A 222,537-nucleotide genomic window follows, 5' to 3' on the forward strand; every position below is an offset into this window, starting at 1 on the left:
CTATAGAACAAAGCCGACTTGTTGATATCTTTGGCATCCAGGACTTTTGAAGTTTAAAGACAATTTTACAACATTACATCTAATGGGGCAACATATTTTTATTATGTATTACATTACTGATGATACACCATCGGTCCATTTTATCAGTTTTCTGTCCTGTCTGATGCTTGTTTCATTTGAACTGGTTAACTGAGGTTAACTGAGGTTGCATGGCAAAGATTTAAAAGGCTGTAGCAGTGGGAAATAAAGTTGTTTGGGAAATAGAAATGAAATAACCCTAACCCTAACCCTAACCCTCTAACCCCCTAACCCCCTAACCCTAACCCCTAACCCCTAACCCTATCCCTAACCCTAACCCCCTAACCCTAACCCTATGACAACAGTGTTCAAGTATTGAATGGATATTGGCATTGGATGAGTGGACCATATACTGTGAATTTTAACTTAAAACCTTTGTTTTTTTCTGTTACAAGTTGGCAACCTTGTTATGAATCAGCAACTTCTTTGAAATATAACATAAAACAAAAGGGGTCAGTGTTTGGGAATAAAAAAATTCCCAACAATTAAATCCAACATGTCAAAATATGCCTTTAAACTAAGAAAACAGCAGTGCCTTTTAATGTAAATGAAGCATGTGAAGGTGAGGTACATACAGTAATGAGGTTTTGCAGTTTTATGCAGAGGCAGCTGAAGAGCTGCAGCTCGTCGGTCTACAGTAGGAAAAAGAGTCTCATCAACATCCATCCATATGTTGGTGAGACTGATGTTCATACTCATGATCAGAGACAGGGAGGCTGCTGGGATCACCTGTGGGAGCTCCTGAGGTTTGATCCCCCTAACATTTATTTGCATGCTAATCTGCAGCAGATGCAGCTAAACAACAAAACACAACTGGTACGGCTATGATACAGATGATATCGTTATTTTAAACCAGTAATTTTAGTGGAAAAGAGGATAAAAGTAACAAATTGTCAACTTATTGACAAGTTAAGATTTAGGGTATTGATGTTCTTCTTTTTATGAAAAAAAGGGCTGAAATATGCAACATGCCCATTCAAGTAATATTTAGTGTCATTTATTTTCACTAGACATTTGTTGCAAAATGTCCCAGTTTGTACTTACTGTTAAATTGTCTTTTTTTTCCTTTTCAAAATATGATTCAAAGTGTAATAAAAGAGAAAAAGTGACTTTTTAAACCGAAAAATTTTAATTTCTTTTGCCAGTACAACTGTCTTAAACTAAGCTACATTTTATATGAAGGTTGTATTTTAGAAATCATTGACTAGACTGAAAGTAAACAGAAAAATTACACGTTATAAGGTGTGTACTTTTACATCAGCCTAAATTACAAACATATGCATTATGTACAGTATATTGAGTTAAAAATATTCTCATAAATGTGTTGGTGTTTTGGATAATAAAGATGTTATCTACAGCACAAGCAAGGCACGACCGGTGAAGACTAACTAGTGGAAGCAAAACATCACAGCGAAGCATCAGCTGAGGGGAAAATGGGAAAATATCAACAACAACCCCAGGAGCTCAACCACTTAGTGAGAAAATAAATACATAGATAAATTAAAGACAACATATTTCTGTCCACTTGTTGCTCTCACGTTTATCTGTCAGTCTGTGGTTGTCCTCTGAATCTAAGGAAGTCCACAGATCCAAACATCTCCCCCCTGCTGGGCTGGAGGATTCAACTGCCATCAGATATGAGGTGAGAGGTCAGGTCATCCTATTGACCCGACATCCTGGCTGCTCTCTGCTGCTCCAACATCGACTTGAGTGCAGGAGACATCATGGCGGGGGACATGGCTGGGGTGAAAGGTCGTAAGGGGTAGTGCGCATTTTTGCCGGGGACATAAATGCACTGGAAGTATCTCTGTCCTGTGGAGACGGTGAGATTATGAGTCGGATAGATGGATCCTTAGTGGTTTGAAGGAGATGTCAGTTAAAGATGAGAATAAGATCCAAACTGGGTTCCATCTTAACATGCTACTAGCATAACACGCCTGAATCTGTACAGTCAAGTAGATTGAGTTGAGTTGCATTGTGGGTAATGTAGGCGAGGTTGATTTTGACACTTTAAGAAAAAAAAACGTCCATTGTGAGCAATGTTTAATCAGTAGAGTGCATCTATTGTTTATTATTGAGAACCAGCTCTGAAACTGAACTGGTAAATATCAAAATGTATAATATTTACAATTACCAATTTTATTAACAGTAACATGTCAGCTTCTCTCACCTGTTTTCTTCTTGTCTGTAGCGTTGTCTTCAGTCTGGCGCTCTTCTGTGAGAAACAGTGATAATACAGATTGAGATATTATGTTGTTGTTGTTATTGTGAGAGGATGATGAAGGATGAAGAGGAGAGTTTACATGCATGTGTGTTGCAGTAAGGAGGACAATGTGTAAAGACAACCTTGAAAGAGAGCACACACTCTTTCTATTCTATCGCCAGTTAACTATTATTTATGAAGGGAATATAATCAAAAATTCAGATATGGTCTTTTTTTCTGCTCCTTTTTATCATGCATAAGACTGACCAGTTTACTACTGGTCTGTAGCATCTGTACAGCAGTGAATATCTGTACAGTCCTGCTTTTAAACAACCTACACAAACCAAATGCAAAATATCTACCTTCAGCTTTTAGTTCAGAACATAAAAATCTAACTTTGTATGACCCGTCCTAGCTACTGTGTCAGACTTTGATATTAAGAAAGTGTTGAACCACTCGGGGCAGTGGGGGAGTGTTGATTCTCCACTGGATGACTCAATAAGAACAGAACACCAATACCCAGATTTAATGGGATTTGGTTCATGGATTTAATCAATCCAGCTAAGTATTATTGTTGCTATATTCATCAAAAGCCGTAATCTCTCCCAATAACTCAAGGCGGCTCAAAAGGCCAGTAATCTTGTCTCAATCAGCTCATCTCATTAAATTATAATCACTTTTATTCCTAATGTCATTAGAGCGAACGTCTCTTCATACTGAGTTAACCAGTGGAAAAGATGGTGAAAATTAACATAATACCTCAGGCTTTACGGGAAGCTCTTTTTCCGTTCTCTATGAACAACAAGCATATAGTATGAAGCATTATTTTCAATTAATAAAACAAAAGATTCTCCTTCATCCAGGTGATAGAATATCCAAAGATAATAAGTTGGATTTATTGTTTTTGTCTTGAAGACGTTTCTCCAGTCAACCAAGAAACTTAATTAGTTCCACCGACAACCTCTTTAGATCATTCATACCTTTACTGCATGTGATGTAAACACTTAGCTTAGCTACTCAAAATAGCCAATGAAATAACATTAAACAATGACATAACGAGTTTGTTTTATGATGTGACAATGCTGTGGTTAAGGTTTGGTTAGATTTAAGCACAAAAGTAACTGAATTATGTTTGGGGGGTGGGAAAGATGATGGTTTGGTTTGGAGAGATGGATCAGAAAGAGTCTTCCATGTTTTGTTGATCCATTCATGACACCCTGACCTCCCTACATGGATTTATATAATAATACTCATGTTTTAGGGTTGGGGTGAGTGTTAGGGTTAGCACCAGAATTCAACTTCATCTTCCTAATGCATTTTCGCTATGTGACAAGACTATCACACTACTTCATGCTCTGAAACTACAATAATGCTTGTCAGTCAACATACAGTGTATCACTGTTGAATTTGCTTTTATTCCTTGTTTTGTCTTAGTCTTTTTCCTTGGAAAGCACTTTGTAACTTTGCTATGAAGTGTTCTATCAAAATGAGGTTTATCATTATTAAATGGTAAATGGACTGTACTTGTATAGCGCCATTCTAGTCTTCCAACCACTCAAAGCACTTTTACACTACGAATGACATTCACCCATTCATATGCTGAATGGGTACAGGGGCTACCATGCAAGGTCCCAACCTGCCCATCAGAGGAAGTCTAATCATTCATACACTTCCACACACTGATGGCACAGCCATCAGGAGCAATTTGGGGTTTAGTATCTTGCCCAAGGACACATCGACATGCGGACTGGAGGAGCCAGGAATCGAACCGCCAATCTTTCGATTAGTGGACGACCCGCTCTACCTCCTGAGCCACAGCCGCTGCAAATTACTGCAAATTACTTGCATATCATCAGTTCATAGGAGGTAAGTTTGAGTAGAAACACCAGAGCAGAAAGCATTGCAGAGAGCAGTGTCTCTAATATTACATTCGAATGATTTGGTGGGATGAGGTCAGGAGCACATCATAATATAATATAATGACAGGATTTTAATAAAGTGACACCACTAACATTTCAAAAAACAGATTTAACTGTCTGAAAGGTATGAAGTCAAACCAGGATAATGACAGAAGAGCTTCATATATATACGTAGTACCAGACTTTTGACACCAAATAAATCATGTGACTCTGACAACTGTGACCTTAAAGTTGACCTTAACATCAACAGTCGAAAGAGGTTTTGATGCCTGAACATCTCGACCCATCAATACAACTGATGAAGCCTCTTAAATGAAACATATTCCACAAGAAAACAAAATAAATCCTTTGACTTCTTGAACTTCTAGATAAATAATAAACTAACAATATCCACATATCAGTTCAATGAAACCTCATCAGTTATTAAGGTTAGTCGATATAATTTACTCAAGATAAATAACTTTCATACTCACTAGCACGTGCTGGATGTTTCTCATCTTTATCTAGAATGTGATAAGGGAAGTAAAGAGAGATGCAGATCAATCTAAAATGTAGGAGACACACATTTAAATTCACTTTCTAAATCTGTTTCCATACCTCGAGCCTCCTTGACTGATTTCTTCTCAGTCTTCTGAGCTTTGCCTGTGAGAGGAGAGACAGCCTTATTACAGCCTGCCGAATAACTCAGACATTGTGGTACATTTAATATTCTAGTGATATTATTCCATCTCAGCGTAATACGGCTTGACACGTCCCTAATTAGAACTTTATCCTGCATAAAACAGCCCGTTTAATCACATAATCTCTAACCGTATGTTTTCAAGAGGTGTGATTTGTCCTGAAAGATGCCAGTAGAGACTGAACATCACCACGACTCACATATAACACTGTTTGTTTTGCTGTTTAAGAGAAAAATCCACCCTCTTCCACTGGCTGATTTATGTTTATGTGTCATAAAATCATGCCTTATTTTTCTTTTTTGCCAATAACTTTGATCTTGTCTTGGCTAAAGATAAAAGATGAACATGAATAATTACAAGTATAAGTGCAACACTCCTGCTGTCCTCCACAAGCTAATGAAAGTTCATCATTTCAAGCTCATTAATTAGAGGATTTACCTGGTTTCAACTCTTTGGCCGGAGAGGTTGCATTCGACCTCTTTTCAGATTCTAGTCTTGTCCTCAGTCTGAGGTGTGGTACAGGTTCTGCATCTGGATCAGAAATGATAGTGTAATGATGAAAAAAAACCCTAAAAACACAACAATACTCAATAATAATTTGATTCAACTTCTGATTTCGCACTTGCACAAACAGAAGAGTGAGAATCTGAACTAAATTAGATGACCAAACCAGAAGGTTAAATCACATAAAAAATGTAATTTTTGTGAACTCATCCTCGATTAGTTTTACCTTTCTTGGCTGTCGAGGCCTTGGCTTTACTCTTGACAGGAGACGCTTCTCAGAAGAGTAAAAACAATTTAATTTCCAATTATTTTGCATGTCACTGAGAAGAATGATGATTGACTTTATGCAAATTAACGAATGTCAGCGTCAGCGTAGTTACCTGTCTTCTCTGAGGCTGATTTTCTTTTCTGTCGTGCAGCTGCAGGCTCTAACGTAATGAAGAGAGAGTTGTGATTAGTGTTCTGGATAATTTGGGGAGTTTTTTTGTATATTAGCTGCTCCTTCAAACAAAAGAGGGAGGTTCTATGTGTTAAATATTTTACTATGACACCCGCTGGGTCAATGATGTTTTACCTTTCTTAGTAGCAGCTGCAGTTTTGGTTTTCTCTTTCACAGTTGGCTCTGCAAAAACACATGAAAGATATGAAAGAAAATAACATCCAGTTTGTTTTTTCCACGATGTATAAACTTAATATTCAACCAAAGTGTTGATTACCTTTCTTAGCCACTGCAGGACTTTTGGTTTTCTCTTTTTTTGCTGCTGGTTCTGTATCAAAACAAATACATAATAAACACAATATACTTTTAAATAAAATGAATATTCATTAATATAACTGTACAGTTTCTCACCCTTCTCTGCAGCAGCTGCTTTGGTTTTGTCTTTGGAAACAGCAGCATCTAGAATTGGCAGATGTGTTAAATTATGTTATTTTGCTGAAATGCTTAAATCTGTCTGTATGTTTACAGCAAAGCACTGCTCCAATTGCTGTCTGGATCATTTGTAACAGTCCTCAAGTGTTCAGCACTGAAAACACCAAATTACTGAGCTGTAAGCATGAATTACCTTTCTTTGTTTTGTCTTTGGCCGCTGCTGGCTCTGAGGGGATAATTGGAGTGAAATGGCCATGCAGAGTTAATTTTCTATAATGAATGCATTTGTGAAGCACATTGTGCCATTTTACATCACTGTTATATGCTGCAGCTGCAGTTTGTTACAGGAAATATTTCAATTAGATGACAAATAAAACACTTATTGGATGTGGAGATGCATAAACTGTAGTACCTTTATCTGCATCAGCAGTCTTGGCTTTCTTCTTTGCAGCTGGAAAAGAACCAGATATTAAATTAACTGTTCACTGCAGTAATTAAAAACAAAATAATTATGCAAGTGAGTTTATATTATTAAGCCGTTTCTACTTTTCTTTGTGGATTCAGCCTTCACGTCTTCTTTAACGGTCTCTGGTTCTTTAAGAAATAAGAGTTTAGGTAAGTTTTGCTTCACAAGCAGATATTACAGTAGAACATCCTAAATCTTAATCATTTATATTCTGAAGCGTAAGCATGATTTCTGAATAATAAAGATGTCCACATTGTTTCAATAGTGAAATATAAACGTCTATATGCATAAAACCTGACCAGGAAACCAAAAGCAGGAGAGAAGAGAGGTTTATTATTGAGATTTGTCTGCACAGAGTTTCTGGATGTCCTTCCTAAACCTCTACAAGGGAATTTATCACTGTCTACCTTCATAATAGGACTTGGAAATATTTTACATTGTAAAATCTCTAATGCGTGGGAACATTATTTCAGGCATAAAATCAACTAGAAGTCTCATTTATCATTATTCTTTGCAGACTTGCCTGTTAAAGTCTGCTAAAAGTTTGCAGTCTGCACCTTAGTTCTTCCTAACTCTTTTTTTTTTGTCAAACAATATTCCAATTACAAAAATTATGGAGCTTTTTTATGTCTAACAACTATAATGTTCCTAAATGAGAATGCAAACTCATCTCTGCTTTGGCAGCTAGTGGATCTTGTGATGAACAACATTGTTTATTGAGAGGAAAATTATCATTTAGCTCTTTAAATGCTGTGTAACTGTTTTTTATACAACATGTGTCTGATGTAGTTGTCATAAAACAATCAGTATTAATGCATTTACATGGCTGCCAGTATGGTGTCTGTTGGCTGTGACCCAAATATGAGATTATAGTTTGGTTGCTGCTTGGTTTTCAAACTGAAATGTTGCTCTTGTGGTGGTTAACTTCTGTGTTATGGACATTTAGTTTAGCATAAGAATAAGATGTTATCAATATCTGTCACTTTAGAAAAGGAAAGTTTTGATCTGATTGGATTTTTACTGTGATTTGGTCAAATAAATCTGAGTCTCATCTCTACCAGACTCTTCCTCACCCGCAACTGGAGTCTGGACCTCAGGATGAACTGGAGGCTCCTGTTCTGTGGCTTTTGGCTTGACTGGTTCAACTGGCTGTGCCGGTTCAACTGGTTGGACTGGAGGGACCGGCTGGACTGGTTCTGGTGGGGGGGGCTGCATCATTGGCTGCATTGGCTGGTGATACGACTGATATTGTGCGTAGAGCGGCTGCATCGGCTGAGGCTGCATTGGTGGGGCGCCAGGATGAACAGGGTGGGCGGTCAGAACAGGAGCAGAAGGAGCTGAAAAAATGAGAAAACACATGATCACACTGTTTGTGAAATATATATCAAACTAATATCCCTTATGCCTGCAGCTGATAGGACAACAGTGTAAATACCTGTCATCGTCGGAGGAGGGTACGGGTTGTCTGTGACTATGTGATGAACTGGAAGATATAAATTTGAATTTGACATTTCAGCAAGTTGACATTTGGAGGTAAATTGAAGAGATCCACACATTTGAAGCAGGACGTCATCTCCAGAGTTATAAAATCAGACATTTAATTCCCTTGTATGATATAACTTTTCTACTTACCGTACCAGCCAGGTGGGGACGGGCAGTAGACTGGTGCAGGTCTGCAAGGACCAACTGAAACAAACAAAACAAAATATATTTACGTTAGTGGGTGTTAGTGTCATCGAAATGGATTTTGTACGAATATGTAAATGTGGAGGTGTCCCTCCAGCTTTCCACACAAAACAAATTATTTCATATTTATTGATGCATTTTACTGTACTTTATGTTGTTGTTTTTTTTGTGAAAAAAATATGTATTATACCTTCTTGTTCAGATTCTGGGACCTCTGCTGGTTTTGGGGTCTCTGTCTCTGTCAATAAAAATGACCAGATGGTTTACAGTGGTCTTGATATATATTTTACTTCTCACAGAATGAGTATGTCTGAATGAATCTCTTACCTGGTTTGGAAGTCTTTGTCTTTTCCTGTTTCTTGACTTTTTATCAGGATTTGAAAGAGAAAACTAAATTAAACTTGTGAAGAAGTTGTGAAAAAGTTTTGTAAATGACAGTCAGGTGTGTCCAGTAAAACGACTGCTCCGGATATTTATCATACAGCCAGTTTGTCGTTATGATTCATATGATTATTTTGTGAATCTTTCTGCAAATTTAAGGCAAGTTTAAACTCAGACCTAACCTCCAAGTCTGTTATACACCTGAAGTAAGTCTGGTTACCTCTGAGAAGAGCAGGAATTCTCCGGATCCTCTTCATTTTTGGCTCCAGACCTGCAACCCTGGGAAGAACTAGTCACAGCACGCACACATATTTTATTTAGGACACCACAGTAAGAGCAAGCATTAATAAATACATTTAGATTTCAAGTCATAGTGTGTATAAAGATGCAACAGTGTTTCGCGGTTACCTGTCCTTTTTGGCTTTTCCTCTGTCTTCACAGCTTCATGCTCTAAAAATCAAACATTAAAGGCAAAAACAAGCACATAAGTTGAAGGAACTTAACTCAGCTGTGCTTCATACTGCTATAACTATCTTTAAATTATAGGTTTAGAAGTTTAGAGACTTTTCTGGCCTGAACTCTGCCTCTAAAGTAAAATTTTTCAGTCTGCTCCATTCAGTGTTTAGGTTTGGCTTAAAGATACAGGTTGATCAAAAACACTAAATCAACAACTTCATAATCAGAGACTAGCCTTTCTTGTAGAAGACTCAATCAAAATTCTCCAACTAACACTTCTAAAATAAATATATCCTGGAAAAAACACACAATACTAAATCTTAAAATAATGAGTTTTCTCTGGTGGCCATTTAGAGAATCAGTGAAAAAAGTAACATCCGCACGTTTAAGTAAAAGTATAGACGTTACTTTTTCCATTGATGCTGCTTTCTAATACTCTTGCACCGACATGATGTGTGTATAATTACTGTCCTTACTGAGAATCAGATCATTTTCATCAGTACCTTTTTTCCTTCTCAGAGCTGAAACCCTTTTTGGAGCATCTGCAGACACAGAAACATGAACATCACTGACAACACAAACGGACGCACTAAACACTGAGCTGCTCCACAGACGGTACGATGCAAATAAAGCACATGAAGTTCATGCTGCTCTACCATTACTTGCACATACAAAACAGAATTTTAAACATAATTTTAGTGCAATAACTAAAACAAAAATCTTGATCTTAGTCTATTGTGTCTTTACCCAGTTAATCTAAATGCAACATGTGACAAACTAACTCAAGTCTTTCATGTTGTTCACTTGGTTGCTTTATTTATGCATCAAGATGGACGTGCAGTGAAAGATAAAACTCCTCTAACAGCTGCAACATTTGATCTTGACACTAATGTGTGATGTGTTTACTATTAGAGGGTCTCATATCAACAGCTAATAATTTTTGGCTCACGTCTGCATACTAACTGCACATAGTTTAACGCTATAAGAGAGAGGAGATACTGAAAATGACAGGATCAATACATTAACTGAAATTGTCAAAAAAAATTCTCAATCAAATACAGGGCAGAAAAAAAATACAGTTTTCATGCAATAAATTAATTGAAAACCTAAAAGTGCTTTTTATATTACATAATATTGTCTGTATGTTGCATATGAAATTCATTTAGTGTGGATGTCACACCTAAATAACAAAAAATAATCATTAAAAACAGATATTTTACCTCATTTTCTTGCAAAAAATCCATCTGCCTGCCCTGATTAAATGACTCTCCAATCTTTACAATATTTCTTACAGTGTCTCATATCTATGAACCACATTTTATATATATTCTTATAAAAAAAAAACTGTTTTTTCATGTCTTTTAAAAGCTGAATAGAGATCTGTTCCAGCCAAAAAATCCAGTGTAAAACAAGCATTACTTTGATTACAGTATTGATCGTAGTGCTGTTGGATCTCTTGCTCTTCTTAAATTATTGTTTTTATTTCCCTTTCCTCTCCTATTCCTTTTTATATATTATTTTTAATTTTTATTAAAAATATACTGTCTCACTCAACACTCAACATAAGTATGTTCAATCTTGAATGTATGTATGATCTATGTTTTATGTGTACATGTGTATTGTGACATCTTATCTTATCAAGCCACCATTACCAGTAAACAGCAACAGTATTTCCTTCTGCAAATCATGCTGGTCTCCACTATTAACACCCTCTCTACTGACAGTGAGCGTGTTAAGATGAAGATGATGTGATGTCTTCTACCTTATATGAATATCACAAACCTTTTTTCTCTGCAGTCTTCACCACAGACTCTCTGATCTTTGCAGGCTGCGAGCAGGGACACACTGAAACCACAAAGCAGAGACGTTACTGAAGGTTACACTGAACGTAAATATGATGAAGTAGTAAAGTAGTAATTATCCTCCCTCTCTGACCTGTGGCTTCAGTCTTATGTGCTTCCTCCTCAGGCTCAGGCACAGGTTTGATCACATCCACCGTCGCCTTGTCCTCGTCATCGTCTTCATCGTACTCCTCCTCTTTTTTATCTTCAGGCTCGTCTATAGATTTCTGGGGTTCAGCCGTCGGCTCCTCAACCTCATCCTCATCCTCATCCTCATCCTCATCCTCACCCTCATCCTCATCCTCATCCTCATCCTCATCCTCATCTTCCTCCACAGGAGCAGCAGTCGGACTGGTAACTGATGGCGGAAGTAACAAGTGGCTTCAGCATAGATTTGTATTAATTTATACGAGGTGATTGATTACATTCACAAAAAGGACCAATAAACTGACAGCAGTCAAGTTTTGTTTTTCTGCTTTAATCTGAGAGAAAAGTTTGAAATTTTAGATGTTTATTTTGTAATAATCACACATGTAGCACTAAGGTGGGTTTCATGTTCACTGTCATTCATCCTTTTTCATCAACAGCTTCAGGCTCAGTTAAAGGTATACTATGCAGGATTTTCCTAAAAAAACAATGCATACAAAAATAATCCCTCTCAATCACTTATGACCCAGTAGAAGTGTGTAGTGGTGTATTTATCTACAGAGATTCTGCCCTCTGCCAGTATTTTCTTATTGTCTTATTATTTTGCTGTTTTCTGGACATTTCTGGGCGTCAACCTTTGGGCAGTGGGTGTGTAGCTCCCAGCCAAAAACAGCATGCAGGGTGTGAGGTCGGGACTCGTAGCGATCAGGTTACATTTCTATCTCCGTCTCTCTCCTCTGCTCTGCTCTGCTCTCTGTCTCTGTGTCATGGATGTGTAAAGAGCAGCTGGTCTGTGTGTCTGTTTGACCAAGGGCAGGGCTGAGCTACACACACGCAGAGCAGAGAAGCCACAGCGGACAGGATTAAGCTCTGCAATCACACTAAATCTGGCAATGCAACACTTTCCCACAGGGTTGTGAGGAGGTGTGGGCATGTTTATTTGTGCTTTAGAACGTAACTGCTGTGAAACAATCAGAAAATAACATTTTATTTATCTGATTCACAGCTTTGTTCTCGCTACCGCCACTCCCTCTCTTCGTTCACTCTCTAGCTCACTCGACCACCCCTGCTCCCTCTCTCTCTCTCGCTCTGGTGTCATTGAGCCGGGAGGAGGGGCAAACTTTGAGTGGTGAGTTTTGAGACAGCAGCCGACAAATCCATAGTATACCTTAAATGCAGGACACATCTAAAATTGTGTGTAAAATTAAAATCTTGTCTTTTGTCATTCATGGAAAATGTCATCAATAATGATATAATAACAATACACCACATTTCTTGTCTGAAACATTAGAATACACTGGCTTTAGCTACAATTATAATAATCAAGTGGGTCAAGTGACATTTGGTTGTTCCACATCCACAAATGGTATTATGAAAACTATTTTATATAGATCTTCTTCTGCCTGGAATTATTAAATTGATTAATAACAGACTTCAAGAAGCTGCTGAAACAAAGACTGATGAGTTCTACATAGGTATGTTTTTTGTCTTGACATTTTTTTGGTTGTAACAAGTTGTTTTTTCTGCCTTATTATTGAGAGCACTTGGTGATGTTACTATTTGAATTTGATGTTTTCTCTTGCATTGAATAATGTTGATAAATGTTGACTTATTGTCATTTGTGCCATTTAGCTAATGGGGGTCCAAACACATTCAGCCAAAACATGATTCCACAGGAATCTATCAAGTTAAATAACAAAATATGTGGAGGAGAAATCCCTGCAGTTTTGTGGTAAAACAGCATTTTTACTGGCTGAACCCTTCAGTGAATTATGTGGCTTCTTCTTGTCTGATAAACTGCATGAAATAAATTATGACAGTGAAAAACTAACCTTGGATTTTTTTTGTTGCATATTGTGAATAAACCTGAGATAGACTGCAGAGCCTCTGAAGGATTTTACACAATATGAGTGTGTTAACGTTTTAACCCCTGACAGTACACATGAATGGTGTTTGACGTGTACAGTATGTTAGTTTCCATTGTCCAGCATAAAACAAATATTATTTAATTGTATAATGACTATATTTTGCTGCTTAATAAACATTAAGCATTAAGAATAAACATAAAACATACTGTACACACTGAATTACAGCTGAAATGATGGCACTGACAACACATCTTAACTGAACATCATTCATATGTGAAATAGTGCAACACTGGAACCAACAGTTTGGAAGTACAACAGCTAAATGACTGTGTGATACTCACCAGTTTCTTCTGTTTCAGCCTCTTCGGTCTGGCTCTCATCATCATCATCAGCCTGTCTGATCTCCTCTTCGTCCTCGTCTGTGTCTGCTACAGTCTTTGTCGCCTCCTTCTGGACAAGTAATGCTGCTACAGAGGGGGCTACAAATACAGAAACACACACAGTGTAGTACAGCACGGTACAGCCACACAGATGTAAATCTTATTTTTTTAATGTGCTGTAATTTTTTGGGAAACAGAAGTGGGACTGATGTTTCAAAAAAGACAACAATGCCCCACATGAAACACACCACCACAACACAATTCTACTGCAAAATAAAGAATTTGGTTTCATTTTATTCAGTATTCAGTATTCAATATTCATTACTTTTTGTTTTTGTTGTTGTTTTTACTGTTCTTGTCCTACTTTTTAATCCCTTTCTCCTTCCCTATCATATTATTGCTTTAATATTGATACAATATTTTATAGAAGGATAGTTAAAATGTCAGATGTCACAACTGGTCAAGGCAGATGGCCGCCCACCTAGAGTCTGGTTCTGCTTGAGGCTTCTTCCCGTTAAAAGGGGAGTTTTTCCTTGCTGCTCATGGGGGGATGTTGGGTCTATGTAAATTAAAGAGTACAGTCTAGACCTGCTCTATGTGAAAAGTTCCCTGAGATAACTTGTGATTTATAAATAAATCATTATTTCACATATAAATAAAATTGAATTGAATTGAATTGAATTATCTTTGTCGTCTCTAAAGATGATTTGAAATGACACATGCCAGCCAATCAGAAATAAGCATCCTGTGTGGCCATGTTATGCTGTAATGTAATCAGAAAAAAACAACTGCTTTATTAAATGATGTTTGCATCTATATTGATTGTTTTCTTTGCACACCTGAATGTGCTAATTACTACACTAGTTTATGTATGTGAAGGACACGTTCAAAATTTTTCAAGTCTTTTTCAAGTAAAACAACAGTCAGGAGCCCAAATGAACAGTGAAACATCCTCCTGTTCATACTGATCATTAGAAGATCCCTTCATAATGCATTTACGATGTAAGTGATGGGGGACAAAATCCACAGTCCTCCTTCTGTGCAAAAATGTATTTAAAAGTTTATCTGCAGCTAATATGAAGCTTCAGCGTCCAAATGAGTCAAATCAAGTAGATATCTTTCAATGTTACAGTCTTGTTAGTGTTTTTATTACTATACTTCCACTGCAGCTCAACAGGGAAACACTGTCCGAGGAAACACAAAGAGGGAATTTGATGCTAAAAAGACTGTAAATGGGTCAGATATCCACTTGATATGACTAGCACATGCTGTACACACATTTATTTTCTGATTTTCTTCTCTCCTCTGCAATGTAATTGAAATTAAAGCAACAAATTATGCTGCACTGTACCTGTTAGCAAGACGCCTTCATCATAATCATCCTCCTTATCTTCATCATCATCTTTTTCATCCTCGTCATCCTCTAGGGAAGCTAAGGACTCTGATGTGATTTCATCTTTATCAACTGTGTCATCTTCTTCATCAAATGTGAACTCAAATGAGCTGGTTTCAAAGTCATCATCTTTATCATCATCATCATCATCAGTTGTGTCATAGGAGATGTCATCATCACTGAAGACAGTCTCTCCCTCAGACTCTTCATCTGTTTTAGAAGCAACGTCATGGTCATCATCACCTAAGACTCCACTGTCTGTGCTCTCAAAGGGAGAAACGTCCACTTCTTCCTCCTTATCATCATCATCTTCATCTTCATCATGGACGTCCTCCCAATCCTCATGCTCAAAATCATCGAAGTCACTCTCAAAGTGGAGCTCGTCGTCTTTGAGGTCGCTGTCTTCCTCATCATCTTCATCGTCCGCAAAGTGGTCAGATGAGGCGACGGATATGTCCTCGTCTGATTGGTCCAGATCATCATCACCTTCATCATCATCATCCTTAGAGTCTTCACTCAGTTTGACGTCATCTTCCAGGTGTTTGTCGTCATCGTCATCGTCATCAACTGCAGGCAGTGGAGGGAGCTCTTCCTCATCTGCGAGTTTGTGAACATCAACATCATCATCATCATCCTCATCATCAATGGCAACAGGAGGAAGATCCAGGTCGTCTTTGGTGTCTTCTGCAATGATGCCATCGCTATCAGATGATACGACACCTTCAGTTAATCTGTCATCCTCGGTGTCTTCTGCAATGATGCCATCGCTATCAGATGATACGACACCCTCGGTTAATCTGTCATCTTCGGTGTCTTCTGCAATGATGCCATCGCTATCAGATGATACGACACCCTCGGTTAATCTGTCATCTTCGTCGTCATCATCCACGCTCTCTTCCTCCTCCTCGCTGGAAAGAAGTGCAGATTCCGTGACATCCGAGGTGTCAGTGAATGCATCGTCACTGGTATCATCATCGTCATCTTCGTCCTGTTCGTCTTCATCATCTTCTTCTTCTTTTTCAGGGAGAGTTATGTCCTCGTCACTGTCTTCGATGTCAACAGGTACGTCAGACTCCGAATCAGGAGACACAGCTAACTCTTCATCCTCAGAGGTGGAACTAGGTTCAGGAGAAACTTCTTCATCATCATCATCATCATCATCATCATCATCATTATCCTCCTCAACAGCAGCAGGTTCCTCAGCAGACTCTTCTACATCATCATCATCATCTTCATCTTCATCTTCATCAACAGCATCTGCCTTCTCTTCCCCCTCCTCTTCATCATCATCTTCATCAGTCACAGGTGCAGGTGCAAGTGCTTCAGGTTCCATTTCCTCTTCCTCGTCTTCGTGCTCTTCATGCTCCACCTCAGCAGCCACATCCGCCTCCTCTTCCTCCTCCTCTGCCTTCACCTCATCCTCCTCTTCATCTGCAGCTGCTTCAACTGGTCCTTTTTCCTCTTCCTCCTCCTCTTCCTCTTCTGTTCCTTCTACCTCCTCCTCCTCTTCCACTCCTTCTGCTTCCTCCTCTTCCTCTTCCTCCTCCTCATCATACTCCTCCTCCTCATATTCTTCCTCTTCATATTCGTCTTCCTCGTCATATTCCTCATCATATTCATCCTCATCATACTCCTCTTCATCCTCTAGTTCTTCCTCCTCTTCTGCATACTCATCCTCCTCCTCCTCCCCAGCAGCCTCCATTTCATCTCCCTCTTGTCCTTCCTCCTCTTCATCCTCCGCAACTTCAACCACTGGTTGTGTCTTGGCTTGCATCCCTATAACTACAAGAAAGACATTAATGTCATTCTAACTGTCACATTAATGATGTGTTTGTCTGTAAAATAAAAATTAAATAAACCACTGAATGGAGAATTTGCAGCTGTGTCACATGTCTCTTGAGGTTTTGGAGACCTGGAAGTTCACAAATGATGTTGAGATAAATGAGTTAAATGAAATAGTCCAATAACTTCACACTAGATTTGTTTTCAATTACTGATGTACTGATGTTAAAGGACTACAATGAAACTTTAACATTTAAACCAGTTTAGCATCTTACGTTTTATCCAGCAACAGTATTGATAGTGTGACCCAGATTTCTTAAAGGACAAGTTCACAATTTTTCAGTCTGTCTTAAAACAACAGTCAACAGGTTTCACTTGCTAGAATCATTCCTGCTGTTCATACTGGCCATTAAAAAATCCCTTCCAAAATAGTTTCTGATGTAAGTTATGGAGAAAAAATTCCACAGTCCTCCCAGTACCATCTGTGCAAAAATGATTTTAAAAGTTCATTTGAGGCAAGTATGAGGCTTCATCAGTCTGAATAAATCAAATCAAGCAGGTATCCTCCAAACTTACAGCCTTATACCAGTATAGTGATTCCTTGTTGAGCTGCAGTGGAAGAACAGTAAAAAAAGGGCATTCTGTACTAAAAAGACTATCACAATCCTCTTGATTTGACTAATTTCGAGGTTTGAATCCATATTAACTTCATATAACCATTTGATTCATTTTTGCACAGAATACCGTAGATTGTGTTCCACATCACTTACACTGGGAAGGGATCTTTTAATGGCCATTCACTAGCAAGGACCACACCATCAACAAAATGCATTTGGATTATTTACTAAGGAAAACAATTGATGTGCATAGTTCTTCTGGTTGCTGACTGCGTTGTGGAAAAGCCTATGGGGAATCCGCCGTAGAACCCGGGCAACAGTGGACCCCCTCGGGGCCCTAGGAAGAAGAGGAAGAATCAGGAAGAAGCAGGGAGAGAGAAATAGGGTGGGGGGGAAGGGCGCAGAGTACGAGAATGAGAAAAGAGGAGAGGGTTAAGTAGTATTTATAGGAATGCCGGAAGTAGTGTAGTTGTGGTGTGGTCCTGCTCCTGAAACTTCGCTGAATAGCTTCAATTCACTAGCAAGGACCACACCATCAACAAAATGCGTTTGGATGTTTTATTAAGGAAAACAATTGATGTGCATAGTTCTTCTGGTTGCTGACTGCGTTGTGGGGAAACCTGTGGGGAATCCGCCATAAAACCAGTTACTTAAGATAAGATTGAGCAGATCTCAAATCTTTAAAATCTGAATGGGTGTAGCGATGATACGTTTGGGAGGAACAATGGCCCATGAATTGTATGAAGGCCAAAGTGGCAGCTCTGATCCTGAAGGAGTGTCCAGCAAAATGAACGGGAGAAATGCCAGACAAGTAGATACGTGGCGGAAATGCTTGTGGAGCCAGAAACGAGTAGCCACTTGTCCAGATTCAAAGATAAAGAGAGGATCTGTCAATGATAAACTGTGGGATTCTGGAAGTGCAAGTATTTTGCATTGGTCTCAGAAGGATTCAGCAGAGACTGAACTTTAACTTTACTGAAAGGAAAATAAGATATGGCTGACCGGATCTGTTTTAGTTTACTTTCAGTAGTCAAGTCAATTTTATTTAAATGGCGCCAAATCACAACTAAGTTATCTCGTGGCACATTTCGTATAGAGCAGTTGAATACCATACTCTTATTTTACGAAAACCCAACATTCCCCCATGAGCAAGCACTTGGCAATGGCCATGAGGAAAAATTCCCCTTTAACGGGAGGAAACCTCGAACAGAACTGGGCTATAGGTGGGCGGCCATCTGCCTTGACCAGTTGGGTTGAGAGAGAGGGAGATGGTGTCATCTTAGAAATAAGATAAGTCTGAAAAGCAGGCATGGCCGCTTGGGTCGGAGTGAGGAGTTGAGGCGGTGAATTCGGAGCATATGAGCAAACCGAAGAATGCAAGTGAGAACATGACTTCTACATTATGAGCAATGTGAGGAATGCAATATCTGGAGCAGATGGTGTGGACGCTGACTGACAGCAAATTGGCAGTAAGAGGAAGGCGGCAAGGATTTTTTTAGCTCACTCTTGTCATAAAAGTTCTCTGAGGAGTGAAATTAAATGAGAATGGTTGGACACCAGGCCCGGCTGTCAGTTAGGAGTTTACAGAAGAAGTAGATGCCACTAAGGTAAACATGGATGGTATGTGTTTGATGGCCATCACAGAAGGGATATATGTAATGAAACTGTCATTGTGACGAGATCGAACGACAGGTACGTTATGCTGTATATGTTGTGAAGCAATGATGCTGCATAGATCTCATGAACAGCTGGAGATGTTTTAAAGAATTTCCTGCAACTGCGTGATCTTGACTCGCCATTTGGAGAAGAACCATCATTTTGGAAACCCCCCAAACCAGCAGAAGGAACAGCATCTATGTAGAGCTGATGTTGTCTGGGGCATGTCTGCTGTGGTTGTTGGGAGTGGGCAGCGGGGGGCGTTGGCATTCTGGAGCCAGATGCCCCAGCTAAAGCTGGCTGCTGCAGTTGCTGGAAGTGGGTGGCAGGGGTGCTGGCATCCCGGCGCCGGATGCCCCAACTAAAGCTAGCTGCTACGGTTGATGGAAGTGGGCGTCAGGGGGCACTGGAATCCTGTAGCCAGGTTCCCTTCATAAGGCTGGATGTTGAGATTGCCACAGCTGGACGGGGGGGGGCGTTGGCATCCTGGTGCCAGGTTCCCCTGATGAGGCGGGCTGTTGAGATTGCTGCAGCTGGATGGCAGGGGGCGCTGGCATCCCAGTGCCCAATGCCTCGACCAAAGCTAGCTGCTGCAGTTGCCGGAAGTGGGTAGCAAGGGCGCTGGCATCCCAGTGCCAGATGTCCTGACTCAAGTTGGCTGCTGCGGTTACTAGGAGTGGGCAGCAGAGGGCGATGGCATCCTGTAGCCAGGTTCCCCGGATAAGGCTGGCTGTTGAGATTGCCACAGCTAGATGGCGGGGGGCACTGGCATCCCGGTGCCAGATGCCCCGACTAAAGCTAGCTGCTGCAGTTACCGGAAGTGGGTGGCAAGGGCATTGGCATCCCGGTGCCAGATGTCCTGACTCGAGTTGGCTGCTGTGGTTACTGGAAGTGATCAGCAGGGGGCACTGGCATCCCGGTGGCATCCCGGTGCCCAATGCCTCGACCAAAGCTAGCTGCTACGATTGATGGATGTGGGTAGCGGGGGCGCTGGCATCCCGGTGCCCCATGCCCCGACTAAAGCTAGCTGCTGCGGCTGCCGGAAGTGGGTGGCAAGGGCGCTGGCATCCCGGTGCCAGATGTCCTGATTCGAGTTGGCTGCTGCGGTTACTAGAAGTGGGCAGCAGGGGGCACTTGCATCTTGTAGACAAGGCTGGCTGTTGAGATTGCCACAGCTGGATGGCGGGGGGCGCTGGCATCCTGGTGCCCGTTACCCCGATTAAAGCCAGCTGCTGTGGTTGATGGAAGTCGATGGCAGAGGGCGCTGGCATCCCGGTGCCAGGTTCCCCTGATAAGGCTGGCTGTTGAGATTGCAGCAGCTGGATGGCGGGAGGCGCTGGCATCCTGGTTCCCAATGCCTCGACTAAAGCTAGCTGCTAGCTAGCTGCCCTTACAGTTGACTACTGTGGTTACTGGAAGTGGGCAGCAGGGGGCACTGGCATCCCGGTGCCCGATGTCTCGACCAAAGCCAGCTGCTGCGGTTGATGGAAGTGGGTGGCGGGGGTGCTGGCATCCCAATGCCCGATGCCCCTACTAAAGCTAGCTGCTGTGGTTGCCGGAAGTGGGTGGCAAGAGTGCTGGCATCCTGGTGCCAGATGCCCTGACTCAAGTTGGCTGCTGCAATTACTAGAAGTGGGCAGCAGGGGGCGCTGGCATCTTGTAGCTATGTTCCCCGGACAAGGCTGGCTGTTGAGATTGCCACAGCTGGATGGCAGGGGGTGCTGGCATCCCATTGCAAGGTTCCCTGATAAGACTGACTGTTGAGATTGCTGCAGCTGGATGGCGGGGGCGCTGGCATCCTGGTGCCAGGTTCCCGTGATAAGGCTAGCTGTTGAGATTGCCGCAAATGGATGGCGGGGGTCGCTGGCATCCTGGTGCCCAGTGCCTAGATCAAAGCTAGCTGCTGCGGTTGATGAAATTGGGTGGCAGGGGTGCTGGCATCCTGGTGCCCGTTGCTCCGATTAAAGCTAGCTGCTGCGGTTGATGGAAGTGGGTGGCAAGAGCGCTGGCATCCTGGTGCCAGATGCCCTGACTCAAGTTGGCTGCTGCAATTACTAGAAGTGGGCAGCAGGGGGCGCTGGCATCTTGTAGCTATGTTCCCCGGACAAGGCTGGCTGTTGAGATTGCCACAGCTGGATGGCAGGGGGTGCTGGCATCCCATTGCAAGGTTCCCTGATAAGACTGACTGTTGAGATTGCTGCAGCTGGATGGCGGGGGCGCTGGCATCCTGGTGCCAGGTTCCCGTGATAAGGCTAGCTGTTGAGATTGCTGCAAATGGATGGCGGGGGCCGCTGGCATCCTGGTGCCCAGTGCCTAGATCAAAGCTAGCTGCTGCGGTTGATGAAATTGGGTGGCAGGGGTGCTGGCATCCTGGTGCCCGTTGCTCCGATTAAAGCTAGCTGCTGCGGTTGATGGAAGTGGGTAGCGGGGGGCGCTGGCATCCCGGTGCCAGATGTCCTGACTCAAGTTGGCTGCTGCAGCTACTAGAAGTGGGCAGCAGGGGGCGCTGGTATCTTGTAGCTATGTTCCCCGGACAAGGCTGGCTGTTGAGATTGCCACAGCTGGATGGCAGGGGGTGCTGGCATCCCATTGCAAGGTTCCCTGATAAGACTGACTGTTGAGATTGCTGCAGCTGGATGGCGGGGGCGCTGGCATCCTGGTGCCAGATTCCCGTGATAAGGCTAGCTGTTGAGATTGCCGCAAATGGATGGCGGGGGCCGCTGGCATCCTGGTGCCCAATACCTAGATCAAAGCTAGCTGCTGCGGTTGATGAAATTGGGTGGCAGGGGTGCTGGCATCCTGGTGCCCGTTGCTCCGATTAAAGCTAGCTGCTGCGGTTGATGGAAGTGGGTAGCGGGGGGCGCTGGCATCCCGGTGCCAGATGTCCTGACTTAAGTTGGCTGCTGCAGCTACTAGAAGTGGGCAACAGGGGGCGCTGGCATCTTGTAGCTAGGTTCCCCGGACAAGGCTGGCTGTTGAGATTGCCACAACTGGATGGCGGGGGGTGCTGGCATCCCATTGCCAGGTTCCCTGATAAGACTGACTGTTGAGATTGCTGCAGATGGATGGTGGAGGCGCTGGCTTCCTGGTGCCAGGTTCCCCTGATAAGGCTGGCTGTTGAGATTACCACAACTGGATGGCGCTGGTATCCTGGTGCCTGTTGCCCTGATTAAACCTAGCTGCTGCAGTTGATGGAAGAGGGTAGCAGGTGGCGCTGGCATCCTGTAGCCAGGTTCCTGGGATAAGGCTGGCTGTTGAGATTGCCACAGCTGGAATGGCGGGGGGCACTGGCATCCCATTACAAGGTTCCCTGATAAGACTGACTGTTGAGATTGCTGCAACTGGATGACGGGGGGAACTGGCATTCTGGTGCCAGGTTGGAAGTGGGTGGCGGGGGTGCTGGCATCCCATGCCAGATGCCCTGACTCGAATTGGCTGCTGTGGTTACTGGAAGTGGGCAGCAGGGGGCGCTGGCATCCTAGTGCCCAATGCCCTGATCAAAGCTACCTGCTGCGGTTGATGGAAGTGGGTGGCAGGGGCACTGGTATCCCAGTGCCCAATGCCCTGATCAAAGCTACCTGCTGTGGTTGATGGAAGTGGGTGGCAGGGGTGCTGGCATCCCATGCCAGATGCCCTGACTCGAATTGGCTGCTGTGGTTACTGGAAGTGGGCAGCAGGGGGCGCTGGCATCCTAGTGCCCAATGCCCCGATCAAAGCTACCTGCTGCGGTTGATGGAAGTGGGTGGCAGGGGCGCTGGTATCCCAGTGCCCAATGCCCTGATCAAAGCTACCTGCTGTGGTTGATGGAAGTGGGTGGCGGGGGCGCTGGCATCCCAGTGCCCGATGCCCCGACTAAAGCTAGCTGCTGCAGTTACCGGAAGTGGGTGGCAAGGGCACTGGCATCCCGGTGCCAGATGTCCTGACTCGAGTTGGCTGCTGTGGTTACTAGAAGTAGGCAGCAGGGGGCACTGGTATCTTGTAGTCAGGTTCCCCGGACAAGGCTGGCTGTTGAGACTGCCAAAGCTGGATGGCAGAGGTTGCTGGCATCCCGGTGCCCAATGCCTCGACCAAAGGTAGCTGCTGCAGTTGCTGGAAGTGGGTAGCGGGGGGCGCTGGCATCCCGGTGCCAGATGTCCTGACTCAAGTTGGCTGCTGCAGTTACTAGAAGTGGGCAACAGGGGGGGCTGGCATCCTGTAGACAGGTTCCCCAGATATGGCTGGCTGTTGAGATTGCCATAGCTGGATGGCAGGGGGGCGCTGGCATGCTGGTGCCAGGTTCCCCTGATAAGGCTGGCTGTTGAGATTGCCGCAGCTGGATGACAGGGGGCGCTGGCATCCAGGTGCCCAATGCCTCGACCAAAGCTAGCTGCTGCGGTTGCCGGAAGTGGGTGGCAAGGGCGCTGACATCCCGGTGCCAGATGTCCATACTCAAGTTGGCTGCTGCGGTTACTAGGAGTGGGCAGCAGAGGGCACTGGCATCCTGTAGCCAGGTTCCCCGGATAAGGCTGGCTGTTTAGATTGCCACAGCTAGATGGTGGAGGGCACTGGCATCCCAGTGCCAGGTTCCCTGATAAGACTGACTGTTGAGATTGCCGCAGCTGGATGGCAGAGGCACTGGCATCCTGGTGCCAGGTTCCCCTGATGAGGCTGGCTATTGAGATTGCCGCAGCTGGATGGTGGGGGGCGCTGGCATCCCAGTGCCAGGTTCCCCTGATAAGGCTGGCTGTTGAGAGTGCTGCAGGTAGGTGGCGGAGGGTGCTGACATCCCAGTGTTGTTCGCCCTGGATGATGTAGGCTGCTGGTGTTGGTGTTGATAAATTTGTAACCTGGTGCTTGTAAGGGCAGACATTACTGAAGTGACTTTAGATCAGTTTTATTAGTAATTGGCAACCAGGTGCACATAACGATAGAAGTTACCAAAGTGAAGTTAGATTAGTTCTAACTTGGAAACCGGTGCATGTCACTGCAGATGTTACTGAAATGACGTTAGATTAGATGTACTAGTAACTTGCAACCCGGTGCATGTCACTGCAGATGTTACTGAAATGATATTAGAGTAGTTGTATTGGTAATGTGCAACCCGGTGCATGTAACGGCAGACGTTACCGAAGTGACGTTAGATTAGTTATATTAGTAAAAGACAAGCCGGTGATGGTAACTATAGATTTACTAAAGTGACATTAGACTGGTTATATAAATAACTTGCAACCCAGTGCAACTGACGTAGGCGTAACTGAAGTGACATTAGTTTAGTTTTATTAGTAACTGGCAACTCGGTGCCAGTAACAATACGTTCATTAAAGAGGCATTAGATTACTGAGGCATTACTGAAGTGACGTTAGTAAGAATATCTAAGTGGGTAACTGGCAACCCGTGTCTTTAGTTGAAATGGCTGGATGTTTCTGAAGTGTTGTGAGAATAGCTGACTTTTCTTCTCTAAAATGAAAATGATGGAGAACAGAACAAGAATTTGGCAACCCGGTGCCGGTAATCACAGATTTACTAAAGAGGTGAAATTAAATTGATGGAGAATAGAATAAGAAATTGGCAATCCAGTGCCAGTACACAGAAACTAGATAAATTGGGGATGGAATGATAAGAGCCTGGTATCCTGCCTTCAGTAATGACTTTCAATTAATTATGTAAGAAAAGGGGTTGTTGACGTGAATGAGGGAAACCTGCAAACCTGGCATCTTGGTGCCAGTGGTTTGTTTACTGGGAAGTTTGTGTAGAGTGAGGAACTTGAGGCTGCTAGAAAAGTTGCTGATGATGCAGGTTGTGGCTGTGGAGGCAGCGGTGGTTCTAGGATGTCATGCTTGTCAACTCTGGTGGTGACTGGCTCTGGCAATGAATCCGCAGGAGGTTTGGTTCTCTTAATATATCCATGGGTTCGGTGACTGTTGTTGATGCTGAGTGTAGATGAAACAGTCCGACTTTATTGTTGCTGTGGTTGAAGGGAATGCCTTCCCTTACGAGAATCGTTGGAGATGGGCGACAGTTCAGTCTCTGATGTCGGGCTCCTTTTGTGGATGTAAAGACAGCCGAGTCAACAGGAGGGCGATGGATAATAATCCAGACTGTAGAGGGTAGCTGATGAGGAGAAGTTGAAGCTGCCTGCTCCCACGGCTATGACTGTCTCATCCACAGTTTTTTGGCTCTCACTGATGGAGGAGAGGAGGACTGAGATCTACCAGGAGAGTCACGTTAGGGAAACATGAGTGGAAGTGCCCATGAAGCCAGTATGTGCACTGCTGAGCACAGCAGCTCCACTGGTGCGCTCTTTGGTGTGACTGCTGTGTCGTGGCTGCAGGAGAGGAGAACTGGTTTCAAACAAATCTTCATCTGAATCAGACGTGTTGATCTGCAGTTCGTGATCCATGGTGAGTTGAGTTTTTGAAATCGGAATTCCAACATTTGTCCAAGTTTTTTATAATGTAATCATGCAATTATGCGTTTGTCAAGAAATTTGAGACAAAATTGCTAATATCTGGTGGTAGCTTGAGCTTGTTTCTGAGAAATTAGACTGAAGCTGCATGCACGTCAAGCGTGGGAGAAGAGGAGAGGGTTAGGTGGTATTTATAGGATTGCCAGAAGTAGCGTAGTTGAGGCGTGGTCTTGCTCCAGAAACTTCGCTGAATAGCTTCAATTAAGAACAAGATGAACGATTACAGCAAGCAAAGCGTGTTTCTGTTTTCATATGTGCACCTGAATATTGTTTAAAGAAAGACTTGGAAAATCAGCCTTTCCTTTAATGTGTTGCTTACATCACAACTTCACCCTTTTGGGGTTCAGACTCCCCTGTTACACAACAAACTGGTCCCCATACAACAATGGCAGGTCAGAACTAAAGTTACCCTGAGGTAGGGCTGTGCGATATAATATATATCATGTGACAAGAGAAAAATGTCTATCGTTTCATATTATGCTCTATCGTTTATATCATTGTGACGCAAATAACATTCTTTACGACAATATTTTTCATCATTTGGATTCTGTACATCCGTTGTGCCGATTACATTGATAAATTACTCTTCTTGGCTTTTTACTCACAAAGCTTTTATTGCACTTACATAAACATAATGAGTTTAGTTGTTGTCAACTCTCCTTTGTCTGTCCGTCTCTACTCTGCTGCCCTGCATACGCACAGAGGGCTCAGTCCCACCCGCACTGAGAAAGAGCAGAGAAGCAGCAACATGGCAACCATAAATGAAAGCAAAATGTGGCAGAGACTGTCTTTAATTGAGTTATTTACCAAATTTATGTGCACTCTTTTAATTCCAGCTAAGTGTGTGAGAGTCTCTGTTGCGTTTTGCTGTAATTATGGTCGCGCTATTCTCCACTGCTCTCCATAGTCCCTTAGGCCCATATTCAGACCATCAGGTGGTGCAGAGTCCAGCCACAGTGTTGAGCGGAGGGGTGTGGGCGTGTTTGTGCTTTAGAACTTAACCGCTGTGAAACAATCAGAAAATAACATTTTATTGATCTGATTCACCAGCTTTCTCACTACCAGCGCTCCCTCTCTTCATTCACTCTCTAGCTCGCTCGACCACAGCTGTTCTCTGTCTCTCTCTCTCTCTCTCTCTCTCTCTCTCTCTCTCTCTCTCTCTCTCTCTCTCTCTCTCTCTCTCTCTTTTTCTCTCGTCTATTTAAAAATGAGTCGGGAAGCCGACAGAAAAGTCTAACTTAACTTTTAATGTTATCAAACGGAGAGAAATGTCCTCCCCTCCGCCTAGTAAAATTAATTAATTAATCAATTAAAATGTGCTATACGGGGATAGGTATCCTTATCGGGGTATGAAATGACCTATATCAGTATATGAGATTTTGGTTATATCGCCCAGCCCTACCCTCAGGCAAGAGGGCATTAATGGGCTACTCCAATATTACAAGTCAATAAACTATCAATAAACTGCAAGAGTCCCAGACGACATTGTGGATTTCCTCCAACTAAAGCGATATTTTATACCACAGTGTAGTAATAAAACTTAGTTACACAGCATAAATAAGATGTTTGGTAGACTAAATAGGATTACAAAACAAAAATAATCTCTGTAGTTTAAGAGGATGCTAACACTTAGCTTGTGAAGTAGCTATTAAAAGAAAATTAGCATCTGATCAGTCAGTAACAGAGATATTTCCCTGTTCATGTTGTGTGTAAACAGACAGGAGGTACATACCTTTACTTCGGGATGGTAGAAATTCTCCTACAACATAAATAAAGGAATAGAAATCAGCAACAAAAGAAAACAAAACAAATATGCAAATTTAACTGGATCGATCCAGCATGCTACAGTATGGACATCCATTCACATACAGTACATTGACAGGTTTTGCAGTTTTAATAGCTTAGTGGCAGCTGTTATGAAGAAAAGTTTGATAGAATCAAACCAGCTTCTATGAGATTTCAGTATATTAGTGCAGCAGAATAATAAGACACAACACCTAAGTTTAGCTTTTGTTGAACACTGGTTGAGTACTGTTGTTGCCTCCATTAGTTGACTGTTACTGGGGATAAGGAACAAGATTGTGATTATCTATTAGATTATCTATCAAGAGTTAATCTGCATGATTATAGAAAAATAGCACTTATAAAGTACCTTTTGCTTTCTTAATCTTCACCTCCACTTCCTCCTCCTGCTCCTCCTCCTCCTCCAACCATCTTGAATCTTTGAGATGGTTCAATAGATTAAGTTATCTTGAAACTACCACCATAATAAATGTCTCTGGCCATGTTGTCACCTGTACGGTATGTCTTTCTACAGTCCCTCATACACACACTTTCTGTGAGCTTTTAACAAAACAAAAAAGTAGCTGTAAAGTAACTGAACTGTGTCTGTGAGGGTAGCAGCTTCCTCCAATGGCATCATTATCCATCACACGAATTTTCACAAAGATTTTTGCCTCGTAAAGTCATGTAAAGAAAACATGTTGTACATGTGCTGTTCAGTGTAGTGAACAACAGTTGTCAAAGCATTGGTGGGTCTTTATGAATGATCTCAATGGGTGTTTAAATGAGCATACACATATCCTACAGATAAACTTGTGGCAAATACATTTTTAGGTTTATATTTTTAATGTTGTCTGTACACTGTATGTAAGGAACAGCACATGTAATGCAGCACAGCATGAACAAGATGTTCAAATAGCAGCAAGCAAGGCTTCATTTCATTTCTGCAGATGAATGAATGATCATTGCACAGGAAATAGAATCACTACAAACCTTTTTTTCTCACTGCGTATAGATTTCCTAAAGAAGAGAAGAAGGAAATGAGTAAATGCACTGCAACGTCGTGATTTTATCAGATAAACTAAATCCCAGATGTTCTTTTTGTAGCTTTATGGAAGCTTTATGTGCACTGTGAATGAGTGTACCATCGTCTTCTTCAGGAGCAACCAGGTTGGCAGCAAATTTTAATATTGCACTGAACATGTTTGTTGTTTCCTCCAAGACGTAGTTCACCGCATGCACGGGGTCTGAGCCGATCTTGGTGAGGCCTCCTGGTTGAACATGAAGACAAACACACAAACACATCAGTTGATTTAGTTACTCGTTTAGTTAAAATTACAATCGTACAGTTGATTCCCTGGTTATTCTTGACCAAACCAAACAAATCCCATTTCAGTCAGAGTTTCTTAACTCTCACTCAATGCTCTGTTATCAGCTTTACCTGCATTGAGGAAATGTCCACAAACATAAACTCTAAAGCAAAGGGTTAAACTGGGGTGGGGCTACAGGAGTTGAACTCATAAAGCTGAATCTGGATTTAAGGAATTGATTAGTGTCATATTAAGAGCAGAGCTTACCCACCTCCCAGTTTAACCACAGCCAAAGGCCTTCAATATAACACATTGCTGTGCAAAAGCGTTTATAATTCACACTGACCCTCATTCATCAAGTTATTAGAGATGTGTTCCAATCTGCTTTTACTGTAAATATAACGCCATATTGTGTTTTTCTCATTACATTTAAGTTCTAAAAGGTGATTTTAACAGGTTTCTCAATGGGAAACACAGTTTGTGAGATGATTTCATTAAACAGACGAGAAGATTTGTAAGACTCTTCCACAGTTTCTGTGACAGTTTGATGAAGGAGGGCCAGTGTTCCCAGTGCAACCATTACTGAAACATTGTTTGTTTTGAATCAGGGCAGAAGATTCAGAAACTGTGTGAAAGCTGAATATTAAATTAGCATTTTCATGTAGCTATTAACTGCATCAGTCAAACATATTTCCACTTCTGATTTTCATCGTTTTCAAACGTGAAGCTTAAACTAAGACACTCACAACACTGAATTCAACCGTATCTATCTTCTACAAAAAGCAAACAGCTGAACTATTCACTGGGAAATATAGTTTATATAAATATATATAAAATATATATTTTATAAAAAATATATTTAAAAAACATAAATATCAGAAAAATATATCAGTAAGATGCATTTAAAATAGGATTATCCTGTCTGTAAAATAAGATAAATCAAAATCTTCTGACATTTCTACCTTAATATTTTAAATCCATCTTACTGATATATTTTTCTGATATTTTTCTGTTTTTCTGATGTTTGTGCTGAATGAAATCAAACTCATCTGAAGTTCAAATATTCAAAACCATCTTTTTCTTTGAAACCTAAATATTTGTGGTCTTTAAATATCTGAACATTTGTTTTCCTCACACGTAAATATGCAACATAAAAAATAAGATAAACATGCTAAAGTAATGATACATAAATGTCTTTTCTACACAATAAACTATTGACATCAGAGCATATTACTATACATCTGAACACTTACTGTCAATATCAACCATGAGTGCAGCCTGCATTCAACAACCATCCACAGGTGGCTGTGAAGCACGTTCTAACATTGATAACTAATATTAGCAGTCAATGTTAGGTAATTAATTAGTAGTTTTTATCTGCAGCTCCAGAAAAAGCTCCTGGTCTGAGGTTAGTAAGGTGCCTTGCCTCTATGCCCTGATTCCTTTAAAGCCTTCCTGACGACAGAAGGCGGGTGACCTGGTTGGATGAGAGACAGTGGCAATAAGCAAAGAAGTCAAGCACCATGGTGAGGCAAAAAGAGGAAGAAGGGGTTAAAAGAAGAAGGAGAAGGAGAGGTGCTGTAAAGCGTTTCTGTGTTCACAATGTGATGGGATGATGACAATTAAGATATAACATACTACTGCTTGTAATTTGGTAAGAAAATGTGGATTTTAATCAAAACTGTGGCTGAGAGGACAAAAGAGAAGTTGATATTTCTCTTAAAATCGATGCACACATGATGTGAATGTCTGCACTGCTATGTTTTGGCTTTGCTGCTGGGTTCTTCCAGCTTCTTTCAGTGAGAATCATTTGTAATAATTGTAATAATTAAGGAAATTAAGTTTTAATGAAGGAAGATGTTCTTGTTAGAGTTAGAGAATTAAGCAGAGCTGACCACAACAAAAATTAATTAAGTTTTAGAAGCATTGTTACTTAAGTTCTTTTTAATTTTACAAGGAGAAATTGAACCAGTGCTTGCAACTTCTTGACATATGAACATATGAACACAGTATATTAATAAATCTAATACCAACGCAGTTCAATGTGCTGAACAGAAACATAAAGATATAAAATCATATAGAAGTAAAAGAAAAAAAGAAAGATGTAAAAAATGCTGTGATATTAAACAGTCATGAGATTACTGCTCTTCATTGTAAAATAACAAACTAATTTGTTGGTTTGTACAAGTGCTGCATTAAAACTACATGTACCAGCATGAACCAGACATGAGTTTCTGCTAAAATGTTTAACTGACTGTTGGTTTTTGTGATTTTCTGTTATTTATATACTGTTAGGATGTCGGATGTCTATGCTAAACAGGGTCATAGTTCCATAACTTTATGTAAACGTGTGAATGCATGAATGTATATAAATGCTCCCTGCAAGTCAAAAGCTTGAACTGTATTCCAGTAGAGCCTCAGAATAAAAATATAGACCTGTAAATGTACAAAATATGTCTGCTTTAAAGAAACCAACAAGAAGCAAGTGTTTCTGCTTGCATGACACTTCTGTAGACAAAGTAGTCCTTAAATGTTCTGCTAGAATCCACTAGCAGCTATGCTAATTATGATGTAATTCATGACATTGCTGACCATATACACATGACATGATGTTACAGAAACACCTTCTCAGTTAACAGCTACCTTCTCACTCCTGTTCTTTAGATCTACACCCTCCATGCTGAAACACTGCAAGCCAAACTGACCCTTCTGGTGGTTCAGTGTTCAAACTAAAGGCAAAATAAAGACTAAATAAACAACCTCTGTGGAAATCAATCTTGTGTGATCACTTCATAATCAAACTTAATAATCTATAAATGCAGTGCAAAATCCTTAGACATTACAATAACATTCTGCACACTTTGTAGTAGAAAACAATAAAATCTTTAAACAGCAATATATATATGATAATTATAATAATAATTATAATTAACACTGATATGTTACAGTATGTAAGTAGTCTGGTTGCTGAACTTGTGATGAGTGACACTTCAGAGTTAGTTTTGAGCTGATATTATGTGCCAACATTACCACAGAGCTGGCTGGAGTGCCACTAACTGGAGCTGAAAGCTGTTAAAAATTAATTCAAATTCTAACCCTCAAAACTGGCAGCCATTTATGAACCAGAGCCAGTCCACATTTGATTCTCTGGTGCCAAAACTCAGCCAAGTGAGCCAACGTTTAGCCACAGTGTGCCTGACTTGTCTGGCTGAGTAAAAGCTGGCTGTGTCAACATGTATTTATAAAACTCAACCTGGCAGTTTATTTCCCAATTTCAGTTGAGAAGAAACTAAAACTTCTTTCACAACACTGTAGCTCTTCTTCTTCAGCGTCTGTTTCCGTTGAACACACGCCTTTACGTGAAAGTCGAGAGGCGACAATGAGCAACAAACATCTCTCCTTACCTGAAAATGTCTTGTAGTCCATCAGATCAAACATGATGACAAAAACACAAGACCACGTAATGACGAGGGCCAGGACCAAGATCCAGGCCAGCGGTGAGCTGAACGTAGAGTAGAGGTCATCTATGAAAGTTTTCTTGGACGTCCGCGTAAGTGGCGACACGGCGTCTCCGTTCTTGGTGTCGATGACCATGGTGGTCGTGGTGGTCGACGACCGAGCTGAGGGGAGAAAAGCATTAAATATTAGTAGCAGTTGAAACTTTTATTGAAATGCTGCTGTTTGTGATGTTCTTGAGTCATACTGAGAGCTGTTTCTAATATTTTGTCCACCTCAGTTATATCAGTGAGGGTGAATTAAATCTTAGAAACATGTCTGATGCAACACAGTTCAACAGCACCACAATCCACAGCTTCAAAATTGACCATAAAATTTAATCAAACTGGCAACCTGGTGAACTTCTTATGTTTTGTTTTCTGTTTTGGGGGGGGGGGTTTCTTGAAATATGAAGTCTGATCATGAGAAAACGTTTGTGATGTTGAGTTGACAAAATACTGTAATTATTCTGTGATTCTGAGAGATTGTTTGGCGCCTTGTAATGTGAGGATCAAGGGAAAATTTGCAATCAGGGTATTCCTCTAATTATCTAATGATCACAAGTAAACAATCCATCTCCTCTCTACAGCTTTCTGTGAGGAAGTGAGAATACATTTACTGTTTCCTTTCCCTGTTTGGAAATGATTACATGGCCTTGTTATACACTCACAGACCTAAATATAAACCTCCCTCCTCACTCTATGTTCTCTGCATACAGCAGCAACTCAGTTTACTACAGATTACCAACAATAGGCTTGATCTCACAGCATGATCGCAAGTATAATAATTAAATAGCAGTGGGTAGAATAATGTTACACACTGCTTGGGATAAAAGCAGAAAAACAGACTCAGAAGTGAAAACTAGAACAGCATGAAACAGCAATTACCAAATGAACACAGCAGGCCAAGAGAGAGAAGGAAGAAAGGTCAAACAGGGGAACTATAAATGACTACCGAAGCAAAATAAAATAATAAAACTGTCAAAGAGTCTGAATACGCCTTGAATGGACCTGAGCAAAAGTCACCTCATAAAAATATTTTCCATACAAGGAGGCTGCTGCATCACTGCTGATGTGTTGAGTTAGAAAAACATTATGATATTTAAGGATCCCTTTAATATCTGCCATTTATGACCATGATGATCTGTTATGATGGAAAGGTAGTTTAGAGAACAGAGACAGGTCTGTTACTGAGTCTACATTTGGTTGAATTCTGCAAAAAACAGTTTATTTTTCTGGCCACTGAGTGTCTCTTTAGTTACAGTAGAGATGAATATCTTGTTAAAGTACTTCCTGTAGTATGTTTCAGTTCTATTAGAGAGAGTCTGATGTGGTGGGAAAGTCTACAGTGACTGTGGGGTGCATTAAAGATAACAAAGAAAGCTGCTGTTGTCCTGGTTTTCAGTCATATTTACACTTTATTTAACATTACAGAAAACATCTTGGCATTAAAACTGCATCTAAAGATTTTAAACCACCAGGAGACAGAAAACCACAGCCACCACATATCACCAGCATAAAGTTGTCATGCTAACATGTTAGCAACAGCTACCTACATCCAAACATCCGACAAACACTATAATTCATTTGCAGCCATGTTTCTGGCCACCTGATAGATGGAAGTTGAAAATTCACTCTGTTTATCTCTGGTTTAATCTCAATTTAGTGTCTGTCATTAAAAAGCTCAACTCTTGGATGTTATTGTTCATTTTTTCTGTATTATGTACAACACACTCACATTACACAGGGTGGTTTTGGGAAGAGCTGCAACGACAGAAAATTAATTTTGCCAATTAATTAATTGACAAAAATGACAAACATTTGTTGGTTCAATGCTCTAAATTTGAGAATTTGCTCTTCTTTGTCATACCTTACTATAAATTTTATATTTGGGGGTTTTTGGCAGTTGGTTGGACAAAATAAGACTGAGGACGTCACCTTAGACTCCAGGATGTTGTGATGGGTGAGTTTGTGATGAGTTTTGGACTGTCGATCAGACAAAACGAGACACTTGAGGACCTTCTCCTTGAACTTTTATTATAACAGGCATTTTGCACTGTTTTTTAAACATTTTATAGATTAATCATGAAAATAATCTGCAGATTAATCAATAATAAAAACAATTAGCTGCAGTCTTGTTTCAGGCAAAGTTAAAATCAGAATTATTATTAACCAAATGCAGATAAAATTTTCTTCAATAGGCCTGTTTGTTAATAGGCTACAGTGCTAGCTCTGTGGTAACAACTAGCTAACTGTTTTCCCTTTTATAGCAACTAATTAGCATTGCCTTTTTATTAAAAATGTAATTAATTTAGCAGTGTTACTAGACTGTATATAATCACCTTTTCCAGTATGTGTACATTTTAAGCACTCATTCATATTTCAAGTTACATTTCATGCCAGTAAGGCCTTTCAAAGTGAATGTCAACGGTCCAGTACCATCCAAGGAACAGAAGGTCATAACATAAATCAACAGTTTAATTACTGACAATATTCCCAACATGCTTTTAATTGAAGGTTACATAGTTTTGCCACTTTCATAATCTGGAACCAGTGCAATCTGCTTTGTGTTTTCAGTTGCCTTAAACCGAGTTTGCTACAATATTCTGTAATAAGGAACAACAAATATTGTCAAATAACTCTTGTTTCCAACATTTGTGCATATGTTGTATTAAGACATGTAAAAATACTCTGCTTGGGACAATAATGTGTGTGTATAATTACTATATTAAAATCCGTAAAATGGCATTTCCTCCTTCTCCCTCATTACAAAATCCAGAGTTTATGAATATGTAAATATATTTCATTTCAAAAGTTTAACTGCTGGACACAAGATGTCTCCTACTTCACTGTAAAGTCCATTCTCAGCACTGGAGGCTTCAAGTTTCCACATCACACTTGTGTTAGTTGAATATTGGACCATGATTGGCTCCAAACTATTTGTGATGTCACAAATCATGCTGGTAGTCCCGTCCATAAAAAATTTGATTTTCAGTGACCTCAGAGAAACTGTCCTCCTTGGATGTGAAAACAAACTCTGCACATACATCATTCTGCACAGTGAAGATTAAACATTCAACTGAAGGAACAAGAAGAAAAACATATTTGAGTGGAGAGAGACTTTAATAATAATAATAATAATAATGCAGGATAGTCAGTTATAGTGTAGTTGCTAATGTCACTCTGTGTGTGTGTGTGCGTGTGTGTGTGTGTGTGTGTGTGTGTGTGTGTGTGTGTGTATTAGAGGAGCTCACACCACCTGTTGACTCTCTTCATCTCGCTGTTGGCAGCTGCTGTCGGTTACTCTGTTACTGCTGACTCAAACAGCTTAGCAGCGCTCTAAACACACACAGACACCTCCGACTGACTTCATCACTTTGATTCCAACAGGTCCGTTCAAAATATAACTCACCTCATATAACATATTGAGGAACGACTGTGATTGTGAGAACTGGATGGCTGCTAGGTTTATGGTTTAAGCAAATGTGACAAAATGTTCTCAAAAATGTTAAAATGAAAGAGCATCAAACACCAAGCACATATGCAGTTTTCCTGCTGAGCTTTAACTAAAGTAAGAGCAACATATTTACTATTTTAAAAAGAAAAACAAACATCCAAATCAAACTGTGGCTGTTTGTCCTCCTAACCAGAACAACATATCTTGACAACTACTGACCACACTGCTATGAAATGTGGTTCAGATACTCCTAGATCCCAAAGGATGATTCTGGGAGCAGATTTTGGGGACACTGACTGTTCATCTAGCACCACAAGGGGAAATTCAACATCTCACATTGACTAACACTGCAGTCATTGAGCTTGAAACTAAAAGAAAGTAATAAAAGAAAATTTGAAATTGAAAAAAAACAAACTAATTCCTGGATTCTTTAATTATTTATGTAGTTTTCATTAACAGCTATAGGCGAGAGAGGACAAGCTCTAACATTCACACAAGCAACTTTCAAATTTAATCAGGACTAAAGTTAATTAGGTGCCTAAAACAGCATATGTTGCTTATGAAATGTGCTTCATAAATAAGAGAAGAGGCCAATTTAATGTAAATGCAAGAACATTCTGAATCGAGACCGTCATACGATATAAAATTAATCTCATGTAATCTAAAAACAGTCACACAATTGAACGAAAGTCATAATACAAGTCATGTCATATTTCTTTTGCTAGAAGCTACTATGCTAGCAGGCCAGTGCTAACAAACAACCAGGCTAACAATAACCATCAACAGTTCACCCCAAATGCTCACATATGGATATTTTTTAAGCTCACACACCTGATAAATTTAAATGTTAATTATCTGTCAGAATTTCACCCACATGCTCAAACAAGTTTGTATGTGAATGAATGAATGTTGAATGAAGTAAATAAGAGAGAGCTAGTGTGCAAGTTTGTGAAGCAACTATTGCTATACACAAACTACACATAGAAACTTCTCAGTTACATTTACACTTTTTTCTATTAGTCGTTTTGTCTATTTTATGAAAAATTCTCGTTATAATTATTTTAAGTCCAAGGTGACGTCTTCAAATGTCGTTTTTTGTCTGATCAACAGTCTAAAATCCAAAAATATTCAGTTTAAAATCCTCACATTTGAGAATATGCAACCAGAATATTTTATGCATTTTTCCTTAAAAAATGATTTTAATTGATCATCAGAATAGTTTCTGATCAATTTTCTATCAATGATTAATCATTGTAGCTGTACTCATTAACAACTAGGCTTCAAATGAAACTTTGAATGAGATTTTTACAGCTAAACAAACACTAATCTACGGCTCAAACTGACTCAGTCAATGTTATTCACTGAGGTCTTTCAGAGGTTGTGATATTTTAGACCTTTTACAGCAACACACAGATCCATTAAATCCATAAAATAGATCCATAAAACTGCACTGGGAGGTGTGGTTTTACTGTGAATAAGGTCATAGTAAAACCACACCTACAAATAGCAGTTTGACTGTCAGCGACTGAGAAGAAGAAGGATTAAAGCTTACTCAGGACATTTTATTATGTCATTTATTCTGTTGCTGAGTAAAGAGAATTTTGCTTCCTCTTCTGGTCTTTTCTGGGTAGATTTGAGCACATAGTCCAGTTTCACTTCTCTAACCTGTGGTAACACTGCTGCTGCTTCTTTATAAACTGGCTTAATTCAAGTTTCTAACATTTAGGGAAAGAACAGCATCAACCAGCAGACAAAAATACATTTTTTACCCTTATATTGATGTCTGCTGACAGTCGGTCTGTACATTCAACTACTGATCAGATTCCCGTAAAATTGTGTAAGATTTCAGGGACTCCGTTCACTTGGCATCTAGGGTCACTGTCAGGTCAAGTTTTAGTTGCATCAATATCTTATTAACAAACTAATTTCTGGATTCTTCAATAATTTATGTAGTTTTCATTAATAGCTATAGACAACAGGAGGAACAAGCTATAACATTCACACTGGCAACTTTCAAATTTAATCAGGACTAAAGTTAATTAGCTACCTAAAACAATATAGGTTGCTCATGATATGTGTTTCCTAAATAAGGGAAGAAGCCAGATTAATGTTAATATAATCATCTTGTTATATATTTTGTTGTGGGTTTTAGGTTCCTGCTTTCGTCATGTTGGGCAGAACTGAGACCATGTTTTTGGTTTTCTGCTGACCCTTTGACCTTTTCCCAAGTGTCACCATCAAGCAAATAATTTCCACTTATACACGCACAATATCAAAATAAAAATAAAAAAAACACTTACTGAGCATATTCATGCCCTCAAAAAGGATGAACCATTTTCACTTTGGTCACTCTGTGAGCTTCTCCTCCAGCAAAACCCTCAGATTTGACGTCACCATGATGACACACATGATATTATAACAGATCATTAAAACATTAATAACTTCACTTTGATGCCTCTGTTGACTCTCTAAACCCAACTCTAAAAGGTTTGATCATCCATCTGTGCATGATTCTTCCTTTAATGGCTGATCTGTCTCCACATTGACATTTCTGTTGTTATTCTCTTTCTGTATCCATGACAGCTAATCTGAGAGCATTAGGAGTCATTAGGAGCTTTAGTGTTTGTCTGTTCAGAATATAAGTAACTGTGCCATAACATTACATTTCCTTAATGAGTGCACCGAGCTGAACTAAGCGCGGCAGAGACCTTTACGATGCAGCTGGTCGAGCATGGCGGAGCTCTTAATCAGGTTGTGATTTATGTTTCCATTTCTCCAGCTAACAGGAGTTCAGTGCATCTACTGTAATGTGAGTCTGTCCATTTTAATTGGTTACCAGTTAGAAGTCTTAGGAAAAGGATTACAGGTCATGCATACATATTCTCTATAATATAATGCATAAACTGTTACTCTCTGTGTCCATGTATTTGTCTTGATTTTAATCAATGATATTGAACTGACAATATTATAGTCATAACTTTGATCCACTCTGCCTCACAGACGTCATTTTATTCCCCACTTTGAACCTTTTCCATGGCGAAAGCTTTGTAAACACTCTGATCTGGCTTTTTACTGAAGTGATTACTTTAAAACACACTTGCTGCCAAGTGATTCCATAGCCTCTATATTATAGTAGCTGTTAACATATTGGCTTTTTCAACTGGAAACACAAGAAGCACTGTAATGTCATTGCATGTTTTTGTTTTTTAGTGAAATGTCTCAACAACTTTTGGATGGATTGCTGTGAAATTTGGTAGATATCCACCATTTCCAGAAGATTAATCCTGATGATTTTGTTTATTCGCTGACTTTTCATCTAGGTCCACCAGCAGGTCAAAGTCTTTATGTATCCTGTGAAATATCATACGTCTACTTGATGAATTGGCACAAAACCTCATACAGATATTCACGTTTACCAGATGATGTATCTTAAATGACTTTGGAGATCCAAAGACTGTTGACTTTAGTGCCACCATAAGGTTGACATTTGTGGTGTTTTGTGAAATGTCTCAACAACTACTGAATGGATTCTCATGAAATGCGGTACAGACATTCACGTTTCCTTCAGCATGACTTGTAATAACTTTTTTGATTCCTTAACTTTTCATATAACCACCATCCCCATCAGGTCAGGATTTCAATTTGTCCAATACTTTGTTTGACATTCCATTACTTTGTGTTTAGTGCTAATTAGCAAATGTTAAACTAAGATGAACATTACACCTGCTTTACATCAGCATGTTAGCAATGCCATTGTGAGCATGTTAGCATGCTGTCGTTTTTTAGAAGAATTGCTCGATTTTGTCTTGTATAGGAGCCAAAGGCAAACAAAAACTGTTTAAGTCTTGTTATCCTGAGACCTCAACTTAATTAACTTTTTAACCTCAGGTCTGTGTAGTGATGACTGTGATTGTTTCTGATGCTTCTTGGGCTTTTTTTGTCTATATGTGTAATATGTCTTTTTGTTGTACCTGACTATGCTTGTTTTCTTTGTCTCTCTCTCTCTCAAGTCTCTCTTTCAGATTACCTCATTAAACAAAGGTTATATCTCATTATCTTGTGATCTGAAATATGTTCTCTTTTCTTAACTGACTGAACTTAATCACATACAGATACCAAATGGAAGCTGACTATTCTGAGTTAACTATTTCATAGCAATACTATCTCTAACAGGATAATGGACTTCCACACTTTCTGTCCAAGTCAGACCTCATGGCCTTGAGACAAGCAGGACACATTAATGAGGAAAAGAGCAAAAATACCAGAAGATGAAGTAAATCCTGAACTTCTGTTTGTTATCTTGAAGTAATGAGATAAAAAGACCTAGTAATGAGATATCATTAGGATATCCTGATGTAACAAGATAATTATATTGCCACTGGGGATAATATTCGTTAAAGAAATTAATGTGAACACCACAAGAAACAGTAGTTTGACCAAATAATCTTAAAACAAAGTGAAGGTTCTAGCCTTTATATGGGGCTTTCAACCAGAGGTCATTGTCTTCATCAGTGGATACAATTTGCTCAGTTGTCGTGAAGTTGTAAGTTTTCATCCATCTGCTGATGAAAACTATGAGATGCAGTTGAAAGCTCTGGAAAAAGCTAAACTAAAATAAAAGTGGACCTTTTGATAAGATTAATTTTACATACACAGTTTTTAATATTGAGAAAATTCAGTAGTTATATTGAGATCACAAGAAAACAGTCTTGATTTAGGATACCAAGATTATAATTATCTCGTTAGCTTAATTAAAGGGCCTGCACAGTCATTCTGGTTGATTAGCTGTCTTGTCATTCTTTCTTATTAAGGAAAATTATAATGTTTTTCCACCAATCACATGTCAAAATGTCTTGTGTGAAAAAAGCCTGTTAGAAAGGTGCAAGTTGTCCCGCCTTAACAAGACAAACTAGAGGGTCATGGAGCTGTCAATCAAGTGCAGTCTGTACACGCCCACACAGCTCTGAGAGGACATTTAATGAGTCATAATAAGTGGAAACACCTGTGTGGGTGTTTCCTACTGTAGGTGTGTAATTAAGTTGTGATCATTGTGTGATTTTAAGAAAACAAGTCAAAAAACGTTGTCTGCCTCTGGACTGTCTTGTTGTCTCATTTCATTATCCACAAACAAAAAACACACACAAAAAAGTTTATAAAAAAAAAAGATTGCATGCAACAGGATGCGCAGTGTTGATGCTGACTGATCCTATGCAGCACTGTCTCTGGTCTCAGCGCTGCATTACAAATAGCCGATACATGATAGCGGCATATTTTTAGATACTTCCAATCATGAAATTCCCCCACACACCAAACAGCACATCACAGAGTTTGTGTGCAAAACAAACCACAACATGCCTTGTGAGTACCTCGTCGCTACTATAAAAACACAACATGGTGAAAAACGAATTAGTAATAATTAATATGATGATAGTTTACCTTCTACTGTTTCCGTCATTGTCTCAAATTATAAATCCCAGCAGTTAATCCTTTGTGCAGATTAAGTTGCCATAAAAATGTGTATTTCCAGTAGATCCTCAACTCCTCTGTGTGATTCAATCCCAGTGTTTAATTCCAATCCAGCATGTGAATCACTTGAGCTGCAGATATGTGGAAAACTCGAACCCTTCAGCCACCACTGGTAACACTACACCTCTTTGTTCATTCTCTAAACTTAAATCTGCACTTTTACTTTCTTGTTCCAGAAGTCAAAAACTCTTTTGAGATTGAGAGATGGTCCAGAAAACTGACTTCTGTCCCAGTGGATGAGGTTGGGGAGACAGACAGAGACCAGATTATGGTGGTCAGTGTCTTTGCCCTTTGCCTGGTTGAGGCTGAAGTCTCAGATAGAGCAGCCTGGCCCCCCCCCTTGACTGGCTCTGACAGAATTAGATCGACTGACGGACGATGGAAAGGAAGCGAGGGAAGAGAGATTGGGAGAGAGGTAACTTTATCCCACCAGCCGCTGTTAAGCTTCTAGTCACATGACTATAGAGCGGACAGTGGTTTCACACTGCTTAAAAATCAATTAGGTCTAAATCAAAATCCGTCAATCAATCTTATTCGTTTTTGATTCTTATAAAGTAATAAAAGTCTGAATCCAATTAGATACAGTTACATTCACGTCATGTTTCTGAGCCTCAGGCCCTGAGTTATTCTTAGAGCAGCTCGCTGCTGCTGGTATTCTGCTTCGCCTTTTTAGGCCAGAGGCGTGACCTTAACACCCCATCCCCCCAATCCCCCCTCCCCATGTTAACTAATCCCCCTCCTCCAGACCTCCACTGTTCAGTGCAGAGCTGTCATCAGGTGAAGACAGAGAGGGAAGATCAGAATGGCTGAAGTGTCCAAGTTAAATCAAATTTGTCACTGCTGTTGTCATGGCACTACAAGCATCCAACACAACTCTGGGTTTGTTCGTTTACAGGCGTCAAGCCAGAAGAAGCAAACACAGAGTGAAGGTCTCAGTATGCTCACAGAGGAAGTGTCTTACCATCACGTCTAGAGGCAAAAGGGTTTATATTACACCATTTAAAGTACCACAGACGGCTGCTAGATGCTCCAACTGACTCCCGTTTAAAAAGCCAAAGTCATTATGGTCTCAATCTTTAAATCCAGGCCCTCTAATAAGTGTGCGAGTGGTAATATTGGAAATTATTGCTCCGTCAAAAAGATTTGAAGACTTATAGTAGCTCTGATGTTTGCTGTGTGGACGTTGATTGACAGCTGTGATTGACAGGTGGCTCACCTGCTGCTCTCCCAGGCTCCAGGACTCACACTGAGTCGGACTATTGTTGCAATATTTCACTACACTTAATGTGACTTGATTAAGATACCTGCTCTGTTAGCACAATCTAGCTAAAGTAGTTAACGTTAGTGTGCAGCGCTCAGTGTTCCCAGTAAGCTAGCATTAGCTTCAGTCTGAGGCCGCAGGGCATGTTTTCAGAGCGTGAAAGAATAAACCACAACTCTGGGCTTCAAACTGGCTTAAATGCAAACCAATGGGTGACGTCACACTTCACTATGTCTATCTTTATATACAGTCTATGGTTTATACCTGTTTCAAATGGCCACACTCCAAGACGGGGCAAAGAAGCTTCATAGCCTCCTCCTGGCTTCATCCCACTGCCTCCAATATTTCCCCAAGAATTCCTCGTCTTAAACTTGTCTTTGTAATCTCGAGAGAATGAATCATATAATGTGACGACAGTAAATACTTTTTCATTCTTTCCTCAGAAACATTTAATGTGTTGCACCACACCTGGACAGTGCTGTGTAAAGTGTTAAGTGTGTGTGTCTGTTTCAAAAAGTCACAAAAGCCACATCAGCTCCCAGTTTCACTATCAACAAGGAAGTTTCAGATGCTGTAAGACAAACCCCAAAGCTCTCACTGTGAAGCAGACTGAGGCCTTTATTCTAGTACCAATGTTCAGGCGTCCCACATTATTGCTTTGCTGATTGTGGTCTAGCTGAGACAGGCGTCCTTATCTATCATTAAAGTGACATTATCAAAAACCTTTGCTGATAAATCTGGCACACATCTGACCAGGCTGATATTATTCTCAAGCATATATTCAGTGTGAAACCAATTCCATGACATTGTTTCCAATTACAGGTTGTTCCGCAACAATTTCAGAAACAAAATGTGCTAAAAGTGACTTTGCTTGTTAGAATATGCCAATTTTTTGTTTGTAATATCCAGCTGGTTTAACCCACAGAAAGCACACGTACAAGGGTTTCACTTTCTTGACTTTTTCCTGTGTTTCAGACCTAATATTGTCGACTTTAAATCAGGTTTATTATTTCAGTAAGATACAAAGAAAATATTCTCTGAAAAATAATGATATTTTAATATTTTTACAGCAGTTAAAGAGGCCCCCAATTCTTTAACGACAGCTTCAGGTAGCTTTATCTGATGCCTGATACCTTCTTTATCTGCCTGGTTTATCAGCTCTGTCAGATTGGATGCACAGATTCTCATTTTGGTTCAAATCTACTGACTAACTGACATTGATATCATTCTTCCAACATTTTCTTTGCTGCATATGTTGATGTTGTCTTGCCCAAAGCTTAATCTTCACCCATGTCACTCAAGTTTTCTTTATTTATTTGACTCCATTCACCATCCCTTAAACTCTGACCAGTTACAGTTACATACAATTATCCTGCCAAGCTTTAAATTTAAAACATTTGTACATACACATTAAAATATAGGTAGCTTAGACCATGACCTAATTTTTGATAATGGTCATTCACATTTGTATTAAACAGTTCTCACATGGAAGCACAGATATGATTTATTCATTTTTATTTATTCTTTGTGAATGAAAAAGTGCGCTCTTTACATTTTCATCAGCATAAAGAAGTAACATTCATTATTTTACAGATTTGTTTTAGCTTCATTTAAAACACCTATTTTAAAGTTGGATGGCACACTGCAATACTACACACAGACTACATAAAGATCCACATTCCACTAAAAAGCACATTTACTATGATGAGAGGTAACCCTGCCTATACATTCTCATTAAGCGGGCTCATGTTTTAAGATTGTAATTCTTCTATAATTTCCTTCTTTGTTGTGCTGCAGATACATATAATATAATATATAATAGTCATCAAAAGCTTCAGCCAAAAAGCGAAAATGCATCAGCCTTCACAACCATAGTACAGTGATATACAATGCAGCAATATAGCATCTTTCTGTTATTAATTTCTGTGCAGATGATTGGACATCTATGACATAGCACAGCTATTTTTTCTCTTCAAGAGACATTTATTACTGTCAGTTGTTACTCGATTCTTGCTAATTTTGTCATGCAGGTTATTAATTGACCTCACAGATGTCCTAAATTTTCTTCCGGTCAAGATAAACGATCAGAGTGATCACCAGTGACACCAATACTACACCAGCAGTTACACCACCAATAATCCATTTGGTACTGACGTCCAAAGCTACAATGAAGAAATAAAAGCAATGAGTCATCTCGTATCATTCAAAGCTCCATCAATACTAAAATTATTTTGTTTCCATTAGAAAAATACAAATGTGATTATATTAATAAAGAGAGGACTTTTTTAACAACCTGGGTATACTTTTGTAGGTTGAACATCTTATTTCAGAAAAAGTGAGGTGAACATAATCAAAAAGGTCTATCATAATCCCCCAATGAACAAGTTTTTCATTTGTTCTATATCCCTTTATCTGTAAATATTTATTGTGTTTGGAAGGATGGCCAGGACTACAAAAATAAGACCCAGGATGTAAAAAACAAACAACTATTACAAAATTAGTGCATTTAAACTTACAATTCCAAATAGGGATTCTGTCCAAGAAGTTCCACCGAGAGACCTGAGAATAAAAGACACAAACAAACAAGGAAAAAATATGTAAATAACAACAGCCGAAAACTACAGTTCACCTCCAAAGGTGTATTCTTATAATGTTGTATTCACGTTACAGTGGAAAAACAAGCAATAATTCTATCCATTTGTAAATCTTATAATCTCTCTTTATCCGTACTGATTACCAGTCGAAAGTGCTTTTGCAAAGACCTCCAGTTTACAATATGAACGCAGTTAACAGCAGTCAGTCACTACACAGACTCAAGCAACTTGTAACTGAATCGGAAGGCAGCAAACATTTTCAGTTTCAGTTCAGTTTCAGTCTCAATATGATTAGTATTTGTTTCTGTACAGTTATATTCAAAAAGACTCCTTATTAATTTGTCCTACATCTTTAATCGCAGGGCAAGAAGTAGCCATCAGCCATCGGATGTGCTCACATAAAGGGCAGTGCAACAAATGATAGAATTATAGAATTAGAAAGCATTAGCATGACTATGTAGTAATCAAACTGCATCAATCATGAGGTGGTACACAGTAATTATCCCCAATCCATTTTTAGTAAAATGACAATATCAAGGCACATCAGGTCAGTTAATGTGATCAGTACCTGGGAATTGGGACCTTTCAGAAACTTATGGATGTCAAACCATGCGATGTCATTGAGGCTACAGTCCCTCAGGAGCTTTCCCTCATGGAACAGAAAGTCCACAGTGAGACAGACGTTCGAGTGGCTCACTTGTCTCCTGCTTTCAGCTACAACGTGTCTGTTATTGAAAGTGTGATGCATCACCACCAGAATTGCTGGTTTATCAGCTGTAAACACAGAGATGACACAACCAAAACAGGATTAAACTTTAAGAGCAGAGATGGTTACTCCATCTATATTTTTGATTCAAATATTTCTTTACAATATATTTTTAATGGGAACGAAATTGCCAGCTGTATCCTTTAAATCATTGCAACACAATGTCTTGAGTTAATCAAACCGAGCGCCACACCTTATAGGTGTAATGTAAAAGGCTTTTATGCCACAAGGGCACCGTAGGTCCTGAAATGTTGTCTATATGCTGTGCATGGCCAGAAAAGTTATGTTCACAATGATCTGCAGTTGTTCGGATCCATTCATATAACAATAGGAGACTAATCAAATACTGGTACATTGTAATTAAACATATCTCCTTGCAATTGTATTTCCCACAATTGTTTTAGTGACTATGATCACTTTAACATCATGTCGGGGACAGTTAAAAGCTCATCTAAAAAAGTCACGGTCACAAAGTGATGAGCTTGTTTGTAGTTCACACACTACTGTTGAAAAATTACATATTATAAAATCAACAACAACATCTTTGTCTCCCTCATTCTGGATAATCCACAGTCCTCGCTGTGAACATTTAACAGGGAATATTTCTTCAATAGAAGTTAGTTTGTAGAACATGGGCACTGAGCCCTGCTTTTACAGGCAGCGTTATCTCTTATTGTTGGGCTCAGCCACAGCAGCATTTTAACAGCGTACCATAATTTAAGATTGAAATAAATTCACTTAAAAGGACTGCCAATTTCAGGCCTTGGGGGGGTCAGAGCCTGTACAAAAAACAAACATTATGTGAAGTTTTTCATGGAGCAAAATAATTTACTTTCACACTGATTGGTCAAGTTTCTGTGTATAGCTGTGATCAATAAGTGGGAAATTGGCCAACCAAAGGCATTCTTACCAGGCATGCTGTCCAGGGCCTCGCCGATGTTCGTTCCAACTCGCGAAACAGCAGGACAGATGACCAGAACATAGTCACATACTGCAGAAGAATCCACCGGAATATGGCCAATGCCTTTAAGCTTGTTAACCAAGCTTAAATGAGCCCCGTTAGTTTTTCCTGCTTCATGGACATAGAACTTTTTCCACAACACTAGAGAGACAGAGGAATGTTTGAGCGATTATTCAACTATTACATAAACTGAAAAAGATCAAGATCAAAAAAGATCTTGAGCATGATTCAGCATAAACTGGAAAAGGTATTTTACACATCACCAAATTTTACTACTTTAATAAATTCAACTTGCAACTTAAAACCTATATGTATAAAATGTTCATATGCTTATAACATCTTTAAAATGACTCTGATGGCATACGTTTGTGTTTGTACTTGTGTGAGTAGAGGTGGTTAATACATGAATGAACAATTCTTCTAATCAAAACTAAAGCTGTCAGTGAATCAACGGCTTTTTGCTTCACAGCATCATTCCCATCAGCACTTTCGTCAGCTCAGCAGACAGTACAGACTTTCTGATTAAAAGCCACAAAATCTATTATGAAACTATCATGAAGAGCAGAAAAGTCATTTGCTGAACCTTTTAACTAATGTTGCTTTGACACCTAACTTGAATCCATCTGCTGATCAACTGTCAAGGAAGTGATCTACATAAAACAGTTTTTATAACTACGCAAGCTTATCTGGTAAGCACTTTGAGTTCAAGGATGTATTTCTGGATACAACAGGAAGAAGTAAGAGACCACACAGTAACTAAAACTGCCTGCTGCTGCAGAAAATGACACTGATGAGACCAAAATAGTGAAGTTACAGGATGTAAAACCAAAATAGTGTGCTGAAAGATGCTAAAAATCTCTGTAAAGCTGATGGGAACTGCAGAGTCAGTTGATAACTCTCTGCAGGTTCGTCACTATCAAGCAGCAAACCCCTTTCACATGCAAGTAGTCAGTTGATCAATTAATAATATAAAAACATTCATTAGAGAAGCTTTAATTTGAAATTATAAATGTAGCCTATTATCTACAATTTCAAAATATTGCAGTCAGAGCCAGAAAGCGTAATATACAGTAACAGTCAAAAGTATGGACGCACTTCCCCATTCACTTGAATGAGAAACTGTGTCCTAACAAATGTATGTCAATTTATAAAAACAGTAAACACTTTTCCTCACCAGCTTCCCCCTCATGTGGCATGTCTCTGAAGAAGAAAACAGAGAGGAACATTTAGACGAAGTCATTTAACAAAATGAAATAAAGCCAAGCAAGGCAAGCAGGTTTATGTGTGTCACAAACAGCTGTGTCATAGCTGCTCTGCTGAAGCTTGTGCCCATAAAACACACAGTTAGAAATACCTTAGAAGTCTATAACCTTCATTCCGAAGCATTGTAGAGAGATTCAGTAGTTCACAGCCACACAGGAATTATTTTAGATGCTTACTTACATAGATTGATAATTTGTCGGTGATGTGCTTCGCATATCGTCCCACACCAGTCAGGGTTGGTTTTTTAGCTTTCACTTTTGATTTCTTTGTCAGACTACGTGCTCTTAAGCCACCACAGAGGAAGTGCAGAGAGGAAACATTAACTTTGTCAGAGACAAAGACATAAGATATAAACACAGCAGCAGCAGTTTGTATTTACTGCAGAGAAAATTTGTCCAGTGCTGCAGGTGCAATAAACCTGCATGGGCAGTTACTAAGTTTTGTTTTTTAGATAACAAAAGTATGTAAAAGTCTGTTGCATTTCAAAAGAAAAAACGTTGTGGGACAAAGCCACAGACAACAATAGCACACTTCCTTTATGCAGTTGCAGCTTGTCCTCATTTCAAGGTTCAAGGGTTATAGCTGATAGATACTAACTACAATATGTTGACAAGGCAATAGAGTATTTATATGTATTGGATTTAAATTACCTACCAGTCCAAATGTACCAAATATATTTTTAGGTATTTATTGTGGATAATTATTGTATTTCTGTGACATTTATAGACAGGAAATGGCTTTGCATGTCTTGTATTATGTGTCCCTGTGTTGCATCTTTAATTAGTACCTGACAATGTAGTAAAATAAACTGTATGATATTTGTACTAACATTTATATTACTATAAACTATTTATATTATTGCTCTGTGTGCTTGTACATAATCTCAATAACTTTGTAATTTGAAATCTTTATTATCTTTATTTGAATGATATTTACTGCAAATGTTATTTTTATACCTTTTTATACACTTTTTAATAGTTCTTCGTATTATTATTTTCTTAATGTATATAATCAACCGCGCGCGCGCGCGCGCACACACACACACACACACACACACACACACACACACACACACACACACACACACGTGTTTAAACTCACTTAGTTCCCTCAAATGGAGAGGGGAGGAGCAACAATGACCAGGCACGAAAACAAGGAAGAAACCCAATAACGGGAAGTGCTCGGTCAGTTACGTCAAATCGCTTCAGACTGTTTTTCGTCTGTTTAGACAACCCGAGCAGAACAAAGGGAGGAAAACTTAAGTCTGTGATATGGTGAGTGTTAATGCATCTGTTGGAGCTGGGAGGAGCACGGCTGGTTATTGGTGATATGAATAATAACGGGGCACCACCCGGAAACCAGGACCAATAACCACACTGTGTCATAAGAGGTCACCTAGAATGCGAATATCTGAGGGACATCAACATTCACAGGTGAACAAAGAAAGTTTGAGTTCAAGCTCTAACTCTCTCAATCAGTCACTTTTTACAATGAAAGAGCACAGTAATGACGTAAGGGTGGCAAGATGGCGGACGTGAGCTCTTCTTTTTTTGTAAAATTGCACCTGCATCAAAAAAGCACGTCATACTCAAGGGATTGCAGTTCACAACTGAGCAAAAAACCCCATAAATAAATATATTTAAAAAAAACACAAGTGGTCAATCAGGAATTAAGGTACATAGATATTCATAAAGGTACAGGGCCTTTTGAATGTACAACATTTTACACATTTTTTATATAGTTTTATCTCGTTTAGATATGCAGCAAATGTAGGAATAGTTTTTTTAAAAAACGACATTTGTGTATGAAATATTTTGCCAAAATAATTAAATTATTATTCCCAAATTCTATTTTCTTGTCCTCCAGTTGGAGACCAAACGTCATATTTTTATATGGTAGAATCAGAATACTTTGATCATTAGAGGTTATCCAATATTGAAAAACATCCCAAAAGGTCCTGTTTAATCTACAAGAGGGAAAAAGATCTTCTATGGTTTCAATATCTGAGTTACAGAAAGTAAAAATATTTAAATCTAAATTAAACCTTTGGTGTAAGAAGTCATTACATGGGTAAATCTCATTCATCATTTTAAAATGAACTTCTTTAACCTCAGGTGGAACTGGAAAGGAGAGGTAACAAGTTCTTAATTATAAAATTACTGGTGTATTCCTGGAATATATGTTCCCTCTTTAAAGATGATGGGAAACAAACTGAAGTGAGACTAGACCTTCATAATGTATTATTGCATTTTTTATCCAAAAAACTACATCCATCTATTACAAATGAGGTATTTTGTGGATTAACCACAGAGTAAGTCAGCATGCCTTTGATTAAAAAGAATAATTTCTTGCGTGATTGCCTTAATTACTGTGTTATATCGCCTGTTAATACAAGCAAGATTGCAAGCAAATACACATAAATAGCCATATGCTATTTATGCAAATAAAGTTATACTTATTCAAAGTATTCTGTCATCTGTAGACGTTCAAATTAGACATATTAATGCGAACGTCAAATTAGAGGTGTAGCCGCTTCTTAAAGCTGCAGTGACGTCATGGCTGTATTGCCATGACTCCAGGTGGTGTTGGTGCATCTCTGCCAATGAGAGACGAGAGTTTGGGTCTTCCTAGATTTCACACCAAGGTGCGAACTGCAAAAGCAGGCTGGGAGATGGAGTCTGTGAGAGCAGCATTTGGCGCTGCTCTTTTGTTTCAGCTGTTAAAGGACAAAAGCGGCCTTGTGATCAGGCTTAAAAGTTTACATGTAGGCCTGCCTTTGTCTGACCACATGGTTGAGGCCCAATACAACATTATTATTATTTTACTGTCAAACTCTCTAAGCCAGTTGTCAATCTGAAGACAAGTCAGAATTAATTTCTGTGGATGCAACGAGAAGGAAAGAAAATATGGTGCTAACTTGTTTGTGTGGGGTATTTGCTTGGTATTTTTTGAATGTGACTCTTGAACAAACTTGTTTCTCTTGAATCTTGCTCTCTGATCTCACAGTCAGTGTCACTGGTTTACCTTTCAGACTGACTGAAGTCCACAAGATGAGTGTTTGTGTGGAGGAGGAGGAGGACAGAGCAGAGTCTCCAGTATCTAGCTGTCTGTCTATGAAGAGTGACCAGTCCAGAGATGTCCCACTATTCTTCAGTAATGAACCTGGATCCTCAAACACAAAGTAAGAGACTTTAGAGTTTAGACTGAACTGAACATGATTATTAGATTTTACTAGCCACATTTCAATGCAATGAGTCCTCTGTCACACACACACACACACGCACGACTTATATTACATTGTAGGAAGAGTGAAAGTAAATGTATATAGCCTATACTGTAATGACTGGTTGAGCATGATGCCTCATCATCTCCCCTTGTTTGAAAATATCAAACTTGACAATTGTGGGTCTCAGTTGAGATTTTACTTTAGATGTAGTGGCTTCAGAGAAGGTTTTCTTTTTTCTAAGTCAGTGGCATGGGTGAAGGATATAGTTTCAAGGTTGTCCTTGGGTAAGTCTATCTCTGTGTAGGAAGTCTATTTTAGCTTCCATTGTGCTGACAGCTTGGCCTCAAACAGCTGATTTCCTCTCTTAACTTTTCCATTATGTCTAATTTATTGACTTTATCCAGGCAGCTCAGCTTCTGTTCAAAGAGTAAATATCAGACTGTATTCTGCATCAGGAAAGTCAGGTCTCTCTAGCAGCATTTGGCTTGAAAGTCTTTTCCTTTTTAGCGGCTGAGCCTGCTTTGGTGTTGAGGTATTTTCCACAGCTGTAGCCCGGACAGGTGTGCTGGTTAGTGATTCCATGTTGGATGGTAATATTAGCAGTTTCAAAAAGCGGGCAACATGAATTTGTGCTCTGCGCATGAGTTGATGTGTCAAGGGATCCAGATTTAACTTTTCAAGTCAGTATTGCCTAACTAGACATTGCTTTTTCGTCATAAAAACTCCTCATTTGGCATGGCGTGTGTCTCTCAGGTTTCTGCCTACATCTCCCACAGTTACTTCCTCCTGTTTGTTGGATAAATCCACAGTAACAGCTGTTTTAGGAGACTATTGAGCCTTTGTAAAAAAAATGAAACCAAACTGCATATTTGTGATTAACACAACAATGAGGTTTATGGATGCCAGCGTATTTCTTCCATCCTTCAATATTGTCTGCAGCGCTTGATGGTGACATCACTGCAGGGCGTCAGTTGAGAGTTCCTAAAATTTTCATCAGATAATTGGTCAGTAATTGACATGATATGAATAAAGACATGTTTGTGTTTGCAGAGGTCAGTACCACAGACAGAGAGCAGAGTCTCCAGTATCCAGCTGTCTGTCTATGAAGAGTGACCGGTCCAGAGATGTCCCACTATTCTTCAGTAATGAACCTGGATCCTCAAACGCTAAGTAAGAAACTATTTTTACTTTAAACTGAACTGGACATGATTATTAGAAATTACTAGACACATTTCAGTGAAACAGTTAGATACATAGGGTCAGATTCATAGAATAAAAAAAGACATTTTCACAACCAAAATTCACAAAGTACACACAAAGAATAAATAATTATAATATAATATAAAATATTCGTAGGCACACTAGGACGTGTCTCTTTTTATTTGAAATTCAAACTTTCGTTTGTATGTGGGTAAAAATTAAATATTCCTATTGTTGATGAGCTGTTGGAATTCAAAATTTACAGTCTATAAATGCAACCCGTTTGAAATAGTTTGCTGAGCATCGTCTAGTCTGCCTAAGCCAAAGACGTAATAGTTTGCCTTGTGATCCAGCAGAGGGCATTCTTAAAATTCACTATCAGATTGACCTGTCACTCGCTCTTTGACCAGTAAATAAACTAAGGTAATAAATAAAAATGGAGAAGGACATTAGTGAGCTAAGCCATGCTGATCAGATGATAATGACGCCAAAACATCTGTGAAGCAGTTTATGGAAGTATTTTGAGGGCAAAATTACCAGCAAAGATCAGAATGTTTGCCAACTCTTTTTTTTTTTATTGGCACAAATAACATACACAACATATCAAATATACAGCACATAAGTACTGAGGGTCATGTTATATGGCCAAACCTTCCCCTGGCTGCCAATCTTGACACACCACGGGATTGACATGTCATGACCAAATGAATCTAATTCCCCAAAATATATACCATAACATATACATATATACAATACATGCACACACCTACCTACGGGGGTGAGCCATATATTTTGCTTTAACATGTTATCTGGTTTATCTGGGGGGTGATACTGGTACTGCAGCCACTTTGCATTAGTGTTTTCCATGAAAATTGACATCAAGGGAAATAAGTCGTTTTTAGGTGGTTGATGTGGGTAAATTTTAACTTTCTCAAATATAGGGTGGAAGCTTTCAGTAATCTTGCTGAGAACCAGTGTTGGTTATGGTATAATTTTGATATGAGAGATGCTTTTAGGGAATAGTTAAATCCTTTTAGGCTCAAATGTTGATGTCACTGCAGGGCGTCAGTTGAGAGTTCCCTAAAATGCCTTTTTCATCAGAGAATTGGTCAGTAATTGACATGATAAGAATGAAGACATGTTTGTGTTTGCAGAGGTCAGTACCACAGACAGAGAGCAGAGTCTCCAGTATCCAGCTGTCTGTCTATGAAGAGTGACCGGTCCAGAGATGTCCCACTATTCTTCAGTAATGAAGCTGGATCCTCAAACACAGAGTAAGGGCCTGTTTTTACTTTAGACTGAACTGAACATGATTCACATAGTACACACAAACACAGAAATATGCGTACACACACGAGGGCTGTCACTTTTTATTTGAAATTCAAACTTTCGTTTGAATGTGGGGGAAAATTAAATATTCATATTGTGATGACCTGCTCAAATTCAAAACTTACAGTCTATAAATGCAACAGACTGTTTGAAATAGTTTTCCTTGTGATTATCCAGTTGTCTGTCTATGAAGAGTGACCGGTCCAGAGATGTCCCACTATTCTTCAGTAATGAACCTGGATCCTCAAACACTAAGTAAGAGACTGCTTTTACTTCAGACTGAACTGAACATGATTATTAGAAGTTATTAAACACATTTCAATCAAACAGAGTATGGCCAAACCTTCCCCTGGCTGCCAATGTTGACACATCATGGGATTGACAAGTCATGACCAAAAGAACCAATCTAATTCCCCAAAACATATACCATAACATATACACATATACAATACATGCACACACCTACCTACGGGGGCAAGCCATATATTTTGTTGTAACATGTTATCTGGTTTATCTGGGGGGTGATACTGGTACTGCAGCCACTTTGCATTAGTGTTTTCCATGAAAATTGACATCAAGGGAAATAAGTCATTTTTAGGTGGTTGATGTAGGTAAATTTTAACTTTCTCAAATATAGGGTGGAAGCTTTCAGTAATCTTGCTGAGAACCAGTGTTGGTTATGGTATAATTTTGATATGAGAGATGCTTTTAGGGAATAGTTAAATCCTTTTAGGCTCAAATGTTGATGTCACTGCAGGGCGTCAGTTGAGAGTTCCTAAAATGCCTTTTTCATCAGAGAATTGGTCAGTAATTGACATGATAAGAATGAAGACATGTTTGTGTTTGCAGAGGTCAGTACCACAGACAGAGAGCAGAGTCTCCAGTATCCAGCTGTCTGTCTATGAAGAGTGACCGGTCCAGAGATGTCCCACTATTCTTCAGTAATGAACCTGGATCCTCAAACACAGAGTAAGGGCCTGTTTTTACTTTAGACTGAACTGAACATGATTCACATAGTACACACAAACACAGAAATATGCATACGCACACAAGGGCTGTCACTTTTTATTTGAAATTCAAACTTTCGTTTGAATGTGGGGGAAAATTAAATATTCATATTGTGATGACCTGCTCAAATTCAAAACTTACAGTCTATAAATGCAACAGACTGTTTGAAATAGTTTTCCTTGTGATTATCCAGTTGTCTGTCTATGAAGAGTGACCGGTCCAGAGATGTCCCACTATTCTTCAGTAATGAACCTGGATCCTCAAACACTAAGTAAGAGACTGCTTTTACTTCAGACTGAACTGAACATGATTATTAGAAGTTATTAAACACATTTCAATCAAACAGAGTATGGCCAAACCTTCCCCTGGCTGCCAATGTTGACACATCATGGGATTGACAAGTCATGACCAAAAGAACCAATCTAATTCCCCAAAACATATACCATAACATATACACATATACAATACATGCACACACCTACCTACGGGGGCAAGCCATATATTTTGTTGTAACATGTTATCTGGTTTATCTGGGGGGTGATACTGGTACTGCAGCCACTTTGCATTAGTGTTTTCCATGAAAATTGACATCAAGGGAAATAAGTCATTTTTAGGTGGTTGATGTGGGTAAATTTTAACTTTCTCAAATATAGGGTGGAAGCTTTCAGTAATCTTGCTGAGAACCAGTGTTGGTTATGGTATAATTTTGATATGAGAGATGCTTTTAGGGAATAGTTAAATCCTTTTAGGCTCAAATGTTGATGTCACTGCAGGGCGTCAGTTGAGAGTTCCTAAAATGCCTTTTTCATCAGAGAATTGGTCAGTAATTGACATGATAAGAATGAAGACATGTTTGTGTTTGCAGAGGTCAGTACCACAGACAGAGAGCAGAGTCTCCAGTATCCAGCTGTCTGTCTATGAAGAGTGACCGGTCCAGAGATGTCCCACTATTCTTCAGTAATGAACCTGGATCCTCAAACACAGAGTAAGGGCCTGTTTTTACTTTAGACTGAACTGAACATGATTCACATAGTACACACAAACACAGAAATATGCATACGCACACAAGGGCTGTCACTTTTTATTTGAAATTCAAACTTTCGTTTGAATGTGGGGGAAAATTAAATATTCATATTGTGATGACCTGCTCAAATTCAAAACTTACAGTCTATAAATGCAACAGACTGTTTGAAATAGTTTTCCTTGTGATTATCCAGTTGTCTGTCTATGAAGAGTGACCGGTCCAGAGATGTCCCACTATTCTTCAGTAATGAACCTGGATCCTCAAACACTAAGTAAGAGACTGCTTTTACTTCAGACTGAACTGAACATGATTATTAGAAGTTATTAAACACATTTCAATCAAACAGAGTATGGCCAAACCTTCCCCTGGCTGCCAATGTTGACACATCATGGGATTGACAAGTCATGACCAAAAGAACCAATCTAATTCCCCAAAACATATACCATAACATATACACATATACAATACATGCACACACCTACCTACGGGGGCAAGCCATATATTTTGTTGTAACATGTTATCTGGTTTATCTGGGGGGTGATACTGGTACTGCAGCCACTTTGCATTAGCGTCTTCCATGAAAATTGACATCAAGGGAAATAAGTCATTTTTAGGTGGTTGATGTAGGTAAATTTTAACTTTCTCAAATATAGGGTGGAAGCTTTCAGTAATCTTGCTGAGAACCAGTGTTGGTTATGGTATAATTTTGATATGAGAGATGCTTTTAGGGAATAGTTAAATCCTTTTAGGCTCAAATGTTGATGTCACTGCAGGGCGTCAGTTGAGAGTTCCCTAAAATGCCTTTTTCATCAGAGAATTGGTCAGTAATTGACATGATAAGAATGAAGACATGTTTGTGTTTGCCGAGGTCAGTACCACAGACAGAGAGCAGAGTCTCCAGTATCCAGCTGTCTGTCTATGAAGAGTGACCGGTCCAGAGATGTCCCACTATTCTTTAGTAATGAACCTGGATCCTCAAACACAGAGTAAGGGCCTGTTTTTACTTTAGACTGAACTGAACATGATTCACATAGTACACACAAACACAGAAATATGCGTACACACACGAGGGCTGTCACTTTTTATTTGAAATTCAAACTTTCGTTTGAATGTGGGGGAAAATTAAATATTCATATTGTGATGACCTGCTCAAATTCAAAACTTACTGCAAAGAGGAATTCAGAGACTTGATTAAAGACTGTGCGCTCAAGTGCTTCTGACAGGAAGGGCAGGAGTGAAACCGGTCTGTAGTTTTCAACCAGAGCTGGGTTGAGTGTAGGTTTTTTGAGCAGAGGGGTGACTCAAGCTTGCTTAAAGGCGGTTGGGAAAACACCAATTGTAAGTGAGGAGTTGATGATGTGTGTGACCGCGGAATTAAGTGCAGGGGAAATATTCTGAAGCAGGTTGGATGGTATTGGGTCCAGTGGACAGGTAGAGGGACGAGAGTTTAGAAGAAGTTTGGAGACTTCCTCCTTGGTCATAGGGGAGAATGAGGACAGTGTGGCCCTGTTAGTTGGCAGCTGTAGACTGGGTTGGTCAGGCTCAGTGAACTGGTTACTGATAGCAGAGACCTTGTCAGGTTTTGCAAGATATCTTTCTCTTGCAGTCAGATCATTTTTAACGCGCTCCCTGTGGCGTGCCGCTTTTTCTTTGCTTGATAGTGGCATCTAAAATCATTGAAAGGGATATTTTAAAAATGTAATAATATATATACTCAGTGTTATATTAATGTGCATTTAATAAATATATTTAATATCTTTAATAAAAAAATATTATATAGTGTGTGTTTATAGTGTATAGTAACTATTAATGTACAATATCTTTAATATCTTTAATGACATACATTTGTATATCTCAGTTTATCATGTTTATTTAATCAAGAAAGGACATTCTTTCTGGTTGCGCCACCTGACTTACTGGTTGCGCCACCTGACATTTTCTATTATTTCCCAGTTATTCAGGCATCTACTTGGACACCTATTTAACCTTTTGACTTTGCTAGCTAGTTCATTCATTCATTTTTACAATACAATAAAGAGTTTTATATTAAAACAACTTTTTCTTAGTTTTATATTGGTTGTACCACCTGACATGTAAAGAGTACAAGTCTAACTATGAAGAGAAAAGCTATTTTTTAGCAATATATGACAGAGATTTACATACCTTTCACTCATTAGTCAAGGTCATTTGGGATCCTTTAGATGATGCAATATCCTGTTCACTCATCTCTCTCTTCAATTCAAAATAAAAGTTGTATGAATGCAGTTGCGCCACCCTGACATTTCAGATATACAGATTTCCGGACAAAGTTGTTTTTAATATTCCAAACAATTTAAGAACAATTAAACTATTAAACTTTGTTTATTTGAAAGGTTTTCAATATAACATTATGCCCCCATATTAATGTTATATTAATTCATATTTTAAATTGCATATTTAATACATTTCATATAGTGTTAACTTGCTCGGACGGTTGTCCTACCTGACATTTTGAGGGTTTGAGATGGAAAAACATAAAATATATATAATTTATATGATAAACTGGAAATATGTTCAAATTAAATAGGTTTCATAGAATAAAATGATGCTTATTATGAATCATTTAAAATTATTTAAAACCAAAATAGTGCCCTTGGACACAAAAATCAGCATGTCACGTCATTGACCCGTATGTGTATGTGTGTATATATATATATATATATATATATATATATATATATATATATATATATATATATATATATCATCAAAACACAAATGACAACTTGTGACCATGACATTTAAATTGTAAAGAATTGCTTTTTTACAGAGAGAAGAAGAGGAGTGGTGGTTCTGTGGAGGAGCAGCAGTCCTGCTGTTCTTTGTGTCAGGAAGTCCTGAAGGATCCAGTCTCTAACAGCTGTGGACACTGGTTTTGCAGACAGTGCATCACATACGGAGACCAGTCTGCTTCATCAGGAGACACCTCCTGTCCCCAGTGTGCAGAAAGGTCCAGAACAAGACCTGGACTGCAGACAGAGAGTCAAACCAGCACTGTGCAAAGTAAGACTGATTGTTTTTGTGTTTGTAATAATGAATAATTGTCAGATTGTCTTTGTTTAGTCTCACATTTTTCTCTTTTTTAGTGATTGTTGCTCTCCGGGAGGTTTCAGATAACCATAAGATCAGTCTGAGGAGGAGATGTGAATGTGTGACTGAAGGAATTGATGAAGCAGGACATGAAACCCTCCTCAACAGGATCTACACTGAGCTCTACATCACAGAGGGACAGAGTGAAGAGGTTAATACCCAACATGAAGTGAGGCAGCTTGAGACAGCTTCCAAGATGGAGACCCTCCATGACACTCCAATCAAGTGTCACGACATCTTTAAAGCCTTACCCGACCAACAGAAAGACATCATCAGAGTCGTTCTGACAAATGGCGTCGCTGGCATTGGAAAAACCTTCTCAGTGCAGAAGTTCACTCTGGACTGGGCAGAGGGTTTGGAAAACCAAGATGTCAGTCTGGTGATTCTGCTTTCGTTCAGGGAGCTGAACTTGATCAAAGATGAGCAGTACAGTCTCCTCATGCTAATCCATGTTTTCCATCCAACATTACAGAAGGTCACAGCAGAGAATCTCACTGTCTGTAAAGTTTTGTTCATCTTTGACGGCCTGGATGAAAGCAGACTTTCACTGGATTTCAAGAATAATGAGGTTGTGTCTGATATCACACAGAAGTCATCAGTCAGCGTGCTGTTGACAAACCTCTTTAAGGGGAATCTGCTTCCCTCGGCTCTCGTCTGGATAACTTCCCGACCTGCAGCAGCCAATCGGATCCCCCCTCCCTGTGTTGACAGGGTAACAGAAGTACGAGGCTTCACTGACGCCCAGAAGGAGGAGTACTTCAGGAGGAGATTCAGTGATGAAGAGCTGTCCAGCAAAATCATCTCACACATAAAGACATCCAAGAGCCTCCACATCATGTGTCACATCCCAGTCTTCTGCTGGATCACTGCTACAGTTCTGGAGCACATGTTGACTAGAGACCAGAGAGGAGAGCTGCCCAAGACCCTGACTGACATGTACTCACACTTCCTGCTGGTTCAGACAAAGAGAAAGAAGTACAAGTATGATGAGGGACATGAGACGAGTCCAAAGGAGCTGACACAGGCTGACAGGGAAGTTCTTCTGAAGCTCGGGAGGCTGGCGTTTGAACATCTGGAGAAAGGAAACATCATGTTCTACCAAGAAGACTTGGAGCAGTGTGGTCTTGATGTCACAGAGACCTCACTGTTATCAGGATTTTGTACAGAGATCTTCAAAAGAGAGAGTGTGCTCTTCCAGAAAACAGTCTACTGCTTTGTTCATCTGAGCATTCAGGAGTTTCTTGCTGCAGTCTACATGTACCACTGTTACACCAACAGCAACACAGAGGCACTGGAGGACTTCCTAGGAAACTATTCCAGTGACTCATCCCTGGATATCTTCCTGATGGGAGCCATGGATAAATCTCTGCACAGTGAAAATGGACACCTGGACCTGTTTGTTCGCTTCCTTCATGGCCTCTCTCTGGAGTCCAACCAGAGTCTCTTTGGAGCCCTGCTGGGTTGGACAAAGAACAATCCAGAAATCATCCAGAGAGCCATTGAGAAATTGAAGGAGATGAACACTGATGAAATCTCTCCTGACAGAAGCATCAACATCTTCCACTGTCTGATGGAGATGAACGATCGCTCAGTACATCAGGAGATCCAAGAGTTCCTGAAGTCAGAGAAAAGATCAAAGAGAAAACTCTCTGAGATCCACTGCTCAGCTCTGGCCTACATGCTACAGATGTCAGAGGAGGTTCTAGATGAGTTGGACCTGGAGAAGTATAACACTTCATGGATGGGACGACTGAGACTGATCCCGGCTGTGAGGAACTGCAGAAAGGCTCGGTAAGTCCAGATGTGATTATCAACATAATAAAGCTGCCTTCTCATCTAAAACTGTCAGTATTACAGTAATGATACACACATGAGTAGTGCTTCACTACAAGGGGGGAGGGGGGGGGAGGGGGGGGCTGTCATATGAAATACTCAAGACACTCATCAGCCAGACATTTCTCCGTTCTCCATTAAAGAACAGCAGAGATTGACTAAAATGAGAATTGTTAGTCCACCTTAAAAGTCAGTCCACCTTAAGTAAGCCTGGTCAGGTTAGGCTAATGTGTTGTTGCTAACTTCGGGGCTTACCCCCTTCGGTAGATGGGTATTTTCTTGGTCTTGAGGAGCTGCAGCATTTGTTAACTGATATACTGTAGCCTGTACTGTACATTTACTGCCAGATTGACAACTTAATGCTAACCTTTTCCTCTGCTCCACTCGTATTCACCGTCATTTTTCTGCCACTCGCTCAACTACACATGCTCATTTACACACTCACTGCACACACACACACAATTGGCCCAAACACAATTCCACAGTGACTTAGGGTGTTATTGTGCTTGCACAGTGTGCGAGTGAAAATCATTAGTAGCCCATTGATATTAATGATCGTGTGAAATTTTTGCAGCAGTGTTCACAATGGGGAAACACTGGAGTTCGTTAAAATACAACACTTGTCTGTGGCTTTACTTTGCGAATAAAATGCAACATAGATTCAAAATGGCTGACTTCCTGTTGGACTTAAGGTTTGGCTCCAAGAGGCTTTTTTTAAGTCTGGAGATTGTATATCTGCCTGCAAAATTTCATACATACACATCAAATTTAAAGGAATGAAAATTGCTGCCTAAAATCCAAAATGGCTGACTTCTCGTTGGTCGAAAAAATTTGAAAAAATATGTACTATGTCAAGAATTATGAGAGCAATGAACTGACCAACTTTCATGAACATCAAAGAAACTTTATTCCAAAATGGCCCTGTGTTTGGGGGCGCTATGGAGCCCACTGGCCTCTCCTGAGCCCAATCACTACAGAACTTTGCAATTTTTGCCATTTCTGATGTTTGTCCCAATTTTTGTGAGTTTTCGAGCAACCTAAGACCCTCAAAAATGCAATATCCTTTCCTTTTGTTTTTATTTAGAAACAATAGTCAGTTTCCAATACACCAAAATTTACCTGTGCCATACCAAAGATCATCAATTGACATATGACCTTATTGTAGTCTCAAACACATTTTGTAAAAAGTCTTTGAAAACAAACAAAATACAAAATCATTCAATGTGTTTCACAGGGCGCCTAGAATTCCACAACCAAGAAAAGGTATGCTGGCATGAAATGTCACTTTCCCTTTTCCACTAATTCATCCAGTAAAAAAGAGATATTTTGTGTCCATTTTTTAAGGGTTTGGCATTTCCTTTTGATGAAGTCCACTATTTTGTCTAGCCACACAATTAAGCACAAATAAGAACAAATTAGATGGTTAAACACTTCACCTCACATTCAATGTGAGGGTTTTGGATCCGTCTCAGGTAATGTCCTTTAGCCAACTCCTCATCATCGATGATGTTGTCTGTAGACACTGGCATTTAATTCTGGGAAAACACATTTCATAAAACTTGTTGTCAGTTAAAGGTGCAATTTTCCAAACCTTTAAGTTGGTAACTTAGAGCTGACTTTCCCACTAACCCATTAATGTTCAGTTTATTCATCAGTTTTCCAGAACAGAATGTATCTTGGATCCAAAAATGCATATGTTTGAATGATCTTATTTCCTTGTGTGCTTCTTACTTGGACAGGGAGTATAGAAAGGATGCTGTCACTATTATCAGCCCTTTTATGAGCACAAGTTAAAATGAGTGTGATGGATCAACATTCCTTGGGCTGTCCTCTTGGTTTGATAACCTTTTCCTTTTCCCTGATGTGTAAAACACTGGGATGTTTGCAAGTCATGCGCCTGTGGCAATCCTTGTTCTTGTGCCCTGTGCAAAGGCAACCAAAGCAGGCTCCTTTCTCCTATAGAAAGTCCAGCTTTTACCGATGTGTTTTCTTTTGCCGCTGTGGGCAATGCCCCAATGTATGCCCATAGTTATAGTACAAACAGGAAGTAGGATTTTCTTTGGTTTGATTTTCTTTTGTAGATGATATATTTTGCTGATGCACCTGTATCTTGGTGTTATCTGGTTCAACCATAGTGACAGTAATGGCAAAACTGTGTCCCCTTGGCTTGTGTTATGACTTGATTGTGTTTCAACCTTTACCAAGCAGAGTGTCCTTTATGTCACCAAAAGACTGGATCTGAAGCATAGCTGACCTGTTGCTCAATGAACTTGACACTGTCAATGAGACAAGTTCTTAATTGTCTCTGTCCAAAATTTCACAGGACTTTACTATCCAATTTTTCTCTGGGTTTTCAAATTTGAGTTTTCAAATTTGCTTGTGTGTTTAGCTCTCCCAAGTATTGTAGTTCCTTCATAGCATTGGAACATTTGCGTATGAAAAGTGCATAAGCTTGGAGTCCTCTAATGTCCTCAGACTTGACCATTGGCCTTCCACTGATCTTTTCCATGTAGGCCGCTGTTACCTTTAATCCATATCCAAAATCCTCCTTGAGCAGATGCGTGGCTACATGATAACCTCTCTCTAGAGTCATGTGAAGGCAGCTGCATACAAGATCCCTTGGCTGTCCCCTCGTAAACTGCTGAAGATAATACAGACAGTCCCCCTTACTTTTAGTTTTTGCTTCCACGCAATGCTCAAACACCTTTATAAATGTTTTAAACTGCATAGCATCTCCATCAAAAACCGGAAGTTCCCAAACAAATACACCCTTCCCTTTGTGCTCCTTCAGAAGCTCCGCCCCCCCAAATTCATAGATGCACATATATTCCAAGGCAAAGACCAGAAGAGAAATATGGCAGTATCCAGAGTGATGCGTCAGCTGCACAATCACTTCTGTTTCTCTCACAAATTATCATGAGTGGAAAAAAATTTGGTCTCATGTGAGCACATCAGTCCATCCACACTCACTGCCTCTCTGCGGCCTCCCACTTCTCACTCAACCTGCGTTCAGTGTCTCTGTCCACAGAAGCAGCTGACTGTCAGATGCAGCTCCCAGGGAGCTGAGAGGACAGCAGTTGGACAAAATGTCTTCACCAGGCTGACTGACAGCAGAAATGTACTGAACCAAAATAGTTTGCATGGTGGCTCCATGGGATGAAATCAACGGTGTTTGTATTTATTGGTTCATTGATATGGTTAATAAACTCAAATCACATATACAGTGGGATATTTGTGTGATGTAAACAGCTGCCTTCTCAGATTACACTTCATTAAATGCAGCAGAAACAGACTCAGAGTGTAAAAAAGCAGGGGGTCTCCATGAGATTGTCTTGGATTCAGTGTGGATTGACACATTTAATAAAATGGAAGCGTATCTGATCCGTGAGAAAACATTTTCCATGTGAATTGGCCACAGCCTCTCTCTCTCCAGTTCCCCAGCCCTCCCCCACCACTCAATGGGTGCTGGAGATGGGAGACTGTCATGTCCTCAAACAGACAGCTTGCTCTGATGACTTCCCCCTGTCATATGCACAAACACCAACGTCCCATGCTGATTGCTCTGGAATAGTGTTGTATGGCTCACTCCAAGCCACTGTATTTACATGCCCATTTACAGAGCCAGTGGTGTGTATGTACACCAGATTTTTTTTCAGCGCACCCACAGCACAGACAGCCAGCAGACCATGAGGAGATATTCACTGAATTTGACAAAAAGTGTATTGGATCAGAATTGCTAACTCAACCGTTAGCCTCTTTTTTTATTTTTTTAAAAATTAAAGTGTACTCTTTTAAAGACACTGCAACACAGCATACCCTGTCCCTTACCCAAATCCTAAACAAACATGTTCAGTTTTTACTCATCAACATGTTTCCACTTTGTTTTCTACTTTTCTACTGTTAAGTGATCAAAATGCATAGTAAAGTGTTTGACTTTTATTTTTGATTTTATTATTATTTTTCACAGACTTACTCACTGTGGACTCTCAGAGATTCACTGTGAAGTTGTGGCATCAGCTCTGAAGTCCAACCCCTCCCATCTCAGAAAACTGGATCTTAATGACATTGACCTGCGGGATTCAGGAGTGAAGGTGCTGTCTGCTGGACTGGAGAGTCCAAACTGTAGACTGGAGTCTCTGAGGTCAGTTCATTGACTGCTTTCCACAACAAAAGTTTTAGATTTAGTTTGATTAATTTGTTTTTCACAAATCACAAACACTGTTCAAAAGGGACTAACATCTGTAAGAAAACAGGTGGAAATATCGGACAATTCTCTGTAAGAGCAAATTCATTTTTATAATTTTTGATATGTTTGTGATACTCAAAACTGTAAACCAAATGAAATAGTTCAAGTTCAAGAAGTTGAATGCATTTTCAGGAATAACACACACACACACACACACACATATATATATATATATATATATATATATATATATATATATATATTCACTGTTTGTATATATATATATATATATTAAAACTCTCATACAGGCCTACATAGACAGTAAATCATATTTCTAAATGCTGTTGGTTCTTGAGTTGTGGACAACAACGAGACGTCACTTCAACATGTGCATGATGCTTCCCGTCAGAAAGTGAAGTTGCACCACCAGTAAACAGGAGCATAAATATGGCACTGCATGAATATTTGTAAAGGATGATTCTAGGTTACATTTTGGATTAGGAGAACATGTTTCTCACTGTGCTCACTGCACATTTGATCCAGTTAAAGAGATGATTCAAGGTGTAGTTAGGAGTAGTGGAGTAAAGGTGAACAACTTCTGGGTAAACAGTTCCTCTGAGATTAAAAAATGAAAGAATGACATGGATAACATACAGAAGACGGAACACAGAGTCAGCCTTGTGCGAATTTGGCACTGATCACAATCAGTCAGCATTGATGATGAGAGAAAATCTGTGGCTAGAAATAAAAGCCTCAGAAGGAGGAAAAACCCAAAAATATTTTTCGGTATTTACTCAAGTTCTGTAGTGTTTTTAATGAAATTACATATGATTCTTACCATTTACAGGAAAAAGATAAATAAAAGTAATGCACAAGCTTTTTAATCCAACATGTTTAATTTGATCAAGGTTAGCAGCATTTTATGGATCAGTGTTGACATGAATAGGTGTTTGAATGTTGTGGTGACATTTGGATGATGTTTGTTGAAGGCTGACATTATGATGATCCATAATAACACAATAACAAAGTTACTCTGCTCATTTTAGGGAAAATCAACATCACAATGTTGAATTATACATTTAAACCCTGAACACATCTGATGGATTGTAATGGATTTTTATCTACATGATTTGTTCTTTATTCAGATTGTGTCGCCGGAGTTTGCCAGAGATCAGCTGTGCTTCTTTGATCTCAGCTCTGAAGTCCAACCCCTCCCACCTGAGAGAGCTGGATAACAACTACATGCTACAGGATTCAGATGTGAAGCTGCTGTGTGATTTTTTGGAGAGTCCACATTGTAAACTGAAGACTCTGAGGTCAGACACCATTTTTTACTTCTGTGTTGAGATTAATATGATGTGAAAGTTGTGTTGACACTAAACTGCAGACATAAAGATGATGTTTATGAGGTAAAATCCCAGATTTAGACATTTAAATGTTGTTTTCAAATATATAAATACTATTTGAATATTTAATTTTGAACCATAGTTAACACTTCAAAAACATACTTTCAAACATTCAAATCCTAGTTTTAATCTTTACAGTTTTGATTGGATTTGACCACATAGATCTTATGCTGATCCACATTAAGCATCTTGTGGAGCTTTATATCTAAAACATATTTAATATAACATTAAATATCCAACACTCGCTAATTGACTCATAACATCTTAAAAAATTGATCTTTAACTTAAATTGAACCTTTATATTAATTCAAATCAAAACAAAGACATTCACATTGTCCTCATTATTAAACAATAAAATACATTATCTGCTTGTTCCAAACCTTTATGATGATATATGATGATTACATTGACTGAAATATCAAAACTAAAGATGACATGGCTTTTATGGCTTCATCATTCCATAAAATAGAAATTGTAGATGTTTGGAGAATAAATATGTTCATATTTCTCCAAAACCCATCCTGACATATCTGGTATCTTTGTAAACTTTTTATATTTGAATAGAATCTGAAATAAATGTCAGTGTTTTTTACTTGTGTTTGGCTGAAAAATATGAGTTGGTATAGATAGTCACTGGTGGAGCTGCAGAGTTTTAGAGGTAAAGTCACAACATCTTTATTTAAGTAGCAGCATGTTGTCATTAATAGTAATGAAAGCTCTTTTTCACTGTTTGTATTTAACAGTTTTTAACCCGCGTCTTGTTGGGTTCAGGTGTTTGGAGTTTCCATTTTCTAAACTTATACATTCTAGCAGCGTTGAACAGATTATGAAAGACACTTGGCCATATTTTCGTGGAGGCACAACGACCAGCGCAAGCAGTGCCCTGACAGTTTGGTATATTCCTGACCTTGAAACTTGCTTTGCTCGTCTGTGTGGCATTTTGCCGCAGAGTGCATGGTGCACAAGTTGGAGGAGAGGTGCAGACAGGTGGGAGATTCATTCAAATGAAGCAGTGCAAAGCCAGTTGTATTTTGGTGGAAATTTGGTCCTAGTTGCGCTGAAAACAGACGTCTCAGAATCATGTCTATTTGTGGCGCAACGTCAATTCGCTGCTGTTTTGGTGATTTTATCAACAGGATCAAACTAAACACTGTTGCATAACATTCATTACTAAACTATGTGCCACTGTACAAGGTGAGATTCATTAGAATTATTGCTGAAATAATGTCGGTCTGATATAATCATATAAATGGCTTCACCAAATTAATTTCTTTATTTTCTAAATAAATTCTATTGTTATTGCACTAACTAACTGAAGAAAAAAACTACTCCATGTCTTTGGCTGCAGATTTGTGGGGATGTGTGTTCATGTTGTGATGCTCTGAACCATCAAGACATTTCCTGAAGAAAAGCTTTCCATTTGTTGAGCTGTTGTTTATGATGTTTAACTGTGATTGGCACAACTGTTTCAGATCTATGAGAGTAGTGATGTTACTGGCTGAGAGAGTATTTAATAATCACCACACCTGCTGATCTACAGTGTAGTCATCTTCACCCAGTCCTTTTGCACATCGCGCTGCTGCACATACATGAACCAAAGTAGCAGGTGCACATGGAGATACCCACACAATCCATGCACCAACAGACCTATCACCTTGCTATTGTCATTGCACTTGCGTTGTTAAAATAGGGCCCTGAAAGATTTCAAGCAGGAACATTGTCTTCTAAAGTGACATAATTTATTATTTATTCAGATTGGGTGGCTGTCGTTTGTCAGAGATCAGCTGTGCTTCTCTGGCCTCAGCTCTGAAGTCAAACCCCTCCCATCTGAGAGAGTTGGATCTGGCTAACAACGAGCTGCTGCAGGATACAGGTGTGAAGCTATTGTGTGATTTCCTGGAGAGTCCACACTGTAGACTGAAGACTCTGAGGTCAGACACCATTTTTTACTTCTGTGCTGAGATTAATATGATGTGAAAGTTGTTTAAATGTTGTTTTTAAATATTTAAATACTGTTTAAATATTTAATTTTAATCCATAGTTAACACTTTAAAAACATGCTTTTAAACATTCAAATTTTAGTTTAATGTTTACAGTTTTGATGGGATTTGACCAAATAGATTTTATGTTGATCCACAGGGAGCATCTTGTTGAGCTTCTCATTTAAAACATATTTAAAAGTCCAAAACTGACTGATTCACTCATAACATCTTAAACACGATCTTCACCTTACATTTCACCTTTATGTTAATTTAAATAAGGACAAAGAGATTCATGTTGTCCACATTATCAAACAATGAAAAATACATTCAGTATCTGCTTGTTCCCAACCTTTATGATATGTGATGTTTACACTGACTGAAATATTAAAACTAAAGATGACATGTTTTTTATGACTTCATCATCATCCATAAAATGGAAACATTGTAGAATTTATATGTTCACATTTGGGGTGGTAGTTTCTGTAATAAAAGACTCACAAACCAGGAGATGTCTTCCTGGATTTAATATTACACTTGCAAGTGGGTACAGTACCAGTAACAGACACAGAGAGCTGTTTGAGGTAAAGTATAAAGTTATGTTCTGAGCAGTCCATTATTATACTCTCAGCAGATAGATATAAAAACTTCTACATACTAAACCTTCTTCAGCCCTGAACAGATTATGAAACACTGAATTATTTCAAGCAGGAACATTGTCTTCTAAAGTGACATTTATTCTTTATTCAGTCTGTATCGCTGTAGTTTGTCGGAGATCAGCTGTGCTTCTCTGGCCTCAGTTCTGAAGTCAAACCCCTCCCATCTGAGAGAGCTACAGCTGAGTGACAACGAGCTGCAGGATTCAGGAGTGAAGCTGCTGTGTGATTTTCTGGAGAGTCCACACTGTAGACTGAAGACTCTGAGGTCAGACACCATTTTTTACTTCTGTGCCGAGATTATGATGTGAAAGTTGTGGTGACTCTAAACTCCCGACGTTAAAATGATGTTTGTGAGGTAAAATCCAAGATTTAGAAATGTAAATGTTATTTTCAAATATTAAAAATACAATTTAAATATGAAATTTTAAACCATGGTTAACACTTTAAAAACATACTTTCAAACATTCAAATCTTTGTTTTGATCTTAACAGTTTTGAAGGAATTTGACGACCTGTTCGATCTGATCCACAGATTTTATGCTGATCTTGTTGAGCTTCATATTTAAAACGTTTAATATAACATTAATAACCAACACCGGCTGATTCACTCTTAACATCTTAAAAATTTGATCTTTAACTTAAATTGAATCTTGATGGTAATTTAAATAAAAACTAAGACATTCACATTGTCCACATTATTAAACAATAATATACATTCAGTATCTGCTTGTTCCAAACCTTTATGATGACATGTGATGTTTACTCTAACTGAAATATTAATGTCATGATTTTTATGGCTTCATAATTTCATAAAATAGAAATATTGTAGATATATATTTTATCAGTCTGCATCAGTCCGATGGGCAGACCGTAGGACCCACTTCCTGGAAGTAAACTATTTTCCTCACTGTCACTGTGTTAAGGTTTTCTTTTAATGATACCTTTAACATCTCTCAACACAAAAACAGGAAAGTGTCCTTGATAACTCAACAATACGATGGGTTAATATTAAAGCCATCAGTTTTAATTATTTCTCCTACAATTCTGAGAAAGAAAGGGTTTTCGTTAGGTTTGGATAGTGGAACACTTAGGAAGTGCATTGTGTTGTGGGCAAATGTGGTGCATTCGACTCCTGTTTTGGGCTGTCTGCTATCGGTGGACTTCATTCCATTTCAAATTGCTGCCGGTCGGCTGCAACCCAAACCTGAGAAGCCTGAAAAAGTTACATTTGATTTGCATATTGTGTAAAACATTTTTTTTTCTTTAACACAAATCGCAGCTTTCATCCTAAGTACAACCTTTCCACAAATCCTACAAAATGACTGACAGAGTCAGTCCAAATGCGCCAAGTCCACCCACAACACAATGCCCCTCCAATGCTGTGTGTGTATGTGTATGTGTATGTGTATGTGTATGTGTGTGTGTGTGTGTGTGTCTGCGTCTGTGTGTGTGTGTGTGTGTGTGTGTGTGTGTGTGTGTGTGTGTGTGTGTGTGTGTGTGTGTGTGTGTGTGTGTGTGTGTCTGTGTGTGTGTGTGTGTGTGTGTGTGTCTGTGTGTGCCAACATTTTATTCTGGCAACTTGGTTGTTTTAGTTTAGGTGTAGCTGTGGTGTTTCTAGTTTAACAGCACCATGCTGGGCAGGTGTGTTTATGGTGTTTGTGTGTTCTGAAAGACATTATGGCATGGATATAAAGTCACACAGCTGACAGCCTATTAGCCTAGCATGCAAATCCCACCTAAATATATGGATGAGACCATATGTTTGCAGACATCCATAGATAGAAACAGATAAAAGAGCAGGCAGAGTTAACAGATAATCAGAATAGGTATAATTAAAATTTTAAAAAATGTGTCTTTTAAATCAAAATCACAAAATTTTGCAGCATGTTGTCGTTAATATTAATTAGAGCTCTTTTTCACAGTTGGTATTTTACAGTTTTTAACCTGCATCCTGTTGGGTTCAGGTGTTTGGAGTCTCCATTGTTTGAATTTCTACATTCTAAACCTTCTTCTCTAAACAGATTATGAAACAATGATTTCAAGCAGGATAATTATCCTCTAAAGTGACACCATTTATTCTTTATTTAGATTGGGTGGCTGTTGTTTGTCAGAGATCAGCTGTGCTTCTCTGGCCTCATCTCTGAAGTCCAACTCCTCCCATCTGAGAGAGCTGCACCTTAACTCCAATGAGCTGAAGGATTCAGGAGTGAAGCTACTGTGTGATTTTCTGGAGAGTCCACACTGTACATTGGATACTCTGGGGTCAGACACCACTTTTTACTTTTGTGCTGAGATTAATATGATGTGAAAGTTGTGGTGAAACTAAATTGCAGACACTAGGATGATGTTTATAAGGTAAAATCCACTTCAGATTTAGACATGCAGATGTTGTTTTCAAATATTTAAATACTATTTAAATATTTAATTTTAAACCATTGTTAACACTTAAAAAACTACCTTCAAACATTCAAATTTTAGTTTTAATTATAACCTTTTTGATGGGATTTGACCACATAGATTTTATGCTGATCCACACTCAGCATCTTGTTGAGCTTCATATTTAAAATATTTTAAATAATTATCTTCTAAAGTGATATCATTTATTATTTATTCAGATTGTGGCACTGCAGTTTGTCAGAGATCAGCTGTGCTTCTCTGGCCTCAGCTTTGAAGTCCAACCCCTCCCATCTGAGAGAGCTGGATATGAGTGACAAGCTGCAGGATTCAGGAGTGAAGCTGCTGTGTGATTTTCTGGAGAGTCCACATTGTAGATTGGAGACTCTGAGGTTAGACACCATTTATTACTTCTTTGCTGAAATTAATATGTGAAAGTTGTGGTGACACTAAACTGCAGACATAAGAATGATGTTTATGAGTTTAAATCCCCTTCAGATTGACATTCAGATGTTGTTTTCAAATATTTAAATACTACTTAAATGTTTAATTTTAAATCATAATTAACACTTCAGAAACATATTTTCAAACATTCAAATTTTAGTTTTAATGTTAACAGATTTGATGGGATTTGACCACATAGATTTTATGCCGATCCACACTGAGCATCTTGTTGAGCTTCATATTTAAAATAATAATTAATATAACATTAAAAATCCAGCACTAGCTGTCTGACTCTTAACATCTTAAACATTTGATCTTCAACTTAAATTTAACATTTATGTTAATATAAATAAAGACAAAGACATACACATTGTCCACATTATTGAACAATAAAATACATTCAGTATCTGCTTGTTCCAAACCTGTATAATGATATATCATGTTTACACTAACTGAAATATTAAAACTAAAGATGTCATGATTTTTATGGCTTCATCATTCCATAAAATAGAAATATTGTAGAAATCTGGAGAATTAATATGTTCACATTTCTCCAAATTCTAGGCTGACATATTTGGTATCTTTGTAAACTTAAGGATGTTGAGTAGAATCTGAAATAAATGTCAGTGATCTTTGGCCACAATTTCACACATTGACCATAACAAGTCCAGCCAATTACTTATGTTTGGCTGCATAACATGAGTTTGTATAGATGGAGTCACTGGTGGAGCTGCAGAGTTTAAGAGGGGAATTCACTACATCTTAATTGAAGTAGCAGCATGTTGTCATTAATGGTAAGATCATTCTAAATGTTCTTATCTCTGAACAGATTGTGAAACACCGAATGATTCTAAGCAGGAACTTTCTTTTCTTTTTTTAAATTGCAAGACAAAAGAAAAAACACTAACAGATAACACAACAGTTAGTTGTTTGTTGTTTTGTGATATAAGTGTGTGTGCATATGTCTATGATCCACAATGTCAGTCTGAAGGGTGAATGAGTGAGAAAAAAACTAAATAAATGTATATTAATGCTAATACTAATACTAATCCTACTTTTGCCACTATTATTATTATTATTATTATTGTTATTATTATTATTGTTGTTGTTGTTGTTATTAATAATAGTAATAATAATCAAGTCAGTGGAGGGGTGGGGGGTGGGGGAGGGCTGGCTATACATCCGTCTCTGCCACTGGCAGTGAAGTGGCATCGGGGCACCGTCAGGGTGCTCTAGAGTTGGTCACCAGGGTCAGGTTGGCAGGGTCCACAGGATTCCACAGGATTTTGTTATTATTGATATGAATTTAAACTTTTTCAACATTACAACCATCTTCGATTTCAAATGTGTGTATATATATATATATCTTAAATTTTGTTTTATTTCAGTTATCAATTTGTTGAAAAGCATAGGTAGACTGGACCAGAAGTGTTTATAGGACTCAGCAGGGAAGCCATTGGGCCCTGGTGCTTTGTTATTTGGCATAAGATTGAGGGCAGTGAGAAGTTCATCCTGTTATTGGTGAATCAAATATGCTGGTTTGTTCTTTATTAATTTGTGGTAGGTCAATGGTGTTGATAAATGAGTTGATGTTCTCTCAACTTGGGTCCTTTTCTGATGAGTATAGATTGGTGTAAAAACTTCTGAAGATTTTATTTATCTCTTCAGGTGAGTTTGTGTCCTTAATAGTGGAGCCTGTTGCTTTTTCTTTATTTTGTTTTATTTGATTTGCAAAGTATTTACCAGATTTTTTTATAGTAGAAGTTTTCTTGTCGAAGTCTCTGTATCAGGAATTGAGTTTTCTTTCATTTAGTTTGAATTTATACTTTCTTAGTTCAGTCTGTTCCACTTCAGCTTCTTGTTCCTTTTCCTTCCTGTGTTTATAAATGAAGAATGAAATTATTTTGTGTGTTTCTTGTAATAAGCTTGTGTGGGCTTGTAGTTTGGCCAAGTGCTTCAATATTTTTATTTTTTTTCCCTGAGAACCAATTCCACAGATACTCCAGGTTACAAATATGAGTGATGAAAGGATTATCATGAGGAACCTGACATTAATGCTGATATAGGTTTGTGTATGTATGTGTGTGTAAGGAACTCTGTCTTCTATATTATACTTTTTCTTTATTCTTTATTCAGATTGTGGGACTGCAAGTTGACAAAGATCAGCTGTGCTTCTCTGGTCTCAGCTCTGAAATCCAACCCCTCCCATCTGAGAGAGCTAGACCTGGATGAAAACAGGCTGCAGGATTCAGGAGTGAAGTTGCTGTGTGATTTTCTGGAGAGTCCACATTGTAGACTGGAGGCTCTGAGGTCAGACACCATTTATTACATCTGTGCTGAGATTAATATAATGTGAAAGTCGTAGTGACACCAAACTGCAGGCATAAGGATGATGTTTATGAGGTAAAATCCCAAATGTAGACATACAGATGGTTTTAAAATATTTAAATACAATTTAAATATTTATTTTAAACCATAGTTAACACTTTAAAAACATACTTTCAAACATTCAAATCTTGAATGTTAACAGTTTTGATGGGATTTGACCACATAGATTTTATGCTGACCCATATTAAGCATCTTGTGGAGCTTTATAGTTAAAACATATTTAATATAACATTAAAAATCCAACACTGGCTGATTCACTCTTAACATCTTAAAAATTTGATCTTCTATTTAAACTGAACCATTATGTAAATTTAAATAAAGACAAAGACATTCATGTTGTTGACATTATTAAAGAATAAAATACATTTGCTTGCAATTACATTTGCATATGTTTGTTCCAAACCTTTATGATGATATATGATGTTTACACTGACTGCAATATTAAAAAAAGATGACATTATTTTTAAGGCTTCATCATTCCATAAAAAAGAAATATTAGTAGATGTTTGGAGAATAAATATACATATTTCTCCAAAACCCATCCTGACATATTTGGTATCTTTGTAAACTCGAAAACTCAAATAGAATCTGAAATAAATGTCAGTGTTTTTTATTTGTGTTAGGCTGCAAAATATGAGTTTGTACAGATGGAGTCACTGGTGGAGCTGCAGAGTTTAAGAGGTGAAGTCACTACATCAGTATTGAAGTGGCAGCATGTTGTCATGAATATTAATGAGAGCTCTTTTTCACTATTTGCATTCAACAGTTTTTAACCTGCATCCTGTTGGGTTCAGATGTTTGGAGTTTCCGTTTCCTGAACTTCTAAATTCTGAACCTTCTTCAGCTATGAACAGATTTTGAAACATTGAATGATTTCTAGCAGGAACTTTATCTACTAAAGTGACATCATTTTTTTTTTTTTTTTTTTTTTTTTTTTTAGATTGGGTCGCTGCAGGTTGACAGAGATCAGCTGTGCTTCTCTGGCCTCAGTTCTGAAGTCCAACCCCTCCCATCTGAGAAAGCTGATTCTGAATAACAACAAGCTTCAGGATTCAGACGTGAAGCAGTTGTGTGAACTTGAAGAGAGCCCACACTGCAAACTGGAGACTCTGAGGTCAGTAGAGAGTTGGAGTCAGTCCATGCTGTATTCAGCACTTTTGTAGTAAACACAGTTAGTATCAAAGCAAAGATCCATTATTTCCTGTTTCCCAGCTGGATTACAGCTGACAGCTTTACAAGGTGTATACAGACAGTGGACCACATCATCAAACTGTCGTACCATCAAATATGATCTTAAAGTGTTTGTTCTCATTTCAACTATAAAGATTTGATCAGTTCATCTTTGTCAGAGCTCTAAAATCAGTCTGACTGCAGGCTGCAAATCACTGACTCTGATTTCATAGAACTATCATTACATTTGGTAACTATGTGGTCTTTATACAGACCAGAACCTCCGCTGAAGTCCAGCAGAGGTATATCTGTCCACTTATTTTGTTTCCTCCAAATGTTTTCAATGACAGCCTCCATGTTTACTTGTCAGAAGATATTTCTAAAGCAGATAAGATGTTCATTAACACAGAGTCTTGCGTTAAAATTAACAGCAGGTCACATGTAACAACAGTAAATGTATCACTGAAGTGTTTATGCAATAATGATGTATTCATGACTCTCAGCAGTTTATTTCCTCTGTGTATTTAAGTGTAATCTGCAGAGTAAACAGACGATTATCGATTATCTATAATAGTTGGTCCCATGTCTGAAGCCCCATTTGTTGCTGAATTATGAGCCTTCAAACATGCACTGAGGTCAAGATTCAAAGGTCAGTATTTCAAGGCCGGAGCCATGTAGAATCTTCATACTGACATGTTAATCTTCAGGGCGATACCTTTCCAACACAAAGTTTTAATTCTCTCATTTCATGGACATAAGTCAATGAAGGCCTAGTTTCAGAGAGTACTTTGAAAGCCCAAGATATAAAATGAAGCTTTTTGTTTGTTTGTTTGTTTGTTTGTTTGTTTTTTCTTTTTTAGTGGAAATGGTGACCAAAATGAGTCACCTTCAGAGATTACCATAATGCTGACAATCTAGTACATTACTACAGGCTTGGAGGAAGGCCTGAAGTACTTGGGTTAGGGTTAGAGCTGAAAAAACAAAGCTCTTCTCATTTCCAGGTCATCAAATTCCAACACATGCATAGGCTACTACACAACCCTGGATATTTTTTCAATCTTTATTCTTCTTGATTTTGGGATTTTATGTCAGCATAACATACAGTAGCCCATTCAAGAATCTGTTTTATTAGCCAGTACAAGCATACAAAGAATGTGTCTGGGTGTTGTTGTTTGTTCCCAAAAAACACAACACAGAAGATAAAAAATAGACGAAAGTAAGGTAAAAGTAATAATAATATTAATAATAATTAATTTAACAAAGTAATATTAAAATTAAATTGAAATTTTAAAATATATTTACAGAATGGAATAGTAATAGTTTTGAAATGAGATATAAAACTTGAAATGAAATATTGACTATCCAAAGGAAATAGCGACTGTGCTATCGACAAAGAAATGAAGTGTATGAAATATGTGAAGGTGACAAGAGCAAAAATTAAACATGACATGCATAAATAATTAAATTATGTCACAGTGGAGGTTGAATGCAATGCACAATCTTAAGTCCAGTTTCATGAAATATATGAAAGTGACAAGTGCAGGGATTAAATGAGGGATCTGAAATGTAAAGTCCAGTTTGGTAACCTCGTCTTCAATGTGGTATTAATGAGCACTGAACAGGACTGAAGTCCAAGCTGGATGTGCTGCATCATTGACTGAAGTAATTCTCACTAAAACACTGATTTATGACCTCTGTTCTTTCTTCTTCTCTCTTCTCTCTCAGATGGTGATGATCTCTGTAAGAGTGCAATCGAACATCCAGGAGTGTGTGCTGAGAGAGGATCAGCTGTATCCTGATGATCCAGAGAGGTTGAAGCAACAGCAGCAGCTTGTGTGTAGAGAGGCTTTGACTAGGCCATGTTACTGTGAGGTTGAGTGGACAGGAGAGCCTCATCCAGAAGTGACTGACAGAGGAATCAGAAGAAGTGGAGATGACTCTCAGTGCTGTAGTCTGAACAGATCTGAGAATAGCTCCACTGTCAGACACAAAGTCAAGTCCACTATCATCCCTGCGTGTTCCTCTGGATCTGACAGAGTATCATCAGTATACCTGGACTGCTCTGCTGCTGCTCTGTCCTTCTACTTTCTCTGCAGACACATCGAGACTCCTGCACTCGACCACCTCCTCCACCCTCCACCTGGACCTGAGTCTGGATTATCTTCAGCATGAGTTTATTTGGAAAGGCTTCTTAAAATCATGTCATTGACACTTAAACCATTCATTTACAGTACTTATAATGGTGTAAACTGTCTGAGCTGGTGTAAAGATTACAGGCACTGCAGTAGCTTTGTGTTGCAGCTCCACCATGTGTAATGATGCAGTGTTGCAGCATAATATTTCTCTGTATATTGGGTGTTGATATCAGCAAGCAGCAATCAGCCTGTAGGTTGTTCAGTTCAAGTTCAAGTGTCATTCATATCAGTGCTAAATGTCTGTACTTTTTTTGTTTTTGATACACAGTATTATATTCCTTAACTGGTTGTATTATAGCACACATTCCACAGTTCCTCATATCTACAGCCTGTCTTACCTGTTTCCGATATTACAGACATTATATATGGTCCAACCACTGTAAAAACAGATATACCTCATGCCTGGTGGTGGTAAATAAAACTCATTTGTTCTCCTATTCGATGTCTTCTCTTATCTATTCAGGTGTTTTGAATATACAAATCACAAGCCTATCTCTTTCTGATGAGTGACTCATTCTGGATAATGAGTAAAATGTTTTCTATATGTGGTGGTCAGGAAATGTAAAAAATGCTGTAAATCAGGGCATGACATTTTTTATGTGATCACGGGTGAAAATGTGGATAAGGAGAGTTTGTTAGAGTTACAGGCATTAACAGATGAGCAAAACCAAAACTTCCAGGATGTTTTAAACGATGATGGTGAAGTTTTAGTGCCTTTACAGTTACAGGATTTTATAGACGAGCTAAACAAAAACCTCTCCAGCCCTGAACTTTTAGACACTTTAACGTTGTGAACAACACTGTTAAACACTTCACTGAATTTTGTCACTCACAAAGTGTGGAATGTACACAGAGTGATTCAGACCTCTTGAGTGCAATAAATATCACGTTAGAACAATTAATGGTATTGCTGACCAGCTCCCTGAGACAGCGTGAAATGCTGTTTTTGTTTCTATTCCAAAATCACTATTACAGCCTTAAAAATCTCAAAGGCTTTTTAGGGTCCCCATATGTGTGCGAGTATTGTTATACAGCTGTACCAACATTTTGAGTCACAGATATTGTAGTTATTGCTCTGTATGCTTTGACCCGCCTGTTCCTGGGGAGTTCGAACCCATCATTCTCGCTGTCTGTAACAGGATGTGTAATCCCCTTTCTGTTTAAGCAGACACAAAGAGCCAACAGAGAGATGGCGAATTGGGAGTTCTATAAAAAATGAAAAATGCTAGAGGCTGTACTACACAGCTATAAGTGGTGATGGTAAACCACACGAGTGTCAATTACAGAAAAAGAAATCTGCAGTGAGAAACTGTCCTGCAAACAAGTGTATGTGAAAGTGTATAGGTAGACATGACTGAAAATTATCTACAAAGATTTTCTACAAAGAGCCTCAAAGCTACTTTGGGATAATCAGGGCTGGTGTTTACCTGCCTCCGGAGCCATGTTTTTTTACCTTACAGAACAGAGGAGGAGGTGACCACTCCGGTAAAGAGATTAAAATCTCTTTTCCAAGAGAGACCTGGCCAAGAGAGCAGCATACACATTGTTACAACAATAAACACAAACAATACAAACAGACAAATACAACTGTCACACAATACAAACGAGTGAACACAATATCCAGATACTATGCAATACGAGGACAAAGACAAAAATCCAGTTATGATGCATAAACAGGTACAATTTTGTATTCATGTGACTGCATCACATGACTGTATTGCAGTCCCCCATTGCGCAGTCTGAAGAGGTGAAATGCATTTTGGGGCAATTGATTATGGCTTGTCACAATAACTACTTTTGTTAGATGACATGTTGCCCCAGAAATAATTGCAATAAACAATATTATTGCCATTGTAAGACCAGTTTATACCACAGTTGCAGTTAACATGGTCACACTGGTATACTTACCTGACCTATTTGGGAGGTGCCAGGACCTTATTCACTTACACCATACCTGCAGCCTACACACACACCCACACACACACCCAGCATATGTTCACTATTGGGAGTGAAGAGTTTGGGGAAAATTTTAGGTTTCTTGAGATGTTATTCAAAATGCCATTTTTATTTGTTGAGGCGAGTGTGATGCTCACAAAAAAGGAATTTTTAGTTAAATAGTTCATATACACATAAGTCCTTTTCTGTTTGTCTTGAAAAATAAAACAAAAAGAAATGTATGTCCACCACATTAGTATTACTCAGGCTGTACATTGTATTTCCTGTTATGCTCTTCTATGTCAGTAGATGGTGGTATTTAGCTGTGATTCCTCTGGGGACCAGAGTCTGAGGGTACAGATGCTGTTCCAATTCATTAAGCGAACTATTGAAGAGAAACAGCACGCAGCATTCACTCACTACTCTTTACAACTTTTTACAGGTTAGTGGGGATGCATATAGTCTCTCAAAATCAACATGAAGCAACTGAGTAATGTTCCCTCGGATTATAATGATATTTTGCTGTCAGCTTGCTTAATGATATTAAAAACAAGCAGTAAATCGATCATTTTTTGTATCATAATGTACAATCTATGTACTGGGTGTTTCCTCAGTAGTGGTTAGCGGTTAAAACTGGATTTATCAAAATGCTGAAACCTTCTGGAAACAACCTGCTTTTGTTAACTAAAATGTTAGAGACATTCTCATGTAAACAAACGCGCACGTAAACACAATGGGCAATATTGAGGTCAGCAGAAATGATCGAGGTCATGTCCATATATTGTACGATAAATCGATAACATAATTATCATGACAGGCCCAGTAAGCTCACACCACATACTCAGAAATTCTTGCTAATCTAATAGACATCCGGATTCCTCGCATACACAAAATCCACATATATGCTGTTGCAACACACTACATACTCAATTTTACGTCATACTTAGTATAAATAGTATGTTAGTACCTATGCGATTCTGAACACAGCCATAGTTTTGATTTGTTGGTGAGCTGACTCACTCTTTATTTAACCCAGCCATCTTTTAAATATGCTGTTAAAAGTTTATTATTGTTGGATTTTTTTTCAAAATGCTGACAGGCACATTTCTTGCAGTACTTGATTGAGTACTTCCAAGTAGGTCTTAGTTAGCCTACTTGGAAGTTGTCTGGACTACCTTCGACTTCTCTGAGAATTAGGAGTTGGTTTAAGTGCTGAAATGCTTTGTCAATTACTCTTAGACCAAAAAAATGCATGTCTTATTTTTAGTAGTTTCTCCTGACTTGGTTGTATACAGAAAACATCCCATGGCTAAACAAAACTCTTAACTAGGCAAGTAAAAAGAAACTTAAAAATAAATGGGCATGTCAGTGCTAATGTAAGAACTCTTGGTTATGTTGTCCAGAAGAAATTCACAAAGTACTATATAACTAAAACCTAATTCTAAGAGAATTTAGGTGTAGTCCAGAGGACTTGAGTCTTTATAAAAAAAACATCGACTACAAGTTCAAAGGGCATTTTGATAGCAGTGGAAACATTACTAAAGAAACAACCAAACAAACAATCCAGTGAGACTGGAGATAAAATTAATCACAACCCAGCCAAGCAGTAAATGTAGTTATGCAGAGCTGTTGAACTTGGAATATCCCAGCCATCTGTCAACAAGATTATCTAACACAACCATAAAATCCATCGTTTAAAGTTATGCAAGATTCTGTTAACCACCACCTTTAGTAAATACAGCTGATTTACAGGCCATCACTGTGATACACAGTATACTTAGAGCTATGGATAGTCAGCATGTTTGTGTTATTGCCCAATTAAAAAATAAAGATGCGCTTGTCAACAGGAAAATAGTATTTATGGCTGCATCTAAAAATTATTTTCATTATCAATTAATAAGCACAGTTATGTTGATTATTAAATTAGTTGTTTTGTCTATGAAATGTCCAAAAATTGTGAAAACAATTTCTGAAAGCCCAAGAAAAACCCTCACCAACTCAACAAAGAGGTAACTGAAAATTATTATTCAGTGGATGGATACAAGAAAACATTCAAGTCACTCAACATGAACTGGAGTACGGTTCAATAAAGCATTAAGAGAAGTAAAGTATGGCACAGCTGTAAATCTGTAATACAGCAGAAATCACAGTATATTTGTTCTCATTTATATATTTTTTCCAGTTTCTATTGTCTGATAATGAGATTAGTAATTTAATCGTGGCCAATAAACACTACATTTAGACTACCAATCATTCTCAAGCTGCTGCGCTGTTAACATCCTTATTTTACTGTATTAATTCGACATTGTCTGACGAAATCAACGTAACTGTGTTAATGACAACAGCTGTGCTGTTTGTTTGGCTATATTGACATTTAAAATGACTGATCACATAAAAAAATAACTGGCAGAAAGTTCTTTTCCATTTTAACTCCACTGCTAAACAGCCCCCATCATCCTTTTAAAAACGCCCTGACAACTTCACAGACACTGAAACACAAAGTTGGAGTTTTAACATTTATGCACTCTGAATTGAAGCCTGTTTTGTAAAAGCTCAATTTCTGGGGGATAATGACACCTTTTTGGTCTGGATGGAGGGCTGAAACAGAGAAAATTGAACTGTCCAGATATACAAAGCTTATATAGACCTATCCACACAGACTCAAGGCTGTAAATGCTGACTTGGACAGGTGGATATGTAAAGATGTATTTTGTATTTTAAAACTATGTAATTAATTGTAATTTTTTAGAGATAAGTTTTCACTTTTAACATTAAAGTGTCTTCCTGTTGATCAGTGTCAAAAAGGACACATTACATCTACTTACATTCAGTGCTATAAAACAATACGAAATGAAAACTTCAAAGGGCTGTGAATGTGTTTCATAGGTATTTTAAAGGTATCTTGATAAAATATAATTAAGAACAATATAGGGACAAATGTAAAAATAAATGAAATACAGAAATATTTCCTTTAACAATTCATGCTTTTAATTCCAGGATAGACAGGTTGCAGAAATTGCAGTAAACTCGGCAATGGAAACATTCACATAGGACCCTGCTGACCTTGAATCATCAACAATCAGACACCGTACATGAAGAGGTGAGAATGGGCTGGAACAAGGAGATGTGGCGGCTTCTCCTGCCTCTGACTTAGAGGCTGCTGAAGAGGAGGCGAGAAGTACCTCAGAAGAGACTGAAGAGGAGGATAGTCCACATTCATTGAAGGACTTTCTTCAGGAGTGGGCCTCAAAACACCAAGTCTCACACATTGCCTTGGATGACCTCCTGAGGGGTTTAAAAATTCATGGCCACTCTGAATTGCCTTCCACTGTTACCCTGTTGCAGGTACAAAAATATATTCCAGTCAGTATAAAGTCATGCAATACATACATTTTGATTTTAAGGAGACATACAACAGCTGCAACATTACCCCAGAGAAATGCTTGAGGAAGTAGGAGAAATAGAAGGTTCTCTGAATGTTGACGGCTTGTCACTCTTCAAGAGCAGCAAGTTAATAATGTGGCCGGTCCTCTGCTGCATTCACTTTCAACCAAACATAGTCTTCCCTGTAGTCCCAACACTTGGTTCCTCAAGACCAACATCTCTTATGTTTTTGAAGGAAATGATTGACAACCTACAAGAGATACTCAGAGATGGTTTACATGTTGGAGCCATCAAAGCCAAAAATTCACTGTGTTGTCTGTGATGCACCTGCTTAAGTGCTTGTGAAAAACGTCAAGCAGTATACGGGTTATCACAGCTGTGACAAGTATGAGCAGAGAGGTTTATGGGAAGGAAGAATAACATACCCGGGGTGTATGATCTAGTCTTAGAACTGATCAAAAATTCTGCAGCGAGAAGGAGTCCCTTCAACAAAATGAAAACATTAAACCAACACCACAAATGAGGCTCCCACTGGACATGGTGTCACGGTTTCCAATGGCCTGCTTAGGAGTAATGAAAAAACTTTTGCATGTGTGGATATAGGGACACCGGAGGGCACACATATCAGCTGGTCAAGTGAGTGAAAGGATGCTGTCATTGGGAAAGTCCATGCCCAGTTGCCTTGCTAGAAACCCCTAGACAGCTGGAAGATCTTGATAGATGGAAGGCCACAGAGCTGCGCCAATTTGCAGTGTATACAGGAAAACCTGTGCTGAAGGGGATTCTGAAGGATGAGTTGTACGAGCGCTTCATGCAGTTCAGCATAGCCCCGAATCTCCTTAGCCCGCACTGACAGGACCACAACAAGTATGCTGAGGAGCTGATGGCGTAGTTGAAACAGGGTTCTCTGTGCAGCTTCCAGCAAAAATGCAGCTGAATCAGGTGCTTCTCAGCTCGAGCTCATGGCCTCCTTTGTGTCTAGAGCCAAGGACATTTACAGTAATCAGTTAATGCTATACAATGTCCACCCACTTGTGCATACTGCATCAAAGGGCAGGAAGTTTGGGAGTCTGGATGCATGTAGTGCATTTGTTTTTGAACATTGCATGCAGAGGCTGAAACACCTTGTTAGATCTGGGAAACAGCTGTTCATGCAGGCTGCAAAGATCATCACCGATTTCCACTCCTCACTCTGTAATTTGAAGATGTCAGTGTATCTTTTTTGACTCGGCGCATCAGCCCAGCATGGCAGGTATTTACATCTCTGTTGTCTTGAGTTGAAAGCAGCGGGTTGTATATACACATCATGGTCAAAGTTGTGGCTGTAAAACGGTGGATAAACACATTTAATTTCCTATAAATTCTTCACAATAAAAGCCCCCTGTTAGTTTGTCAGTGGAAAGCTTTTAATATGAAGCAGCAGGAAATGTGTTTTCATCTGCAGGAACTTAACACGGCACTGAAACAGCTGCAAGCTGTCAGGAAATGTTAAAATAAAGCAGATATCTGAAAGTACAAACAAACACTGGAGAAATTACAAAACCTCAAACTTTAAATCAGAAATTTATATATTAAATTCAGTTAGAAGCTACAAAAGTACTGAGAGTTGAACACAGAGGCTTTTAAAAACGTCTTTCTCTCTGGTGTCCAGCAGACATAAGTAGCTGCGCAACACATGCTTGTTTGAGGGGGGGAAGGGAGGTCGTCGTGATGCGCTTTGGCCAGACTCCGGAGATGGTCCATCTCGGGCACAACTCAGCGCAGTAAAACCAGTAGTAGAAACGCAAATCAGCGCAGTATGGTTTGACTTAGCATGGCCAAAAGTGCCAGTGGAAAAAACCTTCAGCTGACTCAGATCCCCTCCTGATGAAAAAGCATCAGGGAGGAACACTCATAGAAACCACCACATAATCCACATATTTTGTGTTTTGATTCCTTAAAGGTGCAGTGTTTAGTTAATTTAGAGGCATCTAGTGGAACAGACTTGGCAGAAATGGAATTTAATATTCATCAGTATGTTTTAATTAGTGTATAATAAATTCGTTAGCTTAGAATGAGCCCTTTATACCTACACAAGGAGCAGGTCCTCTTCTGCTGGCTGTAGAGAGGGCATTACGCACTTTTCAATTTTGGTGGGTGGCATGAATCCACCGGTTGGAATATAAAGAGCAGCTGAATTCTGCTCACACACACACACACACACTCACCCTGACCTCCTCCAAGTTGAACCGGGACACACACACACGTACACACATGCATACACACTCCCCTCTATGTTTTGTCTCCTACCAACATTCACACCCTCCCCTCTCCCCACATTTCTGCACTTTTAATGACTGTACTACAAATACTCTCTGATATATACTACCTCATATATAATGCAAGTTTGTACATAGGTGGACATTTTTCTTATCATGTTTTTACTATGTTTATTACTATATTAAATTACTGCCTTGCTATGTGTACATACTGTTTCTATTTTCTAGTGTGTTTTTGCTATTTTTTCTACTATATTAAATTAATGTCTCACTATGTATATATACTAAGTCTATTTTTATGCCATGTATTTCCCTATGTGCACTCCTTCTTCCTTGTACCTGCACAATGTGTAATGACAATAAAACTGAATTTAATTTGTGAATATGTCCTTCTCTGCAGAATTGATTGGGCAGATGAATGTTCCCCTCCCTCCCCATGTTATCGTCTTTACTCTCCTATTTTACTCTTCTTTTTTTTTTATTTTACTCTCCTATTTTTGTATGCCTCAGCAGAATGGACAGAGCATTACAGAAAGCACCATCTATAGATCGACTTGAAGTTATTGGAATTGATGAGACACATGCACATGAAGAACCCTCCATGCATGTCTTTGTGATGATAGCATCATAGGTGCCAGAGCTTCAGTAGTATATGAGGACAGCTTGAGACAACTCACTACACTTGTGATCCTGCCTGCGGTTTAATGTACAAACCTTTTGAAGACTGGTGTGGTGTGCGACTGCGTTTCCCCCTTTGAGATCAATATCACTTCAAAGGGCACGGAAACAAGTGTCATATGGATAAGTCTTGACAGTCACAGCATATCATAACTGTATGGTCACATAAAAATGTTAATTTCTAGCGAAAGCCAATGCTGTACATGACTAATGCAGTTTTTTACCTTTATTTGACTTTTAGATCTGTCCCAGTGAACCCAGCGTGTTGAGTTGGAATTCCCAGCCTGTAATGAAGTTTGGGATTCAAGCTTGAGATTTTCTCTTGTAAACCAACATTTTGTTGTCTGGCAACAACTACGCCAAGGTTGCCCTCTCGTTCAAATTTATGAATATTTGAACAAGAACACCTTCTTCTCCATTCAGGACACTTACTTCTGAGAAGAGATGAGGACTGAAGCCCTCAGTCGCCTTCAAGGGAAAGATGTTGTGGTCACAGGTGTGTAGCTCAAACTTAACCATGTTATATCAGTATTGAAGACATTAGGCAATGGCGGTGTCATTGCATATAAGCAGCTAACTCATATTTTTTTATTTTTGGATTTTATTTTTATTGCCTTTTTTCAGCAGATGGCAGAAATGACCCTCCAGGCCATCGTGCACAGTAGTGCAGCTACACCACCATGGAGATAATTCATGTTGCCTCCACAGACAAGTGGCAGACATCCTGCAGCTGTGTCGTCATGGTTTTAGCGACACTGTGGACAAACTCACATCAGAGATAAAGCTAATGGAGATCTGCATACATGCCCATGCCCTCAGAGCCCTTGTGAATAAGTACTCATCTGATATAATATATGAATACATGTGTTGAAAATATTATTAAAATATTGTGGTAATATTAAGTGATTCTCTGCTTCACAGACCCAGAAAAAGTCAGATACAAGGACCTTATTGTCTATATCTTCATCCTCAAGTTACTGTATGTGACATCAGGGGTGTTTATACCAGTACTCTAGTTAATTTAACCTGTTTTATTATTTCATTCTTATACACACATATTGCCCACCGCTGGATTTATAATGAACTGCAATAAACTTTGATAACCTGCTATGAAACATTACACTCTTACATTTTACAATGCCAAGTCATACTTCTGCGGTTATTTTGGTGAAAGTGACACAAAAGTATTGTATTAAGTAACACGTTACTCTACACAGACAGTAATATCGTAAACTAGCTTATTACTTTCAAATGAAAGTAACCAGTAATATGTAATATATTACATTGTGAAAGTAACAACACTGCACAGGATCACAAAAAATATGAGAAATGTCAGCCAACAATATTTTAAAGCTTTAAAGGGAATATTGAAACCATAAAATGATCTGTTCATATATCTGTTCAGAGCAGAACATGAACTCTGAACTGTTTTCATTGGACCGTGGCCTTTAACTTGTTGCTAGCAAGCAAGTAGGCATCACTTTATCAACTTACTGTGACCTAAATAGCACTAACTTACTATGATTCACTAATCAATATTCTTATATTCATATAACATGTCTAGAGGGGAACTTTGTAAATCTAGCGGCACAGAGCGGCAGCAGCAGTACGACAAGAAAATACACATCAGGCCTGTAACTGATGTTTCAGTGAGTTTATTAAAGCAATGCCTGAAAAAAAGCATCATGTGGAGTAAATTCATAAAACAGTATCGTATTTAAATTCTGGTCCCTGAATGCTACATCTCACAAACCAAAAGCACAGTATCGGTGTATTGGTTTACAGAAATGATCAATATGTCTTTTTATTCCAGACAAACGCTCCAGCAGCTCATTTCTCGTCTCTCTCCCCTGTGTATTTGAGTGTTAGTACTGTGAGCTCCTGCTGTGTTCGGTTGGCATTAGCACTGTGCGCTGGTGGGTCATGATGACTCACAACCGAGAAACACTGTCAAAGAAAATTCATACTTTCCATGCTGTAATTACCACATTGTTAGGTCTCATTTGTCAGAGCCAGAGCCTTCTCTGTTTGGTATAGAACTCAATAACTGGAGGAGTTAAAACATAAGGAGCACATCTAGATTACCAAGTCACATCTGAGTAATAAGACTCCCATTAACAGCTGACTTGAGACAATGTTGTTTTTGATACATTCCCAAAACAGAAAGCAGAGTTTTGTGTTCTGGGGACAGTGATTGTCTTTGTCCTTTAAGTAGCAAAGGCTGGATTACCAACTGGGAAAGGCATTAGCGTTAGTTTTGGTAATCATTAAATGTAATTTTGTTTTGGAATATGTGAATATGACCTTTAAAGCACAATATCAGTTGACATTATAAGGGCCTTAAGGTGGTTTTGCTTTATAACCTGATGTTTAGACTCTTTCTTGAAAAGGGTCTTAACTCTAAAGTGATAGTGATTCTGTGCTTACATGGTGTGTATTCCTAAAATAATTTGTGTTTAATCAGGTTATTGCATAGCAAAATATGTGAATATTCCAGCACAGGAACAGACAATACACATAGGTCAGCAGCTCATTGTTCAGGGCACCTCAAACAGCAGGTGAATCAGATGTTTCAAAGTCTGTTTCCCCCGTTGATCTGTGTTTCCCCTGACCTTAACCCCGACCACAGGGAACATTAGATGAAGGGGATGAACGGGCCATCAGCTCTTTAAGGAATATGACATCTCGCCCTCTGGGTAGAGATACCGGTTTCCAAAATTAGATGCAACAGGTTGAAGTTTTCATTTATTCTATATGTGCAATCAACTCTCCCAGGTGTCCCCAGCCAAAAGGGGAGTCATTTATTTTCACTATTATTCCATCTGTAAGTAACACAATGAAATAATGTATGACTGTTTTAGTCATGAGTTTCATAAAGTTTATGAAATAAAACAGTAAAAGCAAAGATCTTATCAGATGGGGGTCCGTGGTCTAATTTGTGTTAGTTCAGGGTCCTTGATGTGAACGCTTTGAGAACCAGAAGCGGTAAAGGAACTAGATGGATAATTGTTTTTATATTATCATTTTATCTTTTAGAATTTGGATTTTATTTAAAGCATTTGAACCTTTTGCTGTAAAACACTGCAACAATGTTTTTGAAAAGTGCTGGTAAATTAATACCCGCTTGTATTTTTTTTTATTATTTTTTAGATTTTATTTATTTCTTAGTTGATCACTGGACTCATTTTATTCATGTTATTAATTCCCCCTTTATGTTATGTCTCGTTGATTCATATTTGAGATACTGATGTTTAGATCAGGACTGGGACTGCATTTTGTGGGTTATGTATAAATATGTGACAGTCCTGCGTTTTGTCTGACAGTATTTTGGGTTTGGGCTTCCTTAAAGAGGGAAAAAATGAGTGCATAAGGGAAACATTTTCCTTTATGGAACTTATTTTTGTATTTAAATTTAAAAAATAAATAAAAGTGCTTTTTAAATATAGTTGTATGTAGTTTTTCCTTTTATTATATTCTGCATTACGTACAGTACCATCCCTTTTGATGTCTTCACTTGTCATATTATTTTACTGTGTTAATGTTTTATTCTCTATGCCACGTTGATGCAAAAGTCATTTCTCCTTGTGGGACAAAAAAGATTTGAACTGAACTAAAAATGTGTTGTTAGTAATGGTTCAACTGATCTATAAAGCACTGGAAATGTATTTATTAACCATTAATGAAGCCATTAGTCACAACTTATGAACCATTTAATAAAAGGAGTCATAAAGTTGTACCCAGATGTTTCCAAAACGTTTACGCAGAAAATATGTTTTTCTTCTTGTTCCTAAGTGGAAAGTTTCTCTGAGCTCATTGAAAATCTGATTTTTGATTATTATTCATCTTACACAAGTGTGATGTGGAAACTTGAAGCCTCCACTGCACAAACACTGAGAATGAACATCTTGTGTCTAGCAGGAAAACTTTAGAAATGAACAATATTTACATATTTGTAGATTATGGGATTTTTAATGAGGGAGAAGAAGTAGATATTTTAAGGATTTTAACACGATAATTGAACTTTTTTTAATACCATACCTGACAAATTATTATTCAAAGTAGAATATTTGATATATACATCTTGTGTGTGGAGGGGGGAGTGTCTCTAAACTCTAAACTCTATAAAAATGTAAAAGAAGCGACGTTTCCGCCTGCACGTGAAGGCAGCAGCAGATGCGGGTCTATTTGTTCTCCCGCAGGAGGGCGTTCCGCTGGACAACACGCAAACGCACCGAGGTGAATTATGCCGGTGTACGCGGGGACTGGCTCCTATTTAGACGCTGTCAAAGCTTAGGTTTGTGTCTCAAGGGGTCGTTTTGGACACCCGGGATCAGGCCTTCCTTTGTTAGCCTTCCTACTGGTATCACTGCCGGGGGAAAGGCGACGGAGGAGGCCGGACTCGAAGACATGATGGAGGCTAACCGAGTGAGCTGTAGGACGGTAACGGTAGGCTCGCTCGCATTTCTTCCTCCGACAATAATAGGCAGACAGGACAGGTTAAAGCGGCTCCGTATGAAAGTAAAAAAAAACGTCTTATTTTAGCTGGCTAACACCGCTTTAGCTTCTTTCCTGGACGTGTTTTCCTGACCGTCGCCATCAAAAGCAGAGATGTTGGTTATATCTTGTTTTTTTATCCACAGACACAATGATGATGGTGGTTTGGAGTCTCAGTCCTGGAATGGCTGGTGTTGCTGGTGACTGAAAGGGAAAAAAAAGAAAAGAAAAGACACCATACAGATAACTTATCATCTAAATTGTGTAGCTGTGTTCATCTTTTCGGGGCCGTTAACCCAGCAGTTAGTGGCCTTCAGGGTGACATGAAACGGTCACATCCACAGACACACACCGTTCACATGTCAGGCAGGATGCTGGGAAATCCAACTGACCGTAAACACAACAGCTCTTCACACATGACCTGAACCCAAAACCTTTTTTTTTTTAACAGTAAAAATTTGCAGTGAAGAAGTACTCAGATCATTTACTGAAAGATCCTCTCCAGACATGTATTAAAATATATAAAAAGACTGTTTGGAACAATATTGTGTGTCTGATATGGTTTTTCCACCAAAAAAATGTAATTACCATATTCAAATCTGTAAATATGCAAATATATTTCACTTCAAAAGTTTAACTACTTCACACAAGATGTCTCCTCCTTCACTGTAAAGTCCATCCTCAGTGTTTGTGCATTGGAGGCTTAAAATTGGATTTTTAATGAGCTCAGAGAAACTTCCCACTTTCAGCAGATGAATGTGAAAACAAACTCTGCACATACATCAGAGAAGAGAACAACATCCAACTGAAGGAACAAGAAGAAAAACATATTTTTGAGTGGAGGAGACTTAAAGTACAAGTACTAATACAACAATGTAAAAATACTCCATTACAAGTAAAAGTCCTGCATGAAAAATCTTACTACAGTAAAAAGTACATAAGTATTATGAGCTTGATGTAGTTAAAGTATTGCAGTAAAAGTACATAAGTATTATGAGCTTGATGTAGTTAAAGTATTGCAGTAAAAGTAGTGGTTTGGTCCCTCTGACTGATATATTATTATATATGACATCATTAGATTATTAATAGTGAAGCATCAGTGTTAGAGCAGCATGTTACTGTTGTAGCTGCTGGAGGTGGAGCTAGTTTACACTACTTTATATACAGTTAGCTAGTTTAGTCCAGTGGTTTCCAACCTAGGGGTCAAGGCCCCTCCAAAGGGTCAGCAGATAAATCTGAGGGGTGGTGAGATGATTAATGGGAGAGGAAAGAAGAAAAAACAAAGTTCTGATACACAAATCTGTTTTCAGTTTTTGGACTTTTTCTCTAATCTTTGATTTTTGCTGAAATATTGGATCATTTGAACATTTATTGAAATGAAAGCATGTGAGAAGTTTAGAGGGAAAAATCACTATTTGGTGGAGCTGTTAACAACTCATAGACATGTGAAATGTGACCCCGACTACACACTGCTTTTTGTAAGACGTCAAAAGCCAAAAAGGTTGGAAACCACTGGTTTCATCTTTAACAATGTGTTGTATTTTAAAAGCTTGTTATATTATCCATTGTGTCAAATCTTCATCTGAAAAGTGACTAAAGCTGTCAAATAAATGTAGTGGAGTAGAAAGTACAATATTTCCCTCTGAAATGTAGAAAGTAGCATCACATGGAAATACTCAAGTAAAGTACAAATACCTCAAAATTGTACTTAAGTACAACACTTGGATAAATGTACTTTTGTTACTTTCCGCCACTGACAATTTTACACAAAATCTAAGCTCTCTTTCACAATAACACACACTCCATGATCAAAAAGGAGCAGGAAGGAGAAAAATCTTAAATTAATTTCCCTTTTCTCTCAACAAATAAAAAAGAAAGAGTCTGGCGGTACGTTCAAGAACTGTTTAAGTCACAAAACATCAAAATACACACATAATACACAAATAATTGGACTAAAAACAACATTACTGCTGTCAAGTTGATTAATCGATTAGTTGCCAACTATTAAATTAATCTGCAACTATTTTGATAATCATTTAATCATTTTGAGACATTTTTTAAAGAAAAAATAGCAAACATTTGGTGGTTACAGCTTCTCAAATGTGAGAATTTGAAACTTTTATGTGTCAAACATGACAGAAGACTGAATATCTTTGGATTTTGGCATTTGAAGACGTCATGTGAGCTCTAAGAAACTATAACAGGCTTTTTTCACAGTTTTTTAGTTTAAAACGATAATGAAAATAATTGTTCGTTGCAGCTCTATTCTTAAATATACTAAAAGTATTTATATTACTTGGTTTCACACAGAAATGAAAATATAGAGTGTAAAAACCCTGAGATGTTTTTCCACCATCACAGATTTTATGATGTTATCTCTTCTGTGTTTTTAGGGTTAATTTTTACAGAGTGTCAGTAATCCTAGAATGGACCCTGCTCACATCGGAGGGGATATGTCACCTTTGTATGTGCCAAGAAAGAGAAAGTCAGTCCAGTCACAACCAAAAAGTGGAGTGCCATGTCCAGGTAGAGGAAAAAAAAACACATTTATTAAAGTAGGCCTAATTATAATGTATGTCAATGGCAAATATGAATATTACCACTGGTGCGTGTTTTTATTATTTTTAATCCAATTCAATTTAAACCTCTCTAACAGTTGTTCAGCGAATGCCAGAACGAGCCTGTGAACTGACCGCAGTAGGATACTCTAAGGTAACGTCCACAACATGCTTTTATTTTGAAAGTTTTGTTTTTTTTTGTAATGGGGGTTATATCTAAGAAAACTATCCAATAACAGATGTTTGAATGTGGTTTGTCCATGTCCCATGTTCTAATACTCAAAATCTGTTAACTTTATGCACACGTCGGATCTCTACTTCACAGTTCTGTACTTGAATGTTTTAGAATGACGAGTCTCAAGCCCAAGATGCTCTAAAGATGAAAAGAACTTATGGTAGAAAAAGGTAAGAGACCCAAACATCTGTCAAGAGTTGAGTTTGTACGGTCTTGAATTTGCATGACAAGCTGCATGATGCATTCCCAGTGTAGTTATAAATGATATCACAACTACACACATCACACACAGACCATTATTTTTTTTTTTAATTATTTTATTACTTTCAAAATAAAGCTTAAAATCGATCTCTTTACCCAAGCATTTAAATAGCTTAGCACTTGCACTTTTAGAATGTTATATTTTCATTTATTTTATACATTCTATGCTTTAACTTGTTCTTATCATATTTTATACTTTGATTATAATGCATTCTATGTCTTCAAGTTTCACTTTATCAATGTTTTTTCTTTTTTTCTACATGCTTTTATGTTCTTTTATGTCCTTTTCATGTAATTTTTGTTGTAAAGCACTTTGAGCTGCATTTTTTGTATGAAAGGTGCTATACAAATAAAGTTATTATTATTATTATATTATTATTGAGAGATAATGGGCCTACAAGTGCATGTTATTACACTTTTCACAATTTCAGGTATACTGGAAACATAAGTGACCAGTTGAGTCAAGTCTTGCAGCTGGTTTTGTGTCTCTGGTGCTTTCATAATGAGCTTCACGTATTACTAAAGTCAGTCAGATTGCACACAAGCTTTATTTTTTGCAATGTGCACATAAATTCTTGGCTGCATGTGATGTTAATACGAGGGATTTCTTTTCCAACAATACACACTGTATGAAAACGACACTTTTGCTGCTCAAAACTAGCTTGTATGCATCCTCTCTGAGTTAAAAGGTCAGTTAAACCTCCTCAGCTGTGACTAAGTGACCGAGACTGATATATATTCTGTTCATTAACCACCTCAAACCACAACTGTGGTAGCTGTTGCTGTGCCAAGTATAAAAAGCAGAGCACTGGCTGGCCTGCTGTTTTACTTTTAGAAGTGGCTAATGTGATAGTGATGGTTGTAGTGTATCTGTCTCTCTCTCTCTCTCTTGTTATTCGTTATCTTTCTTTCTTGTGTGACTGACTTCACTTGTCAAGTGAAAACTGAGCTCTAACCTCAACCTGCTTCACATGGTTGTTATTAAAATGTCTTAATGTAGACAGTAGTTCACTATCAGCCTGCGTTCAGTGCTTTTGATATTCATTTTGTAAATAATTGTAAAATTCTGTATTTATCAGGTTCGAGGACCTTCAGAGTGTTTCCATAGGAACAGTAGATTACCCAACCAGCAGCTGCTCGGTGATGTCATCAGGGAGTCTGGCCAATGGGGCGGACCCAGGCTCCATGGCTCCGCCCTCTGCAAGGCTGCCTCCAAGACTAGTGGCGAAGGATGTGTGGCCCCAGGGCCCCGAGGCCAGCAGGGAGCAGTCGCAGCCTCAGGACCAGAGCTGGAACTCCAGCAGGGACCGGGGCCCCGACGCCTGGGCTCCGGGTAGAGACCGACCGCAGGAGCAGGTCTGGAACTCTGGCAGAGACAGAGCGGGACACTCCAGTCAAGAGCAGACATGGATACCAGGCAGGGACAGGGCACATACCGGACAGGACCAGGCCTGGATGTCGGGTCGGGACCGAGGGCCCGAGCAGGCCTGGGCGGCTGGCAGAGACCGAGGCCAGGATCAGGCCTGGAACGCAGGCAGGGATCCAGGAAGAGACCGGGCCTCTTCAGGACCAGAGCAGGCGTGGAGTACAAGCCGAAGTCAAGACCAAGCCTGGAGCAACACGAGCAGGGAGAGAGGACACGTCTGGAGACCCGGTGATTAATTAGTATTTCATGACAATAGTCAAAATTATACTTAATTATAGCTTCATTATCAATCAATCAATCAATCAAACTTTATTTATATATCACCTTTCAAACAAATCAAATGCAATTCAAAGTTCTTTACAAGCGATTGATAAAATATAGGTAGTTAAAAATGGGTTTAAAGACTAATGCACACCAAAATAATTAAAAAGCAAAAAAGTTAATTGAATAAGACAATAAAAGTCAACTAGTTAAGATAATAAAAGATAAATAATAAAAGCAATAAAAATAATTAGAACATTTGGAAGAGTGTGAGTTTGGATGAGCCTCATCATTTTTCATAATTTTGTTGTCAAATCTACAGACTCAGAGAGGCTGTTTTTCATGATGTTTTGCAAGTTAACTAAATTAGAAAACTGAATGAATTTGAAGACAATATCCTCATAATACTGGACCCTGATTGGCTACTTCAAAAGAGGTCGAAATGCTAGTTGGAGCCTTTTCAGTTTAAATACTAGAAGGCAGCCTGATCGAGTGAATTAATTCTGAGGGTCTAATTATGATGTGTTTATTGATTTATCTACATTTAAAATGTTTTAACATTTCTGCTCTAATATTGTACATATTAAATCCATATTATACTGTATGTATCTGAGTGTTACAGAGTTGTTCTTCGAGCATTGTCGTGTGTATAAGAAAAAGAATTTGCTTGTACAAGATGTAAAGTGAGTTGTGAATATTTTCTTGGTTCTTGTGGTTTTCGGAGATTTTGATTCCTTTCTGTGTCATTTTTGAAGACTTCAACATGAAGAAAGTCCAGAGAGTAGAGATGGAGAGAAGCCCACCTGTAAATAACTTCCCACAGCCTCCAGAGGGCAGAGAGTCCTGTGAGTTACCCTCCAGTCTGATATATAATATATATTATATATATTATAGCTCATAATATGATATTATATAATATAATGAGCTGAGATAGATCACACATTTCAGACTCCTTCTTGCATGATGAGTTCTCTCGATCACATCTTTATAGTTTTCCTCTGTAAACTCAACAAATGGCACAAACTAATGGATATGAACATTTACCTTTGGACTTACTTCACCAATATGTGTTTGAATAGAGATTTGAATGATCTATAAGCACTGTCAGTAGTAGTCAGCATCATTATTTTCTCAACATGACTTATGTTAATATTGAGCAGCAGTGATTAATCATGTTCAGTATTATTGATAGATAAAGTTAACTGCAGACTAATCATTGAGAAAGACAAACATCCTCCTGCTGAGGGATGTAAATTAAAACTATTTGCACAGAAGAAAATAATCAGAGATGAATAATCTGTTAATGCATCATTTATAATAAGCATCATCACTTTGTACAATAAATAAAACATGTTCAGGCATATTGACAACAGGTTATTAATATTTTTTGTTACATAGTGTATTTTTTTTTTATAAAATGCAAGAGTAACACATTCTAGACCAAATAAAATCTAGTAATCTGATGTAAATACTGCAGGTTCAGATGCAGCCAGCGGTGGAGTCCAAAACAACCCAGAAGCCTCGACCTCTCAGCCCAGCGAGGAGCAGAAACCACCGATCGTCTCCACCAAGAAGGAGCCTCCTACTTATCCTCCAGGTGACAGGAGCTGACCAGAGGAGCAGCTGCCAACTACTGCAGTTTATATTCTAACAGAATAACCTGCTTATCCCTCTTATCCCAGATGTTCAGATCTGAATTCATATCTTATAATTTTAGGGTCTGAATTCCACCAAAACCAATTTGAGTCTATTTTTTGTATCCAAATTTAACTTTTAGGAATTTGAATATAGTTTTTGAATACTGGTTACTGAAATTCCGTATCTGAATTTGTAAATCCCAAAAAATTTAGAGAATATACCTGAAATGAAGGTTTTTAAAATGCACTATTTTAAATTAAAGTCATTTTCAAAGAGGGGAATTCAGACCACATAAATTTCAATACTGATTATTTGGTAATGATTACATTTACAAATTAGTTATTCAGTGGCTTATAAGATTTATGGCCATTATTTGCTTCTAATAGTTATCTATCAACTGTCTCAACTAAACCCTCCCAGACATGGAGTAAAGTCAGTTTTATTTAAGTCTGTTTCTGTCAGAAGAGAAATGCAGCAGAGTGAGGTTGGGGAATATCATTTTAACTTGACTGAAGTTGTATTTTCCTGGTTAGAAATTAAATAAAATTTGTTTTGTTTTTCATAAAATTCTGAGATACAGGATAATCATTTTTCAGTCAATCCATAGTAAATTAACTTGAAATAATCACAGTGAATATAAAATATAAAGACTTGAATTTAATTTCTCTCTGTCATATTATGTAAGGAGTTCATGAGTTCTCCTCCTTGAAGACTGTTTTTGAAATAAACAACTGTTTGGACATCCTGCAGGAAGTCAAGAGGAGCGTTGGCAGCTCCAGATTGTAGCTAAAGGCAGAGTCACATGTCCCAAATGTAAAAGTGTAAGCAGGAAGACTGTGGAGGGGCTGAAGAAACACATGGAGAACTGCCGACTGGTGAGCACTCCATCAACACTCCATTAACACTCCATTAACACTCCCTCGACACTCCCTCAACACTCCATTAACACTCCCTCGATACTCCCTCGACACTCTATCAACACTCTCTCGACACTCCCTCGACACTCTATCAACACTCTCTCGACACTCCCTCGACACTCTATCAACACTTTCTCAACACTCTCTCGACACTCCCTCGACACTCTATCAACACTTTCTCAACACTCTCTCGACACTCCCTCGACACTCTATCAACACTCCCTCGACACTCCATCAACACTTTCTCAACACTCTCTCGACACTCCCTCGACACTCTATCAACACTCCCTCGACACTCTATCAACACTTTCTCAACACTCTCTCGACACTCCCTCGACACTCTATCAACACTTTCTCAACACTCTCTCGACACTCCCTCGATACTCCATCAACACTCCCTCGACACTCCATCAACACTTTCTCAACACTCTCTCGACACTCCCTCGACACTCTATCAACACTCTCTCGACACTCCCTCGACACTCTATCAACACTTTCTCAACACTCTCTCGACACTCCCTCGACACTCTATCAACACTTTCTCAACACTCTCTCGACACTCCCTCGTCACTCTATCAACACTCCCTCGACACTCCCTCAACACTCTCTCAACACTCCCTTAACACTCCATTAACACTCCCTCAACACTCCCTCGACACTCTATCAACACTTTCTCAACACTCTCTCGACACTCCCTCGACACTCCCTCGACACTCTATCAACACTTTCTCAACACTCTCTCGACACTCCCTCGACACTCTATCAACACTCTCTCAACACTCTCTCGACACTCCCTCGACACTCCCTCGACACTCTATCAACACTTTCTCAACACTCTCTCGACACTCCCTCGACACTCTATCAACACTCTCTCGACACTCCCTCGACACTCTATCAACACTCCCTCGACACTCCCTCAACACTCCCTCAACACTCCCTTAACACTCCATTAACACTCCCTCAACACTCCCTCGACACTCCCTCAACACTCCCTCGACACTCTATCAACACTCCCTCAACACTCTATCAACACTTTCTCAACACTCTCTCGACACTCCCTCGACACTCTATCAACACTCTCTCGACACTCCCTCGACACTCTATCAACACTCCCTCGACACTCTATCAACACTTTCTCAACACTCTCTCGACACTCCCTCGACACTCTATCAACACTCTCTCGACACTCCCTCGACACTCTATCAACACTCCCTCGACACTCCCTCAACACTCCCTCAACACTCCCTTAACACTCCATTAACACTCCCTCAACACTCCCTCGACACTCCCTCAACACTCCCTCGACACTCTATCAACACTCCCTCAACACTCTATCAACACTTTCTCAACACTCTCTCGACACTCCCTCGACACTCTATCAACACTCTCTCGACACTCCCTCGACACTCCCTCGACACTCTATCAACACTCCCTCGACACTCCCTCAACACTCTCTCAACACTCCATTAACACTCCCTCGATACTCCCTCGACACTCCCTCGACACTCCCTCGACACTCTATCAACACTCTCTCGACACTCTATCAACACTCCCTCGACACTCTCTCAACACTCTCTCAACACTCCATCGACACTCTATCGACACTCCCTCAACACTCCGTCAACACTCCGTCAACACTCCCTCAACACTCCCTCAACACTCCCATCGACACTCCATCATCACTCTATCAACACTCTCTCAACACTCCATCGACACTCCCTCAACACTCCATCAACACTAGATAGTTTGAACTCCACAACCTGGAAATGGCCAAAATTAAGGACACTGAACACAAAATATTGACAGGCAGAATACACTCTTCATATAGTCACTGAATACCAAACATGTTGTTTTATAAAGAAAGCTTCGACCTCTGAGAGGCAGGTAATGTAAGTCTTATGTATCATGTTTCACTATTAAGAGACACATTTATTATCATGAGTTCACCACCACAGAAGCTACTTGTAATGTAGTTTAATTAATATCCTCTGGTCCGGACTCTTCTCATCAGGACTCATGTGTATAAATACTGAAATGTATCTGTATTGTAAAGCTGCTTAGTTTACAGTTCGTACCAAATGGCAGATATAATGTGACTTGAATCTGTTGTGCAGCAACCTTTTACCTGTCAACACTGTGGGAAACAGCTGAAGTCTTCAACAGGGATGAAATATCACATCATGGCTGATCACAGCCATTTGGTAAGACTCTTCATCAACGCTCTCTTCCTCATGTCAGTTTTACATGTTTAATTATGCTCCAAATTATTTACTCAGACACACTGTAGGCATCAGTTTCTCTTAGATTGACAATTGCTATTCTTATTGTTTTTGTATTGTTATTCTTTACTAGTGATTACATACATCATCTCAATGTTATCCATAAATGCACAGAAGAACCCACACTGATACTCACACCATACATTTAGGAGTTTGAGGAATGTTTCATGAAGTTTGAGTTTACTGGCCCCTATTTTTCTGTTTGTAGCCCTCAGCAGACGACGCCAAGGACCTGGATGATCGTGCCATTAAAGACAAACTACGTAAAATCCTGAAGAGGTTGGGCAAATTAAAGTGCTCTAAAGAGGTAAACTGTCATCATTTGTGCTAAATTATACTCATTTAAGATAGAAGGTTTAGTAAGTTGAGCCAAGACAAGATGAAATTTCAATGATCCCATGGTAAAACGCTTTCCTTTTCCTCTTCAGGGCTGTAACGCCGCCTTCACCAGCATCATGGGATACGTGTATCACATGAAGAAGTGCGGGAAGGAGGAGTCGGAGCTGGAGAAGATGCTGCTGAATTGTTCTCACTGTGGGAAAACCTACAAGTCCAAGGCCGGTCTGGAGTACCACCTTAAATCAGAACATGCTCCTGTGAGTCGTATTTTATTTCATCTGCACATTCAGGTGTTGCAGGCTGACAGTTAATTGATTAATTGATTATCTTGTAATTGGTTAATCCATCCATCAGATTTCTGTCACTTATCTGACAAAAATTAGAGAAATATGTCAATAAATTCACATACTTAATACAGTAAATAATTGTGGTTTTGTCTGTCATTCTTTAAACATGTACGACAGTGAAAATGGTTTTATTATTTTAACCTCTAAACTAGAAATGTGTCCGCTCTGTTACATCTCGTACCTGAATTCTTGTGGTGTTTGGAGCATATTGAGCTTCAGCCCCATCATGTTCATCCTCTCTTATTTCCCGTTACGCAGACGCCCCAGAAGACCGAGGAAGACGAGGCACTGAAGGCCCAAGGAGAGGCCAACCCCGAGAGGACGGCCAGCGGCAGGGTGCAGCGAGCCTCGGCGCAGGTGGCCAACTTCCACCTGGCTGAGATTGCCAACAACGAGCTGCCCAAAGACTGGCCCAAGAGGAAGTTTCAGTCAGACCTGGTGCCCGATGACAAAAAGGCAAGAGATGAGTTCATCTTAAATTTTATATCAAGTTGGAGGACGTTTGTTTATTATACAGTGTAAAACTATTATTATTATTAAACATGTTTATACCAAACAAGCAGACATATGAAAAAGTAACCATGTATGTCAGCATATTAATAAAAGTTGTGCTTAAATTGGCTTATTGACGCTGTCCTTCCCAGTTAAAATATGCCCGACCAGGTCTGCCGGCCTTCAGCCAGGAGGTGCTGAGGAAGTGGAAGAATGAGGTGAAGCTGCAGAGGAAAGTTCACTGTCCCAACCAGGTAGAAACACCAACACACTGTGTTCTGCTTCCAGTAAAGCAATAACTAGCACAGTTTTTTATTCTCTTAATTAATTCATCATCTGTTTTGCTCTGACAGTATTGCATGATATCATATATATGATACTGCATAGTATGTATGATATTATATGATAAATAAATTATATATGTTATTTCTCTGTTTGTGTCTTCTATTTATTTAGGATTTTTTTGTTAATTTAGTAACAATAATAGTAATAATAATAATAATACCAATAATTTTCTTATTTTTTTCATTTATTATTTATTGTAAAATAAGTCAGCTTCGGTCCTCCATATATAGCATGTTTTTGGTGATATTTCTATTGCTATTGTCTTTTAACCTCGATGCTCTTTTAAATCAAAGACAATCTGATTGAATCTTTTTATAAACGTGTTTCTCTGCTGTGTAGAACCTTTATTACCTTTTGGGTAACTTCCTTTCTGTCTTCTTCAGGGTTGTGGCTCCACCTACACCAGTGTGTCTGGACTAAAGGCTCATCTGGGACTCTGCACAAGGGTTCGTCACATTAAAAAACAAGTCGTGTGAATGTACATAAATGGTGCTTATTGGGACTGTTATAATAGTAATATATACCACATTACACAACAGTCTAATCATATATCATTCAGAAATGATGAGTAAAAGCATGTTCTCTATTTTCATGACTGCCGTGCAGATGCAGTGCATAGTACTCCTGAGCCTATTAATCATTTTATGTCTCTATAATTCCATCTGATCCCATTTCAGGGCGACTTTGAGGCTGGAAAATACAGATGCCTGATCTGCAATAAAGAGTTTAACTCAGAGAGTGGAGTGAAATACCACATCAACTCTGTCCATTCACAGGTAATGACATAGTTTGTGTTGGTGTTAATGTATGCAGATGACATTACAATCTATTGAAGAAACAGTCACCTCCAAAGCTCTTTAAGTTCCTCTTCTAACTTTCTCTCCTCCTGTTGGTTCTGAAGGACTGGTTTGTGACAAACAAAAAAGCCTCCAAGAAATTTGAGAAGTTCCTCAAAAACCAGCCCAAGGACACGTTTGTCCATAATGTTGACAAGCCGATCATGGATCAGTACAACCATCACCACCTCCAGCATCACCAGCAGCATCACCACCACCACCACCACCACCACCACCATCAGCAGCAACACCAACTCCAGCACCAACCCATGCAGCACCCACTGCAGCCGCTGCATCACCTCCAGCACCAGACCCAGCTCCTCCATCCAGAGCACCAGAACCTCCCTCCGCAGGTGGACACGCAGCTCCAGCAGCCGGTACTCCACTACACCCCTCTAGAGCCTCCACCTGGACCGTTGTGGGTGGATATGGACAGGAGAGACGCCATGCCGGGACCAGAGCAGGCCCCGATAGAGATGGAACTGACTGATGTGCAGAAACCTGGAGAGGACAGCAGCGGGATGGCGGAGGGGAAACGGAGAGAGAAGGTGGAGAGAGGAGGAGGAGGAGGAGGGGAGAGGGGAAAGGGTGACGTGAAGCGGAAGGATTGCTTTGCTTACGGTAGTAGCGGCGGCGGCGGGGGAGGAGGAGGAGGAGGAGGCAGCGGAGGCAGCAGCAGCAGCAGTAGCAGTAGCAGCAGCAATACCGGCAGCTCGTCCAGCGAATCAGAGGTGGAGCAGCATGACAGGCAGAGACAGATCGACCAATGGAATCTGAAACGTCCAGGCGTCATGGAGGCTCACCCTGAGGCTGCAAAGCGACAGAGGAACACTTAAAACGACACTTTACTTAACACACGTCGACCACTTTCAGCCGATTTTTTTTTACAAGAGGTAGAAAAAGCATCGGGCGTCCGTCCGCACTTGATTAGCCGCGACAATGTGACGAAGACGATAACAAAACCTGCGTTCTTCGTTTTCCACAAGAAGTAAGACAAACAGGTGAGAAGGCAGCTCATAGACGGAGATACAACTTCTAAAGTTTTGGAAGTTAAGAAAGCTTTTAGGTGATGCTGAGATAAAACCTCGAGGTGTCAGTGTGGATATATGAGAATATATACATCTCTGGTTTAGAGGCTGGTTGTTATTGTATAGCCCTAAGAAATTTAGTATACTGTTTATCTGTGTGTTTATCTGTAACAGATTCTTCTTACCACCTTTAAATGTGTCTTATCTTTTAAAAGTTTGATAAGCCCTTCTTGTCCTTCATGTCTACCTTAAAGGGAAGAAGTTATTTTAACCTTTAGAGAGGACGCTACACTATAGTATATTATTTTATTAGACTTGTCTAGTTGCTCTCTCTCTCTGAAAAGGTTTGTGCCTCTTAAGTATGACCTATATAACTTCATAATATCCATCACCACCAGACCTCTGGCATTTTTACTCACTGTCAGGCCTTTTTTTGGCCTAATTAACGTTGGAAGAATCTTTTTTTTTTGTTCACAGATAACGATCAGTCCTCCCTGTTTTTGATTCTCCTCACTCCGTCGCTACTTTAACCATATTTTTCACTAGTGGGACCGTTTATTCACAGAGCATCTGTTTCCATCTAGGACACTTTGAACAGGCACATTATTTACCAAGAACAATGAAGACAAAAGGGAATTAAAGGCAAAAAAACACATCTGGCATCAGATATTAAAGAAATAGTTACACATTTTGGAAATAAGGCTACCTACTTTGCTCTCTTTCCAAAAGTGAGGTGACCTGTTTTTCATCTCTGTTTGTGTATGGATTTTTAAAATGAGATAGGATGGATTAAATAGTGAGTTTTAAAGGTATTGGTTTGCATATTTTGAGCTTGGAGGAGGTGTAAGTGTTTCTTCCTGCTTCAAGATTTATCACTAAGTTAAGATAATCGATATCGATACTTAATTCTCAAGGAAGGAGAGAATGGAAGGAAAGCAAAAAAAAAAAGCGTAATTCCCAAAATGTTAACCTGTTCCTTTAAAAGTGCCATCGATGTGTCACATGTCGGCCTACCTCATTCTTAAAATGGTCTCAAGTAAAAGGAAAACAACACAATAAGTACTTAACGTGATTACTTAGAGCTTAAAACTGACGGGGTAAAGCCAATCTATAAATGTCGTTTTTTTCTGTATGTATTCCTTAAGTGTCTTAAAAGTTGTTGGGATGTAGGAATCTTCTATTTTGCATCAATCCGTATTTTATCTTCGTTTCCGAGTAGAAGTATACACACACACAAAAAAAATCTAATCAGCAGGGAAACAAGTAAGCACAGAAATATAATTGTTTCTTAATGTCTGATCACAAAACAAAAGCCAATAAATCCTTGACAACAACATTATTGAGGAAATTAACGGACATACTATTGATGTATAGTGCAGGCACGTGATCAGAGTGGATGTTTATTGTCGGCCAAATGAAAAGAATTTCAGGATAGCATGCATCCTCTCGACCTCGCCAACACGGACATTGACACGTGATAGTTAACATACCGAGCATTTATAACAACATCCTTCAGAGACAGACCTGTTTTTGTCTAACAGCATATTTAACAAATAGCATGTAGCCTAAAGATAATGTACTCTGCATTTTGTATCTGCTATAGTGGTGTACAGTTATGGATGGTTGTCAGTCGTTTGTAATGTTCAAACGCTTAATTTGTTTTTGTTTTTTTCAACTTGTTTTGCATTCATGAATGTATTTCGGTTTCCCCTCTGTTGTGCACTTCAATTAGAGGTGCAATATGTAAGAATTATGTCAGAATTTTAGTTTAAAACAATCACAAATTAACTAAAATCATCAACAGGATGTGAAGAAATAACAGCTTTGATGTTAGGTCAAAGACCTCTGTGTATTGTGTTGCTACTGAAGTTAGCATGCTAACCAGCTAGCCCCAGCCCGTCCTGTCTCGTAATACCACTTTGTACCTCAAGAGGCGATAGTGAGTCACTGTCTGTCCTCAGTCCAACATGGATGTATTAAGAGAACTGGATACAGCGTCAGAGGCGGGGGCCACGTTCATTCCTATAAAAGTCGCTTAGTCACGCACGAACCTAAAAAAGTCACTTCCTGTTGTAAAGAAATTACTCGGATGAAAACATACTGGGCACGCTCTACGGGCCCAATGCAGCCATGGAGCATACTCACTAGAGACTTCCGCTGGCTGAGAAGGCTAACTTCCAGTTTAGCCCTCCGGCTAATTTGAATGAGGATAAAACAATTAAATCGTGCGGCTCTTCTAGACTTTCAAAATGTGATCGGACCGAATGCATCAAATTCTGATAGTGAACGAGTTATTTTGTGGGGGTTGTAATGCTCAAAAAATGTATCCGCTGATTTACAGAAGTCTCTTTCACAATGTAAGTCTACGGGAAAAAGTGTTTTTGGGCCAATGTGCATCACATGATGGACCCGGAAGTTGTAATTCCACGGTTTGGCCGCTATGTCAAATTGGCTTCAAAGCCCGGCGCTGTTCCCGGGGACTCGCTCAGTCTGACATGAGAGGATGAAGGAGTAGCACTTCTTCTTCTAGGTTAGATTTATTCAAAACAAACGTTAGCTCAACATTAGCACTGAATTGATATAGCTATCATACTTACTCAAAGTCCTAGTTACCTAGTTTGCTAGCTAACAAAGCACAGATAATGCACTATTGATTTGGTGCTAATGTAGCGTAGCATAACGTAACGGACACCACAACTATCTGGTGATATGCTGCCACCAGTTGGTTTGGAGTGTGGACTATGAATTCAACAATTCTTACATATTGCACCTTTACGTCTGTTTTTGTTCAGAAAATGATAATTTGTCCTTAATTTTCATTTGAAACATTCAAAGAGGATTACCCTTTAATCTGTGAAAATGTCTATAAAAAAAACTATGTGAAAAAAAATATTCTGCCAAAAATATTTAGTGTATCTGGTTCTGTTTTAAGTGCTATAGGGTCGGGTCAGTAGAACTAGTTGGTTTGACGTGTTTATATTTGTTCTGAATGGCTAAACTTGAAGGCTGTTATAGAGGGGGGGGGGGACATGATATTGTTAAAATATGGGGATAAAGATGCACATTTCCTGGGAGGCTCAATGTTGCACTCTGTTTTTCATGTGAAAGGTGAACGTAACAGTTGTGTGATGAATGAAAAACGTCCCAGTACATGAGATGTGAACATGGATGTCAGGCACTGATTGAGAAATTATCTATTTATGTACAATTTATTCCCACTTATGTTTATTTTAGTGATAAGCCGTAGAAAGCATCTTCATTAGGGTTCCAAGCACCAAGATGGTTAAAATCTTTATATTTGTCTTGGTTTTGGTTTTTATTGGGGGAAGGAAGATTCTAGCTTTTGTTATTGGTATTATTTTTCCTTCTGTACAACTGACTAGCCTAAACTGTCAACATAGCCTAAAATGTCTAAAATTAGCTTTTGTTCCCCTTAATGCTGGAGCTATAATCCACATTTAGTCAGAATAGAAAGCCCTTTGTGTCCTTTTTTTGTGTTTTGTTGCCATCAGAGGAGTTGTCAGCTACTGTAGACGAGATAAGAAAAACAGGTACATTATCTAACTGAAATTAATGCACGTTGAACACCAGTAGAGTCCAGTTTGCACAATAGAGAACAGTCATGATTCAGCAGAAACAAGGAAAGAAGAGGCCAAACAGAAATCTTGAAGAATCTTGAATATCGAGCTCGTCCGTGAACGTGTAAAATCTTACCGAAAGACTTTGAGTTGGTCTTGACCTGCTTTTGTAACGTTTCATCCTTTGGCCGCATTTGATGTGATGGTGGCGATGTAAGTAGTGTTTGTAAAGGTTCAGTGAAGAAGACCTGTGAATCAAATAATGATAATTAATGAAGAATGTTCTCATGTCTTGTTCCACCACCACCATCCATACAGACAATATACTGTATAAATAATATAAGCCAGATTTAAATAAAGGTTCACTTAGTAGCCTTGTACTGTTTGTAAACACATAAAGAAAATGGACTCAAAAGCACTTAATTTCTCCATTTTGTGAGACGTAATTTCTATTAAATGAAATAGTTACTGTCTCAGCCAACCCTGCATTAACAAAAGTCTGTATTTAATATGATACTACTTGTTTTTTTTTTTAGAAGTAATGTGCTGCTATTTCATAGTACCAGCAGTGTTATAACAACAGATAATTAAAAGTTTAATTCATGGTCATTATGGGCTCTGTGTCTTTAGTGATGATGATGATGATGATGATGATGTGGAGACTGTAAGCTGGCACATAGAGCATCAGGTAAGAGAAGCACAGCACCAGTATACCAGTATAATTCCAGTACCTGCCTGGCTGACGTTTTGTGTTTTTCAGGTTCTGTACGTCCACAGGTCCACAGTCAGTCTTCCCGTCTGATCTGCTCCCATCGGTCTTCCTGCAGTCGTGGTCTTCTACCAGTCACGTCGGGTCGACACCAGCTCCCCAGATGAGCTCCTGCAGGCCTTTTAGTGTCTGGACTTCATGACTGGACTCCTCTTCATCGTTCTCATTTTGGTAAAATGGTTCTCTTGTTTTTTAACACTCAGATTTTATTAGATCTTTTTTGAAATCCACAACATCCAACACACATTATATATTACAGATTATGGACAAGAGGTCTTTATACAGCACAACATTTGGTAGAACATACAGCAGAAGGATGAAGGGGAAAAGCCACCGACCACGTTTCTTATTCCATTAAATACGTTTTCTGTCCATCTTGTGATGTAGAAGTCATTTCTCAGTCTCACCAGGAAAGTCTGTCTTTCCGTTTCATGGATCTCTTTGATCATTTCAAGCCAATTATCTTACTGTAGGCGGGTCGGTTTTGCTGCTACAGTCAATATTTTCAGGCGGTATCTGTCATTTCCTGTTATTCCTTCTGGCAGATCGCCTAAATTAAATGACACGCATGTCACAATGGGATCTGCCGGCCAAGAATAAGCTGCATGATTCTCCAAATACTTTCCCAAAATAGTTGTATCTCTGGACAGTTCCAAACAATGTGGTGGTGATTTGACTCATCGTCCCCACAACATGTATGGTCTATCCATATTAGATGTTTCTATTTGACGAGTAATGAAGAAACGAATAAGATTCTTCCAACAGAATTCACACCAATACTTGGTGAGGAGAGAAAATAGTTTCACATGTTCTCCCATTGTTGACTGGTTATTTTTTGTGGTTATTATTATTATTAGTGGTTATTATATTTAGTTTATTTTGAATAATAAGGCAATTTAAAGTGCTTTACTCTAGACATCAAGTAAAACAGTATTACTAAAGACATAAAAGAAACACAAGGCAAGAAGAGACTTTTAAAAGGATTAAATATAATATAAAAAGATAAACTTGAATAAAACAGAAGAATATGAAATTCACAAAAATATATATGAAAACATATTCATGATTTGTTTTGAACCACTCTACACTTTCTATTTCTTAACACTAATCCTCTAAAGGGTCACGGTGGAGCCGATCTCAGCTGACATTAGGCGAGAGGCGGGGTACACTGGGACGGCTCACCAGTCAGTCACATAGAGACAGAAAAACCAGTCACACTCACATTCGCACCACTTAACCTAACCTGCATGTTTTTGGTCAGCGGGAGGAAGTCGGAGAACCCGGAGAGAACCCACGCAGACACGCAGAACATGCAAACTCCACACAGAAAGACCTCAGACCCCAGCTGGCCGGCCGGTGGGTTCAAACCCTGTGAGGTGACAGAACTAACCACTGTACCACATGTCCAGTAGCATGTTATAATATGCTCATGTTTGGCAGTTGTGAAATTGCATTGAGATCCTTCAGTTAAGTAAAAATAGCAATGCTACTATGTAGAATTACTCAAGTGTTTTTAGCAAATTTTTAATAAGTCGCATATAAAAAAGTAAAAGTACTTATGCAGAATGGCCCTTTTCAGAGTGTTTATATTCTGATTACTTATAATTTTAATGTAGCTGATATATAAACAGGCTTTTATGTGAATCACTCCTTATGCACTGGTGTTCAGGAGTTTGAGGCATTTTCCATTAAATTCCATCTGTTTTTAATTGTTTGCTTATCTCCTGTATGATCTATGCAAGACTGACCTTTTATTCCTATTTTTATTAATACTATTATAGTTTTATTATTATCATTTTATATTTTCAGCTCTATTATTTATTTAATGGTGGTAATTTTACATCGAAGTCTCCTTGGGTTTTATTGTATGTAAAACACTTTAACCTTCTTAGTACGACACATAAAGATTAACAAAAACATTTTTTGAGTTGCAGCAGTTAGAAAACATGTAAAAGTGATTCGTGGGTAGAAGTTGGACCAGGATTTTCTTGTAATTGAGAATCTTAGGATATTTCCAACATTTTTTCATCAGACACCGGTGCAGGTCAGGATCAGGATCAGGTCTGTATCAGGTCAGGATCAGGTCTGTATTAGATCAGGATCAGGATCAGGATCAGGGTCAGGGTCAGGATTGAACTCGTGGCCGCTGCAGCAGATGAGGGTGCAGTTCCTCGGTCCGCTGATAGGGGGCGCTGTGGGGAACCACGCTCCTACAGTAACATGGCGGTCTGATGTCAGCGGAATGTGAGTTTCAGCAGCCTGCAGCTCTTGAAACAGCGCCGGTGATGTTTGCTTTATAACACCCACCGTGAAAAAGAATAACGGCTGGATGTGTATGTTGATTAGTATGTGATCTCCTACGGTGTTGTTCCCGGTTAGCGCAGTTTGGGATTCGATCCCGGGTGGGCAGATTCTAGCACACCGGACTCGGTAAGTTACGCGGCTTTTCAGCCTCCGCCACCGGGGAGGAAGCCACGGCTGTACGCAAGGTGAGCTTTTAACCGTGCCGGTAACGTCCCCGGTAACTCACAGCTCGCTTTCTAAAGAGTATTACAGTTGTTTAACGGCAGTGTGAGAAGCCTCTTTAGCCGGTTAGCGTTAGCCGTGTAGCTAGATAGCGTGGAAGGGGGAAACAAACCAGTCAAGATACGATGGTTTATTACTTAAATAACTTGTAAATGTGTATTTTTACTGCTAGAAAGCTGTGCCGAATTAAATGATGACTCCAAACTATAAAGAAACGTAAGGTTTGGTGTGTGTTTTAGCCATGTAGCTTAGCCGGGACGGAAGACAGATTAAAACTGTCAGATTACTCAACGAGGTTTGGTGAGTCTTTCCATATGACAACGTGATATCGCTATTACGTGTCTTCAGACTCTACTTTTCTACAGTAATACTTTTAGAAAATCTACTCAGCGACGTTTCAAGCCATTTAAAATACAATAAAGATGTTTTTTAGTAAGGTTATAACTTAAAGCCAGACAGACCACAGGAGGAAACACCGAGTAATCTGATAGAAATGCAGTTGTGAAAAGTAACGAAGTACATTTACTCACTTACTGTACTTAAGTACAATTTTGAGGTATTTGTACTTTACTTGAGTATTTCCATGTGATGCTACTTTCTACATTTCAGAGGGAAATATTGTACTTTCTACTCCACTACATTTATTTGACAGCTTTAGTTACTTTTCAGATGAAGATTTGACACAATGGATAATATAACAAGCTTTTAAAATACAACACATTGTTAAAGATGAAACCAGTGGTTTCCAACCTTTTTGTCTTTTGACGTCTTACAAAAAGCAGTGTGTAGTCGGGGTCACATTTCACATGTCTATGAGTTGTTAACAGCTCCACCAAATAGTGATTTTTCCCTCTAAACTTCTCACATGCTTTCATTTCAATAAATGTTCAAATGATCCAATATTTCAGCAAAGATCTTTAACAAGGTGTTGTATACTCAAGTAAAGTACAAATACCTCAAAATTGTACTTCAGTACAGTACTTGAGTAAATATACTTAGTTACTTTCCACCACTGGTAATTCACTCTCATATCTTTGTCTTAAATAGTAATGTTTTACAGGTGTGGTTCATAAAAAGGTTAACAAACGTGACGTCTGTCTTCATCTCTGTGTGTCGGCAGTGAGAGGAAACTTTACTCCACACATGAGGAGGCGTCTAACGAGTCAACCAAAGAACAAGAAAGCCGGAGCCTATGGACGCCACTGACTCTGGACAAGGTTTACTGCAGCTACTGTCATCTGTCACCACTTTGTTTGTTTGTTTGTTTGTTTTGACCAACTGGTACACATTAATACACTGAAAAAAATGCTAAGATTAGGGTTAGTTACTGTAGCAATCAGAACTAAAGTTATAAGTTGTTATTGCTACTGAAGTTGTTTAAATAAGGAGCGCTGAGAGCAGCATGCTAGCTGTGTTTTAGCCCTGAAGTGACCAGAGCTGCAACTAGCGATTATTTTCATTACTTATTCATCTGTAGATTATTTTCTCAATTAATCGATTAGTTGTTTGGTCCATAAAATGTCAGAAAATGATGAAGATTGTTGATGACTGTTTACCAAAGCTCAAGGTGACGTCATCAAATGTCTTGTTTTGGCCACAACTCAAAGATATTCAGTTTACTGTCATAGACGACCTAAAGAAAGCAGAAAATATTCACATTTGAGAAGCTGGAATCAGAGAATTTGATCCATTTTCTTAAAAAAAATTACTCAAAATGATTCATTGATTATTAAAATAGTCGGCAATTAATAATGTGAAACTAATCGACTAATCCTAGCAGCTCTAGAAGTGACTATGAATACTGAATTTGTACCATTATATTAATATTGTCAGGTTATTGCAGTCATTGCATTCATCTGCATCTACTTTACACTTTGTGACGCTACATTAGATGTTTCAGCAAAAACCTGCCACTGTGTCTATTAATGCAGTGCAAAATACACAGTGGAAGTTGTCATGTCATGAATCATCTAATCTTGGAAGTCGCTTGGATTTAATGCAGCATTTTGTTGGTTTTCAGCAGAGATACATGAATATACTTTGGATTTTGAGCATCAAATGTTAACAGTATTGTTTAACATTTTGTTCTGTTACTTTGTTTGCTGAAGTAAATAATTCAAGAGCAACAATTAATTTGTTAAACATTAGTTAATTTGCACAAATGACTAATTCAAGAGTATGAATTACTAATATGTGCTCACTTTTTACATTCTCAATAACAGCTGCTGTATTAAATATTATTATGCCTCAGATTATGGATTCTGTTTGTAAGGATGTAACCTGTAAGAGTAACATTTGGTGAAATATATCCACAGGACTTTAGGTGAAGCTATATTCTTTGAATTGTCTTTTTAAATATGTTTCTATTTTAATGTATTTAGTTATTTTCCTTTTTATACTACACACTGTCCACCTGTGGAGTAATAATATGTCTCCTCGCAGGGCAGGAGACGCCATCAAAGCAGTTGTGGGATTTAACACCCAGCTCAAAAGGACGACAACGGAGGAAAAATCCCAAATATTCGGATTATGAAACCGATGACGCGATTAATGTGCAGGAAAGACAACCTAGAAAGAGCTCGGGAGATGGAGCAGCTTCTAAAAAGACTCCGGCGAAGAGCGTAAAAGCAAAGAAGGCCACGCAACAGCCTGCAGATGGAGAGCAAGAACCGACGGAACCTCAAGAATCTGATGGAAAAACATCAGAGAAAACCCCTAAAAAGACATCGAGGGGCAAGAAGACCCCGTCGAAAAAGAGTCCCGCCAAAAAGACTCCTGCCGTAAAAGCTCCCGCCGCAGACGGGCCCCTCCCAGCGGGAGAGGGCGGACATTTAGATACCGTGCTGCAGGAAAACGGGACGCCGAAGCCGAGGAGAAAGTACGTGAGGAAGCAGATCGTACAGAAAGCGGAAGCGGTTACAGATCCGCCGCCGTGTGACGAGGAAGCTCCGACCGAACCCGTGGAGGAGATCGAAGCGGGCGGCCGTCGCAGGAGAGGCGCCGCTAAAGCGTGAGTCACATGACGTCTGACGCTGCATCTACTGTGTTCGGTTTAGTATAGTATACATACCTACACGCTCAGAAATAGAAGAGTCTTATCTTACTGCTAGAAGGTTTTCTCTCTTCACAAAACTGCTGAGAGAAACTTTTACTAAGGAATCAACTCTCTTAAGCTAAGAGGAGACCCGTTACTGCGGAGGACATCATGCTTCACAGTGTCCACAGTGATTGGTTGACAGGTGACCAGTCTGTGGTTGACAGGTGACCAGTCTGTGGTTGACAGGTGACCAGTCTTTTGTCCCTGTTTGGATCTAAGTTATGTTTAAAGTTGAGGTTTTTAGTGGTAAAAATGTTTTTAATGGCTATATAATCACCTCCTCTAAAGCATCTGGACTGCATGTTAGTGTTAGATAACATTAAAGCTAAATTACAGTCTTTATGTCTTGCAGTAGTTGTAATGTTCTTGCTGCTAATTGAATACAGAGGAAACACTGAATATACAAGAGTGCGAAGATCCGTAGATTTAATACGCTGAGTCACAGATTTCACACATAAAGAAGTAAAGCTTTATTTATGTAACACTTTTTAAAACACAATTACAAAGTGCTACACACACACACACACAAAATATAAATAAAGTAAAATAAATGACAATATAAAACACAGCACAATGAGAAACAGAACAAACTAAAACAAACAAGAACATAAGACAGAGATGGAGATTTATTAAAAGGCTTTTTCCCTCTAAAAAGCTTTTAGAAGCTGAGATTCAGTCAATCCGACATGTTGGGGAAGATGATTCCAGAGACGCGATCACCAACAGAGAAACAGTCAAATATTGACGTGTCGAGTAGATTATATCTGGTATCAAACATCACCAACCTTCACCAGCATGAAATCAGCTCCTTATATTATATTTATTTCAGGAAGTGATTATTTAACATACACTTTAAAAATAATCCCAACAAATTGGGCCCTGAAGAGCACATTTCAGGTTTGTTGAATAATTCTGACAAATGTCTGAGATGCTCTGAGTTAATCAGTCCTGCAAACTCTGCATTTCCTGTTCTGTGTCGTGTTGGATTGTTTTGATTTGTTGGTGAGTTAATTGAATCCTTGTTAATTCAACCGCTGTCTAAATATGCTTTAAAAAGGTTGTTATTGTATTTTTCTAAAACTCTGATGCAACGAGCTGCAGCAGCTGACTGACTGTTAGTGACTCAGGACTCCTCTTGACTTCCTCCAACTTCTCTTAGACTTAAAAGATACTTTTAGCTCTAAAATGTTTAGTGAAATACTTTGAGAGCAAAAAATAAAGTTAACTTAAAGTCCTCCTCAAGTTAGGACTGAACACGCTCCTTATGTTTAGGATTTTATTCTAACTCAACCACTTAGGAGCTACTTTTAGCCTCATGTTTTGTGAATACAGCCCTAGTACAAAAAGTATAAAAATGTAAACCTCTTGTTTTGTAATCATTTGGTGTAAAAAAAAATCCTTTCAGGGCATTGAAGTACCTCCACATTTTGGCAAAAGAGGTGCTCGGTCATCCCGCTGAAGAGTCGGGCTCCCAGCGAGGCGCCAACAATGACGCCACAGAAACGGAAAAACACCCAGTTAGAAAGCAGAAAGGTACAGTGGAAATCCTCCTTTTATTCTTACATGATGTCATTTTAATCACATGTATTAGTTTAATGTTGACTCTTTCCCTTAACGCACCAATAACGGCTAATAACAAATTTGGATAATCTTGGTCATGTTGAGGCTTTAATGCTTTGAATACGTTTATAATTCATGTTACAAACTACAACGACATTTTTGAAGGCAGGTTGTTTATGTCAGAGTGACATGTGACGTCTTTATCATGTGAACATTGTTGTTTTCATTACGTTTCCCAAACCTGAAACAAATCTAGTCGACTCAGTATCAGTACGATTACTAACAACACCTTCATCTAAGACATAAGGTTATATTTTCTGTTAAAGGAATAGTTCAACGTTTTTATCCACTTTCTGGTGGAAAGTTAGACGAAAAGATTGATACTGGAGAATTTATACTGGATTGTTTTAGTAACTGCCAAACATTTGCTGGTTACAGCTTCTCAAATGCAAAGATTTGCTGCTTTTCTCTTGTTTTATATAATCGTACACCTATAAAGACGGGCTATAAAAACCTATTAAGACTTTTAACACATCACAGACATGTTTCATAATGATGTGACATTTTATAGACTAACTGATAAAACAAGAAAATAATTGGCAGATTTGGTAACAAAATCCGTCTACCAACACCTTGTAAAACTCACTAACTTACATGCTGCATGTTGTTTGTTTAATACGTACAAAAACAACACTTTACACGCCGTTTTACAGGCAGTTGTTTGCCAGATTGCTTCTTGGCTGGGAGCAGATAACTTCCTGAAGTCTCTGCTGGTTAATTATCATTTTTACACTTAGTTTATTATAATTAAAACATGTATTGCTTGACAGGCAATACCATATACTAATACATATTGTATGAGGATCATCATGTGCTATTCAAGAGAAACTAATGTAGTTTTTTTTACCCCAATTTTTCCTTTTATCCTTTGAAATTAATTTTTCCTGGCTGATAGTTCAGTGTCATTGTGACAAAGTGGGTGAGAACAGGCCATTTCTGTCATATTGTTTACTAATTTAACCATTAATAATAATTGTTTGTTTTAGCCATAGTTCTTAAATTAATTTGTAACTTGCAGACATAAACTATCCCGGGTTTGTTTGTTTAAAGTAAAACACGGACAAATATTAAGTTTAGTGATTGTTTATTGGTTTAGTTCTGCGATCCATAAGTTACTTTCCATGTGTCACCACTTCCTGTATTTAAACACTGGGTGACATCATCAGTGATGTCACTGGGTTAGACCAAGTAGAGGGGGATTTATTTTACTGAGTTAAATGTTTGGTTTAGTATTTATATGGTTTGTGCTTGTTTTGGCTCATGTTGCTGTTTAATACTGTGGATGTTTTTGTGTAAACAGTGTTGACTGATACGAGTAGCTTTGTTATATGTAAGTTGATAGAAGGGAACGGACGCCCCTGCAATAAATATGGTTCTGTCTGGTAGATTTGAGACTCTATTTAAGGGGAGATGTCTTAGTTTTTTTTATCCTGAGTTGAGCCAGTTACATTTGATTAGCTTGTATTAATGTCATTTGTTTTGGACACCTTTTTTTTTGTTACACTGGACTGAATAAATCAGTTTTTAGACATTCAACAAGAGTCTGAGTCTGACTCCTACCACCTTCCTAACCAGTCCGGTCACAGTCGTGTTCATGACAGTGTGGTGATCAATAGGAAACAGTAAGATAAGAGGCTAAAGTGCACATGTATGTGTAGTAACTTTGTGTCAGCGGCGGACTAGACGCACAAATGTTATCAAGGCAAATTTAAGTTGGCTATGAGGCGGCCATTAGCATTGAACTTCACCATATCACCTATTGTAATGGTTAATGTTGAGCAACATACAGTATAATAATACAGTATAAAACACAAGACAATAGAAATGCATCAAGTATTTTTCTTGTTTACAAAAAGTCATCACCTCTTTAATATCTCTGGTTTATTAAGTAACTGAAAAATGTTTTGGTTTGTTTTTGTGCATCAATGTGAAGAATTTACTTGAGTTTTTTAGGGATTTAATTTACAGGATTTGCCAAAAACTCAAACCTTGTTTTTTTTATTTTTTGAAACAGTTGAATTTGCCAATAAATTACTATATCATGATATATATTGGTTGTGTAAAAGTATCATTTTAATCTATATAACCCACCTCTATGTAACAGCATTAAAGATCTCAGTGAACTCTGAAATAAATGTTTTGGTTTTATATTACAGCTGGGAGTAAAGGCCAGAAGAGAAAACGCTGTGACTATGACAGCGATGCTGCAGAAGATGAAGACTTTGTGCCAGATGTTGAAGAAGATGATGTCGAGGAGATTGAAGATGAAGAGGGAGAGGACTCGGACTTGGACTTAGATTTGTGGACGAATCGAAGAAGTTCAGCAGCGTCTCACGTCAACAGGAGCAATGTTAGTAGTTTACTCATCTCTGCTGCGTCTCTTTTTAAATGCGATGGCTCGTTCAAGCTGTGATTCCAAAATAAGATCATTCAACTTCATCAACACTCCTACTGGTACTATACTGGCTGTTTTACCACGTTCAGAGTCTATAGACCACTTAATCTGCAGAGTATCGTCTTTTTAACTCGTGTTCCACTGAAATAAATCCAATTTTCTTGTGAAAACCCAATGTACTCACAGGATGCAGCGAAAACGTTGAATGAGAATGTATTTGAAGTTACATTAAGCCCGGTCCATTACCGACTAGATGCTGTAAAACACATGTTATTACCTTCTATCTCATCTACATGTTATACACGGTCAAAAGCTTATTTCAGTTTAGTAGAAGATTCTTTCACATCTTTACACTCATATATATTAAAGCTACTTTACAGCACAATCCACTGTTGCAAACAAAAAAAATACATGTTCCCACAGTCCACCACCCAAGAACAGAATAAGTAACCTTAACATAGTCCACATATAATCCTCTTCAAAATGTACTTGAACTGTACATAAACTGCTGCATGAGATTAAATAATGTTAGAACATGCAGCATGTAATAACAGAAACATTCAACTAAATACCAATATGTGATAATTGGCTCTTACTTTAGTCATTCTGATCTGTAGAATACTTAGAAATCTTAAAAAATCTGCCTTTTATAAAAGAAAAGTTCCAAAACAAAGTGATTTATTTGTTCTGACCTCCACTAAACTGTCACTGAAAGGAAATCATCCAAATCTTATTTTCTTGGTTTTGCCATTATTCTTCCTGGTTATGTTCACATTTTAACAGATATCAGCGGGCACACACACATCCGTACAGTTTACAAAAAATACACAGAAGAACAAAAGAGTACCTGCACATCCATAAATTGTTCCCAGATCTTCTTTTAAAGGTGCAGGATGTAGAATTTAGCGGCATCTAGCAGAACAGACTCGGCAGAAATGGAATATAATATTCATAAGTATGTTTTAATAAGTGTGTAATCCCATGAAAATAAGAATTGTTGTGTTTTTGTTATCTTAAAATGAGCCCTTTATATCTCCAAGGGTCCAAGGAACCCGCCTTGTTGCACCCCCAAATTTCTACAGAAGCCCAGAACGGACAAACCAAACACTGGCTCTAAAGAGAGACTTTCATGTTTTTCACTAGTTTAGCAGCAACCGTTGGTTCTCCTACATGTTTGGAAGGAAGATACCACTAAATCCTACAGACTGGTCCTTTAATTCCACATAAAGACATAAAGATGTTTTGACCACTGTGGCTCTTCTTCAGGTGTTTTTATTCACATTGTACAATCATGTGCTTTCATAACTGAGATCAAGATCATGAATCAATACTCCGAAAACAATGAAGAGTCTCTGCAGAGTCGATTTAACTGAAATGTAACTGAAAGACGAGCTGCAAGAAAATACACAGAAGGAGGGAAAGTTAAACTCATCAAACCTCATCTGATCTCGTCCTGCAGGCAGGCATGAACACCAGAACAGCCAACGGACTCACCGCCAACGTCATGAAGACTGTTTGGGACTCCGTTGAGACCAACAAGAAGTTGTAAGTAGCTGCACTCGCTGTGTTTTTAGTTAGCTAGTTTTACCGGCAGGGATTATCATCAAACAGCCTCAGACTTTAAAACACATCAGGACTGAAAACACAGATTATGCAGCATTATTTTTAGAGGCCTGCACAGGCCGACGTGTGAGTGTTTGTGCTGCTCTGTTGTCACTTGACAACCTGAAAGTCTGTTGACAGAGTAATTAATCAATCAACCCTTCAATGTACGTCTATACCTGAACTGTCGATGTTTTAAAATCTGTTTTAAATTATGAAAAGTTTCCTCACATAATGTAGAAAACTCAGTCATGACATGTATGACAGTCTGTGTCGCAAATATGTCACATTCAGTGACACTGAAGAGCAAAACAACTCTGTAAAAACAAGTGTTTGGTTACGACACTGCTTGTTATTTTTAGCCCTGCTATGTGTGCGTGTGTGTGATGTTTTATGATGTGTGTGTGTGTGTGTGTGTTTTCAGCCGGGAGGAGCACCACAGCAGCTGGGTGTTCCCAGAGTGGGTCCCTTCCACCAGCGCCTGGCACCTGCTGCCACAAAGGTAGTTTCTGTCACCTCTGTTTGTAATTACTGACAAGGGTTCAGGTAAAATGATGAAAGGTTTACTGTGTTTTAATCCTACAGTGTCATCACCGAGCTTCCATCACTTTCAGTGCTTTTACCCTCCAGACGTGTTTCAAAATGTATATGAAATACTCTACTTTTAATGATAATTTGTCTTATATTGTTTTTAAAAATCCCAGAATCTATAAATATGTAAATATATTTCATTTGTGATGTCATGAATCGTGCTCGTTAAAATCAGATTTTTGACAAGTGGAGAGAAACTTTCTACTTTCAGCAGATGAAAGTGAAGACAAACATGGACCTGTAGGAACAAGACAAGTGGAGACTTTAAGGACTTTTATTGCTCTTATATCAAGTAGCCATTTTGTTAACAGCTGATTATGTTTTAAAACTACTGTTTTATACCAGGACCTGCTTATTTTATCACTGTAGCATCTCACTAACTGTGTTTCCATTAGACTTCTGAAATGTTGCAAAAAAAAGTGAATAAACTAGACCACGCAGCACATAGTTTCACCAGTAGATGACAGTAATGGCTTAAATAATCCACCAGTAAACAGAGTAGAAGAAGAAGTAGCCAGCTGGAAACAAAACAAATAGTTTTATTGCCTTGATGAGAGAAAAGTGGAGAGAAGTCTTCTGGAATTTGTTTCAATCAGGCAAGTTGTTATTGTTCTGTCATGACAGCTAATATTGGCCGTGTTTCATGCTATTGAGCTAAACAGCTGATCAGTCATGTGAGTTAAACGTTCATCATTATTTATTCAACAAATGTGTTTCCATTTCCCATTTTGTGCGTAAACTTTTTTTTGACATTTCCAAAAATTAACCTCAAACGAGTGTAAAAACTTTTTTTCAAAATTGAGGAAGTTTTTTTTAATTTTCCATTAATCTTTTCTGATGTGCATAAAAACAGGTAAATGGAAACACGGCTACTGAGTTGTCAGATGAAGCTTTTTAGCCTTGTTGCATTAATAACACATTTTATCTACTTGTAACCAGTTGACGTTCAGGCATTTGTCTCTGCTGTAAATCTGATACAAGTCAAACTTATTTTATAAAAGTTAAATATCAAATGTTCGTGTGTCTCTTGTGTTGTTTAGTGATTTGGAGAAATATCTGCCTCAGGAGCTTCAATCGGCTGCTTTCAAAGTGTCCAGAGAAGGTCTCGGTAAAGAGGAGACGCCTCTGCAGAGACTCAGCAGGTGAGCCGATCGACATCCAAACAAAACGGAAAACCAGCGTGGATCAAGCAAACTTGTTTATAGAAATAAGCTGAAATAAGCACTTTATAGCTCTTTGCCTCCTCTTTTTGGATGTCAGTGCTGCTGTTCTGCTGAAAGGATTAGCCTCTGAAATAAAGAAAAAAAACATGTTTAAAGTCAGAAGTAAATTTCTCATTCTCTGTTGATGTAACTGAGCAGGTTCGGGGTAGTTCCTGCTCACCCGGAACGCTGGGACATGTTCCTGTATGCAGGCGGACCGGTCTGGGCCATGGAGTGGTGTCCTACACCTGACGGTGCACCGGCCACCCAGTACGTAGCTCTGGCCTGCCATCGAGGGATGGACGACCAGCACTACATCCACGAGACCTACAGCGGACCTGGACTCATTCAGCTGTGGGACCTGGGCAAGCTGGAGTACAACAGCAGGTACAGATGAAGTGTGAACGGCGGGGTTTATGGATATTAATGACAGTTGTTAATCTATTGTTTATAAAAATTGAGAAAATCAATGACAAATTGAAAGATGACAGATTGACAGTCCGAAACCCCAAAATATTCAGTTAACAATGACATAAAACAGAGAAAATCAGCAAATCCTCACGTCTAAGGAGCTGAATCCAGTGAATGAAACAATAATCACAACTCAACCACCCCCTGTTATAACACTAAAGTTACTGTTCACTTTGTATTTTACCATTTTCATGTCCTTGGATGTCATGTCCAGACCTTTACTCTTAACTTTAGAAGCAAATATTAAATGATCCACTTTTTTCTCTGCACACAGTTTAAAAGAACTTTGCAACTCTGCTTTAGTAATTCATTGTTCTCCCTCCTCATTGCTCTCTGCAGACCAGACTCCCAGCCAGCCTTGGCTTATGGTTTGGCTCAGGACAAAGGCTTCATCTGGCATCTGAAGTGGTGTCCGTCAGGAGGCTGGGAGCTGCCCAGCTGTAGCAGGAAGGTAGAGTGTTTTTATAACTGGCCTTCCATAAATATTGAGTTTCTGAAAGCAAATTTGGCCTGAAGTTGCTGATATTTGAAATGTATGAATGTGACTCCCTTCAGGCTCCTTTCCTGCCCAGACTGGGTCTTCTGGCGGTCGCCACGTCCACCGGTGTGGTCACCATTTACAGCCTTCCTCATCCCGACGCTCTGCACAGCAGCTGTAATATCTCACAATCTGGTAAGACTGTCAATATCAAACTTTTTTTTTCTTAAAGATTATTTTTTGGCATTTTGTCTTTATTGGAGAGTCAGTGTAGTGAGACGGGAAGGAGAGGGAAACCAGGGTCCCCCAGCCAGGAATCGAACCGTTGTGGTTATATGGTGTACACCGTAACCATCAGGCCACCAGGGTGCCTCGTAAATATCAAACTTAACTGTTGGAGCCAGTTAAGTTCTGTTAAAATGATCTTTTTACTGAGGCAAAACAACATCTCAAGTGGCTGAGACACCAAAGATTAGACTGACTGTCTGTCAGGTAAAGCAGATATTTTTGGGTCTTTTGCATTAATACTAAGAGCTTTTGTATTTAGCTTCTGCATTTTTACTTTTTGCCTGATTTGGTGAGAAAATTGTGCTACAAAAGGGAGATTTCTTCACAGCCCGTTTGTACTGTACTTCAGTATAAATGTAAGCTACAGATGTATTATGGAAGGATTTAAAACCAATCAATAAATCACTTTCAACAAGTATCATCTTTCTGTGGAAATAGGAAGCGATGGTATTGTGAAAAGTAGTTTGTTTTTTTTTTTTTGAAAAACATTAGAATTATCAACACCACTAATGTGATATTGGTTACTAATTGTCTTAACAATATTTTAAATTTGCGTACAACCACTTACACAAAGTATGAGAATGATACAGCTGTACTAAGGTTTTTTACTTCGTATAAAAATTTTATACCAACTCACAACACAGACCGGATCAGATCCAGTTTTCACTTTGTTCTGTTTGTTGTTGTGCTGTTGTATGTTTTGACTGTGGGTGACTGCGGATGCAAATTAGCTTTTAGCTAACTCCGGTGCAGTGCATCATTTATGTTTAAAACTGCTCACTGTCCCAATCAATAAATAAATACAATTAAATATCCGTCATACGCCGCTCTACATCCAGCAATAAATCAGACACCAGATCAGTCAGAGGCTGCAGTGCATCCTGTGGTCAGCAGAGGGCAGTGTCGTCTTTCTAAAGTCACCTGGTTGCTGCTGAAGCCTGTAAAGACTCAGAACTACAGTACAGCAGTGATTTAATGAGGGTTATTGTAATAATTAACTGAAAGGCTCACTCAAATCTACACAACTGCTGAATTTGATTTTAGCTCTGCTGCAATGTTTTAAACACATTCGTTATTACATTTCTACCAAAACCACGTGGAACTCACAGGGTTAATTTCTATATGAGGTAACATGAAGCTAAAGATGGACGAACCGCTTAAAACTGAGCTTGTTGAAAGTCTGTTTAATTTGGCTGATCAATAAGGTAAATATTGATATATTGATATATTATAAATGTAATGGACAGGATGATGGTGAAAGCTTAGAAGGAGACAACTTGTTTTCACACAGATTATGAAGCCGTACTGTCAAAGTATTTGTGAGGATCATCTCATTAGAATGATTTCAGGTTACAGACGTTCATACTGATTAACTTGACAATAAGTATGTCATCAATCAAATGGCACCATATCCATCATATCAGACAACATTAACTGGACCAGATCTCATATTTAATTAAAGGACAGTATCCATGAAGACCCCTAGTATCTGTGTGTGTGTGTGTGTGTGTGTGTGTGTGTGTGTGTGTGTGTGTGTGTGTGTGTGTGTGTACATGTGCATATTTAGTGCCTGGGGGTCTATAAAACTGCTTCATGCAGCTTTAACAATGGCAGCAGTTAACTGCTCCTCTGAAAGACTAGAAACCATCCACACACACACACACATACGCGTACACACGCGCACATACGCGTACACACGCACAGATCCGCGTACACACACATGCACACATGTGCATACACACTTATACACACATGGACACACACACACATCCACACACATACGCATACACATACACATGCACACATACACACACACATACGCATGCACACACACACATACGCATGCACACACACAAACACACTTGCACACTCATATACGCATACACACACTCATATACGCATACACACACTCATATACGCATACACACACTTATATATGCAGACACACACATACGCATGCACACACACATAAACACATGCACATATACACATGCACACACACACACATATAAACACATGCACATATATACATGCATACACTTACATATACACATGCACACACACATACACACGCGCACACAGCGGGCTCTTCAGGAGTGTGAGTACATACGCTGACATTATGGATGATGGCGCCTGTGGTCCAGTCTATTCAGATCACTGCGTCAGCAGCCGCTGGGCCTCCGCTGATAGAAGACTGTATGAACGAGATTAATAGCGAACTTATCTGCCACATCCATCATACACAGAAACCTGGTTATGTGTGTGTGTGTGTGTGTGTGTGTGTGTGTGTGTGTGTGTGTGTGTGTATCTGTCTGTTTTGCCCAGCAGTACAGGCTAATCTGATTAAACATTACACCAGTCTAAGATCATAGCACGTCATTACAGCACACGCTTGCATCATATCACAGTAGAAACATCCCTCTTACATCCTATTAAGCCTTTTCTTATGTTAATTATCTTCTCTATGTAGAGTAACATGACGGTTGGCTGATGCCTGTATTTGAATGCTCATAATTACATTACTGAGTGAAGAAGACTTTAAAATGTGGCTGTTTTCTTAATAAACACTGCATAAATCCATATTCTTGTCACAGAGTTAAACCCCCAAAGCCGTATGATATTAAATTCTTCTACATCAACTTGCCAAAATTTGTATTTATTAATTAATTTTGATAAAAGACCAACATCAGCCCCATAATTCACCTGAAATTCTTTGAATCACATCAGCAAGGACCAATCTAGACAAACACTCAGCTGCTTTCATCTGATTTAAGAGCGCTAACATAGAGGAGTTCATGCACGGTCGTTCATGTGTTATAATTTAAATGAAATACACTATATTGTTCAACTGCAGATATAGACTCCACTGTATTACACTTGGCTTGGTTTTACAATTAAGAAAAAAAATCCAGTGTTACAGTTCGGACATAAAAAGTCATATAAAGCCTGACATTTCTATTCAGGTTTTTTCCCTCCCGTTGCTTCATGGCCTCTGATTTCCATTTTATTTTGCAGCTATGGGTCATTGGTTGTAGTTTCCAAAGAGCTACTCCATCAGCCCCCTACGACCAACCGTAGGTTATAGTTATTGGATAGAAAGGTTGCAGAGCGCTCACATTTGAAGATGTCTTTCCCTAAAAACACACACACACACACAGATGACTGCAGAGAGAGTTGGTCTAATTCTGAGCTTTTGAAAGGTCAATGCGGCATCAAAACATATGGATAATTTTAGGCTAATATTCATCGTATTTGAATATAACATTTTTGTGTGCTACAGCTCGGCTGCTTGGCTGGTTTGTGGAACACTTTGGTCCAGAGAAACTCACCTTGACGAGCACTGGCAGTGTCACGACTGCAGTCCTACAGGAGATATGCTTTAGAAGCTCTGACTGTACCTTTAGCACAATTTATGGACAAAAAAATATTCAAATCTAACAGCCAGGTTGCTGTGAATGTGGTGTTGTTGGTTTTATCCTGGTCTTGCAAATTAAAAAGCATAAACCATCAGGTTGCAACATCCATTTGGTTTCCTTTTTAGCCACATTAGCAACCTGACTTTTCATCTAGAGCCCCCAGCAGGTCAAAATATCCTCAAAATAAATGACCTTCCCATCAACCTAAACGCTACTTGCATGTTAACATGCTAACACGCTAAACTGAAGTACTGAATTTAACGATAAGTAATACATGAACAAAAACAATTCACATTTATTACCACGGATGTGCAGAGGGCCCAGTATTTGTATTTGTATCTGTATTTGTTGAGGCAGCAAAATTATTTGTATCTGTATTTGTATTCGAATGAAAGTGGAAAGAGGCTTAAAAATCCTTAAAAATGGAGTCTCCCAGATCATAGACGACCGTGCTGATTACTGAGATAAAACTTTACTCATCGCCTCGTTGCAGACAGACCTCTACCTATTTATACACCCATAACACAGAGACAGCACAGCGTGTAATGTGTAGGGAAGAACTTCAAAGGCAATTACTGCTTTGCACTTTTCATTTATTGCCTATTTTTTACAACCTGACTTTGTGGAAAGGAGAAGAGGAACAACAGGTTATTGAGAGTCCGTTGGGAGCACTTTGCTTGTGTCAGTAGCTCAGCTTTATCTCTGGGGAACACCCCCAACAAATCATTTTTTAAATATTTGTATGAAACAAATATTTGCATAAAACCCACTATTTGTGCTTTGCCGTATTGTATTCGGGCACACCGCTAGTAATTACCAAAAGTAATGACTGTATTTAATATAAAAAAAGAAGAGTTTATCCTTGTGGTCTTATTTAAGAGTAGAAGCAGTTTAACTTGAACAATTTCTTCTGACAGCAAAGCGTTTGCCATTAATTGCAAATTATTTGTATGTGATTTTTTTCTTCTGACATCACCATCTGGCCAATGTTTACATTCACATAACTGCTAAAGATTTAAAAATTTTAAAAAAAGCACCTCAGCGTTTACTTATCTGTATTTTTTTTGCAGCAGAATCGACCTTCACATTCACTTTGCTCCACTAACCTGAAGCATTTGATAAATGTTCTTGTAAACTAATCGCACGGTGAGTGCAGGTAGATTGTGGAAATTTCTGTACCGTCGGCTTCCAGCGAACACACTCAAATGTCATTTTAAGCTGCTGACTTTGAGTTTACTTGGCTGGGGAGGTAAAATACCTTTCAGCAGCTCGAATGTGCTTCAAGGGCAGATGGTGAAATGTATTTTGAACGGACTCTAGAGAGACTGGGGAGGGACGGAGGCTGTAAAGAGACTTAACGAAGTGAAAAATGAGCAGTGAATTTCTTTTATAGAGCTTCTCGTAGCCAGATGTGATGAGCACTAATTGAATGCAGATCAGCTATCTTACATGACCACACATGGAAATCAGAAAGAAAAAGGGTTAAAGGTGAAATTGCCTTGGACGGGGTTAAACAGGATGTGTGTGTGTGCGCTTGCAACAGATAATTATAAATGGCTTTTGTCCGTCCCGTCACCAGAATGAGGAGCAAGTGAATGAGGTGAGGAGGCTGTTAAAGCTGCAGAATCGGAGGGAGGGAGGTGGGGGGGGGGGGGTTGGAAGTGTCGAGGAGAAGCTTTAGGAGAGAAAAAAAAAAAAAAAAAGGCGAAATGTGAGACGGCGTCGTGAACGCACATAATTTACAGCGCCGTTCTCCATCAGACAAGGATCTATAATTGAAATGACAAAGAAGATGCATCACCGAGCCAGTTGTTAGTGTTGGAAGCTATGAATTTAGGTCTAGTAGCTGACACCTCTTGTATCCCTACTCTGTCAATCATCAAGGACTTACATGGGATTGGGCGGAGGGGGAGGAAGGAGCCGCGAGGGGGCGGGTCACATGGAGGCCAAAGTGCTTTAGTGTGTGTTGTACTTTTATTCACTGCAAGAACCAATTTACTATCAATCTTCAGTTTAGTGTTAAAGCTTCTAACGCTGAGATTATCTTCAGATTAGGGTTTGAAACATAAGAGTTTACGTGAAAAGTTGTTTCATAGATAATGTGACAAAGTGGGTGAGACGACACCATTTATCCCCATTACTCTCCATACTTGTCTTTTGTTTGTTTTATTATCCCGTGATTTCTTTGTGTTTTAGTGTTGCATTTGCATTTACACTTAATTTATATAGTTTAATCAAAACAGACACGTATTTAAATTCACTTATTGTTTATTCATTTAAGTCCTGAGTTTCTTGAGTTACATATTATCTTGTGTTTTTGTTGCTATACCCACAAAGGAGGGGAGTCACCCAATGACTTCCTGCTTTTAAACTCTCGCTGACATCACCAGTGATGATGTCATGGGTTAGACCAAGTGTGGGGGGGGATCTATTTTATTAGTTAAATGTTTGGTTTAGTGTCTATATGATTTGTACTTATTTTGGCTTGTAGTGAGGATCATGTTGTGGATGACGTGTTTTGTTGTAAACAGTTGACTGATACATGTAGCTTTGTTATATGTAAGTTAGTATAAGGGAAAGAACACCCCTGCAAGAAATGTGGTTCTGCCTCGTAGATTGGAGGATATATTTAAAGGGAGAGATGTTGGTTTAGGAGAGAGGATGACGGTGTAGATGTGTGCATATGATCATGCCAAAGTTAAGCCTGTTAATTTAAGTCTGACTTGCTTTGTTTGTTTGTTTTTTGAGACACTTGTTTCGTTACACTGGACAGAATAAATCTCTTTTTTTTTTTCCACTCATTCAACAAGAGTCTTCCTCCTGACACCTTCCTCGCCACTCGGGTCAGACTTCCCAACAGATACAAACAGGAATAAGTTTAGTAACATTAGCTGTATTAATGTTAATTTATTACCGCTTTCACACAGAAGCCCTTGTGTACGATCCAGGCTAATGACCATCATCAGTTATACCAGACTGTTGGTCATGAGGAAATACTCTTCATCGCTGTTCATACAACACTGCAGTTGTACAGCTTTAGAAATGTACAGATCACTGCTAAACCTCATTAAACCAGATGTTTAAAGTTATGAGCGTAGCAGGTTTCTCATGTGTCAGAATGATGGAATATCAACGTGTTAAAATGGTTGAACTTGAACAGAAGACCTTTATTTTGTGAGGACGAGTCAAAGCAAAATTATGTCTGATAAGGCGATATTTTGTCATCAACATGGGGTTTAAATACAGATCTGGGTTGTGAAGCCATGTTGACGATATGTTTGTGCTTGGTCTGGAACAAGTAAGCGATGAGGACTTGATTTAAGGCTGGAGAGTCTTCTATAAAAGTAGTAGTGTGTGTGTTTTTCTGCGTCGGGGCTGAGTTGATGGAGGGTGTTGGAAGAGGACTCTATTGATCTGAACTCTCAGTTATCTAAACTGGAGGTGGAGAGAGAGAACTAATGATGGGGAACAGTCTGACACCCTTTGTTGTTATTGGATTTTGCATCTATTAAACACAACAGTGATTGTCAAGGCAGGCACAACACATTTACTTCTAAAGTGGTGCTTAACATCCAGTCGCTCTTAACCACATGAGGCGGAGCTCTAGAGATGGTAATGATAGTCCATCAGTCTGTCTAATATTGATGTTCCCCTTAGAATGAATTGTACGTTTGGTTAAAGGAGGCAGATTATGTTTTTTGTGATTCTCTGTTATTTTTATACTTTTATAATGTGGGATATCTGTGTTAAACATGGTCAAAGTTACAAAAGTTGAGGTGAATGTATGTAAAAATGCTGCCTGCAAGTCAAAAACCAGGGCTTCAGCCTCCTCGTGATGACATCAGATTATTCGTGCATGACCATAAACGTCCGTCTGTTGGTAGCCTTTGTCGCGAATGTTCTTCCACAGCTTGTTCACATATTTCGTATTAAATTCGGACTCGAACATGTTCTGATGTATTTGAGAAGTTGACAAAAAAAAAAAGGAGAAACGTGTGAAATCCTGCTGTTATATTTTGTTTATGGAGCCTCCAGAGCGAATGAGACTGGCTGCACATTGGAGAAGATTTCACAATTTCACAAGTTATAAAGATTGAAATCTGTGTGAAGTGATGGAAGCTGGTCAATTTACAACCGGAAGCAAATGTGTCTCCATCCTGTTCTGCATAGACATGAATGAGAAGTGAGTTTCATTCTGACTGCTGCATCGTTAGACTGATGAAAGTCTGTAGATGTGGAGCCGAGCCTGTGAGCCTCACTATTCCTCAGATGGCTTCACATGAAACTGTAAAATAAAAACTGTGAAACTGTCTGTCACATTAGTTTATTATATTTACATCCAACACTAGATTCTAGCTTTTTGTACTAGAAAGTTCTTGTGTTTTCATTGTCTTCAGCTTCAACTTCACAAACATGAATCCTGTTGCTTTGTTTTAATTATAATCAACAATAAACAGTTTCTAACCATGATTTATGTTTGACTCGGCAGGAGAAGCCAGACAGCTGCCGCTCATTTACAAGGTGGGTTTTATATTTGAAAGTCTTTTTCTGTCTCTTTCTTATTTCATCTGAAAACGGTGGCATGGTTCTCTCGATGTATTTGTTGGTTGGCCTTATTCTGCTCTCCTGCACATTAAGTCGTTTTATATTTGTCTGCTTGACAGTCAGCATGAAAATATATCGTCCAGCTCTGCTCTTTACACTGTAGATGCAATGATTTATGTAAGTAAATCACAGTAGTCTCAGTGCAGTTTACAAGAAGGTAGCACACAGTACAGATGGATAGTAACAGTAAAACAGTAAATACATTAGTTTGTTCCTCTCTCGTTCTCTGCAGGCAGAAGGAGTGTTGTCGTTGAAGCTGGGCTCCTTAAAATCCCCTCGGCAGGAAAAGAGCGGACAAGTCCTGTCTATGGATTGGCTGCCTGAAAAACCACACAATATAATGGCTATTGGATTCTATGATGGTATGAATTGATTTCCTGGGCGGTGTCTTGATTAATCGGTTCAGAGCAGTCTTGATCCTTTCAGGTTCTTCTTTATTCTTGTTATTGATGGAAGAAGTATTCTCTCCCATTAGAAATAGCTCTTTTCTCTTTTATACTGAGCCTTTCATATTCTGCTTTATTTATGTACCGTTGTTTATTGAAAATTAAGAGACCGTAATTCACATTCTTGCTCTCTTCCTCCCTCCCTCTCTCTCTCTCTCCAGGTGTGGTAGGTTTATGGGATCTGACCACGAAGTCTGCGCTGTTACGTGTGCGAGAGTCTGACAGGTCGTTGAGTTTGCTGCCTTACAGATGTTTCCTGGCTCACGACCAGGCTGTTCGGGCTCTGTCCTTCTGTCCGGCCAACAGGTAAACACTTTCACCCTGGTGATGTCTTCAAATGTCTTGTTTTGTCTGATCAACAGTCCAGAATCCAAAGATATTCAGTTTACTATCATGAGTGACGGGAAAAAAGCATCAAATCCTCACATCTGAGAAACTGGAACCAGCACGTTTGGCATTTTTGCTTAAAAAATGACGATTATTTGATTATCAAAATAGTTGCAGCAGTAGTAAGACTTCACCCTTATGAGCTTTAATTATTCTCCACATAACATATAACATGATAATGACAAGTAAATGTTATATGTCCAGATATTACAAATACAGAAAGATAAATTGGAAAATCGGTGAAAAAGAGGATCAACATCCAGACAGGAAAACAATTAAACCTCCTAAATTTCCGAATTTCCTGTTGTTCTTGTTTATCTTTTTCAGCCTCTTTCACTTTTTTCTGCTTCAGCTTGACAGTTTTATTCACAGCCAGTTTAAAAGGTTGGGTTAAAGGCAGCACAATAAATTGTGAATGCAGAAAGTTGTGCTGATGTTTGGCAGCCCCTTTTTTCTCCAGAGTATTCAGGCACTAATTCAGAATGTAGAGCACAAGGCCGGGCGTGCAGCCATGTCCTCTCTCTGAGCTATCACTATTCAGATGACGTAACCTCTCCTATCTGCTCTTCTGCTGGGCCTTCCGCTGACCTTCAGGCTGCAGCCTTTCTGAGCTCACGTCACCTTGAATAAGATCTTTCCTAAATTACTATAAAGCTTCCTGTTAGGAATATTTATCTGGGTTGAGACCTTCAGAGAATACAGCAGCGCAGGATTATTGGAAGAAGAAAAACACACATTTGTGACCAAGAAAAGTTGATTTGTGTTGCACCTTTCAAACTGTTATTGGTGTTTATTCATTTTAATGGTAGTTATTCTCTTCATTTATCTCGTAAAGAAGATTTGCTCTCATGGTGCTGTTGAAATTATTAGTCCGTCACTACATCAAAGTGTAGACTTTTATGTTTTAGAGGACTGACTTCAGGCTGAGTTCTGACTTTTGATCTGTCATCTTTGGTGCTAAAATATAATTTTTCCATTTTATCTTTTTACTGGAAGACTTTTGTCACATGCAGTCGTTCTTCTGTTCAGTCCACTGGTTTAACGATTTTGTTGTTTTGCATAATTTCAGCTTTGAACCTTTAGAGATTGAACATTAGCGGCACAAGAATCTGTGCTTGAGAAACTTTACATTGTGGTTTATGTTTACTACTTAATATTTATGTTTATTGCACTTTCTGTTGACATCTGGACCACATTAAATTCCTTCTACTTGCTACTTAGCAAATAAATCTGATTCTGATTCTTGTTACCAAATGATGGAAAATACTCTCATTTTACACTTTTAACCAGTTTAGGACGTCCCAGAAAGTCCAACCCAGTTTTCCCATCTGTTCATATGAGGTTTATCCATGTAAAAACGCCACACTAACATCCAGTTATACTAGATTATACCAGTATACTAGACTTTCACATTCTTCTGCTGATATAATACCTGAGTTTCGGCGCCATTTCCAAGATGATATTTTGTTCAGTTTTTGAGGAATACCTAAATGTAATTCAGTCTAAAATTGACAGTTAATTGACAGATTTAAAACAGGAACTATCTAATAAAAGAATAAGCAAACACAGCTCTGAGTCTAAACCATAGACTGTATATAAATATGGACGTAGTTACCGTGACGTCACTCGTTGGTTTCTGAAGAGCGGTTTTGAAGCTCAAAGCCAAGCCGCTCTGGCCGTCGCCATCTTGGCAGTACGTGATGCTGTCTAACTCACAGCCAATCAAAAACGGGCAAAGAGGCGGGCCGAATGGCTGAAATAAGCCACCTAGCGGCTGGCGGACCTGTCACTCAAAGCAGCCATGTCCTTCATTATGCAGAACTTTACGGCTTAATAAAACTTGAACGGGTGAGTTTTAAAAAAATCACCCTCCATACAGCTGTCATGAAAGGGGAAATTAGCTTTAGAGACCAAAACCGTTTTTTGTACCAGGCTGTAAACATGTTTATTTCTGCTGTAAAGTTGGGCATTTTAACATGGAGGTCTATGGGGATTGACTCGCCATTCAAGGAACTGCAGTTTTTTGCACTTCCGCATTGGCTTCATTTTACAGCCCCAGAGGTTTGCCGCTTGGTCTAAACACACATTCAGTGCTTCACAGTTCATTTACCGAGCCCTAGATACAAACTTTTAAAACTTTTGTTGTTTTTAAAGAGGTGTCTTTGTGCAGTTATTTGGTGGTACAAACACACAGATTGCATTAGTCTTACTATTACAGCCAAACGAACCAAACTACTGGTGGAAATACACAACTTTAATTCAGATAAACTGCTCATAACTTTACTTATGTGACTTCACCTCAAATCCTGATACATACTATAAATGAGACTATTCATAGAGGTGAACACTAATATCTGATGAGCAGTAAAAGGTCATAGCTCAACGCTTCGCTTTAACCCTTGTGGAGGCCGCATCATCCCCCTCAAATTATTTTTCCCTGCATCATTACTCAGCTGATGAATGTGTAGATGAGGAAAGGATGGACGGCTCATTAACATCACCTGTGTCTCCTACAAGGATTCAGTAACAGCACTGATACGCAGTGCGAGTCAGCACAAGGAGTAAAGCCATATTCCAAGCCGTTTTATCAAAAATGTGATATTGGGCAAGTCGGTGTGTCATCCACCTCCTCATGTAAAGGAGTTTCATATTCTTTTTTCGCCCTAAACAGCTCCAGTAATGAGAATGAATCAGCTTTATCTTCTTTTAAGGAGCTGACAAACCTTAGATTCAGGATATTAATCGTTATTGCTGCACTGTTCATCTCTGGGCAGCTTTGAGCTGATTACAACCACCTTCTTGTGTCTGTTATTCATCATTTATGCTTTAGACTGTTTGCTTTCTTTAGGTTTAGTGTTATGGTTAGGGTGGTAGGATTAGGGCGTTAGGGTTAGGGGTTGGTGTTAGGGTTAGGGTGTTAGGGTTGGGGTTAGGGTTAGGTCCGTTCCCTCTAGTCAGGTCTAGAAGGAACAGACCCTAAGTTGAATGAAAGATACATATGTGAATAACAAGATTAATCCCCAACAGACAGAGTCGTTCTCTTGGCAGCAAAGAGACCCGGGAGGATACAAATCTTGTCTGGATCGCTGACTTTTAATTACACAGCCATGTTGAAAGAGATAAAACTGCCCCTTCTGCTTCACTCTGGCATCTCTTCAAGATTCTCACCTGAACAGTTTGTCATCTGCGCTCCACATTTATAAACTGTGTTTCTGTCGCATTGAGATCTGCTGGTATTGATTGACCTGTCTTCATTTGTTTTACGGCGGACAGCGCTGTCAGCTTTGATCAATGTTAGGAGGATGATGTGTTCAAGTAAATTCACATATTTATCCATTTATAGATTTCTCGCAATTGGAAAAATATGGAATTTTCTCACCATGAGCACGACTTTAATCAAAAATGGATGACGGACACTTTTCATCTGACGAGTTGTTAAAGCTGTTTCTCTTTTTCTCTTTAACAGACACCTGTTGGTGACGGCAGGAGAGGACCGCTTCGTGAAGACGTGGGATCTGAGGAGGCTTTATAATCCCATCACTGTCCAGAAACGCTTTCTTACCAACGAAGTCTACTGGCCTTTAAACGCACCGGGGCTCCTCTTGGCCCAAGAGAACACCTACGCAGCGTAAGACAGTCTCTCTGTTTTTGTCTTGTCACAAGTCATATTCAGATTTTGCTCACACAGGACATCTGTGCAGGATGATGTAAGTCTGTAAGAAGTCTCTAAGGTTGGAGAGATGGGAGGTTTGGACAGTTTAATTATGCCACACTTTTTAATCAATTAGTTGTAATCTAATCCGTCATAACAACAATAACTACAGCGTCATGTGCAACATGTTTCAAACACAGGCTTTCTGTTTTAAATTTGTTGTCTTCAATTCAAGATAAGAAAACATCTTGATGACATCATCTCCGTTATTTTCTCAGACTTCAGACAAGTTAGTTTTACTCACCATGACTAGTAAGTCGCCTCTGACATTAAAAAAAAAACCTGAGTCGAAAGGCTTAAAAAAGTCCAGAAATAGGTGGAAAAGTTGGTGTATTGATAAAAGCAAAATGCAACACATGACATAAATGTTCACTGAAGAGACGAAAACATCAGATCTGTGTGGAGCAACAAAGAGACTGATGTTCTACAAATGAACACATCAAACAAACAGAAATGTCATATTTCAGTCATGTTTCCTACATTGTTTTTCACCATTTGGGTTCAACTGGAGCTCTTCTTCCATCTCCCCACCTGTCCTGTTTAATTCTGTTGTTTTTTAATCTGCCTATGTAGGAACGGTTCACATGGAGTCCATTACTATGATCATTACATGCGCTCCATCTACGCTGTTCCCAGGATGGCCACTATGTGGGTGAGTGTGACATCTTCCATCTTTTAGTCACTGACATCCAGTAAATCAGCCACAGAGGACAAAACAGGTTTAACACGACACTCCTGCTGATAACGATGAAGAGACATGTGGGAGGATGGAAGTTTTATCCTGATCTCAAACCAAGTTACACTCTGTTTTTGGACGTCTCTGCTCTTTATGGAGCTTTCATAATGAACACTTTCCAACATACGGAGGTTTATAAGTGTATGTGGTACCAGGACACCAGTTGATATGTTTGACCTTTGACCATAAAATGATAAAGATAAATCCCCTGAAAGGCCAAAGCCTTGTTAATCCTTCTAAAATCTCTAGAAAATTACTCATGAATATAGTTGAAGTTTTAAAAAAGACTCAGTAATTAAACAGCTGGGCACTAGATTAATCAAATGTTAATCAAGCAGAAGTAAATATTACATTTTTCTGGACTATTTGTTGTTGTGGATTAATCCACATTTGGTGCTCTAGTGGAAACATTTATTTTGTGCATTTCTATTATTGTGTGGTGAAAAATGCAAATTGATTTTATAATTAAAAATACAATCAAATGTCTTGAATTTCAAGAATTTTAGGAACTTTTTCCTCAGTTTTGATGATTCCTTCAAGAACACATCGAGACATTCTTATGAAAATGTGTAAACAGGACAATAATTCAAGAGGGAAATAGCTAATATCTCAATGCTGATTGGTCTTTCTCTGTTTGATTGCAGTCCATATCTTACACTGATTGGCTGAACAGCGTGATGACATCAGACACCCTCGGTGAGGTGATTCTCGCCGTGTTACCTCAGATATGCTACAGCCCTCAATACATCAAACGCACGATAGAGAGACGTTTTGTAAGTTTCCTGTTTGTATCTTTTGTTTTCTAGTTTTCTGTATTCTTTTATTGATTTGATTCTCTTTTCTTTCTTTCTTCATACCTGAAATAATGAACACTTTTGCTGCTTTAAACAGTTAAACAATGGCTTGAATAAAACTGTTCTGATAAGTCCTTGTAGATTTGAGCAGTCTAACAGTCCCGTATATTGACTTGTTCTCCCTTCATGTTGTGTCTTCAGCCCATCTACTTCACATCTGTGGTGCCTTATGATACAACTGAAGAAGAGAAAGAAGAGACTGAAGTAGCGGAGGAGCGGAGAGATGCTGTAGAGGAGCAGGAACGAGAAGAGACGGAAGGAGCGGATGTTCAATCCGAAGAGGGGAACGAGAGCAATAATGAAAATGGAAGAGAGGGAGGAAGAGGTAGAAAAGATAAAAGTCCTCCTCTGCTGTTCCAGACGTACAAAGAGGCCGTGAAGAAATACTACCTCCATCACACAGACAGCGATATGGTGGGTAGACAAGACGTTCACATTTGTAGAGCACTTTTCACAAACCACAAAGACTTTAAGAGATTGTTGAATTTAACGAAATAAAAGACAAAGAAACTATAAATAATACAGACCAAAGTTAAAAGAAAAGAAAAGAGGTCAAGTTTTATCCCAGTCCGATTTGTAGTTTTACTTTTTCTTGGATTAAAGTTATAAGCTCGATGATCTCTGTTTCGTTCTCTGTGGCGACACCGTATGGTGAGAAGCGGTAACTGCAGGTGTGTCGTTCTTTTGCGCAGATAATTATGCGCATTAATAAATTACTCTTATTTGCTTTTTACCCACAAAGCTTTTTTTGCACTTACAGTAACGTGACAAGTGTAGTTGTTGTCAATGCGAGTACTTCACCTGGTTCACTGACTCTCCTCTGCTCCGCTGTGTGCAGCAAACACACCAGGAGCAGCGGAGAGGATACAGCTCGACCATAAATGACAGCAAAACGCAGCAGAGACTGTTTATTTATGTTATTTTCCCTAATTTATCTGCACTCCTTTCATTTCAGCTCAGTGTGAGAGTTGCGCTGCTGTGTCTGCTCTCCTCTACTGTGAGGAGCAGCGAGTGATCCAGTAATCCAATTAAATGTCACATTAGAATCAATTCCCAGTGAGAATCTGCTGCAGAAACCAGTGTAGTACCAGTAGAGGGTTTTATAGACTGAACAGTTTGTCGAACTCTTTCAAAAATGCAACATAATTATCCAGATTATGTTGATTTTTCAACTTTAATTTTATTATTGGAAATTTGCAGACATGAGAAACATTGAACAGACACACAGACTTTAGAATAATATACGTCCATAAAATAAAAATACACATGAAATAATCTACATGACAGTAAAGATCCAGCCGTCATGACGCAGACCGATCACCAGCTGTATGAACTGATAACTGATGAATGTACCAACTGTATCATAGTTCTTTAAGTAATAACATCTAACTCACTTTCACTTCATGAAATACATCATTTCTGTAATATAATTTATGTAATTTAATTTATTTGTTAAATAATTAAAGGAAAGTAGCTTTTAGTATGATTTATTTAATGATAATGAGTAATTCTCCATAAAGTATGTTATATTTATATTTTAACACATGCTCTACATGTAAGAATGTAATAAAATCTTCTGTGATGTGCAGCGGACGTTCGTGCACAGCGAGAAACGAGCCGGATGGAAACGAATGAAAGAAACGGAGGTGAAGACGAAGATAAACATGGACGAGACGCCTTTGGCTGCACTGCATAAGGTATTTACACACACACACACACACACACACACACATACAGAGCGCAGTCATCATCATCAGACTCCTGCAGCACAACAACATGAAGAAGGAGGGAAAAGAAAGATAAACACTAGAATGAAAGACAGGAGAGAGAAAGAGCCTCCTCCTCCTCCTCCTCGTCTTCCTCCTCCTCCTCTGATGGGCAGCTATAAAGACAGAGCTGAATGTAATGATGTGTAAAATGAGAAAAATGTCACCCTCGGTGGAAGGAGGGAGGGAGGGGAAGAAGGGGGGAGGAGGGGGAGATGGAAAGCAGCCATTTGAGGATTTGATGTGTTTAATTTGAAGAGAGGAGGGTGTCGCTGCGCCCTCTGGGATGAGATGATGGACGGACGCTTCACGGGACAATCTTCAAAAAAACTAAACGCCGCCGGCTTGTTGACCGGCTGTTTGTCCGAAGGGGATAAATGGATTAGAGGAAGAGGTAGAGACTGACTCAAGAAGAGGAAGAGGAGGAAATAAAATAAAAGGGGGAGTGATGGAGAGAGGGATAGATGAGCGGAGGGAGGAGAGGCAGCGATGTCTCCTCACAGAGAATCACAGCTGAGTCATTCACAGAGGTGAATAAAAGTGTGTGTTGTTAATAATAATATCAACAATAACTCGAGTAGAATAAAAGCGGTCGGCTGAAATAACGACTTCATCACAAGTACAAGCGGAAAAGACTTTGAGTAGCAGCAGTGGAAGTGACTGATACATCTTAAACCTCCGTTATCCTGAAGTTATTAAAAACATGCCGCATCGCTGCACCGGGTGACATGTTCCTCTACAAGGCTGCTCATAACTGGTTATTAAAGGAGGCATCTAGCAGAGCAGACTATAACATTCATGAGCATGTTTTAATTAGTGTATAATCACCTGAAAATAAGAATCGTGTTTTCATTACCTTTTAAGAACGAGCTCTAGGGAGCAGGCGGCCATGTTTCTACAGTAGACCAGAGCAGCTGGCTCTAGACAGAGACTTTCATGAGGCTCTCCTACAGGCTTGGAAGGGGAAGGGAGGGTTATTTAGCTGGTTAAAATATCTCCTTCAAATGTGCTTTCAATGTAAGTGATGGAGGCCAAAATCCACAGTGTAGATTGTGAAGCTTCTATTCAGCTTCAGCAGTCTGAGTTAGTCATATCAAGTGGATATCTGACACATTTACAGTCTTTTTAGCATCAAATTCCCTCTTTGTGTTTCCTCGGACAGTGTTTCCCTGTTGAGCTGCAGGTGGAAGTATAGTAACAAAAAGAGGGACTTTAACACTAAAAAGACTGTAACGTTGAAAGATATCTACTTGATTTGACTCATTTGGATGCTGAAGCTTCATATTAGCTTCAGATAAACTTTTAAATACATTTTTTTGCACAGAAGGAGGACTGTGGGTTTTGTCTCTCATCACTTCCATTGTAAGGTCATTATGAAGGGATCTTCTAATGGTCAGTATGAACAGGAGGAATGATTATGCTGACAGTTGCACCTATTTCTGTCATTTTTCACATTATCAAATGAGTGTAACATTATGAATGTCCTATTAAGAAGTGTGTTATTAGACTTTTCATCTCATCGTTGACTGCGGCTGTTCAGAGCAGCTTTTGCCTTCTGACAAGGTTGGAAAACACGTCGTACAAACCCAGCCCCTTAAACCTAGATTGAAAAATGTTGGAATTTCCCTTTAAGCGACTGTATAAGCGCATAAACAGCTGGATGTCCCACAACTTCCTGCAGCTGACCGATGGCAAAACCAAAATACGACAGCTGGTTTTTACCCTATAATGTGTTGTTTTGTGTTTAAGTCCCTCTCTATATCTAATCCACTGACTTCATTCTGTGTTCAAACTGTGAGAAATAAATATCAGCTGTAAGGATTTTGGAAATGTACTAACCTTTTAGTGACGAGTTTCTGGCATTGTGAGCATACAGAAGAATCTTCTGACAGTCTTCCTCCTCTCCTCAGGTACGTTTCAGCCCCAACATGAACTGTCATACCTGGGTGGCGTCCGGAGGCCAGACGGGTCTGGTGAGACTCAACTGTCTGAGGAGTATGATCAGCTGTCATGTCAAGAAGATGATCAGCGAGAACCAGGCTCAGTTCAACGCACTGTACTCTCCAGAAGAACAGAAGGAAGCTGCTCAAACCGTGACAGAGCAGCTATAGCAGGAGCTAAACTATCAGAATGTCAATCACACTGTTGTCAGACAAAACCTGCAAAAAAGTCTTTATAGAATAATAAAAAAAAAAGATATTAATTTCTTATTCTTGTGTCTGTTGGTTAAGGATGAGGTCACTAAAATTACAAAGAATCAAATCTCACTGCTAACAGTACTGTATCTACAGTAGCCATGGTTTTATTTGTGTCTTTTGAGATTTCTGCCTCCGATAATTAATCGTATCAACTTTAAATTGGAAGCAGAAACTATTTGCAGGTTTGTTTGTTTCCACAGCAGCTCGTTAATACACTCAAATGAACTTCATTTCTCTAATTTTGTCTGTCGTCTTCCGCTGTTGTCATCAAATGATGATCAGAAGTGTTAATGTGGGGAAACGTTCAGGCTTTCTCACATTTTAATTTGGCAAAATATTTAATGTTGTAATCAGCGAGACATTCCGTTGCATGTTTGTTAATTTATGTTCAGATTTCTGCCACAAAGGAAATTATTATCAGTTGTTAATGAACCACCGTGTTTGTGTGTTCTGGTCTCTTTACGCACTGGTGTTGTTTCCAGACTCGTACACCTTCGTCTAGAGAGGAGACGTTAGCGTAGCAGCAGTCCTCCATCTGTGTCCACACAGGATGCGTTCAGGCACAGTATTGTGTGTAGGTCATCTGTGTTTTGGTTGCACTCGGAGCCCAAAACACAATCACAGTAGTAACTTGCATACACACTCTCTGTGTAAACACCATGTTGGTTAATTGGTTATATATTCATCATTGTCATTTTTTCACAGTACCTTAAAGATACGCTCCTGTATTTCTTTCTAACAGCCTTTAAATCTTCTCCAGTGTCACTGCAGATGTTGTAAAACCCGTCTTGAGTTTCAGAACCTCAACAGAAAGGCTGGAGGAATCGGGGGGGGGGATTTGGAGTTTGCTGTATCTTTGGGCTCATTCATGCTGCTGTACTTGTTTAATTGATTGTTTTCTCGTTTATCATGTTCAACAACTCAGGCTGTAACTGAGGGGGAAATACTTGAATTTTTTTATTGCAACTTTGCAGGATGTAATGTTTATAAATGATAAATTTTAGGTATTTTTTCATTGTTCCTTGTTGAACTTATTCCTGGTGTTTAGATCCATAATTTTGCTGCAGTATTGTGATGTGGCTTCTTGACTTAAGTTATTATTCAGTTTCTTTCAGTAATTAATCTCTGTTTTTAGAGGTAAACAAAAACATCTTTTCCGCTAAGTTAAATTAGGGGTTTTGAAAAGGTGCAAAATTTTCTTTTTATTTTTCTTCTTAATGGGGATTATTTCCAAAATGTCATTGACAGTTTCAGAATGATGTTTAGTGAACACCATGATAAAGATGTCAGTGATGGAAAAATAGTTCGATATTATCTTATAACTTGTAAATTTTAAAGATGACTCATGAAAGCATTGAAATGTACAGCACCTGCTCTTTTGTTGTCACTATTTCTGAAATGGTGCGTCAAAATTAATGTTTTTGTAATAAAATACAATTTGAATAAATAATAAATACAAGTTGAGCTTGAATATTTATTATTGATCTTGTCTATTAGTAGCTGTGCTGGAGCTTCTTTCTTTAATGGGGACATAAAATGCACATTTCAAGGCTCTTTTTTTATTCTGGGGCTCTGCTGGAATATCTGCAGGATTTAGTTTTTAAAACTCCTTATTTATGTTATACTGGTCCTTTATGCAGCTCCTCAGTTCAGCCTCTGTCTGAAACAGGCTGTTTTAGCTCCTGTCTCTTTAAGGCCCGCCTCCTGATGAGCCCACTCTGTTCTGATTGGCCGGCTCCTGGAAGCTGCCCATCCGTAGATGTCTGTAAATATGTGATTGGACACGTGGAACAACCTCAGCAACAAAGACTACGGAGAGGTCGGCAATTTGAGGGCATTCGCCAACAATCTGATGTCATCATGAGGAAGAAGTTAGACGTAACTTTGTAAAGAAAAGGCTCAGAGCAGACTGAAGCCCTGACTTCATACTTTCAGGGAGCATTTTACATGTTCCCTTCAAGTTTTGGAGTTTTGACCATGTTTAACCCTTTCATGCATTGTGGTCACTACAGTGGACAGCTATTCCAAAGCCATTTTCTTTTTTAATGCATGGGTTTTAATGGTATAGTTGCACATCAGCCAACACAGCAGACTCTAGTGTGTCATCCATAGACTTATGAAAATATGGACGTTGTTACCGTGACGTCACTCGTTGGTTTCTGTAGAGCGGTTTTGAAGCTCAAAGTGAGCCGCTCTGGCCGTCGCCATCTTGGCAGTGCGTGACGCTGCCTAACTCTCAGCCAATCAAAAATGGGCAAAGAGGCGGGCCGAATGGCTGAAACAAGCCACCTAGCAGCTGGCGGACCTGTCACTCAAAGCAGCCATGTCCATTATGCAGAACTTTACGGCTTAATAACATTTAAACGGGCGAGTTATAATAAAATTCACCCCCCGTACAGTTGTCATGGAAGAGGAAATTATCTACAGAGACCAAAACCATTTTTTGTACCATAAACATGTTTATTTCTGCTGTAAAGTTGGGCATTTTAACATGGGGGTTTATGGGGATTGACTCGCTTTTGGAGCCTCAAGTGGCTGTTCAAGGAACTGCAGGTTTTGGGTTAGGGTTAGACAGAAATGACAGAAAATCACAAAAAAAAAAAAAAAGCATGATGTGTCCCCTTTGAAGTGCTCAGAAAATTAATTTGAACATCTACACTTCCATGACAACCTGGGCAAACTAAATCTGTTGATGAAGACCATGTGATACGATCAAAAGCTCCAAAGCAGCTACTACAAGACCTTGTGATGGCTTGTTAGAACTGGATTAATGATCCAAACAGTAACTACGCAGCTTTAGAATAAACATTTATGTCAAAACCAAAAAAATATGGATAAATTTAAAGTGAATCAGTTGATCTTCTACATTGTCTCTTTGTTCCAGTTGACTTCTTTAAATAATCCATCCTCACTCCATCATCTGCAGTCTTTTATTTCACTTTACAAAAAACTCTTGCCACACTTAAAAATGAAATACCAAACATCACAGAGGTGACAAGTGGATTTATGCAGCATCACCATAACACGTAGACAAATAGGACTGTTTTTAAAGACCGATTGTACAAGGAGGATCAATGTATTTACACATATACACAAAAATAATACACAGAAAATACACAATATTTGACATATTTACAACAGTCACACGAAGTATAATTGTCACAGACGACAACAGCACGATACAGAGCATTCTCAAACATTAGACTTTCATAGTAAACAAACAGGAACACTTTTTTTTCTGGAATGAAATGAACTTTTATCAGACTATGAAGAAGACTTTGGCTCCAGTTTAACACCACAGCCTGTGGGAGGAGAACTCCAGTATGTATATCAAAACTAACACAGTAAAATGCATCCGTCATCATTACATTCACTTAGTTTTAACATCATAGCTGTTGGGTCCTTATATATATATATTCTTATTTTGTATTATTTCAAAAGGAAAAAATGTATTTAATATACAGGATCTTCATAAAAATTGGTGAAAATATAGAATTTTAAACATTTTCTTTCCTCTTTGATTAATCTTCCGCATTATATATCAACGTATTCTTATTGGCAGTTGGACAAGAAACTTCTTACTGTACATGATATTGAATAACAGCTAACAACCATGCAAGTACGTGGATCAGAATGGATGTCAAGTTGGCGTTTACAAGGTACAACTGTCCTTTTAATTGAGAGCAAATAACAACATCAACAGTTCATAGTAGTTGGAGAACGTTACAGGCTTTGCTTTTCTTATCTAAAATTATTCATTTATTTTTTAAATTATACTCGAGACCAAAGCAGTTACCAACACCGACCAAAACTGGTTATATGGAACATGCGTAGATAGTCGTGGTCCCCAGAGAATGAACCCTAATGATGTTGATGACACCATGATCTTCCTCTTCAGCCAACCTCAACCCAATATTTCATTAAAATCAAATCTAATCGGCAATTTGCATTTAAATTTACTGAGCACGTTCTAGCTCCCCAGAGGATGAACTATTTTCCATTTAATTCATTTACAACTGTTCCTCTAGTGCCTCCCAGCAGCCAAATAATTAGTTTTATACACAACATAGTTACAGTAATGATCAGATTGACCAGAAGAACATGAACCTTGCTGTGGATATTCACTGTCCCCAGAGGATGGATCCTTATCATCAAGCTTTATTGATTTTGAACCTCATGGCCCTTTCCTCTAATTTAAATAACATCACCCCAAACTTTTCTCAGTAAGTAAAAAGTAACAAATCCAAAGGCCTGTTTGCTGTGAAATTTTCTGAGCACATTCTTGCTCCCCAGAGGATGAACTGTTTTTCATTTAATTAATCACACAACTGTTGCTCTAGTGCCTCCCAGTGGTCCAAATGATGATGAGTTTTGTAGACAACATAGTGACAGTAACCTTATTACCTTATTGGTTTTTAATGATCACGTGGCCCTTTCCTCTAATCCCACCATCACCCCAAAATTTACACAATAAGCAAAAAGATCAAAAAGTAGCAAATTCCTGCTCCCCAGAGGATTGATTCTGTCATTTTTTTGTTTGTTTATAATACTGAAATGTATCCCGTAGTGCCTCCCTCAGGCCAAATTATTAGTTATTTCACAACATCACTTATCACCTAACAAGCAGACTGACATGAAACATGTTGTGGATATTCATGGTCCCCAAAAGATGAACTACATTTTGATGATTTCCAGTAGTGCCACCCTTACACCAACATCACCAACATTTTAACTTTCACAAAAAGATCTTGCAATAGGCTGCTGAGCAGTATCACCCAACCCCAGAGGATAAACCCTTCTGGATTTGTACTCGGAGCAGAATGGACGTCAACGAGGTGTCATTTGACCTGTTCTGTAGCGCCATCTTGACATCAGATTTGATATATTCAGTCTCCAGGGCAGCAAGACTGCAAGATATCAGCTTAACTGTCAGTATGTTCATCTTGTGGGATATAATGACAATTGATGAATTGCTCCCATAAAATAACGTTTTTATTATTACCAAGATAGTAGCTTCTTTGAGCCACTAATAGGGCTTAGACTTCCATGCCGCCTTCATATCATGTCGTTTACACTGTAATTACAAGCGACTGAAGGGAAAAATCATTCAGGTCAGCCTCCAAGTCATAATTCTGGTTGGAGATTTGATAATTCCTATCGCTAACAACGACACCTCCCACAGAGGAGTCAAAAAACTAGTTGACAGCCTAGTAAAATGTCTGTAAAGCCACTATTGCTGAGTTAAATCATTTTAAAAAATCCAATATTAACTCAAAATTCATTCAATTTAGCTAATTGATATGGAGCTATAACTTTTTCGTCTATCTGGTTGCTCTTGGAGACGGGTGTGATGGAATAGTAGTAAGCAGTAGTAGCAGTAATCAAGCCCTGTTCATATACTCAGCCCTGCTACTTCCACTCTGTCAGCATTACTACGCTTCAAGCCACTTCACCTGCATTTATCCAGTTTTTTGTTGTTGTTGTTTCTTCTGTTTTCTCGTACCTAACCCTGTTCCCTGACTCCTGCAGTTCTGTCTGCTCTGTCTCCACCCCCTCATCTCGTCTCGTCAGCCCTGCTTCTTTGCCCTCGATCCCCTCTCTTCCCAGCCTCACCAGGACTGCATTCCCTTCTCCCGGCCTTCTCAATAAACACCTTGTTTCTATCGAATCTCTGTCTCTTCACAGCTGAGTGTCTGCACTTGAGTCCAATGTGAGGTTTATCCATTCTTTGCATGAATACAGCATCAGTCTTAATAATACTGTTGATACAAGTTTTATATTCTAACAGGAGCACTGATGATGATCATGTAATTAATTGGTATTCGTCAACGAAAGCACATATGTCACATTATGTGTCTCATATAAATAACGGAACAGTCAGCTAAAAAAGTAACTGAAAATCATATCATATCTATCAATCATCACTGATAGATAGATAGATAGATAGATAGATAGATAGATAGATAGATAGATAGATAGATAGATAGATAGATAGACAGACAGATGGATGAAAGCTCAGGGAACACAGAGACATACAGCTGATTGATGGGTAACACTGAAGCTACAGGAGGAAGTAAAGATAGATGAGATGGACGACAGCACAAAGCTGAAACTAATCATCCGTCTGCAGGACTAAATGGTTTTTGGCCTCAGACCTGAATGTCGACTCGGACGGTCGGTGGAACAAGCCGATGCTTTTACAGCAACTAGGCAAACATTTCTCACTCAGATACACATTAAATGAGCAATTAAAAGTACTGTCATTGGCTTTCAGGGGGATTTTGTAAAGTTTTGTGTGTGTGACTCTACTAAATACCACCATAAATATCCCTTAATGTGACCAGTTTTGAGCTTTCTTACAAAACAAATAATTACATCTCAACCAACTGTAATATTTCTATTATATTTTGCCTAAATCCAGATGTTCACTAATCTAGTATAGTTTACTTTTTCTGACCTTCAAGCCCCCCAAAATCCTCTTTATCTTTGGTATGATGTGATAAAATGACACAAAGTACATTACAGTAGAGAGTTTGGTCAAATCCAGAATTTGTTGAATAATTAGATATAACACATTAAAGCTAGCATGGTGTGATTAAATACAACACAGTGTATAATGTTCAGAGGGAACACTAGAACAGTTCAGATTAGGAGTTTAGTTTTTAAGAGCAATTTTCAGGGATTCAGAAAAGGGCTTGAACAAGTCACAGAGCTTATAAGATGCTAAAATGTTATGACGACTGCCTGAAAAGCTGCATTGACATCATGGTTGTCAGTTGTTGTGTCTGTCAGTCTTCTATCAAATTTATACCTGCTGTGGATAAATAAATATTGCAGTTTTCATGGATTAAAAGGTGTCTGCTAATAGTTCAACCTGCCCTACTTTCTCATTTATTTATCATGTAATTGACCACAAGACGTGATGTGACCCTCAGTCTGTGATTTTCTAAGGCAACAACCAACAATATGAACACTTCTGTATTTTTAGAGAGATTATTTCTGCTTTCCTTCCTTAAATGACAACTGTAGTCAGTGTGGTACAAAAGTAAGTATTTTGTGCACATATGTCAAGAAATAAATGGTGAAGAACTTGTGGAGTCCTGTTTGGCCTTTCAGTAACGGCAGTAAGATGACGGTGAACTGTGTCATGAGTGTTTGGTTCAGTCGGTGGACTATTTTGGTAAATTTAGCGTTGAAATCAAAACCAAGACATCAAAGTCATCCATGTGTCCCGCTGCGAGACTCAAACACTTACACATTAAAATATGCAACGCTGAGTAAATGTTGAGTTTAAGCAGCGTCGTCTTAACATGTGAGAAAAGTGTTTAAGCTGAACAGTAAATAATAACAACAACAGTCTGGCAGTTTCTGAAATTTGAAGGAAATATTAAGAAGTCGGCAGTGTTTTTGAACGTTTTTGAAGCATCACTCGCTGCGAGCGTTTACAGTTATTATCTCCTGAAATAGTTGCATAAATTAACCTGGTTACATCATCTCATGTCATTATACATAATTTATCCATCTAGTAAGTATTAAGCAGTCAGTTAAATGAGTTATACTTCACTTCAAGTCCAACTATTTGGCATTTATAAGCAGAATAGATGGTTTATAACACACTGTAATGTAGTTATAAGCAGATATAAGGATATTTTTAAGTATTTATTGATGAAGAGTATCCGTCACCAATGATAACTTCTCTTATGAAGACATATTTTACATTATTACATCCAGGTTATGGGAGCCCACAGGAAGAGTTAAAGTTGTTGACTGCTTACAGCTGCATTACAGTATGTGATAAAAACCATTTAACGGTTTATATTGTGCTGATAGATGCTGTAAAGGGGGGACTTAAAGTGTTACAGTTAAATGATGCTGTGATGTCATCTTGTGCTGAGTGTTTTGGTGACAAAAGGCAACTTCCTGGTTCGTTGTGATGTCTTGTGAAGTTAAGTTTAGTGCTCAAACACCACTGACAGGCTAAGTTTGCTCCAGCGTTAACACTCTTCTATGAACACACGGATGATTTTGATGTCTATTTTCTTACGACTTAACGGTGAAGTTTGCCAACATAACGATCTACCAAAACACTTCCCTCTGTTCCAGGTCGCTGCTTTGGGAACACAGCTAGTAATGCTCCAGAAACAATGAAAACATGTCTGAGCCGCGTCATGTTGTGGTCGGTCCGGTATCGGTGTCAGTCACAGGGGTCCTGGCAGTGGGAGCAGTGGCTCATGTCTTCAGAGTAAAGCTCCACCTGGATGGTGATGCTGTAGAAACCGAACTTAGTGTGAAGCAGATCAGTGGCCTCCTGCAGCACAGACTGAGGGTCGGCACCTTCCTCTGGAGGACGCAAAACAGGAAACAGAAAGCAACGCATGTAAGATATTCTTATAGTACTTTGCTCTTTCTTCTCTATTCTTCTTGCTTTGCTTTTCATGCATGTAAAACATTCAAAGAACTTAGTGCAGATAGAAACAACATTTGAAATAAACGCTCAGATCAGAAAACATGCAGAATGAAGATGAAACTATGTCTGATGAGCAAGTTCATTTCACCCAAATGAACATTTTTGTGATGCACTAACACTTAACCATTCGTCCTTCAGATTTCTATAGATTATAGATAAATTAAAGCTGCAATATGTCTCATAATTATATATCATTCTTATATAAATCTATATGTTGCAGTGTCTTGAAACAAAGTCACTCCACTGGTGATGAGGTTTGTTACACTTGGTGGTCAATTAAATTAAATATTTGCATTCATGTTACCTGTGAAAGTAACATTTTCACTGCAGACCAGCATCAGCTTTAACCCTCCTGTTGTACCAGTATCCTGACAAAGAAATTATGAATTATTTTAACTATAGTTGAGATCAAAGGAAAATATGTTGATGGATTATTGCAGACTGGTTCATGTAAAAGTTTAGTCAGGATACTGTTTTAAAACCATTTCATTTTTTTTGATGAAGGCACATAATGACACCTGTTGTCCTCCCGGGTCAAAATTGACCCGAGGACAACAGGAGGGTTAAAGCTGAATGTGGCTGAAAGAAAACTTACGTAACGTACATGTCTATACAGGTTTTCAGTGTTCTACTGAATTCAGCTCAGTTTAACATCTTTATTTAAATATCTTTTCATTCATATCTTACAAATCGCCTAAACTGTGTTCACTGCTCATATTCATCAATATGAATATAAATTGCACAAATTCAAATTATTACAGTTGTAGTAGTATCTCTGGTTGCAGTAATCTCTCTCTGCTAGTTATTCTTGTTTACTGCAATTTTTCTCTTTTCCATTACAGACCGTATTGTACTCTTGTCAGATTCTTTTCTATTCTGTCTCTTTTTGTATTCTACTCTGCTTTCTGCTGCATTTTATTTCTAACATTCTGCTGATTTACTGAGCTCTAACCTATTTTAACTCCTCTTCTATAGAGTTGACTATGAGCCAAACTCTGTCCTCTACCATCGTATAGTGTTTGTAGATCAGATGTTAGTTTACCGATGGCCAGGTGGACGGAGACCAACGACTGGCCCAGAGTCAGAGCCCAGAGGTGCAGACAGTGTATGGACTTCACAGCTTTCACAGACATCAGCACCTCCTTCACCGAGTTAAACTCTATTCCTTTTGGAGACCCTGAAAAAAAAAAACAGGCCATAAATTAATAAACAACAGGTCCTGCAGTATTTCTGTGAATTTGTGGCTCATTTTACAGGGTAAAAGTCGGCTTCAGACTGCAGAGAGTACATGTTAATGTGCACTTAAAGTTTACTTACAATGATTCAAACAACAACCTCATGATACTACAAAGTTAGCTGCACTATATTAAATTGTCTCCAGTACTTTGCAGTAACTGATCAATAAGTTTACATTCAGTTAGTCAAATACTGGCAATAATATGAGCAAAGTCACATTCTGTTTGTATATAAACTGTCTATACTGAAAATTATATGAAGTTAATGACAGAAACTGCAGCCTTGACTCTTCTCTACTCGTTCATGTTGTCCGAAAATGTTTTTAAAAGATGCCTCAGGTGCTACTTCTGGTTGACTCATCTTCAGGAAGTTCACTGATGTGCAAAGAGGATTTTAAAAATGTTCCCAAAGATCTTGGGATTTTTGTGGTGAACTTCATAAAATCTTCCCCAGGATGTGAGTATCTGCTCTGGTTCATCTCATGTTTGTTCTGCATCAACTGACGTTGGAGCAGCGAATCGAGTCCTAACAATCACTTTAGGACAAAATCCTGCTGCTAGTTTCAATTCATGAACCCACAGTATATTTTTTTAATATGATTTAGTCAAGAAAGTCATTTTTGCCTGTATTTCATTCAAATTAGGCTTTAAGTTTTCACATGAGAGCACAGAACATGAAGGCTTCTGGCATCATATGTTGACCTTGTCAGATCAGGTCAGGCCCTGAACAGCTCGGTCGTGGCTGCAGGCGAGAAAAACAACTGGTCAGAAATATCATCTTAAAGGAATAGTTCAACATTTTGGGAAATTCACTTATTTGCTTTTATATTTATAAGTGTTAGATGAAAATATTAGAGCTGCAACAATTAGTCAATTAAAGATTAATTGGCAACTATTTTGATAATCAATTCAGCGTTTCGAGTAATTTTTTAAGAAAACTCTTCTGTTTATGTGTTGAACAAACTATTATATATCAGTGTTTTTGATGCGTTTGTTAGAGGGACAGTGTTGATATGACAGCAGATGACAGGAGACAGACGGTTTCAAACTGTTGACGTTACTGTTATTGATGCTGATTTTTAAAAGCTTAATTACTCTCCTTTAACTCAGAACATGGTAAACCTACCTGCTAGACATCAGGATGTTAGCATCATACTACACGTAGCAAGTTTTAAAAAATATAACTTACTGAACAAATATAAAAATGGATGATCAGAAAGAAACATCGGCATAGAAGGATCTGGTACAGAATATGTAAGTTTTTGTTTTTTATGTTTCTGTTGTTTGAGGTCAAACAGGAAGTGTTGTTGTGAAAAGCTTCAGCACCTTTTTCACACTGTAGAAATCTTTAAGTTGTGTTATTGTGTTGTTTTCAACTGTGATATTTGAGTATCTGCCTTTTTTATACGTTTATGCACAGTATGTATGAATTTATATATATATATATATATATATATATATATATATATATATATATATATATATATATATATGACCTAATTATTTCTGTTCTGTTCTGTTATTGGAATAAAATACATTTCATTCATTGTGAGTATGCTACAGTGGTGTTAACATTTAGCTCAGTACAGCAGACGTGTTTGTCATAACTTAGTGTCCTTGTCAGTATTACCAGAACCACATGACTACAACATTTTTCACCATTCCCCTCTAAAAATGGACTTTTTTAAGCAGAGGAAGCCGATGAAGATGAATACCTTCCATGAGTATCCTGAAGACATCTCTGAGGATGGTGATGGTGGTGCAGAGGACGAAGACAGAGAACAGGAAGGTACAGATGGGATCTGCGACTTTGTACTCAGGCTGAAAGAGAGAAAAAAAAAAGGTTTTGGAGACTTTTTGAGTTTGAGTAAAAAGACATCAGATGGTGTTTTTACCACAGTCATGTGACCAGAAGATGCTCAGGGCAGAAACAGGGGAACATCTTGAACGATGATGGGAGAATTTGACTTTTTCCTTTCCAATAAACAAGCTTTTTTTGCCACTTTTGTACACTTTAAAATATACTTTTAAATTACACTTGTGACTGACATAATGCCCAATGAAGTGACTGTTTTTGGTATGAAGTATTATAAGATATATTATAGTGAATATTTAATAAATATACCAAAAGCCCTTGAACATAATTTAGACCATAAACAAGTCAAAACTCTATTATTATTATTATTATTATTATTATTATTATTATTATTATTGTTATAAGATAGAAGAGTTGTAGTTGACTGAATCATATTTGATTTTTATTAAAGGGCCAATATCAACTGACGTTTCAGTCTCACCCTAACATGAATGTGATCTATATCTGACCCGAAAGTAGATGATGGTCGCCGCCACCATGACGCCGACACTCTGCAGCAGGTCGCCGACCACGTGGATGAACGCTGCGCGGACGCTGGTGTTGCCGTGGCCACTGAGGAGCGTGTGAGAGTGACCGTGAGAGACGGGACTCTGACCGTCCTCGTCGATCTGGTGGTAGCCGCTGCCGTGAGCGTGGAAGGTGGTGGAGTGATGGAGGATGTAGGCCATGCTGCAGAGAGAAAAAAGGGGTGTTTTATTGACTGCCTTGCTCAAAGGCACACAGGAAACGACTGCGTTCATGTTAAAGTCTGCATCTGCATAAAAATGCATGTTTGCATTCCAGAAATACAATATGCAGTATTTCTCCTTTAAGGGGTGAATACGGAAGCCAAGAAGAGCCCTGGTGCAATAGTTTTAATTATTTATTATCTCAAGTTAATTATCTCACTATCTCAGGGTCATTAACTTGTTTTCTTGAGATAAATCTTGTAACCTTGAGGCAACAACCTTTTCTGTTTTGTGAAAAGGAAATCTTTATCTTTCTCAAGAAACAAAAACAATTGGGATAATTAATCCGTTATCATGAAAAAAAAACCCTGTAATCCTGATAAAAATACATTATTTCAAGATAACCTTAAAAAAATTATTTAAAATGTCTTGCAACCACTGCATGGCTTTCATAGGTGACAAAATAAGAAAAAATATAAAATAGTTTGACATTGAAGAAGTAGAATAGTAGAAAGTAGAAAGTACAAATACGTTATTCGGCAAAGGCACAAAAAGTGGAGTTTTTACAAATATTTGTTTCATACAAATATTTTAAAAATTATTTGTTTTCAGGCAAAAAAAACCAACAAAAAAACATGTCAAATACCAGCGCGCAGGTCGGTTACATCACTATCTTAGTCTCTCTCCTCTGCTCCGCTGTGACGTCTATCAGCAGGTCTCAGTGAGGGGAGTCACATCCACCTGCTACATGACGCACATTTCCTAATTTGGACATCACTCCCGGAGTTGGGAGTGTTCCCCAGAGATAAAGCTGAACTACTGACACACGCTTCATGAACATTTATCATAACACTTTAATTTTCTAAAATTAAAAGCCTAATAAAAACAAAAACAGGATTTTTAAGCCTCTTTCCACCTTTATTTGAATACAAATACGAATGATTTTGCTGCCTCAACAAATACAGATACAAATACAAATACTGGGCCATCTGCACATCCCTAGTAGAAAGTATGACAGTGAAGGAAAAACTAAATCATAACGTCACCCAGAAACCAAAAATCCAAGAAGTAATTTAGTCTTATAATTGCATTTTAAATGTAATCATAAAATAATTAATATGGTTGTTTTAATTACAATCAATACATAATTTCCGATTTTTAACAAGTTATTTTTTATTGATTTCACAATTCAGAAATAATCACCTGAGATAATTACTTTTTAAAACAGGACCACCATAAGATTAAATGTACTGTATTACCACTCTGAGAGGTACTCACATGATATTGACAATGACGGCACAACCAGAGGTGACTAACATCACATGACCATCAATCTCATAGTCGTTGCGCACAATCCTCTCGATGGCTAAATAGACCAGAGCCCCCGTAACAATCCAGATGGACATGACTGAGACTAATGCTCCCAGAATCTCTGTGGAGACAAGAGAAGAAGCCAAAGCATAAATCTTCATCACTTCATCATAGTTATAGAGTTCATCACACACAGTACAAGACAGCACATCTCTGTTTGAAGTTCTATAATCAACCACGTGCCTCAGAGACAACAGAGCTTCAACATCAAATACTATTCAGACAGAAGTCAAGACAATAAATTAACCACATAGACTCATTCACTGCCCCCATTCAAGTAAATGAGAGGCTGCGTCAGGACGCCCCCTTATGGTCACAGTTGAAAGCAACTTAAAGGACCAGTCTGTAGGATTTAGTGGCATCTAGTGGTGAGGTTGCAGATTGCAACCATCTGAATACCCCTCCCCTTCCAAGCGTGTAGGAGAACCTACGGTGGCCGTGAAAGTCATGAAAAACGTGAAAGTCTCTCTCTAGAATCAGTGTCTGGTTTGTCTGTTCTGGGCTACTGTAGAAACATGGCGGGCTCTGTGGAAGAGGACCTGCTCCCTATGTAGATATGAAGGCTCATTCTAAGGTAATGAAAACACAATGATTCTTAATTTCAGGTGATTATGCACTAATTTAAACATACTTATGAATATTATATTCCATTTCTGCCGAGTTACACTAGATGCTGCTAAATTCTACATACTGCACCTTTAATATGAATTACTCATCACTCTACATATACCGTAGTAATACAGTATGTTCACTTTTTATAGGTTTAAAGAAAAGGTCTTTCTATACTGAAATTGTGGCATCGTCAAAATTCATACATTTTTGCAAAATCTATCCGCAGACAGTTGTTTGATACATGGAGGACTTCAACATTCTTCAGCATTAGTTACAAATACTGTTTGTTTTAATAAGTGAAACATGTCAAAGTTAAATTGAGAGGAAATTATCTTATGTCACAAATCACAGCTTGTATTTTTTTTTTTTTTTTACAAATTTTGTGAAATGAGCAGCTAGCTAACTCACAAATCCACTCAATAACACTGAAACCAGGTTTAAGGTTCTCCACACAGTAGAGCTGTTAGCTCCACACTGCGCCAACTGAGGAAAACGATGCTAACAGCCACAGACGTAGATGTGTCGATGCTGCCACTTTCAGGCAAAGAAAGTAAGAAAGTAAGCTAGCTGCTGCAGTTTGAACATGGCTGCCACTTACTGAAAAAGGAAAAAACGACACTTATAAAACTCATCGCCTGCATTTGGCACAATCAAAACTACCTTTGAATGGCACAGGTTGGACTGAAACTTCAGCATGCAAACTCCACACAGAAAAGAACAGGTTTGCACCAGTCTTCTCCTATTCAGTGACTCTTAATTTATATATAAATGAATAAATATACTAAATTGTTCATCCAAACATCCATCCATCTGCCTCTCCTCTTTCCTCTCTCCATCCATCCACTCAGAGGAATCTTATCTCTCATCCTGACCTGATCTGTGCCAACCAAAGTTCATGGTTTTGGTGGGCGGTCTGGAGGAGATCCACAGGGAGAACAGGCTCACCATCATACTGCCAAAGTCTGTCAGGAGGTGGGCAGCGTCCGTCATGATGGCCAGGCTGTGGGCCAGGTAGCCTCCTACAGGGAGTCAGAAAACAACTTGATCAACTTGACTGTGAGAAATCTTCCTCACTAATCCTGTGATCTACTGTCTAAGTATATACAACTGTTACATTACTGCTATAAAAGTAACTATTATATAATAATAACAAATATTAGTGGTAACTGTTTTAAGGTTTATAAAGGGACGTTCAGCTATCGTCATTAAATTGCATCGACAGGTGAATCTTAAGTAAATCTTACTCCATCTTTCTCTCCAGACACCGAAGACTAGTTTGTTTGTTTTTATGGTAGTTCTATGGTACATTAATTATTTAATGATCTAATGAATATGGTAATTGGAAAAAAACAGACTTTGAAAACTCGCTTATAAGGAGTGTGCCACCAACTGTGAGACAATCTTCTGAGCAATAACACCCTCAACATTTAATCACATCTATTTTAGCCATTTAAAGGTTGATAAAGCCTGTAATTTAGTGCAGCTGGAAACCATAATACATATATATGTATTAACACTGAGACCATCTTTTTCTGAATAATACATCGGGCAGAAAAGATGTGACATTCTTTCATATTATGACAAACATCTCGGCGATCAGCCGTGAATCACCATTTTATGCTTTTATGAAATAAGTTTTGTGATTTTTAAAAAGAGAATCTTTGTATCTGATTTGTTTTACAGAGAAATTTGGAATTACTGATTTCATGAACCACAAACATATGGAAGTTTATTCATGACAAAAATATTGAGTGAGCACAAAACAAATTCAATCAACAATCAATTAGCAGAAATAGACTGAGACCACAGAACAAGTTTTTAGCACAAATACATTGTTAAAAACCTGGTTCACACTTCTTTCTGCATTAGTTTATGTTAATTTATGTCAGATTTTTGCCTGTGAACAAGTGGTCACAGCGGGAAGAAGCTTGATGTTACTTTACAAACTACTAAAACTGAGGGTTAGCTTTAAAGATGAAGGGAGGAAAGGAAGCTGTACTGCTCACTCAAATGTTGTCACACCAATCATTTTGTGTCCTCATAACATCTATCATTGTCATGATTCTGTCCTTTTTTGGGCTATCAAAGGTTGTTTTTCTCATACAGTACAAACTGTCCCTGTGTGCTCCCAAATTGTATCTCACAGCCTGTTAGTCACAATCAAGCAGCAATGCAGAAACACCTGAAAGTGCCACCGACGTCCGCCAGATGCTCCAACTGACTCCCATTCAAAACCTGTCAGCTTCTCTCTAGAAATACTGTGTGATTTTAAATTGCCGTTTGTTTCATTGTTGCTGTTTTTGTGTGGACCGTAGAAAGACTAGCAACTACTCTGTGGAAGCTAACAGGGATGCAAGTAAAGAATAAAGAAATTCTTAAATTTGTTTGTGCTCACTCCATTTTTTGTGCTAAAAAACGTCCACATCAGCTTCCAGCTTCTACAAAACAGGCTTCTCTGATGCTTGATGTAAACTCTGTTGTGGTAAAACTTAATAAAAACCCAGACACAACAAACAGCTATCCCTCATCTGCCTGGGGGAAAGATCACAAAGCTTCCTCTGACAAATGACTGTCAGCACTATTAGCTATTACTACTCTTGATGTCCATGGGGGAAAACTGTCAGTGCCTCTAAAAAGCTCTGGGAATGAGAAGTCTGCTGCAGCTGCTATACTTAAAACAACAGCTCTTGCTTCATCCCTAAAATGTCAGTTTCATCCATCTAACAAATTCATTTGATTTCATGTAGTTTCATGTAGAAAAGGTTGTGTCTAATCATTGTCTATGTCAAATACTTTTTGGTTTTTCAAAGACTCTCATAGTTGATGGTATGGAGGGTAAATATGAATAAACTCAATGTTCCCACAATTTTAGTTGTTTAATATCTAATTTATAAGCTTTAAACACATTACAAAAATAAAGACAAATTCATAGCACATAGCATTTAAAGGGGACATATTCTGCACATTTCCAGGTCTATACTTATATTCTGGGGCTCTACTGGAATATCTTTTCATGATTTACAGTTAAAATTTCCTTATTTATCTTCTACTGGTCCTTTATGCAGCCCCTCAGTTCAGCCTCTGTCTCAAACAGGCCGTTTTAGCTCCTGTCTCTTTAAGGCCCCGCCTCCTGATGAGCCCACTCTGTTCTGATTGGTCAGCTTCAGGAAGCTTCCTCTGGCTCTGGAGGCTACGTAAACAAACTAAAGTAGCAGGATCTCACTTCTTTTTCTCCTTCTTTACTACAAATGTCAACTTCTCAAATACATCTGTACATGTTCGAGCCGAAATCTGATCCAAAATATGCAAAGCAGCAACAAAGGCTACAGATGGATGGCCATTTGTGGGCATGTGAAGATAGATTTTGTCAGTATTATAAGTGATAAAATGGGTGGTTGTTTTGACTCTTGTATTTGAAAATTCACATTATTGAGATTTTGATTATGTATTAGAAAATACGCTTTCAAACAATATCAGTTCTGTAAGCAAGAAACACAAAGGTCTGACCTTCTGTTTTTTCTCTTTAATCCCTGATGTTTGAACTTCTAAACTTATACCTATGACCTCGCCAATCATGAAGACGAGGCAGACGGCTGAAGCGATGTAGAGTTTCTTCTGGGCCAGCAGCCTGTCCACACTGTCCTCACAAGCCAAGGCTTTGGTGCGGTGGCAGTGGACGCCGACGGGTCGTTTGAGCTCGATGGCACCAGACACGTCGCCGTTCTTAAAAGGGAAGTCGGGATACTGCTCTTTGGAGTCTGGAAAGGCGCTGCAGGGGTACAAAGGAAGGTATATGTTAATGAAGACAGAGATGGTCAATCGCTTTCATTTATGAAGTTTTTTAAAGCCCCTATAAGTGAAATAAGATTGAACCTTCCTGTCTATAGTAATGGTATCAAAATCGACAATGTGGCTAATTTTCTATTTCTATTTTCTACAGAGTGTTTCTACAAGTGTTGGTAGGGTCACTCTCTAATCTTTAAACCTGCATTAACTGATTTTTGGCCACCTGGGGGCAGCATATCACCTAATCACATATTGTATGATCACCTTTTAAATTGATATGTTGATCTTGTTAGGAAAAAGTTGCTTATTTCCACATTACAGAGTAACATTATCATTCATTTTTCATTTGTTTCTGTCCACCTTTTTTCTCTCTACCAACTGAAATATCTGGCTCTTTAGCTGCTAAATGCTCCACTATGTTCACCGGCTAGTCTACAGCTAACTGTGTCTGTTTGCCGTTTGGTGCTGAGCAGGTAGTGAACAGTGGCTTTTTAGAGCTTTTTCTCTGAAAACAGCTGCCTGCTGTGGCCCAAAACGACGCTATGAGAGCGCTGAGAGTGAACCAGAACAGTAAAGTCGCAGCCGGACAGATAAACAAAGCAGGATCTGTAGGTAAGGGACAAGATTTTGGGATTGGAAACATCTAGTTTCCGTTTCCATCCTGGCAGTTTCTACAGGAACATGCTTTGGTTGTATGCAGGTCCATTTGGGGAGTGAAATAAGTGGAACGCATTGGCAGAAATGTTGTCTGGACCTATGCTCCAGATTGGGATGCTATGAATCCCAACCTCACACCTTGTGCTCTTATTGGCTGGGAGCTACACACCCACAGCAAAATAATTAAAAAAAATATGAAAATACAGGCAGAGGGCAGAGTCTCTGAAGATAAATACACCACCACACACTTCTAGTGGGTCATAAGTGATGATTGAGAAGGATTACGAGTCGATACATTGTTTGTAGTAGAAAATTGTATTTTTCTACACAATTTCAGGTCGGGTTATTCAACGTTAGACCAGTGTCAACGTCTGGCAGGCTGTATCGGAATACAGATCTTTGCTCACCCTGTAATAGCAACAAATCTTCATTATAATAGATGTTAAGTGAATAGATTTTCTGAGTAAATACGGCAGCAGAGCACTCCTGACAAATTGTACAACAGTACTCAGTGTTCACTAAAGTGGAAAAATTGTAAGACAGTTCATCAGTTCAGACAGTAAAGAACTAAACTAAAATCATTTAATGCTGATGCTGAGGTGAAGCCTTCAGTATCTGGTCAGATCATAATAGACTCGCCCTCTTTACAACACTCAACATTGTTTTCTATGTTATGTTTGTATGTAAAATTGACTTGACTATATGCATTATCATAAAATACTAAATTCAGTGCATCTGCTGGAACCCAAAAGCATCGATTTAGAGGTCAAGAGATGCTTTGACATCCAGGTTACAAATAACCATTATTTCAAAGGCATTTAAATTAATATATTACAGTGTAATTAAGTCCTAATTAGTCTGAACCCTTATTTATATCCTGGTTTACATGCTGCTATGCTGTGGTGTAATATCCATACTGTACATTGCTCCTTGGAGATAATTGTTGTAAACAATGTAATCTCTCTCAGATCTTTGTTCTTCTTTTTTAATTTAATTTTTAACTTAATTTATTGTAAATTTGTTTCTTTTATTTATCTGATTGAGTTAAATGCACAATAATTCCAGTGTGCCTGTGCAAATAACAGTACAGTCTCTTGAATCTTGAATCTAGTTGTTGAAATAATAATAATTAAGATGCTGTTGAAACAACATTTATACCTGTGTAACGTCTAAAACATTTAGTCCAGTTTTAAGATGTCAACTCACCAAGTCAATGTCCTCTGAGTTTTACACAGACATGAAATGAAAATCTCATAGATAATTCCCATTTCCTGTTGTGATTCAAGAACAATATGGCTGACCTGCACCTTTACTACCAATTTTACAAAATATATCACTAATAGTTAATAATACATTATTTCTGTTCTGTTCTGATGTCAACTACAGTGTTATTAGTTGTTTTTTTTCCATAAATATAGTTTGTTTTCTATCAAACAGCATCATTTTATTGTCTGGTTACAGTGATTGAATCATAAATAATATAGTGTTGAACCCTGAGATTACACATGTACACAATACTTCAGCTGTGACACGACATACACTGACCTGGATTTTAATCATGAGAACAAAACAAAATGCTGACTTCTCCGTTTTCCTCACACACACACACACACACACACACACACACACACACACACACACACTCAGGTCGCTGTTCTTGCCGTGTGCAGTGAGGGGGAGCTGCTGCGATGATGTGGCTAATGAGGTGGAAAAAAACTAATTTGGGCTCACTTGAGATAACCAAACACACACACACACACACACATACTCACACTTTATGTCACACACCTCATATAGGAGATTGCCAGTGGTCCGTGATTAGACTTTATCACACACACACACACACACACACACACACACACCACGTGCGTCTTAGGGGATGTCCAAGCTGAAAAGAATCAGCCAAGTGGAAAACAGATTCTCTTCAATTATACCACTGGGACATAAGAGCAAACACTCCCCAAACACACACACACACACCTACATACAACACAGATACACACTCAAACTAGAGCTCTGAAGCCTTCAGGGAACATTATGTTCAAATATAAACGTCTAAAAAGATTTGGACAAAATATCCTCAACACGTGTGCAATCTCTGCCGTAAATTCTACTTTTATGAAGCTCATATATTTTCAGGTTTTTGTTGACAATGTCAGAAAGGTGATAACTCTACTAAATATATAAGCTTCATAAAAGTAGAATTTATGTCAGAGTTGTATTAGATTGCGCAGGTGTTCCTAATAAAATGCTCACTGAATGTAGTTTTGATTTTACTGTACTGTACTGTCTTTTACTACCAGGGAGAAACAAAGTCTGTAATTTTCAAATAATCCACTAATCGGTTTCTAGTAATTTGCTGAAATGTGTTAATATGAGTTTATCTCTGCGTGTGATTATATTTCATGGTAGGTAAGCTGTACTTTCCTGTAGCAACACTGCGGCTGTAACGATGAATGACTGAAACACTGAGCACTAATTACTGACAAGCTCAAAGCTCTTCCTGCCAAAACTCCTTTAATACCTGCCGGAGTTGTAAAACACTCCAGCTGTGCTGTTAAATCTCCTCTAATGAGAAATGAGAGGTGATATAATGTCACGTAAAGTCAAGTTAGATGAAAGTGAGCCAAATATGTTCGCAGTTTGAGAACTATTACTTCATAATTTTTTCCTTCTGACAGTCTGAAATGTTTAAAATAATAAAAAGATGTTCTTATTTGACTGTATGTTCAGGAGAGGGCCCAGTATTTGTATTTGTATCTGTATTTGTTGAGGCAGCAAAATTATTTGTATTTGTATTCGAATAAAAGTGGAAAGAGGCTTAAAAATCCTGTTTTTGTTTTTATTACGCTTTTAATTTTAGAAAATTAAAGTGTTACAATAAGTGTTCATGAAGCTTGTTCTTCCAACTCCCGGAGTGATGTCCAAATTAGGAAATGTGCATCATGTACAGCCAGAATAAAACATTGGCACTGTACGTTTCTGCAAACCACAGAAACGTTGAATATCTACTTTTCAACACATGAAATACGTTGCATATTAACATTTCAACAAAACGTATCATCTCAACATTTCTAAAGTAGTTAGTTTAGTTCACATGTGATCTATATGAGTTGATCTTTCCTATATAGCAGGAGGAGGGGCAGATGGATGGTTAGTAAGTTTGTTGGAAAGTTGGAAATCAGTAGAGAACGCGGTTCGAGACCACCTCGAAACTGAAACCAATGTCTGCTTCCTGTTTCAACTGACACTAGCAGGTGTTTTTAGCGAGACGTCAGGAGAAAACCCTTTTTTTAGTGAGACATGCTACGTTTGTAGAAATGTTGATATGATACATAATTCACGTGTTGAAACGTAGATATTCAACGTTTCTGTGGTTTGCAGTAAATGCCGACGTTTTCTTCTGGCGACTGGGTTGTCATGTAGCAGGTGGATGTGACTCCCCTTGTTGAGACCTGCTGATAGACGTCACAGCGGAGCAGAGGAGAGACACTGAGATAGTGATGTCATGGTTTATTTTTCTTCCTGAAAACAAATAATTTTTGAAATTATTTGTGTGAAACAAATATTTGTAAAAAAAAACACTATTTGTGCTTTGTATTGGGGCACACCCCTACTGTATATGTTAGATAAGCCACTCAGATTTAACACTTTGCAGAAGCAGCTATCCTCTGTTTCACACTTTCTTATTTAAATAGTCGGTGAGTTGTGTTGGTTGGAGCTGCAGATTACAGCTTTACAGTTATTGTTGTTGCATTACGGCTCATATTTATTCTTAATGTCTAACAGAGTCAAAGGTGGTTTGAGCAGCAGCATCATCCTGCAACATCAGCGTTTCGAGTGCTCGGTCAGCAAAATAACAACGAGTGAGCACATATTTCCTAAATGTTATGAATATTAGATTTAATTTTGGGAAAAGGGTTCATCTGTTAGTCAGTCGATACCCTGCAGGGCAGGTGTGCTCTGTTTGTTGACTCTCAGCGGTGTAGAGACCTGAGGGGATGTTCAGTGATCTGTGAAAGGATGAGATACAAGACGTGTCCACTGAAAGAGCCTTTAATTACAGCTGCATTCTGCTGTATCAGAGCACCGTACAGCAGGTTTTGTAGCTGACGTATCAAAGCCTGCAGTGAGACGGTATCGCTGCAGAGCAGAATTAAACAACGTCGTGTCTTTTGAGGAGATGAGCGTCGGTTCAGCTGCTTCAACAGACGAGACAGAGTGACGATAACCATCTGATCATCATCTTACGCTTGTTGTTTTAGCTCCTGTGAGGATGTTTTTGTAGCCTGATAATCACTGAATTACCCTCCTGTTTCACTTGTGACTGACAGATCTGTCCCGTCGACTGATGTCAGTTAGTGTATTTAATGTTGGATTAAGAGATATAAGAGTTCTGTAATAATATGTTTTCTTTTTACATCTTAAACCTCTTATAATGTGTTTTTATGTCTTCAGTAAAGCATCTTGCTTGTTGTTTAAAGGTGCTTTACAAATAAACCTGCATTTCCTTTCTTGCCTCTCAATTATGGAGACTTGAAGTGTTTAATATTAAATAAATAAATCAGTGAGACATTATGAGATAAATATGAACACATGCCCATTAAATCTATAATATAAGCATGAAACGTTCCTGCTTCTTTTCACAATAACAGAGCAGATCATTTTCATTTTAAAATCTTCTTTTTCAGTCTGTTTTCATTTTTTGATTTTTTGATTTTTTCATGTGATCAGCTGTTTTAGGTATTTATGTTAATATTGAACACTTTGAGTCTCCTGAAACAACGACTTGTACAGCAGCTGGTCTGATCTCATCCACTTCTCTCGCAAGTTTTAAGTTGCTATTTTTCATTTTTGGGGCCATTTGTCTGTTGCTGTTTTTTACTATGTTTTTGGCTCTTTCAAAGGAAGATAAGACTCCTGTTCTCTGATTGGTTGTTTTTCCAACAGCCATGAATGAACCTCGAACTGGAAGAACTGAAACAGTGATATATATATATATGTGTGTGTGTGTGTATATTTTGTGGAAAACCTTAAGTTCATCCTTCCTTGTAACTAAACTACATTATTTTGGAAAACATGAAATCACAACAAACATTAGATCTTGATTGTGAGAATATTACACCACCAGATACTGAACTGGTGAGAGAAGTCCATAAAGAGCCTGACTGGTTTCACTGGACCAGACTCCCATTAACCTACAGACAGTTTCACTACAGCCCAGTAAACAAGCAGCGGGGTGAAATCATAAAGACAGATCAATAAATAATGATGAAATTCATTTGTTTTTATCAGAATCAGCTGAAGAATGAAAGCATCGTTTATATAACTGCTGCTTATGTTGCTTCTGCTGTATAAAGCAACTCTTTGCTGACTGATACAGTACGAACTTGTTATTTCAGCTTTAGTCAGGAGTTGAGTTTGGATTAAAACCTCCACATGTCTCATCTGTTCAAAATAACATTTATTGGTGCGTATCGATGAATCTCTGCTGTTAACTGCACCTTCATGTTGAAGCTCCTCACTCACAGGTGATTAGTCGAGTTAATTTAAACTAGAGCTGAAACGATCCGTTGATTAAATCAATTAGCTGATCAACAGAGAATTAATCGACAACCATTATTGATAACTGATAATCGCTTCAGTTGTTTTTCAAGTAAAACTGCAGAACATTAGCTGGTTCATCTTCTTAAATGTGAAGATTTATTCACTTTTCTCTCTTTATCTTTGGGTTTGTGACATTTTTCACAAATTATTCTGACACTTTTTATTTCTCATCTCCCAGGAAACCAGGAGGAAGAGAGAGAATGACTCTGCAATTAAGGAACGTTATGATGACAGTATATTTATGCATCTTAACCACTAAACTCATTTTACCCAATTTATTCATAAAAAATCCAATAAATTGAGAAAATAATCAGCAAATTATTCAATAATGGAAACAACTGTTAGTTGCAGCTTCATTAAACCTTCTTCTCTTCTATCAGTGAGTCCTGCAGAGCTGCAGATCTGCTGACGTCATCAAATCAAACTGCAGCCAGAAAATCAGAAACATCATCAACAGTCTGAACATCTGAAGATCAAATGTTTGTGTTTGTTCATTTTTCAGATGTTGTTTGTTTCTATGAATCGTCCTTAATTAATAGTTTATATGTTGTAACTAATGACTGTAATAATGTTTAATAAACATATTGATCTCTTATAATATCATATTTTGGGTTGGCAGGTTGTGGTCCGTGTTTATCCATCATGACTCTTAGATTTGTCTTTTTTAGAGGATCAGCAATTAGTTGATTAATTGATTAGTCAACCAGTCAACAGTTCTGATAATTGATTGATCATTGGAGTCATTTTTCAATAAACTTCATTCCAGCTTCTCAGATGTGAATATTTTGTGGTTTCGCTGGTCTTCTGTCATATATTTTGGGTTTTTGACCTAAGATGTCGTCTCTGACATTTTATAGATTAATTATTGATCAATGTATCAAAAATAAAAATCAGTGGATGAATGAATAGTGAGATGAATCATCAGTTACAGGCCTGGTGTTTTCAGCTCGTTAGTTCCTCTCTGATAGAACTGATTGATCATCTTCAGAGGAAGAGCAGCACAACCAAACCTGAAACTTTCATAAAGGATTTATTGACATTAATAATTATTGATGAGTCTCTTAATGTTGCTGATGGCTGATTAGAAAGTGAGAAACTCTTTTGACCCTTTATTGATGACTATTAATGAGTCAACAGTCAGGGAGAACTAGAGAGCTGCTCTCATCGATAAAACTGATCTATAAAGAATTATTCAACCTTTAGTTACACTTTATAAAGCTTTTCATCAACGGATTCTTGTTTCTGATGTTTGTTCTGCAGATTCGATCAGAAACGAAGTGAATTTACAGTATTTATGATAAAGGATCGACGTCACCGCGCTGCCAGCTGGGACTAAAAGCTACCCGCACGCACACACAGGCGCGCGCGCACATACACGCGCACACGCACGGTGCAAATGGTGCATGAAATACCAAATGTAATGCCATATGTACCTCTCTCTCTCTCTCTCTTTAATAAACTCCATTTCTATTTGTCTTTATTTATTCTTTACGTGTATAAATCAGTAAATTAATATTTATCAGGATGAACTGGACTGTTAGTGGTTTAAATATCATCACTGAGGCCTTTCAGCCTGATGTTATTAATAAATGTTTCTCTTCTTTGCTTCGTGTAAAATTTCTAACAGCTGACATCTTTTTTTTTTTTTTTTTTTTTGCTCAAATCGCCTTAAAAAAACGGACATAAACAGCTTTAAAAGTGTTGATCAGTTCAGTCTGAGCTCTCCTGAGGTCGACATATAAATATATGAGATCATTAACGCGGTTATTGATCAGATGGATGAAATCAGATGCATCACGAGGCCTAAAGACGATCAGATTTAAAATGGTTAAAAAAAAAAAATCACTCCGACATGATGATGAATATTATAATTTAAATTCAAAGCTTAAGCGAATTTACTATAATAAAAAATATATATATATGATTTTATTATAGTTTATATTTATGATGTTTTAAACCTCCAAAGCTGCTTCCTTCTTATTAATTAATTTATTTATTTATTTATTTTACTGAGCAGAAGAAATATTATTCATTTGTGATTTTTTTTTTTTTTTTTGGTGATGAAAAAAAACCCGAATATTTTCAAGTCTCTTATTTTATTGTTTTTATTTGACAAGATCTTTAAATATTATTTTTAACCAGATTATTTTTTACGTTTTTATGACCATAAATCCAGATTTTAGACGTATAATATTTCCTTCAGATGTAGATAAATCAAATGTTGCAGCAGGATCCTGACATAAGGACACACTGTTTTAATAATTACAGGCCAAAAAATTAATTTTTTTTAACTAGCCTATAATTGTCTTACACACACATGAAGCTGCTGTGGTTCCGTACAGGTGAATGTCTCCATGTGACCGTGCAGGAGCTGCTGCTGCTGCCGCTGCTGCTGCTGCTGCCTCTCTAATGACAGATGATGAGTTTTTAGCATTGCTCAGTGAACTGGGCCCCGGGGCCATTTGTCACAGGCTGTCCAGAAACAAGCCAAGCATGGAAATGAATTTGTTCATTCACATAAAACAGCCCGCAAGAGCGTCCGCCTGCTTAACATGCAGCACAGTAACAACTGCTCCCAACACATAATCACAATGATTAGAACAGAGATCGTGAGATTCACTTTCTCACTACATAAAATCACAGAAAAGCAGATTCGCTTCCTTCTTAAAGCTTCTGTCACTTTCTGTAAACTTGATTAAATAGTTGATCTCATTATTATTATTTTTTTAAAATGCATAAACTTATCACAGCAACACGCAGCTCTTCATGCAGCTGCAGTTCAATGAAACGTGTCCTCACCTCTGTAGTTTGAGAGAATACATTTTAGCATTCGTCTCGTGTATCAGGTGAGATTTCTCCGAATTTGCAGCGTTAGTATCCATGTGTTCAGCCTGCAGTCGGTGTCCAGTCTGCATTTAAAAGGAAAGAATTCAAGGTGTGGTGTGTTGTTTTTTTGTTTTTTTTCCTGTAGGAGGATGCTGCAGGTGAGAATCGACAGGTCCTGATGTTCACTCGACGCGGGGAAAAGTCAGCCGAGACCTCGTAGTGAGCAGCACTGAGACTTCACAACAAAACGCAAAAAAAAAAATCCTTCATTGCGGTTGTTGGGAGGCAGGAGGAGGAAACCACATGCGGGATGTCTGAGGGAGGTTTTTTTTTTTTTTTTTTTTTTAAATTTGGTTGGAGTTGTAGCCTCAGACATGCAGCAGCAGCAGCAGCAGCAGCAGATCTTCACACTGCAGCTGATGTCTGTTCAACGCTGCAGCCACGAGCTCTAATAGGACATTCATCATCATCAATATCAACCAAAATCAATTCATACACAGAAACACACATGTGCGCGAGCTTTATGTCGTTTTTACTCATACAGATTACAACAATAATGTGGAAAAAATACTTTAAAATGATATATGTTAAATAATATTTAACAGATTTATTGTCTACAGACTACAGTTTGTTTTCATTTCACTGCACAATCTGACGCTGACACAGTTTTATTTTATGTATCAGGTTAAAAAAGATAAATGATTTTCATCATACATCATATCTGCCTTTATGTCACTTATATTGACATCAGCTTGATTTAATGTAAAAAGCTGAGCAGATTTACAGGAAAAGATATACAGACGTTTATCACAGATCAGTCTTAAGAGAATTTAAAAGATAAAAAATAATATTTGTCTGTCTCTAAAAAGATAAACATGCATATCCATCTAAAAAATGCATAAAGATACTAAAAGATGAATTATAGAATACTTAAAATTTTCAAAAGATTAACAGAATTGTGTCCATTCAACAAGATAAACATATTCATATCAAGATTAAATATAGGCCTAAATAGATAGATAGATAGATAAATAGATAGATAGATAGATAGATAGATAGATAGATAGATAGATAGATAGATAGATAGATAGTTGTGTAAGTTGAATATTGGACCATGATTGTAGTCCCGCCCCCTTAAAAATTGGATTTTTAATGAGCTCAGAGAAACTTTCCTCCCTCAGCAGATGAATGTGAAAACAAACTCTGCACATACATCATTCTGCTCAGAGAAGAAGAACAAACATCCAACTGAAGGAACAAGAAGAAAAAGGATGTCTTAAGGATTTTAACGGAGCAATTATACCCTTTTTGTAAAAAAATAAATAAATAAAACAACAAAACAAATCAGACACACATTATTTTTCCAGAGTATTTTTTAATTTTATTTGTGGTTCCCAACCTTTATGGTTTGTGACCCCTTAAAATGAAGCTAATTCTACATGAGGCCCTCTTGTTTTATTTCAATAACTTATAGAGGCTCGAGGAGATAAAACACAGTAATTCATAATAAATAACGCAAATATTTGAGGACAGTTTGAAAAAGATGTCAGAAATATGTTTTTTTTCTGTTGTCCTATCCCGTCTTATCATTTTGCGACCCCTCAGATAGATCCAGTGAACCTTTATAGGGGTCCCGACCCCCAGGTTGGGAACCACATTGTGATACATGTCTGTATATTTAATTTTTCATTTCTCCTGACTACATTAAATGCACCGCCAGTTTACGCGTCCTGACGTCATGACGCTTCCAGTGTTTGGTTTCCGCGCCGCGCCGAGACGACATGGAAACAAGCAGCAGTGACACGAAACCGGAGGAGCAGCAACAGCCAGACGATGGCATGGAGGCGGACAGGTCGATGTCCAGGTCCGACAGGTAAAGTACAGACTATGAAACGTCTGTGGCGCGGCCGTGAACGTCGCTCCGCCGCGAATAAACGGGCCGTGTCGGCGAGCTGACGCAGCTAGCCGGCTAGCTCCCGTCCCACGCATTGTTTGTGAGCGTGGCTGTAAATGAAGACGCTGACATACACACACACACGCGAGACATTTAATTTTAACCACATTAAACCAACAATAAAGTGTTTGAGACTGAATCCTTTTACATCTGTAAGAAGTCCGTTGAAATGTACATCTTTGTTAAAGCTAGCTATCCTCTCTCAGCGCTTTTAACGGTCCGGTCCAGCTTCAGGGAGACTTCACGCCAGACTTCACTGAAAAAATGACGATTTATGCACAACCGCTCGTTATTGAAGCGTTATAACGGACATAACGTCATTTAACGTCGTCTCAATACGGCTCGATTAATTCGGCATGATTACACATCACCCATCACCCTTAATTACCCTCACCCTGCCTTGTGAGAGCATATTCTGGTGGGAAAAACCCGACAACAATGAGCGAGACAACCGACTAGTTTAGACAGGAAATTGAAGCGAGTTTTGCACATCGTCAACCAGCTCATTCATAACACGTAGCACTAAGGATGCGCAGAGGGATCAGGTGTCTGTCTGACCTGGATGTGTGTGTGTGAATCGGGATAGCTGCCAACACCTGCCCACTCTTGTGCTTTAATACAGTATTACATCACCCACGAGGATTATGTAGAACTGGGCACAAAAGGAGAAATGTAGACAATTGAAGCATTTATCCTTCACTCATGCATAAATCATTTGCTGCTTTTTTTGTTGTAGGCAGATATTTAAGTATTAGCTTTTCCATTTTCCTCTCTAAATACTAACGAGGGCACTTGCTGCACAGATAAACACACTTTTAATATTTAAAAATGCAAAAGCAGTAGGTGAAATAGGATTTGAGCATTTGCATTATTGCAGCAGGTTAAGAAATAAATTATTACTTCAATAATTTACACAAATTAGTCGGAGGAAAGCTTATATTTACAGTACAAACAGTAATTTTGTCTAAAGTGGCTTATATTGTTTGGGTTCATCATCTTGTTCAAGGACACTTTGACGTGCAGACGGGGAGCGATGGTGGGGATTGATCCACCAACCCCACAATTAATGGCGTCTTCTGCTCCACCACCTGAGCTTCCTCAGCTGCCCGATTACACCCGATCCGCCCGCCGCACTTTCTCTCATTAGACTGTGCAGAAGTAGACGCTGAAGGGCGGCTGGAAGTTTAGATAAGCATCTTATCTAAATGAAGTCATGCCCAGTGAGGAACCAGCACACTAAACTCATTTGTAAAAGGATAAGATAAGGATAATTAGAATTAAATTTAACCTGATATTCTCCAAATACAGGACAGAATAGGACACAGAGATTATAGTAATAGGAACTGGAGACTTTAAGGCTGCAACTAATGATTATTTTCAGTATCTGTCAGTTGTTTTCTTGATTAATCGATTAGTTTTTTGGTCCGTAAATGATCAGAAAATGGTGAAAAAGTCCAAGATGACGTCTTCAAATGTCTTGTTTTTTGTCCACAACCCAAAGATATTTAGTTTACTGTCACAGAGGACTAAATAAACCAAAAAATATTATATTCACATTTAAGAAGCTGGAATCAGAGAATTTGAACATTTTCTATTCAAAAAGTGACTCAAAACGATAGGAGACTTGTCACAAAGTATCTCAGCCAAATGATGACAGCCTTACTCATGTGAACGGTGACCCCCCCCCCCCATCGTGTACCGAGCTGCGTCCAGGGCAGCGGTGTGATTTCCTGGGGAGTGTTGGCAAGTTCCTCCTTCCTCTCCCTCAACCACACCGACAGCAGGAACTTCACTGTGGAGAGTTCAGAGCGAGACACCAGAGAGAACAGACTCCCTCTCATCTCTCTGCAGGACAGACTGTCTGCAGGTCCTCACAAGGCCAATTATTAAAATATCTTTAGCACTTAGCTGCTCATACATGGCTTAAATGTGATTAGATGTGTTTTATTCAGAAATAAGCTGATTTTTATAGCATTTAAATATTTTTTGGGTCGTAATTTGCTTTTTAAATTTCAGACTTTCTTGTATTAAGCTTTGTGGAACCTGTAGATATCTTGTGTTTACTAAAATGTCTATTGGAGCAGCAGCATGGGGGTCAACTATGAGCTAACAAGGCATCTCTGATGGCAACAAGGACACACACAAAATAAATAAATATGACAATAAGCAACCAGTCACAGGGATTAGATTAGAGCTGCAACCATTGATCGTTTTAAGTCATTTTCTCTGATTCCAGCTTCTCAAATATGATTATTTTCTGGTTTATTTAGTCTTCTAGGGTAGTAAACTGAATATCTATCATACATTCATTAGATCAGATCAGAGCTGCAACTAACCATTATTTTCTCAATTAATCGTTTGGTTTATCAGATGTTATAAAATTGTGAAAAACTGCCGTTCATAGCTGCTTACAGCTGTGTGACGACTTCAGTTCAAATGACTTTTATATCTGTTGAAGGAAAACAGAAAATCTTCACATCTAAGAATCTGGAACCAAAGAATATTTGGCATTTTTGACGCAAATGACGACTTGATTATCAAAATAGTTTCTGATTAATTTTCTAATCGCTGTAGATCAGATCAATATCTGAGCAGTTCTGTAGTAAAATATGTTGTTATGTAAGTTTATATTAGTTGAGATGAAATTAAAGTGTTGCACCGCAGACGTCTGTTATCTTTCTGTCTTTCAGCGGGAGTGGAGATGATTCTCTGGACGGTTTACCGAAACACGTCCCCCGCTGCCCTTTGACCCCATCCTTATCGCCACGGAAACGGACCACGAGCCAATCTAAGACAGAGCCTCCACTGCTGAGGACCAATAAAAGAACCATCTACACCGCCGGCAGACCGCCGTGGTACAACGTCACCGGGACGACCTTCAAAGAGGCCTTCGTCATCGGTGAGAGAACATCCAACATCACAGAATGATATGTAGTCCAGGTGATACGTGAAAATTATGTTCACTTTCTCATAAAAGCATGAAACTTGGCAAACTTGTACAGTTTGGGGCCCTGAACATTTTCAGAAACGGAGCCGTCGCAAAAACACTTTGTGGCAGCCATTTTGCTTTCCACCCATAAGCGAATTACGTATTTTGCACCAAATCACCTGAACCAGACATGATAAACATGATGATGATGATGGTGATGTCTACCCCCATGTTCTGATGGTCAAGGATTACAATGATACCATATACAACATCATTAACTGTTCAGGTGAATAGTTCACCCCTTAAGATCCACCATTTTTATAGATTTATTAGCCAAATACCCAAATGGAAAAGCTTATAACAGAAGAACTGTGAGGCCGTGATGCCTGTATCAGGCTTCATTTGACATCTTCTAGTTTCTGGAAATGTGTTTGTTTAGCATGTAGCTAAAACACAAACAAAACTACATCAGTTCAAATAAGTGTTTTTGGTCCTCGTCTATAATGAGTCATATTTGAATAACAATAATTAGGACATGCTTTATGCCACAACTATGCAGAACAACATAAACCTTCAACATCTTGTCAACTAGGGAGTTTTTAGTTTGTGGTGTCCCCGAACCTCTCCAATCAACATATGTACAATACAATAATATATATATATATATATATATATACAATTTTTAAAACTACAATAAATGTAAAAAATGCTCAGGCATTATTTTTGAGCGCTCTGGCGTCACTACAGGCGTTTTTACAGCATCTTGCTGATCAGCACAGTAAAATATCCGCCTCAGGACGAGCAGCAGTAAAATGAAGCGTGACAGAGAGACTGTGTGTGTGTGTGTGTGTGTGTGTGTGTGTGTGTGTGTGTGTGTGTGTGTGTGTGTGTGTGTGTTTGATGTTCCGTGGTTAAACACATCAGATTGGCATGAGTGGGAATGCGTGGGGGTGGGGGGGGGGGGGAGGTGGGTGGACATTATCTTTAGTAGGCAATCTGTTATTGTCAATAGGTCGCAATGACTGGTTACAATTTCACACTCGGCTGTACTGAGGTCGATGAGGCTCCGGCTTTAAAAGGACCAGACTGTGTAAAAGCAGGAGAACTGGACACAGCAAAGCTGCATTAAAGGTCAACAGAAAATAAAGAGAAAGGAGTGAAAGACGGATAAACAATGAGGAGTATTAGAGTTAAAAAAAAAAGGAGCTCGGGGAGGGTTTAGAAGATGCAGAGATGGCAAAAAACGCCTGAACAAAAGGAGAAGTGAAGAAGAGGTGAAGTGAGGACAGCAAAAACAACACAGTGAAGCGTCATAGATACCAAAGGTTGTTTGCTATCTCTTCAGTCTGGTTTTATTGCTAATGGAAACGGTTTTATCTGCCGTAGCAGCTCGTTTCATTGGCCGAGCTTCACTTGCTGGGCGGCGCACTTTAAAATCTGTCATTTATGCTGAATCAATAAGCTTTGAGCTCCTTTTTTAATGTATGAATTTACAAGTGAGAACTAGTATTTCTACAAGCCTTTTCCAGAGATGTAATCATGTGTAGAAATGGGCTTCTTCCTCCCAGTCAGCAGTTTTGACCTTGATAAGTTTTACCTGAGCAGAAAAATCCCAGTCCAACATTTCACTGGGAGTTGTTTATACCACAGAAGTAGCTCCGTAGGCTATTTCTGCTCCTGCACACACACACACACACACACATATGCACTACACACACGACTCTTCCTAGGAAATGCATCCTGTTTTTCACCCTCTTGCCAGCCAACCAGCTCGTAGTCTTGGCCCGGTTCCCAGAGATGGTGGTCCTGAGGGATTGCTGTTGTGGTCTGTAACCCAGGAGGTCAAGAGAGAGAGAGGAAAGCAGCGCTTCACACTAACTTTTGTTTTACATCACTGGCACTAAACTACGACACGTTTTTTTTTTTACTTCAGTGCAAAATATGGTTGCACTCACATATTTTCTGCAATGTCAAGCAAGAAGAGAGAGCTGAAAGGAAGAGTTAATAAACCTGACAGAACGTTAATCACCAAACATTTTACTAATTTATCAAGTAAAAATAGCTGCTCTAATGTTAGATGTGGTGTTTTCTCTGTTTTATACGATTTAAACTCAAATATCTTTGAGACTTTGTACATTTGAAAACATCGTTTTTGGTTTTTTTTTCAAAGTTGTGATGTCACTATTTTTTTTTTTTTCACATTGACAAGAGCTGCATAAAGGGCCAGTAGAAGATAAATAAGGAATTTAATTTAATAATTGTAAATCATGCAGAGATATTCCAGTAGAGCTCAAGTATAAAGATAAAGAGCTGGAAATGATGATGCATGATGCGTCTCTTTAATTCTTTCAGTTTTTCAAGCAAAACTACTAAATGTTTGACAGTTCCAGCTTCTCAAAATGTGAAGATTTACTGTTTTTCCTTTAAATATATGACAGTTAATTGAACATTTCAGAGTGTTAGACATCACGGTGGCCTCTGAGAAACTGTGAAAATCATTGTTTTCAGTATTTTTAAATGATTACTAGACTAATCGAGAACATAATCAGCAGATAAATTAATAATGAAAACAATCGTTAGTTGCAACTCTGTCTGAGACGATTCCATTTTATTGTAGGTGTTTTGGTGGATATATTACATAATCTGGTCAGAAGAAACTATGTTTAATTTCAATAGTAAAAGGAAGAAAACAACAGCAGCAGCGTTCATGAGAGTTCATTAATGTGGCAGAACTGAAGTGGTTCTACTTCCTGAGCGGCTGCAGCAGCAGCAGCAGCAGCAGCAGAAACGACTGACAGCTGCAGGTATGAGGTGGTCGTGTTCCTCTATAAGAGAACCGTCCTGAATCTGTCACCGTCTACAGCTTGTGATCTTTTCCAATTTTTCACAGACAGTTTTAGATGTGAGAAGGAGGAACAAACTCACCAGGGAAGCAGAATCAAAGTCAGTGAGGTGAAATCTCCAACATTGTAGTTGTTGGTGATATGTCAACAACCCCTGCGGTCATTATGCACTAGAGTTAATGAGGTGTCTTACAGGTGTCTGATTTGACACATTTGACCTTCCCGTCATCCCGACCTAAACCTAAGCGTCCCGTTGACTGAGCCATCATGACCTCCAGCACATCACCTGCCCAGCTTCTGCATCAGTGGTTGAACTGGTGGAGCTCTACAGTAGATCTCTGAGCAGCGTCTGTGATCTTCTTGCTCTTGTCAAGACACGTGAGGTCAATTTTTCACGCTGCTGCTCCCCGGTTCAGTCATGACCTGCAGGAAAATAAAAGCAGCTGGACGCGTCCCGGATCGACGCTCTGGGCTCGCTGTCCATTAACCGGCCTTCCGTGAACATCAAAGGACTCCAAATCCCTTAAAGATGCTCACAGTTCTAATTAAACCTAATTAATAACAATCCTGGCAACCCTCTCTGCCTCATCCTGTCATCGACCCTCAGTCTCAGCCCCCTGATCCCCCAAACCATCAACCTCTCCCTTCAAACTGGTAGTGTCCCATCTGCCCTCGAGGTCCAAGTCATCCACCCCCTCCTCAAGAAGCCCACCCTGGACCCACAAGTTCTTGCCAGCAGTTGCATCTCCAACCAGTCTTTCCTGTCCACGGTGTTTGGAGAAGGTGGTTCCTGCTGAGCTTCAGGACCACCTGAAACAGCAACCCATTTAGTTTATTTTCATGTATCAGCGCCCGGGTTCATCAAATTTGCTGTTAGCAAGCAGCTGCTCTCGCGTCTCTCTGGGTCTCGTTGCTCAGGCCTGGCGAGCAGAACACTGGCAGAAACCCTGCATTCAGGAAGCTGCAACCACCAAATACGTCTCATTTTTGCTTGAAAAATTATTGCTAATATGATTATTTGATTAATAAAATAGTTGCTGATTCATTTTCTCTCGACTGATTAATCGACTTATTGGTGCAGCTCTACTGGGAGAGATGATCAGCTGTTAAATTAGTTGATTTAAGTCGCTTTTTGATGAAAAATGCCCAAATTTTCTGGTATTAATTTCTCAAATGTGAGGATTTAATGTTTTTTATTTCTCTGTTAATCACTGTTAATGAAGCATCTTCTGTTTGATTGATCTGCGTCAGTGACGGTGTTGTTGTGGTTCTCGGTGTTTCCCCGCCGCAGGTCTGTGTGGAGGAAGTGCTTCTGGGAAAACCACAGTTGCCAATAAGATCATTGAAGCGCTGGATGTTCCCTGGGTGGTTCTGCTCTCCATGGACTCTTTCTACAAGGTACAAAAACCCAGCTGACAGTAAAAGTAAAGCTTCATTTAAAGTGTAAATAAGAGCTTTGATTAATTTAGCATTTTTACTTATAACAACAATAAAAACTCTGTAATCTGTCAGATCAGTCACTCAGCATTTTAAACTCACTGTTCCACAATAATTAAGCCTTTGATTTTAAAATAATGCGCCTAGTTGGTGTAAATTAAACATTAAATTGATGTAAAGCCTTGTAGACAGCAGGACATTCGTGCTGATTTCAGCATAAGGAGTAAAAGCCCCTGACCGACTGATCGCTTCATATCCGTTATATATCGCTCTCCTCTGAGAACAGACGTCGATGCTTCGCTCTGCTCGCTGAATCCGAGAGCCGTTATGTCTCTGTGGATGAAATGAAATAAGTAGGGAGGGATAATTAATCCTTCACATAGTTAGATTTAAATTTCTGATGTTTTATACACAGTTTTCACCACCAGCAGAGAATATTTAGATGGATAATGAAGAGTTTTTGGTAGCAGCATCTTTATTTTGAACGCAGCATTGAGCCTCCTTTAAATTAAATTTTACAGATGAGGAAGTAAACTTTCACAAGCTGTGTGTTCAGTAGACGACAGTAAAGGGTATCAGGACAAATATAGATAGAAAGATCAAGGAGATAACATGCAAGTATTGTAGGAGATGCTAAACTAAATGTCTCATTTAGTCATTTTTGTATGAAATGTATGTTGAGAAACCAACCATTGTTACTCATGATTACACACTGTCGTCGTTTACTGTTTGTGTTTGTTTGTGTCTCAGGTGTTGAATAAAGAGGAGCAGGAGCTCGCAGCCAAAAACGAGTATAACTTCGACCATCCTGACGCCTTTGACTTTGAGCTGCTGGTCACCGTCCTCAGAAAGCTGAAGAAAGGAAAAAGCATCAAAGTCCCGGTTTACGACTTCACGTCTCACTGCAGACGCAAAGAATGGGTAAAAGACTCTCTCACTAACTGAGCCGACTGTTTGCTAACTGCTGTTTTTAGATGGGATTTGTTTGTTCCGGACCGTTTGAATGAGGCGTCACAACCTATAAAAACCAAGTTGCTGTTGACAGAGTTTACAGTGTGTGTTTTCCCAGTTCTCAATGCAAACTGCAGCGTGAAGAAGCAACTCAAGCTGATTGTTGGTGGATGTGAACATTAGATTTTGTGTTCTTACAGGACCTGGTGGCTGCATTACTTTAATTGTCTACCTGTGTTGTCTGTTATGTTTACTTAAATGTTAAAAAATGTGCACTTTTCAGACTATTAAGACTAAAAAAATTAGTGAATGTTGGTAATAATAAGTCTTTATAAGTTTTTATGGCTGTTTCATGCACATTTCCAGCCTCTATATTTATATTCTGGGGCTCTACTGGAATATCTTTGCATGATTTACAGTTAAAAACTCCTTATTTATCTTCTACTGGTCCTTTATGCAGCCCCTCAGTTCAGCCTCTGTCTGTAACAGGCCGTTGTAGCTCCTGTCTCTTTAAGACCCGCCTCCTGATAAGCCCACTCTGTTCTGATTGGTCAGCTTCAGGAAGCTTCCTCCGGCCCCGGAGGCTACGTAAACAAACAATAGCAGCAGGATTTCACTTCTTTTTCTCCTTCTTTACTCAAAACATAAACTTCTCAAACCCATCCGTACACGTTGGAGCTGAATCTGATCTAAAATATGTGAGTGAACAACGTGAACGACACATGGAAACAACCTTAGCAACAAAGATGCAAACAATCTGGCATCACTTTGATGAGGAAGTGGAGGTCGCTTTACAAACAAAGCAGGTTGAAGCCCTGAGTTTTGACTTGAAGGCAACATTGGACTTTTTAACTTCTGGTTCTCTTTCAGCAGAATTTCACCGTATCATCAGGATGATCATTTAATCCTATAAAAAACAACAATACTGTCGCTGCTTCTTAATCAGTTGGAGCAGAATTCATCATCTAATCTGTATTGATTAAATATTTCTGTTGCTTTAATTATAGTTAAAAAACTGAGACCTTTGTAAGAGTTAATCTATTAACATCAAAAACCAAAAAGAAGAAGTAATCTGTGCTGCGTTTTGTAATTTTCAGGATTTTAACAGCACTCACAGATCACTGAACTCCCTCAGGGATGCTCTGTATTAGCCGCATGAGCTGAGGCCAATTAAGACGCCTGCTAATTTGCTAATTATTAAGGATTTATCGTACGGGGACTTTACCCCGCAAAAGAGCTCGAATCCCCCTCCCGAAAGCATCGTGAAGAATCAATGCGGTGGCGGTGTCGCACTCTGACAACCGCTCTCTATTCCTTTGCGATGTAATTTCATGGCTGAAAGGCGCAACAGCACACGGAGAAAACGCCGATCACGACTCGTGACGCAGAAATCACTTTATGGAGCCTTTTTTTTTTTGGAGTGATTGTAATTAAGCTGCTCGGGGGCAGCTAGCCTGAGGCTGTATATCCTCAGTGTGTGTGTTTGTCTGTAATCACAGGATGCAGTTGAGTCTTCTTCTTCTTCGGTGGTAAAACTAGAGGTCACCTTCTCTCTCTCAGAGCATCTACACTTTAATATGTTCCCCACTAAATCATCTCTTAGCAAAGAACAAGGAAATGAACAAATCGATAAACACTCATCTGTTTCTTTAGGATTCACTTTCTTCTTTTCACACACACACACACACACACACACACACACACACGTCGCCGGCTCGCTCTCTTTGTTTCTTCTTTTCTCTCTTTGCTCTCTTTCTCTCAAAATCAATACTGAAGTGTTCAGTCCATTGACTTCAGCGTGAAGCTGGTCAGAGGAAGGTAATAGGATTGTGACATACTCAGCAGCATTTTGTCTTTGATTGAGGCGGTGATTAATCTCACACACACACACACACACACACACACACACACACACACACACACACACACACACTCACACACACACTCTCTCCTGGTAGTAAAGCAGGTTCAGGATGAGGTTCATCAGATAACGATGAAGAACATGAATACAGCAGGTCGATGTTGTCTGTGTGTAATGCAGCATTTTCTCTTTTTTCCTTCTGGTGAGTAAAGCTGCAACGATTAGTTAATCAATCAGCTGTTTGACAGAATATTAATGTGTTATCAATTATTTTGATAGCGATTCATCATTTTGAGTCATTTTTGATGAAGAAATGTTAAACTTCTCTCTTGGTTCCAGCTTCTTAAACGTGAGTATTTTCTGGTTTCTTTTAGTCCTCGTTGATAATAAACTGAATATCTTTGAGTTTTTATGTTGCATGATGGACTTTGAGAAATGCTGGTCAACCATCCAAACAACTCATCAATGAATTGAGACAATGTCATTAGTTAATCTGCCTGTTATATTTTTAATTAATCGATTAACTGTTTGGTGTAAAAATATCTGAAAACAGTCAAATGTTTCCATCATGATGTTCTTGAGCCCAAAGTGACTTCATCACGTGTCTTTTTTTGTCTGATCAAACGTCCAAAATCCAAAAATAATCAGTTTACTATGATGTCAGACAACAAATAGCAGAAAATTCTCACATCTGAGGAGCTGAAACCATCAAATATTTGACATTTCTGCTTTAAAAAATGACCTGAAAGACTGATTGATTATCAAAATAGTTGCTGAATAATTTTCTGTTGATTGATTAATCAATTAATAAAGTAATCGTTGCAGCTCTGCTGGTAAACAGCCAATTGATGCTCTGATGTAAAAACTAGACGGACGGACGGTCACATTTATTGTTTCCATTTTTAATTTTTTTTCATTAAAGATTCATTATTTTAAAAAGTGCTTTTGTGTCTTTAAAATAGTTTTATTACTGTGTTAAGATGTTGATCTTCTCACCATAATGTAAAACGGGACAAATTAGTTTTATTTACATAAAATGCTCATATAACCATGTTTTATCTCCTTTATTGATATTAAGATGATTCATCGAATCATTTGAAAAAGTCTCTATTGAATCTATTTCTGTTTCTTCTTCTTTACAGAAAACCGTGTACGGAGCCAACGTGGTCATCTTCGAGGGCATTCTGGCCTTCGCCAACAAGGAGCTGCTGAAGGTGAGAGCGGAGTCACTTCCTGTTCAAGTTTTCACTCTTCGTTAGTTTCCTTTATCGTCCTTTCAGAAAGTCTTTGTGTTTCTGTGACTGATCGAATCATTCCACACTATTAAAACCAAAACTGATCAGATTCGATCATTTTAATTCATTTTAATGCAACAAACAGGGATCGTATGAAAAACCTGGAAATATCATGGAATTTGAAAATAGTGATTTCCAGGCCTGGAGAAGTTTAGGAAAAATAAATAAACCCAGAAAGTTTTGGGAAAAGTCACAAATATCTGTATTATAGAATATATGTAGTTCAGTTAAGATCAACTGAGAAAAATCTTTATAGATTGATTAAACACAGATCAGAGCCGTCGATAGGTAGCTAATAGCTGACGTTAGCTATCATTAGCTCTCTAGCTAGATAATGTTTTCACTATTCAACCAACATTAGCTAGCTAGTACTGTCAGTCTAATACATAGACTGTATAAAAATATGGACGTAGTTACCGTGACGTCACCCGTTGGTTTCTGAAGCTCAAAGCGAGCCGCTCCGGCCGTCGCCATCTTGGCAGTGCGTGACTCTACCTAACCTCCAGCCAATCAAAAATAGGCAAAGAGGCGGGGCCGAATGGCTGAAACAAGCCACCCAGCGGCTGGCGGACCTGTCACTCAAAGCAGCTTCATTATGCAGAACTTTACGACTTAATAAAATTTAAACGAGTGAGTTATAAAAAAATTCACCCCCCGTACAGTTGTCATGAAAGAGGAAATTAGCTACAGAGACCAAAACCGTTTTTTGTACCAGGCTGTAAACATGTTTATTTCTGCTGTAAAGTTGGGCATTTTAACATGGAGGTCTATGGGGATTGACTCGCTTTTGGAGCCTCAAGTGGTCATTCAAGGAACTGCAGCTTTTGGCACTTCCTGTTGGCTTCATCTTACAGCCCCGGAGGTTGCTGCTTGGTCTAATATAGTGATGATATATTGAAGGCTAAAGGTTTTGTTGGTTAAATATAAAAGGTGATTTTCCCTCAAAGCTTTTAGACACTGCAGCTAAATGATGGAAAATGAATCCCTGACTGATCTAGCAAGTTGAATATTAAGAAATCAGACTGATTCAACTTTTTATGTTGTTGCTGGATATTTTTTCTTCGGATATACGTCAAAGGACGGCAACTGTAGCTGCTGTTATAAACTATTCCAGCCTCTATAATCCGCCGTTGTTGTGGAATAATTGATCCTATTGGAGACTTTGGAGTCGACACAACTCTCTCTATCAACGGCTCTGGTTCTCTGCGTGGGGTAACGTGGGTTTACGCAGATGTTTCAGAGAACATATGGTCACATACGGTTAAATTTGCCTCAAAGGCCTGGAGTAGTCATGGAAATTTACTGGTAAAAATGTTTATGAACCCTAAACGAAGCATTTTGGAATCATATTTTTCTAGTTTTATTCGTCTCTGTTCTTGTATCAGACCTATTAATATATCTGTCGGCTCAGAGACAACCAACACGCTGATGAATATTAAATCAGAAAACCGCTGTTGTGTTTATGAGCACGTTGTACACGTCTATGAGCGTCACAGATTTATCACTCAGCAGCAGATCCTTCGTTAAACCAGGTTCTGGTCCAGATCCGATGGCTTGTTTGATTCAGTATTTATTAGATAATTGATCGACTGTCTGGAAATCCTTTAGCATGAATCGATTCTGAGGCGTATTTTATATCATAGAAGAAGAATTTCACATGTTCTCTGCTGAGGCTGATGATCTAATTTAATTATGAATTAATGTTTTAGTTCAGTTAAGTTCTTGATCGGCGTCTGGCTGCTCCCACATGAGCTTAAATTTGCATCTTCCAGTGATATAAAAGCATGTAGAAGAAGAAAAAAACCACAAAAGATTATGAACGAACTGTTCAGGTTAATTTATCTGTAAACATCCAACTCAGTCATCCAAAAAAAATATATATATGTTTTAATCTTATTTAAACTAAGTATTGCACAGTTCACAGTAAAGAGAACAATAGAAAACAAAGTGGAACTCATGTCAGCACAATAAAAACATTCACTTTTCCTCTCTGAGGTCAACAAGAAGAATCTTTATATCTTTTATAGGTAATTAAATTCTTAACGTTCCTCTTTTTTTTTTTTTTTTAAACATTTTTGGACATAGTGAGTGATTCAAAACTGATATTTGCACCTATTTTTGTGTGCATGTGAAGATTTGACCTGATTTATGAAGCGGTAATGAATCCTGTAGTTTTAATAATGAGGCTGTTGATGCATCAGAGGAAATCCATATAAATGAAAAAAGGGAGAATTCTTTATAGCAGAGTGATGCTGCTCTTCATCGCTCTCCTCAGCCTTATATAAAGTGTGTGTGTGTGTGTGTGAGTGTGTGTGTGTGTGTGTGTGAGCTGGAGCGTGCTGATAAGACGTGCAGCCTCCCCAGAGACTCGGCTGTGTGTAAGTTGATTACTGTCTGATTCGGTTAATAACAGCTGTCGTCCGCGGTGATTAATTGTGTTTTTGTGTCCGAGGTTGTAATTGAAGTCAGTTCCAGCTGCAGATCTGATATGTTAATGTAGTGAGTTCTGCTTTAAGACGTAACGCAGCGCTGGGATTGGTTGATATTATCAGAAATACTGTGAGAGAGTAAAAATACATCAAACATCACAGATTTTGTTGTACTGTTAATACGGAATTAGCTTCTCTTTAATATCTTATGTGTTACATGCATATAAGTAGCTTTATGGTGAAATAGTGTTTGTAGGATTTTTGCACCAATGTGATAAAGTAGCTTAGGTTATTTATTTAACTCTCTGAACTGGACAATAATAAGACATTCCTATCTGGTTATAAATATTCTGATAAATTGTTTCAATCATTTATGAAATAAAAACATTCTCTGCTTCTCATATGTGAGGATTTGCAGCTTTTCACTCTTTAATATCATTGAATATGTTTGGATTTTTTACAAAATAAGCCATTTGAAGACATCATCTCCGTATCTTTACTACTTTCTGACATTTTTAAACGAAGCTATTAATAAAAAAAAGTCCCCAGATATGTTTTAAATGTTTAGTCAACTGAATTTAACGTCACTGTTTATATCTAAATTCAAAATCAGGATATACTGTGTATCAATATCACATTATATAATTACATATACTATGATAGAAGCATCTCTGTAATAAGCTGCCTGCAGGTGCAGCACTTTAACTGAGACCAAACAAATCATTAGTGTTTTATTAAACTGGTTTCTTTGTCTTTTCTAAATCCTTCAAAGCATTTTTGTAAACTTTCATGAGGTTTTCATTTCACACAGGAAGGATAAAGCTCTTTCAGGTGTTTTCATCAACAAACACAGAGACCCACACGAATACTGTGAAAACCATTTTATTGTTTTCCTTGGTTACTAGTCGAGGTTGATGAGTCATACATCATTGATACTACTTGTCAGATGATACATTAATAGCAAACATGCAAAGAGGCACTTTGAAGGACACTGACGTTTTAAATAACAGCACGTCTTCTTCTTCAGAGCTTTAACGACAAAATGAAACACAGAACTGTGCAAAAGTTTTCGGCACTTTAGATATTTAGACTCTTCTTCAGGGAGGCGTCTGATCATCTGCAGCAGGACGACGAGCCCGAACATCCATCCAGAGTCATAAAGAAAACCATCTTCATAAACCAGAAGAAGAAGGAGTCCTGCAGCAGATGATCTCTGATCTCAACATCATGGAGTCAGTCTGGGATTAAAATGAAGATGCAGGAACAACCGACCTGCCGAGAACCTGAAACACTGAGAACTGCTGCTGTTTGAAAGGCAAAGCTGCTCACAGTAGATTTACTTTATGTTTCTGCTGTTTACTCAAATAAAACTAAAACTTTTGCACAGTGCAGACTTCTGTAGAACACATACATAAGATAATAATAATACATTTGATTTTAAGCACCTTTCATGTAACCCGAGGACACTTCACATGCAGAAAACTTAGCTACATAAAATAATTTAAAAAGCTTAATTAAAAACACTCAGAGACAGAGCAGCTGTGAACAGATAACAGCCTCCTCTCACAGTTTTGCCGTTTCGGTCGTCGTCGTCGTAAAAAGAGAAACTGTGAACGCCTTCCTGTTGGAGCAGATTAGAAAATGATGTACAGCCGCAGCCTTGCTCCTTAACCTTTTGGGAACAATCCCCACTCCTCATTCAGCTCCTCCTGCAGGCTGACAGCCGTGCTTATCCAGCAACATCTTTAGGTTGGTCAGTTTGTCAGATTTACAGCAGACAAAAATCCACTTGGCTTGTTGTGCATCTGAGTTATACCTGCACCTTCCACCACTGTCATCCTCCATCTAAATCACTCTAAACTCCTTTTTTTTTTTTTTTTTTATTCCACCGGTCATCAATAGTTCTTTTTTTGTGAGTGAGGCCTCGTTGTCGTCGTCGTCGTGACGCCGCCTCATTGATTTTTCCTGGTTTTGCTGAGTTGAGGTTCAGTTTAATGGAGCTTACTGGACGGATCATCGGCCGACTTTCTCTTTTAAAGTGACGATGATAACTGATGTCTCCTCGGTTTACGCTCCATTCTTCAACGTGTCCTGAGCCGCGGCGCATCATGTCAGCAGTAAAAATGTCAAATGGTGGAAGCAGCTCGACGCGGCTTCTCACTGACTCTCAGCGTACAGGAAACTGACTGTCGGCTTCTGTGACTGAACTGGAAAATGAAGCCTGTTTGTTTCTATCTGTCTGCCTTTAATACATTAAATACTGTCTGCACACACATATACACACATACTTGGACCAATTTAAGCCCTTTTCAGAACAAGTGTAGGCTTTAGAGCTGAAACAATTAGTCGATTCAGCAATAAGTCAATCAATCGGCAGCAGTTTTGATATTTGGTTAATCATTTAAATTATGCTTCAAGCAAAAATGCCAAATAATTGCTTGCTCTAGTTTCTAAAATGTTAAGATTTCTCCTTTAGCTTTGTCCTGTATGATACTAAATAAACATAGCACAAAAAGTAAGGAAATTTGTGTTTGGTAGATTACTTCTTTGTTGTAACAATGCTTCTTGACAATAAATCTGATACCGTTGGAAAGCCTGTTTATTTCCCTTTTAAATGGAGCCACATTTGTAAGAAACATGCATTTGTGGGATGAGCAGCAGAGCTGAGTATGTGGGTTGCATCCATGAAAAATTTGCCAAATCTTCTCTGCCAAATGCCAAACAGCTTATTCTGCCGTTGACTCTTGTTTGGTGTTTGGTGGATTGGATGATGGAAGTTTGAAGAAACAAGACATATTGGCAATTTAACAATTTATTCATTTAACAAACAGGAGGCTCAGTAGCGTGTAGAAGAACCATACACAGCTACAACAGCCTGGCACCTCCTCTTCATGCTGGTCACACACTGCTGTGGGATGGCATCCCATTCTTCAACCAGCAATTAAAAGGGAAATAAACAGGCTTTCCAACAGTATAAGATTTATTGCCAAGAAGCATTGTTACAACAAAGAAATAATCTACCAAACATAAATTTCCTCACTTTTTGTGCTAAGTTTATAATCTTTTTGTTGTTTTAAACTGTTGCTCAGGCAGAGTAAAGAGTTTAAACTTATGATGGTCAATTTTTCACTATTTTCTGACATTTTATGAACCAAGAATTAATCATTTAATCAGCAAAATATTCAGCAACGTAATCAATATTGAAAATAATATTTATTTGCAGTCCTAGGCTTCAGCGTTGTTGTCTGTATCTTATGGTTTTATAGTTTGCTGTTTGTCTCACTCGATCTCACAGAAAATCTACACATTAAAGCACTTAACAAATAATTAAACCGGTATTTATATTTTGTTAGTTTCCTTTTTCTTTAAGTGAACCGACCAAATAAAAATGAACATACTGTATTGCACTGCAGTGACAAGGCAGACACTGGTTAGAATAAGGGAACTTCTACATGTTTGTAACTTACTAGATGACTGTGTAGCTTTATTTACAGGTGATGGACATAATAACACATCTACAGTATAATTTATTGTACAGTTAATTAGTCAAACACAAATTCCACCTTCATCTCGGTTTTTGAGAGAAATATCTGACACTTTGGAGTAATAATGAAAGTATCTAAGCTAAACTTTACATGAGGTTTATTCTACAACTACTGTGTTACGTTACCCTGCGCAGGTGTTTGTGCTGTTATATATGTGTTCTGTACAAACTCAAAACTGTAATGTTGTATAAGAAACGTACAAAAAGTTTGTACATAGAACAAAATATCTCAGATTAATTAGTCCGATCTCTCTTCTTCTGTATCTGCCAGCTTCTGGACATGAAGGTGTTTGTAGACACAGATTCGGACATCCGCCTCATACGGAGGCTGAAGAGGGACATTTCACAGCGCGGGCGGGACATCAGCGGCATCATCAAACAATACAATAAGTTTGTGAAGCCGGCGTTCGAGCAGTACATCGAACCCACGGTGCAGGTCGCCGACATCGTGGTGCCGAGAGGTCAGTGGAGATAAATATTATCACACCAGTACAACTTTATACTTGTTCCCTGTAACCTGACGCTGACGTTATAAACTACTGAGCTTTAAATGAAGCTTCTCTGCTGCAAATCTTAAGTACTGCTGTTCACTCTAAGACATTAAATATTGATGCATTTCAGGCATTTGGCTCATATCTGAGATGAAACTTGGAACTGATATTGACTTGAAATTATGCTTTAGCACAAAATAACCTTTTATTTGTCAGTTTCAGTTAAATATTCTGGTTTTATTCTTGTCGTTTGTGTCTTTTATTTACAGGCGGAGAGAACTTTGTAGCGTTGGATTTGATTGTTCAGCATGTTCACAGTCAGCTGGAGAAGGTGAGCGAACGAGAGTTTTTACTGATTCAGCTAACATTTAGTTTTATCTCCGTTTCCACCCATACACTATAGATTGTTAGTCTCTGTTCACACTGCGAAGGTACAAAAAATTGCTGCCTCAACTGCATGTTGTGCTGATAAGAGCAACACAGTTTGTTTGATTTTTTTTTTTGCAGCTGCTGAGCAAAGATTATTTCTAACACAACAGCCAGAAGCTCAATAATCCAGCTTATGGGCTTCATAATGATCATAATATCTACTGCTAGATGATTCATCGGTTAATCAATTAGTCGAACGACAGAAAATTAATCTCCAACTATTTTGATAATTGATAAATGCTGAACTTCTCTGGTTCCAGCTTCTTTAACATCTTTGGGTTAAATTGTATCTTGGAAACATCAAATTGACATTTTTCACCATTTTCTGACATCTTATAGCGCAAACGACTAATTGATTAATTGAGAAACTGATTGACAGATTAATTTATAAATGATGCACAGTAACAACATGCTCAAAAGTTTCCTAAAGTTTAGAGAGTCTGCTTTGCTCCTTTTCCTCTATTAACTCTACAGTCAGAAAGGTGACGGATAAATAAATAAATAAATAAATAAATAAAGCATGGCGGTGTGGAACAGTGTGAACATGGTCTGTGATGCTATGAAAGCAAACCAATCCTGAGGGTCACCTGTACATGCAAACCTGAACAAGTACAATATGTAATATTAATACACAAGACTGAGCTCTAACATCCTTCAGAGTTATGATCAGAAAAAATACGTTTCATATTCCATGAAATGGGTTTTACGTCTCGCTCACTTCATGCTTGTAGAAGTGGAACAAATCTTTTTGCTGTCACATTTATATTATTTTTGTGCAGCTCTTTGCTTGTAGTTACAGTAGAGTTATATATAGACATTGAAGTGAATGGGGAAAATGTCCAAAGGTGACCATTTCCCCCTCCTCTGCTAGTTGAAGGAGGTAACTGATGGTCAGGTTTTTCCCGTCGTTCTCAGCGTGAGAAAAAAACCATTTGGCTTATTACTTCCTGATTTATCAGTGTTCTGACCTTTAACCCTGAATTATGCACAGAAGTCACAGTGAGCACCAAACTTAAAAACAAACCACAGGTTCATTTCCTGGAGGAAGTTTCTTCAAACTCAAACAGCAGCTTTAACGTTTCCGAGGTCTCAATATCACTTTTTTCCTCCTCTACTATACGACTCATTGAACTGGATGAGACGTACGTCCGGGTACCTGAGATTAATGATCTCGTAAATCTAGAGAGGCGTCCTCCATCTTTCTTCACCCCGCTCGTCACTGTCGTCAGACTGCTTTATGAACGGTAGCGAATGATGATCTGTTCCACCTTCAACATATTCATTCACAGACACGTCTTCTACACACACACACACACACACACACACATTCATTTCTTTTTTCTCCTTTTGTTTCAGCGATGGGTTTGTATATTGATCTGTGATCTGTACAGATTAATGGGATAAATGCATGAATGACTCTCTATCAGAGCTGCTTCTCACATTGCAAAGCTTATTTATTAACATTAACATTCAGGTGTATCTTTTTCAGGTGTACAGTGACTTCATGCTTCTGTTTCTTTATTAATGTTTAAAATTTCATCTGCTTGCAAAGTAAAGGGTTAAACTCTGCATTGCTGATTGTTTTATCATATCTGTTGATGAAATGTTTAAAAGTCGGAGCTGTAACTCTAATCTTTGTTGTTTGTTAAGTGTGTCACTGCCTTTTTCTTGATTTTGCTTTTTAAATGATTAGAACAAAACACAAGAACTATTTTTTTAAAATTTTGAATAAACAATTAGAGCTGCAACAATTAGTCCAAAAAAAAAAAAAAGCCAAATGTTCTTTGGTTCCAGCTTTTCAAATGTGACAATTTTCAATTTTTCTTTGTCATATATGACAGAAAATTAAATATCTTTATGTTTTGGACTGTAAGTCAGACAAAAAGAGCAAAGTGAAGACCTCACTATGGGCTCTGAAAAACTGTCAATGCTCCTTTTTTCACTATTTTTTTTTTTTTAAAACAATTGGCTAAACAATTAATGGAGAAAATAATTGCCTGATTGCAGCCCTAAAAACAATCAGTCATTATGGTCAGTTGAAGGTGGGATGTTGTTAATATTACATTTTAACATACAAACATTTATTTAAAGCCTTTGTTTTTGGATGCTTTTATGTTGTGGATTATACTTTTCTCAGAAATGCTTTATCTCATGTTTGTTTCTTATGTTTGTCACTGTTTGCACACATATATATATATGTGTGTGTGTGTGTCTGTGTGTGTGTGTCTCCTTGTGCGACCCCCCTTGCCTGGCTGAATGCTGTGTAACCATTCCAGCGTGAGATCACTGTGAGGTACGACTGTTTGTGCTTTTTTTTTTATTACCTCTCCTTCCTATTTCCCTTCCTGCATTGTTATAAGACATGGCTGGTGATTTTCTATATTTGTCTTATTGTCAACAAACCTCCTGTGCAGAGACGAACCGACACTGAACTGATCTACTAACATGTATTGTGTGTGTATCCAAAGCCTGGTATCATATTACTCTGTGCTGTAGAGCTCCTCTGTTGCCTAAAAACTATTAAAAACATGTCAAAGAGCCACATATCTCTAGATTTGTTGACAATAAGAAAAATCTAGAAGGTAAGCAGCCAAATCCTTTAAGTGTTCAATCTGTTTTCAACCATAATTTCTTTTGAAAACAAAGACAAAATGAATAATTGTCTTGTTTACTTCTGCAAGTACTTTGACTTTTATTTTAAAATATTTCCCAGAGTGAGTTTCATCCTGCTGTCAGAGCACACATTGATTATTTCTGTCTCTTCTACGATTGATTTCTCCCTCTGTGTGATTGTCGATTGTGCTCTACGGTGGAAAATATTGGATCTCTTTGTGAAAACACAAGGACAGTTATTCATAGGAATGAGAAAAAAAATACATCACCAAACAGCTTGGAAGGGTCAATGTCGATATTTGCTCACTTGGCTCCTCCAGGTCGTTTAAATGTGGAAAGGTTAATTTCTCATGACAGTCACATTTCACATGACTTTACTGCTGCTTTTGTGAGGAGTCTCTCTGCTAAACTCTGGATACCATCAGTACTTTTTTATTTCTAATCTACAGTAACTGTCCTGAAGAGGGTACTGGAATTAGGGCTGTAGTCAACCAAAGAAAATCTTGGTCGACTGAAATCCGACATAATCTTCAACTAATCGATTAGTCGCGGGAGGGGGGGCAAAAAGACTTTTTCCCATAGACTTACATTGTGAAAGAGACCTCTGTAAATCAACCTATAAATGTTTCTAACCCTCGCGAAATGACTTGTCTCACTATCAGAATTAAATCCGTTCGGTCCGATTACATTTCAAAAGCAAGAGCTTTTTTCAAAAGCCACATGATTGAATTGTTTTATCCCCATTGAAGTTAGCCGGAGGGCTAAACCGGAAGTAGCCGACTCGGCCAGCGAAAGTCACTAGTACGCGTGCTCGATGGGCCGCACAATGCGGAAGATCCGGTACTTTCATATTGGGAAGTCGATTTTTTTGGCTTCATGCGCCACTGAGCAACTTTCAGAGGAATGAACGGGCCCCGCCTCCGACGCTGTATCCAGTTCTCTTTACACATCCATGGACAGAGAGTGAACTCCGCATTCACACATTTCTCCGCGTCGGTTAGGCTAACTTTGGAGCTAACCGCCTTCACTTTTCCAGCAGTTGGGGAAACAACAGACGTGACTTTTTAGCATTTATTAACTGACACACTGGAGTCTGTACTGTACATTTACTGCCAGACTGACAACTTACCGCTAACCTTTTCCTCTGCTCCGCTCATATTCACCGTCACTTTCCTACCGCTCACTCTTTCCCGGTCGCTACGCAATGACGTACTCTTTAACGGAGTTACGCCACCAATAGTTTCCCAGGCAACGAGGCAACGACACGGGTTGACTCACGTACAGGAACAGCGCTGCACAGAGACTCCTAAACACTATTGATTTCCGAATCAATGGATACTTGGCGTTATTTTTGACATTAAAAAATATTTTTTGGCCTGGCGGGAGTTCTTGTTATAATTATAGGAGAAACACTGATTCAGTAAACGCTCAGTAACCGTTGAGTACAGTTAGACCCAGCAGTCTCCGTTAGGTTGGGTGAGTTCAAAGTTGTGAAAACAAAGGGGGTGTTTTTGAATACACCCCCGTTGTTTTCACAGGTAATTTGTTAGTCTGTCCCCCCCGCCGCAGGAAATAATGGATTAATCCTGGAAAGCTGTTGATGTAGCACTTTTCTACTTATGAAAATAACACAGAGATTATTCGACCAATAAGAATTTAGTCAGACGAGAGCATATCGACCAACTAATCAACCAGTCGACCAGCAGACTACAGCCCTAACTGGAATATTGTCTTTTTAAGCAGTTGAATTGATGTTATAACACACAAGTGCACACACAAGTATTCCTATTTATTTTCTGCATGTTAATTGCAATTCAGAGTTTTAATTCAGATTTAGAACATTTAACTCTTCAGATTTAGATAATAGCTTCACATTTCTTTCTGTTAAAAAATGGTTTCTCATCAGAGCTGCTGCTGCTGAGCGGCTACAGCCATTAAATTACTGCTTAAAAAATGTAAAAATGGAGAGTTAATGACCATGAAATTGGTCACCGCCATCCGTGCGTATCGGCCACTCTTTAGTCCTTATTTATACTCTACGAGGCTCGAGCCGCTCGTGCTCTTAAAGTTAAACATCCTCATTGTTTTAAACATTGGGGTGAACTTCACAGTTTCACAGGCCATGTTCACACAACCACACTAAAACACATCCAGGACAGAAAACTGGGACTTCTCACATCTGGTATTGAACTCAAGTCCATGAGAGATGGATTCTGGTACATAAAAAGTCACCTGATAACATTTTTAAATTACAGTTATAGTCCAACAGCTCTTAAATGTCTTACCTGGGTGGGTGTTTGTCCTCTAGGTCAGTGGTTCCCAACCTTTTTGACTTGTGACCCCTTAAAAACGAAGCTACTGTAGGTCTACCTGTGACCCCTCTACACAGGTTGTACAGTATACTTTATGTCTGTGGGCTGATTATTGCCAGATTATTCTCAGATTGTCGTATTTAAATACTTTTTAAAGGCCTGAAGAGGTAAAACCATCCAGTAATCCCATTCGTTAGGCTGGGAACCAATGCTCTATGAAATACTGGGAACAAACACCTAAATATGATGGTCACAGGTGCTCACAGGCTCTTGGTAAAATGGTACCAGTTGTAGCAAAAACGAAGGTAAATAGGTTTAATCAGGTTCAGTCCAGCAGTGAGCAGGGTTTTGGATGAACTTGTCTGGAAACGCTTCAATCAATTCTTAGATCGATTAGTTAAATGTGCAGCAGCTCTTACTGGTCTGAGATCTGTTTATAAAACCTCCTGCTTGCATAGCTGAGCAGTAAAGAACAACTGATCTATATTTTCAGCCTTTAAAGTAGCCGACTTAGAGAGAAGGAACGAACTAAGTCACCTGAAATGATCCCACTTATGAGATCAATGAATCGTTGCTCCTTTGACCAGAACTATAAACTTATTTGTTCAGCAGTGATGTAGTGAAGCTGTTTCACTGCTCTTACACTGTTCTTTCTCTTCCTTTTTTTTTTTATTTCTTCTCCTCCTCCTCTTTGTCTCCTTTTTGTATATTTTCCTTCTCCTGTGTTTCCACCACTTTTATATCTCATCATATGAATATCGGTCACCTTCTTCAGAGGAAGCTCCGCTGGGATATGTGAGGCTCACCTCGTGCATCTTCTCTCAGTATCATAGTTTTATCATTTTGATGCACTTTTTTTTTAACTTGTTAAAACATGCTCTGCATTTTTTTTTTTTTTAACTGAATGAAAACCTTCACAACAGAAAAGTCAACACGCTTGTTTTCTGTTTTTTTTTTTTTGACGCCTTTTTGTAGCCAAAATTTGATAATGAAACACTGGAGTTGTTTTGGCAGAAAAGCTCATTTGTAATTACGGATGTTAAAGTAAAAGCATGTTTTATTTCTTGTAAAGTAGAGACGGAGCATGCAGCAAACACATTACAGCTGTGAGACGGCAGCAGACATACACATGTCAGCTTGTTTCATTGCTCTGTAACGTTGTAAGCATGTGTTTGAAAGTGTTTGTGCTACATGAGCTTTTTTTTTTTTTTTGCATTTTGTTGGCTTAAGGTGATTGAACACACACTGTGTTAGTTTATTGGCAACAACAATACATCAACACCCAGCTGCTTTTTGTCATTAATATGATGGCAACAACTGCAGCAGCTTACTGCTCAACTTCTGATGTGTATAATTGAGTTAGAATATAAGTTGTTAGAGGAAACTTTGGCTGAAGGAAACTGAGCAGTAATGAACTTTTAGATGAAGCACCAACACCTTTAGCTGCTTGTTAGCACGGCAAGAAACAACTGATCGTTCTTCTTGACTAAGCCATCGAAGCAGAAAGAAACATGTTCGTCTAACCGCAGAATCAGGAGCCCACAAAGATACTGAACATTAGACTGATGCTCTACAGAATCAGAATCATCTTTATTGGCCAAATATGTCATAAAAATACAAGGAATTAGACTCCAGTTTAGTGGCTCTAGATATTCTCACACACAACACAACAATCTTCAGAATGATACACGAGGAATGTCTATAAAGTGAGTTGCACAGAAATAAAGACAATCTGTTCCACCTGCTGACATAAAACACCAGGAAGTGGCTTAATTTGTAGAAGGAGCAACATAATCAGCAGATGAACATATCTGCCAAACTCTTTAAACAACATATTATAAATCATCTGGTTTGAACTGCAGGTAGCTAACATGTGTATCAGAAGCAACATGCTGTATGTAGAGGCTAGTAGTAGTTCATTATTTTATTTTTTATTTGATAAATAGTTATCATGGCAGATATGATGAGTCGTCAAAGCAGGAAAAGCTCAGGTGTAACTGGGAATGGTCTCCCAGTAAGCCGTGTCAGTTAGTGGCTGGATCTGGTTCATATAAATGTAACGCAGCCGTCGTTAATGTTATTACTTCCACGTGTGCTTTTCCTGCTTTGACAAAACGTTGTAAAAAAGAGTCAATTAGCCCGACGACTCGTTAACAAATCAGCAGCTTTCTTCAGATCAACCAAACCGACTGATAACGTAGAGGAGCAGACGGCGTTTATTTTGTCATAGTAACCATATAATGAATCAGGAAAACGTCTCGTTGTCAAATTAAAGCAACTGTTAAATCTGTTTCAGTCAGACCTGCAGTATAATAAACAGTCATCACTGTTAGCTACAGTAGCTAAGAAGCTAATGGTCTCATCATGGGGCGAGTGTTAGTTTTAAATTGCTTAATCAATTTTAATTGGTTAATTGATTTATCCAGGTTGATATTATTAGGAGTTATTGTATTAATACTGGAGAATATTGAGAAAAAAGATAGAATAATAAATAAATCTATAATAAATTATTCCTGCTTCTCACTCCTTTGTTTTCCATCATACTTTAATACTTTGACTGGTATAATCATGAAACCAGTATGAAACTACTCTATTAAAAAGTCTCTGGGATCAGAAGTTAAATTAATGAAGCGATCTGATTGGTTCTTTCCTGCTGCGTCAGTATGTTACTGTTATCTCTCCTGCAGTCACTGTGTTTGTGTATAACTTTGTGTTTGTTCGTTCCACAGATCGGCTCTGGCTTCGGCTCATCAGGGGCAACCGTTACCCAAAACCCTCAGCGTGATGGAGAGCACGCCACAGGTCCGCGGCATGCACACCATCATCAGGTCAGAACACACACACACACACACACACATTTCACAAGAAATTAGCTTTAAAAAAAAGAAATTTTGCACATAATATTTACTGTCAAACTGAAAATCTGTTACTCAATACTCAGAGTTTGGGAGCAGATGCTGCACAAGTTGTTTTCTTACCTTCTTCTTCTTCTTCTTCGTCCTCTGTGTGTGTTTTCGTAGGAACAAGGAGACGAACCGAGATGAGTTTATCTTCTACTCCAAGAGATTAATGAGGCTTCTGATAGAACATGCCCTCTCCTTCCTGCCTCTCAAGGTCAGTTTGTCATACAAGTGTGAAGATTATTAACTGAACTTTTGAGCTCATTTGAAGGTTGAATCTCTGCAGAATAAACAAGTACAGGATGTTTTTCTCTTCTGTAATGATACTGGTTCAATTGGTTTGTTTTCCCCACCTGATCCAACTTCAATCTGACCCAGTTACAAGGTTTAATCTACAAGTTTGAGCATAAATCAGCAGTTTATTACGTGTTCGTTTCCAAACAACCAGTTGCCTGGTAAAGGAGTTAAAGTGGCAGGTGAATTATGGGGATTTAGAAGACGACGTGTCTTTTCAATCATTTCTTATTCTGTATTTAATATATTTTTCTGTCCTCCAGCCGATATCTGTGGAGACGCCTCAGGGTGGAACCTATGAAGGCAAGAGGCTGAGCGGTAAAAGAGTAAGTTTGCTTTTATGCTGCTGTTCACCTCGTCGCGGTGAAGGAACAGTAATACATGACTGACTGACGACGTCTTTGTAGTCACTAAGTTAAAGTCCATGTTTAGTCCACCGTCAACCTACAGTTTACATCTGTGAGTATAACAAGCGACGGAAGACAGAAGAAGAAGAAATTAATCTGCAACTGTTTCCAATACATGCACATATATTTTTCCAGCTGGCTGAGGAGACTATTATACATGCAAGCATAGATTATACTATGTATGATCAAGAAAGACAATATATGAAGGAAGAACTCAGGAAGACTGGAGTTCAGGAGCTCAGCATTAAAACTTTAATGAAGCTGCCGAGTTGGAGCAGCATTAGAGTTTTCTTTGAGTTTATTAGACACTGATGACGTAATATGGTGCATCCCTACATTTTACTCATTTTGTTAAATAAAATGTCAAAAACATTTGCTGGTTTCAGCTTCTCAGACGTGAGGGTTTGAAGTTTTTCTGTCTCATACATGATAGTAAACTGAATTTCTTTGGATCTTAGAAATTATAAAACAGACATTTTTCAATATTTCCTGACAGTTTATATCAATAATAACAATAATCGTTAGTTCCAGCCATAGAAAGAATTATTTATGAGGAAAATAAAGTGCAAATACAGATGATGAGTGTGTATTATAATAAAAAATATAGAATATTAAACGATGTAACTCTTATGTTAGTTATTTTCTTAAATATTACGATCTAGAACAACAGTGTCTTGTATATGTTTGATTTTGATGTCTTTGAACTACCAGAAGAATCTTTGATGCGAGATGTTTTCATTCAGATATGTTGTTGTATGACAACGTTCCCGTTTCCTCAACACCAAAACATGAAATTCTTCTTCTGTGTTTGTAGATCACGGGTGTTTCCATCCTGAGAGCGGGCGAGACCATGGAGCAGGCTCTGATGGCCGTGTGTAAAGACATCCGACTGGGAAAAATCCTCATCCAGACCAACCACGACACAGGTGAACCAGAGGTACGACAGTCTAATTATAATAATAATAATAATAATAATGATAATAATAGTAATAATAATCTGTGTTTTTGTCCGTTTTTAAGATGAAATACGTTTGTAACAAAGAGGTGAGAGAGTTTTAACCATCAGGAACTTCTCATCTCGTCCTTTCAGAGATGAAATGTGGTTTAACGAGGTTCAAAGTGCTCAGTTAAGTGTTAAAAAACCCATTTTCGACCACAGAACAGAGTCAGTCGTGCAGAACGTTTCCACTTATTTCAGCTTTGCTTTGTTTCAGTCTGAAAGTTTCTTCTCTTACACGACTGTCTTGTAATGTTGCTTTTATATCTTTGTCATCTTAGTTTCAATCATTCATCTGCAAATGTTTTAATAAAGTTTAAGTGTCTTTATGTTGCTCCTGATATCACAACACTTTTGCTCTTTTCTTTTCATTTATTCTCCTTTCAGCTTAAATATCTTTTCACAGCCGACATCATGGAGGCAGAAAGCTGCTGATACCAATACTGATAGTTGAGATATTAAAAAAATCAGTTAACTACATATCAACCAATATTATGTATGTACACAACCCACGTAATAAATAAGCATTTTTGCTGAGATTCCCTCAAATTTGTTTGATTGTTGGACGTTTTACAGACTCGTCACTGCTCCTAGTTAGTTTGAAAACATATCTGTGGTATTTCTCTACAGTTTTTTGATTGATACGGTTTATTCGGGCTCTAGTTGTCATGTTTTAAGCAAACTGTTTCTCTGTAAAAGCTGTTTCAGGGTGTGTTTGTCAATAATTAATCATTTGTATCAGATTATAACAGTCTGATTCAGTGATTCTGGTTTCTATCAGAGCTGCACGTTCTTAAAGGAAAGTTTTACACTTTAAAGTGTGTTTCCAGCTGTTGGGAATAATACTGCACATGTGTAAAAGTAGTTTAACACCAGAGGGAGCTGTGATGTCACTTCCACATAATGCAGGTGACGTAATGTAGGCGGCAAGTTTAGACAAGAAAGACGAATGAGTAGAACGACATATCTGCTCATTTTGTTTTTTTAAACTGTCCATTTGGAGTCTGACGGTGTTTATAGGATGTTAAATTGGTGAATGGATATTTTAACGTTACTGACCGTCTCCTTTCCTTCTTCCAGCTTCACTACCTTCGTCTGCCCAAAGACATCAGTGAAGACTACGTCATACTGATGGACAGCACCGTGTCCACCGGAGCCGCTGCTCTGATGGCCGTCAGAGTTCTGCTGGTAGGTTTATAAAACTCTACGACTCAGTGTGAGACATTAACCTGAAGATCAGTTTAAACTTTTCCTTCACAAATATGCTGAAAAACCTTAAACAGCCAATGAGAAGTGTGTTTTCAGCAGCAGCGTTGTTAAGCTTTTCAACCAGCAGTAGTAAATGTATTCATCCAACCATTCACTGGTGTTTTCCTTCTTCTTCTCCTCTGTGAAGGACCACGACGTAGCGGAGGATAAGATCTTCCTGTTGTCCCTGTTGATGGCGGAGATGGGCGTCCACTCGGTGGCCTACGCCTTCCCTAAAGTCCGCATCATCACCACGGCCGTAGACAAGGAGGTCAACGACCAGTTCCACATCATACCGGGCATCGGTGAGGAGGATCAATACTTATCATGATAAAAATATATCAAATTACAGTGTTTTAATGTCGAAGGCATCGCTCGTAGTGATGAACCGACAGTGATCATCAGTGACTCTGTCAATGTCAAAGGAAACCTAACTGACCTCGCAGTGCTGTCAAAGCTCAACAGCTCAGTTATGAACGCGAGAACCAGCTGCTGCAAAGCTTTATGGGTAATCTTTAACCCTCAATGTAAGAAGAAAAAAAAAAGGTGATATATATGGATCCATAAATAGGTTTTAACCAGTAAATCAACACTAAAACCACACTGCTGCTCTGTGAGCTGCTGTATTAACGTCACCTTTAACATCTGGATGAAACAGCTGCTGATGTTTTTAATTTAATGACACTAAAGCCCAGTTTGAACTGGATCAGGTAGCTGGATTTGATCTTAATCCAGACCGGAGCGCGTTTATGAGTCTAGTTTTTCACTCCTAATCCAGTCATAATTACAGCTGCATCACCTGCTGTTGTTTTTGTTGTTGTTGTTGTTTTTGTGGCAAACTTGCTGGTCTTCTTTCACCTTTTGCCTCCCACTTGAGTCTGCAGGTCTTAATCTGAAGAACCTCCTCTGTCTGTCTTTTATTTCTCATTTCACCTGCTTCTCTTCTTCTCTGAAGGTAATTTCGGCGATCGTTACTTTGGCACCGACGCTCCTTCAGACTGGTGTGAAAGCGATGAAGGGATGGACTTCTGAAGAGAGACAATCAGAGAAGTGGAGGGTTGTTACAAAAAGCACTTATCCATCTCTCACCGCTCCATCAACGTCCTCTTGACCGACGAGGTGACGCTGACGGAGATTTCCAGTTTAAAACCAGACTGGGTTCAGTGGTTTCTTCCATCCTCTATTGACAGAGTTACCTTCTCACATCCAGCCGGTTCCGCTCTGGATGACTTTCCCCAAAAAAGACAATTTCAAGTTGTAATTATTCCGCTGCAATGATGAAAAAGGCTCGACCTGGATGTTTTCAGTAATAATGTGTTTTAATGTGTCGCTGAAGCTGCGTAGACGAACTGTCAGTTTACTGGAAAAACCTTGAAAATCTTCCAGGATTTTTTTTTTTTTTTTGCACAGTAAACTTCTTTTTATCTCAGGCGACTCTGACTGAAAGGGAACAAACAAAGCTCCATACTTGAACCAGAAGACTGACGATGGAGGGGAAACGTTCTCATATCGTCAGTTATTTCTCTGTTACAACTTTTATTTATCAGCTTTTTTAAATCTTCTCATATTTTACTGCAGTCGGTTACAACGGCAGAGACACAGAGCTCCTTCTGTCAGGTTGTAAACATCCTTCATATGTTAAAAACTCTTTTTAAAGGACGAGTTCACTGTTTTTCATGTCCGTCTTATAACAGCAGTCAGGTGTCGACATGAACACGGCTGTTACAAGATCAGCTTATCTATTTGTGCAAAAAAATGTGTTTAAAAGTTTATATTTTATCTTATAGCAGAGCAAAACCAGCAGATGATGAGACAAATTAAAGGGAAAAACCAACATTAAGTGTCTCAGTATGGAGTCAAACCAGCACCAGCCTCCAGTGATGATCAACATTCCTCTACAAGATATTAACGTATTTATATATACGACCTTTATTTAATCTCACTGGGATCAGGACAGGAGACCTGAGCGCTGCAGACAGGAAGTAAACAAACAGCCCGACAACAAAAAGAAACATAAACAGCAGCATCAGAGACCAGATGAAAGTTTATATTATATCATTTTGATATGTGTCAGCTGGGTGGAGATCATCTTCATCCTCATCAAAGCCTTCAGTGATGAGCAGAAACATCTGTGTTTGATGTGTTTCTCCGTCTGTATGTTCAGTGTTTATACCTGACTGCTGTTATAAGACAGACTTGGGAAAACTGTGAACTCGTCCTTTTAAAGTTACAATAAACTCTTAAACTGCTGCTTTAAAGAAAGAATATTAAACTTTGCTTCGCTGCTAATAAAGTCAACGTTCAGCTCGCTTCTCAGACTTTTGTGCTGCGTAGAAACCAGTGATGTAAAAATAAACCAGGAGTCAAATATCATCAATTAAAGATGATAAACAAAACAGCACTTGTGTTACCATCAGATGGGTATTTCCACATTTACTTTGTCATGTGTGTGAAGTTTTTATTTTTCTATATTTTTTTTTTCTGAATATAATGCAGAAACCGGCTTCCTTGTTGTTTTTTTAAAAATGTTTTTATTTATTTATTATGTCATTTGCAAGAATCTACAGATTTATTTTACATTACAGCCATTTATCCAAACATTACCGGATTTAATTGTTGTTGTTTTTGGATAGTTTGACTTGTAAATAACAGTTTTACTTGAATAATGTGACTTCAGGTGCTTCAGTTCTGATATTTTACATGATGCCTTACTGACAACAAAATTCATCATCAGTGAATTTTGTTGCTTTTTCTTCTAGAAAAAGTCAAAATGTGAGAAAAATGCATCGTATCATCAGTTCTGTAAAAATCCAGCCGTCTGTCCAGCTTTAAAATAAACATTTTTTTACATGTAACTGAGAGCTTATTACAACAAATAATCACTTTTCTCTGCTCTGTTTGTTCTGACATCAGCGATTTACATGAAACTGTTTAAATTTGTGGCAAATCTTAATATGTAAACGAGACTTTTTCATTTGTTGAAGCACTTAAAGCAGGTAGAAGTGATACCTGAGCGGAAGGCAGCCGTGATTAATGTTTATTAGGTAAATCTGTGTTTGGTGACTTAACGAGCTTCTGTCGCTTGTTTTTTTTTGTTTTTTTTTTTTGTTAATTTAGTTGTTGCGACGTCACTTCTGTACAGAATAAAACTGTTAACTTAAAACTACTTCCTGTTGTTTGGAGCGGTTGTGTGTGAAGTGTTTGTTTTGTCCACTAGAGGAGGCTCTGTGTTAGTTTGACTTGTTTACAGCGGATGTGACGCATTCTGCAGTGTCCGTGCTGCGTTTATGTGTTGTAGGAAATTATCATTTTTTACAACGTTTGCTGTTCAGTTATGAGCTTCCAAAGGGCAAACAGGACGAGGTGAGTAAGAAATGTTCATTCTTTACAAGAAAAGAAGAAGACTCCATAAAGTTTGTTTCTATGCACATAAAATAAATAATTTAAAAGTTATTAACTTTTTTTCTATAATGGCAGATTATATTGAAGCCATATTAACTGACAATATAACACATTTATTTGTTTCTTTCTTAAAGATGTGCAGAAGCAAATTCTTTTTTTTTACTCATTTTTACTGTTTAATCAATCAGTTGTTTTAATATTAAAATATATTATTAATATCACCTGACTGAGCAGTAACATGCTGGTGCAGCATCTTTAATTTATTTTTTAAATTTAATATAAAGGCATTTTAATTTAATCTAATTTATTTTAGTTCTCTTGGCTTTTTTCTTTCTTTTTCTTTTTCTTGGTATAATAGTTTTCTAATTCCGTTGCAATTTTATATAAGTTTAATTTCGGCAAGAAGAGATCTGATCCTCCTGATCACCAAAAATTAAATCAGTGTGTTTACTTTTTCTAATATTGTTTATTGAATTTATAATTTGCAACTCAAGAAACAAGCCTCATTTATTTGTGAAGTTTTTTTTTGTTTGTTATTTATTTTTTTTAAAGCAGGAAGCCAGAAGTCTGAGCCGGTTGAAGGGACGTGAAGGCATCACCGGCAGCTCACACAGCGGAGGCTCATTAACAGGCATGTGCGCATTTCATTCACTAATTATTGATTGTTTTTTCTTATATCGAGCGTTAACAGACATTAAAGCAGATGAATATGTGATGGTGACAGTAGTGAGTCGCTGTTTGTGAACTCTTGTCAGACTTTAACGGACGTTTACAGAGTCGTGATGTCACCGGTTGTTTCCTTCAGGATGTTACTGAAACTTTCTTTGATTCACAAACTGCTGCTGCAGATTTATAGTCGTATTATTATTATTATTATAAAGACGTCCAGACAATATTTAACTCGTAGTTCAGTCAAGTTTTCAACCGCAAGACAGAAAGTCATTGAAAAATCTGACATTTTAAAGCTTAGTTGGTTATTTTAAGTCTGTTTATCTGTCACAGCCAGATTAAAACGTTTACTTTAACTCTTAAAAGCCACTTTTTAATTCGGCTGAACAAACTATATCGAAATTGACTTAAATTTAAAATTTTATTGATAGTTTTTATAGACATGAAGCACCTTTTTCTTTTCATATTGATTATTATGTGTTTTTAATGGTATATATAAAGTTATATATGTTAAGTTGTCAGTTTTATAAGCAGGTTAGTTCTAGTTTATTCTGAAAGAAGCAGACTAGTTAAACAAACTGTAATCGACAATATAACGGAGCAGATTAGCAGAGCAGGGGCGCTTGATTTGAGTCACATTGGTTATCGGTGGGCGGGGTTAGTTGGGGGTGGAGGGGGGTGAGATGAAGGTTTTAACAGTGTGTTTATTTAGTGTTTCTTTCCCTCCAGATCAGGGAGGATGGCAGGTCTGTGGAGATCCTACCAGGCCCTGATGAACAGATACCCCTGGACAGTCCAGATAGTGACGGCTGGTAGGAAAAACTCACAGACTTCAGGTCTTCATACAGAATACTGGACTGAGTCTACTGGTTTAGGCTGTTGAACTGGTGTACTGGGGTCACATACTGTGACCTTTGCTCCAGTTGACAGAGTGAACTTTTAAGTTTCAAAGTCAACAAAAAGAGGCCTTTGAACTGAGAGATCACTGACAGGTTACAGACTGAAAGTCTCTCAGAGGCTGAACAGGTCCTGAAGTTACTTCCTGTCTTCTGAAAGTCAGTTTACAGTATGTTAGAGGTTTGGTGAATATGCGTATGAATCTGAGTCTTAAAAATAGTCCCTATTAGTGACTGTAAAACCACGTCACAATCATTTAAAACTGACAAAAAGTTAAAGTTTATACATGTTAAAGCTCCTCCACTCAGAAATGTGTTTTGAGTTTTCATTATCAATTAATCAATTAGTTGTTTAGTCTATATAATGTCAGGAAATGGTGAAAAATGCTGATCACTGTTTTCCAAAGGTTGTCAAATATCTTGTTTTGTCCTGATCAACAGTCCACAAGTCAAAGATATTCAGTTTACTGTCATAGAGACTGAAAGTAACTCATAGTTCATATTTGAGAAACATAAAGAGAATTCTGGGCTTTTTTCTTTAAAAATGACTCAAAACAATTAATCGATTATTTACGCCTACATACGGTTCATATTTGACCTGTTTTTACAATCGAGAGCAATAAAAATACACGAAACACTAATTTTCTTTAACTCAAGTGACCCAGAATATAAAAAAATACTTTTTTATACATAAAGTGTTTCAGGTTAAATTTAACCGGTTTTTATTCACAAATAAACAATAACGTTCAATAAATCGTAATCTAATTATGACTTTTATGTTCTCCTGTTTTAGCATCAGAACAAATAATGTAAAACCTAAAAAACTATTTTTGTTTTCTGAAAACTTCTCTAAGGATTAATCATCAGTTTATTAATGACTGATGAGTATTTATGATGGAAAAATAGATTCATGGCTCAGAAGTTTGGTATAAAGACTTATTATGAAGTGATGCTGTTAAAATATGAACATTATGTCGGAGTTAAAATAGTTGGTGAATCATTTTGTTTCAGCTGTAGCAGCTAATATTTCCTAACAGCTGATATATTATGTATAATGTACTTTAATCTGTTTCTTACACATTGTTTTGTTCCATAATGTTTGAATGCTGAGTTTTAATCTTACTGGAGGTCCTTGAACGCACCTTTAATAATGTGCAGACGTCTCAGTTTGAGCTCATTTCTCTTCTTTTTTTCCTCCTTTTGCAGTTTAAAATATTTTTGTGAAACATAAAACCAGTGTTTGGTCTCCAGTCAGATTCTGGATGTGTCGTGAACACAAACATGAGAGTGTTTGAGTCGCTGCTTCAGTGTTTTACAGTTTTATGGCCACTAGATGGAGACAAAGCTCATCAAACATCTGATACTCACTGAAGAAGAAAATCAGTCACCAATCATTGAGATTATATTTTTTCTTATTTATATTTTAAATTAGCATAAGTAGTGTCACTGTGATATTTTCTATTTGGTTGTTGTTGTTATATTTAGTAGAAAATATTAATTGATCTAGTTTTAAATATTTGTTATTTGTCGTCTCTCAGTTTGAAAAGTTACTGCATATATGTGCAGTTTAGGGATCCTTGATCTGTGCTCACCATACATATAGTGTTAATAGAATTATAATAATTATAATAATTAATGCTATTGCCCCGGATGCTTTAGATATGGTTTTGTCTTTTTAAACTGACGTCTGGATGCTGGAAGCTTCATGTTTATATATGATGATGATATTTAGTTTTATTTTTCGAGCGCGTTGATAACCATTAACATGATCAGCTTCTGGCAAGTTGCATAATTTTTTAAGGAGAAAATCTTTATAATCCACCAGTTTTAAAATCCTGCAGCTTCCTGTTGAGACTCACCTGCTTCTAGTCTGAACATCTTAAAGATAAACAGACTTTAACACTTTCACAGAAGAAGAGTTGAATCTTCACTTGTAGTTTAGTTATTTCGGTTCAAGTTTTTAAGTTGTTTGAAACCTCAATGATTCGAGATTGGACATCTTTGATACTCTGTTGAGTCTTTCCTCTAAAACTTCACCTCTTTCTGTTTGTCTGTATTTGAGGAGTTTGACAGTATTGATTGAAACTAAAGTCCTCTCCGTCGTCTCTCTCGGCGTTTTACTGCCCATCAACTCGTCTCTGAGTCAAAGTGACGAAGGACATGATTGTATTTATGGCTCTTAAGGTGAACAGTTGACATTTTTCTGTTATGAAAGCGAACGTGTGTCACCTCAACTATCTTTATTAGTTCTCCTGTGACATTTTAAGGAAAGGTTACGTCTCGTTCAGCTGGTCTGTTATTACATTATGTGGTACGTGGGCTGCAGCGGCTGATTTAATGTTAGTACGGTTTAGATTTACTGGACGGCAGCTTTTCCCACCAGCTGACGGTGTGTTTAATGTCTTTTTATGAGCTGGGACATAAAATTAACACTTAATATCTTCTTAAAAGGGGTTAAATTAACAGCTGTGGTTGTGTTTTCTTGCACCGTGTAGATGTTAAGTTAATTTATACATAAAAATTGGATCAAATTACTACATGAAATGGAAAATCTGTCACTTGTAGTAACGAACCTGCAGAGAATTATCACCTTCTGAGCTTTTAAGCCTCTTTTAACTCATTATTTTGGTGAATATTGGATTCTCAGATGGACACAAACACTCCAATAATGTGTGATGTTGTTCTGTAAACAGGCAACTTTATTCTGTGATATTATGTCGGTGTTTTGTGTCAGTTTCTTCTCATCCAAAAATGATTTAATACAACTTTAAAAGTGTCGTCAGAAGAATTTGTGTTTATCTTGTCGGCACTTTTAACGTCTTTTATTGTCTCGTTGTGTTTTTATTGTGTTCATATTTTCATGGTTTTGTATTTTTAAGCTGCAAACAGAATTTCCTCTTGTGGGACAATAAAGATGTGAACAGTTGTAGGAAACGACAGTCGACTGGTGAGGACACCAGTGAAAATGATTCTATACTGGGACGACTGGAAAGACAAGACAGTTATTAGAACGTCTGTCACTATATCTTAGTTTACTTGAATATTCTAAACTTACATAGTTTTCATTACTCGTCTTGCATCATTGTCTGTTTATCAGAACCTAAATGTCTTCTAGCTGCAATGCATTCTGGTCCGTTGATGCTCAGGTTGTTTTCACACTGCAGCATTAATCCAGTGTTGAACAGTGTTGCCCACATTATATATTATATTATATTATATTATATTATATTATATTATATTATATTATATTATATTATATTATAGAGCTGCATCCGTTATTTGATCGACTGAAAATTAATCTGCGATCATCGTTTTAATTGTTTTGAGTAGTTTGTATTGATTGTTTTAAACAAGTTTCCAGCTTCTTAAATATTTTATGAGTAAATTGAACATCTTTGGTTCATCGGGACAAAACAAGACATTTAAGTTGCATCTTGGATTTTGGGAAATTCTTCAACATTTTTCACCATTTTCTGACATTTTATGGACCAAACAACTGATTGATTTCACAGAGAAAATAATCAACAGATGAATCAATAATGAAGATGATTATTGACACCATATTCACAGCAAATAAATAGATAATATAACCTAAATGAGCCTTTTTTTTTGTTGCAATTTATATTTTATTGATTTTGCTGCATAAATATACACAAACATTCTCTGGTAAGATAATTGTACAAACAGTTTACAGACAAACAGACCAAAAATTATTGGCAAATTTGTGGCACTTAGTTAAGAAGTGAAACCAAATATAACCATTATTGTCTTTTAATGTAACTGGATGTGATTATGGCTTCGCAGCAGTTCTGTTGTGTTTTCACTGATGAGGAGATGTGATGAATGTTATAAACTAACTTTTATGATCCAGTTTTTCCACTTGGCTGCTTGTATTTACAGTCTATATATGATACGATTCAAATACAGGAGACTAAACTCTCTCGTAGCTGCAGTTCAAACACATTTGTATCCTGAATATATTTCCTGTATCATCGGCGGACCGAGACACAGTTTCCCTCTCTCTCTGGTTTGTCCTCCAGGCTCTCTAGTGGGCGTCGGTGATGTCATCTCCCAACAGCTGATCGAGAGACGAGGATTGGCTCATCACAACGTGCGGCGGACGGCCAAGATGATGAGTATCGGTTTCTTCTTCGTGGTGAGTGTCCTCTCAGTAAGTGTTGTATGTGTTGTGTGAAAGTACGACTGTGACGGGATGATTTTTATTAACACACTTGTTCAAATATTCACCAGAAATATACTTGTGATGTCTGAATGAACCAATGTGAGTGTTTTTAAAATCTCCTCCACTTAAAAATGTGTTTTTTTTTTTCATTATTACTTCATTGAACTGTTTGAGCTTCACTGTGCAGGATGATGTACGGCTGCAACTATCAATTATTTTTTAATATCAATTAATCTGTCAGTTATTGTCTCAATTGATCAGTTAGTTGTTTGGTCTTTAAAATGTCAGAAAATGTCATTTTGTTCTGATCAACAGTCCACAAACCAAAGAAATTCAGTTTATTATCATAAAATATTCACATTTAAGAAGCTGAAACCAGAGAATTTGAGTATTTCTGTCTTAAAAAAATGACTCAAAACGTTAAATCCATCATCAAAATAGTTGATTAATCTTCTGTTGATCAGCTAATCAATTAATCGACGAATCGTTGCAGCTCTAGAATGATGTTTGACACTAGAAAGTTTCTCTGTGTTCACCTTAAATCTGAGTTTCATGCGTTCACCTTCGATTTGTGACATCACAACTGTTTTGGAGCCAATCACAGCCCAGTATTCAACGAACACAGGTTCATTCATAGTCTGGACGTCATTTTGAGACATTTTAACTGGATAATTGAACTTTTTTTGTTTGAAAATCATATCAGACACAAACTATTATTCAAAGCAAAGTGTTTTTATGTCTTCAAACATGTCTGGAGAGGATCAGCCGTCTCCAACACGTCTCCAGTCTCAGTAAATTCATTTTCACGGTGAATTAAAATGAAAAGATGCAGCAGATATAATGTGGATGTTAAATGATCAGGTGTAAATGGCATCTTTGAATTTTTATATAAAATATGTACATTAAATGTTGCCTGTTTGCTTATTTGTCTAAAACGAGAAAGGAAATGAAAAGCACAATTAAAGTGTTTATGAATGATGTATTTATATTTCTGTGCATGTAGACGCTGATCCACGTTACATTCACGCCTTTATATGTTTGTGAATTCGTCTTAACTCACCCGTCAACTCGTGTGACGGCGTTCTTTCATGTTTCAACATTTTATTTATATTTCCGTAATCGTCTTATGCTCCACCAATCAGCCGCCTCGTCCTTTTAAATTATAGAGAGACGACGTATCGACTTGAAAACACACTAAACTAACATGTTTACCGGCAGCTGTATTTACATTCATTCATCCAGGAGCCGTTTCATAATTCATGCTTCATGTATCAGTCGTCCAAACATTAATAATATATTTGTTAGTTTAGATTCAATCAATCTGCAGGAAACATCCACACAAAGACAACAAGGTTCCTTTAATGAGACTGAATTTGTTTGTTTTATTAAGGTGCAAAATCCATCATTTACTTTATTTTAGAGCCATAATGCATTAATAAAATATATATTTCCAACACTGATGTCATCTGATTGATCTGTTTATATATTTTCTTCACAATAAAGGGTCCAGTTATCGGCAGCTGGTACAAAGTTTTGGACAAACTGGTGGTTGGAGGAAGTAAAAGTGCCGCCATGAAGAAGATGCTGGTTGATCAGGTGAGTCTTCTTCTTCTTCTTCTTCTTCTTCTTCTTCTTCTACTCCTCCTCCTCCTCCTTCTTCTTCTTCTTCTGCTACATGTTGTAAAGACCATTGTTTGTATGTAAAGATGAACGTGGTTGTTGCCGCTTGGTGAAGCCAAATCAAATTAACTTGTGAACGAGCTCCTGTAGATTAAAGGGTTCAGACAAAAACCATGAACATCCCTGGTTCAAGTCCAGCTGAAGACTTTTATTCATCCTCCTCTTCCTCACTGCCCTTCATCTCTCCGTCTGTAATAATACTGAAACAAAGTGGAGTCAGCTCACTAGTGCTTAACTGTGGATGTTTGATTCGATCTTCTCGTATCACGCTGGACTGGAGGAAACTGAGCTGTAAAGTTCGGCTGCAACTAAAGATTATTTTCACCAAAACAGCCTGTCGATACATCTTACAGAAAACTGTGATATCGTGCTGCAGAATAGAATATAGTTTATTTATGTAGCTTCAATGAAAACCAGTGATTACAAAGTGCTGTACAGAAGAAAACAGCAGAAAACAATCAGTCAACCAAGTGAACAGATTGAAGCCAGAATGAAAATATGATAACAAATCAAATGGAAACAAGAACAAAACACATTCTGTAAACTGACTGAGACTAAATTCATGTTTAGTTACAAGTTTCACAAAGAAATTAAATATGCAATTTTGAATAAAGACCATTTTTATCAACAGATGCACACGTAAAACTCACTTCTACTACACTGTAAAATAAATCAGATGCTACAAACCAAAGAAGAGGCCCTCTGGTATTTGATTTAGTCAAATCACATCCGGACAAATGCAGGTTTAAAGTAAAACCACCACAGAACAAGACTTCAGAGCTTTCAGTATCTGCCTTTTAATGAAATATTTACTGCAGCAAAGTGTCCGCTCCTACGCTTGAATAGTGATGTGGTCACACTGAACGCTGCTCCCCTCTGCCTCCCTCTATGTAATATCTGAAGTGCCATTTGGTGATTTGAAAGATTTAAGGTGATGCAGCTGCGGCGTTGATCTGCGTCATACTTGAATAACAGATGAAAGTCAAGTGACCCTTTTATGTAAGTTTAATATGGAAGAAGCAGCGAGCGTCACTTCACTGTAAACAGCCGAGCACAAATCAGTCTCTCGAATGCAACTATTTAAAATCTTCTTTGAGTATCATCAGTGTTTATTCCTATAAGGTTTTCAGACTCACAAAAGGTACGGTGGCCCACAAGAGCAAACACGCTGCAACTTAAGAACACACATGCAAATATAACAACGCAACACATTACAGAAACGATAATGGAAGTGTTTCCAGAGGACACTTGAGAGAGATGAACACATCAATAATTCATAAGCGAAAATGTTGTTAAAACACAAATGACGCCTCTTTCCTACTGTAGTAACGTAGACAACAAGCTACAACCTTATTTTCATCTTATTTCATTGGGTTTTAACAACGTTTCTCTTATGAATTATTGACGTGTTCATTTCTCTTAAGTGTCCTCTGGAACCACTTCCACTGTCGTTACTGTAATGTGTTGTGTTATTATATTTGCATGTGTTTTCTTAAGTTGCATTGTGTTTGCTCTTGTGGGCCACCGTACAATAGACAGTTTGCAGCAGAACCAGAGATATAAGCTGTGTCTCAAATCACATATTTTTGTTAGTACACTTCTGTGTAGTACACTGTGTACACTATATATTACTGGCGTAGTGTGCAGGGACAGCCGTTGTGCACTTACCGGAAATTAGCATTGGCTAGCGTTAGCATTCGTGTTATCGTTAGCGCTACCAAATCATTACAGACTGCTAAATTAACCCAATAAACATACTGACTGCTTATATCTGACAGCAGTATAGTGGTGCTTAGTGCTAAAAACACATGTATAACTTACATTTGTATAATGTGGTGATGTTCACCGTAGTTACAACGTACTCGGACGCCATTTCTGGTTTGAAAAGTGTTCCCTCCCCTTCTGCTACGTAGCCAAGATGGCGACCATTGAAGACGAGAAGTGTCCATAGTTCCACACTCAACTTTTTGACCCTTTTGAGCGCACCATCCGGGTTCTCACAGTGCACTGCATTTTCCCATACTTCCCAGTGTGAACGCACTTGTGCACTCAAAATGTTCAGTGTAAGTACAGAAGTATACAATTTGAGACACAGCAACAGTCTTTTTTCATTTTATGCGTCGTCTTCTTCCTTGTCAAAACCTGGTGCCTACGTTACCCACAATGCAGCTGGTCTCGATTCACTCAACTGTACAGATTCAGGTGTGTAATGCTAGCAGCAGCTAATGTAGCCTCAAACGAGCAGAGAGGTCTGGTTACCTCACTTCTGTCCAACACCAGATGTTTTTTTACTTTTTCAAACTCTTCAGCCGACGCTGACTCAAGTGACATCACTTGAGGCAATTTATCATATTTCACACTGGAGACACAAAAGACTTTTCACAGTTTTATATGTTTATTTTATTTGCTCTGTCCCATTAATGTTTCTATTAAAAATCAATCCCTCAGTTTAAGTTTGATCCTGTTATTTTCTTATTTGTGTGTTTGTGTAGTTGTGTTTTGCTCCGTGTTTTTTGGGAGCTTTCCTCTCCATCTCCGGCGCTCTGAACGGACTGACGGTGGAGGAGAACGTCACTAAGCTCAAGAGGGTGAGTTAGATTTATTAATAACCACATCGTAGCGTTAATCCCTCAGAGGCTCAGAGACACGTGGTCCTCACAGCCACGAGGTCCTGGGTACGATCCTTCATCCCATCTTTGATCTTTGGGGAGTTCCTCCTGAGTTTCATTAGTGCATCCTGCAAACCTTCCAATCTCCGTCCTCCTTGAAATACTAAAATAGTCTAAAACCATTTTTAGTGTTTTCCCTACGTGATTACTCTCGTGTCGAGTGAAGCCCGTCTGTGTCAGAGCAGCAACATTTTCCAGGTGACTTCAGTTTGTTGAACCTTTTGAGACTTTTGGTCAAAACCAGCTCGAGGTAGAAGTTCAGTGTTTGACCTGATGTGTCCTCGACTCATCTCTCATTCATGAGGCGTGACAGACTGTCTGCTCTGTTCTCTGCTAGAACATCGCTGAAAATAAAATGAAATATTTTAAAACTCGAATTAAAACAATAAGAAACAAAAACTCAGTAAAATGTCTTTAATTTAATCTTGATTTGCTTTGATATTTGTATCTGCAAGACTTAGAAAGTTTTAAGAATTATTGAAATCAGTTCCCTCATAAAAGGCCTTCAAAGGTATTAAAAAATCTTAAAAAAGACTTTTGTGAATTAATTTTTCTTGCCTGTTGTTGACAGAACAGAGAGACGTTATACAACAGCGGATTGAGCTGCAGGAAGCTGTTTAATCTTTTTAAAGCTGTCAGATCCAGCAGGAAGCTCAGTGACAGATGATGGACAAGTGTCAGTTTTTCTCAAATATGATGGAAAAAAACTCATTTCTGTAACAAATCAATCAGTTTTCTGCCATGTTTCTGGGGCCAGATCACATTAATTGATTTAATTATATTAATTATAATACTATGAGAAATGGGATATAAATGTCAATAATTGAATGTACTTGATAAATAATTGTAGGTCTTATTGTTTGTACTGGTTTTCTGTCGTTCTTTGACCAATATTTATCATTTTATAGTTATTAAATTTTATTCTATGTGGTCTTATGCTGCGTTCACTTGCTCCTCGAGTCAGGAAGTCGTTCTTCTGACTTCGATGTGTTCATGAGCTTTTAAGTCATAATGTGGAAACAACAAGATGTTGTATTTTGTCCCAGACTTGCTGCATCAGTTCATTCCCTAAACCACAAAAATATTGTTTTACCTGACTTGTTATCAGGGTTAATGCTAATAAATAACTTTCCTAACTAATCTAGGTCACTCTACATGTTACTCTACTATTAACAGGTTAGAACCTAAAACCAAATTACAAATTACATGTGAGGAAAAAATTGATATGCAATACTGCCATCAACCAAATATTTACTTTTGTCTGCCATGTTTCTGTGTAAATGACGTCAACTTGAGACTTGTGCCAAAATTTTTGCAGACTTTCTTAGTTGTTGTTTTGACTTCATGTGAATTTTTCCAGTTGGGAATTCATTTTTCCGACACCACCTGAATGCCACATTAAAAAGGTTAAGTTTAATTTATCATTCACAGTTTTGTGCACCAGTAGCAGTTCAAATCTTTCTCATTCACCTCTGTTCTGCCTTCCTCGTGGCTTTCAGCTGCAACATCTGCAAAATGAATCGTTTTCAACATCAACATGACTTTTACCCATTGAACAAGATTTTTTTTTTTTTGTATTTCAGATATTTAGTCGTACTGGTCCTTCATTTCTTCTGATCTAACTGAACCTGGTATTCTGTATTTAGACTTGACTTGACTTGGTCATTTCTCGGGCCAAAGAGTCGAATGTTTTCTCTGTGAACAGAACCAAAAGTAAACATCAGTACACAGAGAGGAAGTTTGGTTCAGTATCTGACCTGCAAAACTAACCTCTCATTATTATTAGAAACTATTTCCTGTGATGGAGGAAGAGAAGAAGAGAGAAAGAGAGCGAGGGAGGGACTGTGGAAATAGCCAGAGTGACTCATACCTTCATATATATATATATATATATATATATATATATATAAATATATATATATAAATATATATATATGTGTGTATATATATATATATATATATATATATATATATAGTGTGTGTGTGTGTGTTGAAGTGTGTATTTGTATGCCTGGTCAGAGCTAACTGTCATCTTGTACAAGCCGCTCAAACGTCCGTCACCACCTTGCTTACCCAACGTGCCGCCGATCTCCATCAATTACTTACGAGAGGAGACGTGCGGACCTGAAAGGCCAACGCGGTAAATGTCAGAAAGGACAGAAAATAAATGACAAATGTGCTCATTACACAACAGGACCGGCACTGAGGAAATGTGAGATGAAAATTAATGGAGCCGCTCTGTTTGTTAAAGCTCCAGTCAAGTTCTCTGTTGTTCCCACCTGTCTCCTGTACAACAGACTGACTTTAACCAGTTCACTCTGCGAAACGGAGAGAAACTTAAAGGACGGGTTTACAGTTTTTCAGATAAAGTAAAGTTTATTTTATTTAAAGTGCAAAATCACACCAGGATGTCTCAATACACTTTACAGCAGCAAAAAATGTTAAAACAATCGACCAATATTCAGAGAATCGAGGAGGGACGACACACACAAAAGGAGAAAAAAAAAAAAAGAAGATGGGGTGAGGGAAAAGACTATGTCAACCCATGTCAATGGTGTTTAAGGCGGGTCATATGATTGCAAGAATAAGTATGTTTTGAGTCTAGATTTAAAGATTTTAACAGAAGTAGCTCGGTAGGAGAAAACTCGAGTGCACAAAGGGGGAGTATAAGAGGTGATGAGGTCAGAAAGATATGAGGGTGCAAGCCCATGTTAAGATTTATAAGCTAAGAGAAGCACCTTAAAATCAGATCTGGCTTGGATTGGGAGCCAGTGGAGGGAGATTAGGACTGGAGAGATACGGTCAAATTTTCTAATTCTAGATAGTATTCTGGTGGCAGCATTTTGGACAAGTTGTAATTTTTTAATACTGCAGCTACGTAGACCAGAGAATAGGATATTACAGTAATTTAGTCTTGAGGAAACAAAGGCATGTGTTAGAATTTCAGCATCCGCCACACAAAGCAGAGAGTGGATTTTCGAGATATTGCGAAGTGTGTCTTAAAACAATAGTTTGATTCCAATATGAACATTGAAACCTGTTTTTCTTGCTGTAATCATTCCTCCTGTTCATACTGACCATTAGAAGATCCCTTCATAATGACCTTACAATGCACCTCACATGAGGCTTCAAATGAGTCAAATCAAGTGAATATCTTCAAATGTCGAATAACTTCCTTAGAGCCAAATTATCTCCTGGACAGTGTTTCCTTGTTGACCTGCAGTGGGAGGATGTAACAAAAAGAGGGAAATTTATGGAAAATAATCAAGATATCCTCTTGATTTGACTCATTTGGATGCTGAAGCTTCATATTAGCTTTAGATAAACTGAATATAATTTTGCACAAAAGGAGAACTGTGGATTTTTGTCCACATCACTTACACTGAGATCTCACTTAAAGGAGATCTTTTGATGGTCAGTATGAACAGGAGGAAAATGTGTTTCAATGATCATATTTGGAAAAAATTGTGAACCTGTCCTTTAGTACCAGGCTAAACAGGTTTTAAGTCTGTTGCACCCGTAACCACACCCAGCTGTGATGTCACAGTGTACCTGAAGTACACCTGTACATCACTGCAGCTCAGTGAGAAGGTCAGAAAAAACAAAATTTCAGCAACTGACTCAAATATCTTTAGTACATACACTAAATTGTCTTGATTATTGAATGTGTGGTATTGATGGACTCATTCACTGTCTACATATAAACTGTAAAGCTAAATGTTTCCCCAAAAATTTAATTCTTATTTTGTGCAATTTATTTTAATTTTTCAAATCTGTCTACATCAACAGCACACTCAAAAAAATCAAGTTTTAAACAAACTATTGTCATTTTTCTAGTGCGACTGCACTACAAAATGATTAAAATAAACTGTGGTCAGTGGTCAGACTGCTCCAAGAACATGTCAGAAAGATTAAACATTAAATCTTTGGAAAAACTGAACTTTCTTTAGTTTTTTCTTTAGTGTAAGTTGTATCCAACTTCACAGTTTAAATGATATCCGCTATATATAAAACACTAAAGTATATTAATGTCTTTCATGCTAACTGCAGCCGGCCGAGGTGAGAAAGGTCCCGTCCTCTCCTCAGTGTGGGAGGAAATATTTTGACGAGTCTCTGACGCAGCGATCAGCGATGTAATTTCACCTCAGGTGGCAAAAAAAGCTTGTTTGGTCATAATTAGAAAACAGTTTCAACCTGAAAAAAAAGAATCTAACAGAAAAAAGATTGTAACAGGAACATTGGCTTGTTGTTTTTTATATGTCGAGACATGTTGAGGTGACCTTTAAGTAGATGACACAGTGATTTTGTGTGTGTGTGTGTGTGTTGTTTGTGTATAAACAACACGCACACCTTTCATATTTACCGTGGAGTCAAAAAGTCAACATCTACCACGAAGAACCTTTTGTTTCATCATTAAGAAAGAAAACTAATAGAACTTTTTATGATGTTACACAAATGTTCACTTATATAAGTACTTAAACTGTACACTTACACATATATATAATATTTTTCATGGTAATATCGGCATGTTCTCCAGTAATGTTTGACCACATTAACTTTCTCTGTTTCTCTTCTCCATTCACATGCATAGTTTAAATCCTTTAAGAAATAATATGTAGTAATAAGCTCTTATCAACCAAGATGTTAGGTGTGTTCTACTAAATGTTTTATATATAATCATTTAATTAACTATATTTATATCTATCACGTGCCCCTCTACAGTGAAATACCTGGCTTTCCTGCGCAAGAGGATGAACTTTGCCTTTTTCATTTGACCCAGCGCAAGTTGTTCCTTGCTTGACAATGATGACCTCTTTTATCCCGAAGCTGATCATCCATTGACGAGACAAACTTTACGGATCTGACTACTGAGTTGGGGTTAGAGTTAGGGGTTAGGATTAAGGTTAGGGTTAGGTGTTAAGGTTAGGGTTAGGGTTAAGGTTAGGGTTAGGGGTTAAGGTTAGGGTTAAGGTTAGGGTTAGGGTTAAGGTTAGGGGTTAGGGTTAGGGGTTAAGGTTAGGGTTAGGGGTTAAGGTTAGGGTTAAGGTTAGGGTTAGGGTTAAGGTTAGGGTTAAGGTTAGGGTTAAGGTTAGGGTTAAGGGTTAAGGTTAGGGTTAGGGGTTAAGGTTAGGGTTAGGGTTAAGGTTAGGGTTAAGGTTAGGGGTTAGGGTTAGGGGTTAAGGTTAGGGTTAGGGGTTAAGGTTAGGGTTAGGGTTAGGGGTTAAGGTTAGGGTTAAGGTTAGGGTTAGGGTTAGGGGTTAAGGTTAGGGTTAGGGTTAGGGTTAAGGTTAGGGGTTAGGGTTAGGGTTAAGGTTAGGGTTAGGGTTAAGGTTAGGGTTAGGGGTTAAGGTTAGGGTTAAGGTTAGGGTTAGGGTTAAGGTTAGGGGTTAGGGTTAGGGGTTAAGGTTAAGGTTAGGGGTTAAGGTTAGGATTAAGGTTAGGGTTAAGGTTAGGGGTTAGGGTTAGGGGTTAAGGTTAGGGTTAGGGGTTAAGGTTAGGGTTAAGGTTAGGGTTAGGGTTAAGGTTAGGGTTAAGGTTAGGGTTAAGGTTAGGGTTAGGGGTTAAGGTTAGGGTTAGGGTTAAGGTTAGGGTTAAGGTTAGGGGTTAGGGTTAGGGGTTAAGGTTAGGGTTAGGGGTTAAGGTTAGGGTTAGGGTTAGGGGTTAAGGTTAGGGTTAGGGGTTAAGGTTAGGGTTAAGGTTAGGGGTTAAGGTTAGGGTTAGGGTGCATTTACAGTATCTACATGTGATCATATATACAGCAGATTTGAGATTCTTACTGTATTTTTTTTCTTTCTGTTTGTCTTAAACTCTTGTATCTGAATATGTATCAAACACCAACTAATGGAGGTCATGTAGGACAGAGAAGGAAGGACCTCCCATACTGGTGCATACTGGAGATATTTGGCTTCAAAGCTTCTCTTCATCTTGCTCTGTTTTGGAATAAAACTCCACCAACTGGAGTTTCAGCACATCAACATTTCTCACTTCATCCCCCACCGGCAGCTTCAACTGTTCAGTCAACCTGAGACCTGAGCAGGAGGCCAAAAGTTTTACACTTTCTAATCAGATATTTCATATTAACACAAACTCAGCGATCTGCAACTTCAGACCAAACATGGTCAACAGAACCAGTGTTGAACTGTTCCTAACTAAACTAAATGGTAGACTTTCAGTTTTATGTGCAACAGAGAGATTTCTTCCAACCTTAAATCATTTTCAACCTTCAGAAATGAACCAAAATGCATTTTGTCCAAGAAGTTCTCAGCTACATATCCAACAGACTCAGAGCCTTCATTGAAAGTGACTGTTGATGTTTTCCTCATTATGTTTATTTTAACTTTTTAAAATCTTTTTACAGGACTATACAGATGCCCTGATCTCAAATTACTATGTAAGTTTCCCTTTATGGTTCTTAATTGTATTGATATTTGCATGTAAACTGAATATCTGTGTCTTGTTTAGTCATTAATGAACCATTAAATGGAAATAAATCATTTCTTATTGTGAATCATAAGAGTGACTTGACTGCTGCGTGTTTGTGTTTCAGCTGTGGCCGCCGGTCCAGATCGCCAACTTCTACTTCATCCCACTGCAGCACCGGTAAGAGACAGAAACAATCAGTTGCATTGATTAAAGTAAAGTTTGTTGTTAAAGTGCAGAGAAGAACTATTTTAAATTGTACATCAACTGTAAAATATTCTAATTGTCTTAAAAATCCTTAATTTCCTCTTGATTAAACTATCAGATATTTTGGTGAATTGCATCCTAAGTTCATAATGTTTGATTCCTCTCGTTTACAGGTTGGCTGTCGTCCAGATTGTTGCTGTTGCTTGGAACTCCTACCTGACCTGGAAGGCCAATAAGATATGAAGAATGATCAAGTCCAGCCTGATGATGATGATGATTTTAAACTCATCTGTAGTGTGTGACATGAGCCGTTCTGGTCTCGTTTACTTGACGCTACTTACTCTTCTGATATTTCCGATGTGTAAAACTGTGACTGAGTCATTCATGAAGGTCGGGAGAAATGTTTGTCTTCTCTGAATGACAAATTCACACTTGAAAGTCAAACTTGCATTTGCAGAAATGTCTGTGAAAGTTTGTTATTTATGGAAATGGGATTTGGCAGTGGTGCCGCAGTGTAGCCACACATACGCACAAACACACACACACACACTCATATATTAACACCTACTGGTTGTTTAATCTGTTGTTAATCACTTGAAATAATTAACTGAAGGATTTGTTGAAAGTTAATTGTTCCATGTTTTTGTTTTATTGTAAAGCAAAGTTTAAACTGAGATTACATGTTCTTCATCTCTTTAATCTGCGCTTTTCAATACATTCCACAATATTTGATAATGTATTATAATCTACTTGATTTACCCACCTGCCTCATTTACATACCTCAGATTTAGTTACTGTCTTCCCACAATTATTTTTTCTTTTCCATTTTCAGCCTCGCTAGTGACGATCCAGACTAAAATATCTCAACAACTATCTAATTGGTTGCCATGATATTCAGTACAGATATACATGTTACGTAGTGGATGAAACCTCTGACTTCTCCTCTAGCGCCACCATGAGGTTAGCATTTGTTTTGGTGTTAATTGAAACAACTGTTGGATGGATTGTCATGAGATTTGGTACAGACATTCATATTGAAATATGAATTGTAATATCTTTGGTGATCTTTGGTTACTGTTGCACAATCATGAGGTCAGATTGTTTATTTGTCCAATACTTTGTGTTTACGACAATCCCAGTAAAACTAATAATATTCACATCAGTCATCAACTGTACTTTGCGTTTAGTGCTAGTAAAAAAAAAAGTTAGCATGCTAACAGGCTAAGCTAAGATTTTGAACATTACACCTGCTAAACATTAGCATGTTAACATTTAACTAAAGCCTCACAGAGCTAAAAGCATGACTGAAGACTCTTAGTTTTGTTTAGATTTTGGTTATAAATGAAGATGAAGTAACAAACATCAGTCAGGACTCTGGAAACAAGCTGTCTGGTTTCATGTTGAAGGAGCAACAACAAAACTTGATATTAAAAGTCAAATTCATTGAAATATTTTTGAATTAAGCTGCATTGAAGCTGCTAGAAATTCGCCAGTAAACATTTTGGACTCATTGATGCATTGTTGACAATCAGAGTTATAGATATTTGCTTAATTTTCAATGTACAGAGTCTTTTTATTCACAATGTGCACATTTTTAATAACATAGACCTCTCTGGGGTAAACACTAATAAAGTTTTACATGTGGTGATGTCAATGGTGTGTTTGACCTAACTAACTTTGGTGGGTAATTGAGCTGTGGATGGATGGATGGGTGGGGGGGGGGGGGTGTTTGGAGGGAGATGTGGAGGCTGCTGAGCTCGGCTTTCAACCAAATTAACTGTTTTCCTACACAAACACACTTGGGCTATAACAGGGAGCGGAAAAAGTCTGACGAATCCTTTTGAAAATCCGCCAAATATTGTCTTCCCCCTCTGGGATTATGAGCCTCTCCCCAGAAAGTTGGAGCTCAGTTTTTCATTCAGCACACAGGCTTGCTGTGTTTTAAATGCATGCCAACTAATTAAATGAAGATACAGTAGCACTCTAAGCCGTACATGAAGCAAGATCAAGCTTTCATGTGTTTAAATGTTCACAGTTCAAGCGGGACTCAGTACAGGCCAACACTTCATGTTGGGTTTGATATGAACCATGTGAGCACCTTTAATGATAATAATAATGATATTTGTGTTCAGATTGTATGATTGTGACGGTCATGTTGTCATTTGTATCCTAACAAGCACAAGGATGAAAAAAACCTTCAGTGTTTCAAGCTGGTTTCTACTGAGGGGTGGTAAAAACAAAAAGAAACAACATTGAGGTCATTATTACACTAAATGCTGTATTTCAATTTAACATTGAAACTGTTATAAATAAGGTTGGAATTACAGATTATTTAGGTTAGTGATTAATGTGATAATTATTTTCTCAGTTGATTATTTAGTCTGTGCAACATCAAAAAATGTGAAAAAATGAGAAGTATTGATCTTTGACTCAAGTAAAAGTAACAACACCAAAGCCTTAAAAGTACTCGATTACAAGTAAAAGTCCTGCATTATAATATTAAGGAAATGTTAAAAACTATTAGTTTAAAAATGTACTTAAAGTATTGAAAGTAAAAGTACTTACTACAAAATGACCACACTCACTATTATATTTATTATATACTGTATATTGTATATTGTTGTCTTAAAACATTGAATCAAAAAAGTGGATTTTTTGATCCTTTAAAGTCAAAACTACAATGTGATCTAAATTAATTACAAATATAAAAAATATAGAATACATTATCTGTTTTACATGTAAAATATTGATCTGTTAAGTAACTAGTGACTATAGCTGTGAAATAAATGTAGTGGAGTAAAAAGTACAATATTTTCCTCTGAAGTATAAAATAGCATAAAGTACCTCAAAACTGTACTGAGTGCAGTACTTGAGTAAATGTACTTAGTTACTTTCCACTGCCTAAAGCCCAAAACTACATTTTCAAACCACTTGTTTTGTTCCACTAACAGTCCAAAACCTAAGATTTCATTAACAGTGACATAAAACAGAGAAATACAACAAATCCTCACATTTGAGAAGCTGAAACCAGCAAATTTTTGTAAGTTTTGCTTTTAAAATGACTCAAAAGATGAACCGATTATCAAAATAGCTTCAGATTTATTTTCTCTTGATTGACTAATCAAATAATGGACTAGTTGTTTCTAAAACAAATGTAATTTTCACTAATTGCATCTGGTCTTGAAAATGTAAATGCACAGTAAGTGTAATAACAGCCTGATCCTTTAATTAGTGCATCATTACTGGATGTGTGTGTTTGCTTGAGGATAATCCAGAAGTAATTAAGCTCCAGTCTTGAATCAAAATTTTGATTTTGATGATAAAATTCACCAAATATTTTTTCAATCAGAACATACAGAATGTGTTTGGTAACTGTTATCTGTCCGCATACATGTAGCTCTACAATTCAACACTAACTCAACAGCCACTGCAGTCTTCCCATGTGGATGTTAATGAGGTTATTTATCCAGTGTGAAATTATTTGAAATTATTTGAGTGCCAACTATGAAAACAGTTTAGAAAACTTGATCCATTCAGCTTAAAATAATCTATCTTTTACGGGTGTCTGAAGTACGAACTTGCAGGCATGCGAGCAGTAAAGCAGCAGGTTCAGCACCGCGGACAGCTCCTGCATTCATTCTAACCTGAGTGGACAGATTTCATGTTTCAGAGTCTAAAAGTTATTTCATTAGATGGTTGTTTGGGAGTCGTGAGAGATAATTTTGCTCTACATGGCAGCTGGTTCAAAGACTGTTAACTCAAATGGACTGAAACTGTTTGTTTGGGTTTTACGTTTTTCCTCTTGTTGCTTCCGTGTGACTTCACATGAACTGCAGCACTATGTGTAATCCTCAAGTTGCTCTTTTATTGTAACTGATCAAGGTGAAACAACCTTATTTTGACTAAAGTCAAGTCAGTTTTTATTTATAGGGGCCAGAATCACAAATTTGCCTCAGAGGGCTTTACAATCTGTACAGCATATGACATCCTTAATCCTTAGACCTTCAATTCAAATAAGAAAAAACTCCCCCAAAAAACCTTTTATGAAGGAAAATGGAAGAAACCTCAGGAAGAGCAACAGAGGAGGATCCTCTTCCATGAGGACAGACAGGAAATAGATGTTTTGTGTACAGAACAGACAAATATAGAAAAATTACTGTTTGGAAAAACAGGATGACAAAATTATTGATAGATTGATAACCTCTTATATACACTAAAAGATGAGATGTTGTCAAGTATTTTCTTGTCACAAATTTCAAATTGATCATATTGAGCTTGTAATTTCAGAACTGTGCTAGAAAAGATAACAGTTTTAGATTCTAGTAACCTTTTAACTAACTTTAACTAAACTCAAGCAATTCCCAACCTGAAAAGTCTCTTCAAGCGCCCCTATATCCTCCTCTGGGAGTTCCCTCATCCCACCTCATAACCCAACTGGGATTGATAAGACATAAACCTAGGTGGGGTGGGGTGGGGGCAACCTTTATTTTCTGTCCATCACAGCATCCCCAGCTGTCCCTCAGGACTATATTGCCTCGTGTCTCGATAGTTGTCCAATTTCCAAACCG

At 38.4% G+C, this 222,537-nt stretch overlaps 8 protein-coding genes and 1 non-coding gene across 26 annotated transcripts; 6 read left to right on the forward strand and 3 right to left on the reverse strand.

Moving 5' to 3' along the window:
• Positions 1–583: 583 nt before the first annotated feature.
• LOC122999546 (triadin-like) lies at positions 584–41,480 on the reverse strand. Of its 4 annotated transcripts, XM_044376524.1 has the most exons (32): positions 40,853–41,475; positions 31,870–32,085; positions 29,892–29,942; positions 28,301–28,426; positions 28,149–28,175; positions 27,526–27,594; positions 27,106–27,132; positions 14,832–16,655; positions 13,442–13,579; positions 11,180–11,443; positions 11,027–11,089; positions 9,748–9,786; positions 9,197–9,238; positions 9,009–9,077; positions 8,735–8,770; positions 8,598–8,645; positions 8,354–8,407; positions 8,157–8,204; positions 7,795–8,058; positions 6,802–6,849; positions 6,668–6,706; positions 6,449–6,481; positions 6,235–6,282; positions 6,101–6,151; positions 5,959–6,006; positions 5,765–5,812; positions 5,611–5,655; positions 5,319–5,411; positions 4,798–4,842; positions 4,674–4,703; positions 2,249–2,293; positions 584–1,890 (listed from the first exon to the last, which is right to left on the reverse strand). In XM_044376524.1, exons 1-32 carry the CDS (start codon positions 40,869–40,871, stop codon positions 1,739–1,741), a joined length of 4,149 nt encoding a protein of 1,382 aa, XP_044232459.1. In that variant the 5' UTR covers positions 40,872–41,475; the 3' UTR covers positions 584–1,738. The 4 variants fall into 4 exon arrangements, with proteins under 4 accessions (XP_044232459.1, XP_044232460.1, XP_044232462.1 ...); XM_044376525.1 differs by lacking the exons at positions 584–1,890; positions 29,892–29,942 and adding an exon at positions 1,897–2,086 and having other exon boundaries at positions 5,611–5,658; positions 40,853–41,480; XM_044376527.1 differs by lacking the exons at positions 584–1,890; positions 27,526–27,594 and adding an exon at positions 1,897–2,086 and having other exon boundaries at positions 5,611–5,658; positions 40,853–41,480.
• A 2,221-nt stretch (positions 41,481–43,701) lies between these two features.
• LOC123000008 lies at positions 43,702–48,070 on the reverse strand. Of its 2 annotated transcripts, none has more exons than XM_044377432.1 (6): positions 47,968–48,070; positions 47,699–47,724; positions 46,474–46,665; positions 45,366–45,571; positions 44,720–44,762; positions 43,702–44,365 (listed from the first exon to the last, which is right to left on the reverse strand). In XM_044377432.1, exons 1-6 carry the CDS (start codon positions 48,000–48,002, stop codon positions 44,259–44,261), a joined length of 609 nt encoding a protein of 202 aa, XP_044233367.1. In that variant the 5' UTR covers positions 48,003–48,070; the 3' UTR covers positions 43,702–44,258. The 2 variants fall into 2 exon arrangements, with proteins under 2 accessions (XP_044233367.1, XP_044233368.1); XM_044377433.1 differs by having other exon boundaries at positions 47,879–47,976.
• An 835-nt stretch (positions 48,071–48,905) lies between these two features.
• On the forward strand, positions 48,906–74,025 carry LOC123000009 (NACHT, LRR and PYD domains-containing protein 3-like). The gene is made up of 20 exons (XM_044377434.1): positions 48,906–49,061; positions 50,819–50,968; positions 52,064–52,183; positions 53,368–53,487; positions 53,720–53,797; positions 54,392–54,511; positions 54,744–54,821; positions 55,416–55,535; positions 55,768–55,845; positions 55,892–55,893; positions 56,443–56,560; positions 58,384–58,616; positions 58,700–60,494; positions 64,504–64,677; positions 65,868–66,038; positions 67,883–68,059; positions 68,858–69,031; positions 70,854–71,027; positions 71,381–71,551; positions 73,740–74,025. The coding sequence occupies exons 2-20, from the start codon at positions 50,838–50,840 to the stop codon at positions 73,957–73,959; spliced, it is 4,254 nt and encodes a 1,417-aa protein (XP_044233369.1). The 5' UTR covers positions 48,906–49,061; positions 50,819–50,837; the 3' UTR covers positions 73,960–74,025.
• A 15,747-nt stretch (positions 74,026–89,772) lies between these two features.
• znf512 (zinc finger protein 512) lies at positions 89,773–107,254 on the forward strand. 2 transcript variants are annotated; one of them, XM_044376551.1, is made up of 17 exons: positions 89,773–90,057; positions 90,252–90,305; positions 92,499–92,631; positions 92,762–92,817; positions 93,010–93,068; positions 94,239–94,813; positions 95,602–95,691; positions 96,324–96,443; positions 97,235–97,359; positions 99,516–99,602; positions 99,889–99,987; positions 100,109–100,276; positions 100,625–100,822; positions 101,011–101,112; positions 101,587–101,649; positions 101,881–101,979; positions 102,105–107,254. In XM_044376551.1, the coding sequence occupies exons 3-17, from the start codon at positions 92,532–92,534 to the stop codon at positions 102,873–102,875; spliced, it is 2,712 nt and encodes a 903-aa protein (XP_044232486.1). In that variant the 5' UTR covers positions 89,773–90,057; positions 90,252–90,305; positions 92,499–92,531; the 3' UTR covers positions 102,876–107,254. The 2 variants fall into 2 exon arrangements, with proteins under 2 accessions (XP_044232486.1, XP_044232487.1); XM_044376552.1 differs by lacking the exon at positions 90,252–90,305.
• On the forward strand, positions 102,955–141,275 carry gtf3c2 (general transcription factor IIIC, polypeptide 2, beta). Of its 6 annotated transcripts, XM_044376545.1 has the most exons (24): positions 102,972–103,040; positions 103,865–103,867; positions 107,276–107,333; positions 107,406–107,585; positions 108,676–108,790; positions 111,061–111,157; positions 112,383–112,950; positions 114,443–114,570; positions 116,814–117,007; positions 118,512–118,597; positions 119,079–119,156; positions 120,286–120,387; positions 120,607–120,834; positions 121,258–121,369; positions 121,474–121,591; positions 129,590–129,621; positions 129,938–130,067; positions 130,313–130,457; positions 134,005–134,166; positions 134,824–134,902; positions 135,631–135,759; positions 135,982–136,254; positions 137,430–137,537; positions 139,517–141,275. In XM_044376545.1, the coding sequence occupies exons 6-24, from the start codon at positions 111,133–111,135 to the stop codon at positions 139,715–139,717; spliced, it is 2,898 nt and encodes a 965-aa protein (XP_044232480.1). In that variant the 5' UTR covers positions 102,972–103,040; positions 103,865–103,867; positions 107,276–107,333; positions 107,406–107,585; positions 108,676–108,790; positions 111,061–111,132; the 3' UTR covers positions 139,718–141,275. The 6 variants fall into 6 exon arrangements, with proteins under 6 accessions (XP_044232481.1, XP_044232483.1, XP_044232480.1 ...); XM_044376546.1 differs by lacking the exon at positions 103,865–103,867 and having other exon boundaries at positions 102,955–103,040; XM_044376547.1 differs by lacking the exon at positions 108,676–108,790.
• A 1,441-nt stretch (positions 141,276–142,716) lies between these two features.
• On the reverse strand, positions 142,717–190,951 carry slc30a2 (solute carrier family 30 member 2). Of its 6 annotated transcripts, none has more exons than XM_044376239.1 (10): positions 190,822–190,951; positions 188,229–188,370; positions 166,883–166,992; positions 157,591–157,802; positions 154,906–155,052; positions 153,329–153,482; positions 151,832–152,051; positions 151,222–151,327; positions 149,314–149,448; positions 142,717–148,144 (listed from the first exon to the last, which is right to left on the reverse strand). In XM_044376239.1, the coding sequence occupies exons 3-10, from the start codon at positions 166,963–166,965 to the stop codon at positions 147,999–148,001; spliced, it is 1,203 nt and encodes a 400-aa protein (XP_044232174.1). In that variant the 5' UTR covers positions 166,966–166,992; positions 188,229–188,370; positions 190,822–190,951; the 3' UTR covers positions 142,717–147,998. The 6 variants fall into 6 exon arrangements, 3 of the variants coding, with proteins under 3 accessions (XP_044232174.1, XP_044232173.1, XP_044232176.1); XM_044376238.1 differs by having other exon boundaries at positions 190,815–190,951; XM_044376241.1 differs by lacking the exon at positions 190,822–190,951 and adding an exon at positions 189,955–190,183.
• On the forward strand, positions 168,623–201,009 carry si:ch211-243j20.2 (uridine-cytidine kinase-like 1). The gene is made up of 15 exons (XM_044376237.1): positions 168,623–168,782; positions 171,554–171,762; positions 175,927–176,033; positions 176,823–176,993; positions 180,027–180,098; positions 186,424–186,613; positions 186,913–186,974; positions 189,349–189,365; positions 194,727–194,825; positions 195,018–195,111; positions 195,455–195,517; positions 196,413–196,535; positions 197,676–197,783; positions 197,992–198,148; positions 198,799–201,009. The coding sequence occupies exons 1-15, from the start codon at positions 168,691–168,693 to the stop codon at positions 198,873–198,875; spliced, it is 1,641 nt and encodes a 546-aa protein (XP_044232172.1). The 5' UTR covers positions 168,623–168,690; the 3' UTR covers positions 198,876–201,009.
• Positions 201,010–201,780: 771 nt separating this feature from the next.
• On the forward strand, positions 201,781–219,623 carry mpv17 (mitochondrial inner membrane protein MPV17). Of its 3 annotated transcripts, none has more exons than XM_044376242.1 (8): positions 201,781–201,876; positions 202,644–202,726; positions 206,851–206,966; positions 208,497–208,589; positions 211,166–211,261; positions 217,701–217,733; positions 217,890–217,942; positions 218,143–219,623. In XM_044376242.1, exons 2-8 carry the CDS (start codon positions 202,654–202,656, stop codon positions 218,210–218,212), a joined length of 534 nt encoding a protein of 177 aa, XP_044232177.1. In that variant the 5' UTR covers positions 201,781–201,876; positions 202,644–202,653; the 3' UTR covers positions 218,213–219,623. The 3 variants fall into 3 exon arrangements, with proteins under 3 accessions (XP_044232177.1, XP_044232179.1, XP_044232178.1); XM_044376243.1 differs by having other exon boundaries at positions 201,822–201,876; positions 202,627–202,726; XM_044376244.1 differs by lacking the exons at positions 217,701–217,733; positions 217,890–217,942; positions 218,143–219,623 and adding an exon at positions 211,914–212,149.
• LOC122965832 lies at positions 216,141–216,217 on the forward strand. The gene has a single exon (XR_006398311.1). It is a non-coding gene; the product is annotated as a small nucleolar RNA SNORD50 (small nucleolar RNA).
• Positions 219,624–222,537: the final 2,914 nt, after the last annotated feature.

Source organism: Thunnus albacares, chromosome 16 (genome assembly GCF_914725855.1).
Source record: "Thunnus albacares chromosome 16, fThuAlb1.1, whole genome shotgun sequence".
Taxonomy (NCBI): domain Eukaryota; kingdom Metazoa; phylum Chordata; class Actinopteri; order Scombriformes; family Scombridae; genus Thunnus; species Thunnus albacares.

Excerpts from the sequence above, each read along its gene's own strand:
- gtf3c2 (XM_044376546.1), top strand. The coding sequence starts at position 111,133 with ATGGACGCCACTGACTCTGGACAAG. Across the intron at positions 130,458-134,004 it reads TCCTTCTGTCCGGCCAACAG|ACACCTGTTGGTGACGGCAG; the intron begins GTAAACACTTTC and ends TCTCTTTAACAG. Across the intron at positions 136,255-137,429 it reads ATCACACAGACAGCGATATG|CGGACGTTCGTGCACAGCGA; the intron begins GTGGGTAGACAA and ends TGTGATGTGCAG.
- LOC122999546 (XM_044376524.1), bottom strand. Across the intron at positions 28,176-28,300 it reads TGCTCCTGAAGAAGACGATG|GAAATCTATACGCAGTGAGA; the intron begins GTACACTCATTC and ends TCTCTTCTTTAG. Across the intron at positions 4,704-4,797 it reads ATCAGTCAAGGAGGCTCGAG|ATAAAGATGAGAAACATCCA; the intron begins GTATGGAAACAG and ends ATCACATTCTAG.
- si:ch211-243j20.2 (XM_044376237.1), top strand. The coding sequence starts at position 168,691 with ATGGAAACAAGCAGCAGTGACACGAAACCGGAGGAGCAGCAACAGCCA. Across the intron at positions 194,826-195,017 it reads GGCATGCACACCATCATCAG|GAACAAGGAGACGAACCGAG; the intron begins GTCAGAACACAC and ends GTGTTTTCGTAG. Across the intron at positions 198,149-198,798 it reads CCACATCATACCGGGCATCG|GTAATTTCGGCGATCGTTAC; the intron begins GTGAGGAGGATC and ends TCTTCTCTGAAG.
- mpv17 (XM_044376242.1), top strand. The coding sequence starts at position 202,654 with ATGGCAGGTCTGTGGAGATCCTACCAGGCCCTGATGAACAGATACCCC. Across the intron at positions 202,727-206,850 it reads AGTCCAGATAGTGACGGCTG|GCTCTCTAGTGGGCGTCGGT; the intron begins GTAGGAAAAACT and ends TTTGTCCTCCAG. Across the intron at positions 211,262-217,700 it reads ACGTCACTAAGCTCAAGAGG|GACTATACAGATGCCCTGAT; the intron begins GTGAGTTAGATT and ends ATCTTTTTACAG.
- znf512 (XM_044376551.1), top strand. The coding sequence starts at position 92,532 with ATGGACCCTGCTCACATCGGAGGGGATATGTCACCTTTGTATGTGCCA. Across the intron at positions 99,603-99,888 it reads TGGCTGATCACAGCCATTTG|CCCTCAGCAGACGACGCCAA; the intron begins GTAAGACTCTTC and ends TTCTGTTTGTAG. Across the intron at positions 99,988-100,108 it reads AATTAAAGTGCTCTAAAGAG|GGCTGTAACGCCGCCTTCAC; the intron begins GTAAACTGTCAT and ends TTTCCTCTTCAG.
- LOC123000009 (XM_044377434.1), top strand. The coding sequence starts at position 50,838 with ATGAGTGTTTGTGTGGAGGAGGAGGAGGACAGAGCAGAGTCTCCAGTA. Across the intron at positions 55,536-55,767 it reads CCTGGATCCTCAAACACAGA|TTGTCTGTCTATGAAGAGTG; the intron begins GTAAGGGCCTGT and ends GTGATTATCCAG. Across the intron at positions 69,032-70,853 it reads TGTAGACTGAAGACTCTGAG|ATTGGGTGGCTGTTGTTTGT; the intron begins GTCAGACACCAT and ends TTCTTTATTTAG.
- slc30a2 (XM_044376239.1), bottom strand. The coding sequence starts at position 166,965 with ATGGATACTAACGCTGCAAATTCGGAGAAATCTCACCTGATACACGAG. Across the intron at positions 149,449-151,221 it reads CTTCAGGATACTCATGGAAG|GGTCTCCAAAAGGAATAGAG; the intron begins GTATTCATCTTC and ends TTTTTTTTTCAG. Across the intron at positions 148,145-149,313 it reads CTCCGTCCACCTGGCCATCG|AGGAAGGTGCCGACCCTCAG; the intron begins GTAAACTAACAT and ends TGCGTCCTCCAG.
- LOC123000008 (XM_044377432.1), bottom strand. The coding sequence starts at position 48,002 with ATGCGAAGCACATCACCGACAAATTATCAATCTAT. Across the intron at positions 46,666-47,698 it reads GCCACATGAGGGGGAAGCTG|TGTTGTGGAAAAAGTTCTAT; the intron begins GTGAGGAAAAGT and ends CTGTCTCTCTAG. Across the intron at positions 44,366-44,719 it reads CAGAATCCCTATTTGGAATT|CTTTGGACGTCAGTACCAAA; the intron begins GTAAGTTTAAAT and ends TCTTCATTGTAG.